Raw genomic sequence first — 283,025 nt, 5'->3', positions numbered from 1 at the left:
AATGAGGTGAATTCAAATGACTTTGACATAGTCCCTTTATTTATTTTTTCCCATATTAAATGCCTATTGGCCTTCTGTGCACAGTTAAACTGATGCCACCGGGGTGGCGGTGCCCCCGGCTTGGGCCCGCCATCGCTGCTCGCAGCTTTAATTATTATATATTATTATTTTTTTTACCGACTATTTGGGCATTTTTGGGGCCTTTCCCATGCTCAAAAACTCTTGAAACTTTGCACACGCATCAGAATGCGCGGCCATCAGGGCCGGGCTGAGGCTGGGACCCGGGCGTGGCAGGGGGGCTCGACAGCGCCCCCTAAAGTGGGCTCTGAAAACGTGGTCTATAAATCAAACACACTTGCACGTACATATATGAAACTCGGTACACATATAGAGCTCATCGGGCCGAACAACTTTCGTGCTCTAAGTTATGCGTCAGCCCAACAGGAAGTGAGCTATTAGGGGTTGTTGAACGCATGCTGTGGAACGCATGCTGTGGAATTTGCGATACTCCTCCTAGACGATTCACCCGATCAGCACCAAACTCGGTCAGCGTGAAGTCAACACACTGAGGATGCCAAATTGCGAGCAACTTTTTGATATCTCAAACGGTTTGGCCGTGGCGAAGAGACGAATTTATGGCGAGAAAAGGGAAACAGGAAGTGTGTTATAACTTCTGCATACATTAATTCATTTTGATGAAACTTCAGCTGTGTGTTCGTTGTAGGAGGCCGATCACATGGATATGACTTTTGTGAGTCAAAGTTATAGCGCCACCAACTGGCAGCAGGAAGTGTGTCACTTTCAAAATTGCTTTAAATCCCCATCTTATTTTCACCCGATTCACTTCAAACTTCATCAGTATAATGTCAAAACATGGCAGATATAGACATATGAATGGATTCCTGATTCTTGAAATACTGTTGTCATGGCAACGTGTCAAAGTCTAATAATCTTTTTATGTGTTTTTGAGACTCTTAGCATGCTTGAAATTGCATGAAACTCAACACACACATCAGACATGCTGTCCAGAAGATGCAAGCAAAGATTCAGAAACGGGCGTGGTAGAGGGGCTCAATAGCGCCATCTTTTGTCCAAAGTGGGGGGTTAGTTTTATCTACAGTCACCAAACTCGGTATATATATTGTACTTTTCGAGCCGGACAACTTTCTAATTTACTGTCATTAGCTCTGACCAACAGGAAGTTAGATAATCTGGTTTGAAAATGAGAAAAAGTGAAAAGCGAGCTCTGAGTTTTTACCTTCTCATCAAAAGCGATTCATTCAATCTCCTCCAAACTCGGACAACATGAAGTAAATATACAGAAGATGCTAAAATGCGAACGGTTATTGGATATCTCAAACGGTGTTCCCTTAGCAAAAGCCTAAAAAACACAAAATAAGCACACCAGTGCCTGGTTCATAAATAAGGCTATACTCCCACCTGCTGGTTATTCTATATAATCACAGTTTTTTTTTTCTTTTTTTTTCTCAACACTTATGCTCTCATTTAAATGACCAGTAGAGGGCGATATTGTATAAGTTTTCAAGCAAAAAACCTTGCCTCTGTGTGTGTGTGTGTGTGTGTGTGTGTGTGTGTGTGTGTGTGTGTGTGTGTGTGTGTGTGTGTGTGTGAATAGTTTTTTAGCCTGGTGGGGACTTAAACCTGAATGCACAAAGACTCATGGGGACTTCCCAATGGGTACAAAAGCTTATAAATCATACAGAATGAGTTATTTTGAAAATGTGAAAATGCAGAAAGTTTTGTGTGATGGGTAGGTTTAGGGTAGAGCAGTGTAGGAGGACAGAATATATGGTTTGTACAGTATAAAAACCATTAAGTCTATGGTGAGTCCCCAGAAAGATAGCACACCAGAGACCAGACATGTGACTCTGACTGTGTGTGTGTGTGTGTGTGTGTGTGTGTGTGTGTGTGTGTGTGTGTGTGTGTGTGTGTGTGTGTGTGTGTGTGTGTGTGTGTGTGTGTGTGTGTGTGTGTGTCTGATGGGGGATGGGTGCCAGTTGCATTTTGATGAGGAAAAGATTAGCTCTTTTATTGCTGTGTGCTTTGGCCAGCATTAAAGGATAAATATATATATATATATATATATATATATATATATATATATATATATATATATATATATATATATATATATATATATATATATATATATATATATATATATATATATATATATTTCTGGGTTTGAATAAAAAAATGGAAAAAGTATGGAACCAGTTAATTTGTAGAGCATTGACAATATCGTTTTATATAATTAGTTTCGTAATTGTGAAAATACAAATATAAAAAGACCTTTAGATAAATACTAAAGTCAACTCGGTCAACATGAAACAAAGGACACTGAAGATTTGACAGGCATTGACAATATTTTTTATATAATTAGTTTAATAATTGTGTTAATACAAAGAAGGTGGGAGTATAGCCTTATTTATGAACACGGCTGGATAAGTCTTTGAGAAAAATGTAAAAAAATAAAACACTTGGCTAGTTTTTTCTATAGTCACCAAACTCAGAAAGAATAAAAATGTAAAATGAATGTACTTTTTGTATTTTTTTTTTATCAATATATTGGTTTTCTTTAACATTTTGTATTTGAAGATTAATTCTTAAAACTAAAATACTAACATAAAAAAAACACATTTGAGTTTCTTTTTCAAATAATTTTCTCTGACCATTTAGATTTTATTATTATTTTTTGTTTAAAATCTTGTTCAATGTTCATGTTTTTCTAGCCTGGTGGGGACTTCAACCTGAATGCACACAGACTCATGGGGACTCGTGTCACTGTAGGGACCTAAATTGAGGTCCCAATGGGTACAAAAGCTTATAAATCACACAGAATGAGTTCTTTTGAGAATGTAAATTTAATTTTTTGTTTCAAATCTTGTTCAATCGGAATCAGACTATGCCTCTCTCTTTCTGTCTGTCCTTACCCCCCCCCCCACTCTCTCAGGCTCACTCTGTGTGTGTGTGTGTGCGTGTGTGTGTGCGTGAGTGTGTGTGGTGGGAGGGGGGTCTCTCTCACTCTGTGTGTGTGTGTGTGTGTGTGTGTGTGTGTGTGTGTGTGTGTGTGTCACCTTGTCTCTTGATTGTCATGATTTAACGCTTTTATATCATAGGCTATCACAAATAGCTATCACTTTGATGTGAAAAATAAGTTAAAAAAACCACACAAAATATAACATATCTTTAAAAAATATACAGGCCTTCTGGACTTACAAAATTGTGCATGTATATTACTCTTACCTGACACTGATATTAAAATCATTTTTGTGGTTTCTGCGATTTAGATTTATTTATTTATTTATTTATTTATTTATTTATTTATTTATTTATTTATTTATTTATATTTTTAAAAATATTGAATGCCACACATATTAAAATAAAAACATGCATGCTTTTTACTGCATAAGACTGGTGAACAAACAGAAGCTACGGTAGGTCAAAAACACAAAGAGAAGTGTAAGGATAATACAACTTCAGCATTTGGACAGTGTTCTGCACTCATTTTGAAATTGACATTTGACATCATCTGACATAAAATTAGTGAATAAAATGTAATTGATCTCATAGATGTGAGTGTTGTGGTTCCTGGTCATAGCAGCACCAGTTTCTGCAGTTAATGAGGTGAATTCAAATGACTTTGACATAGAGCTTTTATTTTTTCCCATATTAAATGCCTATTGGCCTTCTGCGCACAGTTAAGCTGATGCCACCGGGGTGGCGGTGCCCCCGGCTTGGGCCCGTCATCGCTGCTCGCAGCTTTAATTATTATTATTATTATTATCTTTTCGCCTTTTGGGCATTTTTGGGGCCTTTCCCATGCTCGAAAACTCTTGAAACTTTGCACACGCATCGGAATGCGCGGCCAACAGGGTCGGGCAGAGGCCTTTGCCCCGGGCGTGGCAGGGGGGCTCAACAGCGCCCCCTTGAAAAACTGGGTCTATATATTAAACACACTTGCACGTACATGTATGAAACTCGGTACACTTATAGATCTCATCGGGCCAAACAACTTCCGCACTCATAGTCATAAGCTTCGCCCAACAGGAAGTGAGCTATTATGGGTTGTTCGGAAAACGCATGCTCTGGAATTTGCGATACTCCTCCTAGACGATTCACCCGATCAGCACCAAACTCGGTCAGCATGAAGTCAAGACACTGAGGATGCCAAATTGCGAGCAACTTTTTGATACCTCGAACGGTTTGGCCGTGGCGAAGAGACAAATTTATGGCGAGAAAAGGGAAACAGGAAGTGTGTTATAACTTTTGCATACATTAATTCATTTTGATGAAACTTCAGCTGTGTGTTCGTTGTAAGAGGCCGATCACATGGATATGACTTTTGTGAGTCAAAGTTATAGCGCCACCAACTGGCAGCAGGAAGTGTGTCACTTTTGTCCAAAGTGGGGGGGTTAGTTTGATCTACATTCACCAAACTCGGTATATATATTGTACATTTTGAGCCGGACAACTTTCTAATTTACTGTCATTAGCTCTGACCAACAGGAAGTCAGATAATTTGGTTGGAAGATAACAAGAAGTGGCAAAGCGAGCTCTGAGTTTTTACCTTCTCCTCAAAAGCGATTCATTCAATCTCCTCCAAACTCGGACAACATGAAGTAAATATACAGAAGATGCTAAAATGCGAACGGTTATTGGATATCTCAAACGGTGTTCCCGTAGCAAAAGCCTAAAAAACACAAAATAAGAACACAAGTGCCTGGTTCATAAATAAGGCTATACTCCCACCTGCTGGTTATTCTATATAGCACACTGTTTTTTTTTTTTTTTTTTTCAACACTTATGCTCTCCCTTAAATGTCCAATAGAGGGCAATATTGTATAAGTTTTCAAGCAAAAAAACCTTACCTCTGTGTGTGTGTGTGAATGGTTTTCTAGCCTGGTGGGGACTTAAACCTGAATGCACACAGACTCATTGGGACTTCCCAATGGGTACAAAAGCTTATAAATCAAACAGAATGAGTTACTTTGAAAAGGTGAAAATGCAGAAAGTTGTGTGATGGGTAGGTGTAGGGGTAGGAGCAGTGTATGAGGACAGAATATATGGTTTGTACAGCATAAAAACCATTACATCTATGGTGAGTCCCCAGAAAAAGATAGTGAACCAGACATGAGTGTGTGTGTGTGTGTGTGTGTGTGTGTGTGTGTGTGTGTGTGTGTGTGTGTGTGTGTGTGTGTGTGTGTGTGTGTGTGTGTGTGTGTGTGAGGGGCAGGGGCGGGGGGGTGAAGGGGGGTGTTGTGGATGGGGGGATGGGCTGAGCTGATTTGAGTTGCCTGCAGCATACTTCAGCATTACTACTGTGTGTGTGTGTGTGTGTGTGTGTGTGTGTGTGTGTGTGTGTGTGTGTGTGTGTGTGTGTGTGTGTGTGTGTGTGTGTGTGTGTGTGTGTGTTGTTCTAGCCTGGTGGGGACTTCAACCTGAATGCACACAGACTCATGGGGACACATGTCACTGTAGGGGCCTAAATTGAGGTCCCAATGGGTACAAAAGCTTATAAATCATACAGAATGAGTTATTTTGAAAATGTAAAAATGCAGAAAGTTTTGTGAAATTGGTAGGTTTAGGGGTAGGGGCAGGAGGACAGAATATATGGTTTGTAAAGCATAAAAACCATTACGTCTATGAGTCCCCAGAAAGATAGTGAACCAGACATGAGTGTGTGTGTGTGTGTGTGTGTGTGTGTGTGTGTGTGTGTGTGTGTGTGTGTGTGTGTGTGCGTGTGCGCTAAAAAGATTACCTCTCAATGCTGTGCTTTGGCCTGCATTAAAGGATTAAACATATTATTCTGGGTTTGAATAAATAAATTAATGTATAAAACCAGTTTATTTGTAGGGCATTGACAATATTGTTTTATATAATTAGTTAAATAATTGTGTTAATACAAATAATTATTAATAAAACATATAAATATTTAAAAAAAATTACTAACAAAGGAAAAAACACATTTAATTGTCTTTTTCAACAAAAAGTAATTGGTGTGTGTAACTTAAAAATGAGAAGATTAATGTTTAAGGACAAAAATGATAACCAATGAGCTACCGGTATATAGAATAACCAGAAGTTGGAAGTGTAGCCTTATTTAGTAACCAGGTTGGATATGTCCTAGGGAACACTGTTTTGAAGATAAAACTATTGTTGTTATTGCAAAACAGTGTTTTCAGACAGTGAAATAAAAACAATGTTCTCTCACTGTTTAGATTTTGTGTCTGTCATTCCCCTCCCCCCTCACTCTCAGGATCACTCTATGTGTGTGTGTGTGTGTGTGTGTGTGTGTGTGTGTGTGTGTGTGTGTGTGGAGGGGGTCTCTCTCACTCTGTGTGTGTGTCACCTTTTCTCTTGTGTTTTCATAATTTAACCCTTTCATATCATAGGCTATCACAAATATCTATCACTTTATTGTGAAAAATAAGTAAAAAACTAAAACATATATTATATCTTTAATTAAATACTGGTCTTCTGAACTTACAAAATTTTGAGCTGCAAAAAATATATTTGCACATAATTGAAAGTGATGTCCCAATACTTTTAATTGTTTTCTATAACATGGGCTTTAAAGAAGGTCATGTGCTGTGTTTGCAAAGATCACGTATGACACCTCTTTAAACTAATTATTTATTGATAGAATTCAAATGGATAAAAAAAGTTAATTTCACATGATCTTATTAAAGTGGCTGTTTATAATAAACTTCCATAAATTATATGCACGCATATTACTCTTCCCTGACACTGATATTAAAATCATTGTTGCGGTCTCTGTGATTTGGCTTAATTTATTTTTAAGAGAAGTGTAAGGATAATACAACTTCAGCATTTGGACAGTATTCTGCACTCATTTGAAATTGACATTTGACATCATCTGACATAAAATTAAAGAATAAAATGTAATTGATCTCAGAGATGTGAGTGTTGTGGTTCCTGGTCCTAGCAGCACCAGTTGCTGCAGTTAATGAGGTGAATTCAATTGACTTTGACATAGCCCCTTTATTTATTTTTTCCCATATTAAATGCCTATTGGCCTGCTGTGCACAGTTAAGCTGATGCCACCGGGGTGGCGGTGCCCCCGGCTTGGGCCCGTCATCGCTGCTCGCAGCTTTAATTATTATTATTATTTTAACCCGACTATATGGGCATTTTCGAGGCGCTTCCCATGCTCGAAAACTCTTGAAACTTTGCACACGCATCAGAATGCGCGGCCATCAGGGCCGGGCTGAGGCTGGGACCCGGGCGTGGCAGTGGGGCTCGACAGCGCCCCCTAAAGTGGGGTCTGAAAACGTGGTCTATAAATCAAACACACTTTCACGTACATATATGAAACTCGGTACACATATAGAGCTCATCGGGCCAAACAACTTTCGTGCTCTAAGTTATGCGTCAGCCCAACAGGAAGTGAGCTATTATGGGTTGTTCGGAAAACGCACGCTCTGGAATTTGCGATACTCCTCCTAGACGATTCACCCGATCAGCACCAAACTCGGTCAGCATGAAGTCAAGACACTGAGGATGCTAAATTGCGAGCAACTTTTTGATATCTCAAACGGTTTGGCCGTGGCGAAGAGACGAATTTATGGCGAGAAAAGGGAAACAGGAAGTGTGTTATAACTTTTGCATACATTAATTCATTTTGATGAAACTTCAGCTGTGTGTTCGTTATAAGAGGCCGATCACATGGATATGACTTTTGTGAGACAAAGTTATAGCGCCACCAACTGGCAGTGGGAAGTGTCACTTTTGTCCAAAGCGGGGGGTTAGTTTTATCTACATTCACCAAACTCGGTATATATATTGTACTTTTCGAGCCGGACAACTTTCTAATTTACAGTCATTAGCTCTGACCAACAGGAAGTCAGATAATTTGGTTGGAAGATAACACAAAGTGGAAAGCGAGCTCTGAGTTTTTACCCTCTCCTCAAAAGCGATTCATTCAATCTCCTCCAAACTCGGACAACATGAAGTAAATATACAGAAGATGCGAAAATGCGAACGGTTATTGGATATCTCAAACGGTCTTCCCGTAGCAAAAGCCTAAAAAACACAAAATAAGCACACAAGTGCCTGGTTCATAAATAAGGCTATACTCCCACCTGCTGGTTATTCTACATATCACACTGTTTTTTTTGTTTTTTGTTTTTTCAACACTTATGCTCTCCCTTAAATGACCAGTAGAGGGCAATATTGTATAAGTTTTCAAGCAAAAAACCTTGCCTCTGTGTGTGTGTGTGTGAATGGTTTTCTAGCCTGGTGGGGACTAAAACCTGAATGCACACAGACTCATGGGGACGTCCCAGTGGGTACAAAAGCTTATAAATCAGACAGAATGAGTTACTTTGAAAAGGTGAAAATGCAGAAAGTTTCCTGTGATGGGCAGAGGCAGTGTAGGAGGACAGAATATATGGTTTGTACAGCATAAAAACCATTACGTCTATGCTTGAGTCCCCAAAAAGAGTGAACCAGACATGAGTCTGTGTGTGTGTGTGTGTGTGTGTTGGGAGGAGGGGGGGGGGATCGGGGGGATGGGCTGAGCTTATAAGGGTTGCTTGCAGCATACTTCAGCATTACTACTGTGTGTGTGTGTGTGCGTGTGTGTGCGTGTGTGTGCGTGTGTGTGTGTGTGTGTGTGTGTGTGTGTGTATGTGTGTGTGTTATTTTTTCTAGCCTGGTGGGGACTTCAACCTGAATGCACACAGACTCATGGGGACATGTGTCACTGATTTCTACAGTGTGTGTGTGTGTGTGTGTCTGTGTGTGTGTGCCACTCTTCTGTCTAAAAAGATTACCTCTCAATGCTGTGCTTTGGCCTGCATTAAAGGATAAAACATATTATTCTGGGTTTGAATAAAAAAATAAATGTATAAAACCAGTTTATTTGTAGGGCATTGACAATATTGTTTTATATAATTAGCTAAATATTTGTGTAAATACAAATAATTATTAATAAAAAATATATAAATATAAAAAAACATTACTAACAAAGGAAAAAACACATTTGAGTGTCTTTAAAAAAAAAAAAAAGTAGTGTAACTTAAAAATTAGAAGATTAATGCCTTTTGTTTAAGGACAAAAATGAGAACCAATAAGCTATTGGTTTGATTTTGTGTCTCTGTCACCCCCCCCCCCCCCCCCCCCTCTCAGGATCACTCTATGTGTGTGTGTGTGGAGGGGATCTCTCTCACTCTGTGTGTGTGTCACCTTGTCTCTTGTTTTTTCATAATTTAACCCTTTCATATCATAGGCTATCACAAATATCTATCACTTTATTGTGAAAAATAAGTAAAACAAAAACATATTATTATATCTTTAATTAAATACTGGTCTTGTGAACTTACAAAATTTTGAGCTGCAAAAAATACATTTGCACATAATTGAAAGTGATATCCTAAATACTTTTCTATAACATGGGCTTTAAAGAAGGTCATGCGCTGTGTTTGCAAAGATCACGTATGACACCTCTTTAAACTAATTATTTATTGATAGAATTCAAAGGGATAAAAAAATTTTTTTCACATGATCTTATAAAAGTGGATGTTTATAATAAACTTCCATAAATTTTATGCACGCATATTACTCTTCCCTGACACTGATATTAAAATCATTGTTGCGGTCTCTGTGATTTGGCTTTATTTATTTTTAAGAGAAGTGTAAGGATAATACAACTTCAGCATTTGGACAGTATTCTGCACTCATTTTGAAATTGACATTTGACGTCATCTGACATAAAATTAATGAATAAAATGTAATTTTATCTCATAGATGTGAGTGTTGTGGTTCCTGGTCATAGCGGCACCAGTTGCTGCAGTTAATGAGGTGAATTCAAATTACTTTGACATAGTCCCTTTATTTATTTTTTCCCATATTAAATGCCTATTGGCCTGCTGTGCACAGTTAAACTGATGCCACCAGGGTGGCGGTGCCCCCGGCTTGGGCCCGTCATCGCTGCTCGCAGCTTTAATTTTTTTTTGTTATTATTTATTATTTTTTTACGCGACTATTTGGGCATTTTTGAGGCCCTTCCCATGCTCGAAAACTCTTGAAACTTTGCACGCGCATCAGAATGTGCGGCCATCAGGGCCGGGCTGAGGCTGGGACCCGGGCGTGGCAGGGGGGCTCGACAGCGCCCCCTAAAGTGGGGTCTGAAAACGTGGTCTATAAATCAAACACACTTGCATGTACATATATGAAACTCGGTACACATATAGAGCTCATCGTGCCAAACAACTTTCGTGCTCTAAGTTATGTGTCAGCCCAACAGGAAGTGAGCTATTATGGGTTGTTCGGAAAACGCATGCTGTGGAATTTGCGATACTCCTCCTAGACGATTCACCCGATCAGCACCAAACTCGGTCAGCCTGAAGTCAAGACACTGAGGATGCTAAATTGCGAGCAACTTTTTGATATCTCAAACGGTTTGGCCGTGGCGAAGAGACGAATTTATGGCGAGAAAAAGGAAACAGGAAGTGTGTTATAACTTTTGCATACATTAATTCATTTTGATGAAACTTCAGCTGTGTGTTCGTTGTAAGAGGCCGATCACATGGATAGGACTTTTGTGAGTCAAAGTTATAGCGCCACCAACTGGCAGCAGGAAGTGTCACTTTTGTCCAAAGTGGGGGTTAGTTTTATCTACATTCACCAAACTCGGTATATATATTGTACTTTTCGAGCCGGACAACTTTCTAATTTACAGTCATTAGCTCTGACCAACAGGAAGTCAGATAATTTGATTGGAAGATAACACAAAGTGGAAAGCGAGCTCTGAGTTTTTACCATCTCCTCAAAAGCGATTCATTCAATCTCCTCCAAACTCGGACAACATGAAGTAAATATACAGAAGATGCTAAAATGCGAACGGTTATTGGATATCTCAAACGGTGGTCCCGTAGCAAAAGCCTAAAAAACACAAAATAAGAACACAAGTGCCTGGTTCATAAATAAGTCTATACTCCCACCTGCTGGTTATTCTCTATATCACACTGTTTTTTTTTTTTTTTTTTTTTTCAACACTTATGCTCTCACTTAAATGACCAGTAGAGGGCAATATTGTATAAGTTTTCAAGCAAAAAAACCTTACCTCTGTGTGTGTGTGTGTGAATGGTTTTCTAGCCTGGTGGGGACTTAAACCTGAATGTACACAGACTCATGGGGACTTCCCAATGGGTACAAAAGCTTATAAATCAGACAGAATGAGTTCTTTTGAAAAGGTGAAAACGCAGAAAGTTGTGTGATGGGTAGGTTTAGGGGCAGGAGCAGTGTATGAGGACAGAATATATGGTTTGTACAGCATAAAAACCATTACACCTATGGTGAGTCCCCAGAAAAAGATAGTGAACCAGACATGAGTGTGTGTGTGTGAGGGGCAGGGGTGGGGGGGTGAAGGGGGGTGTTGTGGATGGGGGATGGGCTGAGCTGATTTGAGTTGCCTGCAGCATACTTCAGCATTACTACTGTGTGTGTGTGTGTGTGTGTGTGTGTGTGTGTGTGTGTGTGTGTGTGTGTGTGTGTGTGCGTGTGTGCGTGTGTGCGTGTTCTTTTTTCTAGCCTGGTGGGGACTTCAACCTGAATGCACACAAACTCATAGGGACACGTGTCACTGATTTCTACAGTGTGTGTGTGTGTGTGTGTGTGTGTGTGTGTGTGTGTGTGTGTGTGTGTGTGTGTGCGTGTGTTCTTTTTTCTAGCCTGGTGGGGACTTCAACCTGAATGCACACAGACTCATGGGGACACGTGTCACTGATTTCTACAGTGTGTGTGTGTGTGTGTGTGTGTGTGTGTGTGTGTGTGTGTGTGTGTGTGTGTGTGTGTGTGTGTGTGTGTGCGTGTGTTCTTTTTTCTAGCCTGGTGGGGACTTCAACCTGAATGCACACAGACTTATGGGGACACGTGTCACTGATTTCTACAGTGTGTGTGTGTGTGAGCCACTCTTCTGTCTAAAAAGATTACCTCTCAATGCTGTGCTTTGGCCTGCATTAAAGGATAAAACATTTTATTCTGGGTTTGAATAAAAAAATTCATGTATAAAACCAGTTTATTTGTAGGGCATTGACAATATTGTTTTATATAATTAGTTAAATAATTGTGTTAATACAAATAATTATTAATAAAAAATATAAATATAAAAAAAATTACTAACAAAAGAAAAAAACACATTTAATTGTCTTTTAAAAAAAAAGTAGTGTGTGTAACTTAAAAAATGAGAAGATTAATGCCTTATGTTTAAATATAAATATAGAATAACCAGAAGGTGGAAGTGTAGCCTTATTTAGTAACCAGGTTGGATATGTCCTAGGGAACACTGTTTTGAAGATAAAACTATTGTTGTCATTGCAAAACAGTGTTTTCAGACAGTGAAATAAAAACAATGATCTCTCACTCTTTAGATTTTGTGTCTGTCATTCCCCTCCCCCCTCACTCTCCCTCTCTCAGGATCACTCTGTGTGTGTGTGTGTGTGTGTGCGTGTGCGTGTGTGTGTGTGTGTGTGTGTGTGTGTGTGTGTGTGTGTGTGTGTGTGTGTGTGTGTGGAGGGGGTCTCTCTCACTCTGTGTATGTCGCCTTGTTTCTTGTTTTTCATAATTTAACCATTTCATATCATAGGCTATCAGCAATATCTATCACTTTATTGTGAAAAATAAGTTAAAAAAAATGTATTATATATATATATATATATATATATATATATATATATATATATATATATATATATATATATATATATAACACTGGTCTTCTGAACTTACAATATTTTGAGCTGCAAAAAATACATTTGCACATAATTAAAAGTGATATCCTAATACTTTTAATTGTTTTCTATAACATGGGCTTTAAAGAAGGTCATGTGCTGTGTTTGCAAAGATCACGTATAACACCTCTTTAAACTAATTATTTATTGATAAAATTCAAATGGATAAAAAAAAAAAAATTCACATGATCTTATAAAAGTGGCTGTTTATAATAAACTTCTATAAATTTTATGCACGCATATTACTCTTACCTGACACTGATATTAAAATCATTGTTGCGGTCTCTGTGATTTGGCTTAATTTATTTTTAAGAGAAGTGTAAGGATAATACAACTTCAGCATTTGGACAGTATTCTGCACTCATTTGAAATTGACATTTGACATCATCTGACATAAAATTAATGAATAAAATGTAATTGATCTCAGAGATGTGAGTGTTGTGGTTCCTGGTCATAGCAGCACCAGTTGCTGCAGTTAATGAGGTGAATTCAAATGACTTTGACATAGTCCTTTTATTTTTTCCCATATTAAATGCCTATTGGCCTGCTGCGCACAGTTAAGCTGATGCCACCGGGGTGGCGGTGCCACCGGCTTGGGCCCGTCATCGCTGCTCGCAGCTTTAATTATTTATTATTTTTTTACGCGACTATTTGGGCATTTTTGGGGCCCTTCCCATGCTCGAAAACTCTTGAAACTTTGCACACGCATCAGAATGCGCGGCCATCAGGGCCGGGCTAAGGCTGGGACCCGGGCGTGGCAGGGGGGCTCGACAGCGCCCCCTAAAGTGGGGTCTGAAAACGTGGTCTATAAATCAAACACACTTTCACGTACATATATGAAACTCGGTACACATATAGAGCTCATCGGGCCAAACAACTTTCGTGCTCTAAGTTATGTGTCAGCCCAACAGGAAGTGAGCTATTATGGGTTGTTCGGAAAACGCATGCTCTGGAATTTGCGATACTCCTCCTAGACGATTCACCCGATCAGCACCAAACTCGGTCAGCATGAAGTCAAGACACTGAGGATGCTAAATTGCGAGCAACTTTTTGATATCTCAAACGGTTTGGCCGTGGCGAAGAGACGAATTTATGGCGAGAAAAGGGAAACAGGAAGTGTGTTATAACTTTTGCATACATTAATTCCTTTTGATGAAACTTCAGCTGTGTGTTCGTTGTAAGTGGCCGATCACATGGATATGACTTTTGTGAGTCAAAGTTATAGCGCCACCAACTGGCAGCAGGAAGTGTCACTTTTGTCCAAAGTGGGGGGTTAGTTTTATCTGCAGTCACCAAACTCGGTATATATATTGTACTTTTCGAGCCGGACAACTTTCTCATTTACAGTCATTAGCTCTGACCAACAGGAAGTCAGATAATTTGGTTGGAAGATAACAAGAAGTTGAAAACGAGCTCTGAGTTTTTACCCTCTCCTCAAAAGCGATTCATTCAATCTCCTCCAAACTCGGACAACATGAAGTAAATATACAGAAGATGCTAAAATGCGAACGGTTATTGGATATCTCAAACGGTGGTCCCGTAGCAAAAGCCTAAAAAACACAAAATAAGAACACAAGTGCCTGGTTCATAAATAAGGCTATACTCCCACCTGCTGGTTATTCTATATATCACACTGTTTTTTTTTTTTTCAAAACATGCTCTCCTTTAAATGTCCAGTAGAGGGCAATATTGTATAAGTTTTCAAGCAAAAAAACTTGCCTCTGTGTGTGTGTGTGAATGGTTTTCTAGCCTGGTGGGGACTTAAACCTGAATGCACACAGACTCATGGGGACCTCCCAATGGGTTTAAAAACGTATAAATCAGACAGAATGAGTTACTTTGAAAATGTGAAAATGCAGAAAGTTGTGTGATGGGTAGGTTTAGGGGCAGGGGCAGTGTAGGGGGACAGAATTAATGTTTTGTACAGCATAAAAACCACTACGTCTATGGTGAGTCCCCAGAAAGATAGTGAACCAGATATGAGTGTGTGTGTGTGTGTGTGTGTGTGTGTGTGTGTGTGTGTGTGTGTGTGTGTGTGTGTGTGTGTGTGTGTGTGTGTGTGTGTGTGTGTGTGTGTGGCTGTGTGTATGTGTTGTGGATGGGGGAATGGGGGATGGGCTGCTGATTTGAGTTGCCTGCAGCATACTTCAGCATTACTACTGTGTGCGTGTGTGTGTGTGTGTGCGTGTGTGTGTGTGTGTTGTTCTAGCCTGGTGGGGACTTAAACTTGAATGCACACAGACTCATGGGGACTTCTTAATGGGTACAAAAGCTCATAAATCAGACAGAATGAGTTCTTTTGAAAAGGTGAAAATGCAGAAAGTTGTGTGATGGGTAGGAGCAGTGTAGGAGGACAGAATATATGGTTTGTACAGTATAAAAACCATTACGTCTATGAGTCCCCAAAAAGATAGCGAACCAGACATGTGTGTGTGTGTGTGTGTGTGTGTGTGTGTGTGTGTGTGTGTGTGTGTGTGTGTGTGTGTGTGTGTGTGTGTGTGTGAGAGAGAGAGAGAGAGAGAGAGAGAGAGAGAGAGAGAGAGAGAGAGAGAGAGAGAGAGAGAGAGAGAGAGAGAGAGAGAGAGAGAGAGAGAGAGAGAGAGAGAGAGAGAGAGAGAGAGAGAGAGAGAGAGAGAGACTTTTCTGTCTAAAAAGATTACCTCTCAATGCTGTGCTTTGGCCTGCATTAAAGGATTAAACATATTATTCTGGGTTTGAATTGGTTTATTTGTAGGGCATTGACAATATTGTTTTATATAATTAGTTAAATAATTGTGTTAATACAAATAATTATAATTAAAAAAATATAAATATAAAAAAAATTACCCCCCCTCTACCTCTCTCAGGATCACTCTGTGTGTGTGTGTGTGTGTGTGTGTGTGTGTGTGTGTGTGTGTGTGTGTGTGTGTGTGTGTGTGTGTGTCACCTTGTCTCTTGTTTTTTCATAATTTAACCCTTTCATTTCATAGGCTATCACAAATATCTATCACTTTATTGTGAAAAATAAGTAAAACAAAAACATATATTATATCTTTAATTAAATACTGGTCTTCTGAACTTACAAAATTTTGAGCTGCAAAAAATACATTTGCTTATAATTGAAAGTGATATCCTAATACTTTTAACTGTTTTCTATAACATGGGCTTTAAAGAAGATCATGTGCTGTGTTTGCAAAGATCATGTATGACACCTCTTTAAACTAATTATTTATTGATAGAATTCAAATGAATAAAAAAAATTAAATTTCACATGAATTTATAAAAGTGGCTGTTTATAATAAACTTCCATAAATTTTATGCACGCATATTACTCTTACCTGACACTGATATTAAAATCATTGTTGCGGTCTCTGTGATTTGGCTAAATTTATTTTTAAGAGAAGTGTAAGGATAATACAACTTCAGCATTTGGACAGTATTCTGCACTCATTTTGAAATTGACATTTGACATCATCTGACATAAAATTAATGAATAAAATGTAATTGATCTCAGAGATATGACTGTTGTGGTTCCTGGTCATAGCAGCACCAGTTGCTGCAGTTAATGAGGTGAATTCAAATGACTTTGACATAGTCCCTTTATTTATTTTTTCCCATATTAAATGCCTATTGGCCTGCTGTGCACAGTTAAGCTGATGCCACCGGTGTGGCGGTGCCACCGGCTTGGGCCCGCCATCGCTGCTCGCAGCTTTAATTTTTTTTCTTTTTCTTTTTTTTACGACTATACAGGCATTTTTGGGGCCCTTCCCATGCTCGAAAACTCTTGAAACTTTGCACACGCATCAGAATGCGCGGCCATCAGGGCCGGGCTGAGGCTGGTACCCGGGCGTGGCAGGGGAGCTCGACAGCGCCCCCTTGAATGCGATATTTGACTTGGTCCATAAATCAAAAACGTTTGAACATATATATATGAAACTCGGTACACATATAGAGCTCATCGGGCCGAACAACTTTCGTGCTCTAAGTTATGTGTCAGCCTAACAGGAAGTGAGCTATTATGGGTTGTTCGGAAAACGCATGCTCTGGAATTTGCGATACTCCTCCTAGACGATTCACCCGATCAGCACCAAACTCGGTCAGCCTGAAGTCAAGACACTGAGGATGCTAAATTGCGAGCGACTTTTTGATATCTCAAACGGTTTGGCCGTGGCGAAGAGATGAATTTATGGCGAGAAAAGGGATACAGGAAGTGTGTTATAACTTTTGCATACATTAATTCATTTTGATGAAACTTCAGCTGTGTGTTCGTTGTAAGAGGCCGATCACATGGATATGACTTTTGTGAGTCAAAGTTATAGCGCCACCAACTGGCAGCAGGAAGTGTCACTTTTGTCCAAAGCGGGGGGTTAGTTTTATCTGCAGTCACCAAACTCGGTATATATATTGTACTTTTCGAGCCGGACAACTTTCTAATTTACAGTCATTAGCTCTGACCAACAGGAAGTCAGATAATTTGGTTGGAAGATAACAAGAAGTCGAAAGCGAGCTCTGAGTTTTTACCTTCTCCTCAAAAGCGATTCATTCAATCTTCTCCAAACTCGGAAAACATGAAGTAAATATACAGAAGATGCTAAAATGCGAACGGTTATTGGATATCTCAAACGGTCTTCCCGTAGCAAAAGCCTAAAAAAGACAAAATAAGCACACAAGTGCCTGGTTCATAAATAAGGCTATACTCCCACCTGCTGGTTATTCTATATAATCACACTTTTTTTTCTGTTTTTTTTCTTTCTGTTTTTTCAGCACTTATGCTCTCCCTTAAATGACCAGTAGAGGGCAATATTGTATAAGTTTTCAAGCAAAAAACCTTGCCTCTGTGTGTGTGTGTGTGAATGGTTTTCTAGCCTGGTGGGGACTTAAACCTGAATGCACACAGACTCATGGGGACTTCCCAATGGGTACAAAAGCTTATAAATCAAACAGAATGAGTTCTTTTAAAAATGTGAAAATGCAGAAAGTTGTGTGATGGGTAGGTTTAGGGGTAGGAGCAGTGTAGGAGGACAGAATATATGGAGTGTACAGCATAAAAACCATTACGTCTATGCTGAGTCCCCAAAAAGATAGTGAACCAGACGTGTGTGTGTGTGTGTGTGTGTGTGTGTGGAGAGAGAGGGAGGGGTGCTGATTTCTACCTTCAGCTTACTACAGTGTGTGTGTGTGTGTGTGTGTGTGTGTGTGTGTGTGTGTGTGTGTGGAGAGAGAGGGAGGGGGGCTGATTTCTACCTGCAGCTTACTACTGTATGTTTGTGTGTGTGTGGAGAGGTGGGGGGGCTGATTTCTACCTTCAGCTTACTACAGTGTGTGTGTGTGTGTGTGTGGAGAGAGAGGGAGGGGGGCTGATTTCTACCTGCAGCTTACTACTGTATGTTTGTGTGTGTGTGGAGAGGTGGGGGGGCTGATTTCTACCTTCAGCTTACTACAGTGTGTGTGTGTGTGTGTGTGTGTGTGTGTGTGTGTGTGTGTGTGTGTGTGTGTGTGTGTGTCAGTCACTTTCTCTCGATGGTAATAATTGAACAGTTACATAACATAGGCTAATACAAATGTAAAAAATAAGTTAAAAAAATAAAACAATACTTTTGAATTAAATACAGGTTTCCTGGACTTACAAAATATTGCGCTGCAAAAGATAACTTTGCACATATTTGAAAATGACCTATTATATACTATTACATTAGAATTAATCTATAATTAAATTACATCATAGGTGTGGCTTGAAACTTTTCCCCACCGTTTAGACTTTACTATGATTGTTTTGCTGAAAAATATGTTTAATCTAAATCTCACTTTGCCTCTCTCTCTCTCTCTCTCTCTCTCTCTCTCTCTCTCTCTCTCTCTCTCTCTCTCTCTCTCTCTCAGTATGTGTGTGTGTGTGTGTGTGTGTGTGTTTGGAGGGGGATGGTGCCAGCTTCATTTTGATTGTGAAAAGATTAGCTCATTGCTGTGTGCTTTGGCAAGCATTAAAGGATAAAAAAATATATTATTCTGGGTTACAATAAAATTATAGAACCAGTTAATTTGTAACAATAGAAAAAACACATTTGAGTTTCCTTTTCAAACAATGAAGTTTGTGTAACCTAAAAATAAGCAGATTAATGCCTTTTATTTGTGGACGAAAATGAGAGCAAATGATAGAGAATAACAAGAAGGTGGGAGTATAGCCTTAGTTATGAACCAGGTTGGATATGTCCTTGAGAACACCGTTTTGAAGATAAAACTATTGTTATTGCAAAACAGTGTTTCCAGCCAGTGAAGAAAAAAAAAAAAACTTTCTCCCACTGTTTAGATTACTATTTTTTTGTTTGTTTCAAATCTTGTTTCTTTCGGAATTAGACTCTGCCTCTCTGTCTGTCGTCCCCCTCCCCCCTCACTCTCCCTCTCTGAGTTTCACTCTGTTTGGGTTGTTTGTGTGTGTGTGTGTGTGTGTGTGTGTGTGTGTGTGTGTGTGTGTGTGTGTGTGTGTGTGTGTGTGTGTGTGTGTGTGTGTGTGTGTGTGTGTGTGTGTGGAGGGGGTCTCACTCTTTGTGTGTATCACCTTGTCTCTTGATTGTCATAATTTAAACCTTCATATCACAAATAACTATCACTTTAGTGTGAAAAATAAGTTTAAAAAAAACAAAAAATATACTATATCTTTAATTAAATACTGGCCTTCTGAACTTACAACATTTTGAGCTGCAAAATATACATTTGCACATAATTGAAAGTGACCCATTATATCCTAATACATAAAAAAAAAATCTATATTTAAATTTCATAATAGGTGTGGCTTGTGGTCATAGGGGTACCAGCTGCTGTGATACATGTGGCATATTAGAGCAATTTTCAAATATTCTCCTGTTTAAATGCATATTGCCTGTCGTGCACATTCTCAGCGGTATAAAAACATGCTGCATGTTTTAGAGAGGTCGACTTTGACCAGTAAATATGGCATATTCAGATGACTGTGATATCGTTATTTTAAATTTAATTACATTTAAACATTTAAAAGTGGCTGTTTATAATACACTTCCATAAAATGTATGCAGGCATATTCCTCTTACCTGACACTGATATTAAAATAATTTTTGCGGTTTCTGTGATTTGGCTTTATTTTTTATTATTTTTTATTTAAAAAAATATTGAATGCCACACATATTGAAATAAAAACAAGCATGCTTTTTGCTGCATAAAATTGGTGAACAATCACAAGCTACGGTAGGTCAAAAACACATAAAGAGAAGTGTAAGGATAATACAACATCAGCATTTGGAAAGTATTCTGCACTCATTTTGAAATTGACATTTGACATCATCTGACATAAAATTAATGAATAAAATGTAATTGATCTCATAGATGTGAGTGTTGTGGTTCCTGATCATAGCAGCACCAGTTGCTGCAGTTAATGAGGTGAATTAAAATGACTTTGACATAGTCCCTTTATTTATTTTTTCCCATATTAAATGCCTATTGGCATGCTGTGCACAGTTAAGCTGATGCCACCGGGGTGGCGGTGCCCCCGGCTTGGGCCCGTCATCGCTGCTCGCAGCTTTAATTATTATTATTATTATTATTATTATTATTATTATTATTATTAAAATGCCCATAATGAATATAATAATGTTAGCACAATGTTATCACCACAAATTCAATATTAATTATTATTTTAATACATAAAATGTACAATAAAATATTGACTGCAATGCTTTGCATTTTCCCTTAATAATAAATGGTTATTATTTAAAAATGTATTTATCTAAAAAAGGAATTAAATCATTTATTGAAATAAATATGTACAAAATATTGCAAACCAATTATCTCTATGGAAAGCAAATAAATTCTGAAGCTGTTTTTAATTATATATACACACAAGTCTTGACATGCCAAAAATGGCCACATTGGAATTCTTCCCTTATCTTTAAAGGGGGGGTGAAACACTCAGTTTCAGTCAATCTCATGTCAATCTTGAGTACCTATAGAGTAGTATTGCATCCTTCATATCTCCGAAAAGTCTTTAGTTTTATCATATTTATAAAAGAAATATGGGCTGTACCGAGTCTTTCCGGAAAAAACAGAGCGCCTGGAGGCGTATCGTGTGGGCGGAGCTAAAGAATCACAAGCGCGCAAAGCGGTGACGTCCTCAAGCGTGGAGAAACCCATCTATCTCAGCTAATACAGATAATGATCCACAATCAAATCTGAGGCTGAAATAAACTGAACAGGAGAAACAGCAACATCAGGACGTCCGTCTCTGTGGTATGTAAGTTACTGTATTTAATGGCCTCTCCACATTTCTGTGTCTTTACTCGCAGTGTATGAGGACATGATTCGGTTTATGGACTATTGTATGCGACTAGACCTTAGAAGTAGCAAGCAGAACGGTTTTGCACGTCAGACTAGTGTAACGTTATACAGAACAACAATGGAGTAACCGTTAGCGCATTTGAATGACGAAGCACGCGATCGTGTCGTTTACTGATGTTTACTCATGCGACGGTAGCCAATAGCAGAGACATTTGAAGTTGATTTACTCACCGGCATCTTCCAAAGCAGGACCGCTCTGTCAAAAACACACTACTTTGGTATGATTTGGTGAAGTCCTGTGACAGCAGTGACCGTGGAAATCCACTTTGCGACGCAACTGAAGCGATGCCTTGAAGCTTCCCGTCATTTCTGCGTTCAAATCGGTTCAAATGCAGCGCTGCCTTCCCGGGGCGCGACATAAGTGTTCACGGAGGACTGGATCTGCACCTGAGAGACTGTTTACAGCGTGCATTTCCTCTCTCTCCCTCTAGTTACGCGCGCGCGCACCCTTCCGGGAGAAGAGCCCGTACAGCCCATACAAGGACCTTCCGCTCTATTTAACGTCAATTAGACCCATACTCGAAAAAAACTCGCCGAAACTCGTGAGAAACCGGAAGGAGTATTTTTAACACAGAAATACTCCATCAAACGTCCAACATTAGTTTTTGAAACTTTGTCTATGTTTAGGATGGGAATCCAAGTCTTTAAAGGTGTAAAAAGCTCAGTATGCATGAAACAGCATTTCACCCCCCTTTAAGCATAAATATCTCCTTGCCATACCCTCCATTACATGGTCTGATAACTTGCTCAAAGTAGCCACATAACCCGAGGGTGGTGACCAGGCCTGTATGAACCTGTAGAGTGAATATTTCATTCCAAGCCCTTAACAAAACTCTGTTCTACACTTTGGCTGGGATGCCTTTGACTACAACAGGCATGCATCCAAATCCTAAATGTCCGGAAGCTATATGTAATCCTGTGGAATTCCTTTAGCAAAAGCGTTGTGATTATTAGTACTGGCTAAAGGCATCTGCAAAGCCTTTCTCGTCTTGGAATAAATTCCACCAAAGAAGGATTTGGGTGGGCCGATCCTTTCAAACACTGTCGATACTGACATGGACCTAAACAAAGCCTTAATCATGGCGTCTCACAGGCATTCTTAAATTAATCATGTGAACCTCTTGTCTCCCTCCTTGGGTGATGTTCCAGCCCAATCTGAGATTATTAAACATTAATCGAGTCATGGCAAGCAACATAATAAGACGTTCCCTAAGGCTGGCCCTTCTGATGCATGGAAACTGTTCTGAACTGGGTGGTGGGGTTGACGTCTAGTATAACACTGCTATGAGTCAGTGATCAAGAACATAGGCTTGGATCCTCTGTCCAAAACAATCCCAATGCTGCCGGCAGAGCGGAGACCATTCGTAGGATTTATCATCAAATATTTACACATATCGACGTATTGACCCTGTGGGTCCCTGCGCCTCTATTGAACATTACAACAGACCGCAATGCGTATGATGATGGAGGGGTTTGACAGCTTGTGCAATACTGGATAAGACTGGAAACATATGTGCTGATCACACAGTATGTGATGTAAAGCGCTGTGTGGACTCTACTGGGAGAACAGCAGAAAAAAACATCAATATATGGTATAACAAACCAACCACTGGGAAAAGAAACAAGACGGACCAAGATAGAAAGACAGAGAGTTACGCCGCATTCACACTGGGCTTTGGCGTTAACGCTTGAAAGAGGGCGTGGCTGAAGCTTCGTGTTGATGCGACCATCACCGTGACAACAGACAATCACACGTCTGCTCTAGGGTTGCAAGAACACAATTGGCTAGCATCTGCTCTAAAGTATTTGCATAGGGCGATCTGATTGGATGATGCCTGTGTTAGCACTTGAAAAGCTGAGAAATCGTCAACTTCTGCCGCTTGTAGCGCGAGTGACGCGACAGAATCCACAATTCAGTTCGGCAACGCATGAAGTCACCCATTCAAAATGAGAAACGTTAACGTCGGTGCCCCATGTGACTGCAGCGTTAGAGGCAAACGGGGAAAAAAGCAGGAAAATAGATATGAAACTGCCTCTTTTCTAAAAGCGTTAGCATTTTTAATGGCCCGAGAAACCATGTGATCAAGTATCAGCTATCAAACGGAATTATAATAACAGCGATGGGATTATAATGAAAATATACAGATTGAAAATTACTAATTAAAATATATCTGAATATACCGATAAAATATTGTTATCCGTATATATTTTTTCATTCATTAATATCAGATGATAGAATATTTAATTGTGCATGTTAATTTCTCTTATTTTAAAAAAAACTGCAGTCACCTCACTTTAATAACATTAATAAATGTAATAAAAAACATATTTAGCAAATTCCAAAAATAAGATTCCTTTTCTCACTGTACATTATTGTGATGCCTAAAATCATCTTGTAATTTTTTTTAATTTAATTTTAGGCATTTTTAGCATTTTCAATTAATAATAGGGATAATATTGTCGTTATTTTTGAAAATTACATTTCATTTAACTTTAATTAACAAAAACAGTAGAGAAATATTCATTGAGCAGACAAAATCAAACTAAACAAAATTATTTGACTTGATTCCAATGTATTTTAACGAGAACAATGAGACGAAGGGAAAAATGGTGAAGATTATTTTTTGTACTCTTCAACCTTGAGGAAAGAGTATTTTGTCATGGAAAACATGTCTGACAGATTTCTTATCTGTAATAAACATCTAGAGCACTTACCTGCAGCGTTGTGTCAAAGACCACTAGCTTGGAGCTGGTTGGGACGATGTCATAGCACTTATGTAGCTTCATAAAACGCATGTAAATGTCACTCTCGGATTGTTCAACAGCTGTAAAGACACCAATAAACGAAAACACGGTCAATCTGAGAGCAAAGTGAGATGTAAGTACATGTCAAAAAGTTGTTGTTAAGTGTTTCACGCGGAGCGCTCAGCGATATTTATCAGTCGCAGAGAACTGAAGAACGTTCAACATTGTGTATAACGCAGCACTCATTACTGTCACTTTTTAGCCATCTGTCCAATCACAGCGGAAGGGCGGGACAAATAGGGGAATATCCTATCTGTCCGCTTAAGTGGCAGACGCAACATATGCACATATCCGATTCATATCCGATTTATTGATTTATATATATAGGCCGTAAACCACTCTGAGAATATTAGAATCTATGTGTTTTTTCCTGCTTACACGTCCATTGGTCATCCGATCTGTGCCACATGGGAGGAAAAAAATTGGTTCGTAATTGGGTCACTTGAACCATGTAATGTAAATGCGCCATTAGAACAGTTGTTTTTAAACTTTGTGATGTCAAGGGCCCAATAGGATCCAACTTATGAGGGGACACCTTTCCTAAAATATAACTAATGGCAACTATATAATTCAATGCAAGACTCACAGTGTGAAGAAAATATCAAGCCACATTATAAAGATAAAGTACATTAAACATTACATTTGTAATGTAATTTGTTTTGTAATGTAATTTGACATATTTATTATGTGTTTTTATATTAAATGTAGCTTTATCAAATCGTTATAATATATTTATAACATTTATACAGTGTAAAGAAAATATTAAACTGTCATTGCTGTTGCTTTTATATTGTAATTGTACTAAAGCCAAAGTAAATTATTCTAATACTATCAGGAGAATACCTAACAAACACCACCCACACACACACACACACACACACACACACAAAAGACTAATAGATCTGGCGGGCATGACACAAATGGGTGACATGAACCCACTGAACTGTGGACTCTGATGTCTCTCTCTTGTTGTTCCTTTTCAGCAGCATCCGGCCTAATGTCTCCAGTTGCCATGGTAATTCTTACAGTAGTATTCTTAGACACTGAACTGTTTCTTCAGCAGCTGTCTAGACTAAAAACAACACTGAAGTGAAAGCAGTCTAGGAGAGCTGGGGCATTTCAACAAACATTGACAAAAAGCCCCAGCTCTCATTGACGTCGGCCGACGGCCGTACAACGCTTGATTGACAGTTTCCAGTCTGTTATGAGAAAGCTTTCTCTGAAGCACTGCTTTAAGAAAGTTAACATCTGATCCACAACCCTGTCCGGCTACGGTGTATTTTCAGTAAGTAATCGACCTCAACAGTTCTTTCACTATGTTGGGCCACAAAAAGCTGACAGTACAATGCGTGTTGACTCATTCAGTGGTGTTCAAAGTATTTCTCACCACCGCTTCAGCTCTGTGCAGTTTAACACTACTGGCTATTGTCAAAGAAGCTGTTAGCTCATGGAAACAATTAAAATAGAACAGCCCGGCTGCTGCTGCTGCTCTGGAGGAAACTTTACTGAGTGGATTTGAAAAATAAAAGCAGAACATAGAGAGAATGTGTACTTTCTGATACTTTTAATATGCCAAGACAACATAAGTGTACATAAAAAGTAAACCCTGCAAAGAGTGGGTTAATTTTAAAATGGACGTAATTTAAAATCTTACATACCAATAGTAAAGCACAAATATTATCGCGATTTATTGGATGGGAGGCACGCTACAATGTTGCATTCATTTATCAACTGAAATCAGGATGACTAATCGATTCTTGGGATTTAAGTTAAAATGAGAATTGATTAACATTTACATTTTATGTTTATTTATTTGGCAGGCGCTTTTATCCCACATCGATTAACTTGTAACTCACAGTAGGTCTGTTTATTAAGTTTTATAATATGGACAAAATTAATGAGATTTTAAAATAAATGGAAACTTCCGGAACCCAACTTAAAACGTGCAAATAAGGGGTTTTGCTTTTGAAAATGTCAGTATTTGCTTCATATTTCATTATGAGAACAACAACAACACACCCATTTTAGAGCGGGATTTGTCATTATCATATTTTATACAAAACAAATGATTATCCACAAATAAGCCCAAACAAATGACAAAAGAAAAGCTACTCAGAAAGTCTGAGTGTTTGGATCTACCACAACCAGAGGCATGACACTTTGGCCGATGTCCACCGGGGCTATTCAAAGAACTGAATCACTGCAGAATGAATCTTTTGTTTGTTGAAAACATTCTAGCTTTCACATGCTATCAGAGCAACACGCCAGACCACGCCGGAACGCACTATAACCATACTCAAACTATAAGCATAAATATAAGCATACTCCAAACCAATGACTTCAGACATCTTTTAATGAAGGTCTTTTGACATTATTCATTATTACAATAACCTGCAAAGCAGAGTTTTAAAACATGATTTTAAAGGATTGGGTCACTCAGAAATCACACATTTTTGTGCACTTTTTCCGGAAAAAAGTATTTTTTTCCATTAATTTCTCCCATAAAGATATTGGGGGGGGGGAGTATTTTATCAAGTATTTGATAAAATAAGCCATAAACCAAGCCAACCAGCTATGAGGTGAATCAGAAGATTACAAACTTTGATTTGAAGCTAAAACATATTTGAAAATTGGACGAAATACAAGGTACAAAACTGCACTGCACTGTAAAAAATATTGTTGGTTTAACTTAAAAAGGTAAGTAACCTGGTTGCCTTAAAATTTTGATTTTATTGAAATTTAAAAATTTGAATTGATACACTGAACGAAATTGGTTTAATAAATAGAAAATCTAAATATTATTATATCTGAACCACATAAAACATTTGATAAATCATGAAAATAGCACAATTTCACTGCATCATCACAAATAAAACACACACAATTACCCAATATGCTTACAAAATCTTTGAATAATATTTGAATAAATTTTGTCAATTCTTAAAAATGTTCATTATATTAACAAATTATTATAATTATTATTTTATTTCAATGAACTCAAAATTAAGGGCAACCAGGTAACTTCTTTTTGAAATAAGTGTGTCTTTTACAGTGTGGGTACTTTTTCTGTATTTTAAATAAATCTAAAATAAAATATAATATAAATATTAAATGAAAAAACAAAAAATTAAAAGGCAAACTTACAAAACAATCAAAATGCTTACGTACTAAAATGAATAAAAATAAAACTGAAATAAAAATAAATCACAGCTGAAAAGAAATATTAAAAAAATTATAAAAAAAACAACACAACCACATTAAAATGACTAAATCTAAGACTAAAATTAAGATGGAAAATAAAAGCTAATTCAAAATATAAATAAATACCATAATAATATATAAACAATACTAAAGTAATGCTGGCTTGTGTGAAAAATAGTTTATGATTAAGTTGAACTGGAGAACTCATTTTATCTCAATCACTTTCAGAACTGGAACAACCAATTGAAAAAGATTATACTCAAAAGAAAGATTAATTTAAACATATTTTCCATGTTAATTGGAGTTTTTTGTACCAACCAGCCGGAACGGCGATTCACAACGATTCTATTTTACTAATGGTTTTTATTTCTGCTGTGTTGTGGCTGGAACAACATACAAAGTATGACAAGTGCAGAGTATGTGGTTTATTTCATGTAAAAACTATTTGAAGTGAATTTAAATATCGTGACCTTTATGTACAAGTCTGACTGAAAGCAACAGATCTTGAAAATAAATTAAAGGAAACAACAAAAGTTCAGACTATTAAAGGGATAGTTCACCCCCAAAATGAAAATTTGATGTTTATCTGCTTACCCTCAGGGCATTCAAGAAGTAGGTGTGTTTGGGGCACTTAAAGCGCTTTACATATTGAAGGGGGGAATCTCCTCAACCACCACCAATGTGCAGCATCCACCTGAAAGATGCGACGGCAGCCATATTGCGCCAGAACGCTCACCACACACCAGCTGATTGGTGGAGAGGAGACAGACTGATGAAGTCAGTGGACAGCGACCAGTGGGCAAATTTGGCCAGGATACCAGGGATACACACCTACTCTTTATCGAAGGACATCTTGGGATTTTTAATGACCATAGAGTCAGGACCTCGGTTTAGCTTCTCATCCGAAGGACGGGTAGTTTAACTCCAAACATTGCTCGTTTAATGCATGTCCATGGGGTGTTTTCTATGTGAGCCACTATGAGAGTAAAAAACACACAGACATACAAATCCATATTAAACCCTGTGGCTCGTGGTGACACATTGATGTCATAAGACACGAAACGATCGGTTTCTGTGAGAAACCCAACAGTATTTATGGTATTTGTTTTACCTCATATCAGACGTATCTCATACACTATTCCCAATGTCATTACTTCCGTCGAAGAAGGTCAAAAACCCGGCGTGATCATAGATATGTATACATAGATTCATCATTCGACTAAGCCGCGCAAGCATTAATGGGGGGAATCTATGTACATATATCTGTGATCACGTCACATGAGATTCTGACCTTCTTCAATGGAAGTAATGACGTTGGGAATATTAGAGGAGATTTGTCTGCTATGAGGTGAAAAAATAACATAAATACTGTTGGGTTTCTCGCAGAAACCGATCGTTTTGTGTCTTAAGACATCAATGTGTCGCTACAAGCCACAGGGTTTTTAATATGGATTCGTATGTATGTGTTTTTTACTGACTCTCATAGAAAACACCCCATTGACATGCATTATACGAGCAACCGTTGGATTTAAACATCTTCTTTTGTGTTCTACTGAAGAAACAAACACACTTAAATATTGGATGCCCTGGGGGTAAGCAGATAAACATAAAATTTTCATTTTTGGGTGAACTATCCCTTTAACTCAAGGTGAACAAAAAGGTGAAGTATGATAAAATAGTTTCAGGCATTTTAATCATGCTAAAATAAAATGGTGTAAGATTTAGGAATTCGATATTGTCGTTGCGAATGTAGAGAGAGCCCACCCACACGCTCTTTTGACAGGCTGTGATTTTTGAATGATCGATCTCAAGTCGAGTCTGGTTTGCTGCTGAAAATCATGTCGCATCGGGTCTGGTTAGGACACGGCGTTAGGCTGTTAATTTTTTTTTTCAAAGCTGCAACAGAACTAAAAAGCACAGCATCAACTGCCGTACTCTGCCATATGTAAACGCCGCCCCTGAGTGCACACCAACACAAACTCATCTAAAAACTAATCTAAAAACACCAGCCTGAGGTTTTACACTACAGAGATGGATATCTGTTTGCGCATTGATGTTAAGTGTGGGAGAAGGTTTAGAGGACCGGCGGTGCCTCGAGGAAAAACCTCGACCTCAGCATGAGAGTGCAGATCTGCAGCCTGCACGACCTGCTCTTCTGGAAGGCGTCTGCTCTGTTTGCCCTAAAAGGTACAACAGTTGAAAAAACAGCAGCAAAAGTCTTTATAAATAAAGGCAAGACTTGCACTGCAAATGCCAGATCAGTGTGGTATGCTCGCATCATATTGTTGGGAATACCTTGCCGGAGGCGAAAGCACTTCAGAGGAAAACAGGGCTGGTTCAGGAGAGGTTCATAGCCTTCGCACAGCATTCCTTGTTAAGTCTAGTTATGATTATGGGGACTGATTCTTTATCAAAACTACTTTTAAAAAATCCATTCAGGTGAAAGAATTTAAAATAATCAAAGATATTTGATATTTGAAATTGAACAAAGACATTTGTTTTACTGTTTCCAAACCCCCCTTCATATTATCAGTGGGGCCATTTAGAATTCCTAAAGACAAAGAGCCAAATGAGAGGCTAAAGGCCAAATGGGTGCCACACCTGTAGTACAGTGGGGGAAGTTTGGTCTGATTGGTCAGTTTGAATGTCTCAGGGTTTCAGTCCATTATTTCCGTCGTTAGTATAAGTTGCAGTGAGTGGTTATAGAAAAGAAATGTACAGTTTTCTACCATCTTGCTGATAACGTTTCTTTAGTCGTTCGGCAACCCTGCAGTCAGAACCAGTGCAGGCGATCCACCCTTACACAGGTACACATTATTAAAATGCATTTATTAATTTAATAAAAATGTATTAATCACATTAATAAAAAATGCTTTAAATGACTAAGCAGCACCGAAAAGAACATACACCGTCAGCCATAACATTATGAGCTTCCTGATATTTGTGTTGGTCCCCCATTTTGCTGCCAAAACAGCCCTGACCCATTGAGGCATGGACTCTTCTAAATCCCTAAAGGTGTGCTGTGGGATCTGGCAACAATATGTTAGCAGCAGATCCTTTAAGTCCTTTAAGTTTTGAGGTGGTTTGGACTTGTTTGTTCAGCACATCCCACAGATGTTCGATTGAGATCTGGGGAATTTGGCGGCCGAGTCAACACCTCAAACTCGTTGTTGTGCTCCCCAAACCATTTTTGCTTTGTGGTAGGGTGTATTATCCTCCTGAAAGAGGCCACAGCCACCAGGGAATACCGTTTCCATGAAAAGCTTTACATGGTCTGCAGAAATGCTTAGGTAGGTGGTATGTGTCAAAGTAACCTCCACATAGATGGCAGGACCCAAGGTTTCCCAGCAGAACATTGCCCAAAGCCAGCTTGCCTTCCCAAAGTCATCATGGTGCCATGTGTTCCCGAGGTAAGCCACACACCCGGCCATCCATGTGATGTAAAAGAAAACATGAATTATCAGACCAGGCCACCTTCTTTCATTACTCTCTCTGTGGTTCAGTTTTGATGCTCACGTCACGTTGTCGCTTTTGGCAGTGGACAGGGGTCAGCATGAACATTCTGACTAGTCTGCGGCTATGCAGCCCCATATGCAACAAACTGTGATGCACTGATTCTGACACCATTCTATCAAACCAGCATTAACTTCTTCAGCAATTAGAGCTACAGTAGCTCTTGTTTGATCGGACCACACGGGCCAGCCATGTGCATCAAAAAGCCTTGGCCACCCATGACCTTGTCGCTCTTCATCACTGTTCCTTCCTTGGACCATGGCCAATTTTGATAGATACTAACCACTGCAGACCAGGAACACCCCACAAGAGCAGCAGTTTTGGAGATGCTCTGGCCAAGTCGTCTAGCTAACACAATTTAGCCCTTGTCAAACTTGTTAAAATCCTTACACTTGCCCATTTGAGGACAAAATGTTCACTTGCTGCCAAATATATCCCAACCAATAACACGTGTCGTAATGATGTTTACGTTGACTAAATTGTTACAAAAGATTTCAAATAAATGTTTTTCTTTTGAACTTTCAATTCACAATCCTTTTCCACACAAAAAATTAAGCAGCACAATTGTTTTCAACATTGATGATAATAATAATAATAATAATAATAAAAATTCTTGAGCACCAAATCTGCATGTTAGAATTATTTCTGAAGGATCATGTGACACTGAAGCCTGCAGTAATGATCACATGAATAAATTATATTTTAAAATATATTCAAATAGATGTGTGTGTGTGTGTGTGTGTGTGTGTGTGTGTGTGTGTGTGTGTGTGTGTGTCTGTGTGTGTGTGTGTGTGTGTGTGTGTGTGTGTGTGTGTGTGTGTGTGTGTGTGTGTGTGTGTGTGTGTGTGTGTGTCAACAACAACAAAAGTGGTAAAATTGACCAGTGGCAGGTTATTTTTACATCCTACATCAGATTAAAAGTTTGTGCATATTAAAGCCTGACTGGGTTTCCTTACTTCAATCATTAGCATTGTTTAAGTGATAATAATCTGTCTGCAAATGGAATAAATATATTTTGGGCATTACCCTCACCCCTGAGGGACTCCTTGACGTGGGTGAGGCGTCACCAGCCAATAGCATCACCCGACGCATCTACACCCAACAGGTTAGAATGACGAATGGGGATCCCGATACATTAGGCTACTGGGATCTCCAGTGATTCCTACCAAGCTGTTGGATCTGAAACCTTGACACCTTGTATAAAAACGCCATGCCATTAATGCGCCAAAAATGGCCAGGTGACGAGACGAAAATCGGCATCGCGTGATTATACGCGGGTTAGATTATGAATGAGATTAAAATAGACTATCCCTCTAAGTGCGAGGAATAAATTATGTCAGCAAAGAACATCACAATGTCAAGAACATCGAAGCTGCTGAGCCAACCGGTTCAGAAAACGAACAATCACGACGCGAGAGACATTTATTTTCCAAAGAGGCTTACCTTCATCCTCGAGATCGAGTTTCTCCAGCATGTCTTCAGATAAACCGTGGACCTGAAGACAGAGTGACAAGAGTCAAGCACAGAGGAGGAGATCACAGGCTGCCCTCCCGTCGCGCCGTCCACACACACACACACACACACACACACGCTGGCAGACGGTGAGGAGACCGGTGAGATCGGAAGTTGGCTGTCAGAGTTTAATAAAGATACAGTAGACGATAAACGGCAGTATTGCAGACCGAACGGGGGCTCGGGGGAGAAATATACTAAGAGCTCATGTTTTCGGGTCCATTGGTCATTGTGGGGACAGTCGGTGTGTTTGCAGGCGTGCTCCGTTTGTGTACCCGTACATCCAATCTAAAGTCAGTGATGAGAGACCCTCCCCCTCCGGCTTTTTGCAAATGGACTGCTCCAGTTTGCTGCAGTCGCGAGGAGACAACGGTCTGACAGGGAGTGTTTTAAATCAACTATGTCGCTACTCATTTCTTGTTATGAGCAGTAGTGCGAACTGCGAATATAAAAGCGAGTGGAGCCAGGCTGTCAAAACTGGCTGTTGGGTGGGGACTTTGATTCATCCTAGTGAATTGAATCTTTCGAATCTGTTCACCAAAAAGATTCATTCACTGATGACTGAATCATACAGTGACTCTTTCTGCAGGTTAATTATTTACGCCAAATGTCTCTCTCAAAACACTTATTTGTTCAGTAAAGGAGGTGTATTCATTCAGTATGTCCAACCAATAAAATGCTATACAACAACCCGCTCTAAAAAGCTATTTGTTCGTGATATAAGCGCAGATGAGAATGAATCACTGAACTAAAAGATTCGTTCAAAAACACTGATTTGTTCATATTAAAAAAGGTGCTCTATTTTAATGATCTGAGCACATGGTCTAAAGTGGCACAGTGCTCTCGTGTCCGAATCCACTTTTGCTAGTTTAACAATGGGAAAAACGATCGTGGTCCAAGGCTAGTCACATATAGCCTAGCCTATACGTGCAAACCAAGTCCCATTTCCTTTAAAAGCCAGCTGTGCTTTCACCATGCCGGATTTGCTATACATGGTGCAATTTGCAAGCGGAAAGACTGAAAGCTCGAGGAATCTTATTTCTTCCTTGAAGCTTTGTGCACCTGCCTAAAGGCGCATAACGTGCCCTTTTAATAACACAAAAATAGGCTACTGCATTCATATTTTAGTTCACAAAAATAATATCAATGACAGTCGATTTCAGTTGTCTCAAAATAGCAATGCGCCAACAATGCTCATGGACACTCCTTGTTTTCAGACCAGAACACATGGGTTAATTTCTATTTAAACAACGGGGATGCTGGATGTGAAAATGATAACTGCGTCGGGCTGAAACCAGCAAAATAAGACTTAAACCTGCAGGGAATTTACAAGTAGACTACTTCACATAATAAACAAAAAAAAAGATTTAATGATCTGGCACAGAATGAGGAGGGGAAATAAATAATTGATAGAAGAAACATTTAAACACTGCTAACTTCCACTACTTGGACATTTTTAATCATATTAGGAAATTCCCCTTCTAATAGGCATGAAAAGTTTATTTAAATTACTTATTTACATTAAATGTGTGATGTGTAATGGAGTGAAAATTTTAGTGGCATTAGAATAAATTTATGGTATTTTTGAATGATTTTTCTTATGTCTAAACTGTATTTGTACGTCTGTGTCCAAATTTAAATTACCACTATACACTTTGACATTCCGTGACACTCTTTCTTGACCTTTTGAGTATTTTTTCCATCTTTCTTTCCCTGTAATGGCCCTCCTTGGACTTATAGAATGGAACCAATTTAACATACATGCTATAAACCTATAGAAATGGTCCAGCTCTATTGCCATATTTTTTCACACAACTGGATGTGGCCTTTCCCAGAGTCACATCTGGCATGGAGGGTAATTAAATGAACTGTGCCCAAATTCCTGCCTGATCGGTGGGTGTGGCTGTCTGAAAAAAAAAAAAAAACTTGAGCCCTTGTGAGAAAAACAATCTCCCAATGAATACAACAGAAGTAAACAAACGCATAACAGCCGTGAGAAAATGTTAGTTTGCAAATCTGAGGAATAAAAAAAAGTAGTAACTCAATGTTAGACTGAGAGTGAGCAACATTTATTTATCAGACAGCAGAGAACATTGAAGGTGTCTGACTGTATATTAATCCATATGAGACCCACACTCATCAAATGGTACACAAGGAGAATTGCTGAAAATGCTTTTTCATGGGTTCTTAAAGATAAACAGACATTATTGCACTGCAATGAGTAGAAGATGTTTAAGTGCTAATTAACAATACTGTGATTATATTAATAATACTTATTATATTATATATTAATTATTATTATTTACTGCTGTATATAGGCAACGGTAAGCGAATGAGGTGAGAGAAGGAGTAAAGATACAGTTGATTACACATCTGCCGAGTGCAGCCTTGGACCTCAGCTTAGATTAGCGGGCAGGAGGCAAGGACAACAGCATTGCAGATGGTGACTGCTGTATTGATTTTGGCTTGTGAACGTGATAAACGGTCAGTGGGTTGAGTCGTAAAAATCAGATTAGATCCATCGACAGGAACTTGCAAGTTGTGAAAGTATTGTGCAACTGCTGTAAGGAAAGTGTTGGTTTTTGTTGGTTTAAAGGTCCCGTTCTTCGCGATTCCATATTTCAAACTTTAGTTAGTGTGTAATGTTGCTGTTAGAGCATAAATAATACCTGTAAAATTATAAAGCTCAAAGTTCAATGCCAAGCGAGATAACAGAAGTTCCCTTTCAAAGCCTACAGCGAACGGCCGGTTTGGACTACACTCCTGCACTTCTTTCAGGAATGACGTCACTAGAACCGTTTGTTGACTAACCCTCCTCCCCACAAGAACGCGCAAAATAGGGGGCGTGGTCTCGTTGCTTTCCCACGTGGAGAAGAGCGCGCATTCAGCGCTTGCATCTCCCCGTTATGATAAGAGGCGGGACCTTTCCGGGCAAAGTGTGCTAAGCTGCTGTCCAATCACAACACGGGAAGCGCTGGCCCAATCAGAACTCGTTACGTGTTTCTGAAGGAGGGACTTCATAGAACAAGGAAATCATCAGGCCGTTTTTAGGACAGAGGAAACAGCGCTGTACAGATAAGTAAATTGTGTGAAAGATACTGTATTTTTTTTACACGTGAAACATGAACTCATGTTATATTGCACACTGTAAACATAATCAAAGCTTCGAAAACACGCGAAGAATGGGACCTTTAACTTAAAAAAGTACGTAGCACAGTGAGTTGTGTCCTGAGTTGATACAATGAAGGAAATTTGTTTAATAAATAGAAACTCAGAATATTATTATATATGAACCACATAAAAAAAATTATCAATCATGAAAATAGCACTATTTGGCATGTTTCACTGCATCATTAGAAATAAAACACACAATTACCCAATATGCTTACAAAAGCTTTTAATAATATTTTAATAAAGGTTGTCAAAATCTCTTGAAAAAATGTTCATTGTATTAACTTAAAAATTTTAATTTCAATGAACTCAAAATTTTAAGGCAACCAGGTAACATTTTTTCTTAATAATTTTTTACAGTGTAGTAGTACGTGAAAAACAGTACGCCAACAGAGTAGTGTGTCTGAATTCATAGTATTCGAAAAACATATACTGCTGTCGGAAGTGTCTGTGCACAATTCGAATGGACACTTTAGTATCCCATGAGGCCACGGGAGACGATTTATATATGGAGGTGATTCATAAATCGACGCTGTTAGGTCACATGTGGTATGTCCAGATTACATTCATACTACACTCATTCATATTATATAGAACATACTTTTTAACAGTCGCAATGTTCATTCAAATTCAAATGTAAAACCTACTTACATAGTATGCGATTTCGGACGCACCCAAATACTTTATATACGCTGCACTTTCAAATTTAAAACCTGCAGGATGTTTTCATTCCCTTAGAACTACATGAAAGATAATTTTCACAAATTTATAATAGGGGAACTTCAAATGCCAAAAAACAATCATGTATTAACATCGTATTATGATACAATCAGTTGTAATAATTTCTGCCGGGCTGTCAGTGTTAGTCTTTGTCTTTAATGTTATCTGTGCTTGTATTTGGTAATTAAATTATCTATATATGATCATTTAAAGCGAATCACTCAACAGTCATAAAATAAATGATGCAGAAGATTACTCAGCATCCATGTCAGATCACTCACCGCACGTGAGGTAGATATATATGCTGAGCGTGGACTGGCCGGTGGTTTTGCAGGGGGCGGGCTGTGGTGCTGTCCAGTGTCGAGGGGGGAGGAGGAGGAGCGATGCACGGTGTCATTCCGACTGACTTCCAAAAGAAACGCAGAACTCTGTTTGGTCAGTTGTGTTGGGGTGGTGGGCGATGAGGAGATCCCAGAGGCTGTGCAAGCAGAAAGAAGAAAATACATTAGAAATCTATCCGTTCAGGAATTCAATTTGATGTTGCTAAAATATCACATAAGTTACACACTGCACCTTTAAGCTATTATGGCCGATACTCTGTACTGTCTCACTGTACCCAGTTCCTGCCTGTAAAGGATGATTTAGAAGATCCACCTGTCACTTAAAGGTTAGGCTCTACCTGTCGTAAATTCTGATCCGTGCCTGCAGAATAGAAGGCTACGACCGCAGGCAGCGCGGAGAGCAGTTTTATCACCTCATTTTACACTTCACCTGCTGTTGCAGGCAGCAGATTTCATGCTGTGATTCCTCCAGGCTCTGTCCTCCACACTGCAGTCAGATCACAGAAAATGCTTCTCAGAGAAATGACCGATATAAACAACACCACTGTAGTGAGCCTGGATGTGTTTATTCGGTTACTGAGGCTACTCGATTAATCCCCATACATGGCAAAATCCCAAACATGACACATTTGTCAAATTTCCCTCAAGTGTTTGTCACGCCAATCGCCAGAGTAATTGGCTTGGCCGTTTTTGTATACATGCGGGACATTCGTTGTCAGTTGAATTATAAAATCAGTCTCATTGTGGGCCGTCTAATTGCTTTTTTGTGATTACTTCAGCTCCTGCTGTTTGACCCGGTTCTGCATGCCATCCTCTCCCATGGCTGGATTCGGTTGCAGGGCCTTAGAAAAAGAAGCTTGTTCTCACAGGGTGGTGTGTGGAGGAAACTTATTGAGTTTCTGCTTTGATGAGCTGATAAGAGGAGAGTGAAATGTAGCACTGCCTGCAGAGTCCAGGATACCATCAGCAAGCCAATGAGGTAAGAATATATTCCCCACCAGAGAACAGCCAACATTACATCCAACTATCTATCTATCTGTCTATCTGTCTGTCTGTCTGTCTATCTATCTATCTATCTATCTATCTATCTATCTATCTATCTATCTATCTATCTATCTATCTATCTATCTATCTATCTATCTATCTATCTATCTATCTATCTATCTATCTATCTATCTATCTATCTATCTATCTATCTATCTATCTATCTTTGTCGGTACAAACAAAATGCCGACAATGAAAGTGAAGTTGATTGATGAGCATATTTGGAAAAAAGGTAAGCATTTATCAAGCGTGAAAGAACGATCAAGGAATCCATTATAGATTGAGATGAGAAACGATTAACTAGACATCCTGACTGCCTCAAGTCACTGCACCAAGCCATTATCTTCCCCCAGTCGAGGCCACATGGCCATGGCTGTTGAATGAGTAAAGAGCTTATTTTATAGCAGTCAGGCATCAGCCCAGTAAACACAGCACATAATAGGAAATAGAGAAGGGGTGGGGAAACGTATGGAAGCTGAAAAAGAAGGGCTCCGTGATGATGTCATCAGGATAGCAATCGCCCCTCACCCCAGCCAAATGCATCCACAGGGATTTTATATTCCCATTTTCTGCACAAATTCACAGAGATCATTTACCATCAGGACTACAGGGTCACATGATCACTGCAGCAGAAAGTGTGCTGGATGTGAATGATGGGTGTTGCACGGCCAACGTAGTTCAATACGATTCCCATCTGAACAGAACACACCCAAAGGCTATACTTACAGGACTAATCAAATTAAACTGTCCACATGAGCAAGACAGGTGGCATATTTATGAAGCCATGTTGCTATCAAATAATTTGAATGTAATTATGGACAATAATCAAATCAAAATAAGGCCAAAGGCTACGTGTACCCCTTATATTTGGTTATGTAAGATATCCAAAACCTTGTTATGTTTAATTCAAACACATCTTAAGAAGATAAATTCCAAGTTGATTCACCTCAAACGTAATTGCTTATTCTAGAAGTGTTGTCTCCATTGCATCATTAAGCTGAGGTGCGCTTTTCATAAATAACCACGACTGTATAAATCACATTTAAAGCCTCTGAGGATGATCTAATGGCTGAACTGAGGAAGAAATACATTTTGAGAAATGTGTCTTTTAGCTTATTTAGCGAAATCTCAACCATTTATCGTCCTATAAAACATATTTATGTTTCATCTTATCACATATGACATTATGCAATGAGGCCATGGATAAAAGTATGAAGAAAAATGTAATTACATGTAGATGTTAGAAGAAACTTAGTTACAGAGACACCAAAGGTCTTTTTTTTAATAATGTGCATTGATGTGAGATTAGACTAAGAACGTAAACACTGTCCATTTTGATTCTGTTTTGACTGTAGGATGTGAACTTCACTCTGTAAAGATAGCACAATCCTGCACACACACTGCTGTCTACCCATCCTTTGCTGTCATTATGACCTCCTTTGATGTTTACCCTGCAGACTTAGGTTAACAACATTCATCCTCAGTGACCAATGACCCTTGACCCAGTGTCAGATATGTTAACCCAGCACTGCATACTTATATCCCTGCTCATGGGCAGAGCACTTACTCAGTGAGGCATGACACGAAAATCAATATTTCAAACACAAATCTTAAACTGCACTTGATATTATTTTAAAGGTGCAGTATGTAATATTGCAACCTAGTGATTAAATGTGTACTGCAGTCCAATTTAAAATACTGGAGAGGGACATAAGGACATACCTCTGGACATAGAGCTTTTTAGATTGATGTCCTTTTTATGTCCGGTAGAATCTGGAGTTTCGGACCCCGTTTGCTTGCTGGCTTCTGCCGCTACAAGGTTTTTCCTACATTGAAAATGTTTTGGCGGCCGCCAAAACAAATTTTTGTCCCGCCAAAGCCTTATTAGATGAGTTATTGTAAACTGATGTAGATTACTAATGCACGTGACAGGTCGCACGTTAACTGAGTGACAGAGAACGAGCAGAGAGCCCAAACAAATCGTTTGCGTTGTTTTAACAGTCTGGATTTACATATAATGCATCCGCTTTTGTCCGATTCGCAAACTAATGACTCATTTGAACCGAGTCATTTTGATGAACTCGTGAATCGGTGTGTAATCATTTACTCACAACACCTCTTAAATGAGAATGCAAGTGTGTTTACCCAATTAAACAGGAGTGGTTAGTAAGAATTAGTCTTAATAATCAACAGTATTTTCATGTATTTATTTTGAGTATTTATATTGATGTGTCGTAAATTACGACAAAAAAAAAGAGTTTAGACTGTAATAAGGTAAAACCAGAACAAACCAAGTTGTTGATAGCCAATCATTTTATTAAATTGTATATGGTGGATAGTTAGACTATTTGTTATTACATTTTTAATGCTGCTTTTTAATGATTGTTGCCAAAATAATAAATCAGTATACCATGCAAACTGTGTAAAAACGAGGAACTAAAGAAACAAACATCAAGACATCATACATAATGAGATATCAAAATTAGATTAGCAAAAAAAAAAAAAAAATATATATATATATATATATATATATATATATATATATATATATATATATATATATATATATATATTTATTGTCAGTATTGGGCTCACAGATCATGCGGGTAGGTCCTTTTACTGTTGGTGTGTGCGCATATGTGTGCGTGCATGCGTGTATGTGGATGACCATGTCTGGTCAGCCACCACCGAAGACCATTTCTGACCCAGGAAAAGCCCTGAATATGCTGTGTATTCTGTCAAATGGCAACCCAGGGTGTTGAAATACTATTGGGTAAATTGGCAGTGGGAGGGATCACACAGACCAAAACAGACATTCCAACACGGAATGCACATTTCAAAGTAGAATAACTGGCAGTAGCATTGTTTTTCAGATAAACAAGTAGGGTGAATTCAGGGTGAATTCACTTTTTGCCATTGAGATGACTTGGTAAATGTATCCCACTGAACCTGAATTCACCCTATGTGAATTAGCATGTTTCCTAAATATCTGCACGCCTATTAGAGTGTCTATTTACACTAAGTGGAAATAGCCCACTTGTTAGCAAATGCTACATTAACAACGCCTGAAGTCTGGTTGGGCCAGACAAAATTACAGAAGACACAGGATTGTTTACAGTATGGTTTGGTTTACTCTCTTATCCCATGTCATAGCAGATCAGAAAGGCATTTATTTTCAATATGTGGATTTTAAGTGCCTAACGTGTTTAAAGGAACTGTATGTAAGAAAAGTATTTAAATTAATCATGAAATGGCCCTGATATGTCACTAGACATTAAGAAATCATGTTCATTTCAAATACTTATATCACTGACAACAGTAGTCCGGCCAGGATATTGTCATATAAAAATTATTGTTGCAGCCCTCAACTGATGTTGATGTTGACATGTTATGTTTTGGCCTGAAGCTCCGCCCTCCACCTATCGACCAATCACGAAGTCAGTAGTGTTTTGGCATCCGGATTGTCAGATCTGCTCTAGTTACCATAGCTGCTGGCAACCTCGAGTCAGGGGTGAGGGGGAGAGGGGATACACCGCTCTACAGTCATTTAAAAGTGATTGCAGTACCAGTTTTAGTCACAATCTTACATACACTTCCTTTAACAATAAAGTGTTTATCCGTTAGGGGGTAGGTTTAGGGGATGCTTCATTGTCCCAATAAGACAGCATCCATTTAATAATTTTAATAAATATAATAATTTACATTGTTATTACTTTTTAATGTAAAACAACAACACTGAGGTGCAAATAGTATCTATCACTATTTATAAGTATAAGAGCCAGATTTACTAAGCGTGAGAGCGCAAAAAAACGCAGATGGGAGTGGAAAGTTCTGTGCGTGATCTACTGACGACGTACAAATTAAAGCGCACAGACGCCGGCAATCATTTCCATAATAACCAGCACAATCTACCAGTTAGCATGCTTACATTTAATATAAGTTTGATTATTCACAAAGCATTAGTTTTTAAACGGTGGCAAGCAGTACATCAAGTAATACAACACCAACTACACACTTCACAGCAGCCTGAGCACAGTCAAATCAATCAGCACTGACCTCTTCATTTGCCTTTTTCCCCCTGTCTGTCTTTCTTCACTTTGCATAAACAGGAGACAAAGTCTTTTACGTATGTTAGCTGAGTAAACACGTGCATTATGTGCTTTTTGGTACTGACTGATGTACTTCTAATGTCATGTTTCATAGCTATGTCATGGTTAAAGGGTTAGTTCACCCAAAAATGAAATTGATGTCATTAATGACTCACCCTAATGTCATTCCACAGCCGTAAGACCTCCATTCATCTTCAGAACACAGTTCAAGATATTTTATATTTAGTCCGAGAGCTTTTCTGTTCTTTCAATGAAAGTTTGTGCACACTATACTGTCCATGTCCAGAAAGGGAATAAAAACATCATCAAAGTAGTCCATATGTGACATCAGTTAGTTAATTAGAATCTCTTGAAGCATCGAAATTACATTTTATTCCCTTTCTGGACATGGACAGTATAGTGTGCATACACTTGCATACACTCTCTGACTAAATATAAAATATCTTAAAATGTGTTCCGAAGATGAACGGAGGTCTTACGGGTGTGGAACGACATTAGGGTGAGTCACTGATGACATCAATTTCATTTTTGGGTGAACTATCCCTTTAAGTTCACATGTGGGTAAAGACTGTATTGTTAAATATATCATGAGACATGCAAACATGAGAACAAGCACATTCTCTAAAGGTATAAGAGCTGCGAAGAAAGGATAGCAAAGTTGTGTTAAAAACATAATACAGACAGAGAATGGATCTTATTAAATTTCCAAGGGCGGTTCTTGATCAACGAGGCCAGAGCAAGCTGAGCAGCGCCCCCTAAAGCTATTTATGCAGAACTGGGACAGCTGAATGGCTAGATGTGAATATAACAGCAGGCTATTTTCTAACCATTTTAGCAAGCTGCCAAGCGATTTTTTTTCTTTTAGTGCTGTGTTATTTATTTATTTATTTTTCTAGACACCTTGCCACTTCTCACAATATTGCAAGGAAAATTATACCTCATAATTCAACACATATTTTTATTTTCTTTCATTTTTACCAGAATTAATATATCATCTGTAATTATTTGATTAAAATGCATTTTACACACAAAAAATGTAAAAGGTAATTTATTTATTTTTTTATTTATACATTTGTATTTATCTAAAAGCATTTTTTTTTAATGTTACTTAATTTATTGATTAACTAATTATTAATGAAATAAATAAGAATTATTGCACATAATGATATGTTATAAAACTGGATTAAAACTGGATTAAAAACCTTTTATCAAAAATGATTAATTACATTGTATACTGCAGTATACAGTATGCAGTACCCTAGTATTTCCTCCGAATATAGCCAGTGTGTCCTGTGAAATAAAGTGCGTATGAAAATATGCTGATGAAGCTGCTATAACTGTTGCTTTGGATGTCTCTCTGCATGGTGACCTTCACCCATGTGTCACAAAGTCCAGGCTGTTCTCCCAGCAGGCACCATCTTCATGTCATAGTGACGCCTGTCAAACCCCATTAAACTGACCAATAGGATTGCATTTTCTCCTGCGGTGTGTATGACATTCACAACACGTGAGAGTTAGTGCTTGCTGCTCTCATTTTCAGCACATGGCCGCTTTTAAAGAAGCCAAACTCAGATCTGATCCGAGCGTTATTTTTAGAGCCTAGTCTTTTATATTTGGATTTCAGAAGCTGTCATTTAAAGGGTGCAGAGGCGATTCACAGTTCCTTTATCACACTCGCTAGGATGCAGAGGGACAGTTTTTTGGCAAAGAAAAATAATAAAAGAAAGACATTTTCTAAATAAAATGTGGTTGCCAGGTTGTTCTGATTGTATGTATTACTGTGAGGTTGCTATGTCATGACTATAGGGGTTGCTGTGCTGCTTAAAGGGTCATGTCACTCAAAAATGAAAATTCTGTCATTAATTACTCACCCTCATGCCTTTCGACACTCGTAAGACCTTTGTTCATCTTCGGAACACAAATTAAGATATATTTGTTGAAATCCGATGGCTCAGAAAGGCCTTCATTGACACCAATGTCATTTCCTCTCTCAAGACCCATAAAGGCACTAAAGACGTCGTTACAAAGCCCATCTCACTACAGTGGCTCTACAATCATTTTATGAAGCGACGAGAATAGTTTTTGTGCGCAAAAAAAACCTAAATAGCGACTTGTATAGTGATGGGCCGATTTCAAAACAAAGCTGCGAACCATTATGAATCTGCGACAGCGAATCCGAATCCGATTCATGATTCGGATCGCCACAGTCACGTGATTGCAGCAGTTTGGCACAAGATCCATAACATTAATCGATACACTGATTCGATAAGTTCCGATTCTACAGGAAGTTTTGTTTTGAAATCGGATTTCAACAAAAATATCTTCACTTGTGTTCTGAAGATGAACGGAGGTCTTACGGGTGTCGAACGACATGAGGGTGAGTATTTAATGACAGAGGTTTCATTTTTGGGTCAACTAACCCTTTAGCCCAAACAAATGGAATGATGATGTAATGGCATTATTCCTGTAAATGGAAAGCTAAATTTTCAGCATCATTACTCCATTACTAGAGTTACACCCCTACTCTTTATCGAAGGACATCCTGGGATTTTTAATGGCCACAGAGAGTCAGGACCTCAGTTTAACATCTCATCTGAAGGACGGGGCTTGTTACAGTATAGTGTCCCCATCACTATACTGGGGTGTTATGACCCACACAGACCACAGGGTGAGCGCCCCCTGCTGGCCTCACTAACACCTCTACCAGCAGCAACCTGGTTTTCCCAGTTGGGTCTCCCATCTAGGTACTGACTCAGCCCTGATTAGCTTGAGTAGGGAACCAGTCTTGGGCTACAGTGTGATATCTGCTGGTTATTGCAGTAAAATGTCTTTACTGTCACTTTTGATTATTGATTTGATTCATTCTGGCTGAACAAGTGTTTATTTTCAAATATTTTCAAAAAATGTATTAATCTTAAAGGGTTTGTTGAAAATTCTGTTTAGTCTCATGTCGTTCCAAACCAGAATGACTTTCGTTCATCTTCAGAACACAAATGACATGTTTTAAATTCAATCTGTTCATCATATAAAGTGATTTAGACTAAACCGCTAAATTCATAAAGATTAGTTTTACTATTTTTGAATTGTTTTGCTTCAAAGTGGTAGTTGCTTAATTTGTGATTTGAAGATCAACGAAATCTTACGGGTTTGGGATGACATGAGTGAGTCATGACTCATGAGTGACATGAGGGTGAGTAATGAAATGGTTACTTCAGCGATTAGCATATGGCTTTGTATCAGTAGAAACATTCAAATGATTGTGCTCCCCCCACACCACCCCCCAATCCCCAATCCCCAATCCTCAATCCTCAATCCCCAAGACACACACACACACACACACACACACACACACACACGCACCAGACTAATCATGCGCTGTGAATCTATGCCGCGAGTGCCGTCGCGTTTACCTCAGCTCTCATCACGAGCTCATCCATGACTGTCAATGTGACTCCTGCAGCGTTTTGGGCTGTGAGACTCCCTTTAGCGGCTAAATCCCATTTGAACACACACGTTAAGTTTTTAATTGTAGTGTAATTGTACTGATTTTATGAAGATGAACGCGGTCTCGGTGGGAAAGTGATCAATGATTCAGTAATCTAGTAGTGGTGGCTTTGGGAATGGCCTTATAGGGCAGCGAAGCATTCTGGGAATTGTTGTCTTTCATCCCCATGAGACAAAAATACATGTTCTGTCTTTTCTCAGTCTAGAAAGCACCAAATTAAAAAATAATTTCACATTTCTACTACATTAATGACCCAGTTTAAATTCATCTTCCCAGCGCTGGGAAGCTTTTTAACACGTTGCTTTTTTATGGACTTCGAGTGGCTGTAACAGGTCTCAGATCAGTGAGGGGCATCTTCCTACTGTCATTTGCACTATGTCCTGACATTTTCAGCCGCTAACTGCTTATCTGTGTCTCTCTATCATCCATCAGTCTGTCAGCTTCTCAATATCACTCCAACATCCAGCCCTGTTCACAGAGGGCAAGTATGATCCACTCTATTCCTCCTTCTCTTGCTCTCTCCCTTTCCTTTCTGTCAATCGTCTTCCCAGCCACTGACTGTTAGATACAGAGTGAAATGTGATCTGTTGGTTAATATAGATAAGTGGCTGGTTAAAGTGGATACACTCAGATACAGCAGCTGCCTAAGAAGTATAAAAACAGCATTTTTATGGAATACACTGCCAGTCAAAAGTTTTCATTCAATATTAGATATATTTGTATAAAACATACATGTATGTGGTCATACCACCCACCAATACCAGCCTTCCTCACTAACAAGTAACAACACGATTTCATTAAGTCTCTAATTAGATGTAATTAAATGTGGGTGGCCAAAGATTTTATCCTTTTGACATCCCTTAATTATTTCCTCTAAGCAGAGATGGTTTAAAAGATAATGCCATGCTCACAAAATATACACATTTACAATTACCTTTGTTTTTCCCCCCAGAGGATGAAATAGGCTTCCATAGAACTGGTCTGTGACACACTGCTGTGACATCACTGACATTCCCAAACACTGTATATGAACAAAACACGACATCACACAGCAGATGTTCATTCCAACAAACACCGTTTAGACAGGCTGTTTGAAGTTAACACAAAAATAGAGAATAAAATGTCATTTAATGTGTATGTTTTGTGCTTGAGACCCAATTTGCAGCGGCAAACCTCTGTTTGCCCTTGTTATTTCCTCCCAGCACCATGTCATTTTTATATTTTAATGAGTCCCACTGAAACTCACTGTCAGCAGACTATAAATAACAACGCCCATTATTAATATCACAGCACTAGCCCTTCACAATCATTAAACCCAAAGAAGACAGAACATCCGATTAAGAAAAGTCACACAAATCTTAGCAGCTTTAATGGTTTTGTTGATCCACATTGCAGACGTGCTTAATTGTTCGAAGTTGGCACATTCCGAGCAAAATCCCCTATTTGGAAGTATTACATAATATATATCTTAAAGGGGTGATGAATTGAGAAATCAACTTTCCCTTGAGCTTTTGATATATAAAAGGTCACGGTAATATAAGAATATCCCATACGTTTCAGAGCTGAAAACTTTCTTTTTAGTCAAAGAAAAGCTTTTATATAGACACCAGGCCCAGAAAACTGTCGTGTGCTTCATCCTTATGTCATCACGCTACGAAACACACCTCTACAGCACGTCTAATTCAGTAGTCTCGCCCACCGGCTCATGGAGCTGATCGGTTGATCACAAGCCAGCAGCAATAAACATGTGGAAGAAGATAGCAAGATATTGTGAACACAGTCGCTGCATAAGCTTTCCGTCGGATCCTAATATTAGGAATGTGTGATACTACATTTGATTTTAATGAAGTTCCAGCTCACGTGGGGAAGAACGTTTGTGTGTTCGCTTCATTTCACCGCGGAACCGTTTGTTAACAAGTTTCAAGTGCTGGATTTGCAGACAATGTTGTGCCTTCTATATTGGATCCGACAGGAATGGTGTAACAAACGTATGTGAGTAAAACGTCTTTTTTATATGTAGGCCTAATAGTAGTCACGGGGCTGTGTGTTTTCTAGATGGGCTACCAAAACGTACGCCCATCAGCAGAAATTCTTTCTTATTCTGGGCGCGCACGTGTGTGTGTGTGTGTGTGTGTGTGCGTGTGTGTGTGTGTGTGTGTGTGTGTGTGTGTGTGTGTGTGTGTGTGTGTGTGTGTGTGTGTGTGTTCGCGCTTATATCGACCGATCGTACGGGCCATGTAATATAGAACTAATATTCCAATCAATCGAGGGTGGATGAGAAATAAATCATTGTGTCTGTTTGATAAAGACATTTATGAGCCCTGTGGTCGAGAGAATCATTGCAGTTGCCGCTTTAATAATCTCTCCCTCATATGAACTTACAGGGGCATAGATATGACAGCGAAGCTGAAGCTCTATAAATATGCAAATCGTCTTCAATCCTAGCCGTGGGCGTTTACTTCCAAGTCTCCAGTGTGGCACGCCCACCAAAACCCAGCGTTCAGAAGACAGTCTCAAAACCAGTGTAGAAAATAGCCTATTACTTATTAGTTAAGAAGTTTTTGAATGTAAAAATCACACGAATGTCATTAGTTAAACCTCATTATTTTAAAAAAGCCAGTTCATGACACCTGTAACCTGAGATTGTTTAACGGATCTGGTAATCATATTGCAAGAAGTTTCATTGACAGATTGCGCTGAAAAATGAGTTCTAGGGGCTCTAGGGAAAATTCACAGGTAAAATGTTCTGCTCGCTCTTATTGTGCAAATCCATCATCACACTGAAGAAATGAGACTCTTCCAGGTCTGAGATCTGAATGCATTGCCCTACTTATGTTTACTTATGACTGAAAGTTCAAGAAATGGACAAGATTTTTCAGAAGAATATCTATACAGACTTTTCTCTGGTCATTTGCTTCTCATAAATTAAGAAGATTTGAAAGACAGTGCCCTTAGACACCAGAATGTCATTGCATTAGACATAAAATATAAAACTATACGCCAGATTTATGAAACTAGCGTGAGAGGGAAATTCCAAATTAGCTGAAGATGCACAAATTAAAGAACACAGATGCAGCCGGATCATTTCCATAATGACCAACGCAATCTATCAAGAGCCGCGCAAATTAGCATCTGATTTATAAAGATAAATCGACACATCCGTCTGGCCATCCACGTAATGTAAAAGAAAATCAGGCCACCTTCTTCCATCAGCTTTGTTGGTGGTGGACAGGGGTCAGCATGGACACCCTGACTGGTCTGCGGCTATGCAGCCCCATATGGCAACAACCTGCGATGCACTGTGTATTCTGATACATTTCTATCAGAACCAACATTAACTTCTTGAGCTATTTGAGCTACAGTAGCTCGTCTGTTTAATCGGACCAGCCTTCGCTCTCCACGTGCATCAGTGAGCCTTGGCCGCCCATGATCCTGTCACCGGATCATCCCAGTTCCTTTCTTGGACCACTTTCGATACATTCTGACCACCGCAGACCGGAAACACCCCACAAGAGCTGCAGTTTTGGAGATGCTCTGACCCAGTCATCTAGCCATCACAATTTGGCCCTTGTCAAACTTGTTCAAATCCTTACGCTTGCCCATTTTTCCTGCTTCTGACACATCAACTTTGAATACAAACTGTTCACTTGCTGCTTATCCCAACCGCTAACAGGTTGGGATATATGTAGAGGTAATCAGTGTTATTTATATAGTGAGTGTTTCTTGTCTACAGTGCACTAGTCCTGTTACTGATGCATTAAACTCGCATAAAATACAAAAAGCTCCAAAAAAGTCAATGGAAGCCAATTTCCACTTATATAAAAAGGTAACTGCAACCTTGTATTTCATATATAAAATATGAAAATGTAACTTATTTTGTGTCTTGTATATATTACTTTGTATATTTTTCTTTACAAAAATAGCTAGTAACATTAATAAAATATGTGCAAACAAATTACATGTTGCCATATTAAAAAAATCAAAACTGCCATCTTACTGGTTCCCAAGAGGCTGTGGGGCTCTGACTGTCGTCTCCCAGTCCGCCCCTCTTGGTCCTTGCGCTTTTTGATCCCTCTCAGGCTGCTAAATCGTTTCATGGATGTGAGGGAGTGTGGAGAGACTGTGGACAGTGCAAAAGGTCATGCTGTACCCACAAACAGTGAGGATCACTTCAGTTACCCAATCTATCTGCCAGTGACAAGTGCACTTCAAGGATTATTCCATGCTCTTCAACCAAAGTCTTTCTTTCAGAGTTCTTCAACTTTTTTTTCCAGCTCTTTTCTCGCCAACAGACTCCAATTCTAAATCAGTGGTCAGCCGGCTACAGATTGTCAAGTGCAGCTGTGTGTATGCCAGCATGTGTGTGTGATGCCTTCAAAACAGCATGCGTAACAGAGAGACACTGAAACCTACCCATGCCTGGTTAGGAGTTGCTAGTGATTGGCCAAACAGCAGTAAACCACACCCACTCATGAATATTCAATGTACTTTCATTTATATTTAGTCTTCTTCTGCATGTTTTGTGTTTAATGGATTTTTATTATAAGACAAAGTATAGATAGAAATACCTTTCACCATCCAGTAAGGCAACTAAGTCTCAGACTTACTTTGATTTAGAGTCAGTTGATTTGAATAAACTCACATTAAGGCGAAAAAAACAAAAGTCAGGGAACCATAAAATAGGATTTAACCTTTCCGAATACTTTGCCAAACTGAAATTAATTCAGCACCATGGGAGAACATTCCTGTCTAATGCAAGGTGAAGTCTTATTTCTATTTGCTCATTAGTGGTGCAACCAATGGTTTAAAGTAGTACAGAGTAATACATAGATTTGGGTCATTTTTATATTTACACAAATCTTTTTAATCATCAATGTCACATTGCTACTGCACGGCGCTTACATTTGTAAGTAATGAAACCTTATTAAGCTTTGAAGGTGTTCCTGCATTATTTATTGGTAGCGTACATTTGTCTGCTACTCTTTTTATAATGAAAACTGACCTTTAATAGATGCAGAAAATAACAGCAAATCTGTATCTTGCCCTGTAACAGAGCACATCTGGAACTCTCTACCCTAGTGAAATCCAATATCTGGGTCATGAAGGGTGTACCATTCAAGGAGGAAAAAGAGACAATCACTTTAGCTAATGAATTCATGTCCCAGGTGATAATTGCCATCAACATCTGATCACCCCCTTCTTCCTGTACCATCATAAACAAATCATTCTCTGTCAGTGCACTCAGGCACCAAATTAATCACTTAATAGTGGGTAAAGTCACACTGCCAGGCTTGATGCCAAGAGATACTTGCATAAGCAGAATTAGATGGGCTTTGAGTAATCACCTCTCATTTTTCAAACTGTCCACTGTCGTTCCTTGTCAGGGGCACTTAGGGACCTGCTATAAGCACTTCTAAAGAAGCTCATTTTGGGCCCAAAAAGAGCCTTTGGTGAGAGGTGAGTAGCTAATTCCTTCAAAACCCACTGTGCTTTGACGTCTTCAAAGTCTCAGGGTCAACAGGACACTGGAAAGAATGTGGTGTTGGTTTTTAGGACAAAAATGCAGTTAGTATTTGTGCACTCTCGACCCACTACAGACAGCAGATCTGTTCTTAAGTGAGCTGCCTATGTGACTGGTCCTACTTGCACCACTCCAAGCGGGATTCGAACCTGCGTCACTGGCATGGGCTAATGTGGCTAATTCTATTTCACACTCAGGAACTGAAAGGGAGCCATTTCTTCCTTTCGGAGCTCTGCCCAACCCAAGTAGCTTGGCAACACGCTAACAGCAAACTCTTCAATGCATTTTGAGTTGCATCTCTCAAGTGGTGTGAAATGTTGCCCAGTATGTAGAGCGTTCCAAATCAGTCACTTATGAGGTTCTGTTTCAGTTGGCACAGGCTTCTTGTGTAGGCAGCAAACAGGAAGACAGTTCACAAGAGCGATTGTGTCCACAACCAAGTGCTGACCTGCTCTTATATGGTGTCAGTGCTGGAAAAGCCTTCCTATTCCATTTGCCTGATTTAATAAGCTTTCAGATGAGAGTGGATGACGCCAAGTGGCTGGAAATCTCTGTTTTCTGCCGTAGGTCACCTTGTACTTCTGGAGTCGAGCCAGATTAACTTTTCCAGTCAGTCAGCCAACATAAAAGAACCAGCTGTGTCTTGGCCAAAAAAGCTGCGCTTGAACACACCAACAGGACTAAAGGTGACTGTCAGCTAGCATGTGTGTTCTGTATAGAGCCCTGTACGGGCCTCAAATTTAGGCCCTAGCCTGGCTTTTGCCCAAGACGCTGAGGCCCTAGCCCGACCTGTGTCCGACAGCTTATCAAAAATCTCGGCCAGAGTCCGACTGGCCTGAGTCCGACTGGAGCCCGTGTTTTTATTTATTTATTTATTTTATACATTGCTGCAGCCATTAAATGTGCACTATGTTGTATTTTTGCAGTAAAATATCCAAAAGACACCAGGCCAATGTTAAATATTTTTTTCAGTTGAGTACTTACAATATCCCAAATGTTTCCAACTATTTGTAAATTGTGAGAAAATTGCTTTTTTAACCAATGACCTGGGACGTTTCAGCAAAGCGTTTGAGGGAGTCGCCTGTCAATTGCATCATATCTGCGTTACCCTCGGTTTCCGGTTTTATTTGGCAGAAGCGCTTTACTCTTAGCAGCGTAAACAAGTGTCACAGCAGACGCTGAGCGAATGCACAGAGTAATGTCATAACATCATTTTAAACACACTTAAATGTATCTAATATAATAAAAAGATATTAGATAAAAAAAGAGCTGCATCACCTCATACCAATGACCGGAAAGCGGAAGATGCGGGCGCCCGGAGACTGTGTTCCATCCCGTCATAATAAAAGTCCCATTTCTCGCAAGGCGGGTGTTTGTGTAACAATCACTCCAGCGGCCTTGCTCAGCTCCTCAACACTTGGTCCTGCTCTGCTTCATACTACAGTAACGGTAATAACCGCATTCCTGAACGTGATTTCTGCCCGAGTCCTATTTTCCACCGGCTGTGAGGTGAAGACCACATGTCCCAAGATGCTGCGCTCAAACTTTGCGTCATCACACTACCCCTTTGTTTAGAATAGGCGACCCCTAGTGGACGGAAAGTTGCATAGTGCACCTTTAAAATAGTTCAGTTTTGTTTTTAATGTCAAAGATTTGTATTTCGTTTTGTTTCTTTATTAAGTTAATTTAGAAAAATGTTTAGAGCATTTTTTGTTTGTTAAAGTAAAGTTTTAACTTTTTTAATTGACGACCAAGCGACTGCCAGTGATTAACCACATTAAATCAATTTAGACTCTCAAATCAACTCTTGACTTGTCTTGCCTATAATAAAATCCATAGATAAAACATTTTAAGCATGTTAGTTAATTTAGCCTACTATTACCACCACAGTAAAAGGCATTTTTGACGAGCTGAAGCAGGCTGATACGGCTCGTGGCGCTCGCAAAGGAATCTTCTATTCCCGCGGTATATGCTCATTTAACGGAGTTCACAGCAAAAAAGGCAAAAGATTCAAGATGCATTTAATTACGCAGCTCATTTCAAATTCAAAGACCGCAATATGAGAAAAAGCGACTTATGCACTGGTGAGATCATTTAGTTTCATTCATTTTTATTGAAGATGATTGTGTTTTTGAGCATCTAAGACTTTAATTTAAGTTTCAAATGAGCGAAGCCCGTCCCGCGTTTTAGGTATGACGTTAAAATTAGCCCGAAGCCCGGCCCTATAGGGGCATAAAAAAGTCGGGGCCTGTCGGGCTCGGGCATAAATGCAGGGCTTTAGTTCTGTGTCTGCATGTAAAGAAATAACTGTCTATATTAGCAGGTAGCAAGTCTATATTTGTCATTCAAAAAGGGGAAACCAAAAGCACTGTAGATATACAAACATAAACAAAGCAGAGCTTCCTCACCATTTTGAATATCAATCATGCTGATCTCTTTCTTTATTCGGGGTGGCTCACGTTCTGAAATATATTTGTGCATTGGGATGCTTAGGTAAGATGACGTCTGACTGTGCCATCTTCTTTCATTCCTTTCATTTCTCATTTGCACTTTCATCGCTTTCATTTTAATTATCTTGCACTGACTGGTTCGCTAAACTGGTACCGTACTGGTACCGCACTAGCAAGCAGTAAAATACTAGTAGGCTAAATCGTGCGCAAGTTTTCCAAATTCGTTCCCTCGATTTATAAATAGTGCGCATGTTTTATAAATTCATTCCCTCGATTTGCTAAATCGTGCACACGATTTATAAATCGAAGGAACGAATTAGTAAATCTTGCGCATGATTTATAAATCGAGGGAACGAAGTAGTAAATCATGCGCACTATTTACCTTTTTTTTCTTGCTTGTCATGTGCGGAGCTCTGTACTAAACTGAACAGCCAATCAGAGTAATCTTTAAAAAAACATTAGGGTCCAACTAGTGTCAATGGTGCGAAAACACACTGCCAATGCTGGGCCGGCCATGTTAGGGACTTTAGAGAGCCTAATGCAATGGCATAGAAAATCAGTACAACAAATTAAATGTCATATAGACCACTTTAAGGGTCCTGTTTAAAGGTCATACAAGTTTGGAATAACATCTGAGTTAGGTACTGATGATAGAATGAACAGATTTTTTTTACTGAACTGTTCCTTTAAGTTCTCAGAGGTCAGAGATGCATGTTTCTGTCGGTGAGAAATGTTCTAGCAATATCGCCACAACAGAAAAGACACGTGAACAGACAGTCTGTACACTCTTTCCAAATAAGGATATGCCCATGCTATATCTTTTGACAGGAAATGATGTGCAAACATGGCCGTTTTCTGTAAATACACTGGGGCTCTTTGCATCCTCTGATCCAGGGATGAACAGTATTCCCAGATAAGGCCTGAATGAGGGTGAGGAATTCACTGGCACAATGACAGCACTGAGACATTCCTCAAACATTATCTAAATGCTATCCACATGCTTTGTTTCATGCTAGAAGCGGAAAATGGCACAATAATTAAAACATTGTATATATATATATATATATATATATATATATATATATATATATATATATATATATATATATATATATATATATATATATATATATATATATATACACACACACACAATGTACATTGATAATAAAAGAAGACCTAGATGGCAAATGAATGAAATAAAACCAGACTATATTCATTTTTTAACTTTAGTTAGTGTGTAATGTTGCTGCTTGAGCATAAACAGTATCTGCAAAGTTACAGCGCTGAAAGTTCAATGCAAACAGAGATATTGTCTTTTAAAATAATGGCAGTTTATTGCCTACAAAAACAGCCGGCTGTGACTACAACGAGCTTCTTCCTGGGTTGGTGACATCATAAACCCTTGCTAGTCACCGCAGATGTGACTTCTGACCATAATGGTAAGGGGCGTGGCATTTCCAGCAACCTGTGCTTGGCACTTCAGCCCAAAAAAATACATGAAACTACATTTGGCCATCTAACCAATCTAAGACCATTGCGTTTTTCAGAGTAATGGGCTTCATAGCAGGAAGCAAACAAGCCGTTCAAAGGACAGTGGAGACAGCGTTGTGGAATAAAGGTGAAATATAAGAAAAATATGGCGTTTAAAAAAAAAGAAGCATTACAACATGTTATACTGTGCCCCATAAACACAACCAAGCCTATAAAAAAACACGAGACCACCCCTTTAATTATTTCAAAATTAATTTGTTTAGTGAGAAATACATATACTAATATTATATATATTCAGTACATACATGACCTATATGACAATTGGCAGGTCAAGCTCTCACTAATAGGGGAGAACCGGGGCGAAAGTAACGCGGGATGAAAGTAACAAAGCGATTTTCTCAGAGCCCTGACTACATTTGCATTCCAAGCTATGACAGCACATTCAGCACGCAACCCTTGATGGATCTGCCAAAAAAATATGTGATTTCGTCATCGTTTACCGCAGTTGGGTCCGAAATATAGTTTTCGAGTAAGGAAAGTAAATTACTGAAGCTGTACTTTTTTTTCTAATTACAAGTTGTGTTTCTCGTTTCATGTGTCACAGTATTGCTCACTCTACAGATTATTTATTGCTGTTACACATCCTGGAGGTTTGTCTTTTCACAGTTTTGTTCAGAGTTCGTGCTTAAATGTCAAGACTTCCTGTCAGGACGAGAGTAACACTTGTTACTTTTGTCCCACTTTTATATATATAATGCATATTATGCTTATGATTTAATTTTATATTGTTCATATTGTTGAAGAAAAAAATTATCAAATAGATTGACATTGCACAAAAAATATTCTAAACCTACAAGTTTGTATTGTCAGGTTATATTTGAAACATTTGATTAAACTTAAAATTTTAAATGAAAATGTAATTTAAGAATTTTTCTTGCAAAGATAAAGTAGCTACAAAATGTGTTTGCAGTTACATATTAACAAGGTCATAGTCAGGTATATTTAATAAAAACAAGAGTAACACAAAACAATCTAGCTTATATTGTTGTGTTACTTTTGACCCACCTGTGTGTTACTTTCATCCCAACGGATGGGGTCAAAAGTAACAATCTGCAACTTACGTTCAAAGTGAAATTATACATTTCTGTTCTGCATTTGTACAAAATACCACCTGCTATTGATAGACCACACTTGTGAGTTACTGACCAGAGCAAATATATATCTCTGTCTAAAACATTTTCTTTTAAAATTACGTTTTTCTGAAAAATGGTACCACCCTGACCTCTGAAAAACAAGCATGCATTTTCCCAGGGAAATTGTCTCTGTGAGTGTGAATGGAAAAAAAAGACGCAAAGGCAGGAGCCTGAATATTTCAGCAGGGTCAGATGATTCCTAATGGGTTCTTGTCACTCTCTCTGTGCTGACAGGAACAAACCCTGAACTCCACGCATCTCGACCTAAAATTAACTCTTGTCTGTCACAGACATTACATAACTGCAGTGCAGCTCACTCTTATTATCATAGAACTGGTGCTGCTAAAATATTTGGATTATTACCCCGGGTATTATTCACACCAGAACTGGCCTTTAGGGGTAATATAACTATATATAAATATATAGTTCTAAAACTTTTCTAAATATAAAAGAATAGCAGAGTCCACACCACAAAAATAGTGCCGAGAAAGAAATGATATGGTTGGAATCAATGATGAAGAATAAATACATTGAGAGCCAATCAGAATTCATCCTGATTTTAAAGGTGCTATGCACTATGTAGTATTTTTAATAATAAAAAATAATAATAATAAATTTTATTTATAATGCACTTTTCATTCCGAAGAATCTCAAAGTGCAACAAAGGGAAATTTTTTTTTTTAATGAATAACAGGTCAAAATATAGATAAAATACAAAACAATCAACCAACACATAACAGTAAGATGCTTTTCTGAACAGAAAACAGAGCTGATGGTGGAAGTCTCTGTAAGCTCCGCAGTACACTGTGGTCCACTCCATGTTTTACATTTCTCCCAGCGCTAGAGGCTCTATTGCCACATATTCCCAATTCGGCAGTGTCCTGATGACGTCGAGGCATGACAGCTGAAGACCAGATGATGGGGATCACTGCAGCCCCATGCAGGAGGCAAAGAGTTTTCCGGGCACTTCTGTGGACACACCGGGGTCGGTGCAAGATGGAACAGTGACGCAGCCGAGACTCAGCAGCCGAGAACCGGAACATCCCAACATCACGCCGGACACTGATGACACTAGCCCGGTGCAAACTTCAGCCACCATGCAGTTCAAGCTCAAGGGAGACCACCAGTTTTATGGAGTTTACCACTCCATATTTTTAGAGTAAGATATCCAGAAACCACCAGGCCAGTGTTATATATTTTGTTCAGTTGAGTTCTTACAATATCCTAAATGTTTCCAATTATTTGTAAATTGTGAGAAAAATACTATTTTAACCAAGGAACCGGGACGTCTGAGGGAGTCGCCTGTCTATTGCGTCATATCTGCGTTACCTTCGGTTTATGGTTTTATTCTGCAGAAGCGCTTTACTCTTGGCAGTGGGAACAAGTGTCACAGCAGCTGCTGAGCGAACGCACAGAATAACGTCATAACATCATTTTAAAAACACTTAAATATATCTAATATGATAAACAGAGCTGCGTTACCTCATAATCATGACAGGAAAAGCGGAAATGGCGCCGGGAACTGTGTCCCGTCATAATAAAAGTCCTGTTGCTCGCGAGCCGTGTGTTTATGTAACAATCACTCCAGCGGCCTTGCTCAGCTCCTCAACACTCGGTCCTGCTCTGCTTCATACTACAGTAACGTTAATAATCACATCCATGAGCATGATTTCTGCCCGAGGCCTATCCCAATTCTTTTCCACCGGCTGTGAGGTGAAGACCACATGTCCCAAGATTCCGCACTCAAACCTGGAGTAATCGAACTACGCCTTTATTTTGAATAGACGCCCTCTAGCGGAAAAAAAGTTACGTAGTGTAGCTTGAAGCTAGCCTAAAAATCTAGACACACCCTAGCGGCAGTAAATCTAATCTGCCGCGAGTGTCGTCTAGCAACTCTGAATACACTTCTGAGCTGTAAAAACCAAACTCTGGTCAGGCCAATCACATTGTATATAGAGTCGGTGGGCGGGGATTAACATAATGACGGCCGAGTTGCGCTTGGGTGCTACTAGTAAATGCAGAAGCTGGCGAACGGCGGTCTTTCGAATCAGCTTTGACTGCGACTCTGGAAGACTTGGAGTTGGGCTTTTCTCTGAGAAAAGAACAAAGAACGGCACTGAAGTCATTCTTAAAAAGGAAAGATGTGTTTGGAATTTTGCCGACCGGATACGGTGAAAGTTTAATCTGTCAACTAGCTATCCAGTCGCGTGCAGAGGGAGTTTGAAAGACAACCGTTTATCCCGCCCCTCACATTGAGCCCTGTCAATGGTGAGTTTCCAGACCAAACATCTTGATGTGGATCTGGCTTGTCAGGGTAGCTTTAAGCAACAGATGTCAAAATTGCAACAGTGTGGATGCTAAATAGTTATTGTTATAGCTATCTTTATTGTTATCATTCTTGATGTCAATGGGCCTTAAATAATCCTAAATATTCTAAGAGCACATTCAAAACTACAAAAGTGACCAGCCATTTACAATAGGAGAATGTTATGAATCCAAACCAACTGATATTTTTCCTAAGCTAGGCTATATGTGCAATGATAGCGCGATAATTCGATTATACCTTGATATTTTGATATATACCATGGTATGATTACCATATTAATATACCATTGTTAAATATATACATAAATAGCACATAAAATAGGTTAATTCGTAAAATTAAAACTGAAAATATAAAAATTAAATAATTTAAAATATTAATAAATGCAATAATAGTATATAAATAAAAGCTTAATAAAATAACAGCACGTAATACCATGGTACATTTTTGCTATTAAGAGACCATGGTGGAATAATTGACTATTTTGCATTAGTATAGCTTATAATTGAAACCAAGTATAACTGATTGAAACCAATTATAATTATAACATGTAGGCCTACTTCATTTTTCACCCATAGAAGGTGGTAAAAGTGCCTTATTAATACACCTTATTTTTGGTCAGTATAGAGGGCATCGTGTCACACAGATGAATTCGGACAAGTGTGTGACAGTCCACTGCTGAGATAAGGCTGCTGCGACTCGGTTCATCGCAGGCATCTGTCAGCTGAACGCTGTTTATTTAACTGTTGCCTGGCGACAAGTGCTGTGAGTCATTGTGAATAAGCGCTCTAGGGTCAGAGCTCCTGTGGTGAAGTGAGTGAGAATGTGTGGCAGGTAGAAAAAAGCCTTTCACTTTAGCGCTTCTCTCGTGTGCTTGGATGCTGCATATCATTCTCTCGCTCTCGGTCATTGTCTTTTTCCTTTTATCACTCTCACGTGAACACATGGCCGTTATGCTGGGCTATTGCAAGTTACACACACACACACCTGAAACCGATTCAGAGGTTGATTTTAATATTTCTTTTGTTTACTTTTGTTTATGAAACATTTCTAAAACTTTCCTGGGTTCCATCTGCTGCAAACCCATTGGAGAAAGACTTTGTCTTCAAACAATCTTGCAATAATTGTGTTTACTTTGTCTCTATCTAGTGGTCGCACGGGAACATTGAAAATACTGGGGGACGGTAAGCATTTTTATTTAAGAAAATAAAGACTATTATTCAGAAAGGATGTGTTAAATTGACCAAAAGCGACAGAAGCGACATTTATCATGTTACCGAAGATTTCTAATTTAAATAAATGCTGTTCCTTTGAACTTTCTATTCATCAAAAAAAAATCCTGAAAACAATATGTCACAGTTTCTACAAAAAAATAATAATAAGCAGCAACAATGATAAAAAAACTGATATTGATATTTTTTGATATTGAAAAAATGATATTTCACAATGTTACTGTATCTACTGTATTTTTAAACAACTAAAGGCAGACTTGGTGAGATTAAGAGACTTTTGTTCAAAACATTTTTTAAATTTTACTGAACCAAACTTTTGAACAATTAATATAATATAATATAATATAATATAATATATATAATATAATATAATATATATAATATAATATAATAATATATATATATATATTACATACATACATACATACATACATACATACATACATACATACATACATACATGTGTGTATTTACATTTACATTTAATCATTTAGCAGACGCTTTTATCCAAAGCGACTTACAAAAAAGGGGAGAGTAATAGAAGCAACGAAACAGACAAGGCCATACAAGGTGTGTATGTATATACACAAATATTATAACACAAGCTTAATTAATTGCGATTAATCGTTTGACAGCAGTGAATATAATATAATATAATATAATATAATATAATATAATATAATATAATATAATATAATATAATATAATATAATATAATAATGTGATCTTGACTATATATATATACTGGACAAAATTTAAATGTTGCATTCTTGACATATATATATATATATATATATATATATATATATATATATATATATATATATATATATATATATATATATATATATATATATATATATATATATATATATATGTCAAGAATGCAACATTTAAATTTTGTCCAGTAGGTGGCAATACACCCCAAACAATCAGATTGTGGCACACAAGGTTTAGTGTTTCGAAGATGACACAGCATCACTCCTTCCTAATCACTGTCTTCTTATGGAAAACTGAACTGTTATCATAGAGACATATGGGCGTCCTCATCTCCAGCTGCCAGTGCTAAGGAGCTCTGAGGACGTCTTAGGCGTCGAGGATTAATTTCAGTTAATATAATGAAAGCAGCCATGATTGAATTATGTGCTTTCTGCATTCTGATGTCACCGTCTGGGCGCAGCCCAATTCCCGGATATAACAGGATTTGAATTTCTCCGGCAAGAGTGTCATTTCCTGAATGACAAACACTGCTTGATCAGAAGCTGCTGTCCATCAGTGTTCATCAAGCTCAGAGTCACTGGCACAAACACATACATCTCAGCTAAACACACACATGTCCAGAAAGACAAACTAGCTCCCGGATTTTATCAATGCTCAAATGGATCCATATCCCATATCTGGAGGCCCTTCTAGAGAAATGTGTGTGTGTGTAAATGAACCAGATGCACTCAGCAGATAAAAACCTCATTATACAGATCAATATAATCCAGTAATAAAAACATAGCCCAGAAACACATCTTCCTTTTCTCTCGAGTGCCTCTAATGTTTTAATACTCTCTCTTGTTGTGTTTTAATCTGGCCAGCTCTGCTGTACAATCAGACAGAGGCATTCAGCTTTGCTCCAACTCAGTATTGAATAATAAATCAATAGGCTACTGTTGTTTTCGGCTGATAGGAAAGTCTGCCAGCCAGAGCAACTAATGGCCCGTCGGAGAAGCATAGTAGTGCTGTTATATAAGTGTGTATGTGTATGGAGAAAAATATTCCTAACTGTATGTATTGACCTGTGTGTGGTACACCTACACACACACTCACCCACACACTGCAAAATACACATTTACACTGCATTTTGTAAACTACACAAAAGCACCCTGTCCACCGCCAAAAGCGCCAACAATGAGCATCAGAACTGGACTAAGGAGCAATGGAAAAAGGTGGCTTGGTCTGATGAATCACGTGAATCACTGGATGGCCAGATGCGTGTGTCACTTATCTGGGGAACATATGGCACATGGATGCACTATGGGAAAAAGTCAAGCCAGCAGAGGCAGTGTGATGCTTTGGGCAACTTTTTGCTTGGAAACCTTGGGTTCTGCCATCCATGTGGATGTTTTTTAACACATACCACCTACCTAGGCATTGTTGCAGACCATGTACTCCCTTTCATGAAAACGGTATTCCCTGATGGCTGTGGCCTCTTTCAACAGGATAATACACCCTACCAATAAGCAAAAGTGCTTCAGGAATGGTTTGAGGAGCACGAGTTTGAGGTCTTGACTTGCCCATCAAATTCCCCAGATCTCAATCCAGTTGAGCACCTGTGGGATGTGTTGAACAAACAAGTTCAATCCTTAGAGGCCCCATCTCGCAACTTACAGGACTTAAAGGATCTATTGCTAACATCTTGGTATTAGATACCACAGCACACCTTCAGGGGTCTAGTGGAGTTCATGCCTCGATGGGGCAGGGCTCAAAATTCTACAAACAATACCCCTATAATGACAAAGTGAAAGAAGTTTGTTTGAAATCTTTGCAAATGTATTAAAAACAAACAAAAAAACACTGTGTTCACAGCCTTTGCCATGCCACTCAAAATTTAGCTCAGGTGCATCCTGTTCCCGCTGGTCATCCTTGAGATGTATCTACAACTTGATTGGAGTCCACCTGTGGTAAATTCAGTTTATTGGACATGATTTTGAAAGGCACACACCTGTCTATATAAGGTCCCACAGTTAACATTGTATGCCAGAGCAAAATCCCAGTCATGAAGTCCAAGGAATTGTCTGTAGACCTCAGGATTGTATAGTGGCACAGATCTAAGGAAGGGTACAGAATTTCTTACTTGAACATTTCTGCAGCATTGCTCAAGGTCCCAATGAGCACAGTGGCCTCCATCATCCGTAAATGGAAGACGTTTGGAACCACCAGGACTCTTCCTAGCTTCCTAGAGCTGTCCGCTTGGTCAGGCCTTAGTCAGGGAGGTGACCAAGAACTTGATGTTCACTCTGACAGAGCTCCAGCGTTTCTCTGTGGAAAGAAGAGAACTGCCCAGAAGAACAACCATCTCTGCAGCACTCCACCAATCAGGCCTGTATGGTAGAGTGGCCAAATGGAACCCACTCCTCAGTAAAAGCCACATGACAGCTTGTCTGGAGTTTGCCAAAAGGCACCTGAAGGACTCTCAGACCATGAGAAACAAAATTATCTAGTCTGATGAAACAAAGATTGAACTCTTTGGGCTGAATGGCAAGTGTCATGTCTGGAGGAAACCAGGCACCACTCATCACCAGGCCAATACCATACCTACAGTGAATCATGGTGGTGGCAGCATCATGCTGTGGGGATGTTTTTCAGTGGCAGGAACTGGGAGACTAGTCAGGATCGAGGGGAAAATGAATGCAGCAATGGACAGAGACATCCTTGATGAAAACCTGCTGCAGAGTGCTCTAGACCTCAGACTGGGGCAAAGGTTAATCTTCCAACAGGACGACGACCCTAAGCACACAGCCAAAGATAACAAAGTTGTGTGAATGTCCTTGAGTGGGCTAGCCATAGCCCAGACTTGAACACGATTGAACATCTCTGGAGAGATCTGAAAATGACTGTGCACCGACGCTCCCCTTCCAACCTGATGGAACTTTAGAGGTCCTGCAAAGAAACTGGCCAAAAAAAAGTTGTGCCAAGCTTGTAGCATCATACACAAAAAGACTTGTAATTGATGCCAAAGGTGCTTCAACAAAGCATTGAGCAAAGGCTGTGAATACTTATGTGAATTTTTTTTTATACATTTGCAAAGATTTCAAACAAACTTCTTTCACATTGTCATTATGGGGTTTTGTTTGTAGAATTTTGAGGAAAATAAGGAATGTAATCCATTTTTGGAATAAGGCTGAAAAAATTGTAAAAGTGAAGCACCGCGAATACTTTCCATATGCACTGTATAACAAAAATGTATAAATTAAATAATTATTTTAAAATTATTTATACATTTATGTTATTTAAGTTTAAATAGGTATGTTTATATATTTATACATTCAAATTATTTTAAAATATATATATAGGCATATATATATATATATATATTTTGAACTTTTGCAGTACAATCGACTTGGATGTTTAAGTTATTTCAACTTAAATTATGTTAAACTGACTTAATAAAAAAAAAAATCTTGTATAACAAATAAAAAACAAGTTTAACATTTCTTAACTTATTTTGATGAGTTAAAACAGTGTAAAAACATATGTTGTAAATGGAAATGGACTGCATTTATATAGCGCTTTTATCCAAAGCGCTTTACATTTTTGCCTCACATTCACCCATTCATACACCGACGGCGATGTCAGCCATGTAAGGTGCCATCCAGCTCGTCGGGAGCAGCTGGGGTTGGGTGTCTTGCTCATGGACACTTCGACACTTGGTCAGGTGGAACCGGTGATCGAACCACCAACCTTCCGGTTTGTAGACAATCTACATGAACCACTGAGCCACTGCCGCCCCATGTTGTCATAACTTATTGGACATATAATTTTTTACAGTATATATATATATATATATATATATATATATATATATATATATATATATATATATATATATATATATATAACAAATATAAATGTATATATTTATAAATTCAATAATTATTTTAAAATTATTTATATGTTATTTGAATTATAATTTGTTTATTGTTTATTAATTTGTTATTTTTTTATGTTATAAAATGTCTTTATTTTTTGTAAATATAAAATCCATGCCCTAACCTACTTTCACAACTTTACTGCGGTACTACAGAGCAGTTATACCCACACATTCAAACTCAGGCATACACGTAATCACTCTTAATCATCTAATTATAGGTCACTTCATACTTCTTCCAAGACAAGCTTTAATTTTATAATTATTGATTACACTGTCAGTGTGTGGGAACGAAGTAAATTTCGGCTGATTAATCTTTTCCTTGTTGAACAGACTACCCAAAGACAACACCAAAATACTATGTGTCAACAATGTTTTGTGTGCGTTTAAATAACAGTCATTTGAAATGCTAAGTCACATGGATAGTTTAAAGCAAAGTTGCAGTAAAATAACTGCATGCTTTCTAAATGATCTTCACTTCAACATCTTCATCTCTTTAAACGCAACCAACAAAGACACCACGGATAACACATTTGAGTAACACATAATTTAATAGAGTTTTGGCAAACCTGCAGTATACCACGAACAGTAACTTTATATCATAACAGTATACAGTATATCACAATACAATACCCCAAATGAACAAAATACTAAACTACTAAAAAATATTAAGATAGAATACTTGGGAAACTTTAAATAGTTTATATGTTTTACATGTAACTTAAAAGCAGCTATTATATATCACTCTCTTTCCTCTTGGTTCTGGTTATTAAATCAGACTCACGTGGGTAACATATGTGATAGCTGAATTCATTATCAGGGTCTTATGCATTAAGAAACACCCACGCCTCCATTAAATCAGCACACAGCACGATTATCAGAATCATTACACACCCCGGGCTGAGCCAGACCCAGACAACCTGTGAAAGGTTTCACTAAATGCTGACTCACACCACACACTGATGTGATAATGGCATTCATAGCCAGGGGTGGTAAGTAATCAAGTAAAAATACTTTGATACTTTACTTAAGTATTTTTTTCGGGGATCTGTACTTTACTTGAGTATATTTTATTTGTATCTACTTTTACTCTTACTCCACTACAATATTAAAGGCAAAGTTTACTTTTTACTCCAATACATTTCCCCATGCCCGCTCCAAGTATTAAGTATTTATTACACTTGATTTCCAAACCGGTCTGGTCGGTCATGGATGATCCAGTCGGGTATAGACTTGGAAAATGATTACTGCATCAGCAACTAATGAACATTCTCTATGATTAATAGATTAAGTAATATATGAATTGCTATTGACATCATTAATTCCCTATAACATATTACATAAACTAATAATGTAAATTCATGTATTCAAAGCATGCATTCCGACCCTCAGTTGTCTGTTTAATTAATCATTAATCATAGCAATTGGCAAAATTATAGTATGACTACTTGTTGAGGCACATGACTATTAACTAATTGTTACGTAATATGTCATTGTGGTTATGGCTTTTGAATTAATTTTGAATTAGTTAATACTATCTTGCTCCTTATCTGTTTTATGGAGCTAATGTTATGGAACATGTCTATTTTAAGTTTAACCCCTATACTGCGTTAAGGTGCTTCATTGTCTCCTATTAATTGCAAATCTAACAAATTCTTAATTGCAGTATCTAATCTTATCATTTGTTCAATTAAAGCATTGCATATCAGTCCCAAAAGATTTTATCTGCTTAATTATTGATATTTACAGGTAATTTGAATATTTACTTTTTACTTTCGGTACTTGAGTACATTTTAAATCTGATACTTTTGTACTTTTACTCAAGTGATGTTTGAATGGAGGACTTTCTACTTTTACTGGAGTATTTTTTTATTTAGGTATATATACTTTCACTCGAGTAAAACTTTTGAGTACTTTTACCACCTCTGTTCATAGCATCTCATCTCACCAATGGCAACAAATATTTTGATCTTTTATTGCAGATTTTAGTGGATATGGATGCTGGTATCTGGATGCTGGTACAATGATTCACATTAAACATTCTTTGGATGAATGTTACATTCATAATCAAATTAGTTAAGAGTGAGTCAGCTCATCAACAAATCTCTCACTGACTACATTTATGGATGACCGCCATAATTTCTTGTGGGCCTCTTGAATTAATGAATTTTCAGCATCATTAATCCATTCACATGATCCTTTAGAAATCCTTCTAATATGCTGCTTTGGTGCTCAAGAAACATTTATGATTATCTTTTTGAAACACAATGTTTGTGGAAAAGAGCAATATGGTATGAAATAGTTTCTATAGTGTATACTGGACTTGGACTAGGGATTTTAAGGTACAAATGTCAGACTGTTTACATGATGTTACAACAAAAATATATTTTTGTATATACTTGATTTGTGATGTGATTTGTCATCATATGACCGATTTAAATGTTGCGTTTTTCTGCTTTTTCAGCATTTTGGCAGCTGTTTAAGAGATGGACGATACATGTGTCTTACCTTTCCTGGCCCGGGAGAAGAGTTTGATGCTGACAGGAGACGTAGAGGGATTTGTGGACTCTCTGGAGGACGAACGGAAGATTCCGGTGAAGCTGCGGCGACGTGAACACTTGGGCGAGGACTCGTTGTTGGAGGAGTAGGGGAAGATGGATTTGGGAGATCCAGGGCTGTTTCTGGACCGGGGTGGAGCAGACATGGGGCTAGAGGGCCGACTAAAAGGACCCCGACTGAAAAAGGCTTTGGTCGGGCTGGCTGAACGGCAGCTAGGCTCCCCCTGGAGAAATAAATAAATGAAAGTACAATATTATGACAGCATTATCCAGTCAACGTAGTTTCCAACAAAAATATGTTCTAAAATATTTACGCTTTACTAACCCAGCAGGCACACAATATCATTGACATTGACATTTTGGTTGCGACGTAAGGTGACCAAAATTGAACGATATCTCAATGGCTAATTCCAGCGTTAATTTGACGTCCAATAGCAACGTCAGCTTTATTTGTTTTCCAAAATCCGACGTCGAGCCAACATCCCAAGCCAACATCATATTGACGTCATATACTGACATTTAGTCATGAGGTATGACAACTGTGGAGAATGAAGAGCGACCTGCGAGGAACACCGGTCTCGAGTCCTCTCATGAGTCCTCTCACGCTCATTCTCAATCACGTACCGGTCTCGCTCGCTCCTCCCATGTCTCTCGATCATCAACCTCGCCACAACAACCAAAGCACAATGTCTCCATGACCAGAGGCGGACAGAGTATATACAGCTTCATTACTTGAGTAAAAGTACAGATACCCCTTGCTAAATTTTACTCAAGTACAAGTAAAAGTACTACAGTCAGATGTCTACTTAAAGGGTTAGATCACCCACAAATGAAATTGATGTCATGAATGACTCCCCCTAATGTCGCTCCACACCCGTAAGACCTCCGTTCATCTTCAGAACACAGTTTAAGATATTTTATATTTAGTCTGAGACTGTTTCGGTTGCTTCAATGAAAGTGTATGCACACTATACTGTCCATGTCCAGAAAGGGAATAAAAACATCATCAAAGTAGTCCATATGTGACATCAGTTAGTTAATTAGAATCTCTTGAAGCATCGGAAATACATTTTGGTCCAAAAAAAACAAAAACTACGACTTTATTCAGCATTGTCTTCTCTTCCTTGTTTGTTTTCAATCCTCAAATAAAGATTTGAACGGTCATGAATCAGCATCTTCATTAATGATTCGGATCGCGTGTAAAACTGCCAAACTGCCAAACTGCTGAAATCACGTGACATTGGCGATCCGAATCATAAATCAATACGCTGATTCGAATCTTTATTTAAGGTTTTTAACAAGTCATATGCACCATTTTATGAATGAAACAATACACTTTTGAGCCATGAGAGATATATCGACCTGTGAGATTTTACATCACAGAACAATGACATGAACCTAGGGCTGGGCGATATGACGAAATATATCGTCTGGACGATAGAAAATGTCTATCGTTTTATATAAGGCTCTATCGCTTACGCCACGATAAGGCGTTTATGGCAGAATTTTACGTCAAGATGCACCTCACGCCACGGCATGCCCATGCAATACATAAACGCGCTCCCTCTGTCTCTCTCTCGCTCTCTCACTCACACACACACACGCGCGCTGCAGCCTCCCTTCCACTCACGTCACTTTTTTAAAATCCCCCACAAAGCGAAACACGAGTCCCGCAAACGCGCCGCAGAGGAGCTTGTTTGTAATCAGAGGACAGATGGCTCCTTAGTTTCGAAATGGTTTGGGTACAAGGTGATCGCGTTGAAAATAAAGGCGTTTGTCCAGCCTTAGAAGCTCATTTGAATCATTGCCGCGGCTCATTTAAGAAAATGACAGCTCCGAAGAGACGCCGCTTTAGTTTGAGGTAACGTTACTGCTAACAATAATAAAGAAAGACGATCAACACCTTATGTGTTACCACTGAAATGAAGATGTAATATATTTCCAAATGTAAGCCCATCTTAAGCGAAATGCACGCTTCATACTGTCGTCTGCCCTGGCTCTAACCTCGAGTGTTTACTTTTTGCAAACCTTGTGAGCGCGCAAACCCAAACGCTGTGACCTCGCGCCAAATGTTTTTATTGGTTTATTAAGTACAAACAGGCGAGTTATGAAAAATTGAGTGCGAGGAATATGTTCAATCACACAAAAAGATTTTGGAATGAGACGGCCAACTGTAGTAGCGTTTAGTCCACTGTCTATAATAGCCTAATTTAGAGATCACTTTTTTATTTATTTTAACCGACAACTTTGATCGGTTAGCGTGGATACGGTCAGCCATCGGTCAAACGGTCATCGGTTAACATCCCTAGGCAGGTGTTAACTTTACTAACAGTCTTGCTTTAAAAAAAGGTTCTAAATAAAATAAAAATGTAGTCCATACTACCTTTATTTGTTTTGTATATCATTTCAAACTGCATTTCCACATTGCAATTTTGTATAGACTATTCATAAACTGAATTAATAGAAAGGTTGCTATATCGTTATGTATATCGTTATCGGGATATCAAATGAGCTATATCGGGATATGAAATTTTGGCCATATCGCCCAGCCCTACATGAACCTTTGATTAATCTTTTTATACATTCAAGAATAGTCACAAAATTGTCAACTAACGGACAAAGCATTTTTAAAGTCATCACTGTGTACTGTTTTATGCTTGCTGTCCATTGAAGATATGTTTCAAGGTCAGACAAACATTGAGATATTGAATGAAGAGACGTCATAACATACATTGTGAGTCCTTGATGTTTTTCAGTTCATTCACATGGGAATTTCACACAGCAAAAACAGCCAGACAAAGCCACTGAGAACTGTTTAGACAGCCAAAAGAACAGATGGCCTTGTTTTGTCAAGAGGCTTTTGTTAAATCAGAGAAGCTCACACAGTGGCATAAATACCTCACAATACTGTATACCTAAACACACTACATAACTAGACACCCCCCCCCCCCCCCACACACACACACACACACACACACACACATGCTCACTCTCAGAATACAACAAAGTGGGATTTGTAGTTGACGTCTGCAAAGTTAAAGGGACAGTTCACTCAAAAGGAACATTCTGTCACCATTTACTCACGCTCATGCAGTGTTGTTACCTAAAACTATTAAATAAAGCTGAAATAAAATAAAACATAAATAGATTTAAATAAATGCACACACACATACACACACACACACACACAAGAAGGTCTTTGCCAGTTTGGAATGACATGAAGGTGAGTAAATGATGAAAGAATTTTCATCTTTATTTGAACTTTAAAAGTCTGTTACTGAAGACCATGCAAGACTAAGATGAAAGAAAAACTTTGCTTTGTACATTTAACAAAAGGAATAACTTTTTTATTCGGAGACACTCGTTGTCATGGAAACATTTGACTTGTTTCTGTGTTGAAGAGCCAATGGAAAAACGTCTTCACTGACGTTGAGTTTTCATGGTCCTGTTTGATCATGAGATAAGTGAAACATACTGACGCAGCAATTTTCTACCTTTCAATTCCCACTTCCCGTATTTGGCTCTGATCCAGAAAGGCATTCTTGTGGCAAACATTTGAACAACACTTTGCATTTCATTTGCACACAAATGTTCGCCCACACACCAGTGATTCTGCATTGACCTTGTCGAGGGTTAATGAAACATCTGTTGAACAAGGAGAAATATTAGCTAATATCCTGAGTGCTCACAAATAAAAACATAAAATTTGTATTCCAGACCCTCCAAAGCTTCAAAAGGGCCCTTCAGATTCAGAGAAACTCACTTTCAACAACAGATAGGAGGGACTGAATGAAAAACACCACTCTGAGACCTGTCAGGAGATTTATCTCCTTCTATAGCCTTGCCTCGCAGGCCTCTATGTGTGATTGATTGCCAGATGATTTCCCAGAATTTCTTGGGAATGTTTACAAAGGTAACGACTGAAGAGCAGATCCTGAGTTACTCACCAATATGAGTTAAGCTTAATGACTACAATTACAGAGGCACAGAGAAGCATTCGGATTAAAAGCTTCACTCATAAGCTATACAGAAAGCTGGTCTTAAAGGGATAGTTCACCCAAAAATGAAGATTACCCCATGATTTATTCACCCTCAAGCCATCCTAGGTATATATGACTTTCTTCTTTCAGAAAAATACAATGGGAGTTATATTAAAAAATGTTCTGGCTAATCCAAGCTTTATAATGGCAGCCCGAAATTTGAAACCCCAAAAAAGTGCATTCCTCCATTGTAAAAGTAATCCATATGGCTCCGGATGGTTAATAAAGGCCTTCTGCGATGGGTTTTTGTAAGAAAAATATCCATATTTAAAACTTTATGAAGTAAAATATCTAGCTTCCAACAGACCGCATTTTGTATTCAACTTACAGAGAAAGTGTAACACCTCTCACAGTTAAAAAATACTTACGCTACATCGATTTGAATATTGATATTTGGATATAATTGGATATTTTTCTTACACTAATCCATGGCTTTGCTTCAGAAGGCCTTTATTAACCCCCTGTTTGGAATGTGGATTACTTTTATAAATTATGGATTTTTTGGGGGCTTCGAATTTCGGGCTGCAATTCACTGCAATTACAATGCTTGGATTAGCCAGAACATTTTTTAATATAACTCAGATTGTATTTGTCTGAAAGAAGAATATCTATTACACATAGGATGACTTGAGGGTGAGAAAATCATGGGATAATAATTTTTGGGTGAACTATCCCTTTAACAAAAACACTTCTTGAAAATGATGCTTGGGCTGTCTTTAAAATAAATGTCACTTGGTTTGATATTGAGTAGTCCAAATACTTTCTGCGACCTGGAAACATATATTGTGGTTGCTTATTATGTACACAATTAAATCCATAGCAAGCATTCAGTAAATGCATGCACATTGCTGGACTGTAAATCCAATGAGAGGTCAGTACAGACAAAAAGTACCATGGTAGACATTATTACAAATCAGGTTACTAGAGCAGACTCATATCCCATCGGAGTGACTGCAGAGATTGAGGACATTGAGGGTTCAGCAGCTTTCAGACAGCCAACAACAAATGGAATGAATCTGCATTGTTAATCTCATCGCATTTCAACAGCCTTTTCACTTTCTTTTACCCATCACAGCTCACTATAATACTGAATCTAAAAAGGCAAAACATGCACTCTTTAATTTGATATCATTTTTCACACTACACTTTCTCTGAATTTGAAGCAGTTGAGCCAAACTTCCCAGTTATATATGGAATATACAGTATATATGGCTGCATCTGTGTTCATTCAATTGCACGTCGCCAGTACATCACGTGCATAACCCCATGGAGTTTTGGTTCCTTGCCACTGTCGCCTTTGGCTTGGCTTGCTCAGTTGGGGACACTAAAATTATGATTTAAGTTATTAAACTAAATACAAATAAAATTAATTAATTAGGTCTAATTAAATTCTATAAACTATAATACTGATCTGCCAACATTGTCGCTATATGATAAATTAAAATAAGCTGATAACATCAGATTTCTCCAGAACGACTTTACAGCCAAAATCAAATTTTGTTGCAATATTGTCCTGTTTGGCACTGTGAAGCTGCTTTGAAACAATCGTCATTGTAAAAGTGCTATATAAATAAAGTTGATTGATTGATTGATAACAGTCCACTTTCATTTATGGAATTGTAGCCTAGAAATCTAGACGCACCCTAGCAGCAGCAAATCTAATCTGCCGCGAGTGTCGTCTAGCAACTCTCAATACAGTTCTGAGCTGTAAAAACCAAACTCTGGTCAGGCCAATCACATCGTGTATAGAGTCGGTGGGCGGAGGCTTAACATAATGAAGGCCAAGTTGCGTTTGCGTGCTACTAGTAAACACAGAAGCTGGCGAACAGCGGTCTTTCGAAATCAGCCTTTGACTGCGACTCTGGAAGACTTGGAGTTAAGCTTTTCTCTGAGAAAAGAACAAAGAACGGCACTGAAGTCATTCTTAAAAAGGTAAGATGTGTTCGGAGTTTTGCCGACCGGATACAGCGAATGTTTAATCTTTTAACGAGCTCTGCTTTACCTTCGTTGAAGCGCTATCAAATTGCGTGCAGAAGGAGTTTGAAAGACAACCGTTTATCCCACCTCTCGAATTGAGCCCTGTCAATGGTGAGTTTTCAGACCAAACATATTGATGTGGGTCTGGCTTGTCATGCTAATGGAATTGCGCTCTCAAGCTAATTTGCCCTGTTTAGTAAATCTGGCCACCAGGCCTGCAAAAGAGTGAGCCTTATCCAAGTAAGAAAAAGTAATGTAACGTCACATTACTTTTCATACGAATTAACAAAGTATTGTAATTAGTTACTTTTTAGGATAGTAACTCAATATTGTAACGCATTACTTTTAAAAGAACATTTTCCCCAAACAGTAATATCTTTTTCACTACAGTGATATATTTCAAAACTGTTTACTGTTAGCTCAGCCTTGTGCGTGTTGTGGTTGTGTTACCTTGTGCACGCCGTCCTTGTTCACATGTTCCGCATCTCCTTCCAGGAACGGCATGGCGAAGGAGCTCAAGTCCTGCGGAGCACAAACAAACAAAATGATTGAGCTCTTTGAAAAAACGCTTTCATGACTGTGGCTCCTATCATTCACTCCATAAAAATAGACATAATGAACAATTCACTGATTTACTGTTGCTTTTTAATAAATAGATTAAAGGTTAAGCTCCGCAGTACCCAAAAATCATGAGGAATTAAATAACAGGAAGAGAGGAAAGAGAATAAACGGTTTAGACAGTTTAACAGAAGCACATCACATATGACAGATGGACACTCAGTGGGTGATCCGTCTAACCTGTACAAAACCCAACATGCCCACCCAGAAATGCAAGAACAATTTGGAAGAAGAACTCACAGCTGATCCAAAATGTCGCCACTGTCCTCCTTCTCAAAAACCCACCGACTTTTATAACCAACATCAATCACCGTAGCATTGTGCGTGCTTTCGGGCATCATCACCGTCATGTAACAGTGGTGGAAAACATCTAGACAGCCTCTGTCATTTAAACCGGTTTTTAAAGTAACATGATCTCATGTGACCGCCCTGCAATTTTTTCCCGGTCTGTGTGAATATACAGTATGTGTAACCTGTAATGCACAGATTATATCAGGTATCACTTAACCCTAAATCAGACAGTGTTTTCCAAGAAACTCCAATGGGATCAACAAGCGTTTTTTTCTATAAAACAAGTAATTTTACCAGGCCAGCTAAAAGAACGAGTATTAAAACTGACTGCATGAAGGTTAAAATAATAAATGTGTTCAGTTTATTAAAGTTCTACAACCAGAATAATTCTAAAACAACATTTGAAGAGCTAAACGAAGAAATTGAGCAAAGCAGCGTGCAAACTTACACAGAGGTTCTTCAGTTCTTCGTCCATTTCTCTGCTGTTTGCTATTGTAGAATCTTGCACCTAGTACCTAAACTCACTTTGGCAGTAACCTAAAGCTTATTAAACTCTCAGAATTCTCTGTAAATGCAACGCATTGACATTTTAAACAACAGCAGAGGCTTTGCACAATTCACTGAAGTCACTGAAGTGTATTACCTTCATCCTCATTACACTAGGCGCTATTGTACTGTAGCCACACAGAAGACGCAATTGTTTAGCAGTCCCTCCATATATTTGAGATGTATTAGTGAGATTTGTACCAGTTTAAAATCCCTTTGCTAGCCTGACTTTTTACCCACTACACAATAACTGTAACTGATCACATTAAAAGTGAAAGTTTCATTTCACTTTTCTTACAGTACATCCGTTTAGTGAAATCAATACTGATAGAAAGCATTAGTGGTTGACTGATATAGTGTTTTCTGTGGTTAATTACCTAAAAAGGTTAAGTGAAAATGACAAAAAAGGACAATTGTTGGCCTTTAGATTACCTTTTTGTCATCATCTTTACTAATAATTAAATAACACTGTTAAATATAATCTAAATTGTAACGGTATTATTGACATGTACTATATCAAGTTTTTAGTGTTTTTTTTTTGTGTTTCGTTCATTGTAATTAATAAAAGGTATAGAAAAGTATAGAACCATGCAACAGCATATTATTGGCCATATCATGAAAATAATTATCAGCTTATCAGAATATTAATATGAGTGTAATATCAAATATACCTGCTCAAGCAAAACACATTGAATATATGAACAAAGCTGAATAAAATATAACTATATTTTCTATAGAAAATAATTGTCTGTAACATGGCTATAACATTAAAATAATTATCAACTACTAGAATATTAATTTTAGTGAATACACTAACAAATATGGTATATATATATATATATATATATAATAATGTCAATTCAGTTTCAAGGTTCATACATTGAATATAGGAACAAAGCTTAAAAAAATGATAAAAATGAAGCATTACGTTTTTTAATGAATAAGTAAGTCTTACAGTTTAGGTCAACCTCGGCGAATGACACCTGAAATTGTTCATGTTTCTCAGTATAACTGCCACTTTTAACCCCATTTTTACGTATTATTATATATATATAAAAAAAAATTCTCAGAATGTTAAAATGTCAAAACTGGCTAATCACTTTGAAAATCCTTCCCCATTCTCCCTCATTAAAACCGTATATTATGATTTGACTCAACATTCTCCTCAACATGCAAATCTTCTCTTGTCTGACATACAAGAGAATGTGGTCAGTCATATCCATGGTAACAGGATTGACTTTCAAAGCCTGAGACAGCAGTTCCACTCCCAGCTGATAGAAATGTGAGTGAAAGCCAAGAAAAATCAAACACAGTTAGTTAGAATTCAAATTAACGTTCTTGAAAATGTTTCACAAGACTCTTGCTGATTAAAAGCAACATTAGACAATCAACAGTTACTAAAATGGTTTGATTTCAACAGTATGTTCTGATGAAGTTGGCGGGATGTCATGTTTTGTTTATTGCCACATGCCATTAACCTTATCTCCCAATGTACAAACCAATCAACAATACAAGCAAACACATCATCCTTTTTACAGATGGATCCGAATCAGGTTCTTTTTAGGAAACAAGGACCACAGCCAAAGTAGAAAAGCCATCTGTCCTGTAGACGGGGAGCTCAAGGTACCCCGCCTCCATATCCTTGCAGCCCAAGACCTGATTACAAGCCCATATTTGCAGGCTAGAGATCAGGACGAACTATTACCTCTGCACTGGAGAGTGATCAAATAAATAGCACCCCCTCAGATTCACAGCAGTCTTGTATCTCGGAAATCCCATTAGACGAATCCAGGGTTACTCCATGGAGCAAGGACAGTCATAACTCACTGATATGATAGAGCACCTCCCCTCAGTAACATGGAGGTCAGTGGGGCAGATCTGGGGATGTGTGTTTATACCTAAATATACTTAAATACAGGAAGGTAACAAGGCTGGCTTGCGAATCAGTCTGTTTGTGTATGGATAAACAGAGAAAAATACAGACTAAGCTAGAGCTTCAGCCTGACGAGGCCTGCCAACCATTTTAAAACATGACAAATCATACAAAAATATTGCATCAGGCAATTATATAGCATCTCTGTTACCATGAGTCACAAATGACAAGCTTTAACAGCATTTGTGAATCTAGAAACACAAAATACATTTTGTGTACAATGTACAATTTGTGTGCAGATTGTGTACAGCAGATTAAATTAAGTCCAATATTGGAGACTTGGCTTTTCAGAGAAACAAGTTCAGAAGAGAGAGGTTAGGGGCCTTGCAAAGGTCAAAGAGCAAAAAAAAATCATAACTCAACCACATGACATGGTCTCAAAAGACATGGGAACCCTTGTGAAAAAGAAAAATACTTTAGCAAACCTTTAAAAAGAGCACTTGAATAATATACTTTATAATATATTTATTTTATATATTTTCAGACACTTGATGCATGTTATTTATGTTTACGTCATGTTTATGAGTCTATGAGGTCTTAATATAAATAGAACGAGTGTGCAATGTCGTGGAATGTATACGCCAAAACTCATTCTGGCGTGTCTATGCCACGCTGTTTTTCACATGCATATGATACGCATTTTATGGCGTATTATACATACGAACTCCCCACCCTACTACCCTAAACCTACCCAAGAGCGTGTCATATATACGCCATAAAGTGAATATCATATGCACGCGAAAAACAGCGTATCATATGCACGTCAAAATGAGTTTTGGCGTATACATTCGACGTCATTGCACACTCGTACTATTTATACGCATTTACATGTGATCGGGTTGCCTTTTCTGACCCACTTAAAGGGACACTTTGCCCAAATATTTAAATTACCCTATTTACTCACCCTCAAGCCATCCTAGGTGTGTATGACTTTCTTCTTTCAGACAAACATACAATCGGATTTATATAAAAAAAATATCCTGGCTCTTCCAAGCTTTTTAATGGTAGAGAACAGCAGACATGATTTTGAAGCCCCAAAAAAGTGAATCCATCCATCATAAAAGTAATCCATATGGCTCTAGAGTGTTTATAAAGGCGTTCTGAAGCAAAGCAATTCGTTTAGCAAAAATATCTATATTTAAAACTTTATAAACTAAAATAACTAGCTTACGACAGATGCCGTACACATAGATTTCTGGCAAAAGAGAAACCCTTAACCTGACGTACGTCAAATTGATGAACAAAGAAACAAGAATTTTTAAAGAGAAATGTTCATAGTTCAGTCATGAAACTCTAATGGGCTCTGGCTGATCGGGTATTTTACAAAATAGAAGTTATTTTGCAATCTGCAAGCAAACATGTCATTACCACATGGCATACGCTGATTGGCCTCTGCTAATCTACAAACAGTAATACTGCTTGCTTAACATTTATATAGTCTGGTTCATTGTTTGCTGTAAGCTAGTCCTGCAACATACTAGTTCCTCTGAAACCCTCCACCTCCCCAGCTCCACCTGCTTAGATCTGCTACGGGATTTATGCATGTCTATTTATGCAGCAGCACCAGCATGTCTTACATGCTCACAGCAGTGTGACTATTAGCAGTGGCAGGTCTAAACTTGAAGCAATAACCGACAGCAGCAGATCAGAAGATCTAGTCCACCAAGACCAAATACATTGTTATATTAAACAACATGCTAAAACTAGCCTGACAAGCCAGACCCACATGAAGATGTTTGGTCTGGAAACTCACCATTGACAGGGCTCAATCTGAGGGGCGGGTTAAACGGTTGTCTTTCAAACTCCCTCTGCACATGATTGGATAGCACTTCAACAAACCAGAGCAACGAAGGTGAAGTGGAGTTAGTTGACAGGTTAAACTTTCGCCGTATCCGGTCTGCAAAACTCCGAACACATCTTCCCTTTTTAAGAATGACTTCAGTGCCGTTCTTTGTTCTTTTCTCAGAGAAAAGCTTAACTCCAAGTCTTCCAGAGTCACGGTCAAAGCTGATTCGAAAGACCGCCGTTTGCCAGCTTATGTGTTAAGCCCCGCCCACCGACTCTATACACGATGTGATTGGCCCGACCAGAGTTTGGTCTTTACAGCTCAGAAGGTATTGAGAGGTGCTAGACGACACTCGCGGCAGATTAGATTTGCTGCCGCTAGTGTGAGTCTAAATTTCTAGGCTATGCTAAAACAGTTGTCATGATTTAAATAATTTTAAGATTTGATTGAGGTATACTACAAGTGCACATTCAAAACAATAAGCGCACTTATTTTTCATTATACAGCACTGAAAGAATCTCAGTTTATTGCTTTGACACCTGCCACTGAAAAAGCAAACATTAACCGCAATCAAAAAGATATATGTGTCTGTTTTTTGTGTTAATTCAAAATGTAGGAAAATCACTGAACCTATTTCTTATGTACACAAAAGTGCATGTGGGTTCATCGGGGTTGACGACGTCCAAAAGTATGTGTTTATGTAGTAACAATTCTGGCTTTGTGACCTTTAGCTCAGTTATTTATTTACTAACATTTATTAAGAGGAGTAAATGTGGTTAAATATACCCTACTAGTTCACCAATTCAAACTTGAATGGCCATAAATGTCATATATGTCAATATTGCAAAGTTGATATTAGACATTTTATGAGTAATAAGAACAGTCTCAGCCCTGATTTTCATATTAATCCTCAATAAAAGATTCATAAAACTTTAAAATATGCACTCAATTCATCTCTTCAAAAAATTCACTATATAAAAAGGTTTATCAGCATATTCAGGAAACGTTTTCAAAGTGTTTGTCTAAAGATATTTTACAGTATGGCTGCAGAGGAAACCATGGCACATATTTCACATATACATGTTACAATGTCAGGAAACTGCCAAAATTCCACGATGCAACAAATTATTCAGCGATGACAGGCCCTGTGTTCTGTACTGATAAATATTGTTTATATATTCATAGGATTACTCCGTACTGACACTGATCTGATAATGACACTAAACAGCTAATTAGCAGGTGATTACTGAGTGGCTCCAGCACAGAAAGAAACAGACTTACACTTGAGCTGACGGAACTAAAACACTGATTATCGTGCAGGGATGTCTCTTTAATCTAATAATTACACTTATTATGCTATGCTATTATTTAATTAGCAAAATAATAAGCAGGAACTCTGACTGTGCAAAATTTCACATCTGTCATCTGTTTCTATACAGGATCAGCACTGATCAGTATAAGTTCATAAAAAGTGTATTTCCAATAGCATTTATTCAGGAACACCACACATGCTGATGGTCATCTGTGGTTCTTTAAGCCATTAGAGATGATGGTTGCATGTTTAACTAGAGTCAGGAGTGGCCAATAGAAATATGGTCAACCTGGTCAAAACATATGCATTGCTATTTAAGTAGGTGGTTGATTTAATTTTATTCTCAAGGTTAAGTGGTCTCTTTTTTTCATATATATATATATATATATATATATATATATATATATATATATATATATATATATATATATATATATATATATATATATATATATATAGATATATATAGATAGACAGATATATAGATATATATTGCTATTTATGTGAAGGTGTTAAGTTTGTGAAGTAATTTGAATATAATGAGTTTGTTGTTTGGGATAGAGCCTGACATATACACACACACACATACAGTATTTTATTTGTTTGTTTTCATATTATTAATATTATTAAATATATATATATATATATATATATATATATATATATATATATATATATATATATATATATATATATATATGTGTGTGTGTGTGTGTGTGTGTGTGTGTGTGTGTGTGTGTGTGTGTGTGTGTGTGTGTGTGTGTGTGTGTGTGTGTGTGTGTGTTATATGTGATTGATTTGAATATAATGAGTATGTTATTTAGAAAAGATAGCCTGACATTAATCCTTAGAACCAGGAATTTGTATGTTTATTTGTATATGTCTTATTAATAATAATAATAATAATAATAAATAATCATATGAAAACAAACTAATTTAATTATAAGATTTCCTACACACCAAAAATTAATTTTACTGTTATATTAATATGACACTTTGAACACTCTAAACATTATTTACTTAAATATGCACATATTCAGTACATATATAAAATACTTAAAGTATAAAGCACATATGCCAATAAAAACACACTAATCATAAAACTATTGAGGAAGACATCACTTTTCTCTAAAAAGTAAATATTTGGGACTGTAGCTATACTAATAAGATAATAAAATAATAATAATAATAATAATAATTATTATTATTATTATTATTATTATTATTATTATTATTATTATTATTATTAAATACTAAATATTTGCAATTTATAAGACATTATTTAACAAATATAAATAAAATCGAAACACTTTTTTGCCAGATCTCACAATATAGCATATTAACATATATGACCAACAGCCTGTTTAAATATGAATATATTAAGTAAACACAAGACAAAAACAATCTTGACTTTTGAAATAACCTGAAAAGTTAAACCAAATCTGCAGCTCATTTCACAATGTCAGCGCGAAACCACTGCGAGCTGAGAGAATTACATGTGTGTGTTTGTATCATGTTCCAGTCCATGTCCACAACTTTTGGCTTTGAATTTGTGGAAGAACAACATTTGTACAATCAGATATGAACTTACTGGCATGTGTATCCGAAGCGATCTTCTTTTTCTAGAATTTTTCTTCTCATCTTTCTTGGAATCCATTGCGTTGCTTCCCATTTCCCCAAAATAATGTTTTTGTTCTTTGGCAAAGGCTTATTTAACTCTGACGATGAGAATAAAATCCATCGCTCCTTCATATGAGAGCAACAGAAAAATAATTGTCAGTAGGCTAGGTAATATTACAATTTTAGATTTTATAAGCCTCTTGCACGAAATGACACTGGCCTCATTTCTTTCGGTTTCTATAAACGAACACTTGCAACCTCGTTGAAGGAAAAAGAATCAGAAAAGGTGACGAGGATAAGATGCTCTCCGGTTCTCCGTGTGGAAGAATCAGTGCGCGTGTGTATCAAGCATGATGAAAACCGCGCCGCATCTACCTGTCAGTCAAATGACGTAACGCACAGGGGGCGTGGCTCCAAATGCATATTTAGTTACCACGGTTACAAGCGTGGATGCTGCAGTGAGAAGGGAGTGTGTTTATCTCGAAGATGGGGAGAAACAGGACAGGTCTATTTTTGAAATTCTTGGCTATAAAAAAAAAAAAAAAAAAAAAAGAGAGAGAAAAGAATAGAATAGGCTACAGGAAACCAAATGAACAGCGAGGCATCTGTCACACTATAGGGAATATCTAGGAGAATCAGCAATTAAAGTTGTGCAGAATGTAGTGTATAAAAAATAAAATAATTGTTTTGAAGAACTATTGCATTCATTTTTTTTTTGTATTGTTATAATTCATAAATTGTAACTTGACAACTTGCCTGACCTGAATTTTATGAAACATGCCCTTGTCCTGAAAACAAACCCCTTCAGTTACTATTTAATTTAATGTGTTAAAACTAGTTCCAGTCACATACAAATATATCTATATTTAGCCTATCAAATATAGATATAGGCTAATAAAAGTTCTAAAACACCCATTTAAACAACACATTTTGGATTGAATATTAACATCAATAAATACATGTAAAATTTATTATGACATGATTTATTTTATTTGAATTATGTCAAAAGTCAAACCCCTCCTTGGTCTATCCATTTCCCCTCAGCTATTAAAGTCTTATCTGAATAACAGACAGATGAGCAGAACACATTCTAGAATAATACTACTGATGTTATATGCTGCCATCTAGTGATTATAACTAGTTATGCAATAAAACAACCACAAAGAAAAATTTGGTAAAACTAAAAACTAATTTAAAGGCCACCCATAGCCTTTAAGTTTTCACTATTTACACAGACAGGCAGGCAGGCAGGCAGGCAGGCAGGCAGGCAGGCAGGCAGACAGACAGACAGACAGATAAAGATAGATAGATAGATAGATAGATAGATAGATAGATAGATAGATAGATAGATAGATAGATAGATAGATAGATAGATAGATAGATAGATAGATAGATAGATAGATAGATAGATAGATAGATAGATAGATAGATAGATAGATAGATACATGCAGTAAATCAAGAAAACAAGATTTAAACAATAAAACTGGGCTGAGCTATAGCAATGATTTTTCTGTCGATGAATGTATCCAAACAGTTGCTCACCTGTCTAAAAAAACACATATTAAAGCGTTGTTGGTGTTTTTTCATGGTTTCTACAAAATAAAACAGAAATCGAGTATGATGTGATTGATGTCATCACTCCTGGTTAAAATTGCTTGTTTCTCTGGATTTAAACATTCTTGGAAACATGTGGGATAATCTTCAACAGAATATATAACATTGTTATAGTGGTTTTTGGATATTTTAATCCAAAAGTCTTACATATTGTGTCTTTAATTGAGCATTTCAAACAGTTTCAATAATCTCACACAATACAACTCATATTCAATGTTTTTGTTCCCGTAGAGGGCGCTCTAAACACATAAATACATAATTACACACACATCCTGATTAAAGTTTAACTAACTACAAAAGTAAAGAGCAAGCTATGACATCTTCATTTCTTACATAACAGTCACGATCCAAAACCTGAAGCAAGACGGCAGACTGGGCCTTAAAAGAAAATATAACGATCCCTGACCAACTCGACAGAATATTTTGCTGAAAAATTGCTACCGTTAAAAGTCCCCAAAGTTTTTAGAGTGTATAATGACGGTGATGCACACAATTGGACCCAAAAACGGTTATTCCGGACACTTCTCGAGGTCCCGGTCCGATTCTGTTCTCGCAGTAATCAGATCCGTGGGTGGTTCTTCCTCTTCTCCGGCTGTTGCTTCTGTCACACTTTCACAAAAATATCCGGCCGGTGTAATAAAGGCTAACATTGATGCCAACACGTTTATTTACACCATCACGACGTGCGCTGTCTCTTTTAAAAATATAATTATATTAAAAAGTTCGATATGGATTTTAACGTGAAAAGACTGGCAGCGGACGCTGGAACTTTGTTCAGTCGGGCGGTACAAGTAAGTGAAGATTCAGTGTAAAGATGCTTAAAGTATTTAATTTAGGTTTTATTTCAATACTTTGGTCCCAAACATTTACATTTTGGACATTAAGACGCACCGCGAGATTTCTAGTGTTTATCACGCTGTATTATTTATCATTCTCGTATTCAGGGCCTATTCGGTTTTGTTAGTCGACTTAAATTTCTTATTTCTTGATTTTACTGCAAAAGCAAACATTAAAGACTCTGTTATGTCGATTAGAAATGCATACTTTTTACATGGCCAAAATACACACTGACATTTTTACATGGTGTCCAGATTCAGTTTGTGAGGCTAACGCTAACAGGCTAAAAGTAGAGTTTAATCCGGCAGAGCTCAGCAGAAACACACAAAGGCTGTGTCTTAAAACCGGCTGAGCTGTCTACCCAGATAGTATTTTTATCCATCATCACTGAGATGGTCATATGCTGATGATGCGAAAAAATACGCGTCAATGATGCAGCTAAACGCTGCCTTTGTCGATTTAACGTTACCAGGACTAGGAAAAGTGAACTGTGGTTAAGTTTGTTTTGAAAATTGTTTGAGCACTGTCTTTTTTGTTTTTGGGAAATACATCTTCAGCATTTATACCTGTTTAATTTAATAATAAATATATTTTTGTACCATTTAATGTGTCACATGTTACATTTACTATTGTACAAAAAACCGTAACAAAACCCTAAACTAAACCTACAAACCGCTTAAGTACACGTACTTAATTAATATTACTTCTTAAATGTATAATAATACTGTAACAGGGACACATTCAAATACAGTGTAACCTTACCGGTATTAAATTAATGTAAGTGATCGAAACAGAGAATAATGAGCATTTTTGCAAATGTCAAACGAATCTCAAATATAAAACATATTTAACCACTGAGATGGACCCTCTCTGCATAAACACCCAAGTCTTTTTATCAAGGGAAATGACAAATACTTGATCTATGTGCCTGTTTTTGAGAGTATAATTCTTAGATTAGATAGGTCCTAAACGTTTGAACATTTCCATCTGTAATGAACACTTTGATGTATTTCTAGATACTTTTATTTTATATGCACCTTTATTCTTTCTAATAAACAATATACAATTGCATAAATTATTCTTGAACTGACGTGAAGAAAACTTAAGTGTGTAAAAGGAGAAGGTTACAGTGGCTTGTATGTTTGATCGGGCCTTGGCCGCCCATGATCCTGTCGCCAGTTCACCAATGTTCCTTTCTTGGACCACTTTTGATACTGACCACTGCAGACCGGGAACACCCCACTGACCCAGTCGTCTAACCATCGCAGTTTGGCCCCTTGTCAAACTTGATCAAATCCTTACGTTTGCTTGCTCAGTTTTCCTGCTTATAACACATCAACGTTGATGACAAAATGTTTGCTTGCTGCATAATATAGCCCATCCACTAACAGGCGCTATGATGAAGAGACAGTCAGTGTTACTTCAACTGTCATCTGTTATATATATAACATATATTTTTGGTGTGTGTGTAACTTCAAAATGTTGAACATTAGTGATACGTGATAACATTTTTTTTCTCTTTTCTTTTCTTGTTTTAGATATTTGTGACAGTAAAATTTACCCTCTTCTCTCTTTTTTTGTCTTCACATACAGTTCACAGAAGAAAAATTTGGCCAGGCTGAGAAGACAGAGTTGGATGCACATTTGGAGAATCTCCTCACCAGAGCTGAATGCAGTAAACACTGGACAGAGAAGATTTTAAAGCAGACAGAAGTGCTACTGCAACCAAACCCAAGTAAGATCCCGTCTGTGATTAGAGGATTCATTAGCTTTGACATCTGCATCTAATCAGCTGTTAATTATTTTACCCAGCTGAAACTCCCATTTGTTATATAGCTCTGGAAGAAATTAAGAGACCACTTAACATTGAGAAATCCATGTTTAGTGGTCTCTTAATTTTTTTCAGAGCTGTATGTGTTTTTACCTTTACATTCTCTTGTACAAATGAATTTGTATAATTTTCTTAGAAGATTCCTCTTTTCTGAAAACCATATATATTTATTCTTTCCTCATACTGTTCAAATCTCACATAAATGCCAGAAAGTCAATGCAACTATAACTACAGCTGTTTAGAGCCTCACTATAGCCCCTTTCACACTGCGATTCCGGCAAATACACGGATAATGCGACCCGGCATTTGTTCCCGGGATGCTAGATTTGGTCCGTTCACACTGCCAGCGAAATACCGTAATATGTGCGCTTTCACACACAACGCTTAACGGTCCCGGGTCGAGTTGACACGTGACATCCTGATGTGACGTATAACGGCGAGCGATCTCAGCTTCAGCGCGGATAGTAAGGAGCTCCGTGGTCTCGACTTGTGTCCAGTTTGCACACATTTCTGCTTGTTTAATTTTAGTTTCTTTTGTATATGAACACTCTCTGCGTTTAAAACACCGACTAGCTCTTCTAGCACTGCAGGGTTGTATTATTTAAAAAACAAGCTCTAGGAGTCGCACGATAACTACGTACACGTTGCGGCAATAGTTTCGGCTTCTGTTCACACAGCGCTCGTCCCGGGTCGAATACCGCAATATTACTAGGTCCCCGACCCGGGTCGAATTCGGTAATCAATGCCGGGATGTGGTTGCTTTCACACAGAAGGCGACCCGGTAATGTTCCGGGAATATTGCGGGTCCGACGTGCAGTGTGAAAGGGGCTTATGGTGCCACACCACTTTCAAAAATCAGCATGACAGAAAAACACTCAAACAACAGGAGGGAACAAACAGCTGATCAAAACACAGATCTAGCACGCACACCTGTCTACTCAATCACATCTAGAAAATCACATTCCTTTACTCTTCTTTTTTGTATTTAGAGAATACTTTGCAAGGATGCAACTATGATGCTGTAGTATTTATTATTTTAATTTTTACTTTTTAAATGTAATAATTAGTGTTATTAATAATTAATACACTGGAAAAAAGAGAAAAACTGGTAATATTACAATAAGATTTTATTACAAATAACAAACATTAGTTAAAAGGACAGTTCATTCATAAATGAAAATTCTATCATTATTTACTCACCCACAAAATAAGCTATTTTGAAGAATGTGGGTAAACAAATAGTTGATGGACCCCATTGGCTTCCATAGTATGGAAAAATACTATGGAAGCCAATGCAGACCAATAAAACTGATTATCTCTTCATCACGGCACTTGTTAGTGGGTGGGATATATTAGGCAGCAATGAAAATGTTCCTCAAAGTTGATGTGTTAGAAGCAGGAAAAATGGGCAAGCGTAAGGATTTGAACGAGTTTGACAAGGGCCAAATTGTGATGGCTAGATGACTGGGTCAGAGAACCTCCAAAACTGCAGCTCTTGTGGGGTGTTCCCGGTCTGCGGTGGTCAGTATCTATCAAAAGTGGTCCAAGAAAGGAACAGTGGTGAACCGGTGACAGGATAATGGCGGCCAAGGCTCATTGATGCACATGCGGAGTGAAGGCTGGCCCGTGTGGTCAGATCAAACAGAAGAGCTACTGTAGCTCAAATTGCTCAAGAAGTTAATGCTTGTTCTGATGAAAACGTGTCAGAATACACAGTGATTTGCAGTTTGCTGGGTATTGGGCTGCATAGCCACACACCAGTCAGGGTGTCCATGCTGACCCCATGTCCATGGCCAAAAGCGTCAACAGTGAGTACATGAGCAGCATAACTGGACTAACAGAGCAATGGAAGAAGGTGACCTGGTCTGATGTATCACGTTTTCTTTTATATCACATGGATGGCTGGGTGAGTTTGTGTCACTTACCTGGGGAACACATGGCACCGGGATTTACTAAGCCGGTGGAGGCAGTGTGATGCTTTGGACAATGTTCTGCTGTAAAACATTGAATGGTGCACGTACCACCTACCTAAGCATAGTTGCAGACAATGTACACCCGTTCATGGAAACAGTATTTCCTGGTGGCTGTGGCCTCTTTCAGCAGGATAATGCGTCCTGCCACAAAGCAAAAATGGTTCAGGATTGGTTTGAGGATCCATGCCTCGACGGATCAGGGCTGTTTTGGCAGCCAACAAAAGGAAGACCAACAAAATATTAGGTCATAATGTTATGCCTGTATAATCATAAATTTTTTTGTGGCATTGATCAATAGTATAGAGCTAATATGTAAAAGGTTTTTGTATTGTAATCTTGTAATGTTATTGATACTATCTGCATTTTCAGATGTCAGAATAGAAGAATTCTTGTATGAAAAACTAGACAAGAAGGCCCCAACACGGATGAACAACCATGAGCTTCTGGGTGAATCCATGATTGACTCTGGTAATGAATTCGGGCCTGGAACAGCCTACGGTAATCACCAAACACAAAGACAACATAGTGCCCTAATTACCCATAGTACCTCATTCAATAATACCAGTCCATTGACAGTAACCCCATTTTCCCATGCTTGAATGTAAACGCCTATTAAAATATTAGTAACCTGTCAGCTAGTTGAGAATGACCTCAAGACATCTCACAATTTTGATCAAATATTTCCTATTTTGATTTATTGATCTCGATGATATTGAATTAGAATAATGTACAGTTGATTTGGTCCGTCTCTGTCCACAGGAAACGCTCTGATAAAATGCGGCGAGACGGAGAAGCAGATCGGAGGAGCAGAGCGAGAGTTCATTCAGAGCTCTGCCATCAATTTCCTCACGCCTTTCCGCAACTTTCTAGAAGGAGACTTCAAGACTATTTTGGTGAGATCAGGCAACCCTAACAACCGAAACACTGATTTCTGAAACGTATCCACCGTATTTTTCTACGTAAGATTGGCCACGGCCATTTTCGAAATGAATGTGTCTGGCTTCCGCTCTAATCAGTTATTTTTAGATGTACACAACAGCTTGTTATGCTGCATGATATTGCAAACTAATATTTCTTAGCATGTTATTTTCACGTATTCTCATAATTATAAACACACTGGTCTGTAGCACATTTTTTGCCATTTACTGCACTTTGTTATTCTTCTTGTTTCCCTTTAGTCTTGCACATTCTGAGAAAATAGCTTATGTCTGCATTGAAAAAAGTTGGATTTTATTTAGAAACATTGCTATGTACACCTCCGTTCAAAAGTTTGAAAATCCTGAATTTTTGTTATGTTTCCTTCTAAATATTAAGCAGCACAACTGTTTTTTTTAACATTTATAATAATAAGAAACCTTTGTTAAGCAGCAAATCAGCATATTAAAATGATTTCTAAAGGAAACTTTCATGTGACACTGATGCTTTGCCATAGAAAATAATAATAATATATGACAGTAGAAAAGCTATTTTAAAAGGTAAAAATAATTGTCAATTAGATTTAATGTGAAAAAAAAAAAAAAAAAAATGGAATATTCCATTAATTTTTTTATATATGGAAGCCCACTACTAAATAAAAAAAAGAGTAATTGCGACTTTTTATCTCAGAATTCTGACTTTTTTTCTCACAATTGCGATTTATAAAGTCAGAATTCTGACTGGTTTTCTCACAATTCTGGGCTATAAATTCAATTCTGAAATATAAACTCGCAATTGCGTGGTATAAAGTCACAATTCTGACTGAGAAATAGTCCCAGAATTGTGACGTCATATCACGCAATTGCGAGTTTTTTTTTAATTTATTTTCCCATCGCAATCTTTAAATAAAATAACTTCTGTTACTGTTTACTGGTATGAGGGTGGGACAACCTGTATCACATGAGATCACAGCTCTAGTAAATCACAATGATTCAATCTTTTCCCGATAGACAAAATCTAGTCCCGCCCTACTTTTTTTCCTGTTGGAGATATGGTTTCACTCATATAAACTAGTGAAAAAAAATGTCATGGCGGCTTTAACAAAACAATCTCTTTTGCTTCTTTTACAGAAAGAGCGCAAACTGCTTCAGAACAAAAGACTGGACCTTGATGCCGCAAAGACCAAGCTAAAGAAAGCCAAAATGGCTGATGCCAGAGCTCTGGTGAGTTATTATTGCTTCTACATGGGTTCAGATGGAATTTCCACCTTAAATATGATGTAATCTCACTGAATCTCCTACTGGAAATTACAAATATAAGCTACAGCCTAGAAACTAGTAATCAGAGACGGCACTTGCCATCTTTCCTAAAGGCTGCTCTTTAATGTCTCTTGTTTTTGTGTTGGCACATGGAAGCCTCTCCGATCTACCCCTCCACCAGGGGACGCTGGCTATGTTGCCAATTTCTCCTTCATGGTGAATTTTCTCCATGTGAAGTGTCTGAAGGTTGGTCTGCGTGTGTTTTACTCCAGGGCCAAGTTCCACTCCTTTACAAGAGCCACCGTTAAGACATGCTAGTTCCTCTTTAAGCTGTTGATTAAGCTCTTTTGTCCCGGATATTAGCAGCGTGTGTGTTTCCAGGTTCCTTTTTTGTTGTGCATATAGAGTTTGGAAAGAGGATATCCAAGTTTGCTCAACATTGTGATGACATTTCAAAACTCCTCTTCGCCCTTGGCCCCAGTTTCACAAGAGAAGTAAAGAAGTGCTTCAAGATTGTCTCCTCATGACCAGCACTCAACCTACACACATATATATACACCCACATACACACATCAGTACTCAAACAAACAGCTGCCCTCTTCCAAAATGGGAAGTGTTGAGTGTGCGCCGATACAGTGAAGTGAGCAAATAATTCTTAGTCAATTGCTACAAATAGTTGCAGGGAATTGTTCATGTTCCCTGCAACAGCAGTGATTTGTGTTGCATCCTTAATCATGCTAACCATAGTTTTTGACAAAATACCATATTATGAATCTTGTTACTACAATAAACACGGTGTTAATTTGGTATTTGCATCACTGTAATCAAAAATAAAAAGACTCTGAAATTTGAACGTTTTAGTCACAATAACTGTAGTAACTGGTATTTTGGTGGAAACTTGGGTTACAATGCTAAACTTTCCTCAGTGATGCTAGCTGCTACTGTTGTGGCTAGTCTTTGTAGATATTTAAATGTTAATGCTCATTTTTATCTCTAAATATATTATCGCTGTTTTCAAATGCTGTGCAGATGTGGACAGAGGAAGTGACTAAGGTAAGGAGAATGTCCTGACATTTTGGATCATCTGTGAATCTTGGCTGAAAACTGTAGTCTGCAGTCAAGATGATTTTCTCTCTTCATTGAAAAACTGGAAATTGTGAATCAGTTAGACAGCATTGCCTTTGTTCACAATGCCCTTTCTCTTCCTGTAATTTCCGAGATAATTTTATGTTTCTGGTGTCATGCAAGATTCCTCTATGCCTAATTTAAAAACATATCAAAATATCCTGTTCTGGCTAATCAAAATACCTTTTCTTAAAAGTTAGCAATGTGCTAAGCTAGCAGGCTAAACTTTTAGCTTGCAAACTGAAAACACAAGGGATATTAAAGGTCCACATAAAGGATCTTGCATTAAAGGAAGTGTATGTAAGATTGTGGCCAAAACTGGTACTGCAATCACTTTCAAATGACTGTAGAGCGGTGTATCCCCGTCCCCCTCATCCCTGACTCGGGGTTGCCAGATTGGCTGCAGGATCCAGCAGGAATGTTTGCAGCTGCAGCTGTGCTAACTAGAGCAGATCTGACATGATGCGAAAACACTACTGCCTTTGTGATTGGTAGATAGGTGGAGGCTGGAGCTTCAGGCCAAAACACAAATTTTAAATGACAATATCCTGGCCGGACTACTGTGGTCAGTGATATAAGTATCTGAAATTAAAATGATTTCTTAATGTCTAGTGACATATCAGGGCCATTTTATGATTAATTGAAATACATTTCTTACATTCTTAAATTGACCGGCACTTGGGCAATCTACAAGTATCTCATTGCCGGGCCGAGTGTCCAGGTTTTCGGTAATCAAAATAGGGTCACCCTACATATTTGTATCCATCTATCTATATATATATATATATATATATATATATATATATATATATATATATATATATATATATACAGTGAGGAAAATTTGTATTTTAACACTCTGCTATTTTGCAAGTTCTCCCACTTAGAAATCATGGAGGGGTCTGAAATTGTCATCGTAGGTGCATGTCCACTGTGAGAGACATAATCTTTATTTTAAAATCCAGAAATCACAATGTATGATTTTTTTAAACTATGTATTTATATGATACAGCTGCAGATAAGTATTTGAACACCTGAGAAAATAAATGTTAATATTTAGTACAGTAGCCTATGTTTGCAATTACAGAGGTCAAATGTTTCCTGTAGTTTTTCACCAGGTTTGCACACATTGCACGAGGGATTTTGGCCCACTCCTCCACACAGATCTTCTCTAAGATCAGCCAGGTTTCTGGCCTGTCGCTGAGAAACACAGAGTTTGAGCTCCCTCCAAAGATTCTCTATTGGGTTTAGGTCTGGAGACTGGCTAGGCCATGCCAGAACCTTGATATGCTTCTTACAGAGCCACTCCTTGGTTATCCTGGCTGTGTGCTTCGGGTCATTGTCATGTTGGAAGACCCATCCTTGACTCGTTTTCAATGCTCTAACTGAGGGAAGGAGGTTGTTCCCCAAAATCTCACAATACATGGCCCGTTCATCCTCTCCTTAATACAGTGCAATCGCCCTGTCCTATGTGAAGAAAAACACCCCCAAAGCATGATGCTACCACCCCCATGCTTCAGAGTAGGGATGGTACACATCCTTCATCTTCCTCCAAACACGTTTAGTGGAGTTCTTTTTTAGTCTCATCTGACCACATGACTTTCTCCCACGACTCCTCCCATCCAAATGGTCATTGGCAAACTTAAGATGGGCCTGGACATGTGCTGGCTTAAGCAGGGGAATCTTCCGTGCCATGCATGATTTCAAACCATGACGTCTTAGTGTATTACCAACAGTAACCTTGGAAACGGTGGTCCCAGCTCTTTTCTGGTCATTGACCAGCTCCTCCCATGTAGTTTTGGGCTGATTTCTTACCTTTCTTTTGATCACTGAGACCCCACGAGGTGAGATCTTGCATGGAGCCCCAGCCCGAGGGAGATTGACGGTCTGTAATACAGTTCGTAGAGGGAAGGAAGGAGGCGGGAACCGGCGAACGTTCAACAAACATTTATTTAAAGTAAAGAAACAAAATGAAAGTAAAACCGCGGACAGCCCCTCACGGACGACTGCCCGCAAACACACACAAAATAAAACGTGTGCAGCCCCTAACGGACGACTGCCCACAAACACATTTAACAAAACTAAACATAAAATCCAGGCCTGGTCCTCTCCTCTTCCGCTGTCCTTGCTCCTCCTTATATGCTCCCGTCACATGGCCGCGAGACGAGACCGGTGTGCCACGCAGCTGGCACTCGTGAACGTTAATCACCGGCCCGCTCTCGCGGTCCCTCGCCCCGCTGCCTGCCACACCACATACCCCCATCGCCCCTCGCAGGCCGGGGGGCACTCCCGAGACGGCGCTCTACTCCCCCCCCCCCCCCCCTCTCCCGGGGGGGGGGCGATCACGGCGGCCGCGGCACCTGGGGGTAAGGACAGAGAGGCGAGAGAAATGTAGACGGGAGCACGAGGAGCCCACGGAGCCCGCGGACGAGAGAGGGGAGAGAGGGAAAAAAGAAAGAAGGGGGAAAAAAATATCTGGTCCGGTTCCCAGACACACTGCCATTCGGCCCTCCGCCCGCCGAGAGGCTCTTCCTCGCGGTGCTGTGCGATGGCACTGGACGCCTGGTGGGCCGCTCGATCCTCCTCCACCCCCTGGCGGCCGGCGGTGACTCCTCCTTTCGAGGGACCCGGCGAACGTTCAACAAACATTTATTTAAAGTAAAGAAACAAAATGAAAGTAAAACCGCGGACAGCCCCTCACGGACGACTGCCCGCAAACACACACAAAATAAAACGTGGGCAGCCCCTCACGGACGACTGCCCACAAACACATAAACAAAACTAAACATAAAATCCAGGCCTGGTCCTCTCTCCTCTTCCGCTGTCCTTGCTCCTCCTTATATGCTCCCGTCACATGGCCGCGAGACGAGACCGGTGTGCCACGCAGCTGGCACTCGTGAACGTTAATCACCGGCCCGCTCTCGCGGTCCCTCGCCCCGCTGCCTGCCACACCACACGGTCATGTTTAGCTTCTTCCATTTTCTAATGATTGCTCCAACACTGGACATTTTTTCACCAAGTTGCTTGTCAATTTCCCCGTAGCCCGTTCCAGCCTTTTGGAGGTGTACAATTTTGACTGTAGTGTCTTTTGACAGCTCTTTGGTCTTGGCCATGTTAGTAGTTGGATTCTTACTGATTGTATGGGGTGGACCGGTGTCTTTATGCAGCTAACAACCTCAAACCGGTGCATCTAATTTAGGGTAATAAATGGACATTTTAAAGGCAGACTTAACAGGTCTTTGTGGGTCATAATTCTACCTGATAGACAGGTGTTCAAATTTGTTATATTTGCATGCAGACAGCCTATCCTGTTGAAACCTATGAAACTGTCCTTTTTATATACATGTACAGTTTTCAAAAAGCTGTATCATTCCGATATACATCACAATAGGGAAGAAAAGATTTTCAAAACTTCCGTTACATGCTGACTACAAGCTGTATAAGTGAAGCATTCCTTGACACTCTCTCTCTCTCTCTCTCTCTCTCTCTCTCTCTCTCTCTCTCTCTCTCTCTCTCTCTCTCTCTCTCTCTCTCTCTCTCTCTCTCTCTCTCTCTCTCTCTCTCTCTCTCTCTCTCTCTCTCTCTCTCACTCACTCACTCACTCACTCACTCACTCACTCACTCACTCACTCACAGGCCGAGCAAGATCTAAAGATGACGCAGAGTGAGTTTGACAGGCAGGCAGAGATCACCAGGCTTCTTCTGGAGGGAATCAGCAGTACACATGTGAGCTCTCATTTGAAAACCTGCCGCCCACTGGGTTGCCTGCCATTTCACGTCTCACTACCCCTCAGTTTTACCCTAAAAACCAAATGTCTGACCTATAACAAACCATATCATCTCCTAGGCCCATCATCTCCGCTGTCTAAATGACTTTGTGGAGGCTCAGATGACGTATTACGCCCAGTGTTACCAATACATGGTCGACCTCCAAAAGCAGTTGGGAAAGTATGGCATATTCAGTACTTTTCCTGTTTTAAAAATCATTTAAATAATTATTTAAAGGGATAGTTCACCCAAAAATGAAAATAAACACATGGTTTACTCTCAAGTCATCCTAGGTGTACCTTCCTTCTCAAAAAAATTGCATATTGTGATAAAGTTCATTATTTTCCATAATGTAATGATAAAAATTAAACTTTCATATATTTTAGATTCATTGCACTCCAACTGAAATATTTCAGGTCTTTTATTGTTTTAAATCTGACGATTCGTCATCGGACTTCATAAATGAGGCAACAATTCACTGCCATTATAAAGCTGTGAAGAGCCAGGACATTTTTTTATATAACTCCAATTGTATTCGTCTGAAATAAGAAAGTCATATACATTTAGGATGACTTTAGGGTGAATAAATCATGGGCTAATTTTCATTTTTGGGATAGTTGGTCACACACGCAGACCAACTATCCCTTTTAACTAGTTATCCCCCCCACTCCAGCTTCCCTTCGGCTTTCTCTTCCAACAACAACCAGTCGACGGCCAGCGGCGGAGCCAGTGTCTCCGTACCCATCCTGCCACTATCAGCCCCTCTTCCTTCCACCACAGGCAATACGTCTTCCGGTTTCACAGAGCTGCAGAACTTCAGCGGGAGCCGTAAAGCACGAGTGCTGTACGATTACGATGCCGCGGGCAGCAACGAGCTCTCCTTATTGGCCGATGAGGTAGGCGCGGCCCATTTGTGTGTAGCTGATTTTGAATAATGCTTTCTTGGTTTGAATTCCTAAAAGCATAGCATGACTCTTTTCTTTCAGGTGATCATGGTGAGCAGCATTCCAGGCATGGACTCTGATTGGCTGATGGGGGAACGTGGGACTCAGAAGGGAAAAGTGCCCATTACCTACTTGGAGCTGCTAAATTAAAAGAAAACGAGTGTTGTTGGAACCAAAACAGATCGGTATAGTGTTATCCAGCTGCGCTGTATACAGTATATGCAAACTCGACATCCTGTGCTGTTGACATGCAGCAGTATTTCGTTGGATGTTACGTCTTGCACCCCAAGTATGGGAAGAGGTTCTAACCGGAAGACTGTTTACAAAGGAATTAATGCAGTTTTTTTTTTTTATGCTTTTGATATGATGTTTACTGCCAACATGCCTTGTTATTATACAAAATCGGCAAGAGTGACTTATTTGAGTATTTACATGTGTTTACAACAAGAAAGTATTAAGTCTTTTTTATTAATTTTAAAGTGGCTTCCATTATGTACATGAACTTCTATAAGGTTCTAGAACATTTCAGTGGAAATCCTGTAGAGTTGGAGATGTGAATATGCCATAATTTATTTTGGGGTTATACAGCCGCATCTTATCTGACATGTGCCTCAACTATTATCTCCTGCAGGTTACATTTCTCTGTGTTGCGTTAAAAGTGTGAGCACACAAAGAAAATGCTTTATTTGCACGTAGACAGCCTTTCCTGTTATGCATTATGAAACTGTCCTTTTTATATACATGCAGTGCAAAGTGCATATTAAGGATACATCCAGTTATTCATTGATAAAAACTAAATCTCTTTACTGATAACTGTACTTTTTTATACCCATGTGCCTTACAATCATTTTGAGGTTGTTTTTAAGTAGTTTCAAGCAACAACAAAAAAAGAAATTGTGTACACATTTATGCCACCATCTAGGTAATAAAAGCATTTTTTGTTTACTCTTAATATTTACAACTACAGAAGCACAGGTTATCTAACTGCTTAAATGCTGTTATTAATACCATAAGTTTATAAACAATGTTTTCATTACATAATAAACAGCATGTGTAGACTTTTTACCCTTCTGTGTTTTGATTCTGAATTATTGTCTTGTTTGTCTAATTTCATGCACACTATTTCATGTTTGGTATTGATTTGCATGTTTGGAATGGCACACTATTTCTGCAGTATAATGTAATAATATTAATATAATAGATGAAAAGCTAATTTTCTGCGTGCATGGAAGATACAATATTTTACCAGTAGGCATATGGATGATACATAAAACAGAAGAAGTGTTTTTTTTTTTTTTTTTTTTTTTTTACATTGTTACTTCCCCAGTGACTAATTTGATGAGGTGCTAAGACAATCAATTAAAAAGGGAACAATAAAACTGGATTTATTGCATAAAATAGCCGTTTTTATTTCAACGATGACATCTGGACGCCACTTGCTGACTGAGATATGAAGATAACAATTAACAATGTAACATTTTATGGTAACATAATACTGTTTCACACACTATTTTCAAGAAAAAATTACAAAAAGTATGCTAATTCGCACACAATATGACTACTGTATGTTTATAATTTGACTCTTCTGTCAAATGTCAGTCAGTAGGGGTCAGGCTTTTCACTCGGTAATCGTTTTTGGTGTCTAAATTAACTTTTTGCCAACCTTTCCGAATTGGTAAGTACCTTAAAACTACACGTAGCCTAAAGGCATCATGTGCATTAATTTATAAATTCGTATTTTTAAGTGTCACTTTTTTTGTTTTGTTTTTTACATTATAAAAAAAATCTGAGTCACTAGGCTCCTCGCTATTCAATAAAACCATGCGTCATTATAAAAACATGCTGTTGTTTATGACTTGCTGTATGGAGAAGATGACAAAACAGCTCGTGTTGGGGTTGCTCTTTTTTTTTTTTACAGTCTGTGTGTAAACAGTGTGAGGATGGTCAGCGAGGGGAGGGTTAAGAGGAAGTTGTGCTCAACATGCTGTTGACTTCCTGTGCTGTTGTGGCTCAGCAGGCGTTTATTCTTGCTGTCCGTTACTCAGCCTCACATGCCGAGAGGGCATGCTCAGTTCCTTCCCGAAAACAGCAATGTGAGGTGAAGTGTTCCTTTCTGCTTCTGCATTAAACTCAAAACCAAAATAATGTCTATGACTTAATTTTATTTATTTATTTGAATATTGCAGTATTTATCATTATTTATCCGTGCACATCATTTTAAATTCATGTGCTGTCAAATAAATTCAAATAACTTAAAAAATTAAATAAATTAATATAAATTAAATTCAAATAACTTGCAGCTACATCTCTTCTTTGATGACGTGTTTGGTGGCGTGAGGGCGGGACAACCTGTCTCTCAAATGAGATAGACCAGTCGAGTGTGCAGGAATGATATCACATTATAGGCCGCCAGTTAGCATTTTAGCACTTCCGGTTCCCCCAGTGGATATGAGTGGGGTTTTGGTTAAATGGCTAAGGGGTTAGTTTACCCAAAAATGAAATTTATGTCATGAATGACTCACCCTAATGTCGTTCCACAGCCGTAAGACCTCCGTTCATCTTCGGAACACAGCTTAAGATATTTTAAATTTAGTCTGAGAGCGTATCCAAGTGTAGCACACTATACTGTCCATGTCCAGAAAGGGAATAAAAACATAATCAAAGTAGTCCATATGTGACATCAGTTAGTTAATTAGAATCTCTTGAAGCATCGAAAATACATTTTGGTCCAAAAATAACAAAAACTATGACTCTTAGCATTGTCTTCTCTTCCGGGTTGGTTTTTAATCCTCAAATAAAGATTTGAACGGTTATGAATCAGTGTATTGATTCATGATTCAGATCGCCAATGTCACGTGATTTCAGCAGTTTGACATGCGATCTGAATAAAGTCGTATTTTTTTTTGTAATTTTTGGACCAACATGTATTTTCTATGCTTACGGTTGTGGAACGACATTAGGGTGAGTCTATAATGGCATACATTTTATTTTTGGGTGAACTAATCCATAAATAAGATATGTGGTGATGAACACAAGCTCAAGAAACGTTCACATTTTATTCTACGACTTAATACATCAGTATTACTCCACTTGTGATTTATTTTTATTTTTTTAAGCTTTTACATGTCTTGAAAAAGGCGGTTGTTAACAAGTGGTTAACTCTGAATACATATCATAAAAAAATCAGCATTTTGCTACCCTACAAAATGATATCATACCTGCACCACTCAATAGCAAACCACAATAACCCAATCCGCAATGAGGACGTAATTTTTTAGGCTAATAGAAGTTAGCATCACACTGGTTCCCGACAAAGACCCATTAGTAGTAGTCTATTTTTCCCTATCCTTTTTAATTATCTAAAAAAAACAGTGATCAATAAAAGTTTATAATGATAACAGTTTATGAATTTTGAATACTAAATACTTGGACGCTGTGCATGCTAATTGGTTGAGTTCACTCCGCATTTTGATAGGTTGATTTTATTTCAACCACCGTTTTTAAAAGTCTGTTGTGGTGCTTGCAGTAAGATTTGTTTGCCATTCGAATCAACAATGGAATTTAAAAAATACGACCAATGGCCCGACGACGAGAGGACCGTTGTTTATTAAGCTTACATGCGGAGGACGAAATCCAGTGGGAACTGGAAGTTTGCGCGCAGTCCTACGTCACCAGACTAAGCTTCTACCGCGATGGAATCTTTTACCGCGATGGAAGGCAGACTGCAACAGGTCTGGGGGAAAAGTTTGTTTGGGGTAATTTCTGTGGAAACAGGGCTTTAGCAGATCACCGGATCGAAAGTGATAAAATGCCTACTCGTTTCCCTGCATCACCCTATTCTTGACGGACGAAATTAAAGGTGGGGTAAGTGGTATCTCTGGTAACATGCCCCTACCCCAAAAGGGTCTCGCCCCTATTTTGATAGCTCCGCCCCACACATATGTATGTTACCCAGGCAACTCTGCACAGTATCTGCACAGACAGATAGATAAATCCAAATATATTTATCTGTCTGTGCAGATTCTGTATAAAATAATACATTTATAATAATAATAAAATTAATTTTATATATATATATATATATATATATATATATATATATATATATATATATATATAAATTATACATATATATATATATATATATAAATTATATATATATATATATATAACATTTATTTGATTATTATTATTAATGTATCATTTTATTGCTCACTATGGTGCAAAAACCACTGGTATGAATCCGAAAGTGTGTGTTTTTAAATTTTGTATATTTTAGTCTGTCTAGTTCCTCATTCAAATATCAAATCACTCTAGGTTTTTTTAAATGTTGGTTTTAATGGACACATCACCATGCCACATTCAACCACATCACGAGATATACCTCTGGTACGAATAAAACGATTCAAAATGAAAATGAAAAGCATTGTCGTATATGCTGACACAATGTAATGAAGCAGTTACATCCTTTTACACATCACCGCTAGCTTTCTCACACCAAACTTCAATCAGTCTCAGATTCTCTTAGATACAGGAAAACTGCACATTGGTTAACTTTTTATTTCCTGTCAAAATAAGATTTTGACTAAACATAATCCTGTTTTAAGGTTTTTTTTTTATTTATGTGAAATTACTCTTTAGAGACAACAATTCAACTTTTATTCTTACTTTAAAATAATGATGGCATATGGCCATAACACTCCTTCTTCCCCCAACCAATTTTAAATGCTGACTTTGATCCAAACTATGGCAGATGTGCCTTTGAGCACATGCCTGCGACTATGCTCCCGTTTCTCTTTTTCTTGCTCATTCTCTGTTCAAACCACCATGACCCAGAGAAACACCACAGCGGTATTCTGGTTACACTCTGGTTTAACATGCACACACGGTTCTCTGCATATACAACACACACACACGCACTCTTGCCAGGTTCCCATGCTCGATGCCTCACTGACATTTAGCTTTCCTTTTGTCTTCTTGTCACACTGTTTGTGCCACAGAATCACGAGAAATCCCACGTAGGCTGATGTGCTTGTCAGCGTGGTTAAGGTTTAGTGGTCTAACCCTGATGATCCTTGCAATGAGAAGTCTGACAATAAAATCTTGCATTGGTCAATGTGGATACTCACTGTGGCCACACGATCACCTTTTATTTGTACTTTAGTATATCACATGTTTCAGTTATACAATATACAGCAGCCTATATAAATATAAAACTTATATTTGTATATTTTTTCATATTATACTATACGCGTTATAAGGAATCTAATCACATGAATGACTGAACTGGTGGGGTAATATTTCAGATGAAAGATTATCATGATAGTGTTCCTTTACGTCCTGCTGAAACTACCTCTGAGAACTCAGCATGGAGCAAAACCACACCACCGCCACCCCCCTCTATGATACCGAGAGCTGGGCAGTTGCTACAGGTCTTAGCAAAACAGGAAATTTCATGTTTCCTTTGCTACTTTTAGCAACTGTTCTTAACGCGCAACTTCTGCGTACATGCATGCACTCGCGCAAATCTAACTTGGATTGTCACAAATCACTCTTGTAGTTGGTGATCGCCGAAACAAATCCAAATCAATCAAACATTACAAGTGCCAAATTGCAAGTAACTTTCAAGCAGGTCGTTAGGTATATGCTGTAAGCATGCTGTAAGAAAGTGAAAATTGTTACAATAGCTAACTTCATGTACATAATGTTGATATAATGAAAAGTTATTTCAAAAGAACTACTAATATAGTGCACACAATCAGAATTATGGGAACAAAACTTTGTGATGTAGTATCAGTAGTCGTGTATGGTCCTTTAAGAGGCATGATTTGTGAAAGGTTTATGTATTTAAAACACAATAACAAAAATGCTAACATAAAACATTAAGACTGAAAGTTTAATTGTAAATAACACACCTTCACATTTACAAACTATACAGCAGCCAGACAGTTTCATACATTTTAAAGGGTTAGTTCACCCAAAAATGAAATTGATGTCATTAATGACTCACCCTAATGTCGTTCCACACCCGTAAGACCTCCATTCATCTTCAGAACACAGTTTAAGATATTTTATATTTAGTCCAACAGCGTATCGTAACAGCGTAAGTGTATGCACACTATACTGTCCATGTCCAGAAAGGGAATACAAACATCATCAAAGTAGTCCATATGTGACATCTCTTAAAGCATCGAAAATACATTTTGGTCCAAAAATAACAAAAACTACGACTTTATTCAGCATTGTCTTCTCTTCCTTGTTTGTGTTCAATCCTCAAATAAAGATTCAAACGGTTGTGAATTTGTGATTCGGATCGCCAGTGTCACGTGATTTTTTTAGCATGCGATCCGAATCATTGATCGATTCACTGATTCACAACCGTTTGAATCTTTATTTGAGGATTCAATAATATCTTATTATATATAACGAATATAAAATATCTTAAACTGTGTTCCGAAGATGAACGGAGGTCTTACGGGTGTGGAACGACATTAGGGTGAGTCATTAATGACATCAATTTCATTTTTGGGGTGAACTAACCCTTTAATGACAAAATTAAATACATTCACGTTTACAGACCAATATGGCCCAAATCTTTCACATTAATTTCACATTTCTGTTCTGTTATGTCCAGTTGTATGAGAGTGACAACAGGATATTTGCCTGTTATTTCGTTATTTTGACAATTGCATGTTTCTCAATAGGGATCCGGCCTCCAGCATCTCTTTTTAATAGCGCGAGGCAACATTCTTGGCTTAAAGGTGAGCATGTAAATGACAGAAATACCCATGATGGAAACACTGACTGTTACAAAGAGAAGGATGTACCACACAACAGACTCCTCATTACTGGTACCACTACAGTGGATGGCGTCCAAAAGGACGATATTGTGACGCCTTTTGTTTAAGTCCAAACAAGTAATCTCGGAGAGATCTACAACATTGATGTCTTTATTCTCCCCGAAGGTCCTGTACCAGTCTAAATGGCAACAGTTGAATGCATTTCCATTCATATAAACAGTCTGCAGTCTTTTTGCTAACATACTGGCGTGTTGGGACTGGATGGTTGTCAACATGTTATCCCTCAAGTCCAGAAGTTTCAGGTTTAATGCCATTAGAGATTCAGGAAGTTCTAGTAGTGAGTTTCTACAGATGTTTAAAGACTTCAAATGGCCGTACGGAGAAAAGTCAAAGTCTCGAAGACCGGTATTACCAAGTCCCAAGTACTGTAAAGTGTCTGTGAGACCTTCCAGAGATTCCTGTTTGAGGTGTAGGTCTGGATTGTTGGAAAGTTCAAGATGGGTTAGTGGTGTCCCCCTGAACGCTGAAGACGGTATGTTTTGAATGCTACATCCGGCAAGATAAAGCTGTTTTAGGGAAACCATGTTGGACCACACAACACAGCCTGAGGAACTTGTGTACTTTGGCAAGTAACACACATCCACATTGTGACTGAGATCTAGTGTGCTAAGTTTCGGTAGACTAGCAAATATCCTAGATGGAAGGTTCTGAAGGTCATTTGTACTCAGATTCAGATGTGTGAGATTATTAAGCTCACTGACGGAGCGTTGGCTTGTTCTTAGCTCAGTTAACCTGTTTCGACTCACGTCCAGTTCGTAAAGGGTGACTGGCAGATCTTCAGGTGTCAAACTAAAGGACTGTAAACAGTTACTTCTCAGTCTCAGCCAATAAAGATGCGGCATCTGCTGAATGAATCCTTGGGGGAAGTAGTTCACCTGGTTTTCACTCAGGTCCAGGAGCTCCACCGAAGAAAGATCACCGTGAAGGTTCTCATTCCAGATCTCCATTGTGATGTTGCTCACATTTTGCCCCAAGTTGTAGTACTCAACCTTAGTGGTCCAGTTTGAAGAGGTGTTATTTGCAAAGTGTTGGTAAAAACCAACTTGATTATTGGACAGCAACAAAGTTCTTATTCGGTTGTGTGTTGGAAGGAATGGAAAGAACAGCAAATGGTTGTCAGAGAGATCCAACGTGTCCAGCTGAAAGGTCTCATTCAGATCCTGATTGGTTATGAACCATTCAATTGAATTGTGGCTGGCGTTTAGGACCTGTAGTTGGGTCATCTCAAAGTTTACCAAACATGGCAAGCAGTTAAAGGCCAGGTTCAACCTCTGGAGTTTTTTCATGTGATCAAAAGCTCCGCTGATCTCAAACAACAAATTTCTCTCGACATTAAGCTCCTTAAGCTGATGAAGGCTTCTGAATGTTGACTCATCCAACCTCTGCATGGCATTCCGGGACAAGTATAGAGACTCAAGAGAGGACAGATTCTGTAGCAGAACAGACACCATGTCCTCCGAGAGACCATTACCCGAAAGATCAAGGGTCTTTAGTTTGGATAGAGATCTCAAGGACTTGGCCACCTGCTTGTGTCCATAATGAAGCTCATTGTTGGCTAAATTGATGTTTTCTAATAAAGGCGATTCAGAGAACACACTCTCTTCCACCGTCATTAGCCGATTGTTGGCACAGCTCAACATCCGTAGAAAAGGATACCTAGAGAGACATCCATCTTCAAGATTTGACATGAGGTTCTTGTCTAAGAAGATCTCCTCGATTTGATGTGGTAAATGATCCGGTATGGTGGAGAGCTGACAGCTGTTGCACAGAGCCGAGTTTTGGATCTGGAGACGAGGACAGAAAAGAGAAGGAAAGACTGATTTAGATTCTTTTTAAACAATGGAAAAAATGTAAATAGTAGCATGATGATGTGACTCGATATTTCCTCTACTTTTCACTTGCTAATGTAGAGAACATCAAAAATAGATGAACAAGAAAATGTAGCCCACTTGTGGTTTGCTGATTAGACTTCATAATAGCCTATACATGGTAATAAATGTTTAGTCAAGAAACCTAAAAATGTCATTAATGTGATAACATCTAAATTCAAGTCAAAAAATATATTTAAAATGTCAAAATCAACCTGAATTCATCCGGTCACATGTCATTTAAGTTTAAAAATAGCTTGTTAAGGTAACAACTTTAACATCATACTTTAAGATCAAGCATTTTAATACATTTTCCATTTTGAAACTACTAATATGTTTAAGGAATATGGCCATTTCCTTTACAATAAATGATCATGTGTATCTAGGTGTATTTGTACAGTCTCCCTTCTCACATACCAGTCTGCAGGGGAAGGTCTGCGGATGTCCTGAGGCTGAAAGTAGGACCAGAAGCAGTGGCACCACGGCGTGACAGACCACGATGGACAAGCAATCGAACACCGGCATCTTAACATGATCACTGGGATGAAGGAGGAATAGAGTATTAAAGCATCATCACTTCAAGAGTAAATATTTATTTATTTTAAACACACAACGTATAGCTTTTTGCTTTTCTATGCTTTTTTCATAATCAAATAAAACCTGAAGCAAATTGTTTTTGCCAAATAGTGTTTAGTGTTATGTTCTCATATTTAAAAATAATATTTAAAATATTTCCATTTTTTGATGGTTTAGTCAAATGTAGGGTCATTAAAAACAAATATCCTGTCTGGACATCACTTTTTGCCCACTTATCTGTGTGTGTGTGTGTGTGTGTGTGGGGGGGGGGGGGGGGGACACAAATGTGTATAATGACATGGGTATGAAATAGGTATTATAAGGAGAGGGTGAAATATGAGGACATTGGCCATTTCCCCACTTTACAAGATGCTTATAAATCATACAGGATGAGCTTTTTTTAGAAAGTAAAAATGCAGAATGTTTCCTGTGATGGGCAGGTTTAGGGGAAGGGGCAGTGTAAGGGGATAGAAAACGTGTGTGTGTGTGTGTGTGTGTGTGTGTGTGTGTGTGCGTGTGTGTGCGTGTGTGTGTGTGTGTGTGTGTGTGTGTGTGTGTGTGTGTGTGTGTGTGTGTGAGAGAGAGAGATGAAAAGTCATAGTACATTTTTTATATTATTTGAAAAGATTTATTTTTCGAACAAATGCTGTTTTTTTTAAACTTTTTATTCAATGAACCCTGAAAAAAGCTAACATGGACAATAAATCTGGATTAGAATAATTTCTGAAGGACCATTTGACACTGAAGACTGGAGTAATGATGCTGAAAATTCAGCTTTGCGTCACATAAATTAATTTCTAATTTAACACTAGAAGTCCCAGAGATTTGTAGCCCTCCTTTAGCCAAGTGGATGCTAACTGGCTAGTCTTTTGGCTATCATTAGCATCAATTCATGTGTAAATATGGTCATTACCTGAGCAATCTGCAGGGGGGTTGGGGGTGTGTGTGTGAATGGTTGCTAGTGGCTTGTTTGTATGTGTGGGGGAGGGAGGGCTGCTAAAAGCAGAGAACTTGATTGACCATGTCTCACATGGACATGGGTAGAAATGTTACCACGGGCAATTTCTTCACATCGCTGTCACTTGCGCATAAACGTATTAGCCGGAAAACCACCATCCTCGGCACAGTCAACAAGATTTCCCGGGAAACCCCTCTATCCGCTAGACATACAGATCGCAATGAATTCACCACTCAGGTATGTTGCAGGTCTTTTGTGGTTCTATGTTTGTGTTTCTAAATTTTAGAATCAACACCGCCAAGTGTTTCATTGTGTGTAAAAGTGCTATGAAAATAACAATATCTTATTTATTAGGTGTTCCCTATATCGAGGGAACTTCGCACTGCGTCGAAACGAAGAAATTGGGGATACTCCCTAAGCATGAACGCGTCTGAAGTATGAATGAAACTAGTCCAATCTTTATTGGTCCTACGTCATGACGTAGATGTGACGGCATACCCGGAAGCTATAAAGGGGAGCCCGGCGCATTGTAGCGTCAGTTATCGCTCTACAGCAATAACGCTCTGTGTGTGTGTTTAAAGCACTGTCTGTCTATTTATTGTTGTCTGTCCCATATATCAAAAAGAAAAGAAAAGAGACCTAGAAACATATATATAAAATAAATATGTCGAACACTGAGTTTAAGAGTTGCGTGCATCCGTGTCCCCGCTACATCTCAGGAGCGGACACGCACTCTATGTGTTCAGTGCCTGGGCATTCAGCATGCTCAGGTGGCTCTCGAGGGAGCCGCCTGCAGTCATTGTGAGCTGCTGACGCTCAGGGTACTAAGGTCTCGGTTGGCGGTCTTTGACGAGGCCGGCCAACCACGCGAGCCCCGCCCCTCTCGCAAGCTATCTGTCACCCGAATCGGCATCGTCCCTAAAAGCCCCGGTACTGCCCACCAAGCCATGCAGGGACACATCGGCGTTGGTGGGCAGGGCATATATGGCGGCGGGTCGGGCTGGTAGCTCTCTGCACACGTTGTCTATCTTGCAGGCGTACCAGGCCGACCTTCTCAAAGAGCTAGACGAGGGAGAAGGTCCCTCTCCTGAGGACATTTTAGAACTTAGGAAGGCTGCTGATCTGTCTCTCCGCGTCACCAAGGAGACGGCCCGTACCATCGGCTTCAAGGCTTCTGGTGGGTGTGTAGACTCGTAGGAGTGAGTAAAAGTATACGGGTGCTGAGCTTGTGGAAGATCCAGCAAAAATCAGGGCTTTGAATTGGATCCAGACAGCGAGTGGTAGAAAATGCAGAGAGATGAAGAGAGGTGTGACATGAGCCATTTTGGGCTCATTGAATACAAGGCGTGCCGCAGCATTCTGGATCATTTGCAGCGGTTTGATTGCACAAGATGGAAGTCCAGCCAGAAGCGCATTGCAATAGTCAAGTCTAGAAATGACCAGGGCTTGGACAAGAAGCTGTGTTGCATGCTCCGTAAGGAACGGTCTGATTTTCCTGATGTTGTGCAATGCAAACCTGCATGACTGGGCTGAGATGTGGTCTTTGAAGGACAGCTGGTCATCAAAGATTACTCCAAGATTTCTGACCGACTTTGAAGGGGTAATCAATAATGAACCTAGCTGGATAGTAAAATTATGTTGTATGAAATGGTTGGTTTCTTTATTGGTTTCTCTGGTTGGTTTCTTTATTTTATTTTGTACTATTTTTATCAATAAATCTCAGCAACAAAGGAAAAAAAAACATGTGTGTTGATTTCTCCCTAAGATGGCTCCCTAAGATTCAAGTTTCCTTGAAGTGGCTCAGCATGGCCCCACATTGTTTACATAACAAAAGCAACTGTTCACAGGTGATTAAGGATATTAGTCTAAAGCCTTACAGCCCATCGGCTGTCCTGCGGGTTTTATAGGTAGAAAAGCCAAATGGCTGCTCTCTGGGACTTCTAGTGTTAAAGTATATTCAAATAGAAAACCATAATTTTATAATACAGCAAAATATACAGAAATACAGTAAAACTGAAATATTGTAATTTCAAGAATATACAAAAAAACTATTAATATACTATAATAATTATATATTATATTCTTGTCATGGCAAAACCGAATTTTCCGAATTTTTACTTCAGGGTCTTCAGTCTTCTAATCATTCTAATATGCTGTTTTGCTGCTCAAGAAACATTATTATTAATGGAAAACAGTAATGCTACTTAATATTTTGTGGAAACTGAAACTTTGTTTTTCAGGATTCCTTGAGCAAAAAGTAAAAAATACAACAAAAAAAAAACAGCATTTATTTAAAAATAAAAACCTTTTGCAATATAAATTTCTTTAATGTCACTATTGATCACACACACACACACACACACACACACACACACACACACACACACACACACACACACACACACACACACACACACACACACACACACACATATAAAATATAGGTAAAATATATTATTATACAAATTACGATATGAAACACTAGTCAAAAGCATAAGCTTTCACTATCTTTGTCCAACATGAAATTGTATCCTTGGGTCCTTTATGAAATGGTATTTATTTTAACTTTATGGTCACACTTTAAAGTATCCATATAACAGCTAATTTACATAAATAAGTTCTTATTTCTAATGAACGTTCACAAAACATTTTTTGCGTTGATCTGCTCGAAATAACACATGTCCAACCCTATTAGGGGCAGTTGTGGCCTGATGGTTATAAAGTTGAACTTGTAACCAGAAAATCACTGGTTGAATATTTAATACCAGGCAATAGCAGGAAATAAAAATATCCCTCGAGCAAAGTCACCAAACCTAAAATCAATCCCCATGCACCCACTGCTCCGTGTGTGTGTCCACAGTTTACAGTGTGTGTTCACTACTCACTACTACTGTGTGCACTAATTATGGGTTAAATGCAGAGGACAAATTCTGAGTGTGGGTAACCATACTTGGCCTTCTTCACCTCACTTTACCTTCACATATTGAATTTTAAAGTAGCATAAATGAACAAAGATACTATAATATAATGTTTGTCTCAAATATTTTAAAAACGAAAAAAGTTTCTTTCAGACACTTCTCTGCTTTAACATCTTAGTGGTCTACATGTGGCACGCACAGCGGAAATTTGTGGCTAGAGTTGACAATCTAATGGCAAATTTGATTTAATTTTATATAATTTATTTATTTTTACTTAAAACGTAAGTTACGTTTTAAATAATATAAAAACAATATTGTCCTAAATTAAGATACAATTATATTTTGACATTTTCTGGATGCCAAACCTTACTGGAACATGACCGCAGTAGTTAATGTTATTATAAACTGTCCTTAATTTGTAGGACACCTGTGTGAAAGTGACTATCGACTTCATACATCCACTAAAATGACCTTGAAATCATTTGGTTAAAAGTCATTGCAAAAATAGCACAGAAGTTCCCTCTGAGAAGTCTGAAAACTTCATGATTTGAGATATCTAAATGCCAGTTGGTTTGATGTATTATCATCCAATTGCTTGACCTTTTACGTTTGATCTATGAGCCCAAATACTTTTGAGGCCACTGTATGCAAATAAGACACAATATTATTCTGGAAACAGTTCGACTAGTTTCGATCGCCACAAAAAAAAGTATGCGCTCGAGTAAGATACGACAGCTACTTCAGGTGACTATCCGTGCATTGAGTGTACCGAAAGTCATACTGAAAAAAATCGTTATTGCTATAATTAAACATTTAGCCTGTCTGTTTTATATGTAAGCACACTCTCAGGTGGGTACCATATGTGCACACTTACCCCAGCGGCCAGGATCGCGCCCTCCGCTCTTCTGTGAAGTTCACAGAAGACCATTACATCGGTTTGCGGGGAGGTTCTTTTGGCTTGGTCCCTTCGGAGATGCAAAGTGCTTGACATCTGCATCTCTGCAGTGTCTTTAGTAATTGCGGAAGCAAGCAAACAACGGAAACGCAGTCACATGAAGCCAGCCAAGATCATATTTTCACACAGACACACACACACACACACACACACACGCGCGCGCACAGCAGGGTCAGAAATATGCACGTTATGTATTAAAAAACCGACCACATCCCACAACAGTAAAAGTATTTCAGTTTCAGTAGACTAATGGAGCAGAAGGTGGAGCATGAAATATTTTTAACTGTGCTCACATAAAAAAAAGACACAAGGAAAAATTATTGTAGTGATAACCATGGCGAATGAGGTGCACATGTACTATAAGATGCAAAAACATTTCACCTTATTTCAGTATAGACCACAAAACCTACCAAGTGAACACACCCAAAGCACCCACTACTGGTTTCACTCATCAGATACTACTCAAGAGGAAACCACCAAGAGCTCACACCCTTCCTGCTAGAAAGATGCAGGGCAGGCCCATCACTTCGGTGCATTGAAACCGTCGCAGGCTTGCTGTTTCTCACTAGTTGTGCTATTGTGAAAACGTGTGAAAACGTTGACGCGTGCCACATTGCTTCATTTCCAAATACATCTGCTGATAGCAATCTACCAACAAGCGAATCGTTTTTTGCACCTAACCTTACACACAATGATTTTCATTAGAGTATGCCATTCCATCTAAACGCCTTACTAGCCTAGATTGCATAGCAAAAAAGGAAGATGTACGGATCATCTCACTGCACATTAACTGAACAGACTGTGAAACAAGGTGGCTCAGGCTTCTAAGTGCAGACAGTTACTAAAATCTAAATGTAAAAAAAAATCACAGTGGAATGATCTAACTATAGCTTGAATCGAATGCAGTTTTGTACAAGTGGTGATGCCTGGGGATTTAAAATGCATACATGTATGAACATAGTTTCATATCAGCTATAAGAAATCTCAAGTGCTCAAAAATAGCGAGATGTTTTCAATATTCTGTGGAGAAATTAGTGAGTAGCTTGCTAAGTAGCAAAACTAAACTGCCCTCTACGAGGCTAGCATGGTGTGGTTCCCAGACCCGCACACCACACTAGAGGTTGCTAAACGTTTTTTAGAACATTGCAGTTGCTATGGTGTTTAACCTTTTTTAAGTGCAGCACATCTGCTAACCCATATACGAATACATCTATGTGCTAACCGCTCCAGTCCAGGCAAGGTAAACTTGTCCGACATTTTGTAATCACTCGCATGCAACCTTGCACAACTTCTGGTTGTGAAACCCGCAGAGATTAAAATTCCTGAAAAAAAGGATAACTTTTCACAGATGGGAGTGTCAATATTAGGCCTACAGATTTTTACTATGCTACATAATGTTTTTATGTTTTCTATGATAACTTTTAATGCTGTGTTAGCTTGTGGTAGTTTAAAGGCCCACTGAAGTGCCTTGACTCCAGCGGTTAGCAGCTCTTTTTGAAACAGACAATAGCGTTTCGTTAATATTTATAATTAATATAATTTATAATCTGTAATAACAGTTTGACTAGAGCCTTTCTGTTTGGTAAATCATTTTCCTCTTACTATTTATCCTCATCATCATCATAATAGCCTCCATAACACTTTGAAATGTAGCATTCTGTGCATCGCTGAAGTCTTGCAGAGAAATTCATAGTGCTTGGCAGCTAATATGTAATCTGGATTACGTTACCAGATTTCAAAATGTAAGCAAATCGATTGTTACATTTTAAAATAATCGTAATACGATTGACGTTTTAATTGATTACATGTTGGCATAAAATTATTAGGTAGCCTACTATCGGTAAAAATTGGCAGTGGGCGGGATCACGCAGACCAAGGTTTGTAAAGTGAAATCTGAGAGCTCCCTGACCCCTCTATAGACAGCAATTTAACCACATTCAAGGCCCAGAAAGGTAGGAAAGACATTGTTAAAATAGTCCATGCAACTCCAGTGGTTCAACCTTAATGTTATGAAGTGACAAGAATACTTTTTGTGCGCAAAAAAAAACAATCAAAAATAACGACTTTATTCAACAGTTTCTTCTTGGGGGTATTCCAGAAAGTAAGGTTAATTTACCATCACATACTGTATAGCCTTAGCCTGACAAGCCAGACCCACATCAAGATGTTTGGTCTGGAAACTCACCATTGACGGCACAATCCGAGGGGCGGGATAAACTGTTGTCTTTCAAACTCCCTCTGCACGCGAAAGGATAGCGCTACACCAACCAGAGCAACGAAGGTGAAGCAGAGCTCGTTGATAGATTAAACATTCGCCGTATCTGGTCGGCAAAACTCCGAACACATCTTCCCTTTTTAAGAATGACTTCAGTGCCTTTCTTTGTTCTTTTCTCAGAGAAAAGCTTAACTCCAAGTCTTCCAGAGTCGCGGTCAAAGCTGATTCGAAAGACCGCCGTTCGCCAGCTTCTGTGTTTACTAGAAGCACGCAAATGCAACTCGGCCATCGTCATTATGGCCCCGCCCGCCGACTCTATACACGATGTGATTGGCCCGGCAAGAGTTAGAGGAATACAGCTCAGAAGGGTATTGAGAGTTGCTAGACGACACTTGCGGGCAGATTAAATTTGCTGCCACTAGGGTGCGTCTAGATTTCTAGGCTAGTATAGCCTATCTTGAACCTTGCTTATTGAAGGATGCTAGATCCAACAAAAAAAAACCAGGGGGGTATTCCAGAAAGCAGGTTATTGTGACATACCCGGGTATGTTAAAGAGTAAGCAAGTGGATAACCTCAACTTTCGGTTCCAAAAACAGAGGTAACTTTCAGGGTAAGTAAGTAACCATGGCAACTCACTCTCTGGACATAGGTTATGTTCCAGGGTCAGTTTGCTTAAGAGGTATTACTATACATGTTATATAATTAATATAGTTAAATTATAACTAAACGCTTTACATAGTTAGTTATAAAATTCAAAATTATATATTAATTCTAAAGCACTATTTTAACAAAGTACTGTTTAAAGGTCCCATGGCATGACATTTTTATTTTATGAGGTTTTTCAACATTAATATGAGTTCCCCTAGCCTGAATTTTGTCCCGAAGTGTCTAGAAATTTTGATCGGTTTAAAACGAGTACGGGCTGTCTTTCTCTGCCTTTGAGAAAATGAGATCTCAGACGAGCTGATCTTGAATTGTCCTGTTATGACGTCATTCCAGGAAAGGTTTCTGCCCCTTCCTCTGCTTTGGGTTCAGTTTATCAGTCGCGATGTCAGCACAGGCTTTATCAAATGGATTCGACAGCACCGCCACAAACAGTGAGTAACAGTGTTCATTAATGCCTGATCTGGGATCAGTGAGTTCTGATGTGTAGCTAATCATTCAAGTTCACACAGACTTTCTTTCTAAATCATTTAAAACTGTCAGTCCTGCAGCTGGCCGTCTTGATGCATCAGTGAATCAAGCCAGTGACTAAAACCATCAACTTCACGTCATTTCTGTTAGCATGAAACAAATCTGTTATTTAAATGATTAAACTACAGAGAGCAATCAAAGAACACTTAATAATGCTCGGATCGGTCAATCACCCGTTTATCTGCACAATTGCCCAGACTGCTGTTTGAATGACACTGCTCATTATGCTGAACAGAAGCTCTTACTGTATTTATGTCGTGTTTTTTTGCTGTTAGCTGTGGTGAAAGCATTTTGTGAGAGAAATAATGTTGCTAAGTTCACTGTTTATTCAGAGCTCTCAGATACAATCAAAATAAACTCGCGCTCTCAAAAACTCGGTACAATAACACTTCCTCAGCAATCTTTCCCCAGCTCCGTCTCTCACTAGCTGCGTTTCCATTACAGATTTGCAAAAAAAATTTGTGATATTTCTTAAATGCAGACAAAAAATTATTGCGAAACGACAGCGTTTCCAGGTTCAGGTCAGGAGAGTTGGCAGGCCAATTGATCACAGTAATACCATGGTCAGTAAACCATTTACCAGTGGTTTTGGCACTGTGAGCAGGTGCCAGGTCGTGCTGTAAAATGAAATCTTCATCTCCATAAAGCTTTTCAGCAGATAGAAGCATGAAGTGCTCCAGTAGCTGCATTGACCCTGGCCTTGATAAAACACAGTGGACCAACACCAGCAGCTGACATGGCACCCCAGACCATCACTGACTGTGGGTACTTGACACTGGACTTCAGGCATTTTGGCATTTCCTTCTCCCCAGTCTTCCTCCAGACTCTAGCACCTTGATTTCCGAATGACATGCAAAATTTGCTTTCATCCGAAAAAAGTACTTTGGACCACTGAGCAACAGTCCAGTGCTGCTTCTCTGTAGCCCAAAAGTGGCTTGTCCTGGGGAATGCGGCACGTAGCCCATTTCCTGCACACGCCTGTGCACGGTGGCTCTGGATGTTTCTACTCCAGACTCAGTCCACTGCTTCCGCAGGTCCCAAGGTCTGGAATCGTTCCTTCTCCACAATCTTCTTTATATATATATATATATATATATATATATATATATATATATATATATATATATATATATATATATATATATATATATATATATATATCACTGGCTAAAATCATTTATATGACTATAACACTGAAGGGAGATGACTGCCTGAAGGGTTAGTTCACCCAACAACAACAAAATTAACCCATTATTTACTAACCCTCAAGTCCTGTATATGACACTCTTCTTTCAGACAAATAAAATCTGAGTTATATTTAAAAAGTCATGGCTAATCCAAGCATTATAATGGCAGTGAATTGTTGCCTCATTTATGAATTCCATAAAAGTGCATATCCATCATATTAACTGCTACACGCGGCTCCTGGGGGGTTAGTAAAGCTTCTGAAGTGAAGTGTGTAAGAAAAATATCCCTATTTAAAACTTTATAAACTAAAATATCTAACTTCCGGCGGAAAGCTGTACACATTCGACTTACGGCAAAAGAGTAACCCCTGTCCCTGATGTGATGTATAAAGTAGGCTATCGCAAGCTTTGACGCCTCTCGCAGATAGTGCTGGGCAACAAACTTCTTTTATATCGAAATCCTGTGCCATATCTCTTAAAAAAATTCAAATTTTAGACTCTAATTCATGACCGGTGTTTTGTTTTGCTCTATCCTCTGTGATTCTGCTTTTGTCAATACGCATACATCAAGGTTTTAAGGGTCTTTCGCCGCAAATCTATATGCGTGGCAATCGGCCGGAAGTTAGTTATTTTAGTCTATTAAGTTTTAAATATGGCTATTTTTCTTAAACAAACGTGCCACTTCGCTTCAGAAGGCCTTTATTAACCCCCAAGAGCCGTGTAGACTTTTATGGACATCATAACAAGGCAACAAATGCTATTATAAAGCTTGGATAACCAGGACAGTTTTTAATATAACTCCCAATTTTTTTATTCGTCTAAAAGAAGAATGTCATATACACCTAGGATGCCTTGAGGGTGAGTAAATACTGGGCTAATTTTTATTTTTGGGTAGACTAACCCTTAAAGAAAAGCTATGGCATTTTCTTTCCATCTTCGTCCCTCCATGTAACCAGATCCATATAGAGATATCTGGCTCTGCATGTAACTAGCTGGTTTGTTTACTGACGTTACATGGGAAATAGCTTTTTTTTTCTGCTGTTCCATAAGTGCCACCTACTGTCAGAGAATGGATTTACATTTTCATTCCGCTTGACTAAGGTTTTTGTGAAACTCAGACCACATTTCAAAGCGCTGTTGGCCATTTAAAAAAGTTAATTGGACATTTAATGTGCTTTCTAAAAATCTAAATAATTTGGACAATAATCCTGTTTCTTAAAAATGGAATATTAGGTTTATCTTTTTATGAAACATTTTGGTCAATATTTTACACAATTTCTCACACAATATGTTTGTAGATAACATTACGTTGTCATTAAGTCAAATCCGACCGTAGTTGTGGTCATAAACTATTTTAAATACTTCTGCATTTTAACAGATTTTTATTTTTATTTGGGCTGTTAGCTGAGGCCACCTTGTGGTTGAGATCCACTGTTCTATGATATTTTTGGTCCCATGATATGGCTTGCGATTTTGTTTTATTGTCCACAGGCTATAATCACAGTTATGATAGCTTATAAAATTATTAGCACATCTTTGATGTATTATTCATGTTCATAGTGCAAACAATGCATGGTGTGTAACAAACTTAAGTTTAAGACTGCACATGATCCTAACCTTATTTCTGAGCAATAATTTTAGTTGCCTTAGCAAAAACTTATAAACCATTGATACGATTAAACAAAGGATGAAATTGTCTTTTCTAGCCATTAATAGACCAAATGAACATTGTTGTAAAAAAACCCCAAAGAGATGTGAGTGTCAACTGACGGATGCCACCTTGTGGTGAAAAGCGAGCAACTTATGGGCTCTATTCCTAGATATGAACATTAATATACCACCAGATCAATCCTATAACAACAAAACTGTATGAGATACATTCACAGTCTGGCACAATTTAGAGTTTATTTGCAGTCTGCATAACCTTGGTTATAGCAAAGATAGACCTCAATAAATAAATACTATACACTTATACATCACAGTTAAGATGTACAGTAACAAACGGAATAACGATATACTACCTTTGCCTGTCTTTAAAAATAATAATAAAAAAACTTAGGAAGAGACTGGTATACTGCATGCAGATAACTGCTCTGGGAAAAAAACAGTACGGTAAGATATTGGTACATCGTTTTGGCATGTTTACTTCATGTCAATTACCTACACGTAAATATGCTTTTTTGTGTTAAAACTCGAGCCGTCCGCGTACAGTAGCTTCTCATTCCATGCGTGTGAAAAATGCTTGCAATGAATTATAAAACTTTGTCACTAGACTTGTCTCTTCTAGTTTGGCGACATTTTTGTAACCTATTTCATAAAATAGAACAGCTGCTCCCTGTGCAATTTCATAAATTAGATTAAAACCAGGTTTAAAAAAATGTCCCGGGTCTTAAAAAGGATTAAAAGCATATAGATGTTCAACTGAAATCCGTAGATGTGTGTTGGACATCCTCATCATCAACAAGCCCTGCCACCAACCACCAATTTCCCTATTTTTTATTTTTAGTCCATGTGTGAGAAGCCGAGTCTTATCTATGACAAGCAGCAGTTCCTGTGGTGCTCTCCGGTTGTAATAGTGCCGCTGAAGTCCTACTTATCCATCCAGGGGTCTTCCCAGATACACCATAGTCACTTCAGTGTTCCCATAGACGGCCGAAACAGCTGGAAAGAGGCATGTTTTGGGCAGCCCTCGGAAAGCCACTCCAAGGAACTCAAACCCTCGCTCAAAGGCTAGTGTCTTATCATCCATGTCTAGGATTACACGTATTCTCTCCCCTATCTGGAAAACAAAAACAAACATATTATAGAACATGGACCATTCTTATTTTTAGGAATATTGCAGTATTAATTATTAATAATTGATTAGTGCATAGCATTACATTAATGTGCCATCATAACCTTTAGTCAATATAACCCCCCTCCCTCTTGCAGCGACATCTCTTCTCTTCTATGATGATGCCTTTACTGGCATGAGGGCAGGAGAACCAGTCCCTGACATAAGATCGACCAATAGCAAACCACAATGATCCAGCAACCCAATCAACTCCCCATGGACAAAATCAAGTCCCGCCCTTCATGTTCAGAAGCCATTTCACTATAGTATGTTTACACAACATGTTTTGGTGCCTGAAAAATGCAAGGTTTTAAAAAACGGGTCTCAAAGTTCAAGGTTTTGAAAATGACGTCTTTACCGTCTCCATGTAAACAAGAAAAACCTGAATTTGTGAAAATGCATACGCATTAAATTCACGCATGTGTATTACACGCCTGCGTGGTGTTTCTTAACAGTGACATCGCCAACTACTGACCTGGCACAGCATAATGCAGCCTTTTTAGTCATTTTCGCAGATCAGTGTGAAAGGGGACAATTTTGACAACATTGTAATGTTTTTAGTACATTGTTGTCGTATAAAAATACCCTCAGCTATACGTAATAATTGGGAAGAAAAGACTATTGCAACTTCTGTTTCATGCTGACTTTAAAGGGTTGGTTCACCCAAAAATTTAAATTCTGTCATTAATTACTCACCCTCATGCCGTTCGACACCCGTAAGACCTATCTTTGGAACACAAATGAAGATATGTTTGTTGAAATCCGATGGCTCAGAAAGGCCTCCGATGGCAACAATGTCATTTCCTCTCTCAAGACCCATAAAAGGTACTGAAGACATCGTTACAAAGCCCATCTTACTACAGTGGTTCACAATCATTTTATGAAGCGAAAGAGTAGATTTTGTGTGCAAAAAAAAAACTAAAAAACGAATTCTATAGTGATGGCTGATTTCAAAACAAAGCTTTCAAAAGCATCGGAGCTTAATGAATCACATATCGATTAATGATTCGGAATCATGAATCGATACGCTGATTCATAATGGTTCGAAGTGGTGTTTTGAAATCGGTCCATCACTATACAAATCGTTATTTAGTTTGTTTGTTTTTCCCCACAAAAACTATTCTCATCGCTTCATAAAATGGTTGTAGAGCCACTGTAGTGAGATGGGCTTTGTAACGACGTCTTTAGTGCCTTTATGGGTCTTGAGAGAGGAAATGACATTGGTGTCAATGAAGGCCTTTCTGAGCCATCAAATTTCAACAAAAATATCTTCATTTGTGTTCTGAAGATAAACGGCGGTCTTATAGGTGTTGAACGACATGAGGGTGAGTAATTAATGACAATTCTCATTTTTGGATGAACTAACCCTTTAAGGAAAAGTTCTAGCTAAAATTACAAACTGACATGATTTACGCTCCCTCCTGTAGTTCAAAACCTGCATGCAGTTATGTTTTCCATCAAAAAGATACTATGAAGAATCTTTACATAGTTTTTTCCCTAAACAAGACTGATGTCTGTATGACTTACGTACTGTAAATGTAGTCTTTTGCAACAATACAATAGCTTTGTACAAGCAACATTTAATATTTTAGAACGTTGGCAGAGATTTTCACTGAATAATGACTTAAGTTACAACGCACTCCTCACATAAAGTTAAAAAGCAACTCCGGAAGACTTAGTGCAAAAATATTCTTTGTTGTCATTTTTTGGAGCTTGAAACTGACAGCTGTGGTCACTATAAATATTGTATGGACTGGACAAGAAGAAGCACAAAGATTCTTTGTGAGAAATTTCAGTAAAGATAACAGCAAAAATAACAGGTTTAGAATACGAGACTGAGAAAACAATGACAAAATACTAATTTTTTTTAAACATTATTTCTTTAAATAAACAGTTCCCTTCTCAAATGAAAATTCTCTCATCATTTATTCAACTTCATGTCATTCCACTAATATAGCTTGCTTTCTTTGGTTAAACACAAAAGATATATGGAGCTATTGCCCATATTGTGAAAGCAAATGACCTTTAAAAATCCTAAAACGACATAAAGGTACTAACTCATTCGCATAACTACTATGAAACCAAAAATTATTCAGACACCAGCTATAAATGTTTTACTAGTGTGTGCTGGACGCTATAGTTAATTTATGTGAGGATAGCAAAATAAAGTATTATACCCAGACACTTTGACCTGACCATGTTTTGCTTTTGAAATTTCATGAAATTTTCAGAGTGTACACACTACTCATTATTTATACTATGCATGTAAATTGGGATGCACCTACATCAATAATGGCAACACAAATCTAAAACATCCTTCTACTGCGATGTATATTGCATTTTTAGGTGAACTATCCTTTTAAGTTTGGAATAGCAGGATTCCTATATACAGTACATTCATAAGCTTCGCTACCTGGTATTTTGGTGCATTGTTGCACTGTGGGAAGTTGCCGTTGACCTCTCCATTGTGAAGCAGGTTATTGTCTACTAGATTCCAACCCCAGCTCTGGTCATCGCTGCCTAGAAGTGCCACGTAGCCCTGGCACTGCATGGGAGCCCTCTTGGTCGCGATGCCGATCACCGCCACCGTGCCAAGAGGACCCTCCCACCAGATCTCCCAGGCATGCCGGCCCTCCGAGAAGCCGATCTTCCCACGGGCACCGTCAGTGCTTTGGGCGATGGGGTTACGGTGCAGAGTAAACCCGTTTTTCTTTATATATACATTCCTGGAGCAGTCATGGGAACTCAGTGCGTGCTGGAAGGACTTCAGCTGAGGATAAAAAAAAGAAAGTCACTCCAAACTGTTGTCCAATAAAATTATCTCTAGAATGAAATAGTAATATAAATGGTAATTAATTATCTCTCTCTCTCTCTCTCTCTCTCTCTCTCTCTCTCTCTCTCTCTCTCTCTATATATATATATATATATATATATATATATATGTGTGTGTGTGTGTGTGTGTGTGTATCTATCATATCTATTGATAAGAAAGCATGATATTTTTTTAAAAAAAGAAGCATGGTATGGTTTATTGGGTTGTTTTATGCCATATCAGTATCTATTCTCATTGCAAGAAAAATAGGTAAATTAATAAATAAACATATTTGGCACAAATTGGCAGTACCAAACTAAAACACCATGCTTGTGCCATGCTTTTTGTAAGCTTGATGAGAAGTTTTCAGCTTTGATAAGACCAGTCAATACAGGATTTTAGTAATTTATATGTAAATTGCCATTTTTTGCCCATTAATTGAAGGCAACCTATTTATGTGACTGTATTTGGGTCCAATATTTACAAATGACGTCATGAAATAGCACCGCTCTGACGGTCACCTACTAATAACTATTCCAAAAATACGATATAAATACTTTTTTTTAATGTTCATTATTTAAAACATAAAAGTTATTCAAAAATCTTGCACTAAACAAAATCTAGGCTAGTCTATTTAATAAATAATAAAACATTTAAAAATGCATGGCACATACGATGCATGATCATCATACGTATTACGGTGTCGATTATATTAAAGAATAAAATAAATAAACTGCAATAAATTAATAAATAATTTGAATAATCTTACTTTTCCTTTATATGAAACCAGGTTGCAGAGGACATCCGAGCGCAGGGCTTCTTCACTGATCAAGCGGGCGCACAGACTCCGCCACACCTCGCTGTTTTCATCCGCCAGGCAGTTGTTCCAGTGCCAGCAAACGAGCGAGCAGTTCATGAGATCCGGCAGCTCTAGATAGGAGAATATATGCTCGAGAACTCGGCTGGGTAACCGGCCCGCGATGCTCGATCCTCCGCTTAATAATGCGGCAGAACCGGCGCCCGACGAGGAGGAGCAGCAGCCCGCGGCGGCAGCGCCCAGCCCCGCAGACTGCGCCCCTCCACCGGCCCCTGTGCCAGACATGTCAAACTCCTCCGCTGAAACAAATGTTACTATAACCGAACCACCGGATTCAACCGCGGGTCAGAACCCCACCGCGGTTCCGTGAAGCACGTTTGCCTGACACATCTCCCGGTGTTATTGCAGTTGCGGCCAAATGGATAAAAATCTAAGCTATGTGACTATTGTAAAGGTCCTGGACGGTGTGCGGTCAACAAATTCCAGCTCAATAATCAGGATGGATTGTACGAAAGTATATCGTTTGATCAAGTTACATTATATATTAACAATATTTATCCACGTATCGTACATAACACGTTGTAATGCTACGCTTTCTGTTTCTGTTTCACATTAGAAATGTTTGATTCATAAATGAATCATTTTTTGCGAGTGGAATCTTTTCATTGAATTGATTGAACTAGATGAGCCGAGAACAGTGGTAACCATTTGGAGTGAACCGAGGCTTTGGCTGATGGTGTGAAAGGTAAGTTAGCAGAAATGCTTCATTTAAAATGTTCTAGGATTAATGTTTATGACGTCAAGGCGTTTGTTTGACTATGACATTATATTAAACTTCTATGTAGGTCCTTAATAATAGTTGAATTGTGCTTGCCTTTTGTCTGTTTAAGGAATTGTATGTTTTGTACCATGCCATTTATGGTTGTTGGTTCTTGGAAAAAAAGAAGAAAAAAAAAAGTTGAATTGTTTTAAACGGTTCTTTGAAACGAACTGTTCGAAAGAACCGATTTGCGGAAATGAATCTACCTTCCTTGTTTTAAATTATATACTTCTTTAAGGACCTTGCAGTTGACTAGATTACGTATAGAGGGGAGGGGGAAATGAATGTTACGGGAGAGACAACTAGAGGGCGCCGTTTAGTTTACAATTCTTATATGCTAAATACCAAATACTCACGATTATTAATTATAACACTTGTAACCTAAAATGTACAATTTTGACACATTCAAATAAATGGCTCGCTATTGAAGAATATTTAAAATCATAATAAAAGAGAGTTTAACTCGCATCAACCTAAAATGCAGGTTTGTGGACACTCCAAAGAGAAAAAGATCCCATCACATAGCTCACATTCATGGTTTACGAAAAAAAGAACAGAAAAAAAAACATTCATGGTTTACGTAATAGCCTACATGCCTTCAGTCTGTTTAAAGAAGAAGAAGAAGAAGAAGAAAAAAAAAACAGCAGCAACTGGAATTTGCAATTATTTTACTTCCTAAATGGCTTGTTATTAATTATTAACTATTATTAAACCTCCGGGGTTATTTAGTACCTTGAGCTGGCGAGGTATAATGATGTCATTTATTTTCAACAATCGAAGAGAGGTTAGATTTCCTCAAATGCTCTGATGCTTTATAGGAATATGCTGTTTTGTCCACCTTGGTTATGCAACTGTGAGTCTGTTTTCTGCATGATTCATTGCTTTTTGCTTGAATGCTGTCAGGTCTGATGGATCATTGGCTCTAAGTTGAGGGCAGGTAGTGAATGCTTATATTTCCCCCCAAGGAAGCCATTATGTCAGTTAGTATAGCTCTGCACTGCCACATACTCTTATTAGCTGACTTCGGGTCTAATGGGTTTATCTCTGCATGAAAGTTTATATATGGTAAAGTCCATGTTTCCATGTCCTGTGAAACTGGCTGTCAGACCGGATTGACTGGTAATGACGTATGCTGCAGTGCTTTCTGTAAACCACTGCCACTATATGCAGGGGGGAATGAGTGTATTAGTGTTATTATATAGACAATAAATAAGGGAGTACATATGTACATACGTGGCTGATTATGCAATTTTGTGATGTTTTGTCATTTTATGTTATTTACTTGTCCTCGGTTGGGGCTGCGAAGCACTTTAAGTGAAAATACCCAATATGTATGCACAAAGATGCATGAATGATTTGTACTAAGGGGGATATGCACCATGGGTTATTTTCATGAACTAAAACCATAAAATGCATTACTTGAAATAAAATAAGCATTAGCTGAAAGAAATGACACTAAAATAACACTGATTAGTACGGCCCCCAATATTTAAATGAGTGGTTAATCAATGTATTTGCAATGCTAACTGTCCTCATGTGGAAATTATATTTGAGGCTTTTCAGAGAAACCAATTGTTTTGTGACTCAAATGTACCACTCTTATGTAAATATTTTATAATATTTTGTAATTATCATTTCAATCTCATTTTCAAATGGTTTGTTATGAATCAACATATCAGGAAAATGTGGTGGGGTTTCTGAACAAAATATGACTTTCTATTACAAAACAGGGCATTTGTTTCATACATGTCCTCAATAGACGACACCGGGACTTAAAGCATGTTTAACAGGCATTTTAGGAGACAGTTTGCAATATTTTCATAATAATATCTAATATTTTATAGGAACACTGATGTGCAATCTATTTCCCTATTCACCTCTATTATATGTTAAAAACACAAATTAGATACAGTGTATAAATACATTGCATTAAATGGGAAAGCCCATGTTTTTATCCATATTTACCCACATATTGCACAAAGTAAAATGGTATATCAATTAATTCCATTATATTTTTAATTAACATAGTTGAGAATCATCTTTAAATAAAGTGTGGTTATAAAAAAAGAAAAAAAAGAAATCTAATGTTTTTTTTGCCTGCTCCCAGTGTCCACGTACAAGATAACATATGAATAAAATATAATTGTTAAACAAATGTAATGACATGAAAAAAATACTAAATTCAAAAGAAATTGTTTTCTTGGGTCTAAGGATGTTTTAAGCGTTGCTCTGTTGCCCCTGTATTCTACTATTTCTCTACTTAAAAACAGCCACTAGATGGATCAAATCCCTTTACAAATCCTTCCCTTCTGCACACTGTCAATTTCTATTCTTGAGCAAAGATTTTAAGTTCCCTAGTTATTTGTGATTGGCAATAAATTCAGAAAAATTGCCAATATTTGATATACGTCCTATTCCGAATCTAAATAAACCGTATGTCAGTACCATCCAGAGTGCAAGTACACCTGTTGTTAGTGGGTGGAGACGGAGGCCCCGCCTCTCTATCCACTAGGGCCAATCATGAGTTAGACGGTCGCTAGAGGGCGGGGCGAAGTCAAGCAGAATGTGATGCGCGTATAGACCGCATTATATCGGTTTACGGGACTGATGTTGTAGAGCAGACCGGGGATTTAACGACATTTCGGATATATTTTGGCTTCCAGTATACATGCATTCTGTGCAATGACCGAGATAGCCTCCTTCAGTAAGTGCATTTTCTTATCTCATTTTTGATAACGGAATTAGTTATTTGACCGGTGGGATTTTGATTTTAGGCTACGTGAATAAAATGACTGAAGAACAACCGCTATAGGTAAAATCTGTTTTTAAATAGTATTTGAGGTGTGCAATAACGCATTAACAGCAACACAGAAAAGTTCCAAAACTTCACGAGCTCGGATTTAGTTTTGTAAACGTTTCGCCCTAACATGAATCACCTTTTTTGAGGAATGTTGTCTTTAGTTGTTTGGGAATGGATCTCACGTGCATGTCCTTTGACATTGCACGTAGTCTTTGTTGGAATTTACGTGTATAATGAAATTTGTGCTTTCAGCGATTCATTTTATCAGTGTATTCTAGTGAAGAGACGCTATTTTAATTCGTCAATTATGGGCACTTAATGGATTTTGTGTAATCTTGTCATACTGTATAATGGTAATGCCATGTTTTAGTTTTTGGAGAAAATGAATCCCAAGTGAATTGGACTTGGTAAAACAACAAGGTTTGTAGTAACGTTACTCATATTTCTTTCAAAATAAATGACTTGTTTCTGAATTAAAACTCTTAAATACTAGCATGTTTGGTAATGAATTCAAGCAACTTTCAACTGTCTGTAAGCTGCAAGTCTGCTGTCTTGTCACTTCTCATTTCCGTCATGAATAGCTTTTTTTGTGGGGGTAAATTCAGTTGTTCACTAAAACAATTGTTGTGGCTGTGGGACAGTGATTCTTTGTTAAGACAATTACAAACTATTGACATAAAGACAAAAATAAGTATGCTCCTAGGAAAAACTGCAAAGTAGAATTTCCATGTTTTTGTCATCTTTTAAGTTCATCAAGTCAAAAAGGTAAATGATAAAGTAACTTCATGTGAAGTTCTAATATTGGAATGTCTTTCGAATTGGATTCTAACTTACTTGTACACCTTGTTTAATCTTTTTTGTCTTGAATAACAACAAGGGACGGTTTTATTTACAATCCACAGTGAGATTTTTTTTCTTCAAAAATGAGAAAATCCTACACAAAGATAAAATGAGATGTTACTTCATCTTTAGTCTGTGAGGTTAGTGGTTTGGCTTTCCTCAAACTCAAAACATTTTATCTTGAGAAAAGAAAAGGAATTGGGATTGTTTTTACTGTACCTGTATTTTTAAATGACAAAATTCTCTTAAGAGCACTTGATATAAAAATGCAAGAACTGATGGAGTTAGACTCCAACTTTTCCCAAGCTTTTCTTAAGCCTCAGGTAACAGTCAAAATATGCCTTTGAAATTTCTGGTTTGCTTGTAACTAATATCCCCATCTCAAAGTATATTATCCAACCATATCACCTTTAGTCAGTTTGAAGGTTTCTTTTTTTGAGATGTAAATCACTTTTCAGATTCAGTGAAGGCTAAACCAATTTGGCGTGTAAGACATCCCTATTAGAGCACAGCTTAGATTTCTCCCCTGTGTATGTGCAGTAAAGTCCTGCAAATAGAAGTGTTCTTGTCTTTAAACATTAGCGGTTAACCATACGTTGACTTTATTGTGCACACAGGACCAACTGTCAGTGGGGAAACTCTTGGAATCTGAGAGTCTCCAGGGAACGTTGCACTGGGATCCTTTCAAACTGGCTGCAGCTGGGATGTTTGCTGCTGGGATGCTGCAGCAAAGCAGCGGAGGACTGAACAAGCGATCGCTGGGAATGGCACGGCTCCCCAACTCCCACTTTTTCCCCCTCTCCTCGGGTTCAGGGTCGTGGGGTTTGGGCCGATCGGCGAAAAGCGGCTCTCTGAGCTCCATCAGCTCTGGATCGGACAGCACGGACATGGCGGGCGCCGATCCCGACTACATCATGCAGCTGGTCAACGAGGTGCGGAGGTTTGCAGATGTGCTGCTCCACCTCAAGGAAGCTTTTAACACCAAAGGTAAGCATGAGATCGCGGAGCGTTGATGAAAAGAGCTTGTTGCTGCTGTCTGGGTCAACTTCGGCCTTGGTTTCACGGCCACTAACCTCTCTTTATCTTTTTTGGATGGCGGCAAGAGAAAGTTTATTTGCCATCAACAATGTGAGTTCATTCAACAATGCCAGCAATCTGAGCAAACAAAGATAGTCGGAAAGGATTTTGTCTTTATTTAGAAAGGTCAGTAGTTTGTTTGCATTTTGTTTGAAGAAAAAAGAAAAGACATTTGAGCCATTTTTAAAATTGTAAAAATGTCAAGAACTATTATAATTAATTATATATAATTATATAATTAATTTGATTTATATATATATATATATATATATATATATATATATATATATATATATATATATATATATATATATATATATATATATAGTGTGTGCGTGTGTATATGCATGTGTGTATTTATATATGCATAATAATTATACACAGTATACATATATTATTCAAACAAAACATTTTATTTTTGATGTGATTAATCGTTTCACAGCCCCCAAACTAATGCAACTGGCTGAGGCAATATATATATATATATATATATATATATATATATATATATATATATATATATATATATATATATATATATATATGTATATGTATATGTTATGAGATATATATATAACACACACATGCACGCACACACACACACACACACACACACACACACACACATATATATATATATATATATATATATATATATATATATATATATATATATATATATATATATATATATATATATATATATATATATATATATATATATATATATATACTCTCATAACATTCTTGATTGTGGGCATATTTAATCAAATAGCACTGTCTATTGTAATAAATAGTCTGTACTATACTCTGTAATCTTAAGTGAAGCTTTTTAAAACAGTAAGAAATGTTTTTATAATAGAGGAGTGAATGAAGATTAACGGGATGATTGCTCTTGCATTTGCGATTACTGCATTCCCAAGGCAGTGCTGTTTGGGTCTGTTTGGATCAGATCCAGTGCACTAATCCTTGCCTTTCCTTGAGAGTTCCTTAATAAGGAGGGGTTGGAGGGTGGTTGTGTGTGTATGTGGTGGGGGTGTTACCAGCCTCCCATTGTGTCTGTGCCATGTTGTCCAGGGACTGTAGGAATCTCTCCTTTTGTTCGGCGGGGTGATGGAGGGTCCTTGACCCCAGCTGGGTAGGAGAGTAACTCTGAGAGCTGCCAGTGTGTGACCAGTGCTTTTGGCCTCCAGGTCTCCCCTACTTCCCGCAGCTTTGGACCTTGAACAGTAGGAACACCAGATCTGAGCGGGGGTGTTACTCTCCCAATCATTGAAGACTTACAAACTATGTGTCAGTCTTACATTGTTGTCATAGTTCTGAAAGTGTGGCGCTTTACAAATCCCTTTCGGGCATGGAATCTTTCCGTAGAGCGACCTTATTAAAGATCTGAAAAAGACCACTGCACTTCTACGGAGAAAAAGTGAACCTTTGGATGCGTATGTAGCATTTTTTTGAAAACACCCCTTTGTGTCTTAGTCTCGGTGATGCATATCGGCAGATATTATGTAAATAAGCTTAGTAACTCACTAACATGTGAGTCATAGTGCAACGCCTTTGCCGTAATCACTTGAAATTCAGCTAAATGCAGGAAAGGAGGCTAATTAGACAGGAAGCTGAATATAAGAGCGTGCCGAGAACTCAATGGCTCCTTTCCATGAAAAAGCAAACAAACAGTCATTTTTTCCCCTACTTTGTAGCAAATATGTCGTCACTGAAATACTTTGTTGTCAGTATAAATATATAAAAATATTTTTGGTGTGTAAAATGTACAATGAAAAATGTAAATTTGTAAAATGATGCGCAATGCAAGCGAACAGAGCGAAAGAGACGAGTGAGTGAGCGAAGGCGGGTGTGTGTCACTTCGCCATCAAAGAGAAGAGAGAGCAAGAACGCGCAGCTGGTATCGGTGTATCGATACTGCAGAAAAGGTGTATTGGAACTGTTAAAGATATTTCATTACCAATATGTATTGGATTTTTTTTCTTCATAACAATAATACAGTGCATTACAGAAAGTAGTGCATGATCTTAATAATTAGCCTAACAATACACAGAAAAAAGTAATACCTCATCAGAGTACATACCATATTTTGATCTGTCTGTCTGTCTGTCTGTCTGCCTGCCTGCCTGCCTGCCTGCCTGCCTATCTATCTATCTATCTATCTATCTATCTATCTATCTATCTATCTATCTATCTATCTATCTATCTATCTATCTATCTATCTATCTATCTATCTATCTATCTGTCTATCTGTCTATCTGTCTGTCTGTCTGTCTGTCTGTCTGTCTGTCTGTCTGTCTGTCTGTCTGTCTGTCTGTCTCTATCTCTAGACACCTTCAACATTCTCACATTATTACATTATCACATTGTATTCACTATAGTTTAAAAATGGTAAAAAAATATGACAAGTCAGATAACTTTGATAGAAAGATGTGTAAGGGGTTACAATCAACCAATCAGCTGTGAGCTGTTAAAGTTAAGTACACTATTAGATAATAGCAGTTTAGGTCAACCAATGAGCAAAGAATGCTTCATTTGGTTTAGTCTGTGGTGTTAAAGGTCACATTAACAATAAAAAACACTTAGGCAAAACATCAGATCAAAGTTTCTGAATAATTTTGGTGCCAGATTTTATTAAATTTACTGGAAGTCCACTGTATGAAGAATTTTTGGGTATAATATGTCACAGTTTACTTTATTTTGCTATCCTCACTTACATAAATGAACTATAGTGTCCTGCACCCTCTAGTAAAAAATATATATCTGGTGTCTGAATAATTTTTGGTTTGACTGTACATTGATATGTACATAGCATTTGACAAATTAATGAATTCATATTTAAATGTATTTATTTATTTATATAAATATTAAAGCAATATTTCAATACTTTTCAAGGTCACATAGGTGGATAGTTCACCCCAAAATTCTGTCATCCTTTACTCACCCTCAAGGTGACTCACCTCCAACCAACCCCATTTGCTTCCATTATATATATATATATATATATATATTTATATATATATATATATATATATATATATATATATATAAACGTCTTGTACTTTGGAAGACAATATTTTTTACATATTTGTTAAACATGTCATTCATTATGTCCTGACAGTAGAATATGAGACAGATAAACTGTGAAAAAAATCAAGCTCCTCTGGCTCCTCCCATTGGTCCTATTGCCATTTGCAGAAATACACCGCTCCCGGTAAGAAGCAAACAATCAGAGCCAGGAGGAGTGTCTTAGCAGTGTCAATCAAGCTTGTGTGCGCGCTGATCACAACCCCCTCTCATGCACAGCGCAAACGCATACAGGCGTTCAAATTCAAGATTACCGGTGTGCTGCAGCTTTGCTTATGTCAGACAAACAATCAAAACTGCCAATTCCTCGAATGGCACCTGCTCATAAAATAAAGACAGGTAAACGGAAAAAGACAGATGACGATGATAAAAAAGACAAAAAGAAAGAATTAGATAAAACGAACGGAAAATATCGGAATGGCTTTTCCGAGGGAAGGAGCTAACGTGTCCTGAAAGGATTAAAAACCGATGCGGAGTTAGCCACATTTCTGCTTGACAAGTTAGTATCCCTAGCCTAGAAATCTGGACACACCCTAGCGGCAGCAAATCTAATCTGCCCGCGAGTGTCGTCTAGCAACTCTCAATACCCTTCTGAGCTGTATTCCCCTAACTCTTGCCGGAACAATCACATCGCTTATAGAGTCGGCGGGCGGGGCCATAATGACGACGGCCGAGTTGCGTTTGCGTGCTTCTAGTAAACACAGAAACTGGCGAACGGCGGTCTTTCGAATCAGCTTTGACCGCGACTCTGGAAGACTTGGAGTTAAGCTTTTCTCTGAGAAAAGAACAAAGAACGGCACTGAAGTCATTCTTAAAAAGGGGAGATGTGTTCGGAGTTTTGCCGACCAGATACGGCGAATGTTTAATCTATCAACAAGCTCTGCTTCACCTTCGTTGCTCTGGTTGGCTGTGTACCGTATCCTATCGCGTGCAGAGGGAGTTTGAAAGACAACCGTTTATCCCGCCCCTCGGATTGAGCCCTGTCAATGGTGAGTTTCCAGACCAAACATCTTGATGTGGGTCTGGCTTGTCAGGCTAAAGTATCCCTGCTTGATTTGTTTCATTCCTCGAAGTCCTCGTCGGAGCCCATTGACTCAGTGTCAAAACTCTAGCCGCATAACATACAGATAAAATGTCATGCACTGTGCAAAGCAACTATTGAAACCTACTAATTCACTGGCTTGTCATGTTGCTGAAATAATGTACTACAAACCTTATTTAGCATTACATGTCGATAGAATAATTACTTTCATACTGTAACATTAGTTACCATTATATTGTCTTACTAGCTATTTATTACTTATAGAAATAGTGCAACATCATAGTTACGTTACATGTATTGCAAAATACGTAATGTTTTGAGGACCAAGTTTGTATTCAAAGTATGGGCAGGCCATAGTCAATGTAAATCAAATTGTTGATGTTTCGTCCGTACCAGTGAATATGTCATAACTGTTTGCTTACTAGCCTGCGTGTTAGCTTTAAAGAGGGATGGTGCCATAATCACTGAAATAATTGTGTCTTTTTAGGTGTCTTGTATACATTTAAAGGAACTGTATGCAAGAAATGTATTTCAATCAATCATAAAATGGCCCTGATATGTCACTAGACATTAAGAAATCATGTTCATTTCAAATACTTATATCACTGACAACAGTAGTCCGGCCAGGATATTGTCATTTAAAAGTTATTGTTGCAGCCCTCAACTGATGTTGATGTTGACATGTTGTGTTTTGGCCTGAAGCTCTGCCCTCCACCTATCGACCAATCACAAAGTCAGTAATGTTTCGGCATCCGGGTTGCCAGATCTGCTCTAGTTACCACAGCTGCAGCTGCAAACATTCCTGCTGGATCCTGCAGCCAATCTGGCAACCTCGAGTCAGGGGTGAGGGGGAGAGGGGATACACCGCTCTACAGTCATTTGAAAGTGATTGCAGTACTAGTTTTGGCCACAATCTTACATACACTTCCTTTAAGTACTGAGTAATACAAATTAACTAGATGTAGTTACTAGGGTTTGGTTTAGGGTTAGTACCATGTAATTATGCATAATTTATGGTTATTATTGTAAATGCATCTAACATATGTAACAATGACACTGTAAAATAAAGTGATGCCTAAAACTGAATACATTATAAATATTCAATATATTGCCCAGCCTTAGTTATATGTACATTAAATCAACATTTATCTTCACAAATCATCAAATTTCTTCCACAGCCACTGATTAATTCCTAAAGCCTACATGAGGCACTTCAGATGTTCATTTAAATTCACAAATACTCAGTTTCCATTCACAAGTGACTCTTGAGCCTTGTTTACCCTGGTGTGCGTAGGAAATGAACATTCTGGGTATCTGAGTGATTAGTGTTTTGCTTCAGCGCACATCTTCAAAGTGGTAATTGTTGGTAGTGAACTGGGTGGGGCTGAAGCAGAGCATAAAAGAGCTGGTTGGGAATCAGTTGCTCTGGTGTGATTGAAAGTGATTTAGGTCCTTTCAGTTTATGGCCGTATTGTCTCTGCAGTACGTGGCTGCAGAAAGACACCCCTCGTTTCTCAAAGCTTTCAGGAAGGGTCAGGAAACCATGGAGCCTTTATCGCGGTGCAATATTTCGGCTCGTTACAAAACATCTGCTTTATTCACATGCGCTGATGTGAGGGTGACTTCCTTTGTCACTCGTTCTTAGATTTGTTCTTCGAGCAAACTGGCAGCTTCTGGCAATGAGTCGACTTTCCCATGCAAGAATAGAAAGAACCTTGAGATCCCTCCTTTGGGAGTAGTGGTCTGCTATAGTAGGAATTCATTTTTTCTTTTCTTTTTTCTATCTGAAGTCAAGCACGTCACCTTAAATGGCAATTACTAAACTGCAGCTCTCATAGATGGCGCAGTTAAGAGGCTGACCTCTATATTTCATTCTACTTGAGTTTTTATGGATTTAAATCGAGAAAAAAAAACCATTGTGACGGCTGGTTTTCACATCGTTCCCAGTTATGAGGCCTTGACAGCTTCAATAAAGATGTCTTCACAATGTGAGGGATTTTTGAATATATTGAAAGGGTCATGACCTTGCCCGGGGCTGCACATGATGGACATGTTGGTAATTGGATTGGATTATTTTGGGGTCTGCGCTGCCTTGAGACATAACTGGCAGTTTGGGCTCTGAACTTGGAGGTCAGTACTGAAGTATTTAGTTTAAGGTGCGGTTAGTTTTCTTTAGTCATATTTTGAAGACAATTAAACTGGTTACAAATTATGTATATATCTGTGTACTGTTGGTATTGTGGATACTGATTTGATGTGTTGATTTATGTCGTGTGAAGATGACATTGTAAGTAAGGATGCACAGTAGCTAATATTTTTCCATGACATTTTTTGTCATGCTCTTTTCCCCTATTTTTACATTCAGATTACCTCTGCCGTCATCTAATGTTCACTCAAAGTAAGCTTTAAAAACACTTCAAAAATCTTTTAAAAGACTTATAATTAACACTATTAAATCTTTAGCAAATATCAAAATTAATATCCATTTGCCAAACTGTCATGCTTCACTTGATTTTCTTTAATGTATTTTCTTTAAGAAATTAATGTTATATATTTAATATATATTTATTTTGGACAAAATAGTACAGTATTTTATTTTTAACAAGTGCAATTGACAACAGAAGACACACTGTAAGTTGATTTATCCAAGTTTTAATTTGCTTTCGTTCATGGAGATGTTTAGATGGATGAAGAGGCTAGAGTAGAATCTGCCATCTCTGACCCAGTTTGTTTGCTGGCTTCCATGGCAGAAATGCGCTGTGTTTTCTGCCCACTGGCAACCTGTGGGGTTGAAATCCTATTGGGTAAATTGGCAACGTGCGTTATCGCACAAACCAAAACAAAGACAGATATTCTGACACCGAACGCACGTTTTAAAGTAGAATAACTGGCACTTGTTGCAATTGTTTTTAAGGAGAAATGAGTATGTGAACTCAGTGTGATTCCTAAATATCTGCAGATTTATATTGTATATTGTACAGATCTATATGTGAGGGATAATGTACACCCAGCCGGTTGTTATCACAGAATAAACCCAGACAGAGTGATCAGTACCCCGACGTGAAGCGGTGCGGATTATCCCGTTTATTACAGGGCTAACAGTTACAAATTAGACACAAAAATTGTCTTGAGTTGAAATATTGTATTAGCTCTTACGGAAAGCTTCCGTGAGATGGTTCCAAACTGCTTAAAGCCTTTATCTATTGCTGAAAATATATATATATATATATTTTTAAATGAATGCTGAAAGGCATAGTTCACCCATAAATTAAATTTAGCCCATGATTCACTCACCCTCACGTCATCCTAGGTGTATGTATTCTTCTTTCAGATGAATAAAATCGGAATCATATATAAAAAGTCCTGGCTAATCTAAGCTTTGGCAGTAGTTGTAGCTCTGTTTTTTAAGTCCATAAAAAAATGCATCTGTCCATCAAATAACGTGCTCCACACGGCTCTGGGTGCTTCTGAAGCAAATCCCTGCATTTATGTTAGACAAATTTCCATATTTAAAACTTAAAGCTCTGCCGATCACCGATCAAAAGAGTTGAAAGTGCTTTCTCGCAATTCAATATATATACGGCCTTTTGAACTGCAGAGGCACTTTCAACACTTTTCCCATAAGTTGAATACAGAATGTGATCGGACAAAATGCCTTTATTAAATCCCAGGAGCCGTGTGGAGCACTTTATTTGACAGACAGATGCAGTTTTTAAGGACTTCAAAAACAGAGCTTCATCTACCGTCATAAAAATCTTGGACTAGCCAGAACCTTTTAAATATAACTCTGATTTTATTCGTCTGAAAGAAGAATGTCATACACATAGGATGACTTGAGGGTGAGTAAATTATTAGTAAAACACCTTGAAGTCTTCTTCCATTGTAACCCGTGGTGGTTAAGTGTTTCAGTCACACGACGGTCGGCGACAGTGCCGGCGGAAAGACACGTTAAGCATATAAGTAGTACCGGGCAAGATAACTCATAGTCCTCGGATGAGCGGTGTGTTATTCAACTTTAGCGGTTGTTATCTGGGAATAACATACCACTGGATTGCGCGATTGACCAATCAGAATAAAGTATTTTTATGCTTTAGTACAGTCAAAAACCTACAGCACCTTTTGATCAACATTTCAATGTGGCTAGGTTTCATTTTTAAAAAAGCTAAATATTGTGCGAAAAGCTGAGAAAATCGCATCATTGTCAAAGATAATCTGGATTGGATTTAGGATGATGATCAAAACTAGATTGAGTCCATCAACACCCCCAAAGCTTGCACAGTCCTGTAGCTCGTCCTTGGTCGCCATTTCATTCAGTAACATTAGGAAGTTTTGATTTGTATGCTGTTTAATGTTGAAAAAAATGCATATACTTGTTTATGCTTCTTTTTCGCATGTCTGGAGAATCAGTACTCTTTCAGAAGATGTGTAATAACGCCCCTTACAGCGTAACAGTGAAAACACGGAAAGCCAGAAATTTTTGTTGATGGCAAGGAAAGAGTTCGTGGTCGGCATTATTTGACAGCTTTTGCCTCAAAAATAGTCAGTATAATGCATTAAAGCACGGCAGGTGGCATTTACAGAGCATCCATTGTTGGGCTGACCTCTTGTTTTACATTTTGAGACTGTGTCTTTGATTTCCAGAGCTGGTCAGGTGTTGCGTTTGTCCCATGGGCGACTCATTCAAGCAGCAGGATGGTTGGCATGTGTCAGCTATTTTGGAAATGAAAAACAAGATGGCCTGTAATGAATACTGGCCCTGTTCACTGAGGGAAATAAAGTGTGTAAGGTTCACTGCTCTCTTTATGATGTTTTGGAGACCCTCCATTCGCGCTTGCTCGTTTCTGATGGGAACCACGGTGAGCTTTTTGCCTTTTGGATAATAATTTGAAAAGCGCTGAGCGAATGCACAATTTCAAGTGTCATTTCGCTGAAATGCTTTGTTTGTCGCTTTTATTGAAATTATACACAACTTTCTGGCATGCTGAAAAATTGACACAACCGCCCTCACATTACCAGAATTAGCTGGCTGATTAGTGAAACCTGTTATTCCAAACTGGAAGTAGAGTATGTTTATCAGTCCACTCACAGCTTCGGTCGCCCTTAAGTCTATGTGAACTCAAGGTTTCTCAGAGATGAGATTTGTTTATTACCAGCTCCTAAGGGACTGTAAACTGTTTCTGTTCTCCCAGGATGGGTCAATAATAATCAAACTTTCATATAAATTCCCTCATATTTCAAATTATTTGGGTTGCTTTATAGCTCTCAGATGTTTTGGAGTCTTAAAATGCTTCTGTTTTTGTTCCCAAACATAAACACTGATTCAGTTATCTTAACTTTTAAGAGAATCAAATGATTCACAGCTCACATACTTTGTTATCTCTGTACAGTTTGGTTCTTCTTACAGGTTTCTGTTTGATAGTGCTAATGTAACCTTGAGAGGATAGTCCTGGTGTATTTTTAACTGTTAAATCAATATTGACCCTCTCCTGGTCGGCCATTACCGCGGTCTCGGCTCATCATTTTGATGGGGTGGGAAACACAGTCCTCTCCTCTCCCATCCCCCCCACATACTCTGCATTCCTCCAGAACAAATGCTCACTTGTTGCTTTAGTGTCTTAGATCAACAGTTGCTGGATGTTGGACACTTTGGACAAAAAGAACCGGCATAAAACATTGACAGTGCTGGTGTCCTGTCATAGTACAGTGACTTTACAGTCCATTATGATGATTGGAAATGTTTGGAGTCAAAGGGGAAAAAATGGTTTGTCTTCGTAATCCTTAATCAAAATGTACTGCTGTTGTCACTTACTCCATATAGGCTACTGGATAACCAACAGGAAAATACAATTTAGACAGTTATTTAGAATTTTAGAATGGGTTTCAAGTGTTTCTGTGGTTCAAACAGTAGCACATGACTTTGCAAAACCAACCTCTCCCTAGAATGCAAGCCTTGATAAAAGAAATGCAAGAGCTGATCATATTTACCTCATATACCGGCTTAAAGGGTTAGTTCACCCAAAAATGAAATTTATATCATTAATGACTCACCCTAATGTCGTTCCACACCCGTAAGACATCCGTTCATCTTCGGAACACAGTTTAAGATATTTTATATTCAGTCAAAGAGCTTTTCTGTTCCTTCAATGAAACTTTATGCACACTGTACTGTCCATGTCCAGAAAGGTAATAAAAACATCATCAAAGTAGTCCATATGTGACATCAGATACATCAAATATACAAATAAATTAATTAATTAGGTCTTATTAAAACTAAAACTATCTGCCAATATTGTCACTTTATCATATATCATAATTGATCATATAGCGACAATGTTGGCCGTTCAGTATTATATAGTTTATAGAATTAAATAAGACTTAATTCATTAATTTATTTGTATATTTGATGTAACTGATGTCACATATAGACTACTTTGATTATGTTTTTATTACCTTTCTGGACATGGACAGTAAAGTGTGCATAAAGTTTCATTGAAGGAACAGAAAAGCTCTCTGACTGAATATAAAATATCTTAAACTGTGTTCCGAAGATGAATGGAGGTTTTACGGGTGTGGAACGACATTAGGGTGAGTCATTAATGATATAAATGATTATACATAAACGATATAATGATCATTTTTTGGTGAACTAACCCTTTAAATGCAACGTAAGTCACTTTGGATAATAGTGTCTGTCAAATGCATTAATCTAAAAATAAATATGTTCATGAATTGTAAATTGAATGCAATATTATTTATGAATATTTATTAAGGATGACTTTATATTTTGAATGAGCATTTATTGTTATGTTTTATATTTGTTATTTTTTGTTAGTCATTTTGTTGTGTACCTTTTTAGTATTTTTTTAATTACGTTTTAGTAATTTTAGTTCTTCAATGTATTTTATTTATTTGATCTAATATTTAAATTTTAATTAACAGAAACTATTTTAGTTAGTTTTATTTAATTTATACCATGAATAAAAACCATATCACATTATACATTATGTACAGTACAATAATATACAAACTGGCCATCATCATGCAGTCAGTGCCAGAATACTAAGATCAAAGTCCCCTTATTTTTTTTAATACTTTTATTTAGACCTGAAAAGGTCTCAAATTGTGGCTTTGGAGTTTGTGGAGGGTCCAAACTGCCCTCGCAGAGGGGTGCAGCCCGAGTCTATGAGTGGGATTAGACCCCTCTTCATCCCCAGTGGCACCACATTGTGCTCCAGCCTGCCGTGCATGGGGGGGCTTCCTCTGATCGGCTAAAAGTGATTTTCTGGCCCCCATTGTGAGGTGATTTGGGGGCTGGTGACCCACACCACTTGCCCTGTGAACGACAACCTTCAAACACAAACACATGAGGGACCACATGAACCATACATATGGGCTGCTTTGATCCCGAACAGATTTCAGATGTGTTTAGGGTTTCTACTCTAGCGTACTCTAGCTCATCTGTTTTAGAGAATTTGTTTATTTGTGCAAAGTCAGTGCTGATTAATTATAGCACAGCTGATTTTATATCATAAGTCATGAGTGCTTTACATTTAAAGTCAGTCACATCTGCATTTTAAGTGTTCTGTTACATAAATCTTTCAGTATTTTCAATGAGTCATTGGTATCAGGTGACTTCATTGCTTGGCTGAACAGTAAAAGGTGATGGTCATTTTCACAGTATTCCTGCACTTTGGTAATAAGTAACTTGTTAGGAGCTGAGAACTTCTCACCAGGTGTTTCACAGCACACTCATTTGTCAGACGTCACTGTGAGTAATTCCTGGTGTTGAGCCAGGAATGTTTTTTAGGATTACAGTTTCTTTCCCATGTGATACTACAGCCTGTCTCTCAACTGGCACACATATGTTGCGTTGATTTCAGTCATGGTATGCAGATAACAATGAGAAATGTTACTTCTCTTTGTCCCACTCCAAGTTTTTATGGGAAAATGGTTGTGCGCTAGCCCCTCTGAGAAAACCAATATGCGCCATTGTAAAATTCCAGCCTAAATTTAGCTGTCCTGTGTCATTGCAGTGGCTTGTTCTGGCATTTTAATGCAGCTGAGATCCAGCTGTACTCCTGGTACATGGCAGATCTCCTCTAATATGGGATGCTTGTGCAGCCACCAGTCAGTTCTCTAATAAAGAGTTCCTTTAATGGCCACTTTGAAGATATTCTTGTTCAAAGGCAAAGTAAATTAGCTCATAAATGAGTCCAGATCATCTTTGAAGATCACATTACACTTTCTTGTTTAATCAGAGGAGTTAGAGTTTGGTATCTTACTTAGAACAACTTAGAACTGGTACCATAAAAAAAAGAAAAGACCTGATTCATGATGTTCATTTCCATTATGAAATGTCTGCATTCAGTCAATATTTATTTATTTCAGTGTATGTTGACACTGTACTTAAAAGAGGACATAACGCCCATTTACAAAGTCTTGATTTTGTTTTTGGGCTCTTAGAATACGTTTTTCATGCTTGAATGTTCAAAAAACATTATTTTTCACATATTTTACATTGTTGCGGCATGTCTCTTCCCATCAGTAACACTAGTTTCTGTCTCTATGAAGCTCCTTCTTTCTGAAAAGCACAATGTGCTCTGATTGGTCGGCTGGATCAGTGTGTTGTGACTGTTGGGCAACTGCTTTTAAACATGTTTCGGATATTTCACATCCTTTACCATTAGGTCTGGGGTGGAAAAAAACAGCATCTCTTGGACATGGTGACAGTATACTATTAGCGCAATCTAACCAGTCCTCGCACGCACCCTTTTATTTGCTTATTATGGGAATTTTTGAAATGAGGAATATTCCTCATTTAAACAATTCCCAGTCAGAAGAAAACTCAAGAATACAATCGAGGCTTTTGAGGGAGTTCAGAAACGGTGCGTGCTGATATTGAGAATAACTCCCTCTGTGCTTTGTAATTTTGCAAACCTTTCTCATGCTTAAACAGCAACATTGCATTAATGCAAATAGAACTTAAAATATGAATCCAGCTAGTTTCTTTTCTCCTTGATTTCATTGCTTATCTATAGCGGAGCCCATTCAAGAGGTGAGCGTGCTTACTGTCTTTAGGGAGAGCTGAATGTAGGGCAAGGTGACATTCATTCCTACCCTGAGCAAAACACAGAATAATAGATAAGGCACAACTGTGAGATTTCAGGGCTGGCTGTACCATTGTACATGTGTGGGCTGCGGATAGCTGTTTACCGCCTGATCTGTGCTGATTTGTGGAGTTTTAACAGTAAACCACACACTTCATTTTATTTTTTTATTTTTTATTGAATTTTGTAGCCCACTTGTTACACTCTTTCTTTTTCAAGGTGCAGATTTACGGTGCCGTTTTATTCTCAGGCTGGATTTTTTTATAGGACAAAAAATATTGTACTAATGGGCCCTCATGATGTAAAACGTTCATCTAAATATCATTAAATCTCCATAATTGCATTTGTTGAATTATGGAATGACATCTGCTCCGACCTGTGTGTTTAACTTTTTTTTTTTTTTACTTTTTTTTATAGCACTATATTAAAGCAAAGTCTTTTTAAAAGCATTCTTTTCATTTTTACCAATATGTCTGCCTCTATTGTTGATTTTTCTCATCTCAACTATTTAACTTTTTCTTCAACTATTCATCTCAGAAATGAATAATTACTTATCCAAAACACAACTTAAGGAATACAAATATCAGTTAAACTCCCAATTCCAATTCATTTAGGTATCAAAAAATTATAATGTACCTTATGGAATCTTAAGAAAATCAGCAGTGCATCCTGTAAATGTCAAACTGAAGCATTTTTGTAGTTAATGTGTTTGTACACTTGTACTTCCTAAAGCAGAAGTCCCAGAGAGAAGGAACCACTGATCATTTGAGGCATTTAGATTAATACACGTTACATAAGGAGCTCTGGAATGAAGAACATTTACAGCAGGAAGTGAAGTTTGGAGAGGAGAGGACTGTAACCTAGTCAAACATAGGACACAAATGAATGTTTAACAGTTGTCAGGAAACTGAACTGATAATGTTGGTCAATGGTAACAAGATACCATACCTGAGGGTCCCAGGAGCATTGTCTTTTATCTCCAAACCAACCTAGCAAATATGGTCTACAGATTAACCTTAATACTACACAACCCCCAATCAAGTCCACTGCTTTGGATTAGCAACTTGAATCCAATAAAAAAATCATCCTATAGATTAGATTAAGTTGGCCCTCTGATTGCTACTGGATTAAAATAGTCTGGAAAGCAGGAGATTTTATGTGTCCCTCCAGTCTCCTTACCCTCAGTAAAGTCAGGAATGGATTAATCTCCTCAGCTCCCACACAAACACAAGGGGTTCTATAGCGTTGCCCTACAAGACCAAATAGGCCAGTCAACTTGATCTGACTCAAATCCTGTTTTCGAGCAGTAGGTTCCTGGTACAAGATGAGTGGTTGAAGATTAATTGGCCCCTGTTTTGCATCTGAGGCCTGAGCCCTGGAAAGCCCATCAAAGAGACACAGCTTCATGTTGAGAGGGGAAACCCTGTCCGTGGCTTATCCTTGGCCGAGCAACAGCTGTCTGGTTTTTCTCATGGACTTTATGGACAATTTGCACAACTGGTGTTAAGACAGAAATATGCATTTATGTTTGTGCTGAAATGTAAGGGGAAGGTACTAGACACGTGAAAACCAATGGCTTTCCATTTACATATTTTAATGGCAATTTTTCATATTGGCATATTTGGCAAAATCCTGGATGAACAGCATACAAATAAAATTTCCAAAATGTGCATAAAAATCTTGAGGTGGAGCCTCAACCTGTAAGATGTGCATAAACTATATTGTAAACACATTTACTGAATAGATTTCTAAATGAACATCAAAATGTGTCATGTGACTATTGCCAGATTATGACTAATATGACCTTCCAGAGTCACAGATGCTGTCATTGAGACTTAAGGCATCTACCGATGATTGCTAGCAAATACAAGGTTCGTAAAAGTGATTTTATATATTATATATATATATATATATATATATATATATATATATATATATATATATATATATATATATATATATATATATATATATATATATATATAAAATCACTTTTACGAACCTAATATTTGCTAGCAATCATCGGTGTATATATCTTAAGACCAGGGGATTCATTGCAAGTTTTACACATTTCGCACTAGTGGATCATAACCGAGAGTTAATGGACAAAAAAGTCAAATGGTAGACCCAAAAAGATTTCACCTGCACTGAGCCGCAGGATCCGACGGGTTGTCCGTGAAGACACAGGTCTATCCACAACCCAAATTAAGGCCCTTACTGATGCTGACTGCAGCCCAATAACCATAAGACGTCATTTGCTAGAGAAGGGCTTCAAGAACAAAAAAGGTCTTCAAAGGCCACGTATCCTCCCACGACACAAACTTGCCCGTTTAGAATTTGCAAGGGAGCACCAAACATGGGACATTGAAAAGTGGAAGAAAGTTTTATTCTCTGACGACAAAATTTTTTTCCTGGACGGTCCTGATGGCTTCCAACGTTACTGGCATGACAAGGAGATCCCACCTGAGATGTTTTCTACGCGGCACAGTGGAGGAGGCTCCATCATGATCTGGGATGCGTTTTCCTTCAATGGGAAAATGGAGCTTCAGGTTGTGCAGGGGCGTCAAACAGCGACTGGCTATGTGGATCTGTTGCAGCGGGCATCCCTCTTGACCGAGGGCCCCCGTCTGTGCGGTAATGACTGGGTCTTTCAACAGGACAACCCTGCAATTCACAAAGCCCACCTGACGAAGGACTTCTTCCAGGAGAATAGCGTTGCTCTTTTGGACCATCCTGCGTGTTCCCCTGATCTAAATCCCATTGAGAACATTTGGGGATGGATGGCAATGGAAGTTTACAATAATGAACGTCAGTTCCAGACCGTGGATGCCCTCCGTGAAGAAATCTTCACCACATGGAGCAACGTTCTCACCAGCCTCCTGGAAACAGTCACATCAAGCATGCCGAAACGAGTTTTTGAAGTGATCAACAAGAACGGTGGGGCTACTCACTACTGAGTCCTTTTTTTGACACTTTTAGTACTGTTGTGCGTTTATTTTTGGGCTATGGTCTTAAACTTTTGATCAGCTGATGAATGGCCTGTTTGAGTTTAAATGCAGTTTTCAATAAATTGCCTACACTCTATTTTTTGTCTCTTGCTCCTGTTTCTTCTTTTGGCATTTTGAAGCAGCACTTAAAACCAGGTTATGATCCACAAGTGCGAAATGTGTAAAACTTGCAATGAATCCCCTTTTCTTAAGATTTTGTTCAGGAGTGTGTATATATATATATATATACGCTTTACTTTTTTGACAGTCAAAAGTCTGTTTTCTTCTGTATGTCATGTCTGTCAGGCCCGAGATGAGCCATTCGCAGTAATCCGTGCGGAGAGAGCCGAGCTCACTCTGTGTTCTGGTCAGTGCTGCCCTGTGGGAGATTTTCAGTGGTGTTGAATGCAGCATAGCTGGAATGCTGGAGCTCAATTCTCCTCATAAACGTGGGGAACAGGAGGGAGTGGTGACTGTCTTTTTTCCCGCTCTCTGAGTGATCGACAGCTCTGCGGTCGAATGAAAGAAACAAGCGCATTCCTGTCTCCATGCAAGCCGTCTGATTTATGCAGAAGTAAATTTGGGAGTATCAGTACTTGGAATATTTAATGGAAGTGAAGAGATTGTGGTTTGCCAAAATAGATCTATTTTGCAAATAACGTTCGGTTTCACAATCAGCTGCCCTTCAATCCCTCAATAAGTGATTCAAAGTCAATTTGAGGAAGATCTCAAAATGGAGCTTTTAAGGCTTTTCAACAATCAGGGCATTCTTATATCCTGATTACTAATGGCACTTGATGAATAATGCGACCTTATCGTGTCATTCAAGACACTGTTCATTTTTACACAGCTTTTTTTAGTTATAGCATTAGTTTTTTTGACTAAAATATAATTAAAATTTACTTCATGCCCAATACATGTATTTTGTATATTAACATTTTATATATTTATTTTATATGTGTGTGTGTGTGTGTGTATATATATATATATATATATATATATATATATATATATATATATATATATATATATATATATATATATATATATATATATATATATATATATATATATATATATATATATATATATATATATATACACACACACACACACGACGATCAGGCATAACATTGACATACTATTGTGTTGGTCCCTCTTTTGCTACCAAAACAGCCCTGACCCATCGAGGCATGGACTCCACTAGACCCCTGAAGGTGTGCTGTGGTATCTGGCACGAGCCAGCCTTCGCTCTCCACGTGCATCACTGAGCCTTGGCCACCCCAAACCCTGTTGCCGGTTCATCACTGTTCCTTCCTTGGACCACTTTCGATACATACTGACCACTGCAGACCGGGAACACCCCACAAGAGCTGCAGTTTTGGAGATGTTCTGACCCAGTCGTCTAGCATCACAATTTGGCCCTTGTCATTCTCGCTCAAATCCTTACACTTGCCCATCTTTCCTGCTTCTAACACATCAACTTTGATCACGAAATATTCACTTGCTGCCTAATATATCCCACCCACTAATAGGTGCCGTGATTAAGAGATAATCAGTGTTATTCACTTTACCTGTCATAAAATTATGCCTGATCGGTGCATAAATACACTATAATTATGTATTTAACAAAAAAACTCTCACATAATTTTGGGCACATTGTAATTTCACGTTTATATTTGTGTATAATCTCTTGTAGGATGCATCTGTATGAATTAATTTACCTGCTAGTAAAAGTAGTTACCAGTGTTCAGTATTTATTTTTCATAAACATGCAACACTTTCAAAGTATACTTTGTATACTAAGTATGCGTGTAAAGAAGGAATTTGCATATGCACACTATATAGTGGACTTTGTTTTCAAGCACTCAAGTCACTTGCACATGCGCTTTTGGACATCGGTCCTCTTGATGATGAAAATGATGCTAATGCAGACAGTATGATGAAACGAGGATGCCCCAAGTACACTTGCATTGTTAACATTTTGGGTATCGGGTTTTTTTTTTAGCTTTTCGTCGTATTTTTGTTAACAGCATTTTATTTCAAATCTGATCATGATCATGATTCAGTTTGTATCTGTTATCCTCAAAGAAATAAGAACAAAAAAAATTCTGTAATGCCATTGATGAGACTAAAGCCACAACATGTATTTTTACTTTTCAAAGGCGTAGCTTGATGATGCCTTGACTTGAAGCTTTTATGCCACAGGCGACCGCTTACGCTTTTTATGGTCATTCATATGTGGAGTAACGAAGCACTGTTTTATCATATTAGATACATTTGAATATATTGACATTTGTTATAATGCTACTCTGTGTTCGCTCGGAAGCTACTATGAGACACTTGTTGCACACTGCAGTAAGCTAGATCGATATTAGGCATGGTAAAAACCATGGTATTTGCGGTAAATCTTGATAACGAAATGTAAACAGTAAGACTAACTTTGAGCTATATTACAATGATTGGTTTTCTGTTGATGAATGCATCCAAACACTTGAACCCCTGCCTAATAAAACATAATATATTAAAGCATCTTTGGTGTTTCCATGGTTTTCGGAAATCAAGTCACGTGGATATGGTCATTGATAGGCGCCGCACAGACACGGTCCATGTCCTGTTTGAAATTGCTTATTTCTCTGCATTAAAACATTCTTGGAAACGTTTAGGATGGCGTAAGTACCCAAGTCAACATAATATATAACATTGTTCTAGTGTTTTTTTTGGGATATTTTAATCCACAAATCATACATATTTTGCATTTAAGACTTGATTAATTTTACGTTTGCAAGATATTTAATTTACGTTGGTGAATGTTCTACCTGCAGAGTACGAGGCATGTCTATGCGTGTATGTGTGTGTGCAAGAGGCTCTTTTAAACGTTGGCCCTTTGTGTGAAGTCATGGGAAAGAGTGGATGAAAGGTGGATCAGCAGGATGCTTTGGAGCAGGGGGAGATGTTAAACGCAAAAGGCCCCTTTACCGTGGAGCATGTAATATCCTGATCCTGGGAGCTTCCCTGTCACAGGGGAGGACCTGGCCCACCTACCTCAACAGAAAGTGCCCCAGGGTGGGCCGTAAGCGCTGAGGAACGCATTAGACCGTCCACCCTGGCAGCTCTGGTCAAAAGGGCATGTTAAAGGCTAAGTAGTCCGATTTTTACCAAGGCTTTTGACTTTAAGACATAAAGGAGAAGATGTTGATCACCAAATGACTGACTCCTACACTCAGGGTTGATTGTAATGCTGTTGACCCCTAATCAGATGATGCAGACTATTATCATAATGAGTGTTCTTGCTGGTCTTTGTGCTGACTTTTCAAGCAGGTGGTTGTTGTGGGACTCAAATTAAAATGAATTTTCAATGGTATAATAGCATGTTTTTTTAGTCCTTTGTGGAGTGAGGTTCACATTAAATACTATAAGCTCTTTATAATTTGATTGGGCCTCAGCGGGCTCAATTGTGACATGTTTAGTGATTTCACACTGGCTGTAGACCAAGAGGCCCTGCCATCCATCTCTCATATTCTGAAGCTTTATTATTACATTGTTCTCATGATTAGCTATGCATGATTGAGTAAGCTTGGGGTCGCAGGAAGAGGAATTTTGCAAAGGTTTAGAGATGTATTTTTTTATTTATCTGTATTTGTTGATACTGTATTTTTTTTAATGGATTTATAATTAGATTTTTTATATTAAAATTGTTCATGCTCATTTAAATTTAGATTTTTTTTATATTATTTATCAGTTACAAACTGTTTTATTGGATTTTAATTTAATTTATTTTAAAACAAATAATTTAAACCGATTTTTAAATGTAATTTTTATTTATCTTTTTTATACTGTATATTATAATGTATCTAACACAACATTTTAATATACAGTATAAAAAGTCAATATTGTTATGTAATATATAATGCCTATATTAATCTTGTAGCTTTAAAAGTACTTGATTTGACTTAACATTGATTTATTTTTTGTATTTTAGATTTCTTTTTCCAACCATTCATCACTATGACATGAAAGTCATTATCAGTAACAGTTAAAATTTTTACATTGTACTCATCCTTATTACATTTATTTATCATGGTTTTATTTATGTGCTTTGGTTGAGCTGGTTTTGAGGAGCATATGCTTCCAAGAAAGGAGCCTTGGCTGTTGTACTTATTTGGAAGACTTCATATGTGTTCGTGTGTTTACATGTGTGGCCCCTCTTTTCCCACTCCTACACTTGATGAAGCGTCCCCAGGAATGCTGTGTTTCCATGACGCTAACTGGGTAAAAATGAGTCTAGAGTGTTTTTCCCCCCTAGAAACACACTTCCCCAGGTCTTAACCCAGGTGCACATATCTGGACCCAGGAAGAAGCTCCCAACATCCCCCTTCCTTCACTCTTCTGTTCCCTGTAGAGTCCCACAATCCCATCTCTCGTTTCTGAAAGCCTCCCTGATTTATTGTTCCATAAATGCCTCATGCTGCAGGCCCCAAAGAAGACATTCCTACTGTTTGCAAATGGCCCCTGGAGACAAAAGAAAGGTTCCCCCAATCAGAAAGGCTTTTCTTGTCCCGCTGAAAGCTCGCTCTTGGTTAAACAAGGTTCCCCGTCATCACCGGTGAGGGGTCTCTTCCCTGCTATATCAATCTGTTGGTGAGTGATCATGGTTGGCCCCGGTGAGAACAAACTCTGTGCTATTGTAACCATCCCAAACAGGCAAACGCAGAGTTAAAATCATCAACTTCCCATCCTTCCCGCTGTTCCAAGGCTCAGTTGTGCTAATTGGTTGTTTTTTAGGATCGGCCCAAACGAGCAGGGAGCCGTTTAAAGTGTTTGATGGCCCTGGGTCTTGTGGCCTCTATTCTCTCTGTTCAGCCATAGCAAGAAGAACTGAACCCCCCCGTCCTTTTCGGGATGCGTGACCGTGTGTGCATGTGAATGGGAACGCTTGTGTGGGGATGGGGCCTTGCTTTGTGTTTGTGTTATTGTCATTCAAAATGTAATGTCTTTTAAAAGAGGGTTTTTAATTTGACCCCCACCAATTAAGAGATTTAGGTTCGGGATGGTTGGCAGTCACCTTTGACCCACCTGCTTATTATACTCAACATCTCCACATCATGGTGTGAAATCCTCTTGTGCTCTTTCTGTTTCTTTGTATATCTCCCTGCCTGCTATAATTCTCTCTCTTTACGAGATTTTTTCTCTTGATAGTAATGTAGATCATTGTTGCCAAACTGATTGAGAATTTCTCTTAGTAATTGTCCTTGTTCTCATGTTTCCCAAGTAAAACGCAAACTTAATATAGCAGAGAATTTTAAGAATAGTATGGTAGTTGCAACATTGCAGTTATTAAGATTTTAGTAAATCAGCTAGTTAGTCCTATACTTAACTCTGAGGTCTTGAGTTTGTGCCATGCGCTGAGAAAAACAGGGTTGTTTTTACAGTGTTCATGTAGACTATAAAAGCAAACTTTGAATGTTGACTTGATAATCTAAATACAATTTTTTTTTTAAAGTTTCTTTTAGGTTAGGTAAGGTTTTTAGGTTCAGACTTGCAATGGAACTTGCAACATTGCAGGGATTTTGATTAAAGCCTAGTTCACACTGCCCAATTTTTGCCCCGATTTTGAGTCGCCGACAGGTTTTGCGAAATCGCCGACAAATGCCCGAGATTACAGGCAAATCGGTGCTCGTGCACGCGAGTGACAATCACACAGTGTGAATGATCAAAGACGCGATCAGAGAGAATCACCGACGAGTCGCCGACGCCTGTGAGATATTTGACATGCTAAATATCTGGACCTGTCGGCGATTGAAACTCCTGCTGTGTGAACTGCGTTCTGACTGAAAATGACATCGGCAATGACCGACAGCCAATGAAAGAGTGACATACAGTTTAAAGCAAACTTTGTGCAGTTTATCATTTTAATAACAATTCAAAGTCTCGCGCGAGAACTCCGGTCTGCCGCACGTGTGATCTCGCGTTGTTTACTTGTCACATCGCACGTGTGTTTGGGAAACATAGTTTGCGCAACGGAGAGAGAAAGTTGTCGGCGATTCTTCCTCTTGTTCAGTCATGCAGTGTGAACTCCTCTGTTGTCAAACCATTGTGCAGTGTGAACACAGCAGTGACTGAATGATACCCCAGATAGTCATGCAGTGTGAAAAGAGCAGTGACCCGACGAGTTTGAAAATCGTGCAGTCTGAACTAGGTTTAAGATTATAGTTAGTCAGTGTGACAAGCAGGGCTAGGCCGAAAGCCACGGGAACGGAACGATTGCTGATGCACACCACACCGGGCCTGGACTATTTGTGCTGTGTTTTATGTTTTATAAAATATGTGTGTGTTTGTGTGTGTGTGTGTGTGTGTGTGTGTGTGTGTGTGTGTGTGTGTGTGTGTGTGTGTGTGTGTGTGTGTGTGTGTGTGTGTGTGTGTGTGTGTGTGTGTGTGCGCGTGTGTGTGTAATCCTGAGATTACCTACATTGTGGGAACCAGCCAGCGGTCCCCACTTTTCAAAAGGCTTAAAAATCACACAGAAGGAGTTTTTTTGAGAAAGTAAAAATGCAGAATGTTTCCTGTGATGGGTAGGTTTAGGGGCAGGGGCAGTGTAGGGGGATAGAAAATACGGTTTGTACGGTATAAAAACCATTACGTCTACGGAGAGTCCCTACAAAGATAGTGAACCAGATGTGTGTGTGTGTGTGTGTGTGCATGCCAATTGTCCATGAGGGGCTGTTGCTTTACTTTCATGTTGTTTTTTTTGTTTTTCAATATTAAGGTTTCGTTAAATGTTCGCCAGTTTCCGGCTCTTTCTTCCTTGAGCTTTAACTTTACTACAGTTGACTAGTTAGGCTGTACATGTTTCAGAATTTAATTGATAGTGTCTTTTACATTTTAAATAGAGCTAACAAATAGAATGGAGAGTTGCAGTTCAAATCTGAATGTTACAGTCAAACTCTAATTCAAATAAATTCATATACCTGTAATTTTTCACTGTAAAAGTAAACATTTGTTGAGGAAAACTTGGATGGATGGATGGATGGGTTTGTATTTAGTTAATAGATTTTATTGTATGTATTGATTTAACTTTTGTGCACCAGGGATGATGAAGACTTTATTTTGCAGAATGCATTGGTGTTTTGAATTTCCTTGAATTTGCATTCCAGTAAATTTATCTTCCTGCCATTCCAATTCAGCTTCCCGAGGGGTATGGCTAATTCATTTCAAAATGATCAAAACTCTTTATATTCCAAAAATATCTTCAGATACTAGATACTTTAACTCATCGGATACAAATGTAAAACACTCTTTAGGAGGAGATGTTCCTCTTGAGTCTTTCAAGGCCTCATTGGCTCTGCAGATGATTTCACTTGGAAAGCATGATGACTTCGCAATCGCCTAGAGTAACCCCTCTCCGACAGCTCTGAGTAAGTCATTCAGTTGTAGAGGCTTACAGGAACACATCCTGCACACTCCCACATGCAATAACCTCATCTGATGTGTAATAGCGCTCATGAGGAGGGGTCTCAGGGTCAGAAGTGCAGGTTGGCCTCTTTCGAACAGGAGGGGAGCTGATGAAGACTGGCTGCAGAAGATTGAAACAAAAGCTTACTTCAGTTCTCATAAGAGAGCAATGGGTTATCTCATCAGGAAGTGCTTATACATGACACTTGATGAAGATAAATGAGGGCTAAAGCAACAGGACAGTGGCAGACCTGCTGTTCACACTGGTAAGGGCAGCAGGGGTGAACATCAATGTAGATATGTTATTCTATAAGCTTGGCATATTGATTCATGTGGTGGATAGTCATTGAGCACAGGGGTTTTATAACTTCTTGATGCCAAAGACCCCAAAATTGATGATCCCCTAGCAAAGGAACTATATTATGAATGTTATCTTTATTTTTATTTATTTTTTAAACCCATGGACAATCCTAATTACTGCTCAAGGGCACAGTGGTGGTATTTATGGATCACTATAGTCCTTGTGTAATTATAACTTACGACCTTCCGGTTATCATTACCCATATCAGGTTATGTGGCTACACCTGCATAAGGAGCCTACTGTGATTTGCACATTAACCAAATTCTAGACAGTACTTCTTTTAACACTACTTAGTTTATCACCTTCAAGGTTCATATTCATGAGGAACTGAGGAACACACTGATTTCTATAATTGCACACGATTTAGTAAGCTACAGTGAGCAGACTCTTAAATTATAAGATTTCATGATATATCAGTACCATATCAGTTGGTCTTTTTCGTCTTTATTTATTTAGATTGATTGATTTATTTTTATTTTATTTATTTTTTATTTATCAGTCTGCTTTTTACATTTAAAAAAAAATATTTTGAAATGTATTTCATTAATGTTATGAAAAGCACCGTCAACACTGTTTCATTAGGAATTATTCACATTTTTATTTTATATTGTTTAATCTTTCATACTTTATATTATCATGTTGATAAACTGACTTGTAGCATACAAACAATTATATTACTTTAATTTTTATCAACCATTTATCAGTTATTGTCCTCATCATGAAAATAAAGGCCAGTATCATAATATTGTTGCACTGCTAATATATAATGATCTTATTGTTTTCCTATAACTTCCCTTGTAAATGCTTTGTGGTCAGACTGCATTGGCCCTCTGAGGCCAGAGAGCAGTAGTCATTTCCATGGTAGTCACCATCCACGGCAGCATTAGTTCCACCGCAGGCTCTTTTTGTTGCTTTTCGGAAAAGAGATGGAGTGAAAAAAGAGGGTAGAGGGGGTAAAGTCTCCCTGATCCCCTTTTCCATATGCCGGGTAATCCAGAGGCCACCGTCAGCACAAATGTGGCTTTGATAGCTGGGAGAGGGTGCGACTGAACATGGTGCCCCTGAATGTGTTTATGGGTAAGCGAGTGTGTGGATATGTGTTTGTGTGCTATTGCGAATCTAGGGGGAAACGGGTCAAAATAAGCTGTATAGAAAGAAGGCCCCATGTGGGAAGTTCAGTTTCAATGCGTCTGTAAAGTTGGCACTCTTGTTGGGTTGTGCAGTGTGCTTGGTCTGACTAGGCAGCAAGCCGAAATTACATAATGAAAAAGCAAATGTGTTCAAGAAATGGTTATCTCAGGCACAGAATCTGTCGAGGAAATTAGATGCGATAATGTAGATGTAGTGATCAGACAGGTTCATGCCATTGTGTGAGTGCTCAGGTTTATAATCATAACAAAAGATTCATTCAGAATAAGTGTAAGCTCCTCCTCTGTCAGGTGGGTTAAGTGTTTGATGACGTATTAGATGGAATCAGGTGTCAAAATAACACATGAATACGGTTGTTGTATTACTACCAGTGGTGGAAAGAGTACTGAAAAAGCATACTCAAGTAGAAGTACGGTTACTTGTCAAAATATTTAGTAAAAGTACCTGTCCTAAATACTACTCAAAGTAGGAGTTAAAAGTAGCCGTTTTAAAAGTACTCATGAGTAGTGAGTATTATGCTATGATTGTTAGTCCACCTTTTACCCTGCTAATTAAAAATGTAGCTACTCTTTTATGGATGATTCTCAGTAAGAACAAAAAACATATCACCTAAAAATATTTCAATATTTCTTTAAATATTTATTTTTATTTTTGACTGTTAGCACAAAAAATACAGCCATGTAATATTTGAGAAATCAACCAATAATATGGTAACATTTATGACAACCGTTCTGTAGAGGTTTTCACCACTGATTATTTTTGCTTGGAATTAAAAAATAAACCTGATTTAAATATAAATCTGATGTTTTATAAAAGTTTTTCGAGATATACATAGCATACAATTTTAAATCGCCATGTGAGAACACATTACATTAAAATATGCACTTCAATATGCTGGCAGAAAGCAAGTTTAATGCATTTATATGTTAAACAAAATCGACGTAAGGGACAAAAATCTAGCAGTGACGATCGGTTACTGCCTAATGCACTTTGAAGCCTGGCAAATAATTGAGCTAAATGAAGAGTTTCCAGCAGATGGCACCGCGAGCTTGTGCAGCGCTAACAGAATCTGTGGTCCATTTGTAGTAATTGTTTAAGGCGATTTGAAGATTGCAGTCATCATACAGTAGCCAGCACTTACCCCCTTTCATAAAGCGCGCGTGCCTCTCGTTCTAGGCTGGTTGCTTTAGTTGATTTGACGGGAGTCACGCGCGTGACGCATGGACACACAGGACTGATCATTCGCCTTAGCCAATCACGTTGACAGGAAAAATAAATAAACATAATGTAGCGACAGCAGGTTTAGGGAAAATAGCGCAGTAAAAGTACCGATACATCACTTAAAATGTACTCAAGTAAAAGTACACTGTTTTTAAACTACTTAAAAAAGTACAATTCCTGAGAAAAACTACTCAATTACAGTAATGAGAGTATTTGTAATTCGTTACTTTACACCACTGATTACTACCCAAGTTGAACTTAGATTTCTGATATTTTCACTTGTATTTATTTGTCTTGTGTGTCCTTTCAGAACAGTTTATTTTGCTAGTATTAGTGGTGTTTGCTAAAACAAGTATCACTATTATTATTTCTGTCTTGAAAGTGTTTGGCATGGTAATGGATATGACAATGTCGATATGTTTGGTATTGGCAGAATAGATCTGCTACGCTGCTGCAGAGCAAGTGTAACCCCTCCTGTTCGAACCACCCGCTCCAAGTGGGATTCGAACCCGGGTCTGCCGGCATGAGAGTCGAACGCTCTAATAAGGAGGCTAAAGGCTGCAACCACTAGTGTTAGTCGCTAGAGTGTCTCTTGAGATCAGAGGAGTGGTTTACTCGCACAACAACTACTAGCTGGCCTCCGTTACACTCACCCCCCTAAACCTCGATCCCATCCGGCTCACGGCACCAATGTAACCTCTCCTGTTCGAACCACCTGCTCTAAGCGGGACTCGAACATCGGGTCTGCCGGCATGAGAATCGGACGTTCTAACAAGGAGGCTAAAGGCTGCAACCGCTAGCGTCAGTTGCTAGAGCGTCTCTTGAGATCAGAGGAGTGAGTTGACTTGCACAGCAAAGTAGCATACATGAATTACCCATAGCATATCTATAAAGGTGGAGCTAGAGAAGGTGGAGGTTTTTTTTAAGCACGCTGCAACTGCTACAGCAAATGCTAAGTATTTGAAAGCTGAGCAGCTAGCTCATTGGCTACCAATACAGCAGGAGCCAATCAGCTGTGCCCTACAAAGAATTATGTGATTGCAAGCAGATTGAGTCAAGGAACTATCAGCCTGTGCCATCTAGAATTTCACACAAACCATGTTCTTAACAACTTTGAGAACGTCAGCAGAGAAAGGCATGTGGTTCATCATAAGATCATAATATACATCATATGCCCGCTATATTGCTAAATCTACTCACATTTTGATATCAACAGAAAAATATATCAGGATAACCTGGATTCTTTTAAGGCTCCCCTGCTTCAGAGCGCTCATAGTTTGCGTAGACAATAGTAGTGTTGTGTATGTTTATATCTCTATTATACGTTTCCTAATATATAGAATTTCTGCTCATTATATATGCAATATATTTAGTAATAATAATGATCAGAGATGTAATAGAAGAAAGAAAGAAAGAAAGAAAGAAAGAAAGAAAGAAAGAAAGAAAGAAAGAAAGAAAGAAAGAAAGAAAGAAAGAAAGAAAGAAAATTATGTGAAGTCAGTAAAATTATGAGGTTATTTATGTGAAAAGATGAAGGGGGGGGGGAATAAAAGAACAAAAATATTATATTAAAAAAAGAAGAGAAAATAAAATAAAAAAGGGGGTTATGTTTCTAATTAATAAAACTAGCTTTTGCCCTGTGAATTATAACATGGATGGGATGATAATTTTGACTTGGGCCAGTAAGCAACCACTTAGCAACCCTCTAGCAACTACCCAGAACAGCCTAGAGCACCAATCATGTTTTTACAAAAAATGGAAAAAAGTTTGTGTGTCTTTTCTTCATGACTGTAATGCTTCCTTTTATGTGTTTCAGATCACCAGGACTGTCTACACCAGGTGGTTCACGAGCGTTTGGGAGAGCTGCTGCGTGTGTTGAAAGCTGTGATTTCCAAACACCACTCCTTGAATTCAGTGGAAATCCTCAGCGCGGCAGGGACCCTAATCGCAAAGGTCAAAGGTAAAGAGTTGTCTCACTCGCCTCCTTCGACTTTTAATAATTACACAGTGTAGAAGAATGAGGGAGAGACACTCATCCACTTGATATCTTGTTCCTAAAACTGTCTCTCATGGGCCTCCCACTCGGTTTGCTCTCTGGATCACTCTAAATTGTCTCATGTCGCTAGTAACGATAAACCCGAAATTGCCAGAGATGATTTTCCAGCAGGATTACCAGTCTATACAAAGCTCTGTGAGATGCATGTGGAAATCAAATACCTCAAAAAGAGACATCTTTGTTCCTCAAGCTTCTCACAGGGCTGACATTGGAAAAGCAGAACAATGCATGTCTGCAAGTGTGTTTGTGTGAGTGCACGTATGTGTGGGGGCAAACGCTTGCTTGGAGTACAATGTCCTTGTCAGAGTAGAGGAATCCCGTTTCACTCGGTTCCACAGTGAGAGAATAGCATCTCCATGCATGGCGGCGCTTCACTTGGCTCGTGGACAAGAATCTCTGGATATGCATAGCATCCAACAAACTTCTTTTTGTGAGTGTTTTGCTTGTGCCGTCTTAGAAATAGAGCTGGGACAGGATGGATTTTTTTCTTACCGGGGTTTAAAAGCAAGAAACTCCCCTGGTTCAGCGGTAAACCGCTTTTAAACCTGCGATATTTAAAGGGGGGGTGAAATGCTGTTTCATGCATACTGAGCTTTTTAGACTGTTAAAGACTTGGATTCCCATCCTAAACATAGACAAAGTTTCAAAAACTAATGTTGAACGTTTGATGGAGTATTTCTGTATCAAAAATACTCCTTCCGGTTTCTCACAAGTTTCGGAGAGTTCCGAAACTCTCCGAAGTTTCTCTCTTCTCCTGGTAGGGTGACTAGAGCGAGAGAGGAAATGCACGCCCATAAACACTCGCTCAGGTGCAGATCCAGTCGTCCGTGAACACTTCTGTCGCGCTGCACTCCACTTTATTCCTATGAGTGACATCAAGCGACTTCAACGCTTCAGCACAGCATTCAGGGAAGGCAGCGCTGCATTTGAACCGATTTGAACGCAGAAATGACGGGAAGCTTCACAACATCGCTTCAGTCGCGTCGCAAAGTGAATTTCTATGGTCACTGCTGTCACAGGACTTTACCAAATCATACCAAAGAAGTGTGTTTTTGACGGAGCGGTCCCAGCGATAAAGGTTCGGTCCTGCTTTGGAAGCAGCCGGTGAGTAAAACTGCTTCAAATGTCTCTGCTGTTGGCTATCGTCGCGTGAGTAAACATCAGTAAACGACACGATTGCGTGCTTCGTCATTCAAACGGTTACTCCATTGTTGTTCTATGTATAACGTTACACTAGTCTGACGTGCAAAACCGTTTTGCTTGCTACTGCTAAGGGTTAGTCGCATACAATAGTCCATAACCCGAATCATGTCCTCATAAACTGCGAGTAAACACACACAAATGTTGACAGGCCAATAAATGCAGTACAGTTTAGTGGCAGTGAAACAGTGCTGTTGCTGTTTCTCCTGTTCAATTTATTTCAGCCTCCGAATTTGATTCTGGATCATATCTATTAGCTGAGATCGATAGCCATGGGCTTCTCCACGCTTGAGGACGTCACCGCTTTGTGCGCATTCGTCATTCTTTAGCTCCGCCCACACGATACGCCTCCAGGCGCTCGTTTTTTCCCGGAAAGACTCAGTACAGCCTATATTTCTTTTATAAATATAATAAAACTAAAGACTTTTCGGAGATATGAAGGATGCAATATTACTCTATAGGTACTCAAGATTGACATGAGATTGACTGAAACTGAGTTTTCAACCCCCCCCTTTAAAAAATTTTTTGTGTGTGGCACTCACAACAAGATGTGCAGCAGGCGTGTTGCGCGTCTTGTTGTGAGTGCGACACAATAATCTTTTTCAATAGTTTGCTGTGTAAATTAAATTGAGAGTATAACTAATGCATATATGCTATTTTAAATTCTGTAGCCTACATTTTTATATATATAGCCTACTTTTTAAATAAACGCTCAAACATCCATTTCATACGCATGCGTGGGTATTTTCCATCAGTGAAAAAACACATACAGCCTGTAAAACATTTAAATGATTATAAGTAAATAATGATAATCTTAAGAATATAAAACAAATTCATATTTGTTTAAAAAATATTAGTTTTATATAGCCTATTTCCCTGCAAAGATTTGCCATGCCGGTCTGCGCTTTGAGATGAATGTGGGACATGATCTGGATAGACACCGCCTCGAATATCTTTGTCTTCACGTTTTCTCCTGATGTTGCAAAGCAACACTTGTTGCAAACGTCTGAAGAGCGAGTTTTATCTTCCACAGGGTCAAGATGTTTAGGCTATGTTTGATTATGCACTGCTAGAGAAAAGGAAAGTTAAACCGCTGCGTGTGAACTGCACTATTCAAATAAACTTGACGCGCCTCAACTCTAATAACAAGCACAAACTTTGTTAAATAACATGTAGTCCTACAGTGTTTTTCTACTTTACTACAGTAAAAGATGTGAACGGGTGTAATAGACTTAAGCAAGCGAAAGGAAGAAACGCTTATAATTCCTTGCGAAAATGAGTGCGATGCGAGTAAAGATTTGGGAAAAGAAACCAGAGGTCCCCATGGATAAAATGGACAAACGTTAGGCCTATTGTTAAAGTTCACGGAAATCTGAATTTTGGATGACCAGATCGCAAGCCTCCCTCTCTTATTTGGGATGAATCCATAGCTTGTTTTCATAGCTGCGATGTAACGTCTGCCAATTTCTTTCTCTTGTAAAAAAAGTTTTGTGCTTTACCCCTGTGGTAAAAATCACGTAAAGCAGCGTTCACATACAAAAGACTGGGTCAATATTATAGTTCGAAATTATAGTTTTAAATAGAAAATCGTATGAAAGGAGATATTAAAATAAATTCCTCCTAAGTGGAAGCAAGCTACTTTTTTCCCCTCGCGTGCAACATAGCACGGATGAGTCCTTATTCAGGTTAGTAAAATAGTGTGTATATAAAAGTTTTTAAGTAGAAAATTGTATTTATGTAAAGAGATAAAATACAGAGTAGCTTATAATACATTATATATTTTTATACAAATAAAACAAATTACGATAAAGTGGTTTTCACGCTAGGTTTTCTAGCAAAAAATATAAAGGCTGGAATGTACTGGGTTTTTTATTTGCGGTGACGGCGGTGAAGATCTCAGACCCGCGGTAGGCATCACGTGACCACGGTATTGCGGTAAAACGGTAACTGTCCCAGTCCTATTTAGAAACCACTTAGTTTGATATTTTATCTAAATCAATGACGTTTTTAGTGCTGCCTAAATGTGCGTATAGATTTTAGGACCACTGCTTGCACATGCGGTCAGTGACAGCAACACTTTCAGTGCTGAAATGCCTGCTGGTTAACACAAACAGAAGCAGGGCTAAATGGCGGGTCTTGGTTTGCTATGTGGTCTCTTTACGTACTTGCGTTCTGCACTGTTATTGGGAACTGAAGCTAAATGCCTAGCTTTGTTTTGACAGTTGATCTCATAGCGGGTCATGTGATGTTTTTGTATAAACACATCCCCAAACCTTTTAGTTTCCTCTTTCTAAACAGTTATGTTGCTATGCATACGTTTCAGTTTCCTCTTTCTGTGCAGCTGTTCAGTTTTCTCTGTGCAATCAAATTTATTTAACATAAATCTGTTTTTTAGTCTTTAGTTTGCGTAAAATGTGGTTCTAACACATGCATTTTTGTACACGTGCAAAAATGTTAAATGTATTAACAGCATCTTAAAATCATAAAGATTAAACACTTAAAATTGGGGTATCCTTTGAGGTAATATCATATCAGAACATAAAATTATAATTTAAGACTTAAATTTAGATTTATTGTAATTGTAATAAATAGGTAAATTAATATAAAATTATTAAACTTCTATTAAATATTATAAATGAAATGATATATTCTGCTGCTAACATATTCTGCACTTTTAAAGTCTTTTTCTGATTAAGTTTCTCCATAATTCACTGATAAATTTGTGAAAATGCTCTGGAAATGTCTCTGTTGTACATGCATAAAACATAAATCTGTTTTATGTCAAATCTGTAAAAATGTAAAGCAATTCAATTTTAGATGCTGGGAATGTTGCATTTTGATATTGCATGTTTCAGTGTTTATCCTACAAAATGTATGTTTAAGCATTATTGTGAAAACCTTTGAATACTAATGATTTCACCCTTACATTTTCTAGCATTTGTTAATAATACGTTTCTGAAGTTAAATCGGTGTAATTCCATCTGCCACCACTAGAGGGACAAAATGCTTCTTATTGTGCCACCTCTCCCTCTCTCTCTCTCTCTCTCTCTCTCTCTCTCTCTCTCTCTCTCTCTCTCTCTCTCTCTCTCTCTCTCTCTCTCTCTCAGATACACACACACACACACACACACACACACACACACACACACACACTGAAGCCTTTGTAATGTGACACTTGAATAATCAGTGTTCTAGCTCTGTGGCTCGGAGATTAGAATAAGAGAAAGTTGAATATCCGGATCGGGGAGCTCCAAGCATGATAAGAACTCCGCTGTGGAGTTTGAACAGGGCTGAATCTCTCATGTTCAGCTCGGCACATGCGTCCGCTGCAGAAACGTGACACTGACCCTCCTGGCTGGGCCTCAGGATAAGATAGGGACCAGCAGGAGTTTAGGCAAACCTTCACGGAGGCTCTAGGGAGGACTGCGGTCCAGAATGTTATGTGAACATCGCAATATAAACTCCCCAAAAGCCGAATGTCCTGAGGGGAAGATATGCGCTGATGTTGACGAACCTCGCGCGACGTGTCCTTGATGATTTTAGCGCTCAGCGCGCCGTCCTGTTCCGAGGAAATAAAAATAAGACTTGTTTTCTTGAACGAGAGCCACAAGGAGGTTTTTTACCTTCCTTTTTTAATCCTGCATTGCAGTTATGCAAGAACTTTGAGGCTTTCTCAAGCAATGCTCTTGCACGTATTGGGTTTCAAAAGTAATTGAAGTTTCTCTGTGGTACAGCGTCTCTCATGGGCTGCCAACAAAAAGGGGGTGTGTTTGTTCCCATCATCCCTGAGCCTCTTTACCTCTCATCACCTACATCCCTCAGGGACGCTCCAAACCCCCTTCATCTGATGGACTTGAGACCTTTTGACTAAATGGTGCTCTCCGAATTCCCTGAGCTTACAGAGACGAATCCATCAAATTCTTCTTTACACCCAGTTAGGGCTGCATTTTAACCACCTCTAATGTGAGGACGTGTCAGTGTCATCCTTATCTGAATAGATAAGTCTGGTATCTTCTGTGGGAATAGTCCAAACTGGGTTGCTGTTTGGTCTCATCCATGTTTTATCAGTTCCTCCCTCTAGATTTAGAGGTGAAATTGATTAGCAAGCCTCACTGGTGCCTGATTTCCCAGAGAGAAGGGGGAAAAACGCGAAAAAACAATGCCATTTTTGCTTAATGATGTAACTTCCACATTTGGATTGTGTGTGGACGGTGAGGGCTGCCATTGTGTTCTTGCGAGCTTCAGGATGTCCTGTTGGGGAGGGGTATGTGGAGGGACGAGGGGACGTGAGGACCAGACAGAACTTCGTAAACGGCGGTAGAAGGAGCTTCTGATCCACATCACGTTCACTTCAGAATCTAAAAACTTTGGGAAGATCTCAAAAGGTCAAGAAGAGCAGCCTAACGGCTTTGTCCTTTCAGACAAGGAGTGTCTTCAGACGAAGTTTATTGGTGAATTTTGGCAAAAGACTCTTGAAAAGTATGCTGGAAACGATTCGATCTTGACTTTTCATCTGTCTTTTCCTGGTGGTTTGGTGTGTGCTAACTGGATGGGAAGTGTTGTGGTCGGTAAGTGTTTGCTTTGAGGAACTGAATGTTTTGAGTCTTTCTTCAAGACGGTTTCTACATGCTTGTTAGCCACACTATAATTTTTGAGGGCTTCCAAAAGTTCGTAAAGCTTCTTGTTCTCAGTTGAGTGTCGCTGGAAAGCTAAACTGAGACTGTAATGCTTTACTGGTTGGTTAGTTAGTAGCGTTTAAACCAGTTGTGGCCAGATAGAAAGGGAAACTAGGTGTATAACAGATGAAATCTGTTGGAATGGAGTACCTGGACAGCCACTGGCCTTCTTTTTCTTCACAAATCTCCTTTTGGAGGGTGTGTTGGGGTGGATTTGGAATCGTGGGTGGAGGGTGTTGAAATAGGAATGGCGTCAGTGGTTTTGGCAAGGTCTGCCACTTGTTTATTTTCACAGTGTTTATTATTGGAGCTGATTGTAACTTATTTACACTGCTGTTTAGTTCCTCCCCGTCTTTAGCCATCCAGTGTTTAGACTCAGGAAGCAAGTTTTCTCTAGATTACAGACTGAGCCATAATGCTACTACCAATCTTAGAGTAGAATTTGACTTTAGCATCATATATTTTTATGTAAGAACTTAAGCGACTGGAAACGTTGGACTCTAAATCTGTTTAGCTAGTAATTTATAATTGTTTATGTGTTAATACATTTTATATTATATTTTATATTATATATGAATTAATGTATTATATTTATTTATTAATGTATTAATTTGTTTTAGTATCCATGTATTAAGCAAGATCAAGTATTTTTATATTTTTATATAAACCCTTTTTTTCCCTTCATCTTTTGTCATCAAACAGGTGTGAACTTCAAGGAAGTGAATGAAGACAATAAGCAGAAGCTCTTTTCCGAGATCTACACTTCCATAGATACATTGGCCTTCACGTTTGGCAATGTGTAAGTACATCACAGCTGCTTCATCATATGTTACTGTAAATTCATTGCTTTGTCATGAAACATTATCCGATTAGTCATTTAAAAAACATCTGCACTGAGGATAGTCGCCTCCCTGAGTCAGCAAGCTAAATGTGTGTTCAGCTCTTGTCTGTTTTATAAGATAACACAGACTCTATGTGGTTTAGGTGTTGCTTGTTATTTTTACGTCAGGAGTGTGCATGATTGTGTGTGTGAATCATTAGCTTTGTTCCTAAATCTAGCGAACTTCAGCATTTTAAGGCATCATAGACGCTTTTCAAAAGACAACTTAATCATACTACCTCCTAAGATATCTTGTTTAATAAAGATTCCAAGAAAGTATTGCATCGTTTAAATAGAAGGCAATGACTGCATCCAAAGATGTGTACTTCCTTACTATATAGTAGGTGAAAAACAGTATGCGAAAAGAGCAGTATTCATAAAACAGTAGGCGAAAAGTACATGGTTGACTGCTTCCGGACAGATTCTGAAGTGTTCATCCAATGGACCCTTTACTATCCCATAAGGCCACTGGAGATTAATTGTGAATGGCTGTGAAGAGACGCAACTGACATTGAAAGTCACATGATAACGACACAATGTAGGTGAATGTAGATACTACATTCTGTAGATTACATTCGTACTACACATATTCATGGTATATAGAATGGTTGTGAAGTAATTATTCCCAGCAGCCATATCACCCTGTAGCCCAAGACTGGTTTCCCAATGAAGCTAAGCAGGGCTGAGCCTGGTCAGTACCTGGATGGGAGACCAACTGGAAAAAAAAAGGTAGCTGTTGGTAGAGGTGTTAGTGAGGCCAGCAGGGGGCGCTCACCCTGTGGTCTGTGTGGGTCCTAACACCCCAGTATAGTGATGGGGACACCATACTGTCAAAGAGCACCGTCTTTTGGATGAGACGTTAAACCGAGGTCCCGACTCGCTGTGGTCGTTCAAAATTTAGGATGTCCTTCGATAAAGAGTAGGGGTATAACCCCGGCATCCTGGCCAAATTTGCCCATTGGCCTCTGTCCATCATGGCCTCCTAATAATCCCCATATAATGATTGTCTTCATCACTCTGTCATCTCTCCACCAATCAGCTGGTGTGTGTTGAGCGTTCTGGCACAATATGGCTGCCGTCGCATCATCCCCCTTCTATGTAAAGCGCTTTGAGTGCCTAGAAAAGCGCTATATAAATGTAATGAATTATAATTATTATTATTCAAAAGAAGTACAAACTCTTGAGAGTATATGCGATTTCGGACACAGCCTAAAAATAGTTTGAGGTCATATACAGTCGATTATTGTACAGAATGTTTGTGTGTGGTATGTATATTATGCTTATAAGTGCACTGTAGTGTTAGCTTAGCAACATGCTAACGCCAAACTCTATTGGAATTAAAGGTGCAGTGTGTAGTATTTATGAGGATCTACAGAAATGCAATATAATATACATAACTATTTTAAGTGGTGTATACAGACTGTACATAATTAACCTATATGCTTTAATTTCCATAGAACGAGCCATTTCTATTCACATACAGTGAAATCTGCATTTTGTGCCGCCATGTTTCTACATTAGGCCTAAACGGACAAAAAAACTGCTCTACTCTATGCTGTCTCAGACGACGGCATCTTTGTCCTATGTCAGCCACCGTAGCTTCTCTATGTGCTTTGTAAGGGAGGGATGAGCAGTGGATGGTTGCAGTTTGCAAGCTCACCGCTAAATGCTGCTAAAATTGACAAAACTGCACCTTTAAGTCGCTTGTGCTAAATGTATGTACGGGATATATGTTTTTTGAGTTGCTGCCTATGTAGACAACACACAATTTGGTTTTACACAGAACAATGTTTTTCCATTGTTCCACTGTAAACATGCATTAGAAGAATGTGTTTCACCGTCACACTAGGGTTTTGCATCTTTTGCAGTGTCTTGAGCAAATCCCGCAAATTAAAAGTAGCCCAACATTCCAAATCACTTACGAGGTTCCATGACTGCTAGGATGCCTTCTTGGGATGCAGCTACCTAAGTAGGTAGTAGGTAGCAAGCTGTCTCACTAGATTTTTGAAACAAAGCTATGGTCCTCCTGCTGTGCATGTGTGTGTTGTTTTAATGCTGAGTTTGTTTTTATCTTGTCTTCCTCAGAGTGTCTGACTTCCTTATGGGAGATGTAGAGAATGGCTCAGCCTCGGGGCTTCCTCAGGCCCGCAGGAGCAGGGTGAGATTTCCCGCTTTCCACTCCTCCTTTTACACTTAAAAGCAGTCCGATTAACAGGTGGCTGTATATCACGTCAAAGGCTGAATGATCTGGACGCTTTCTGTGCTTTAGAAGTGGGGTCAGAGAGTGCAAAGCTCATTTAAGAAAAATAGAAACAAGGTCTGTTTTGGAGAAGAGGGCTCATCCTGTTTGGACTGCCCCAGTGATATATCTCATGGAAAAAGCCAGTGACACTTTGGCATTGTGATTTGACTGAGTACTCTCAGATAAAGCAGATATGGAAGATAAAATGTGTTTCCTTTTCAGTATTGGATTGTTTGTTCATACTGCCGTCTTTTTTTATTGTCGCTGGTCTTTTATTTCAGTCTTCTGAAAACCTGACGGTGGAGTCCGGAGAATGTGGACCAGAAAAAGATGACCCTCCAGGTGAGTCAATCCATTCCAAAAATCTATACATATAAGTTACTTATAAATATGTCTGTCCTTTAAAATTAACATGAAATACAAATGGATAATTTTTACTTCCTCTTCATTCCAAATACATTCCTTCATTCATTCATCTTCTCCTCTCCAACCACATGTCATAAAGATCACTTTTTATGATATAATTGATTTCTGATGGATAAAATGTGTCTGTTTTTTTTTTTCTTAATTAATATCGTTCGGTTTCATTTGGAAATGTCACATTACAGAAACAAATAAAACAATTGCAAAGGTATGAATTTAGCAGCACACCCACACAGACACATATATCGCACAGCTCGCTGTTCTCAAATCAGATTTCACTGATCAATCTCAGCATGTGGGAATAAACTGTCGGCTCACACATTCGCTATCACTTTAAATCTTGGCCGGTCTGCTTAGTGCCAATCCACTCTAATACAGCTCCAAGGTCAGTAAACACTTTCCATCTGTCGGTCACTCCTACACACACATACGCAAACACCCTGCCCCTGGTGCAAAAACACCTATGTCTGGGGTGGGCTTGCTGGGATCCATGCGCCAGCCCCTGCTGCTCACCCTCACCGATGTGTTTGGCTGTGCGTCTGTCCTTTTCATAGGTCCCTCTCCGCCCGCGAGGGTGGAGGAGATGGATGGAGCTTTGCTCCGGAGTGACAGCGGGGTGGAGTCGGCCCTGCTCTATGCCAAAGCCTGGTCGAAATACACCAAGGAACTCCTGGCCTGGGTGGACAAACGTCTTAATATGGGTAAGTAGAGCATCTAGATATCTGGACAAGCATGTTTAACTATCATTAGTAGATAAGGGGTTTGCGATTAATTGTCAATCAAGTTACAGTCATGTTTTGTCTTCATCTTTAGTGGTCAATTGATGTGTGTTTATATAGCTGAATATTTGAGAAGGGTATAAGCTAAGCAAACATGCTATGCAATTAGCTATGCAAACAGTATGCTTAGTTAATAATCAGGGCTTGCAAAACAAGCATGAGAAATGTTAAATTTCATGATTTGTAGCTTTTCTTATATACCATTATATGTAACAATGGTTATCATTATATGAAATGGTCATGAAAATACAATTGAAAAGTTTGTGAAAGAAGTATCTTATGCTCATCAAGGCTGCATTGTTTTTTTAAAGAAAAAAAAACAGTAATCTTGTGAAATATTATTACCATTTAAAATGACAATTTTTTAGCACACACATGCATGTATATATTTAAGAAAAATAGGTTATATTTATATATAATTTAAATTATATAAATATATATACAATATATACATGCAAATATTTTGTTAAATATATACATGGAATGTGCATTTTTATATACATACTATTTTTACACAGTACACACACATAAATTGTGTAAACACAAACTTATATTTTGGATGCGATTAATCAATTGTCCAGCACAAAAAAAAATAAAAAAATAAAAAAAAAATAATAATAATAATATATATATATATATATATATATATATATATATATATATATATATATATATATATATATACATATATATATATATATATATATATATATATATATATATATATATATATATATATATATACATATATATATATATATATATATATATATATATATATATATATATATATATATATATATATATATATATATATATATTATTATTATTATATATTTATTATTATAATATTTATATTTGTGCTGGGCAATCGATTAATCGCATCCAAAATAAAAGTTTGTGTTTACTTAATTTACTCTGCAAGCTCGAAAAATGAGCTCGATAAGTTGATAAGTTATATATATATATATATATATATATATATATATATATATATATATATATATATATATATATATATATATATATATATATATACACAAACCATGATTCCATATTAATCATATCCTTCACTTCACCAGACATTGAATGTGCAAAAAGCTACGCCAAGATGGCTGAATCTGCAAAGGCGCTGGCGTCTCAACAGGTCAATATTTCTATGATATGCACTTCATAAAAGTACAATACAAGCACTTTTCCGTTCTGAGACTATAAAAAAATCTTTGCTATATAAACAGTGGTGCTATTAAAGCTTTTTATCTGTTTGTTCAATCCTTTGTGGTTTATTCCAGGAGCACATGCCATTCCGAGACATTTATATCTCTGCCTTCAAGAACGATATTGAATACAGCCATTTGATCATGCAAACCACAGCTGCTCTACAGTCTAACAAATTCATGCAGGTACAACTAATATTCCCTTTCTGATAATGATCTTATACTCTCATTGTGTAACTGAATCATTGGAAATGTACAACTTTTAAAAAAAGTGTATGTCCTTTTTTAGCCTCTGCAAGCTCGAAAAAATGAGCTCGATAAATTGAGAAAGGAGGTGAAGGAACAATGGCAGAGAGAGCAGAAGAAAATGGTGGGTAGATTTGTATGCAAATCAATCAAAAGCAGTATTTGCGAAGTAGTTGCTCACTATGAGGTCCCTTCTGAAAACAGAGTTGGCTCAGCTGTCAGCCTGTTTGTTGTTCAAATTCCTCTGCTGATCTAATAGAGGCTCTGCGTTAACACTAATTACATCAGATTCAATTGCAGCGACTTCATTCTGTTGGTGCACAGACGTGTCTTTGTGTGAGGTATTTTTGTAAGCGGTTGTTTAGCACCTAAGCATGACTTATTACTGCCCGAAAAGAGAACAAAGAAATTGTAAGGTAGTTACGCTCTGAAGTGTGATTGTTCTAGTGCCTCAGAATGGGCATCAAGTATGTACTTCCTTTAGAGCGCATTTGTGTGATTTGATCATTATATAAATGAGTGTTGTGGATGTGCATGTGCTGAAATGTGTTGAGTTTGACTTTATGAAAAAGGACTGTGTTTGGTATTTTTCCTAATGATTGTTAAAGGGATAGTTCACCCAAAAATGAAAATAAGCCCATGATTTACTCACCCTCAAATCACCCTAGGTGTAAATGACATTCTTCTTTTAGACAAATAAAATTGGAGTTGTATTAAAAATACAGGTCCTTGGTCATGGCTAATCCAAGCTGTATAATAGCAGTGACTGTTGCTCTGTTTTTGAAGTCCCTAAATGCATCTTGGGGGTTAAAAAACGCCTTCTGAAGGGAATCAGAAGGCGTTTTTGTCCACATTTAAAACTTTATAAAGTAAAGTTCCAGCCGATTGCCTTCCATGGAAAAGTGTTGAAAGTGCCTTCTCGCAGTTCAAGATTCTTCAAGATGTCTGACGAGCGTAAGCCTTTTGAAAAGCAGAGGCACTTTCAACACTTTTTCCATAAACTGAATACGGAAGGCGATCGGCCGAAACGTTACTTTAAAATTATACTTTTTTTTTTCTTTTTTTTTTACACAAATGCATCAATTCACTTCAGAAGGCCTTTATTAACCCCCAAAGGCCTTTAACTAACCCTTTAAAGGGCCAGTATTTATTTATTTTTTGCAACTTTTTATTCTTATTATTAGTCCACTTGTATTATTTGTCAGAGTTTTCACTTGATAAAGTTTTTGCAAAATATTAAAGATGAAATATATAAAATTGCTGTTGGTCAGAAACCAAATATCCAAAACCGCTACTTTTCAGGAAATGGACAAAACAGTATTTTGTTTTATAATTAAACACTATTTTGTCAAAGTTGATATTGTGGTTTTATATTTGATCAGCTGCTTGTAAGTGATATTATATTATTAACATTTTACCAAATCACATTTTTTGATTTGTGTATTTCTGAGAATTTCATATATATGTTTTGGCCGTCATTAGATCGGCCACATCTGAAGCAGTAAGTGTATTGCATTACGTTTTGATCAACTTAGCGTTTATGAAAACTTCAACTTAAAAGTTAATTGAATCAATGTGGGTGCTCAGTTATTTTTGTCATTCGGCCAAATCTTATGTTATAAAAGATGAAGTGCTTTTAAGACAGTATTGGCTAACACAACTCAATGACAAATGCTCGACTAAGACACTTAGCCTTTATATATTGTTTCTTGAGTAAAGAAATTGCTGTATTTATTCAAAGAACCAGTTCTTTATTTACCCTTGAAATGCTAACAAGTGGAGACGATTCCAAAATGCATGCAGCACTTTGTTTAAGAAGGCGTTATGAGTGTGAAGTTATGAGATTTATCGACAGTTTGAGGATCCAATGGAGTTACGAGGTTTAGTCACATCTTTTTCTTTAATTCTTTTCACTGGTTAAATGTTTGCAAAACCCACAGACAGATGTAAAGGGATGAAATACAGAAATAAGAGGTTTCCGCCAGACAGCGATGATTTATTTTCATGTCACTCTGGAGTATGTCGTGTTATGGATAATGACTTAAACATTAAAAATCATATAAATGTGTTTACATTGTGTATTTATAGAATGAAGCAGACAGTGCGCTGAAGAAGGCCCGCCTCCTGCAGGCTCAGAGGCAGGAAGAATATGAAAAAGCCCGCTGCTCAACCAGTCGGGTGGAGGAGGAACAGATCGGAGCGGCAGGAGCAAAACAGCTGGAGAAGAGACGCAAACTGGAGGAGGAGGCTCTGCAGAAGGTCTGACTCAGAGGCAACACACAACATGTTCCTTATCACAGCCCTTGCTTTATCCATCCATTTTGCAATAATTAAGTCTTGACAAATATATTGCACACTTTATTCCCATGTATATGTAAATCTTCATTATTGAAATGAACCGCTTAAAAAATGATTCACTGATTTATTTAAATTAGCACTCCTAAGACTTTTATTTTGTAGCCGTTCTTTACCTATACTTTTGATTTGCTTATTTAATTAGGGAGTTTTGTTTTATTTATTTATTTTGCTTTATTAGTTGTATTTGTATATTTTCAACTTAAAGGGATAGTTCACCCAAAAATTCTGTCATTATTCACTTTCATGTTGTTCCAAAATTGTATGAGTTTGTTTCTTCTGTTGAACACAAAAGAAGATATTTTGAAGAATGTTGGTAACCAGACAGTTAAGGGGGTGAGTAAATGATGACAACATTTTCATTTTTGTGTGAACTATCCCTTTAATTGAGATCCTTGACAACAAAAAAATGGTCTACCATATAAGATGAACTATATTATAAATATTAGATATAGCATAATAAAATAACTATTATAGCTAAATGCTAAGGAGTCACATCTATAGTTTCCTTCTATACTATACTATTGTATACTATAATATACTATACTATACTATACTATACTATACTATACTATACTATACTATACTATACTATACTATACTATACTATACTATACTACTTTACAATTATAATAAAGAGTCTCTTGTGGCTTAGCAAACTAGTTTCAAAAGTAGTTTCCTCAAGTCTGCTGTGATTAAGCTGTTGTTTTAGACAACAAGATGATTTAGGCCAGAAATTTGAGAAACAGGAAATATCTTTGTCTAAATATAATTGTGTTTGTACTGTATGTGTCTGTTTCTAGGCAGAGGAAGCCCAAGAACATTACAAGAATTGCATCACCGATGTCGGGGTGAAGAGAGTGGACCTGGCCAACACCAAGAGCGAGATTCTGACTCAGATACGAGAGCTTGTGTTTCAGTGCGACCTGACCCTGAAAGCAGTGAGTAATAATGTACACACACAATTAGATAAAATCTAACTTATTGCTTGTCATTCAGAAAAAACAGGCACACCTGGGCTCATTGAGGCGGAGTGTAATTTGGTTGACTTCACTCTAACAAAGTGACCTCAGGCTACAGATTGAATTTCACAAATCCCTAACCAGGAATGACTCAATGGTCAAGCAATAAATCTTTTTAAAACTGTTAATTAGGAGGGGTTTTTTGACAATTGTTTTTTTCATGTTACCTGTGTAGCCAGTGTATTATTTCAGTTTCAACTTTTCATTTAATAATTATATTTTATTCGTTGCTTTATATTGTGTACTTTCAGCAAGGGATGATTCCATGTGGTCGGATCAAACTCTCTTTTAATTTATTTTTAGTTAAATAATTTTTTTAAATTAATAGGTTTTGTAATAAAGTATTTCACCATTTATACTTCACATTTTTCTCTTTTCATCTAATAGTTATACTTTATTTCAGCATTATTTTAGTTTTAGTATAACAACACTGAATCTCATTGATCCGAAATTCTTTTCCACTTAACTGCATTTAAAAAAATCAAAACGGTAAACATTTTAAAACGGATTTACATTGAAGTTTTTGAACACGAACATTACTAATCTAACATCCTTACTATTGTTCTAACATCTGACCAGTAACTTTACATATTGCAGTTGTTGTGATGTTGTGGTTTCTGCTGCAGTTAGGACAATTTAATTGTGTCAATGGCCTCAATTTGATGATAATATTTATTTTCTCATTTTGCAGGTGACCGTGAACTGGTTTCAGATGCAGCAGGCCCAAGTGGTGTCCCTGCCTGTGAACTTCCAGTCACTATGCGAGAACGCCAAACTGTATGAGCCGGGTCTGTGTTACACTGAATTTGTGAAGAGTCTGCCTTCAGACAGGACCAGAGTGGAATCATTCTCTTTTGACCTCTCTGGGACACAGAACACAGGGTAGGTCTATATCCTTCTTTGTAACTTTTTCCCATCTCAGAACATTCCCACTAAGATGAGTATCTAGGATAATCTGTGTTTTGGAATCCATATGCTTTTCAAAACTGGCAATGGCCTGCTTGTATTTTTCCAGATCTTTGACTTTTAAGTCACTGAGTGATGGAGAAAGAGAGAGAAAAATGAATTGTGTTGGTGAGAATGTCACACAATTGTGTGGTTGCCCTCAGGTCTTCCTGAGGAAATGGCTGTGGTCAGGGCATAGAGGGATACAGGGAACGGGACAGGAGTAAAGGGAGGAATGTTTCTAGTTGTTCCTATTTAGCCGATCTCACGTCTCCTTGCGCTCTTTCTGGCCAATTAATCTGGGTTTTTAATATCCTGTGTTGTGTTGGGGACAGTATTTCACCTTAACCTCTTTTAAAAAACACATCTCTCACTCCTGAAACAAAACTCAAAAAGAGTCTTGTCAAAACACCCATGTTCTAACACAAGGTCCATTTTTATTCGTGGTTTGGTGAGTGATTTAGCTGAAGGCCTTTTGTTTCGAACTGTTAAGGTTTTACTGAAAATGCCTGGAAGGTGGTGAAAACTGAATTGATCAGTTCATCTTAAACACACACACACACACACACACTACTGTTAAATGTCTATAAAGAGCAACCTAGTAAGTACACATACATCAAGTTGCATGTGGACAAGCATAATTTGTGTACAAACCATCATCATATATGCATCTTGCAAAAAAATCCTGAATGTTATTCTAACATTTGAATGGTAATTTGCAATATTAAAAATGAACAAACACTGTGAAAAAGTGTTTACACTTTATAAGTATCTTTATATATTATATTGTACATGCATATAATATATATATTTTTGTTAATTGAGATAATCTAAATAAGTTAAAAAAGATAGAAAATGTAATATAAATGTTGCAAAAAGATTTATATTAAATAAAACCAAAAGAATAAATTAAAACTCAATATAACTTAAAAAAAAATAATAATAAATTTACTAAAGCACATACAGTTGCTAAAACTTAAACTTAATAAAACTAATATTAATAAATATACAGTATGTATAATATAAGTATATAACAGTATGTTGATGATATCATAACACAGAAAACACAGATTTATAAAGATGCATACATGCGTTAACATTAAAAAGCTTGGTGTTTAAATAGTCGCATTCAGTATGGCCAACTATGTTCTTTCTTATTTCAGGTTTGTGGTATAAAAGCTGACTAAACTAGTCCAAAAACTACTTTTGACTGGTTTTCTAAAATGCGTTTTCATGCAGGTTGCCCCTCTCAAAAAGAGTGATGAATAGCGGTCATTCATCCCAAGTTCACTTGTCCCAGGTGTCTCTCACACCTGGAGACTTTCTGAGTGCCGACGAGGTGGAGAGTCACGTCCAAGCACGCACTGGAAAGATGACGGATGGACGCTCTAACAGCAGTACAGATATTCAAGGTAGCACATCGAACGCCTCTTCGCTTTTGAATAAGTTTTCCTGCACGTTTCAGTGAGGTCCAGTGAGGCTGCATCACTGCGGGGTTTGGCTGACTTCCCTGGAATGCTCAAAGTGAATCGCTCCCTCAGGATGCGCCCTCGTTTATCTCTTTCATGAAAAAGTTTGTTCTTTTCACTAATGACAGATCAAACCTGCGCTCTGAGATACGCCTGTCAGACCTGCTTTTAGCAGAGATCAATTGGACACATTAGTGTTTTAAGACATCTCATTAAGGTTTACGATAGTGTGGACTAGCATCAGCTGAAGGCAGGGCAGAGGAAGTGGGCGGCAGATACACACACAGCACTGAACTGATCATCTGTGGTGTTCTTGACTCTCTTGAATCAACTTTTCAATTATTTTTATTATTATGATCATTACTGATTCAATAATAATTCTGATTTATAAGCTCTCGATTCAATTGAATTCTGCTTCAAATTAGATTTGATTCAATTAATTTGTGAATATTTCATAAAGTACATTGCATAAAGTACATGTGATGGCAATTCAGTCGGATTCAAACCTGGTAACTTTAATTAAAACTATTAATTAAAAGAATCAACTCATAAGAGTCATGCTCATATCTATACATTAAATGGTTACTATTCACTAAAAAGATGTGGTTCACAGGAATCAGGCTACACTGGTTGACTAAAGGTGTGTTCACACTAACAGAGCAGTCGCACCAGGGTCCGTTTTAATCAAACCAAACATGCCATGTATGACCACACCATATATGGTTATGATTCACTAAAAAGAACAGGTTCATAAGAATAATTTTTTAGAGGATTTGGGCTATACTGGTACACTCTATGGTTATGATTCACTCAAATGAACCGGTTCATAAGAATCATTTGTTTTCACAATCAGGCTACTACTTTTAAGCTGCTTTTAAGCAATCTGTATTTTATAAAGCACCATATAAATAAACCTGATTTGGCTTTGTAGAGTGTATGGTTTTGATTCACTAAAAATAACTGATTCATAAGAGTCATTTGTTCATGAATCATTCACTTATGTGCTGTTATATTGTAAAACACAAGAATGGATAATTTACAATAAAATAGTATTCAGATATAAGTTTCTGAATGGTATGTCATGTCTGATAGCTCTGAGGATCCAGGGTCCGTTCCGGGTCTGGAGGACCAGCAGTCAGGGTGGAGGCATGTGCAGTGACTCTGAGAGCGCTGGAGGAAGCAGTGAATCTCGCTCTATGGACTCACCTACAGCAAGCCCAGGTACAGCAACGGTCACTCTTATAAATCTCTCTTTGCTTGAGGCAAATAAACACACTTGATTGACAGGTCTTTTGTTTTGAGTGTGTGTACTATGTAGCATATAATGGTAAACAAACCAGTCACGCTCTCTGATGCAAAGTTACCCAGAATGTCATGTTGTGCTTACAGTACATACACTAATATTCAAAAGTTTGAGGTCAGTATGATTTTGTTTTAAAGAAATTAATATTTTTATTCAGCAAGGATGCATTAAATAGATAACAAGTGACAGTAAAGACATTTATTGTTAATTTCTTTCTATTCATCAAAGAATCCTGAAAAAGTAGCACAGCAGCACAACATTTTTCAACATTGAAAATAATAAATGTTTCTAAAGTACCAAATCAGCATATTAGAATGATTTCTGACAGATCATGTGATGCTGAAAATTCCGCTTTTATCACAGGAATAAATTACACTTAAACATATATTGCAATAGAAAATATGTATTTTAAATTGTTATAATATTTTAGAATGTTGCTATTTTTACTGTATTTTAAAATAAATATGCACCCTTGGTGAGCATAAGTAATTTCTTTCAAAAATATTTAAGAATATTACCGTCCCCAAACTTTCATCATCATCATCTTTATTTATTTGAGCATCTTAGATCCACAAAATTCAACATAGTAACAAGTTTCAGTCCAATAGGCGAAACTAAAGAAGGATACATAAGCTATGCAAAATGATTAAGTAAATAAAAACAAACAATACACACACACACACACATATACATACATATATATATACATTTACATACATACACACTTATACACACATACATATATAATATACTTTTGAACAGTAGTTTATCATCTATATATGACTTTGTTGTGTTTAAACTAATCATCCTTTTTTTGCCATTTTCCAGGTGATTTTAAGAGACGGCTTCCCAGAACCCCATCCACCGGCACCATGTCTTCAGCAGATGATCTGGATGAGAGAGAACCGCCATCTCCTTCAGATAATGGTGAGCTCTTATACATCGAATAACACATCCAAACACACTCTTTGGCTGTTTGAAATTGCACACATTTTTTTTCCCCCTGTATCTCACAGGCAATGCACAGAATGTAGTCCAATCATGTTAACAGCGTGCTATAATTGTAGCTTGAAACATATTTTGAAATCTTTTGAAAAGGTCTGAAAGAACAGGGCAAACATAAAGACTGTAAACATTGTATTTTAGGTTTGAGTGAAATGGTTACGGAGGCGGCCAGCTCTCCTGGACCTTTTCGCAACACGCAGATGTCTAAAGCCGCACAGACGCACAAGCTGAGGAAGCTCCGGGCTCCATCGAAGTGCCGGGAGTGTGATAGTCTCGTGGTATTTCACGGTGCTGAATGTGAGGAGGTGAGTTTTTACATGCACACACACACAGCTCATTGGACTCAAGTCACTGATAATTCATGAGCTAAAATACATTTTTGTAAGATAATGCTGTTTATTGTCATTGTCATTTTCATGCCTCAAAGGGATAGTTCACCCAAAAATGAAGATTTGATGTTTATCTTGCTTACCCCCAGGGCATCCAAGATGTAGGTTTGTTTTTCTTCAGTAGAACACAAGTAACGATTTTTGACTCCAAATGTTGATCGTATAATGCATGTCAATGGGGTGTTTTCTATGAGAGCCTCTATGAGAGTAAAAAACACATAGACTAATTCGACCGATAGCACAGGCACTAATGCAGAAACTATATATATATATACCTACAATCGTGCCAGGTTTTGACCGTCTTTGGCAGAAGTAATGGCTTTGGGAATATTAGATGAGATTCATCTGCGATGAGGTAAAAAAATACCATAAATACTGTTGGGTTTCTTGCAGAAACCGATCGTTTTGTGTCTTAAGACATCAATGTGTCGCCACAAGCCACAGGGTTTAATATGGATTTGTATGTCTATGTGTTTTTTACTCTCATAGTAACTCTCATAGAAACTCCCCCATTGACATGCATTATACATGTATACGTTAGAAATCTTCATTTGTGTTCTACTGAAGAAACAAACACACACCTACATCTTGGATGCCCTGGGGGTAAGCAGATAAACATCACATTTTCATTTGTGGGTGAACTATCCCTTTAATAATTTTAGTATTTGCACCGTGGGAATTTCATTCTGTTATCTATTCTTCATTCTTGTTATTTTCAGTGTTCGCTCGCTTGTCATAAGAAGTGTTTGGAGACTCTAGCCATCCAGTGTGGGCATAAGAAACTACAGGGAAAACTTCATCTCTTTGCTATCGACTTTGCTCAGGCAGCCAAGAACAGTCCTGATGGAATCCCCTTCATCATCAAAAAATGCACCTCAGAGATCGAAAACAGGGCTCTGAATATCAAGGTGTGTACTTCCTCTCTATGTCTTGCCAGGAAGATATGAAATGTAAATGCTGAGCGAGACTCAAAGGGGATTTTTGGTGTTTTTTTAAGGGAATTTATCGTGTTAACGGTGCCAAATCACGGGTGGAGAAGCTTTGTCAGGCCTTTGAGAATGGCAAAGACCTGGTTGAGCTTTCAGAACTCTACCCTCACGATATCAGCAACGTCCTCAAACTCTACCTACGCCAGGTATTTTTTTACCCATTTATAAAATAAAAATAGATGTTTTTTGTGTAATTTAAAAATATATAATTGTATACCTTTCAGCTCCCAGAGCCCCTTATTCTTTTCCGATACTATAACGACTTTATCGGATTGGCCAAAGAGAGTCAGAGTATCATTGTTGATGAAGTTGAGGCATCAAGAGGAAGTCCCACCACCGACAGCCTGCCGCAGATCAGCGTAGAGCTCAACCGGGTCCTCTTCAAGATTAAAGACCTGCTGCGTCAGCTTCCTCCAGCCCACTACAAAACCCTGCAGTTCCTTATTCAGCACTTGCACAGGTGCTTTAAAAAATGTTTTCATTAGAATATAGATAATAACAACATCGTTTGTAATCACATTTTTCTTTCAATAGGGTGTCAGAAAGGGCAGATGAGAACAAGATGACTGCCAGTAATCTGGGCATCATTTTTGGGCCCACACTGATCAAGCCCCGACAGGCCGATGCGGAGGTCTCTCTATCCTCTCTAGTAGATTACCCTTACCAAGCCCTGATCGTGGAGCTTTTGATCCGCCATTACGAGATGATCTTTGACACTCCGCTGAGTCCTCTTCCGCCTTCATCCCCCGTAGCAGAGAGCTCTCCACTCCCCGTCAAATCACGTTTCACCGCACAGGAGAAGCAACAACAGCTTAGCCGACATTCAAAGTCCCTTGTGGACATTAAGGAGGTGAGGATGATATTTATGATGTTTAAATATAATCATGGGTAAACATATTGTGCATTTAAAATATTTAAATTGGCTACCCTAACTAACTTCTGATAGTTTGAAAGGTTTCAGACTTTCCCAAACTAGTCATTACCTGGTCAAGATGGTAGTTTAGCTGGTTTCAACCACCTAGATTAAAGGGTTAGTTCACCCAAAAATGAAAATGCTGTCATTAATTACTTACCCTCATGTCGTTCGACACCTGTAAGACCTCCGTTCATCTTCGGAACATAAATGAAGACATTTTTGTTGAAATCCAATGGCTCAGAAAGGCCTTCATTGACACCAATGTCATTTCCTCTCTCAAGACCCATAAAGGCACTAAAGACGTCGTTACAAAGCCCATCTCACTACAGTAGCTCTACAATCATTTTATAAGAAGCGATGAGAATTATTTTTTGCGTGCAAAAAAACAAAATAACATATAGTGATGGGCTGATTTCAAAACAAAGCTTCGAACCCTTATGAATCAGTGTATTGATTCATGATTCGGATCACTAAAGTCATGTGATTTCAGCATTTCGGCAGTTTGACACGCGATCCGAATCATGAATCGATAGACCGATTCATAACGGTTCACACTTTGTTTTAAAATCGGCCCATCACTATATAAGTCGTTATTTGGGGGGTTTTTTGCGCACAAAAACTATTCTCGCCGCTTCATAAAATTATTGTAGAGCCACTGTAGTGAGATGGGCTTTGTAACAACGTCTTTAGTGACTTTTATGGGTCTTGAGAGAGGAAATGACATTGGTGTCAATGAAGGCCTTTCTGAGCCATCGGATTTCAACAAAAATATCGTCATTTGTTTTACGAAGTCTTACGGGTGTCGAACGAAAGGAGGGTATGTAATTAATGACAATTTTAATTGTGGGGTGAACTAACCCTTTAAGCTAATGTGGGTTGGTAGACCACCTTTGACCAGTAATAGTTGTTTTTTTGTGGTCCAAGTAAGTCTTTTCCAGCAGAGAAAAGATCAAACCAAACCTTAGAAGTCTTTTAAAACAGAATCTGCTTCATATTTCCATATTTGTTTCATTTGTCAACGCAGCAACAGCCAAAGGCTAAGACTTATAAAAGACATTCCTCTGTAATACCGTCTACTCACTTGATGGATGAGGTGAAGATAAGGTCTGACAAAGACTTTACTTCAGGTCAGTATTTTACTTGACTTTGTTAAAAAACAAAACATAAAGTGACATATTGTCATGCAACGCAAACTTCTACTTCCCTCACTCTTGGCCTTTACATTCAGTTGGCGATACAGTGGACATCAACAGGCTCCTCTCATCAAGCGTTCCTGAAATGCGGAACTCGCCCGGCCTCAGCCGCCGCAACCACGTCTCCAGAGTTCAGCTTCGGCCTCCAAGACCCAAACTGACCTCTCGACCGATCAGCATGCCAGCCGAGCGGCTCCTCAACCTCTCCAAGGTGGACGAATGCAACGTGAAGAACTCCGTAGAGCAGGGTGATGACCACAGTCGTGATCCCGTCATTGAGGAGGTGTCCGAAGAGACACCGGAGAAGCCCAAGTCCAGAGCGGGAAACCATTACAGGAAGTCTTACATTGATACGCAGACCCTACGGCGAACATGGGACAAACAGTATAAGCATCACGACATCACTCCAAAGACCTTTGTGATTACAAACACCTGTCCTGCTGATTCCGGGACCAATGATGCCAACATTCATACTTCTTCTCTCACGTCATCGTCTTTCTCAGAACCCACCAAATCTGTCAGCACAGCTCTTGCTAACAGACCCTACACCATTGCTGTGAGGCCTGGACGGACTTTACGTAGGGAAGGAAACGTTAGCGAGTACTGCCCCGTTCCCACAGCCTTCAGGCCTCCTAGAACTCTGCAACCTCCCCCTGGAACGTTCTACAAACCTCCAGGTAGCAAAACCAAAACATTAACAAAGGTCGAGCTTAAGTCTAGTAGAGCAACTGCAAACAGCACTGAGGAAGAGGAAGAGGAGGATGAGGAGGATGACGATGAGGAGGAGGAAGGGTTTGGGGTGGAAGTCTCGGTTGATGAGCCCGAACCAGATCTGGACCCAGAACCATCACCAGAACTGGATGGCCATAATACAAGCCCACTTCTGCTCCCCCAGTCCCCCAGCTCCGGCCCGGAGGAACTCGGACAAAACGAGACCAAACCCGTGTACCAGAGACTCAGATCACACCGCATGCAGGATCTCGAACACAGGGAGGCACATTTTGTTTGAGATCTGGACACGTATTATTCCGGAAGGGGGGAAACCGGGAATGTCATCCTAGGACCTATGAATTTTAGCAACGGCCCCTTTTTGTATATGTGGAAATATTTTTCATAACTGTGAAGAGATGCAAGGACATGGTATATATCTATATATTAATATATTGCGCATCTGCTGTTTGTAATAATCAAACAAACCCCTTGGACAAGAATCTACACAGTATGCACTTAATGTTTTTTACTTCATCGCATCACTTATGCACAAAGACAAAACAACCCGTTTTTTTGCATTATAACACCAGAACGTCACTGTGCAATTTCATTTACACTGTTTATGGATTTTTTTGTTTAAAAAAATATAAATATATATATATATTCTGTATATTTCTGTATTTTTATGTTTTACACCAAAACCAAAATGACCAAGCTGTTACAGTTGAGTGTCGTCCCTTTATTATAATCATAAAATGCACTTATTAGACTTTGGAACCACACATTTCTTGCTACTGAATTGTTGAACTACATGCAGTGTTAATTTTGTTTTTCAAGAACAACAGACAGATGTACTCAGACCTGTCTGAGAGATGTACACTTGTTTTTTGTTAGTGTGCAAAGGTATTTTCTTATTTGTCTCATTTCTTTTTTTAATACAAAAAATGTTGATAATATTTTTTGTTTATAAGTCTATTAATATAGAGCTTTCAGAAATGCAGTTTGGCCCACATTTATTAAGTGTTCATATAATATTGTAACAGTTTGCCCAAAGTTTTTCTTTTCTTTTGTTCTTATTATTTTAATGGTTCATATCAACAACAACGGAAATGTCAGTATACCCAAAACAAGCAAGTCAAGCCAAAGCAAGTGCCTTCATTTATAAGAGTCCACTGATTGGTTGTCCAACACAAATGATCTGGTCTAAACCACATTTACCAGTTTAACACTCAATCAGTGTCTTTTGTAAATGGCACCCATGTATCTGATGTGATGATACTGTATAAACTTTATTCCTTTAACAGCATTTTCATGGTGTCTTACATTCCCTCAAGTGTAAAAACAGGTACATGTGAGAATACACACTTGTAACTTATTAAAACCACAGCTGATGTCATATGAGTTCATGTTTTTAATTGAAAGTGTTCTGATGTCCCTCTCAGAATGTGTTCCCTTCATTATGTGTGCATAGAAATGTGTTTTTGAAGCCCCAGCCATAAATTTAACCAAAAGTAAATATGATAATTGGCAGGAAAGATTATGGTAAATGACAATGATTATTGTAACCTCTTTTAATATGATGGTGATCCATCTTGATGGAATTCTCACTATTAACTATGACTTTTGCATCAATAAACTCCTAATTACTGCTTATCAATTGTTGGTAAAGTAGTTGTTAAATTTAGGTATCGGGTAGGATTAAAGGAAGTAGAATATGGTCATGCAGATTAAGGCATCAATATGTGCTTTATAAATACAAATTATATGCATTCTAATAAGCAGATAGTTAATAGTGAGAATTGAATCCTAAACTGAGGCAACATTTAGAAGTTTTGAGAATGGTAACTGTATTTATTTACAGGAGGGAAGTTTCTGCCAATGTGTGCACCACTGGGGGACGTTATCACAAAACTTTCAATGCTCCCTTCTAACAATACACAATTTCACAGTTTGAGCCTAATATGGCCATGTGTCTTCCTGCATGGTAAAGAAATGAAACGCTAAACACTCCAACAATTAGGGTTAGAAGAACATAACATAATCACTGCAATAATGATCCAATCATATACTCAGTCATTTAAAGGGATGCCTCAGCCAAAAAGGAAAATTACCCCATGGTTTACTCACCCTAAATACATCCTAGTGTGAGTAAACCATGGGGTAATTTTCATTTTTCAGAGAAGTGTTAAATAAAGTCCTGGCTCTTCCAATCTTTATAATGGCAGTGAATAGAGGATAGATTTGAAGGCCAAAAAAGTGCATCTATCCATACATCTATCTATCTATCCATCCATCATAAAAGATATCCACATCCGGGGAGGTTAATAAAGGCCTTCTGAAGTGAAACGATTTCTTTAAGAAAAAATATCCGTAATTTTCCAACAGTGAAAAAGTTTTTTTGCTTTTTTTGCACTTTGTTGGGCTTTAAAATCTAATCCATTCACTGTCATTATAAAGCTTGGAAGGGCAGGACTTAATATATTATTTAATATATCTCCGATTGAATTCGCCTGAAAGAAAAAAGTCATACGTTACAGGCTTAGGGTTGAGTTTTTGGTTGAACTATCCCTTTAAATCCAAACAACGACTCTTTTTTTGGGGGTGGGTGGGGGCAGTGTTTATTTACCATTTTTTTAAATGAAAATTAATTTATAAGAAATATTCATCACCAGTTAGTTGTTAGTTAGGTCACAGGTCCAATGCAGCATAGATTGGGCTCAGAGCACAGGCTCTCACAACGATGAAAGGAGCTTAAATCAATCAGATTACAAACCTGCTTAACGTTTGCAGCAAACCTACAGAGTCAGTCGAGTAAGGACGGCCATGAGCTTCAGCAGAAGTAAGCGTAAAAAAGCGTTCTTCTCCTGAGGTGAGTTCTTTCTGTTTAATTGTGTTTTACGTGTCCTTTTGCCTTTCCGAGTGAATGGTTTCGTTACATAAAGGCGCGTATGCAGGCCTGTTACGTAACAGCGGTGTGTTTGTCTCTAATATGCTGAGCTGTATTGACAGCCCACACAATTCATAGTTTGTCTCTTTATGTTTCACGATTGGTCTATATACAGAGTATTTATATACTTTTCTGAGGGGTCGAAGACAGAAACTGTTCGGTTGCTTCCCTGCTACCTTTGGGTTTCTCACTGGTGGTTTGTAAGCCACTATTTTGTAATTCCTTTGGAACTAAATGCATTAAGGTCATATGGATTCTTAGGATGGAATTAGACCACTGGAGCTTTTAACCCATATATTTGGTTGCATTTATTTGACTTGTAACCATCTTGACGTGTCTGATGGAGATAAATTGTGCATGAGTGTCTTGTTGTTTTGTCCAGGTAGGTCACCTACACGTGACCCCTAGTTGGGGTGAAGAGCAGCGGTCATGGGAACCAACAGCCAGGTGCGGCTGCTCCTCTGGAAAAACTGGACTATCCGCAAGAGGCAGAAGGTGGAAAAGATCAGCTTGTTCCTTAACTATACGTGTATGAAAGTTGGAAATTATTGCATTTTACTCACCAAAAGACAATTACAGTCATATTATGCAATGAATATTAGGATTTTGAACTAGGATTAAAATACTGGATATATTTAAACATATACCGGTATATAATATATTTACAAAGAAAGGATGTGTTCACTGGAGATGTTAGATGTTCTTTGTCTGCATTTCTTCTAATACATTTTCATGCATTTTAACCCCAGACCCGGCTCTTTATGGAGATTATGTGGCCTGTGGTGCTATTCATTGGACTGGTTTGGCTGAGAAGAGCGAACCCCCTTTACCGTCAACATGAATGTATGGATGGTTGATTTTATAGTGCTCCCATATGCTATTTTAAAGACTCCTAATGTTGTTATCAGGTTTACATGCAACAAAGGTCAAAAAACAGTTACATTTTCTCACAGAATACATGGCACATCAATGATTCTCAGACTACTCGAAGGATGAATCGGTCTCGCTAAATCCTTACTTTCCGTGAGCTACTCTGCTCTGATTGGCCAGACGGCCCAGTCTGTTGTGATTGGTCTACCGCTTACAGCGCATGTTGGAAACAAACGTCCATTACAATAACTGAACTTCGGCTCTGTGCAGAGACTTCCTAAAGCTCATTAATTGTACACACTGTAAAGACAGTAACGATGACATTGATTTTACGATATCAATCAGACCGCGAGATCTAGATATTCAACCTGAACCTCCATCGCAAGGATGACTTGAGCAGGATGCTTCTCAGTGATACACTATTCATTTTGAGGTACGAGATGTTGCAACTGTAATTCCTCTCCATCGGCATTAACAAGTGTATTTCCATCAATAATGTGTACATTTCTAATTTATTGCTGTGCACATGTGGAAACTGTATCAATAACAGCACATAAATATCCAAGCACTAATGTGAATATCTGATTTAACATAAATGTTTGTAAAACAAATCTTTCTCCATCCTTTATCTTCACTCAAATTAGTAAGAACAACAGACAATCTCCATTAATGGAAAAAGTTTTAGATAATAGTGGCCCACAGCTGAATTACAGTAGAATTTCAGTAAGACGTGAGTTAGCTGGTTAGCCAGAAACAAGCATATATTTTGAACACCCAGTAGAAATAATATAGGGCTGTCAGTCGATTAAAATATTTAATCGTGATTAATCACATTGTCATGAGTTAACTCACAATTAATCGCAATTTAATCACATTTTTATTGCACATTTGATCAGTTTTTATTATTCAGAATGAGCAGTGATATCTCATTTTAAAAATATAAAGGGAGTTTTTCAATGGCAGTTTAATTCAGAACAAGGCAGAGTTCGTATGAAAAATTGGTAATGTGAAAGTTGCGGACCTGGGAGTGCACCAGAACCACACCATACCTGGAGGAGGTCCTTATTCCACGAGTAGGAATATAGTGTGGCCCCTTTAAGAGCTGCACGCTATCTATTGAACTGCCAGTATTTTGCGTGTGTGCGCATGTCAACAGTGTGAGAAACACGGACTTGGGACACTTAAAGACTTGGATTCCCATCCTAAACATAGACAAAGTTTCAAAAACTAAGTTGGACGTTTGATGGAGTATTTCTGTGTCAAAAATACTCCTTCTGGTCTCTCACAAGTTTCGGAGAGTTTTTTTCGAGTATGGGTCGGCTTGGCGTCGACAGAGCGGAAGGTCCTTGTATGGGCCGTACGGGCTCTTTTCCCGGTAGGGTGCGCACACGTGTGACTAGAGCGAGAGAGGAAATGCACGCCCATAAACACTACTCTTAGGTGCAAATCCAGTCGTCCGTGCAACACTTCTGTCGCACCGCGCTCCAATTTATTCCTATGGGTGACATCAAGTGACTTCAACGCTTCAGCACAGCATTCCGAGACGGCAGCGCTGCATTTGAACCGATTTGAACGCAGATATGACGGGAAGCGTCACAACATCGCGCTTCAGTCGCGACGCAAAAGTGAATCTCCATGGTCACTGCTGTCACAGGACTTCACGAAATCAACAGTTACCAAAGAAGTGTGTTTTTAATAGAGCGGTGACGATAAAGGTTCGCGGTCGTGCTTTAGAAGCAGGCGGTGAGTAAAACTGCTTCAAATGTCTATGCTGTTGGCTATTGTCGCGTGAGTAAACATCAGTAAACGACACGATCGTGTATAACGTTAGTTAATTTATCAATGGAGCATGCGATCTATGGCGTGTGTTTAAATACATTTGTTTAGCTGACCACTATAGGTGTCAGTTTGTTTATTGTAAAAGCACCCAAACATAAACCTAGCGTTCTCACAAAGCGTGCTTCGTCATTCAAATGCACTAACGGTTACTCCATCGTTGTTCTATGTATAACGTTACACTAGTCTGACGTGCTAAACCGTTTTGGTTGCTACTGCTAAGGTTTAGTCGCATACAATAGTCCATAAACCGAATCATGTCCTCATAAACTGCGAGTAAAGACAAACAAATGCTGACAGGCCACTAAATACAGTACATACCACAGAGACAGACGTCCTGCTCTTATTGCGTCTTCTGTTCAATTTATTTCAGCCTCCGGATCTGATTCTGGATCATATCTGTATTAGTTGAATCTGATTGATAGCTATGGTTTATTTAGGGTAGCGTTTTCTTCTCCACGTCACCGCTTTGTGTGCGCTCGTCATTCTTTAGCTCCACCCACACGATACGCCTCCAGCCGCTCGGTTTTTTTCGGAAAGACTCGGTACAGCCCATATTTCTTTTATAAATATAATACAACTAAAGACTTTTCGGAGATATGAAGGATGCAATACTACTCTATAGGTACTCAAGATTGACATGAGATTGATTAAACAAAAAGTTTGGGGGTTTAAGTTTGCCCCTTTAAGCAAAAAGTATGGCAGCTTATGTAGGCTATAACTGCACTTGTTTCAGAGAAATGTTATTGTTAATCCTTTTCTTTACCTATTAATGTTTGCTGCTACATCTGCCTTTACGTCTACGGCTGATCTCAATTTCGCCATCTACGGGCCACAGATCAAACAGAAAATGTGCACTGCATTAATCGCGTGTTAATAAAATTAGTGCCGTTTAAAATCATTTGCGTTAACGTGTTATTTACATGTTAATTTTGACAGCCTTAAATTATATACATAAATAATTATTCATGCTTACAGCTTGTGATTCTGAAGAGCAAGCTCGTCCAAATAAACTGGGTACTCATCCATCTTTCAAGAGCAAACGTTTTACGAATCCTGTTTTGAACTCAGAGATTTGAAAAGCAGTCGTCAGTAAAATTACGTGTTTGAGGGCGTCAAGATGTTCGCGGGCGACGTACAATGAGCATTATGCAAATGTATTTTCTAGTGACGTAGAACCATCTCGCAGTGGGATTCAAATTACAGACGACTCATTTAGGTGGTTTGGAGTCGATTTTCTTTGTTTGGGAGTCAACTTTATTTATCATGCTTATATATATATACCTATACACACACACACACACACACACAGTGGGTACGGAAAGTATTCAGACCCACTTAAATGTTTTACTCTTTGTTATATTGCAGCCATTTGTTTAAATATTTTAAGTTAATTTTTTTCTCATTAATGTACACACAGCACCCCATAATGACAGAAAAACACAGAATTTTGGCCAATTTATTAAAAAGGACAAACTGAAATATCACATGGTCCTAAGTATTCAGACCCTTTGCTCAGTATTTAGTAGAAGCACCTTTTGATCTAATACAGACATGAGTCTTTTTGGGAAAGATGCAACAAGTTTTTCACATCTGGATTTGGGGATCCTCTGCTATTCCTCCATGCAGCTCCACTCCAGTTCTGTCAGGTTGGATGGTAAACGTTGGTGGACAGCCATTTTCAGGTCTCTCTACAGATGCTCAATTGGGTTTAAGGCAGGGCTCTGGCTGGGTCATTCAAGAACAATCACTGAGTTGTTGTGAAGCCACTCCTTTGTTATTTTTGTTGTGTGCTTAGGGTCATTGTCTTGATGGATGGTGAACCTTTGGCCCAGGCTGAGGTCTTGAGCACTCTGGAGAAGGTTTTCGTCCAGCATATCCCTGTACTTGGCCACATTCATCTTTCCCTCGATTCCAACCAGTCGACCTGTCCCTGCATCTGAAACACACCCCCACAGCATGATGCTGCCACCATCATGCTTCACTGTTGGGACTGTATTGGACAGGTGATGAGCAGTGCCTGGTTTTCTCCATACATACTGCTTAAAATTAAGGCCAAAAAGTTATATCTTGTTTCATCAGACCAGAGAATCTTATTTCTCACCATCTAGGAGTCCTTCCGTGTTTTATATCAAACTTTCATGTGTCTTGCACTGAGGAGAGGCTTCCGTCAAGCAACTTTGCCATAAAGCATAAACTGGTGGAGGGCTGCAGTGATGGTTGACTTTCTACAACTTTCTCCCATCTCCTGACTGCATCTCTGGAGCTCATCCACAGTGATCTTTGGGTTCTTCTTTACCTTTCTCACCAAGGCTCTTCTACCCCAATATCTCAGTTTGCCCGGATGGCCAGTTCTAGGAAGAACCTTAATTGCAGCAGAATTGTTTTTGTAACCTTGGCCAGATCTGTGGCTTGCCACAATTCTGTCTTTGATTTAAGCAAATGGCTGCAATATAACAAAGAGTGAAACATTTAAGGGGGTCTGAATGCTTTCTGTACCCTCTGTGTGTGTGTGTGTGTGTGTGTGTGTGTATATATATATATATATATATATATATATATATATATATATATATATATATATATATATATATATATATATATATATATATATATATATATATATATATATATATATATATATATGTATATGTATATATGTGTATGTATGTATGTATGTATGTATGTATGTATATACCATTCTGTTGGTTAATGTTTGTGATGCATATGTTCCTTTTTTGACAATAATGACCACTTTTTTCACTTCAGGCCATTTTCCAAACAAAGCAATGCCCTCCACTGGCATCCTTCCATGGATCCAAGGGATCTTCTGCAACGCCAACAACCCCTGTTTCCAGCACTCAACCCGTGGAGAGGCTCCAGGCCTGGTGTCCAACTACAACAATTCAATGTGAGTTGATTTGTTTCATGTGCAAATGATGCAGATGAACAAGTCCTCCATTGCTCTAATACGCATGCTCCCCTCTCTGTTCAGACTGGCTCGATTTTGGACGGACGCACAGGAGCTGCTGTTTGATGATCCAGAGTTCTTGCAGTTGGGACGGCTATGGCGAGAACTCATGGCCATGAGCAACTTCATGGACACTCTTCGAACCAATCCCGAACTGATCGCTGGTCAGCAGCTCCACTGTTTACACCACTCTCTCAGATTACATCACATGCTCAGTCTGCCTTGAAGAGGTCTTTTCATGGGGAATGCTAAGAAGCTTATGCTCCTTCCATACTATTATTTTTAGAGAAAGCACTTCCATTTGTTTACCTCATGATGAGACACACAAATAGAAGTTGTCTGGGATTTAATCTGGCATTCCTTTGCTGAAAGCTCTAATTGGCTTGTCCTCGCTAGAAAAACAAATATCGAAGAGGCCATCAATGGAATGTGATTGATTGTTCTCTGGTGACTGACTGCATAATTGTCTAGTGCCTTATGGTGAGGGCAGGAAGGAACAAACTTTTGGTTTCTGGCAAAGGAACCTGTCTTTAGCTTAGTCCTACGTGCAGCAGCTTGCGTTCCAAGTGCTAATGGATCCGTGACCCTTGAGAAATTAGGCCCATGACTTGTTTTTTGTGTCGTTTGAAATGGTCTCTGGCTCCTCTTGGTTCCTGGCACTGATTCACACTGGAATCACTCTCCTCTATCACCTCCTCTTTACACTTTCTATCAAAAATAAGCGCAAACAGAGTGATATCTTGGCCATATGTCAGCAGGCCATGGATGCCTGGCATACCAGAACTTTTGTCTATCTGTTCATCTCATCAGAATGATAGTCATACTGCTGAAATCCTTCCAGCTGAGCATCTCTTAAGCGTTGAAGTGTCACATTCTTTCATCCCATTGAAATTCTTTACTCTGGAATCCCGTTCTCACACATTTTGTTCACTTCATGTGCAGGTCGAGGCGTTAAAGTGGAGGACATTTTGAAGGATGATGAAACCCTCACTTCATACCTGCTCAGAGATGTTCCTCTCTCAGAATCTGTGGTGCATCAGCTGGTTCATTCACAGATCCGACCTGAACAGGTAAACTGCGTCGGACTGCTTAAATTATATGATCCAGAAATATACAATACAAATATTGGAATAATTTGAATCACTTGTCATTTCTTTTTTTCTTTTTTTATTCAACTTTATTCGATTTTTCACCACAGCATGCGTTTTAATGGGTTTTTAATTAATACTTTTTTTAGGTTGTTTTCCAGGTAAAATTTCTAAAAATCTTTAAAACAAGAAATTTACTTGAGGAGAAAAAATAAAATATTAATATAGCTTTTTACTTGTTTACACTTATATTAAAGACACATCCTTAAAAAACTGAACTTTTAATATTTTCGAATAATTAAATATTTTGTCTGGAAAGTAAGACAATAAAAAGCTCATTTTTAAAATTGATTTCTTTGTATTGCACTCATTCGCTGACCCTTAAAATGCTTTTTTTGCTACTGTACCTTTAAGACTTATATGCGAAATGTACTTTCAAGACTTCTATATGTGAATGCAAAAACACATTAGGAAAATACAATTAGAAATAAATATCATGTAAATAATATTTATGTAAATACTATATAATATGGTTTCTAAAAAAGTAACAAAGTTAAGGTTATAACACTGATCTATATAATGTTCTCTATAAAGATCAGTGGGTTAAACTCACATTTAGGCCATTATAATTGAAATTGTGTCTAGAAATGGACAATATATTGGTACAAAAATAGTTATGGGTGATATTAGAGATTTTTACAATTTATTTATAAGTGCAAGGTGATATTCTGGTCATTTCATAATTTTTGATTACATTTTGGTAACCTTTGCCATTATCTAATGCTTACTTAAAGTTAATCTTAAAAACACTTATATAATTTAATAACAATGTTAAATGTAATCTTTTAGCAAATCTAAAAATTAATATACATTTTCATGCTTTACATTATTTGATTTACTTGAAGCATTTAAAACAGTTCATTTGTGTTTTTAGTGTGTTCTTTATTTGTATTTTAGACAAAACAACAGTAATCATTTATTATGATGATGTAAATCATCCATTTATTGGCTACAATATGAAATTGGTCATTTTAATCTGTACCTGCCAGAATATCTTTGAATCTATTTACATTACAGCTACGGCTCAGCTTGAAGTCTCCAAAACTCAGAGAGGTCACTAACCCGAAGCGTTCTGGTTTTGTTATCATCTAATTTAATTGTGAATGATACGCAGATTGATTTCGCCGCAGAGACAAAAATGAATCTGCTTTCTCTGCATCTAAATAGACTTTGTTGGTGGACTTGAATGTCTCAGTTTGAGACTGAGAGAATCTTGGCCGGTTCTCAAGTGGCCGTTTGTTCAGCATCAGACTGCATGTTTGGGTTTCTCAGCTCTCTGTACAGACCCTTTGTGATGTATATATTTGTCATCCCAGGGTCCTGTGAGTAATCAGACCCCCAACCTAAGGCAGAACCTCGCTGCATGTTACTCTGGCCCGAGATTCTTTGTGGGTTTATATTTCAGTGAGAACAAAGAACGTATGATGATTTGCACGAGACTGCGTCTCCTTTGATCTTAAGGGCAGCGCTGTGGACAAAGAGAAGAGCAGGTCTGGAGGAAGTGATAGCATGAACAGAAGAACATCAGGGTCCAAGTCACTTTCATATGGTAATGTAAGGGAGAGGAATGCAAGGCATTTTGAAGGCTTTCTCAGAGGTGCTGCCAGTCAGCCAGCAGGGGCGTACAGAAGAAGATGGAATGTCCTGGTTGGATAAGTCCTTAGCGACCAATGAAATGGAGGAATAGAGAGGAAGGCAGGGAAAGAAAACTGGTTAGAGAGGATGCGGGAAGCTGGAGGTTTTCCAGTTTGGTTTTCAGCATGCTGGTTTTGAGCTATAGCTTGCATCTATACCAGTAGTGGCAAACTCTGGACCTGTAGAGCCATAGTCCTGCAGAGTTTTGCTTCAACTCTAATTAAACACACCTGAACAAGTTAATCAAGGTTTGAAGAGTTAATAGGAAGCTACAGGCAGGTGAGTTTGATCAAGGTTGGAGCTTAACTTTGCTGGACTGAGGCTCTCCAGGACCGGGGTTCGCCACCCCGATGTATACCTTATGTTTCATTCACGTGTGTAGCCCATTGTAGAGGCAAAGAGACACAAGCACTGCGCCCAAAATTAAATACTGTCTGAGTAGGTACTACATTTGAATTTACTTCGCAACCGTTAAAAAGTACTTTCTATATAGTTTGAATATGAAATGCAGACGTACTACATCCCTCATGTTGTTACTGTCATGTGACCTACCAGTGTCAGTTGCATCACTTCACTGCCTTTAATAAATCCTTTTCCGTGGCCTCATGGGATAGCAAAGTGACCATTGAATGCGCACTTCCGCATTTTGCGGAAGTAGTAGATCATCCGGGTACTTTTGGCCTACTGTTTTTAAAAAAGTATGTTTGGACTCTGTTGGTGTACGGTTTTTCGCATGACGCAGTGAAGTATATTGTCTGCTTTTACATACTGTGGTTTCTGTACAAATACCATTGTAGTTTGCCTGTTTCATGATAAAAGTTATATATATATAAAACATAAATTTACGTTTAGAAGGGACACTTGTGCAGGAGATTCTATGCTCTCATGCATTTATTTGATCACAAATACAGTAAAAGCTGTAACATGAAACATTATTACAATTTAAATTAACTGTTTTCTATTTCAAAATGTCATTTATTCTTGTGATGGCAAATCATTACACCAGTCTTCAGTCACATGATCCTTCATAAATCATTCTAATATGATGATTTGATGCCCAAGAAACACTTCCTATTTTTATAAATTTTGAAAATGCTTGCACTGCTTTATTTTGTGGAAGCTGAGATATTTTTTTTAGTTAGTAAGAATACAGTATATGCTGTATATTTATATATTTTTGTAATATAAGCAGCAGAAGTTGTCTAATGGCAGCTGGCAGCAACACCTTAGAAGTGTTTTTTTCTGATTTAAGTTAATGGCTTAAGGTGCTCTAGGATGTCTTAAATGCTCTTGGATGTTAATGATTTCCTCCAATTTTGTTGCCATCCTCTTTTGTGCCCCTTCCTTCAACTCAAATACTATTCCATGGGGAATCTGGTGGTGTTTCTTTATAGATGTTTGATGAACGTTGAGTACAGATTGAGTCTGGCTGACTAACCACATATGTGTATGTTATTTTGACTTTTAACCTGTGTATGTTTTTACACTATGAGTGGAAAATTAGCACATTTTAACAAACTTACTGGTAAAACCCTTTGGGTCTTTTGTTGCTCATTCATTTTTATGTCTTTTAAATGTATACCAATTTGTTTTCTGTCATACATTGATCAATACTGTGAATTTTGCTAATTTAAATAGCAATAGACAGATAACATAACGTAGGCCTATGAGGTTTTGCTAAAATTGCAAGAGTTACTATTGTGTACTCAAAGCTTTTGTTAAAAATGTATAAAAATTATGAATAAACCAGTAATTTTTCATATAAACAGTATGTATTCGTCACAGGCACAGAAGTTGCCAAACAGAAGTTGCACAGAAGTTGCCAAACTTTCTGCAATCAATAGCTACAGACCTCCAAACTTCATGTGGCCTTCAGATTAGCTCAAGAACAGTGTGTAGAGAGCTTAAAGGGTCATGAAACCCCAAAACACTTTTTTTGAGATGTAAACAGATATGTATAGGCTGCACATCATTGAAAACACTAAGGGTACTCATTAATGGTATTCATATGTGAAAATAGTTATTTTTGCATTTTTCAGAGCGATTTCTGTCTTCCGGTTTGAAAAGCTTAGTCGGAGCAACGTCACAAATGCTGACGTCGGCACGGCCTTTTCGGCCCAAGTATGGGCTGCTGGGCACATGCTGACGTCGACCGCTCCGAGCGATTCTCGATATATATTCATGACATAAAGCTCATTCAGTCCAATCCCTGCGCTGTAGTATGCATACAAGATAATTTAGTTAATATGCATGAGACAGTCACTTCTGTCAGGCTCGTCTTACATCATTATTGTAGAGATATGGTGGGGAAGTTTTGGAAGCAGCGTGCGGAAAAGTCACGGAGGAAAGCTAGGCGTTGTGCTGATACAAAGTAACGTAAAGGGCGCCGAGCGAGCTGTAACCGGCGCCGTCTGTGGAAGCCTTTGCTACAAAGGCTCGGTAAAGTAAAATTAACTGAATTAGCAATCGCACGCCGAACCTGCAAGCATTGCCTAATTTTTGTCAGGAGTGCAAAATAACCAATCTGTAATCTGTAGGATAATGAACAAAAGCCACGTCCTCTCCGTTTTATTTGTCGTCACAGCCATGCACTAAACCGCATGTGTTCGGGCTCTTAGTGAAACAGTGTGCATATTTGGACAAATATAGATTTAGCTGCCGAGTGACCGCGCGGATCGTCACGGCAACCCAGCGCGCGTCGCTCTGCTTCAGATGCGCGGTCAAGACTAGCCTCAAACCCCTTCGCTTTTACCCCGATCTAGAATTACACATCTCTATCACATCGCATGTTGGGTGGTTCACGTTCTCTTATCACGTCGGCGCGTTGTTCATCTTGCCAAACAGCGTGCATATTTGGACAAATATAGTTTTATCACGTTTGCAAAATATTTCGTCATGCAGAATAACATTTATTTTCATTTCTCACTGAATTATGCTGGTTTGAAGAGCTGAATGATTTGCGATCTCTGCTGCACGCCACTCATAGCTCTCTCATTCGCTGTACTCATCCCTCATTTAATCTCACTGTGGTAAACAATGCCAACGTGAACCAAGAACATGTCCCAGAACCGCTGTAACTGCTGCTGTTGGTATCGCTAATCTTAATGCACCTACTGACACTCCCCTATTTATGCAAACATTCCCTCTTTCCACACAATACCATCCCACCTTTTCACAGTCGACCACTCCCCTTTTAACAAGCTTTTTCAAATCGAAGGTGTGAAAAAACACCGCTGCAGCAGGGGGGTTTCATGACCCTTTAATGGAATGGGTTTCCATGGCCGAACAGCTGCATCCAAGCTTTGCATCACCAAGCGCAATGCAAAGCGTCGGGTGCATGCTGCCACTAGACTCTAGAGCAATAGAGATCTGGAGTAATGAATCACACTTCTCTGTCTGGCAATCTGATGGAAAAGTTTGGGTTTGGCAGTTGCCAGGAGAACAGTACATTCCTGACTGCATTGTGCCAAGTGTAAAGTTTGATGGAGGGACAATTATGGTGTGGGGTTGTTTTTCAGGGATTAGGCTTGGACCTTTAGTTCCGAGGATAAGGACTCTTAATGCTTCGGCATAACAAGAAATTTTGGACAATTTCATGCTCCCAACTTTGTGGGAACAGATTGGGAATGGCCCTTCTTGTTCCAACATTACTGCACACCAGTGTACAAAGCAAGGTCCACAAGACGTGGATGAGCGAGTTTAGTGGGAGAAACTTGACTGGCTTGCACCAGAGTCCTGACCTCAACCCAATCGAACACCTTTGGGATTAATTCGAGTGGAGACTGTGAGCCAGGCCTTCTCGTCCAACATCAGTGTGTGCCTGACTTGACAAATGCGCTTCTAGAAGAATGGTCAAAAATGTACATAAACACACTCCGAAACATTGTGGAAAGAATTCCCAGAAGAGTTGAAGCTGTTATAGCTGCAAAGGGTGAGCCAACTCCATACAGATTAAGAATGGGATGCCATTAAAGTTCATGTGCATGTTAAGGCAGGGGTCACAAAAAATGGCAATATATTATATGTCTTTATAGTTGGGCCAGAGAATTTTAGCAAAGCAACTTAGTAAAAATCTGCCTCAGACTAACACAGCATCAAATCCCCTCTACTTATAATCTTTTATTTCTGTTTTTCTCTCTCTCTCACTCTCTCTCTCTCAGTTTGCATATGGAGTTCCTGATCTCCATCTGAAGGACATCGCCTGCAGTCAATCTTTACTTGAGCGTTTCCTTATTTTCCCGAGCCGTTGGGGCCTGTATACTGTGCGCAATGCCATGTGCGTTCTCACGCCGCAGCGCCTTCAGACCATTGAGGACAAATTCTATGCTAACCTCGACTTCTTCAAACTTTTCCGCTTGGTTAGTCATACACTCAATAAAATCACTAATATCATCTGTAATTGTTGGAAATGGGCTGGGTGAAGAGGATGTTCTGACACAGATAGCTATGCCAACTATGAGGGAAGTCATATCAGCGACAGTGCACATCAAAATTTAAATCACATTCTGCCACAAACCTTTTTAACTTTTTCTTCTGTGGAACACAAAAGAAAATTACTGTTGTTAACTAAACATGCCATTAACTTTCATTAAATGGACAAATATTATAATCAAAGTCAATGTGAACCCAAGCTGTTTGGTTATCAGTGTTCTTCAAAATATCATCTTTTGTGTTCAGCAGAAGAGGTGCTAATGATGCTGCTAATGATGCAAGCACAATGCATAAATATGTTTGTCTAGGTATAGAAAAATAATGAAAAAGTAGCTTGGTGAAATGCAAAAACATGTTCTCTGTGAAAATCCCCTAAGCCTGCATAAATTTCCATGCAGTTCTTGGCTTGTTTATTATGGTCTAGAATGATGATTAGCAGAAAATTGCTGATTACCATTTTGGCATAGTTAAAATAAATAAATAGCCTGCTGGGGATCATTTAGGGCTACATTTATAAGAAGAATAAAATGTTTAATTTAAACTTATCTGGGTTTACGGATTATAAAAGTTATAAAATATTTTAAACCAAATTGTTTTATTTATTATAAAAAAATTGTTTAAATAATTTTGGTAGCACTTCATTTTACAGCCATGTTCCACATGTACATATATTATAGTAATTGCAATAGCTGGGTAATAACTAGAACCCTGAACCTAAACCTTACCTGAACCCATGTAGTTTCCTTATATCATCCAGTATTTTCTTAAGTGGGTACACTGTAAGTGCAAATACTGTAAAATAAAGTGCAACCATAATTGTATTATTCCAAATTCCAGGTATTTCTTAGTAAAATTAAACAAAGGAAGTTTGATGATTGTCTCTAGCATCAGCAAGTGCATGTTTTCGTACTTCCTGTTTGATGATAGCTCTTGAATTTTTGTAGAGTTAGTAACAAAATCCCACACTCCCTTCCTGGTCGTTCTTGATAGTTTATGGTTCTAAATGAGCTTGGGGAGAGGACAGAGGGGCGGTAGCCTGAGTCACCCCGATCAGTGTTAGTGGAGGGAACCGACTTGGCCTATTTCAGTAATTAGATTAGTCAACACACCTCTGCTGGACTAAACCCTATGAGAGCTTTAAATAATATGGCTGGATCCATATAAACATGTTAGCTTCTTAAGTCACTTTTAGCATTAGAGATGGATAGAAAGGCTGATAGGAAGGATGTTCATATTTGAGGTTGGTCCTGTGACACATACACAGCATTTCCTGGACTTGGTCCCTCCTTGACCATTGTAAAGTAGCTTGGAAATTGTTCCTAGGGCAGCCCCTGGAAGAAAGATTGTTTCTGGAAATGTTACATTTCAGAAGACAGGATGTGAGCTACACGCATTTCCTAAACCCTGCTTTGCAACTTCAGCTAAAATTATTTGGGCACTGTTTAAATGTTACACTATTTTATATGTGCCATTTAATTTTATACATATAATTTAAACCATGGTTATTATTTTTAACTAATATGAAAACTGAAACCATTAAAAACATTTTTATTTCTTAAAGTAATGATATTTTTCTATGTATGTATGTATGTGTGTGTGTGTGTGTGTGTGTGTGTGTGTGTGTGTGTGTGTGTGTGTGTATATATATATATATGTATATGTATGTGTGTGTGTGTGTGTGTGTATATATATATATATATATATATATATATATATATATATATATATATATATATATATATATATATATATATATTATACTAATTTTTAATTAATTATATCACTAAAATTAAATAAATAAAACGTAAAATTTAAAATAATTAACAAATTGCTTTTCAAATGAAAAATATAAAGAAATTAATTTAAAATATTAACAAAAACAATTATATATATGATTCTAAAATAACACTGACTAATATGTATTGTTGCTTGTATTCACTTACTTGAATAGTAAAAATCAAGTATTTTTTACATTTTGTGACTTTACTTTTGCGACGAGTTTGTCGATTGATAAAACAATAAAAATAGCTCCTCCCAAAAAATGTCCAATGGACAAAAACTTGCTTGCAATGACATTAGAGCTGTGAATGTATGTATTTGTCTATGCCATATACCTTAATGGTCTCATTTCCTTCTCTTCTCTCATTCCCAGCTTCCTCTAGTTCTTGATAACTACTCCAATGGACTCGACCTGCACTTCTGGGCCCGACTTCTGCCTGCCGTGTCTGAGAAGCTGAGAGCGGTGCGTATGGGCCTCAGAGCCCTTCAAAAGTTCAACTGTATTTTTAGCGCTCAGGAAATCACGATTTCCTCCGCCCGGCTTTTTACGCAAGCATACGGATATGGAGATATCATTGGTGTGTTTGCGAAAAGCTAATTTCAGCCACTGCTCGGTCAGATTCTTACTGTAAATAAGGTTAAGGTTCACATGTGGTTAGTTTACAGCTGAGGGCATTTTATACCCCACTGAAACGGTGGGGGGGATGTTATACGTTAGTGTCTGGTGTAAAAAGTGTGTCAATGTGCCTGCAGCTCAAAGTCACGGACTTCCTGTCGGTGGGGCTGGTCTTTTGTCTGTCGCCTGACTAAGGGGGACCCTGACGCCAATTACTAATTTTCCGAATTCCTTTTTCATCAGGAGACCAACGCCAACAATCCAGGAATTTACTGTCTCCTGTTTCCAAATATATTCCTTTTTTATGAACTTGTAAGGAAACAAACGTGTTTTACAGAACTCACTGGCTTTAGTTTAAAGGAGTGGACTGCATGAATCAGTGGACTGCTGTTATCTGACATTCCCTAGGTGCTGTTTTCTCTCTCTCTTCACCTGCCGTACTGTGGACCCCAGAGACCCCAGAGATTATCTGTCCTGTGTCTGTAGGCTTTGATGTGTTTGAGTTTAGAGGATAATGGACTTTCCCTCCCAGAGGGATTTAAGTTTGGTGCCAAAAGGTTTAGTTTGCCTTTTGAATCCATACTCCTTAATTTGTTGAAAGATGTGAAGATTACAGTAATTTCTCCATACATGAATGACATCAGAACAGCTACAGCTACAATGAATTATTTATTACTGTTCTGTATATTGGAAGTAATTTAATCCACAGAGGGTTTTTTTTTTGGGGGGGGGGGGATTTTTTGATGTATTTTAATGATGACCACACCGAAAAGTTTTAGCATGTTATTGAATCTATATTTAGTTTTTTGGCGAACTACATCTACTATTCTGCAAATTAATTTTGGACTTGCTACTGCTAATATACACAGACATGCTGCTGTGAGCATGTAAGATGTGCTGCTGCTGCATAATAGCAGATATAAGCAGGTGGAGCTGGGGGAGGTGTAAGGTTACAGAGGATAGCTCTCTGATAGCATTCTGCAGGACTAGCTTACAGCAAGCAATGAGCCTCACTGTTTAAATGCTGAGCAAGCAATCTTACTGGCAGGGTCAGCTAGTGCCATGTGATTACTTGCAAATTTCTTGTAAAGGGCCTGTCAGCCTGCACCCTCTTGAGTTTCATGACTGAGCTAGATATTCATGGGCGTAGATTACGCGGGGGACGTGTCCCCCTCACTTTTAATAAAATGTATTTTCGTCCCTAGTCGACCCGCTCTGAGCGGGATTCGAACCGGTGTTACCCTGTGCGGGGGCGGACAAGTTAACAGGAACGCTAACGACAGCCTTCTTTAAACTTGGTTGATAGCGCGCTTCTTGAGGTCAGGGGCAAGTGTATTTACATAGAAACCAATGTGAATACATCAAGATTTTCTATGCATGACCTGTAATTTTTTCCGAATCTTAATATGAGGAGGGCGCTCTCACAGAAAGTCCAAAAGTGGATTCGTAATACCCTGTCAAGCTGGAGCTGCAGCTGAAGGAAAACAATCGTTATGAGTGATGAAACGTGACGACGACAATCAGACGAGTGCGACAATATATGCTTTATGTGTGTTTTTTAAGTCATCTCAATGTAGGCTATTTATTGACAATAAAGTATCATATGAATAATGCAGCTTTTTTAATGTTTAGTAGGCCCTATTCTGCTCACCACGGCTGCATTTATGTAATCGAAAATAGTTAAAACAGTAATATTTTGAACATTATTACAAATTAAAACCGCTTTTTTTCCTATGTGAATATATAGTAATTTATTCCTGTGATCAAAGCTGAATTTATCATCATTACTCCAGTCTTCAGTGACACATGATCCTTCACTAATCATTCTCAGATGAGGATTTCATAATCAAGAAACATTTATGATTATTATCTGTGTTGAAAACAGTTCCCAAAATGTTGAGGAAACCATGATAGCCTACATGTTATTTTTCAGGATTCTTTAATGAATAGAAAGTTCAATGGACAGCATTTATTTGCATTTATTAAATAAATTATCTAATTTGTAATATTAAAAATATCACTTGTGATCAATTTAATGCATGTCTGATCAATAAAAGTATTAATTTCTCTTTTTTAATTTTACCACAAATGTTTAGAAAATTAAGCATCACCATGAGCAGCACAACTGATAATAATCCTAAATGTGTGTTGATCATCAGATCCTCATATGGGAATGATTAGTGAAGGATCACTGAAGACTGGAGTAATGATGATAAATTCAGCTTTGATCACAGGAATAAATTACATTTTACTATATATTCACATAGAGAACAGATGAGTTACATCAGAATATATATATATTTTTTTACATTGCATAAAATCTATGGAGTCTTAATGCACAAGTGTTTGTAGTATATAAACCAATCATAAAATTGGCAAAAAAAAAAAAGGAGAATAGGAGAATAATATTATAGATATTAATTATTGGTTATTGTTCAGCAGTGTATTTGATATCTTGCCCAATTAAAAGCAAGAGATGCGATAAATTATATTGGTCCAAAAAAAAAAAAAAAAAAAAATGGTATTACGACATTTCTGTCCCCCTCACTTCTGAAAAGATGGCTACGCCCCTGAGTATATAAACCTATCATAAAATTGGCACAAAAAAAAAATAGGAGAATAGGAGAATAATATTATAGATATTAATTATTGGTTATTGTTCACCATTGTATTTGATATCTTGCCCAATTAAAAGCAAGAGATGCGATAAATTATATTGGTCCAAAAAAAAAAAAAAATGGTATTACGACATTTCTGTCCCCCTCACTTCTGAAAAGATAGCTACGCCCCTGTAGATATTTGTGCATTTACGTGTATTAAAGGGTTAGATCACCCAAAAATTGATATTATGTCATTAATTGCTCGTCCTTATGTTATTACAAACAAACCTGTAAGACTTTCGTTCAACTTTGGAACACAAGTAAAGATCTATTTGATGAAAGCATTTAGTCCAGATTTTCTGAAGAGACACGTTCTCTTTATATGATGAACGGATTTAATTTAGGCTTTTATTCACATATAATCACATATAAACATTCTTTTCATTCTTGTGTTACGCAGCACATTTGAGCTTCTTCAAGAACCAATGAGAATCATTCTCATGTTATGCAGCACGTTTGGGCTTCAGCAAGAACCAATGAAGTTCATTCTCGTGTGTTGCTCAGCATGTTGAATCGTAAGAACCAATGAGGTTTGTTTTCACACATCAAGCTGGTTCGGCTGAGCTTCTGTTTATGTTTACTAATGTTATGTGAATAAAAGCCTAAATTACATCTGTTTATCATATAAATTGATCGTGTCTCTTCAGAAAATTTGGACTAAACCTCTAAATTCATATGGATTCATTTTACGATCTCTTTCAGAACTTGCTGAACCATTAGAGTAGTTGTTGCTTCGCTGTCAAACGAGGGACAAAAAGCTCTCTGAATTAATCAAAAAAATGATTTGTGTTCCAAGATGAACAAAAGTCTTACGGGTTTGGAACAACATGAGGGTAATGGCAGTATTTTCATTATTGAATAACCCTTTTAACCATAGGAATGTTCTCCATGTTCTAAGTAGGACAACCAGAAAATATATCTAAATACATTTTAGGATAATTTGTAACAGTGTTTAATTGTGTGCCAAATGTTTTTTTGTGAAATGTTTCACTTGAAAAGTGAGCTTGTGCTTTAAAGCAGAAATAATAAAGTATAAAACATTTTTGGTTTGAAGTAATGCAATGACATCCATGCATTACATGTGCTTTACATGTCTGATTACTTTTTCAACAGCTGTTTGACCGAACCAGCTCTAAAGACCTGCTGCACGTGGTCTCTCTGCTGCTCCAGTCCCATGAGACCCCATCTTTCAGCCAACTCATGGCCGCCACCTCCAGCTTGTTCTGTGGCTACACTGAAGGGGCCTTCTCCAGGGTCACCTCCTTCAACTGGTATGAGGATAACAACTACAAAGCCTTTTTGGGCATCAACAGCACAAGAGGAGAGGGAAAATACAACTACGATCACACGGCCAGTGAGTACTGTACTTTACATAGACTGATGAAGAGGAAAAGAGGAGAAGGGAATGTTCTCGTGTTTCTCATAACTCCATATCTGTTTCAGCTCCGTTCTGTAATGACCTCATGAAGGATTTGGAGTCCAATCCGGTCACAAGGATTGTGTGGAGTTCAGTCAAGCCTTTCCTGATGGGCAAAATTCTGTTTGCTCCTGATTCCCCTGCTGTCAGACAGATCATTAAAAATGTAAGAGAATGAGCTCTTCTTTGACTGCACACACCTGGAACAACAGTAGATGACTGTATTAATGCAACAGCTAATCTTGCTCCGGGCCTGTCAGATAAATCACCACATTGCTACAGACATGTCAGCAGGTTAGCCAGAGGGGAAATGACGCAGGACGGACGGCTTCCCAAAGAGGCTACGTGTGTTTTAGGAACCCTTCAGAACATATGGTCAGCTGGCTGGCTTTTGCTTCCTCAGATTCTTATGTAAGCAGGACTGTAGGTTTTTCGGCTGGGCGCTTGGTAAATGAGTTTCCTCTCTTTTCTACTCTTAGCATTCCTGTACCTCAAAAATTAGACAATGGCATTAGCAAATTATAAAATGACGTAAATCGCAACATGTGAACGTTTAATAGACTATGTTAGATTTTCAGATGGAGGGTTTTAGATTTTTCTGAAGTACAGTGGGCAGTTTAACTGCTCAGGACAAAGAAGGGGTTTGAACCTAAAACTTTTTTCAAGCCATAGTGTTTTCTCTGTATAACATCCAGCTCTTTGTGAATCTTTCCTTGGTCCCCCACACAATTGGAAAAGTAGAAGCAAAAACCAAAGAATTTAAGTGAAAGAACGAAAAAGATAGGGCTGGAGGAAGGTAAGGCTTTTGCCCCTGGAGAGAGCTCCGGTGCTGGGCAGGCTTAGGTGTGGACGTGCTTGCCCTGGGCAATGGGCCATGGCTTTGGTCCCATCAGATCAGCTTTAGAAAGCTTCAGTTTCTCTGTTTATGCAGTGGGGCTTTCAGTGAGACTGTGTAAACCGCTCCTGGTGGGAATTCAGCCATTCTGTGGTCAAACTCGAAGTGGGCGACCAGTTGCCACCACCTGAGTATTGTTCTGTCTTTGTGACTGTGCCATTGAATGCTAAACGAACTGATTATTTATTTGTTCTAACTTTTACTTGAATGCATCTAACCTTTGTTTGTGTATGTTTGTCCAGGCAAACACTACCTTTGAGGAGTTAGAAAGACTTAAGAACATGGGTCAGGCCTGGGAGGAGGTGGGCCCACAGGTGTGGAGCTTTTTTCAGGATGGTGTACAGATGAACATGCTTCGGGTAAATGTGTCTCTTAAATATTCTTTAAAACATGACACCAATACGAGATGCTTTCATTTTTAACACAGTATTTTAAGGGTAAACATGATTTCATCAATTAGAACATTCAGTTCCTGGATTATCATCCTTGTTACATTCCAATAAACCAATCAGATTTAAAGGGATAGCTCACCCAAAAATGAGACTGTGATGTTTATCTGCTTACCCCCAGGACATCCAATATGTAGGTGTCTTTTTTCTTCAGTAGAACACATATGAAGATTTGTAACTTGAACCCTTGCAGTCTACCAGTCATAATGCATGTGAATGGGTAACAACTCAATGAGAGTAAAAAAAAAACATGCTTAGACAACATGCACAAAAACCCTGCTGCTTGTCTAAGAAACCGAACAGTATTTATGTTTTTTTTTTTTTTAGCTCATATCCCAACGAATCTAATCTAGTGTTCCTATCCGCTATTACTTCCGTCTGGTAAGGTCAAACTGGCGCGATCATATATATGGCGCGATCATATCATATATATATATATATATATATATATATATATATAATGAGGTGTATATATCACAAATGAGGTGTGTGTATATATATATATATATATATATATATATATATATATATATATATATATATATATATATATATATATATATAATATATATATATATATATATATATATATATATAATATAATATCTCATTAGTGCCTGCGTGGATCGGCCGGAATGAGGCATCTATATAATATATATCTAGGATCTAAATAGGTTTAGAGTTAAGGTTAATTAGGCTTGAAACAACTGGGTTAGGGGCTTCTACACCAATCTTGTTCACCCATCACCTAGGAATATTGTATTACTTGCAAAATCACGGCAACCATATTTCATGCAAGTTTTCAGTTCCATAATATTGTGCCTTATATCTCAGGACTCCATTCGAAACCCCACGGTGATGGATTATATCAACAAAGGCCTCCAGGATACTTCATTTTCTGGCCAACACATCCTAAACTTCCTGTACAACGGCCCTGAGGAGGATCGAGCCCAGGACATGCCTAACTTTGACTGGCGGAACATCTTTAACCTGACTGACCAAGTTATTCGCCTCATAAACCGATATGGAGAGGTATCAAATACAACAAGAATACTACTCATACTAATCATACTACTCGTATGGTGAACAATTATATGTAAAATGTGCTGTACTGCATACAGTTAGGAGTTCTGTGTCCCACAATGCACTGACCTTCCATTTTCAGTATGATTAACATTTTTTTTTTTTTTTTTTAAATATAAAATAATTATTTCAGAAATTATACCAAGAGCGACATTAATTTGAACAAAAGTAATGTTAAAAAAGCAGTGTAGATAAAGAGACCATGATCTGCTCAGAAGCAGGAGGGTGAAAACCAAGTGGTCACTCTCAGCCAGCTCTGTCTCTCTGATGTCAAGCAGGACAAAGAAAAGCGTTTGATTTCTCACTGAGAGTTTGCCAGTGTGGAAGAGCTCTTTAATGGAGTTCAATGGTGAATGCCTTTAATACAAATCAGGGTGAGTTTAAGGCAGCCAGTGCCAGCAAGAGCAAGACCTCTGCTATCTAACCATGTGTCTTTTTAGTTTTTGTGTCCGTCTCAGCTAGCAACACTTGAGGAGTGACAGACAAACCCAACGAATGAGTCCAATTCGATACAGCTGTCAGTCTATTCGCCCTACACAAAGAGAAAGCACAGGCCGGTTTACTGCAGTGCATACCGGCCTCATGGAGAACAACGTCTCCAAGATCTCAAATAGACTCCCACCATCTTATGCCGAGCTGAAAACAAATTTAAACAATTCAATTAAACCGAAGACTCACTGAATGAGTCTTTTTGGATACTAATATTGTGCAGGCTGGAGAGTTGTGATACAGATCTAATACAGTAGAACGACTTGATCTGATTCAGTTTGACAGTCCGGCATTGAACTGTCAAGTAAATGTTGAATATTTTACATTAGATACATCCATGAATATAGAAGTAATATAATGAATAGGTCTGTTTTGTTTTTGACCAGTGATATTATATGTAAAATTTCTCATTTTCTAATTAATGTGATGCCATTGAACATATTCCATCCATCCATCCATCCATCCATCCAAATATAATGTATATGTGTGTGTATGTGTTTCTAACTGATTAATTACATCCAAAATAAAATTGTGTTTACATATGGAATTATTATGTATATTTGAATACACACATATATATATATATATATATATATATATATATATATATATATATATATATATATATATATATATATATATATATATATATATATATATATATATATATATATATATATATATATATATATATATATATTAAGAAATGTTTGCATGTATAAACTGTGTATAAATATTTATATAATTTATATTATATATAAATATAACACACCTTTCTTAATATAAACATGTGTCTGTGTGTAACATAATAATTATACTCAGTAGTAGACACATATTATGTTAACAAAAACATTTATTTTGGATGTGATTAATCGTGATTAATCGATTTGACAGCACTAATATATATTTATTTTGAAAATATTGAATTCATATATCCTATTACTGCACCTAAAATACCATTTACTATTTTATATACTTTAGATATAATAGATATATAACACACACACAATACTTTTCCTTCTTAGATGCTGCCAATACTATTATATTAAATTTCCGCCAAATGTACAAAAACATGCATATAAACATTATGTACAAATACCTGTATATACAAATGATATGATGAAGTACAAATAAGTTGAAATTGTGCACTCTGACAATCACTTATATGCCCCCTCTATTTAAAGTGTCTAGTTCTGGACAAGTTCTCCGGCATTTCTGATGAGGACCAGCTGACCTATCGAGCGCTCGACCTTCTAGGGGAGAGCAAGTTCTGGGCAGGGCTGGTATTCGTTGACATGCACACCTGGACTACCAAGGTACCCCCTCATGTCAAATTCAAAATCCGCATGGACATTGATGTCGTGGAGCGCACCAACAAGATCAAGGACAGGTCCGTCAGTACACTCTTACAAATGTATCATGCCAACTTTGTACTTTATATTTAGGGATAGATAAGGCACAACGTTGTACTGTCCCAGTCATTTATTCCAATGTATATCCTCAGATACTGGGATCCAGGGCCAAGGGCTGATCCAATGGATGATCTGCGTTATATATGGGGAGGATTTGCTTACTTGCAGGACATGATAGAACATGGAATAATAAAGAGCCACACAGGGAAGGAATGGCCGTTAGGAGTCTACCTGCAGCAGATGCCCTATCCCTGCTATGTGGATGACCTGTGAGTATCACACAACATTTATACATGATCTTTCAAGACCATATCAGTTATCTGCCAATATTATAGATTTATTTGATCATATTTTATTCTGTTTATTGGGTATTTATTTAATTTTGCATGCTCATTTTCACCTTTGAAAAACACAAAAAGCCTATTGTATCATAAAAAAATATTCTCCTTGAGTCATGGTATATGGATCAAATATAGAGACTAAAGGTTTTCGAGGAAGGTTTATCAGCCATATCTCTCAATCACTGTGGTATTGCATTGCATTATATGTTTGTCCCCCAAAATAAAAAAAGATACAGAGCTTTGATCATAAAACTAACCATTTAATTAGTCTTACTAAGACATAATGTTGAAATATATAGAGTGACACCTGATATTCATATCCTTTTTATATAAGTTGTCTGCAATACTGTTATAAAAATCTTATTGATTTACATTACAACAAGAATTGAAATTTCATCTTTCCTTTTGGTCATATAAATATCAATATTTTTGCTCACACTGGGTTTCTGAATAAAAATGTTCCTGCTAGAGCTCCATAATCTCCTATATTATACTAAATGAGCCATTAATGCCTGGTGTATCAAATATGAGCTATGCACACGTTTTTTAATATTTTGTCTAAAGATTAAATAAAGCATTCCATAAAAATAAAAAATAAAAATAATAATTGGACTATTATTTTATATGTCACACTTCACAGTGTTCATTCTGTTTAGTTTTTTTTATTTTGAACTTTAGACAAAGTTGTTATTTTAGATTTTTAAGTAGCCAATTTATTGATTATTATCCATAACATGAAAATGCTTTACGGCTTAGTGGTATCTGACATAATTTTATTGTTATGTCGTTTTATTGTTATGTTAATATTGTTGTAAAATATTGTTGCATATCTTCATTATTCTCCTCCAATCAATAATCTATCTTCTCCTCATTGACGACACACAGCTTCATGCTGACTCTGAACCGCTGCTTTCCGATCTTCATGGTATTGGCCTGGGTCTACTCTGTGTCTATGACGGTGAAGAGCATCGTGCTGGAGAAGGAGATGAGGTTGAAAGAAACGCTGAAGGCCATGGGCGTCACTAACCGTGTGCTCTGGTGCACGTGGTTCATCGACACATTCTTCATCATGGGCTCAAGCACAGCCCTGCTTACTCTTATTATCATGGTAAGAGATGGTGTCCAAAACACCCCTAATATAGCAAGCAAAACCAGCTAAGGCCAGTAAATCAGTGTTTTTTTTCTTCAGTCGAATAGTGGTTAAAGATCTGGTCAGAAAAAATGTTGGTTCCAGTTCCCAAAGGGGATCCATGGCTTAAAAAAAATGGGTGCTGACCCTGTGAAATATTATTTTAGGTTGCTTTCAACTGAAGTGTCTGCAAAATTCACAAGGTTTTCTGTTTTCCGATTTTTTTGCTATACTGACATCTTGTGGCGACCATTATAAGTGATATTTGAAGATGTACTATTTAGACTAGTTAATATAAAGTATATATACTAATAGCTTGTCATGTGTATATATAATACATACATAACTAGTCTAAATAGTACATCTTTAAATCTACATTTAAATGTATTATTTATATTAACAGTTCCAGTCAAAAATGTGAAAACATGACTTTATGTTTTTGAAAGAAGACTCTTATGTTCATCAAGCCTAATGATCAAAAATACAGAGAAAAAAAAACTGAAATATTTTAAAATATTTTTACCATTTAAAATTATGTATTTCTATTTTAACATTCTTTAAAATGGTATTGATTTCTGTGATGAAAAGGTGAATTTCAGCATCTTCAGTGTCACATGATCCTTCAGAAACCATTCTAACATGCAGAGTTGTTTTCAGTGTTGGAAACAGTTGTGCTGTTAAATATTTTATTTATAACCTGTGATACTTGTTCAGGATTATGTGATGAATAAGCAATATTTTAAAATTGAAATCTTTTATAACATTATACACTACCGTTCGAATTTTGGGGTCAGTATTTTTTTTTTAATCTGTTAAATTGATTAAAAAAGTGATAATAAAGATTTATATTGTTAGAAAAGATTTCTATTTTGAATAAATGCTGTTCTTTTGAATGTTCTATTCATCAAATAATCCTGAAAAAGTATCACAGGTTCCAAAAAAATATTAAGCAGCACAACTGTGTCCAACATTGATAATAACTGACTATCATATCAGTATATTAGAATGATTTCTGAAGGATCACTTGAACACTTAAGACTGGAGTAATAATGCTGAAAAATTTAGCTTTGCCATCATAGGAATAAATTACACTTTAAAATATATGAAAACCCTTATTTTAAATTGTAATAACGTTTCACAATATTACTGTATACTACTGTATAATATTAATATTACTGTATTACTATATTGTTGGTCAAAAAAGCAGCCTTGGTTAGTGTTCCGAAAGCTTTCAAAAAGCGGTAGTATACAGTCAAATGCATGTTGTAAGTAATATAAAAGATCACCTTTGTTTTCTCACAGGGAGGAAAAGTGCTGAACTACAGCAACCCCATTATTCTCTTTCTATTCCTGCTCACTTTCACCACGGCAACCATCATGCAGTGCTTCCTCATGAGTGTGTTTTTCAACAAGGCTAACTTGGCGGCAGCCTGCAGTGGGATCATTTACTTCACTATGTACCTGCCGCATATAGTTTGCTTCGCATGGCAGGACCGGATAACCAAGGATATGAAAATCATGGCGGTATGTTGCATGATTATACTCACTAATGAATTAAACTAATTATATGGCAACACTTTTCAATAAGGTCCCATTAGTTAAAGGGATAGTTCACCTGGAAAAAAATATCCCTTGATTTACTCACCCTTAAGCCATCCTAGTCAAGCCTATATGACATTCTTCTTTCCGACGAATACAGTCAGAGTTATATTAAAAAAATGTCCTGGCTGATCCAAGCATTATAATGGAAGTGAATGGCAGCCCAAAATTTGAAGCCCACAAAAGTGCATCCATCCATTATTCACCCAAAAATGTTCAAGAAATGTGTACAGAATTTCTAATAAAGGTTATAAATGTGATCATATAATACGCTTTCATGGAGAAAACAGCAACTTAAAAAGTGATCTCGTGAATCTAAGATTGTTATATTGTGTGTCAGAGTCTGTTGTCCCAGGTGGCGTTTGGCTTTGGGACGGAGTACCTGTCCCGTTACGAGGAGCAGGGTCTCGGCCTGCAGTGGGATAACATTCAGACCAGTCTTCTGGAGGGGGACGAGTTCTCTTTTCTCATCTCGATTATCATGATGGCGGTGGATACGGTCCTTTATGCCATTCTCGCGTGGTACCTCGATAATGTCTTCCCAGGTAAACTATATTCAGGTTTATTTGATAATAAAAAGCCTATAAGAGGAATCATAAGTGACTTTTATTGTGTTGATCATCAGGGCAGTATGGTATTGGTCGGCCTTGTTATTTTCCAATCCAGCCTTCTTATTGGTTTAATCGACCTGAGCCTCTAAAACAAGGTGAGTGGCTTTTTTGTTTATTATAAGTGGCTCCCTCAACTTTTTATGAACATGTAATCTTTTATTACACAGTTCCTGAAAAGTCAGCAGTTGAGAAACCTGCTTTTGATAATCCGGTGAACAACACTGATGGCCAGGCCAAGAACCACACAGAACCAGAAAAACAGCCATGGTCCTGCAAACATGGAGACATACGGGACAAAATAGAGAAAGAACAAATGAGGCTTGATGAAGAGGAGACAACCAATAAGAGCATGAGCACAGATTCATCAGGTGTGGGAGAAAAAAACAGCTTAAAGCATAAGGTGGTTTGTTGGTCTTATTTGGTCCCCCCGACCTAGTTTACCAGATTTGGAGATGTTTTACTCAGCTAATTCATATAAACTGACCAGGTAAACTAGCTGAAAATCAGTGGCCGGTTGCAGACTAAGCATACCATTTAGTCATCTAATTTTGTCTCTAGGACTGCTCATAACGTAATGTAATTTGCAGAAAAAAAGTAGATTGGTGTGAATGTGAATCTGAAAAGTAGGATTACACCTTGAATAACTTTGTCAGAAATGGAATACTTCCCTTCTATATAGTATGCAAAAAAACTCTACTATAACAGAGTAGTATGTTCAAATACATAGTATTTAAAAAAAAAATGGGTGAAAAGTGCCCGGATGACCTACTATTTCCGTTGAGATTCTGAAGTGCGTATTCGTTGGACACTTTACTATCCCATGAGGTGCATGTAGTACCTACTCAGACAGTAAGCGATTTCTGACACATTGGCAGTCTTAATTTTACTGTTTATGCCACTGGCTCCATTTTAGTCAGACTAGTTTGGTTTATGCAGTTTGTATCAGCCTAGCACTGCTGAATTACTAATTATTTTACCTGTAAATTCTAACAGATATATTGTGGATCCAGTGGGCTTAATTATCTATCAGGGGAAACATTTAATTCTACAGTATTTTGTGAAGGAACCTATTACAACAAACAGGAAGGTGGTGTTTCTCTCCTTACTCCTGGAAAAGATCCCATCAGATGTATTCAAAGACCTAACCAGGCTTATCTGCTTGACTAGAGCGCAGGCATCCAGCAGGTTTCTTGGCTTTGAACTGATGGAGCCCCATGGGAGTAATTACTGCAGTCTTAGCTTCGCTGGCCTTATCCATCAGCACTTGCCAGCGCTCTGTCTTAAGTTCAAGCGCACTGTATAAGGTGGCGCTAGGCATGTGTGCACAAGCACACATGGACACTAGTGTAATTGCACACGATGCACAAACACGCCTCTGTCCGTTCCTTTTGTGGGAACCCTGTGGCCTTGTGTCTGTTTGCTTGGCTGGCAGGTTGGAATGCTGGTTTCTGTGTTTCTTATTGCCGGTTTAATGTGTATTAGAGTCATTAGAGGTGTTTATCCCATCATTGTGACAATGACATTCCTTTTGTCCCACGAATCAAGGTGTATATATGGCAGCCATGGTTTCAAACTAAATAAGATATATACTTATATACTGTATGTTTGTGTGTGTGTGTGTGTGTGTGTGTGTGTGTGTGTGTGTGTGTATATATATATATATATATATATATATATATATATATATATATATATATATATATATATATATATATATAATATATAATATGCATACAGACACACACACACACACACACACACACACCGATCAGGCATAACATTATGAAGGTGAAGTGGCATTGATTATCTCTTCATCACGCCACCTGTTAGTGGGTGGGATATATTTGACAGCAAGTGAACATTTTGTGTTTAAAGTTGATAAAGTGTTAGAATCAGGAAATATGCGCAAGCTAAAAGATTTTGGCAAGTTTGACAAGGGCCAAATTGTGATGGCTAGACGACTGGGTCAAAACATCTCCCAAACTGCAACACTTGTGGAGTGTTCCTGGTCTGCACTGGTCAGTATCTTTCAAAAGTGGTCCAAGGAAGGAACATTGGAGCACTGGCGACAGGGTCATTGGCGGCCAAGGCTCATTTATGCACATGGGAAGCAAAGGCTGGCCCGTGTGGTTTTATCAAACAGACAAGCTACTGTAGCTGTACTGATTTCTTTTAAATCCCCCTCGGTAGAGATTGCGTTCGGGACGAGGTCCCCTTCGGTAGAGATTGCGTTCATCTGCACGCCACTGTTACTCACCACATAGTTGAATTTCATAAGGATTAGAAATGTTACTGTATAACATCTAATATATCTTGATAACCTTCCAATCTTCCATTTCTAGGGAGGCACTTTTTTGAGCCTGAACCATCTGGTTTGGTGGTTGGCGTGTGTGTGGAAAACCTGTATAAGGTGTTCAGCGGTGGCTCTAGACCTGCTGTGGATGGTCTGAGTATCACCTTCTACGAGAGTCAGATCACTGCTTTCCTCGGCCACAACGGTGCAGGAAAAACCACAACCATGTGCGTATCCGAAACCAGTGAAATGGATCTTTGTTTATCAATGGGAATATCATACATAGAAGTTTTCTCCTCTCTCCCACAGGTCTATTCTCACCGGCATGTTCCCTCCCACATCTGGCACGGCATATATTTATGGGAAAGATATCCGAACCGACATGGATGCCATTCGTAAATCCCTGGGAATGTGCCCCCAACATAACATCATCTTTCACCAGTTCGTAAACCCCTCATGCGGTTTCCCTTGGAAGGATGTTGATACACCCGCTAATATAAAATCTGTCAGAATGCTGATTTGTTTCGATCTCTCTCTTTCCTACAGTATGACGGTAGCAGAGCACATCTTGTTTTACTCTCTACTGAAGGGTAGGCCGTTGCCCGAAGCCCAGCTAGAGGTGGAAAACATGCTGGAAGATCTCGGCCTCCCTCACAAGAGGAACGAGGAGGCACAAAACCTGTCAGGTTAGATCATAAATACATTTTTAACAATCCCTTCCTGTACAGACCAAACTCAATTCTGTTCTGTAACCCTATACGACTGAATTGATTTTTGATGAATAAAATGAGGGTATTGTCTTCCTATGTAGGTGGAATGCAGAGGAAGCTTTCCGTTGCAATGGCTTTTGTCGGTGGTGCTAAAGTGGTGTTTCTGGATGAACCTACATCAGGAGTGGATCCCTATTCCAGGCGCTCCATCTGGGACCTGCTGCTTAAATACCGTGCTGGTACATGAGCCAAACTAAAAAATAAATTTACACTTCAAATATTTTTTTTCCAATGATGGTTTGTGTCATTTTAGGCAGGTCTTATCATGCAGACTTAAGGTTGTTTTTTTCCAATAGGTTGGTTTATGATATTGGTCTATTATATTCGATCATAAATGTTCTTATCCGTAATATTGTTATTATTTTATATATAATTATATATTATATACATTTTATTTAATTTATATCCATTCATACATCCATACAGCGTAAATACAGGAAGCTGCATGTTGCATAATGATGCACTTTGCATTCTATTGAAGGTCCCTCGATGGACAAGTGCCAGTTTGCTATTTGTTCAAAATAATGTTCCCACACTAAATGCTGTGATTAGAAATTTTGTGTATACATTTATGAAGCGTCTTGAGGTCTCACAAAACGATATTATAAATGTTTTAATGATGCCTGAACAGAGCACTGTCATATTTAGCTCTGAGCTCTGGAGACACTGGAGGAAAAGCTTATATGGATTTTAATTTATTGTATTGTTTTATTTTGATTTTTTTAATCTCTTTTGTTTTTGTGTAATTTTTTATATGGACCTTTTATGAGTCTGAAATAAAGCTTGACATTGACATTCATCCATCCAAAAGAATATATGTTGTATTGTATCTATTGTATTATACACTTCTACATAGAGGTGTAAAAGTGTGTATCTGTGTGTTATTCAGGTCGTACAGTGATCTTGTCCACACACCACATGGATGAAGCTGACCTGCTGAGTGACCGTGTGGCCATCATCTCTCAGGGTCGTCTATACTGCTGCGGTTCTCCTCTCTTCCTGAAGAACTGTCTGGGTGCTGGTTTTTACCTCACACTGGTGCGCCGCATTAAAGAGCAGCCGTCCCATGTCACAAAGGAGGTGAGACTTTTACCATCTATTACAGAGAGTGTATAAAGCAGCTGGACTCACATGGTTGTTCTGGTTCTCGCAGGGTCAGTGTGACTGTACTGAGGACTGTTCCTGTAAGTGCTCACTCTGTACCAAATTTAAAGAGAGCACCGTAGAGCAGCCCAGAGTGTCAGAAAGACAGATGGAAGGTAAAGAGTTCATATGCTTGTTTCAGATCAATGAACTCAAACTGCAATGATTATAATTTAAGATGTATCGTCTCTCTCAGGGGATATAGAGAGGATAACAGCCCTCATCCAACATCACGTCCCAGAGGCCAAATTGATAGAGGTCATAGGGCAGGAGCTGACCTTTCTGCTGCCCAGCCGGGGCTTCAAACATCGTTCTTACGCCAGCCTATTCAGAGAGCTGGAGGAGACGCTGGCAGACATGGGGCTAAGCAGCTTTGGAGTGTCAGACACTTCATTGGAGGAGGTATGACGTGCACACACAGGTTCATTTACTATCATTTGTATTCGAGAACGAGAACATCAACAATAACAGCAAAAATTGTATAATTAAAAACAATTTGCCATTGGGAATTGTATTTGAATAATTATGTGTTGTTCATTTGTTCAATAATAAAGTTAATTTTATATATATATATGTTTTATATATAACATATATATAATATATATATACATATATCCTTCTCAAAAAATTTGCATATTGTGATTAAGTTCATTATTTTCCATAATGTAATGATAAAAATTTAACTTTCATATGTTTTAGATTCATTGCACACCAACTGAAATATTTCAGGTCTTTTAATTGTTTTAATACTGATGATTTTGGCATACAGCTCATGAAAACCTCAACAAATTTGCATATCATGAAAAGGTTCTCTAAACAAGCTATTAACCTAATCATCTGAATCAACTAATTAACTCTAAACACCTGCAAAAGATTCCTGAGGCTTTTAAAAACTCCCAGCCTGGTTCATTACTCAAAACCGCAATCATGGGTAAGACTGCCGACCTGACTGCTGTCCAGAAGGCCATCATTGACAGCCTCAAGCGAGAGGGTAAGACACAGAAAGAAATTTCTGAACAAATAGGCTGTTCCTAGAGTGCTGTATCAAGGCACCTCAGTGGGAAGGAAAAAGTGTGGCAAAAAACGCTGCACAACGAGAAGAGGTGACCGGACCCTGAGGAAGATTGTGGAGAAGGACCGATTCCAGACCTTAGGGGACCTGCGGAAGCAGTGGACTGAGTCTGGAGTAGAAACATCCAGAGCCACCGTGCACAGGCGTGTGCAGGAAATGGGCTACAGGTGAGGCATTCCCCAGGTCAAGCCACTTTTGGACTACAGAGAAACAGCACTGGATTGTTGCTCAGTGGTCCAAAGTACTTTTTTCGGATGAAAGCAAATTTTGCATGTCATTCGGAAATCAAGGTGCCAGAGTCTGGAGGAAGACTGGGGAGAAGGAAATGCCAAAATGCCTGAAGTCCAGTGTCAAGTACCCACAGTCAGTGATGGTCTGGGGTGCCATGTCAGCTGCTGGTGTCGGTCCACTTTTATCAAGGGCAGGGTCAATGCAGCTAGCTATCAGGAGGTTTTGGAGCACTTCATGCTTCCATCTGCTGAAAAGCTTTATGGAGATGAAGATTTCGTTTTTCAGCACAACCTGGCACCTGCTCACAGTGCCAAAACCACTGGTAAATGGTTTACTGACCATGGTATTACTGTGCTCAGTTGGCCTGCCAACTCTCCTGACCTGAACCCCATAGAGAATCTGTGGGATATTGTGAAGAGAAAGTTGAGAGACGCAAGACCCAACACTCTGGATGAGCTTAAGGCCGCTATCGAAGCATCCTGGGCCTCCATAACACCTCAGCAGTGCCACAGGCTGACCGCCTCCATGCCACGCCACATTGAAGCAGTCATTTCTCCAAAAGGATTCCCGACCAAGTATTGAGTGCATAACTGAACATAATTATTTGAAGGTTGACTTTTTTGTATTAAAAACACTTTTCTTTTATTGGTCGGATGAAATATGCTATTTTTTTTGAGGTTTTCATGAGCTGTATGCCAAAATCATCAGTATTAAAACAATAAAAGACCTGAAATATTTTAGTTGGTGTGCAATGAATCTAAAATATATGAAAGTTTAATTTTTATCATTACATTATGGAAAATAATGAACTTTATCACAATATGCACATTTTTTGAGAAGGAACTGAAATCTTCTTTTGTGTCTTGCAGATATTTTTAAAAGTCACAACTGATGGAGAGGCTGCTCACAACAACAGTGCATCTGGTAAGATTCCAGTGTACTATCTGCCATTTAATCTCAGCTGTACAGATACTGTCTATATGTTTCAATGTATGGTGCGGTTGTGAGTCTTGTATATTGTGATTGTGATGTCTATTTTTGTGGTTGAACCCCTTAGACATCAGAGTTCTGCAACAGAAATCTCTTGCGAGTCTTTATAGAGACACCGCAGTCAAAGTGAATATAGAAGAAGGTGACGACCAGAGTCTCTCAGGCTTACTGTATAATGCTTCATCCTTACTTTAACTAAAGCTGCCTGCTAACACACAGAGTTAAATGGACACAACAAAGATATGCTGCTAGGCATTATGCTAAATAGTGCATGTGGTGATGGTTAACCCTTTGACGCATGGAGTGATTCTTTTGCCCCTTACTCATAATTTCTAATGACTTATTATTTCTTATATATTATTTTTTTGACAAAGTGATATATAATGAAATCGTGTATTGGACAGATGTATAACTCTCAAATATTAATATAAAATATTATATATATTTTTAAAGGATATTTTTTGTTACTTAAAAATTAATAAATCAAAGGGTTGATCTGGCTTTTTATTGTTGTAGCTATAGTTATTTTTAATAGTCACAAATAGTTATAGAGCACTATATCAGGCCTATTATGATAATCAACAGAGAATAGTTGAGCTTTTTGAGATTCTGTATAAGCCTATTTTATTTTATTAATTTGATTTAGAATTAATTTGATTTATTTTAGTTTATTTTATACCATTATCTTCTTTTGTACAACCTGTAATAATAATGTGTTCAATAAAAGTAGTAAAAAAAATTTAAATTGCATTTTGTCGTTAAACTACACCAGAATTAAATCAGCCTTTCAACCACCCCTGTTATCCAGATATCTGCATCAGCCTTTGGAAAATCCGTATTAGTTGACCAAAACTATGTGAATAATTTGGTTCGAGATTTCCTCTTGACTGCTTTTGGTCTTTTGTGCAGATACAGACAGGTCGGCATATGCTAATGGTCAATCAAACTCTGGAAGTTCGACCAGCAAAGAGGGCAGAGGATCCCCACAGGTGAAGGGAATCTGTCTGGTCCTAAAACAGTTTTTCGCTCTTCTCATCAAGAGGTTCCATCACACCACACGCTCTGGAAAAGACTTCCTTGCCCAGGTCAGAATAGCATGCTTTGTAAACTTTTAGCATTGTAACCACAATAATGAAGTCCATAGGCTTATTTTCAAGGTTGTTCATTCATTGATATTCTCGTCCTCAGATTGTGTTGCCTGCCAGTTTTGTCCTCGTTTCTCTGATGTTCACTCTGATTGTTCCTCCATTCGGCGAATATCCCAGTCTTACTCTAAGCCCATGGATGTACGGCCGACAGTTCACCTTCTTCAGGTACGTTTACAACAGAACAGGATCAGTTAATTTATTCAATGTATCTGAGAAGTTAAAAACACCACTTTATGTCTGTTTGCAGTAATGAACAGATGCAAAGCCCAGATATGAGGTATTTTGGCGAGGTTCTTCTAAACAGACCTGGATTTGGGACTCGCTGTATGGTGGATGAACCTCTACAGTAAGTGCACATGCATGCTAATGATATAAATAAATATCCAGAGGTTTTGCCCTATTTACTGTGACCATTTTTTCCCCACAGAGACTATCCATGTAATAACATAACCACAGAGTGGGAAATGCCCCTGGTGAACCCAGCACTCATTGAGATGCTGGGTAACCCGGAGTGGACATACATCAGTCCGTCTCCAAGCTGTCAGTGCAGCACGCCCAAAATACTCACCATGTTACCCGTGTGTCCAGAAGGTGCTGGCGGTCTTCCTCCTCCCCAGGTCTGTCTCTCAACTATATTTATGACACTACAAATTCCTTAAAATGGTGTATAATGATGTAGTTTCTGCATTTTAGAGGATTCAATCAACTGGTGACATGTTGATGGATCTGACCGGCAGGAACATCTCTGATTATTTGGTGAAGACTTATCCAAATTTAATACGGACAAGGTATGGTGGCCCATTTACAACCAATCGTTCATTAACTAGCTCTTATGTTTCCAAGAATAAATGTTATTTGTGTTTTTTGTTTTCAGCTTAAAGAGCAAGTACTGGGTGAATGAACAAAGGTATTTGTGTCTCAAACATGGAGTAGAAAATACAACGACTCCCTCGTGTGGACACTTAGAGAACACATACACATTCAATGATCTAAGTGTGTGGAAGAATGATGGCATGCGGTCTCTTTCTTTCAGGTATGGTGGCATTTCTGTCGGAGGGCGACTTCCTGTTCTCGATGTGGATCCTAAAACCATCCAGAATGCAGCTGCTCAGATTGGACGTCTGCTTAATGTCACAGGGGTAAATGTTTCATATCGTTTTCATTGGGAAATCATATTTTTCATATTATTAAAGAAAAAACACACACAAAAATAAAGCTCCTCAAAACCTTTAAAAAAATTATTTTAACTATATATCATATATTTTTATAAATATTGATATAATTACATATCATTTCTTAACTCCAAAATGTAAGGGTACACTTATATGGTGGCGTTTTTTATGAATACAGTCAGTAAAATAATATTTTAATTTGAAGTTTTAAATGGTAAAACAGCAGATATATTGACAAAAAATATTTAGAGACTTCCTGATCAATCATTTTGATTTTTATAAACATTGTTTTTAAAACATTAATATTTTTAAGTTAATGGGCCCTGTCATACACGCAGTGCAATGCGACGGCAGGCGCAACACAAACGTTTTTTATTGGTTTAAGCCTAACACAGATATCATTTTCACGTCCAGCGCCACATTGTTTAAATGGCAAATGCTGATCTGAAAACTAGGTGTGTTTCAGGTGCATTGTTTAGGCAACTGAAATTCGACTTTACCCACAAAAACCTGGTCTAAAGTCAATTGCTCAGTATTTTTTGTGTTCTTTAAACATGCGCCTTGGCAGATTGGGCGTGCAAAATTATTCGGCCCCTTGACTTTTAGTGTAGCAAACTCTCCAGAAGTTCAGTGAGGATCTCTGAATGATCCAATGTTGACCTAAATGACTAATGATGATAAATATAATCCACATGTGTCTAATCGAGTCTGCGTATAACTGCACCTGCACTGTGTTAGTCTCAGAGGTCCGTTTAAAGCGCAGAGAGCCTCATGAAGAACAAGGAACACACCAGGCAGGTCCGAGATACTGTTGTGGCGAAGTTTAAAGCCGGATTTGGATACAAAAAGATTTCCCAAGCTTTAAACATCCCAAGGAGCACTGTGCAAGCGATAATATTGAAATGGAAGGAGATCAAGATCACTGCAAATCTACTGGCCGTCCCTCTAAACTTTCAGCTCATACAAGGAGAAGACAGCTCAGATCTACAGCTGAGGTGGGAGACTCTGTCCATAGGACAACAATCAGTCGTATACTGCATAAATCGGGCCTTTTTGGAAGAGTGGCAAGAAGAAAGCCATTTCTTAAAGTTTGCCACAAGCCACCTGGGAGACACACCAAACATGTGGAAGAAGGTGCTCTGGTCAGATGAAACCAAAATTGAACTTTTTTGGCAACAATGCAAAACGTTATGTTTGGCGTAAAAGCAACACAGCTCATCACCCTGAACACACCATCCCCACTGTCAAACATGGTGGTGGCAGCATCATGGTTTGGGCCTGCTTTTCTTCAGCAGGGACAGGGAAGATGGTTAAAATTGATGGAAAGATGGATGGAGCCAAATACAGGACCATTCTGGAAGAAAACCTGACGGAGACTGCAAAAGACCTGAGACTGGGACGGAGATTTGTCTTCCAACAAGACAATGATCCAAAACATAAAGCAAAATCTACAATGGAATGGTTCAAAAATAAACACATCCAGGTGTTAGAATGGGCAAGTCAAAGTCCAGACCTGAATCCAATCGAGAATCTGTGGAAAGAACTGAAAACTGCTGTTCACAAACGCTCTCCATCTAACCTCACTGAGCTCGAGCTGTTCTGCAAGGAGGAATGGGCAAAAATTTCAGTCCCTCGATGTGCAAAACTGATTCATACCCCAAGCGACTTACAGCTGTAATCACAGCAAAAGGTGGCGCTACAAAGTATTAACTTAAGGGGGCCGAATAATTTTGCACGCCCAATTGTTCAGTTTTTGATTTGTTAAAAAAGTTTGAAATATCCAATACATTTCATTTCACTTGTTGTTGATTCTTCACAAAAAATTACAGTTTCATATCATTATGTTTGAAGCCTGAAATGTGGCAAAAGGTCGCAAAGTTCAAGGGGGCCGGATATTTTCGCAAGGCACTGTATATAGATCAGATCGTTAAAATAGGACCCTTAATGTGGCTCATGTATTGATAATGTTCATTTTGTGATCATTTACAGGGCCGATACTCAAAGCTTGCTCTGCAGGAGTTCGGTACTTTCTTGAGGTATATGGAGACTGAAAACAATGTCAAGGTGAGATTTTCTTTCAGCTTCACTTCCTTTCACAGTTTACTGAGCTTGTCCCATTCAAGATACACAAACCATTTGTCATCTCCTTTAGGTGTGGTTCAATAACAAAGGCTGGCACGCTATGGTGGCCTTCATGAACGTGGCGAATAACGCCATCCTTCGAGCCAACCTGCCTCCTGGTGTCAATTTAAATGAGTACGGCATCACAGCCATCAATCATCCTCTAAACCTGACCAAGGAACAGCTGTCGGAGGTCACAGTGTGAGTGTAACGCTGAGAGAACTTCACACAGCTGTTTTACTTGCAGATCAGTCTTAGTAGAGCATATCTTTTGTGTAAATGTTGTTGACACGTTTATTCTCTCAGACTGACTACCTCAGTGGATGCAGTGGTGGCCATATGCGTGATCTTCGCCATGTCCTTCGTACCGGCCAGTTTTGTGCTGTATCTGATCCAGGAGAGAGTGACGCAGGCCAAACACCTGCAGTTTGTGAGTGGGGTCAGTCCTATTGTGTACTGGACTGCTAACTTCTTCTGGGACATGGTTAGTATGAAGACTATACATCTTACCATAACTTTCCAACATGTTCACTGGACAAAAAACAAACAAAAAAAGTTTTCAGCGTATTTTAATATTTACTTGAAATATTTAAATTTTTATCACATAAAAATGATGTCGTTAAATTCAAGTATATTAATATACTAACTTTTACAAATATTAGCATTTCTCATTCAATTTATATATTTTTTACAATTTATTTTGTTCATTGAATTAAATTAAATTATTTTATTTATATTATATTTTATTTTTTTACAAAAAGATCAACAGGAAATTATACTGCTATACAAGGAGTGCCATACATTTATAAATAGACATTTGCTAAAAATAAAAATAAAAATGTCATATGATGCAAAACATTATTTATTGGTTTGGTATACTTGCTTATGCTTTCGGACTATCACTAATCACTTTTGCAATTTGCAACTACATCCTTATTGCTGAGCCCTGTGTAAATAATCAAAATCATAAATTAAATACCATTGACCATTAAGTGCCTTTATAGTGTATAATGAATATAGAATAAATATAGAAGTGTATTCATTCTATAGCATGGCTTATATTCTCTAAAATGGTCTTAAATTTCAAGTTTTGCTGTTGACATGTCATTTCAGATAAACTACGCTGTCAGCGCGGCGATGGTTGTGGGGATATTTATTGCATTTGATAAAAAATGCTATACCTCCCCAGGCAACTTACAAGCCCTGATAGCTCTGCTGATGCTTTATGGGTAATGTCGTCTTTCATTGATCATTTAACTTTTCTTTTAGCAGGACAGCCTTTCTATGTATATTGAGATATGTGGATTGAAAAAGTACTCTGTGTAAAAAGGTCACGCTCAGTAGTTTTAACAGTACGGTCTGAGAGATGAAAGGACTCGAGTAGACCCAACTGAAATGTTTGAAGGGTGATTTGTCAGTGTCTTATTCATGTTGCCATTTCCCAGTGTGGTTATTTGACCCTTGATCACATCAACACAGGCAGTGCAATAGAAAGCCAAATCATCATCTCAGCTCAATGAGTCTTCCAATGTAAATCCAATCCAGACATCACAGCTCAAACCCCTTATTCTGAAGACAAAAGCCTTGTTGCTTCTGACAAATGAAGCATATCTTTACAGAATTAGAATCATTCATGCATTCAAACTAAGGAAGAAGTGCAAATTGTATCTGATGATTAACATTTTTGTATTATGGTAAATTTTATTTCTCTGGTCTCTATAAATCTGACCTGTATGAATAATTTAAAATATCTTAATCTGTCTTTTTTCATCTCTGAAATAGTTGGTCAGTGACTCCCATGATGTATCCAATGTCATATGTGTTTAACGTGCCCAGCACAGCGTACGTCTCTCTGTCCTGCATCAACCTCTTCATTGGCATCAACAGCAGTGCCATCACATTTATCTTAGACCTGTTTGACAGTACAGAGGTGAAACATTCCAGCCTTCAAATTACTGTAGTCTAAAATAATGCAATTTATTAGCCTTTAAATGGCAGTGCATTTTGAACAACCCTCCAATTTACTCTAATATTATCATTACTATTTTAATCAGATTAAATGCATTAGTCTTTTAGGCCAAAAGTTCAAGTGTAAAGTTAAAGATCATTTCACCCTCCATTTGTCTCTACTTTCATAGGCTCTGTATAAGTGCAACCAGGTGCTGAAGAAAGCTCTTCTTGTCTTTCCTCACTTCTGTCTGGGCCGTGGGCTCATTGACATGGCGATGAACCAAGCCGTGATGGACGTGTATGCACGCTTTGGTGAGTCCTGCTCCTTTCCCCACCTTGCATTTCAATCAGTCGTATTGAGGCTGCCGCAAGCAACCCTAGCCAGGCCCCTGGCAAGGTTTGGATTCTGTGATCTAGCCTCCATAAAAGTCACTGAGCTTCAATCTATATGTCAACATGATGGAAATACAACACCTTTCCATTTGTCAACCGTGTCTTCATAGTGCCTTCAACCGTGTCTTTTCATTGCATCTGATGGTTATTCAAAGCTACAATTGTTTTAGATAGCCAAATGGGCCTGACTAGACTCAAACTGATCTCCAAGACTGCTCAGAATCTACAAGGACTAACTAAAGAGACATGGAGATGTCTCTCTAACTAACTAGAGACTTCTGTAAGAGATGTGGATGATGAAATAGATGTGCAGTGGCCAAGACTTCCATGTCGTATATTGACCAGACAAGCAGAGACTTGGAGACTAACTCCCTAGAAGCAACTCAGAACACCATTGAAGCTGCTTGGCAAGCTGCTTACCACTCAGCATAGGAAAACACTAGGAACCACCCAGAACACCCTGGAGACATCTCATCAACCACCCACAATACAACACAAGCCACTTTGCAACACCCTAACTAACAACCAAAATATCCTAGGGAACCACCAAGAACTCTCTAGGATCCGCTTCGCCGCATACTTGCAAACAACCAAACTAGCAACTGCATGGCAATGCCTTAGCAACCAGCCATAACACCATAAAAACTGCTTGGCAATACACTAACAACATCCAAGAATATCCTAGCAACACCCTGGCGACCACCAAGAACACTTTAGCAACCACATAGCAATGCCCTAGAAACCAGCCTTAACACCCTAAAAAAATGCTTGGCAACAACCCAGAACACCCTTGCAACCACCCACAACACTCTAGCAACCACATAACAATGCACTAGCAACCCAGAACACCCCAACAACCACATACCAACACTTAACTTAATTTACAGAGTTTATATAATTTATAACTGAATGTTGGTGACACTTGTGAGGTTCATGTACATATTGTGCTCATGTTCGCCTCAGGTGAGGACTTCAGTCTGGATCCTTTCAGCTGGGACTTTGTGGGAAAAAATGTGACGTTCATGGCAATAGAGGGGTTCGTCTATTTCATCCTGAATGTTCTGATACAGTACCGATTCTTCCTGGATCACTGGTGAGAAGAAATACATTTCAAAAGATGTTACATTTCCTTCATCCTAGATCTAATGGCTTCCATATATAGATATGCTGTCTCTTTCAACAGGATGTCAGATTTTAAGAAGCTGCCAGTAACTGATGAAGATGTGGATGTGGCCAAGGAGAGAGAGAGGATTTACAAAGGAGGAAGCCCTAGTGACATCCTCCAGATAAAAGACCTTTCAAAGGCAAGTCTGTCCACCTTTTAGTGGTGCATGATGGGTAATGCTTCACACACCCGAGATCATGAGTGCATTTTCTCTCTACAGACGTATGTCGGAACGATCAGGCCAGCAGTGGACAGGATATGTGTAGGAGTGTCACCAGGAGAGGTGATCAATAGAGGCATTTGATTTTTGTTGTAATCACGATGAGCTTTGCATGAACGTTTATTTTTCCCCCACAGTGCTTTGGACTTCTGGGTGTGAATGGTGCTGGGAAAACTACCACATTCAAAATGCTGACAGGAGACATAGATGTCACTTCAGGGGAAGCTGCTGTGACTGGTTACAGGTTTGTTTAACTAGCTAATTGTTTAATAACTTTGTTGATCCTGGAACATTTCAATCAACCAGTCAGGTTTGAGTTTACAGTTTATGTCAAGTTTAGGCTTAAAAACGGGGTTAGGTGCTTCTACATCAGTGTTATTCACCTATTATTTCCCTTTGATTTTAGTGATAAGTTATTGGTAGGGTTAGGTTTAGGGGTGGGGACATGTCCATGAATGTTGTTCCAGGATCAATAAAATGTGTTGACTGCTTCTTAGTTTGCTATCTGCCCTGTTGAAAAGAAGCATATATTATTTTGAAGCAAGGGAGGTAGTTTGAGCTGGTTCAGGCTGGTCATGAGCTGGTCCTAAGAAAACTAGCTCCAACTCGGGACCAATATATAATCAGCTCAGCAGTCAGGACCAGCTTAAACGAGCTCATGACCAAGTAAGGACCAGCATAAACCTACCATTGCTTCAAAACATGCCTAACCAGCATATTCACAGGATAGCTAGCAAACATTTAAGCTAATTAGATTCTAGAAGTAGAACTTCTGGTTTAAAAGATTAGTTCACTTTAAAATGAAAATGTCCTGATATTTTACTCACACCAATCTCTTTAGGAAAGCAGTTTGGAAACAAATATCAAATATTATTTTTACTATCATGTTGGGTAACACTAGTGAAGTGGAACATTTTATTCAACCAATTAATTTAGATTTTGTTCATCAATTTGATTTCTTATGATACTGTAGCATTCTGACCAACATCCTGGATGTGCACCAGAACATGGGCTACTGCCCTCAGTTTGATGCCATAGATGATCTTCTAACAGGAAGAGAACACCTGCACCTATACGCTCGCCTCAGAGGAGTCCCGGAATCTGAGATCAGCAGAGTGAGACGATATTCCACTTTCTTATCTCCTCTTATATATTTCTCTCAGAGGATTTTTGACAGAGAACTCTATCTCCCTTTGATGCAGGTGGCTGAATGGGGCATTCAGAAATTGGGTTTATTTGAGTATGCTGGCTGCAGTGCTGGCACATACAGTGGTGGAAACAAACGTAAACTCTCAACAGCTATCGCAATGATTGGCTGTCCAGCTCTTCTTCTCCTGGTAAGAGCCTTTCTGTGTGAATTATCTCAGAATATGATAAGCATAGCTACTAGCATGTTATTTTTTCCTTTTACAGGATGAGCCAACAACAGGGATGGATCCTCACTCTCGCAGGTTCCTCTGGAACTCTATCATGAGCGTGATTCAGGGCGGCAGGGCGGTAGTCCTTACCTCACACAGGCAAGAACACGATAAAGCACATGCACTATATAACGTAATTATAATACTATAGGCAGTAATATCAGAGCCTACATTTTACAATCCTATCAATTCCAGGTAGTTTCATTTAAAAATATTACACAATACAAAAGTATTTATGATAGGTCTTTCATGCTATTTTTTACATTAAAGGATTAGTTCACTTCGAAATGAAAATGTCCTGATAATTTACTCCCCCCCAATCCTGTCCAAGGTGTTCATGTCTTTCTTCAGTCGAAAATAAATTACGTTTTTTGAGGAAAACACATTTCTCCACATAATGGACTTTAATTGTAACCAATGGGCTGAAGGTCCAAGTCAGTGCAGTTTCAAAGGGCTTCAGAGGCTCCGCACGATCCCAGACACGGAATAGGGTCATTGATTTGGACCTTCAACCTATTGGCTGCCATAGAAGTCCATCATATGAAGAAAAATCTGGGAAGGTTTTCCTCATAAAACTTGATTTATTTTCGACTGAAGAAGGAAAAACATCTTGGATGAGATGGGGGTGAGTAAAATGATCAGGAAATGTTCACTTTGAAGTGGACTAATCCTTTAACTAAAAGAAAATGTAAAAAAGTACAGTAAATGTTTTTTTGTTTTTATTTTATCCACAGCATGGAGGAATGTGAAGCGCTCTGCACACGGCTGGCCATCATGGTGAACGGGACATTCAAGTGTCTTGGCACAATCCAACACCTCAAATACAAGTAAGATCACACACTTTATTCACATGAAAACACTTTCTGCAGTCTCATCATTTTGTGTTTTCATTGTTATTCTGTGAACATCTCTTATAATCATGCAGATTTGGTGATGGATACGTGGTCACGATGAAAATCAGGCCGGCCAAAGCAGGCACAGTCCCAGATCTGAACCCGGCTGAAGCATTCATGGAGAGCACATTTCCCGGCTGCATTCAGAGGGAGAAACACTATAATACTCTACAGTACGAGATTGCGTCTTCCTCTCTGGCCAAAATCTTCCAGCTCGTCTTAGCCAACAAGGAAATGCTGAATATCGAAGATTACTCGGTTTCCCAGACAACACTGGACCAGGTAATTCATATGATCCTGTTGGCCTTGATAAACCATTTACATTTTTAATGCCACATGGCTCATGGGGGTTAATAAAGGCCTTCTGAAGCAAATTGATGGGTTTGTGAAAGAAAAAGGACCATATTTAAACGTAAAATATCTAGCATCCGGCAGACCTTCTATATTTAACTTACAAAAAAAACGTAACTGGCAGATGTAGCGTAAGCATTTTGAACTGCGAGAGGCGTTACACTTTGAAGTTGAAGTTGAATATGGAAGGCTGTCTGGAGGAAGCTAGATATTTTACTTTATAAAGTTTTGAATATGCATATTTTTCTTACACAAACCCATCGTTTCATTTCAGAAGGGCCATGTGGATTACTTTTATGATGGATGGATGCAAATTTTGTGCTGTCGTTCACTGCCATTATAAAGCTTGGATTAGCCAGCACATTTTTAATATAACTTAGATTGTATTTGTCTAAAAGAAGAATGTCATATACACCTAGCATGGCTTGAGGGTGAATAAATCATGGAGTAATTTTATTTTTGGGTGAACTATCCCTATAATGTCGCTCTCCAACTTCCGAGACCCGATGTTCCAAACTAGAAAAGTGCAGAATAGAACAGTCCAGTTCAGGGTCAGCAGATTGCATCAAGGTCCATCTATCTTGTGCCCACCACCATTTGTTTCCATACCTGCATGTGACAAATACACTGGAACAAGGCCATTTTGTCTCGTTATGTAGTCTCGCTCTCTTTGTTTCACTCCCTGTAGGTGTTTGTGAATTTCGCCAAGCACCAATCCGGAGAAGATGATGCCATTGTGTTGCACCCGAGGGCAGCCGGTGCCCGACGGGACATGAGAGTCTTTCCAGTGAAAACGAAAGCCTGAAAGCTTGAAAAGGGTCGTCCGAGCAGGTCAACTGGAGTGATCTTGCAGGGGCGCACAAAAAAAGTCATTAAAGAAAAGATGATTCGGTTTGAGACTTTTGATCGTTTACGCCATAACAGTTTTGCGCATATTCTTTGATTGGCCTTTTTATATAGAAATGCAACAAAATACAGACAGAACTGGACTGAGATAGTTTTATAAATACTGTAGCACTTTATTATTAAAAGTGATATTAATTATTAATATCATTCTTCTTTTTTTGTTTACAAAAAATTTTGTTTTAAAAATAAATCAATTAATGCAATAGATTTTATTGCAAAGGCTATTGTTATAAATGCATATTGCATTGTGACACATTGCAAGTCACAACTTTAAAGGGATAGTTCACTCAAAAAATGAAAATTCTGTCACTAATTCCTCACCTTCATGTCGTTCCAACCCCGTAAGACCTTCGGAACACAAATTAAGATATTTTTGATGAGATCCGAGAGGTTTCTCAACCATCCAGAGGCAGCAACGTCATTGCAAATTTCAAGGCCCAGAAAGGTCGTGAAGACATTGTTAAAATAGTCCATGTGACTCCAAGGGTTCAACCTTAATGTTATGAAGCAATGAGAATACTTTTTGTGCAAAAAATAACAATTTTATTCAACAATCTCTTCTCTTCAATGTCAGAACGCCAGCTCATTATTGACAAGCTCCTGCGTCAGCAACACACACATGGGTCGTGGTGCTCACGTGAACAGCGTCGGCCAATACAGAGCCAGCTTTCTGACGCTGAAGCAAAGAGATTGTTGAATAAAGTTTTTTTGTTGTTGTTGTTTTTGTTTTTTCCCCCATAAAATTAAGATTGAACCACTGAAGTCTTATGGGCTATTTTAACAATGTCTTTACTACCTTTCTGGGCCTTGAAAGTGTTAATTAAATTGCTGACTATAGATGGTCCAGAAACCTCTTGAATTTCATCAAAAATATATTCATTTGTGATGTGCAGATGAATGAAGGTCTTATGGGTTTGGAAAACCATGATGGTGAGTAATTAATGACAGAATTTTCATTTTTGGGTGAACTAACCCTTTAAGAATTCTTGCCAAGTTAGAAAAGAGTAGCATACAAATAATTAAAAAAGAAAAGTAAATGAACTCAGTGCTAAATGTTTTGGTTTGTAATTTATTGCTAGAAATGGCTTATAAGGCAAGGAACTGTAGAAATGTGATTTTTTTTGTTGTTGTAAAAAGTCACCAAAATAATACTATTAAAACGGTACAATTTAGTCGCTCACTGTGAACCTTGTCAAGAAAAATTACATAACATTACCATTTTCAATACAATCCAGACATATGTGTTTAAAGGTATCACTCCTTATTTATATAACCAGTTAAATGAGATTTCAGGTAAGGTCATTTTTTATATTTGACCCAAAATGCTCAAAACATTTCATAAAAATATAGTTTTGAATTCCCTGATGTTGCTCACTGTCTCACTGTGTTTAAGAAAAACGGACCCACTTTATATTAGGTGGCCTTAACTACTATGTACTAACATATAAATTAATAATTTGGTACAATGCACTTATTGTGTACATACATCTTTTTACGTTGTACTTTCATTTTAGAAAATGACCTGCAAGTAATTAAATCTGTAATTAATTTCCGTAGTTACATTTATAATTACACTGTTGAACCTTACACCTAAAACTTACCCACACCACCTGTCCCTATCATTACCCGTATCCCACCTCAATATCAGCAAAAGCGTTTTGCAATACAACATGAACACAATAAGTACATTGTACTTTTTTATGTAAGGGGACCAGAAAAAACATTTCCTTTCATTATGAAGTAGTTTGTTTAAAGAGGTAGTGTTCTGTATATTGCACATGGATGGTTGGTATAATGCTTTAACCAACTCAAATATATTGTCAACACAAATTCCCACAAATCAAATCCCAAGTGGCGTACCATTGTAAGTGCAACAATGTGTAGCATAATCTTACATGATATCCATGAGATATTTTTGAAAAGAGGATTTAACTTTCATAATCCTGCCTAGGTGTCATAAATCAGCTTCATTTACATGCATCTGTTCAGATGTCATAGTTCTCTCTGCCAACATCATAATGTCTCTGGATTTTGACCTGAAGTTGATGTGAATGTCAGAGAATGAAGGGGATGATTGACATGCGGAGGTTTGGGTAGTCTTTAAACTCTCGGGTGTATATTTTGTGTTTTCCTTTGGCCCAGATGGTCATTTGAATGAAACCTACAAGTGTGAAGAGAGCCACTGCAAAAAACAAACAAACAAAAAAACTAAATAGATAGATCAGTGTATATGTATCATTATATATATATATATATATATATATATATATATATATATATATATATATATATATATATATATATATCTCAAAATCACAAATCTGACAGCTGTTTGATGGCAGTTACTCACCTGGAACGCACTGGGTCATGATGGACAGACCCACCCAAGCACCCACCTGACAGAACATTTAACCAATGAGGTAAAGGGTCAGCCCGTGGTAGTAGAAATTTGATTAGATTTTATTAATACAATGTTGCTATTACCTCATATGTGTAGTTGGGACATGATACAAAGAAAAAGAGCCATGTAAAAGGGTTTTTGGATGGATGTGGGAACCTCCGACATTTTGTACCTTTTAAACAAAAAACTAGGGTCATACATCAGGGCTCGACATTAAGCCTTTATGTGCTTGTCGTTGAAACAAGTAAATCGGTCATTTACTTGTCCAGATTTATTTTTATTATATTTATTCTGAAGAAATACAGTTTCTCAGAAATAAATGTTCTTCTCATTATTCAGTCAGCTTTGACATATTTAAATCTGTCTATTTGTTTTTTTTTCCGTAATTGTTTTAAATATACGCTTCATCTTTTATTTAAAATTCTTAAATGTGATCAATATATTAAGACACTATAGAGCTGTTTGCAATCAAATGAAATCATTTACACAAAAGAAAAATTACAAGGGTTTATGGTGCCATTTGGGACAGTTGTTTGTGAAGGAGTCATTGAATCATTGACTCAACAGAGTCGTTCTATACGCTAAATCATTCAGTAATGAAAATACTTAGATGGGTTATGGTTCTGGTGTGATCTTTGTTTGGAACTATTTTCACTGCTGAAATAGAACAAAAACAGTCAATATTACATCTAAAATGTAAGTGATAATATCAATTACTTGTTTATTGAACTGTCATGGAATCAGTGTCACATTTTCATGATGGTATTCAATCACTTGTGCTGGTTGTGCAATGTTGCTTAACTGTATCATATGTTATAAATATAAAAACTACATTTTGAATTTTAGCACTGCATTTGTTTCCATTTCTCATTAGGCTGCGCAAGCCTCAACAGCACAACCTTCTTACATTATATATACTTCTGTACATTATATATTATGAAATTAATTCAGAATCAGTCTCGTGGTTTGGTGACTCCCTAGTTATTTTTGTTGTCATTGATGGTTTAATCAGGATACTTGTCCAGTTGGACAAGTAAAATTCTTTAATTTAATTGCCACTTCAAAAAAATCCACTTGTCCCCGACAAGCGGACAGGCGTTAATGTTGAGCCCTGTAGGCTAACATTACATAAGTATCCTAAGCTTTAAAGTAATTGAAATTTGACAAATGCACTCACCTTCACATTTTAAACTGTTCAATGACCAGTTGATGGAGAAATTGCCTGCCTCGCATAACTGAAACACAAACAATATACATCATGTTTGTTAATTTATCTTTGTGGTGTGGCAAGCAGCGGGGCGAGGGACTGCGAGAGCGGGCCGGAAACGAGTGGTAATGAGTACCAGCTGCGTGGCACACCGGTCTCGTCTCCCGCTGCCTTGGCTCCTGCTTTTATGCTCCCGTCACTTGGTCGCTAGACGAGACCGGTGTGTCACGCAGCTGGTACTCATTACCACTCGTCACCGGCCCGCTTTCGCGGTCCCTTGCCCCGCTGCTTGCCACACCACAATCTTTAAATGGCATAGTCCCCCCCCCCCCCCCCCCCCCAAAAAAAAAACAAAAATTCTGTGATCATTTACTCAACCTTATGTTGTTCCAAACCTGTATGAGTTTATTTCTTCTGTTGAACTAACAAGAATTTCGAAGAACGAGTTTTGAAGAACGAGTGTTTACGATAGCCATTGACTTTCAAAATATTATGAAAGTCAATGGGGCCCTGGTTACCAATATTCTTCAAAATATCTTCTTTTTTGTGGAACAGAAGAAGAAAAAAACTAATACATAGTAACATAAGGGTAAGTAAAGGATGACAGATTATCTTTTTATATTAGATTTTCAAAGTGGTACCAGATTTTTATTAAACAGAAACATTACGTACCACAAATATAATTAGTGCATAGTTGACCTGTGTCTCTCCATATGCTGTAAAACATAAAAGTATGTTAAAAGTACTTAATATATCAAACTGAAGTGACTATTAAAGGGTTACTTCAGCGATTAGCATATGGCTTTGTATCAGTAGAAACCCTGGAGAATATTCAAATTATTGTGCTTTCCCCCCTCATATCCCCCTGAGACAAGAGATTTATGCATTTTATTTCTGGAAAAATTCCTCCTATGATGCAAAATGACGATTTTTGCATCATAGGAGGAATGTTTGCCCAGAGGCTAAAGACTACAGCCAGCAGAGGGAGCTATTTCCGCATGCTTTGAATCTGCGCATGGGGGATGGAGATCACACTCAGCTGGCAGGGAGAGCTCAGCTTGCAGACAGGATAATTTAAACGGAGCTATGGTGAGCAATGTAAGTCTTTTAACTTCTCAAATTCATTTCTATGAAAGTTAAGCTTGCAAAGGCATTAACTGAAACGCGTGCCAGACTGAACTCCTGTGTGAATGTATGCTGCGAATGTAGTCGCGATTACCTCAGCTCTCATCACTCCTGCAGTTAGTGCTCAGTGCTGTGACACTCGCGCGGTGACTCACTCATTATATTGAACAGAAACGTTCAGTTTTTAATTGTAGTGTCTTCTCTAACTCAGTCACAGTAATGACGGTGGCGTTGGGAATGGCCTCACAGGGCAGCGAAGCATTCTGGGAATTGTAGTCTTTCATCCCCATGGGACAAAAATACATTTTCTGTCTTTTCTCAGTCTAGAAGACACCAAATTCAAAAATAATTTCACATTTCTACTGCATTGATGACCCAGTTTAAATACAGATTCATCTTCCCAGCGCTGAAGTACCCCTTTAAATAGGTTTATCTCTTCTGGTACTCACATGGTGGTGTGTAGAGAGGATGATTGATGTAATATGCTATCCATGCTGAAAACCCCCAGTAATATGCACAATTCTGTGAATTCAGAGAATCACCAATTAACAGGCTCAACATAATCATAACTGTATTGTTTCATTTGTAAAATTGCTCAGAACTGTACTCAATGATCCAATACTCAATGACTCAATATTGTCTTTTTTAAGTAAACAATGGCGACAAATGACTTCTCAGGCCAATTTTAATTTTGCACTGTAGCAAATCACACCAGTGTGACTCAACACTCACCCTCACAATGGCTCTGAGAGGCATCGTGCCTTGAGAAAACCGATGCACAAATATTATTTCGAATAGCCTCTTGATATAGTGAAAGGAGTGACAAGCACAAGCCAAACTAAAGAGAAACTGAATTGTGTTATTTACTCATGGCTTTCAAAATCCAAATGAAGTTCTCTTTTTTCAAGAATGTACCTGACCACAGTATGAGAGCTGGAGGTGAAGGTGTATTTTTGGCTAAAGATGTACGGGACACGGACGTAGAAGAGGAGATATATCAGGAGGGGTCCAATGTACTCCGCCAGAAAAACCTGCAGAGCATTTATGCACTTAAATCGGTATGTTTGATATTGACATAATTACATTTTGCAAATCTACTGCACTCCTACCATCGTCCATCCCAATTGTGGGCCACGGTCTCTAAAATACATGGTCGGTGAGGTCCCAACAGGCAGATTCTGTAGTACATCATCATCTTTCAGTGCTTTTCCTTCTAAAAAAAACACAAACGCAGAACTAGATTTCTTACAGCTAGTGTTAAAGTTTTAGGTTTAGGTCTTGCTGCATCAAAAGCAGCTCTCAACAGATAGCACTCATCTAGCTTTCTGAAACGTGAAATATGCAGAACTTAAAAAGCACGACAGAGGTATCAAGAGATCAAGGCATGTGTGGTTGAAATTGGTGGAAATGGAGCAGATGAAAGAATTGTGATCTTGTTTCTACCAAAGGAATATGCCTGTCCTGAAGTATTTTCTTGGTTATCTTTAAAGAAACAGAGCTGGGAAAAGCAGCAGGACTGGATAAGTATGCAGTTTTAATTACGGATGAAATACAGAATTCCATAGCCATACTATAGTAAACTTTTGTGTGTGTGCGTAAAAAAATGATCTATCATATCCTCATACTCACTGGGGTCCAGCCTGAGGGCTTGTCTAGCTGGATACCATTTGGGATCTGGCAGTAAGACAGAAAAATCATGCAATAATTTACATAGCCTACTTATCATATATAATAAAAATCTATAGCACAATGCTATCATAAAAAGAGGATAATTTATTGAATAATAAACTATATAGACAAATAGGCATATTATGCATAGCAAATCATGTCTCTGTTAAAGATATTAAACATTATTAATACATGTAATATAATTTTAAAAGAAGTACATATTGTTCATCACACACTCTGGAATACTTGATTTCTGATTGATCAGTTGATGCATTTAGCGGTTATAGCTATATTGGCAAAAGTATTAGGACACCCCTCCAAATGATTGAATTCAGGTGTTCCAATCACTTCCATGGCCACCACAGGTGTATAAAATCTAGCACCTAGGTATGCAGACGCTTCTACAAACATTTGTGAAAGAATGGGTCGCTGTCAGGAGCTCAGTGAATTCAAGTGTGGGCCCATGATAGGTTGCCACCTGTGCAATAAGTCCATTCATGAAATTTCCGCACTAAATATTTCACACACATAGTGGTGTAAAGCACGCCGCTACTGGACTCGAGAACAGTGGAGAGGTGTTCTCTGGAGTGACAAATCACGCTTCTCTGTCGGGCAATCTGACGAGTCTGGGTTTGGCAGTTGCCAGAAGAACGGTACTTGCCTGACTGCATTGTGCCAAGTGTAAAGTTTGGTGGAGAGGAGATTATGTTGTGGGGTTGTTTTTCAGGTTGTTTGGCCCCTTAGTTCCAGTGAAAGGAACTCTTAATGCTGCAGTATATCGAGACATTTTGGAAAATGTCATGCTCCCAACTTTGTGGGAACAGTTTGGGGATGGCACCTTCTTGTTCCGACATGACTACGCACCAGTGCTCAAAGAAAGGTCCAGAAAGACATGAGCGAGTTTGGTGTAGAGGAACTTGACTGGTCTGCAATTCCTCACCTCAACCTGATAGAACACCTTTGGGAAGAATTAGAGTGGAGACTGTGAGCCAGGCCTTCTCATCCAACATCAGTATCTAATATCACAAATGTGCTTCTAGAAGAATGATAAAAAAATTCCTATAAACACACTCCTAAACTTTGTAAAAAGCCTTCCCAGAAGAGTAGAAGCTGTTATAGCTGCAAAGGGCGGGCCAACTCCATATTAAACCCCACGGATTAAGAATGGGATGTCATTAAAGTTCATGTGCATGTAACGGCAGGCGTCACAAAACTTTTGGCAATATAGTGTATTTCTGTTATATATATTTCTGTATCGATTTATTATATATAAGCTCTGAATATTTCCGGAGCCTTTGCTCTACTTATTTCCTTTACATTAAAGGGATAGTTCCCCCTAAAATGAAACTTAAATGAAAGTCATAAATTACTTACCCTGGTTTTGCCATATACCCTTCTTTCTTTTATGGACCACAAAAAGTGGTTCATAAAAGAAACGCGCTCGTCCGGCAGTGAATAGCAACCAGCATCAAGCTATTTTTTAAGATGCAAAATAATTTTACAAAATGATCCCATGTGAAACGTGTTGTATATTCCAAGAATAAGATAGGTGATGATACATGAGGCAACTTTTTGAGCAATGTTGCTGTCAACAGGAAACCAGATGAGACACAGGGCCCACGACCGATCTAAAGTATCCAGACAGAAATTTGTTGCCCATTCTCAATTGGAAAGTGTCCGAGCAACATCACTTGGCAACATGATACGTTTTCCATGTATCATCACCTTTTGATACAGCATTAGAACAAGTCCAGGGTGAGTAGGTTAACCAACTGAACCTCACCACCTCGGTTGTACATTATTTGTCTAATAATTAAAAGGATTCAATTTTTTTTTTAAATCAATAAATTAAATAACAGTTGATGAGAGCATCAAAGCGGAGCAGGTAAAATGTAACTTAGGTATCACAATTGACCAGGTAAAATTACAATAATACAATGCCACCGTGGGGTAAAACTTACATGACTTGTGAAACAAACTCTTAATGTCACCTATGCTTGAATGGGGTTCAACCTGCATTAAAAACAGAATAAAATTATTTACCTTTAAGTTTTGCAGCAAACATCGATTGTTAGTAGTAAAATCTGCTTACCTTGTCAAGAAAACAGAGCTGTTCTTTGGTTTTTGAATCTAGAATTTCGACCTGGAAGATTAGATATCAGCTGAGTTAACAGATTTATTTACAGCGGCACCATCTTTTATTTTCAATTGGAACGAAAGTGAGGCTTTGAGGGATAGACTTACATCTTAAAATTAAGTGTTTTGTACTGGTGTACTAAAGTGTTTTGTCGACAAAACACTGCAAAAATATCTTCCAAAAGCCTTATTCTATTGTATATCTATTGAAAACATGGCACGTCTATTCCTTACGGCCTCGCTTTCAGTTAAAGCACATGGCACAGATATTAAGCATTTATATTTCATTCAATCAACATAAATCAAGTTAATTCTGTGAAGGTCTGGCCTCAGGGTGAACTGCCCATCAATTCTCCCAAAATGTAAAAAAGAAAAAAAATGAAGATGCATAACATAACTGAAAACGGAGAAAAGCAATCAAGCTGTTTACATAGTTTCATATAGAAAATGAGGAGAGTTTAAGGAATAATTTGCAACACGTCTCCCCCTGAACGATTGCAAAAGATGTGAATATCCAAATTCATTCTGACACAGCTTTGGTGCAGGCTATCGCAGAAGCCGATGAGCACCTAATGAGGGCGGCACAGTCCAGACGCTGTTTATTGATCAGAGCTTCTGACCGTTTTAGCTCATTGCATTCACTTCATCAATCATCCCAAAACAACAATCTCTGCCGTTGTCTGTTTCCAGCCAGTCTGAGCTCCGAATTCAGTGGAAGCATCTTTTTGCAGCGCAGAGATCTTTTAATCTTAATTAAAAGGTGTCAGCGTTGATCTACAGAGTACTGTGAGTTGAGTCTGCTGCAAATTGCCTTGAAAGCACTACATATTGTGGAGCTCAGCAGAGCTGTCACCCTGAAACTGCTCTTATACTGGCTATAGTGTAATAATCTTCTAATGGACATATAGGATTAGCCTAATGCTCAACGTAAAGAAAGAATCCCAGTGGAGTTGAAGTTATTCTTCAGAACTGATGTTGATCTGCTTTGTGTCTAAATTTAACATATTTTTCTAAACTCTTACACTTTCTATGGCAGGTGTTTGATGAAAATGAAGCTTGAGTATCGAATAATAATACAAATATGTTAGATTTATATGGCCTTTTCTGTGTACTCAAAGCACTTTACATATAGAAGTGGGGAATCTCCTCAACCACCACCAATGTGCAGCATCCACCTGGATGATGTGAGGGCAGCCATATTGCACTAGACGCCCACCTCACACCAGCTGATCGGTGGAGAGTGAGGAAGCCGATCAGCATGGGGATAGGAAGCCATGATGGACAGAGGCCAATTGGCAAATTTGGTACCGCTACACTCTCAGAAAAAAAGGTACAGTGCTGTCACTGGGGCGGTACCCTAAGGAACAAAAGTGAAAAGGTATATCTTTTGTACCTTACTCACTCCTAAATGGTACATATTAGTACATTAAAAGGTACATATAAGTACTTCAAGAGTGCAAATTAGTACCTTAAAGGTACATAGTACCTTTTCAGTTTTGTACCTTAGGGTACCGCCCTAGTGATAGCAATGTACCTTTTTTTGACAGTGACATCCCTTTCCGAAGGACATCCTGGGAATTTTATTGACCATAAAGAGCCAGGGCCTCGTTTAACGTCTCATCCGAAGGACATATCCAATGAAAACTTTTGAGCAGGGTGTTCTTGTAAGTAAAATAAAAGATACAAATATTCAATAAAACAAACACTCGATAACTATAGATTCATAGCACACCCTAATGTGGTTTGAAATCTGATTAAATTTGGTTATCTCATTCTGAAACGGTTTTATTTGGGACGTGATGTATAACTCAATAGTGTCCGGACTCTTGATATTTCTGCATACACTTATTTTCGCTCTGCCTTTCCTTATCATGAATTATATGAGTCACTCCCCTTCATACTCGTGTACAAAGACTAAGCAGTAAAATTGTCCTGTTTTCAATCAGGCAGAGTAATCAATAAAAGCACTCTGTGCATTTCTGAGTGCTATTGACAGGACGTTCTGCTTGTGTTATACCCAAACCCATCCCCCGAGTACTGTAAATACAGCAGTAATGATGAGGAATGTACCAGGCTCAAACATGACATAATTCTGTATCCACGCTGTAAGCTCGATTTTGTCCGTTCTCTCTCTTTGCTTACTTATCTTGCTGACAGATAGTTCAATTACATTTACATGTTTGATTTCTGTACGTTTAATTTGAAAGTTGTTTAATGATAGTTTATATAGTGTGTGTTAATCAATAGCACAGCAGCCTCTGGCGGTGTTTACAGTAGGCAGTGGAAATGCATGAGTGGGCCATTAATCCTCCTCAGATGACAGGCCGCTCGTTTATGTGCTGAATTATATTAACTTGTTTATGTTCAGCAAGTGTAAAATGAAAGCAAACCAGCATGCAGCAAATTTGCTCTTACAGTACGACACCCAATTGGATGAACCGAGGACTGACGTAAGACACATTTTTAGCTAAAAAAGGCTTTGATTGTTTTTAATTAGTCTAAAATGTAACATATTTAATCACTTTTACTGTCACACATTTATGATTTTGTTCAAATTCATGTGTTGAATAAACACAAGCATTAATATATAATAGGCCTATAAAAGGTTGTCAGTTTTAGTCATGTTCTGGTGAAGGATCTCCATCTTTTTGTATTGTTTCTGTTGGAATTATGCTATTTACTCTTTAGAAACAGAAATGAATGGCCCTCGACACCCATAGCTTAAAGTTGTACAAAAAGCATGTCATCTTGTAAATTAGCTTGATGCCTTACCTCAAAAAATATTGTTCTGCTCATTCCAGGGCCCTTGTCTGATGTAATGTTAAGTCCCCCAGATTTGGACAGGCAGCTCCGTCCTTTCCTGTGGTAATGCCAATGTTAATTCTCCATTCTAACCCTCGTCCCTCACTCTCTCCATCTCCCCTCCCACACTCACCCCCGCCTCTGCTTTTTTCTCTCTCCCGTCTTTAATCTCTTTCTATTTGAATAGATCATACGTTCTTGAAACCTGTCTTGGTCTGTAATCTTGTCCTTGATCTGTCTGCAGGCCCTCAAATTTAAGATCGATCGATAGATAGATAGATAGATAGATAGATAGATAGATAGATAGATAGATAGATAGATAGATAGATAGATAGATAGATAGATAGATAGATAGATAGATAGATAGATAGATAGATAGATAGATAGATAATACCATGGGTATTATGCAACGTTCAGTTCAGTGTGTGCATTCGAGCCACTAAATGTTTATGTTCAGGGTTTCTTCAGGGACATTTGAAAAGCAGACAGATGCTCCATGTTTCACATACACAGTGAACTGCTCTGTTACAGCTCATCTGATTTTCAAAATCCATCCAGCCATTCTCCAAACCACTTCATCCTCTGCAGGGTCGTGAGGATGCTGGAGCCCGGCCGCTCAGGCCATTGCAGGGGAAACCCTGGACAAGGAAGATCATGTAAGATTTATGATCTACAAAAAATGCTAACACTTTAGAATACTGTTCCTAATGAATAACTACACAGCAAATAAGTAAGACATGAGTAATACAATATTAACATTCCTGTAACTATTAAAGGGTTAGTTAGTTGTTGAGGAATGTGGAGGAGCTGAGCAAGGCTGCTGGAGGGATTGTTACACAACACACGGCTCGCGAGCAGCGGGACTTTTATTATGACAAGACACAGTCGCCGGCGCAATTTCCGCTTTTCCGGTCATGAGTATGAGGTAATGCAGCTCTGTTTATCAAATTATACATTTAAGTGTGTTTAAAATGATGTTATGACGTTACTCTGTGCGTTCGCTCAGCGGCTGCTGTGACACTTGTTCACACTGCTAAGAGTAAAGCGCTTCTGCAGAATAAAACCGGAAACCGAGGGTAACGCAGATATGACGCAATTGACAGGTGACTCTCTCAGACGTCCCGGCTCCTTGGTTACATTTTTTTAAATTTTCTCACAACTTACAAATAATTGGAAACATTTGGGATATTGTAAGAACTCAAATGAACAAAATATATAACAATGGCCTAGTGGTTTTTGGATATTTTACTGCAAAAATACTACATAGTGCACCTTTAAAGGCCCCATGAAATCAAAATTTAAGTTTTTTAGTATGACTATGTTAGCCTTAAGGTTAGAAATAAGCTGGTGTGTTCCAAAACAATGACAAAATTCGCATTTAGGAGATATAAGCATTCAAAACGTACAGTCTCTCGCTTACGTTAAAATAAATCACAGATTTAGATGACATCATTGCAGATTCACATCTTCTGTCCAATCAAATACGCTCTAGGATCTGAAGCCCCGCCCCCTACACTATAAATAACGCACAGAGCGGATCATATGCACAAGTGTGTGCAGACAACAAAACATATCGGATGCATTTTGAATTCTGCACAGAATGCTGTATTTCAAAGCGATATGAAGGAGATTATGATGGTAAACGTTTAGAGATTCGGAGGGAACTGTGGCTTTATTGTGTATTGGAATTGTGTATTAACAAAACGCTATTGGCTGTTTCAATAAAGGGGAGGAGCTGCTAACCGCTGGAACCATTTCAGGGCAAATTATGTAAACAAAATGATGAAAAATAGTAGTTACTGATTAGCTACAGTGATCTAATGCATTTAAATCTGACAATGTCTGACAATAAAGTATAATATCATATATCACATCATATCATATCAAATGAGTTCTATTACTTGCTAATTATATTAACATATTTACAGCAGGGGGAATATAGTAAAGAAATCAAGAGATAAGAGTATGTTGTGTAGCCTGACAGTGGCTACTTTGGCAGTATTTTCTCTGCTGCGCACTTCAAATCTGCCTCCACTCCAATACAACTGCCTGCAATATACTTTAGAGCCATCTAATTTGTGCAGACGAAAGCATTGTTAAATCAAAATGTTTTATAAGTGCCCTTTTCTCTCTGCATTGCTTAATCGATGTGAATCCGGACATATAAATAAAAAAATGTATATGAACAAAGAGAGAAATTCAAGATGTTCCATGTTTTATTATACAGAGCTTAAAATAATATATTTAAAAAATATAAATATATAATGTGCATAATATAATTTAGGTATATGCCATCACATTCAAATTTAGTGAGAACATTAAAAGGCATGATTTTTTTTTTTTTTTTTTTTTTTTTTTTAAAGAGCATTAAAACAGACAAAGTTTGTTGCATTTATTCTCAATTATTTTCATGCTCATCATGTGTTGCATTTCAACAGGTGTTCATCATTAAAGCCTCTGTCTTTGTTGTCAATTCTGGTCACATCAAGTGGCTTAGACATGGTGATTGAAGCTTGACTCTTTGTTCAAGTGTAGTGCAGTGCAGAGGCAAAGGGCCCTTGGTCTCAGCCCATGCAGCAAACTCTGAGTGCAAAGCATGTATTCAGAAAGCTGCCGGCACTTCAGAGAGTTTGCATATTTCTGCTGTGCTGACCACGTTCAGTGTCCATGACAGCATCTGCTGCCATTCTGAACCAACCTCTGTAACCACCACAGATAGATGATAGATGGATAGAATCATTTTTATTCTTCAGAAGTCGTGGTGACATCTCTCAAGGTCAGACTGGCTCCTCTATCATGATGGGAATCCTCTATTTCTCATCTTTTCCCACATCAGTGCTGGCTCAGCCTCTCAGGCATCCCCCCTCACAGAATCTCTGACCCAGCTGCCATTGAGATGTGAAATTCAAAAGAGACACTCTGAATTGCTTAAGGCACTCAGGCCACTTCAGGAAAAGTGGACAGGAAGTCGGCTTACAGAAAGAGTTCCTCTTCAGTGTTTAAGAGCAAAATGAGCACACAAGTACAACCCACACTAAAAACTATTGGGTTATTTTTTCTACCCAAATCCTGAGCTTTTGGGGTCATTTTTTAAGTATTTGGGTAGTTTTATGTTACCCAGCTTCTGGGTCAGACGTAACAACCCAGTGTTTAGGTATTTTTCATGTTACCCAGATCCTGGGTCATAACAACCCAGGCGTTGAATGACGCTGCCTTCAATTGCTGTCAGACATTTCACACTTCAGAAGTCGTGATTATGAGCTTGTTGCATTCAAGTGCTTTGTTGTCGGAATGAACAGGAATCATAGAAGACAACAGGTTTATTCTTGCCTATTTATTTGAAAAAACCTTATTAAAACTAACATTATACAGTGTCACATGCACTGACAACCATATTTACGATGCTATCCAGATTCTGTATTTTCCAATTGCCAATTCTGTAATTTCTGTCAAATGAAGTCGATTTTCGATGTGTAAAATATAGGCTATGCTTTAAATTATGATTACTCGTAGGCCTATGTGAATGCACTAGCTACGTTAATGGCAAGACAAGACGATCTAGCTGTCTTTTTGGTGGGAAAAAATAATAAATCATAGCTGTCACAGCAGTTCTCCCTCCCACGTTTTAAGTTTATGGCACGCCCATGTCTCTAGAATTTGGATATCAAAATTATGCTGCCTTCGGAATTATTGTAAATACGTAATTCTGTAATGTAAAAAAAAAAAAAAAAAAAATTCACAGCCTAAACATGTCAAAAATTTGACGTGATGAGCTCGTGCTTTTTTTTTATTTATTTGTAACTTTTTTTTATTTATTTAATTAATTCCTTTCTTTCTTTCTTTTCTTTTTTTTTTTTTTTTTTTAACCTAAATACTAAAACTCGTGTTTATGATAATTCCGATTGCACTCGAAGGCAAGGCAGGCAGCATTATTTATCACGGCCTTTTTGCGGCCTATTCAGGTCAGGAGAAAGCAGCAGTTCCATCAAATTGGTTCATGTCCAGTAAAATACAGGTTTGTGTACATTTTATTTTTTATAAGTTCGTTATTGTGCTGTATCGTTTAATTTTGTGCAAAGCAACATATAGGGGCGTGATGTAGCCGAACTGTTAACTCACCTAGTGATGGGCAGACCGAGGCTTCGTGAAGCACTGAAACAGTTGAAGCAAATGTGCCGAAGCTTCGAAACAACACCCGACACCCGTCTCCATGACGCCATCTAGTGGACACTGGCGTGTATTGATCTGAAATAACCTTGACTGTGATCTACTATGTAAAAAAACAAAAAAACAAAAACGTTTTTAACATCTGGCTCACAACTACTTGGTTTTGTAACCTGCAGCCTCCTCATTGTAAATAACTTTAGTTTTGTTTTTGAAAAATTAAGATTATTAAAAGAAATAAAGCCACAATGTGTCATTTGTTCCATAACATTTTTATTAAAAAATATGAATTATGACATACAAATGAGTGAAAATTACTGAAAATTAGGTTAATGGATCCTGCATTCTGGGTCAATACAATACACAAATCTCACTTTATGTGGTGTTTCCAAATGGAAATGCTCCCACACCAGATGTAGTACGAGATTTCGTTTTTGATTAAAAAAAGCATTGTCATTTTATCATTGTGATATTTTAGAGAAGCATACATTTTTAAGCTTTGATAATTTTACGCATTTAAGTACACTTGTTTAGTATACAAAATGTGACAATCTTGCTCCCACTCCACTGCATGGCTTTTTTCAAAGACTTGACAGTGAAGGTGGTACACGGGCCTATGTCAAAGGAGACTGCGTGATACCATTTAGGCTCACCACTTTTGGGCAAAATGTTTTGTTAGTAATAGGTGGTAAACTCTGGAATAGCTTGCCCCTTTCAATAAGAGAATGTCCTACATTCAACACCTTTAAAACTCACTTAAAACAGTGGCTTCTTGAAAACCAGAGGTGTACTCATATTTAACTGTCATACATTTATCAATAGCACATGTACACTTACACCGTAAATCTGAATGTAGTATAGAGGTGAATGAACAATGTCTTGCCATTTGTGTAATTTTTTGTTTAGTTTTTTGGTGAATGATGTTGTATGATTGTTGGCTGTCTTTGTTATTTTTGTTATCTGCCTATAGGGACTGCAGATGAAAAGTAGTTATTTTTACTAATTCTGGCATATTTACATGGTGTATTTTTATACAACAATGTTCATGAATATGCTTGGTCCCTATTAAATAAACGAATAAAATAAAACAAAAATATATATCACCTATGAATATCTTATATATATTTAATTCTATATATTCTATATCTATAATTCTAACTTAGCCTATATGAATGTGTTACTAGCCTATATCTATCCTATCGGTCACTTATCAGTCAATATAGCCTATCTCATTTAAATCTAGCCTAAATATAACTAACCATAGCGCACAATAAATCTCACTTATCTCACAAAATCTCTCTCCTCTCACAAAAACCCACGAGGTGAAGATGGATTAACTGTGGGGAATGAGGTTCACTCAGATGTGTGACTGTGTGGTTTGTCCCCGCCCCTTTTAATCAAAGCAGTCTCGACAGGCGCACCTGATGAAACACTTCGGTGCTTCGTTTAGCGGTAGTCACGTGACATGGGTGTGTCGAATCACAGTTCGGAGCAGTGTTTCGAAGCATCCGGGCTTCGGGATCTCGACACAGCGTCGAAACGTCAGGTTCGCGTCAGCCATCCCTAAACTCACCTAAACAAGTGTGGCAAGCAGTCTTTTCGCGTGATGGAAACGCGATGCCTTATGTTTTTTTATTTTTATATAAAAAATATAAACACTTATAATGTAGCCTATATGTTCTCAGAACTGTATACTGATACAGTTAGGCTACTGGGGTTATGAAGCCAGTCACCGCATATTTCGTCTACAAGTGAAACAAAGGGCGGCGGTCTAAATTTAAAATTTCCCCCGCTGAAGGTGATACAAGCTCCGACAGGAGATCCAGCGCCGTTCCGGTGGAAACGGAACAGAGACAGGTCGATTGCACTTGAATTACTTCTAAATGTTTAATTTACTTTTTAATTTAATTACATTTTTACTTTACTTTTATTTTTACTGATATTTGTTAAACGAGCTTAAATATTGGCAGTATTAAAACTATATAAAATATGATATAGCCTGTAAAATATGATCAAGAAGGAATGTCGAGCATTAAATTTTTTTAGTGGATTTATGTTTATCCGTAGACATTAGTTAATGTATTAAGTAAAAATAAACTGGGTTAAATAAAGAACCGGTTCTGACATATATTTACCCAGCTCTTCTTTTGTTTTTAACCCAGTGTACATGATAAAGAGCTGCCTGAATAAAATTGCGTGAAATATAAGGTATGATTGTCTGAATTCATTCAAAGCAAAGCAAGGAAGGCGAGCAGGAAAAGATCTTGTTTGACAATAAAAGTGCTTATTCAATTTGCCGCTAGAGGGTGCTGTAATCTTGTTAAAACATCTGTGATTTCTGTAATCCTTCAAATGTGGAGGAACTTAGAAAGTGGCCTTGGAGCTATCAGTGAACATTTCTGTTTATCTCAGTGGCAGTTTATGCGGCTGATGCAGGACTAATTGTGAATGCATACTAGATGGTGTAATTATGGCATCTACCAACAGGGTCATGCTAATCAGCCAAACCCTCAACCCATGGGTGCTTCACCTTTGAAAGGAAAGAACTCTAAAGATGTCCTTCTTCTGAAAGTGTTTTTAACTGTTATGTAACTTGAGAACATTTAGGTCTTTAGTTGAAGGCTTAATTAATTATTATTTTTAAATTATTATTTTAGTCCACAGCAGTCAACAGTTTTTTCAGTCATTGACCCTGCAAGTGTGCCTGTCTGCATCTTAAATATGTTTCTTTTCTATCCTCAGTTTTTGCTGATTATTATCTGCTTAGCATCCCAAAGCACTGCCAATTTCAGTTGCCCAGGTAAGGAATTGATTTTGATTTCAAGTCTGCCCTGATTATCTTAAATAATAGAACACGTAATAATCCTGCAATATAATAAAAAATGAACTCCATGTAACTTCAACGCCTGCAATAATGAAGCTTTTGTGAAGCTGACATTTTAATTTGAGCGTTTTCGGTAATTCATTTTATCATTCTGAATAATATCTGGCTGTGTTTGACACATGGTAAGACCATTTCTCTGAAAGTTCAAGAAAAAAAATGAAAAGATAAGGCTGTCATCTGTTTGTTTTCAAGACTTGCTATATATTTTAACTATTGTGCTGTTGCTGCCTTTGCGTAATTTATTATATTTATGATGTATGATGGTGTTTGTTTTACCCCATTGCTTTGTTGCACGTCCATGAACCATGTTCTTTGAGATTCCCTTTGATTTTAGTTAGATGTCTGCCGTCTTTCACTCCGTTTGGATATCTGTGATAGGATTTCAATTCCTGTGAAGTGTCAGAGTTTTGTTTCACGTCTCTCTAGTAATTTTGCCTGAACTCATACAGGCTTTATCCAAAATAACCAACACCTGTTCATTTGCTTCCCTCACCATCTGTCTGCTTTCCATTGTGCCGTTTAAGATGGCTCATTAGAGAAAATCCATATAGATCTGAGGTGCTGAGTGTTTCCTGGTAGGTGCGTTTTGGCCGCAGTGGATGGAGCGCTAAATTAAATTTTCATGGAGGGCCCGAGGAAGGCTAATTGCTGCCTCATCCTAATGTCACCGAGACCAACGTGAATAAAAAGAGCTGAAATGGCACTAAAAGCAACCGCTGTGCTTCAGTTCACGCCAGTTTCCCTTCGACAGTACAAGGGATTTAAGTTAATTTGTAAATTAATGTTAGTGAGCTGGCACAGCAGGGAAATCCCTCTAGTGTTCCTTGTTTTAGGGAGCTATTTATTAGACTCATTTTATGTTCACCTCAGCTAGGAAATAACATATTTTTTTGTTTATTCAAGTGATTTATGTTCTTTTGTGCTAGAAAAGAGCACTGTTGGTAAAGCATTGAATTTCCCATAGTTTTTTTTTGGGGGGGGGGGGGGGGGGGGGGGGGGTTAGAGAGGAGGTAAACAAATGTATTCAGTCATTTAACAAAACCATGTTGACGTCTCCATCTTTAAAAGCCCAGCTAACAGAAATATATTCTTCCCTAATGTTCCCGTTAAGTTCCAAAAAAGTTAATATATTAAACGTTACTGAATGTTCTCTGAATGCTCAAAACATCCAGGTTTTGTAATGTTTTAAAAGGTTGTAAGGTTAATGTGTTTTTACATTTTTATTTTTATGCCAATGTTATGGGAACATTCCATTTGATTATGGGAATGCTATTTTTAAATGTTCTCTGAACATTCCAAAACTAGTAGTGACATTTATAAAATGAAAAAACAAAACTAAAACCTAAAACATTTCAGAAAAAATGTTGCATGAACAATGTATAAATAATGTTTTTGTGCTAACATTTTCAGAACATCATTAAGCCTCATCCCTTCCTCGCACTTATTTTTTTATATCTTTTTATTTTGATAATGTTTTATATTTTTGGCATTTTTTTTGTTCAAGAAAAAATAATTTAAGCACATTCTTTCATTTTTTTCAACTTCAAATAACATATTTCATGACTCTTACCTCTAAATGGCCTTATAAAGCTCTATATAGAGAAACTGAGCACTGGGTCCTAAAGTCAGTCCTTGCGTTTATCTCTTCATGATGCATTCAGATGTAGACAATATAAATATTTTTTGGGGTAATTTAAATATTTTTTTATTTTCTATATGTACGGAAGCATTCCTCACATTACAATCATTCCTATGCAGTGATGCCAATAACGTGTTACTTAGTAACGCGTTACTCTAATCTGACTTTTTTCCAGTAATGAGTAATCTAATACGTTACTATTTCCAAACCAGAAAAATCAGACAAAAATAATTTATCCAAGTCACGGTGAGTTACTATTTTAGTCACTTTCCTAAGTAAAAAATAAAGGAATATATTTTTGCTTTCTTCTTGCGTCCCGGAGGGAATATTTTTTCATGAAATATTATGTAATTTCAATTTAAAATGCCAGGAGATGCATTGTTGACGTTACTGTTAAAAATGCACTTCCAATAAAGTGAGTGTTGTCATTTTTATGTTGAGGCGGCAGGGGTGTTGTCGGTAACTGCTGAATGTAACTAATAAAGTAACTTGTAATCTTACTTAGTTACTTTTAAAAGTAATGTGTAAAGTAACTGTTACTTTTAAAAGGAGGAATCAGATTACTTTCTCAAAGTAACTGTGGCAACACTGTTCCTACACTGTAAAAAATGATATGTTCAAAAAGTTATGACAACATATGTTTTAACATTGTTTTAACTCATCAAAATAAGTTAAGAAATTTTAAACCTTTTTTTGTAACTCAAAGATGTAACTCATTTTTTAAAGTCAGTTTAACATAATTTAAGTTGAAATAACTTAAAAATCCAAGTCGAATGTTCTGCAAAAGTTCAAAATTTGACTTTTTTTAACAGTGTATGCGGGTCAAATTGACTTGTGAGGGAAGGATTTGTTACTTTTTTCAAAATTAAATTTAATTCACATAACTCCATAAATCCAGTCAATTTTTTGGTGTGTATTCATGGTTCAATTACAACAAAAGTCCTAGGATCTTGAACCATTCCAATGAACACTACTTTTTTTTTAAATTAAAAAAAGAAAGAAAACGTTTTGGGCCAATATGACCAAGGGAAGGATGAGGGAAGACCAGATCATTGTATAAATGTTACTGAACTTGTCTTCATAACTTAGAGAGAACCTTGCCAGAATGTTCTGAGAAAATTCCTTGTTAGCTAGATGGCCACAGGCTCTAAACCAGGGGTGTCCAACTTTGTCCTGGAGGGCCAATGTCCTGCTGAATTCAGCTCCAACTTGCCTCAGCACTCCTACCTGGATGTTTATAGTATGCCTAGTAAGACTAAAGAAAACTAGTGGAAACTTCAACCAATTTTAGGGATGCCAGTTGGAAACAAGTTCGCCACAGATATCCGGTAAGAGACATAGAGAAGCAGCTTTGATGGTTTGTTGCTTTTTTCAAAACCTTAATTACATAGTTTCAATACATTTTGAGCACATCAGTGCAAGTAAGTACATTAGTATTTAAGTGTGTTTTGGTTCATGCTATATACTCAAACATGAAGGAAGTGCATTGTCAGTTTGGGTTTTAACTCGCTCCATGAGGAGCTATATTCTACAAACCAAACAACGACTGCTGAAAATAGGTGGACTGTAGCGTCTTCACAGCATGTTCTAACATTGGCTGATCGCCAGATTTTGTCTCAAGAAGACAGGTCAAAATCCATTCATGATAGTAGGACTTTATAACAAAGACCTTGATTATATGTGTCAGGTGTGTTTAATTAGGGTTGCTGCTGAGCACTTCACGACAGTGATGCCCCAGAAGCAGGATTGGACACCCCTACACTAAGCTACATCTAACAACCCAGACAGCAACATAGTGTTGGCCCAGATCCGGCCCACATCTGGTATGCCGTGGAATCCACATGTACCATATGTGGCCCGGATCTGGGCCGACACTATGTTGCTGTCAGGGAACAGTATATGCTTCCTAAACCATAAGGATTTGCATCACAGACCGACCTCTTTTCTTTTATCTGACGATGCCTGACAGAAATTCCAAATTCTGGCAAGTTAAAAAGTCTTCTGCAACTTTATAAATCATTTGCCTCTAAAGCGACGTTTCAGTAACTTGCATCAGCCAGACAGACTTCCGGTGATTTATTACCCAATTACTCTGCTCGCACACCTTGTGTTTAAACTCCTGAATCTTTCCCAATCATTTGCGTCTGTCTTTGCCGTTTCACATATGAGTGCTCGCAGGCATTTGGTCTTTTGGTGAGCATGCTGAGCAATGAAAAAACCTGCGGTCCTCTCCGGACGCCCCGCCTCATTCTTTTCACCTGCATTTGCATGCAAAGCGAGCAGTCGTGCACTGCACCGAGGCATCCAGCGCTGGGAAATCTGTAGAGCGCTGTTGGTGTTTTGGTGGTGATCAGATTTATTGCCAGAGGCATCTGAGTCACAATACGATAAAACAGGGGTGGGTGACAGTTGGGGGCACTGTGTGGCCATTAGCGTTTACATGCAGGCATATACTCCACACGATGAGGATGAAAAAAAGGCTAAGCTAGACAGTAATACTCCTGTGTTGCAGCAAAAGCAAAGCCAGAATGGCTCTAAAAGAGCTGCTGTTATGTGCATCTGCAGTTAAGTGAGCCATCATATCTTTTTGGACCCAATGGGTAATAAAAGTAAACTCTCTCAGTAAGCCTCTAGCAATTTAGAATTAAAAACAAAACATTTAAGCAAACTTTAGATTGTGTACCTAAAATGATCCAGGCTGAAAACACGCTCAGTTGAGACTGTATAAAATAAAAGGTTTTTTTTTTTGATAATGGACAATTATTTCATGATCGTAATTATGATGAACCTATGCTGATCATTGCAGAAATGATTGATCTGTTTGGAAAATATGCATGGTTTCTAACACGTTTAATCTAGCCTCCATGTTCAGACTGGTTTGTCTAGCTTTGGTTTGACTTTTTTCACTGATTCACAAGCTATGTTACAAAACGGTGTTAAGTAATTAATTTGATTAATTTTCAGTTGCTCTGATTGATGAAATTGATAATAATGTGAGTATTTTAATCTCTTCCCAAAGACTGCAGTAATCTACAGTCAAGATCTTTTGAGAAAGTAGTTGTCTACAATACAAGAAACAACAGCAACAAGAAAGCAGAAAAAAGCTTATTTAAAATGTTTACATATTTAAATATAGTAGTGACAAATGTTTTGGGACATCATACACATGAACTTTAATGACATCCCATTCTTATTCTGTAGTGTTTAACATGGAGTTGACCCACCCTTTGCAGCTATAACAGTTTCAACTCTTCTGGGAAGGCTTTCCATAAAGCTTAGGAGTGTATTTATGGGAATTTTTGATCACATTTAGAAGCGCATTTGTGAGGTCAGGCACTGATGTTGGACGAGAAGGCCTGGCTCGCAGTCTCCGCTCTAATTCATCTCAAAGGTGTTCTATTGGGTTGAGGTCAGGACTCTGTGCAGGCAAGTCCAGTTCCTCCACACCAAACTCACTCATCCATGTCTTTATGGACCTTGATTTGTGCACTGGTGCGCAGTTATGTTGGAACAGGAAGGGGGCCATCCTCAAACTGTTTCCATAAATATTGGAGCATGAAATTGTACAAAATGTCTTGGTATGCTACAGCAATAAGAGTTCCTTTCACTGGAACTAAGGGGCCAAGCCCACCCCCTGAAAAATAACCCCACACCATAATTGCTCCTCTACCAAACTATACACTTGCTTGATGCTTTGCATTGCACTTGGTGATGTAAGGCTTGGATACAGCTGCTTGGCCATGGAAACCAATTCCATGAAGCTCTCTACACTAAGTTTGGAGGTGTGAAGCTATTGACTCTGCAGAAAGTTGGAGACCCTGCTCTGAAATTTTATTTCACGAATGGACTTATTGCACGGATGGCAACCTATCACGGTACCAAGCTCCTGACAGTGACCCATTCTTTCACAAATGTTTGTAGAAATATCTGCATGCCCAGGCCCTTGATTTTATACACCTGTGGCTATGGAAGTGATTGGAAAACCTGAATTCAATCATTCCGATGGGTGTCACAGTTCTTTTGGCAATATAGCGTATCAGATTATGTAATTTATTTTTACAGTGAGAGCGGTATTTATTGGGCACAACCTATAAGTATATCAAATAGAGTGCCACCATTAAATGTACATATTTTTCACTAAGCTAATTAAACATTAAATATTTAAAACAATTAAAAACAGCATTTAAACAGACAAATACATTTTCACTTAACAGTTTGCAAAACCTATAGTGCTATAAACCTATTCAAGCTATTGAGAAGCCAGTGATATGAGCACAAATGAGTGCATGCTTGATATTCTGCCTGATGTTTACAAGCCCAGTTTCATTCATTCATTCATGTATTCATTCATTCATGTATTTGAATAGCGAGGGCTGAATGCATCATGTTCTATTTTTCTTTGTGGCCTATTTCTCGGTCAGTCCCCACTCTGTTTTATGATGAAGTCATTGCTTGTTCCAGCCTGGTCAACCATGATCGCCAAGCTCGTATTAACAGCGTGGCAGGATACCTAACTCAAAGCAAGAGAGACCTAGAGCTCTTCCACACCTGCTATGTCAGAGTACATCATTGCTCCTGGCATATTGAATGTCTGGATAGGCTCCAGACTCTCAGCTCAGTTGAGGTGGGGAACAGCCAGAGCTGTGTGCTGAATGAGAGAGATATAAACAAATAACCTCAGCTGAACTTACCTCTGCTAATCATGGCAAGAGAAAAGCCAAGGCTGAATAAAATACAATAGCAGACCAATCTGCTTACTGGGTGGTTGTTTACTGGCCCAAGTTACAGATAAAACACCCTTCACACCTGTGTGTTCGTGGGAAGGTGTACAGGATTCATTCTGCACAGTGGGAAATATATAAAGCAATGCACAACGTCAAAGCGTGCAAACTTTAGGCTGGCCCACACTAAAAGATTTTTAAAAATGAGAGGGACCACAAACATGACGATGATACAAAAAATCATAGTTTTAATAGCTTTGTTCATATAATAGTGTGTGATCCATTCACAAACAACCAGAATCTCAACTGTGAACACGAGAAATCGTGCAATATCTCTCGTGGTCAAACGTGACTTTCCTAGAAGAAAAGGTTCTATATAGAACCTTAAAAGGTTCTATCGGCACTACGTATTTGGAACCCCTAAAAGGTTCACAGCAAAAAAATGTTTTTCTTACTTAGTATTTTTTGTCTTGTTTCTAGTCAAAACATCTAAAAATTCTTAAAACAAGAAGTATTTACTAGAGCAAAAGTAATTGTCTTGTTTTGGGAAGTAATAACAAAGAGTTTTTGATTAAAATGACCAAAATAATCTGCCAGTGGGGTAAGAAAAATAATCTTAAAACAACATTCTTTTACTTACCCCATTGGCAGATTGTTTTGCTTATTTTAAGCAAAAACCCTCTTAATTTTGAGTTATTTTTCCCAAAACAAGACAATAATTTTCACTTGTCTATAGTAATTGTTTCTCAATGTTATTTTTTTTTTTTTTTTTTAGATATTTAGACTAGAAACAAGACATTTCTTGCAGTGTTCTATATAGAAACCTTTTTAAGTGCCAAAAGGGTTCTCTCTTGTCATTATAGAACCTTTTTAGCATAAAAGGTTCTTTGGAGTATAATCAACTATACTTCTATATCGAAACTTTTAGGGATTACAAATATGTAGCGCCGATAGAACCTTTTCTTCTAAGAGTGTAAACAAGCATGGAAAAAGAAAAAGGTTTGGATGAATTTGTGTCTTGAATTGGGTCTTCCGTCGGCTTGCTTTCTGATTTGGTATTGCTTCATTCCATGTGGCAATTTACAATGCGTGAGCATTAATCCTTGGGGTTCCCCCCACACAACAGGATTTAAGATTGTACAGATACATATTGGACATCAAATTTGAGATCAAATTTGGCCCTGATGTTGAGCAGATTGAACCAGTCTTAACACACATCGCACCACAGGATAATTTGATCAAATAATCTGTAGAACCATCAAGATAATCTGACTTTACCTAAGGTTGTCAGAAGGAGAGGTTTATGCCCAAAATCATCTTGATTGTTTACTTGTCTATTTGTTGTTGTTTGTATCCCGATCATCTTTATCTTCATTGGCCTTTAATATAGCATTACAGTAGTGTGTGGGTGCCTTTAATTAAGTTACAATGTGCTTTGAAGGTGACCAAACATGTAGTTTTGAGATAAAGGCCAAAAACTGATAAATGCTGCCTTCGGAGGACACATTCCAAGGTAGGAAGGCATCAAGGCCATTCCAATCCAATGTTATCTTCACGTCCTGTCTCCTGAGATACCTTTATCTGAACAACTTTTGAAGGCAGCAAGATGTATCCTTCACTGCCTTTGATATCACAACCCCATACTTGCTATTCTGTCACAGTTAAGCTAGAAAAATTAAGATGGCGGCTGAAAGTTGTGTGGGTGGTCAGTTTGTGGTTTTGGCCAATATTTTCCAGTTTTGATGTAATTTCTTCTTGCAAGTATAATGCTTTTACTATTGTAATTCAATATTCACTTGGTTTTCTCCAAAGCTCTCTCTATTTTGCTGTAGATCATTAAACTGTTTCGTGGGGTGCCTTCATGTGCAAATACTGCCTGCAAAGTCATTGCCTGATAGGGCCATGAGGGATCAAGTCAACTGCGTATTAAGTTTTTTATGATGTACTCTGTCACAATGTAATGGAAGTAGCAGCCCAAACAGCAAATAGTATGGCCCAGATCTGGCCCACATTTTGACAGGCGTTGAATCCATGTGTTATAGATGTGGCCTGGATCTGGGCCGACACTGTTACTGTCTGGGAGGAGATATTTTCTTCCATATTGTAACGTACATCTGAGTGAAATGGATTATCAAAAAAAGAAAGTAAAAATTAAGTCTTGGTTCTGTCCAATGGTTGTTGATTAGATGGAGGGAGGCGGATCTGATTGTGAGGTTGAGGGGCAGGCCAGGGTTTAAATGTACTAAATGATTGGAGAATCAGTACACATTACTAGAGAGACGTCTGTCGTTTCACTGGAAGATTGAGCCAACATTTTGATTAAAAATGACACGCTCAAACAAGCTTGTACATTTTATGTATGCATGGATAATTTCTTCACAAAGAGAAAAGATGCATATACTGCATTATATATTACTATTTGCATTTTATTCTGATTTAAAGTTTTGTTTAAAAACTATGAGCAATAATACTAGCAGCACGAATAAGCTCAAATGAAACAAATGCATGAAAAGGATAATATATGGGCACAATATGACCCAACACACACTTTGAGGCAAAGACAGGGCACCACACAAGGGTGATGGAGGACAGCCTGTGTCACATTGATGTTTTTTATGTTTGTGTTTCTAGAAAGTCTTGCCTATAGCTTTCGGTAAGCCCTTCATCACCCTCTAGCTGGCGGTTACCATGGCACTAGCGAGTCAGGTCAAGCCGGACCCACAGACCTTTCCTCTGAACACAGCAATCCCAGAGGACCGTCTGATGAGAACTCAAATGATGAAAACAAAGCAGATGAACAGCCAGCCCCTGCTACTGCATTCCTTTTCACACCGCTTCTCGTTCGCTTCAGCAAAATAGACTTCAGAATTTGGTTTATTTATCGCAGCAGAGAATGAACATCTAGCCCTTGAAATGCAGCATTTACGTGATTAAGCATCTTTCATCTCTGCGGCTCATCTATCATGTCACAGGCTGTTTCTCTCGGTCGAGAAGCAAGATTACATGATGTTATTTACAAAGAAAGGGACTCGCTGAACCATGCGTTCGGTGACACATTCGCATGTTCTTTTTCGTCGTGGAACAAAAAGTTAATTCGTTTAAAGTCTGTGTGAGAGGGGAAAGTAATTACAGAGCTGAAGAACATTTTCCATGCCATACAGACTGTTCACTAATGAAAAAACAGGTGAGTGACTCCGGTAATTAATTTCCAAGGAGACTGAATCAACATGTTGAAATTATTGATGTTTATTTAAAGTCCCCCCATTTTTCTGGCACATCCATGTATTATATACGAACATTTTATTGTCCTACGCCTTCCACAGACGATAATATACTGTACACTGATCAAGCATAACATTATGACCACCTTCCTAATATTGTGTTGGTCCCCCTTTTGCCGGCAAAACCATTATATATATATATATATATATATATATATATATATATATATATATATATATATAATATATATATAATTTTTTTTTTTTTTTTTTTTTTTTTATAAAAAATACATGGATGTGCATACATTGATTAATTAGTTATAGCGCCATCAACTGACAGCAATTAGTGTCACTTTCAAAATGGAAATTTGGAATCACCCTTATTTTTACCCTTTTATACAGAATGCATGTTTTTTTTTTGTGTGTGTGTAATATCCTGAATACAATATTTGACATAAAATATATAGTTTACAGAGACAAAAAAAAGCTGAATTTATAAAAAATACCCAGTTCAAAAGTGTATGAACCCAAGATTCTTAATACTGTGTGTCGTTACCTGAATGATCCATGGCTGTTTGTTTGTTTTGTTTTGTGATGGTTGTTCTAAAGTGTCTTGTTTGTCCTGAACAGTTAAACTGCCCAGTGTTCTTCATAAAAATCCTCCAGGTCCTGCATACTCTTCAGTTTTCCAGCATCTTTTGCATATCTGAACCCTCTCCAGCAGTGACTGTATGATTTTGAGATCCATCCACACTGAGGACAATTTAGGGACACAATTTTATGCTCCAGAAGGAAAACTAAAACAATGCTCCTAAGCTTTGTTGCTGATGATATACACCCTTTCATGGTAAGGGAGGTGTCCTGCCACAAAGCAAAAATGGTTCAGGAATAGTTTGAGGAGCACAACAACGAGTTTGAGGTGTTGACTTGGCCTCCAAATTCCCCAGATCTTAATCCAATCGAGCATCTGTGGGATGTGCTGAACAAACAAGTCCGATCCATGGAGGCCCCACCTCGCAACTTACAGGACTTAAAGGATCTGCTGCATCTTGGTGCCAGATACCACAGCACACCTTCAGGTGGATTCCATGCCTCTCCGTGTCAGGGCTGTTTTGGCAGCAAAAGGGGGACCAACACAATATTAGGAAGGTGGTCATTATGTTATGCTTGATCTGTGTACAGTAGGTGTGTGGAAGGTGTAGGACCATAAAATGTTTGTCCAATTTCTGCATTCGGTCCAAATGCAGTGAGACACTCAGACACACTGCAGGTACTTTGGAGACACTCAGAAAGGAGGGTGGGATCTTATTGCTAGCCTCCCTACCTTCAATGAAAAAGAGACTAAGATCCATGATCAGACATACAGGCCAGACTTGAACCTACATCTCCTGCATTTGCACCAATGTGTCTAGAGAATGTGCAAGTGGCATTATCTTGTTGATAATGTTGCCAACCTTCATTTTTTGAGATGGGAACTGACCAACATACTGCCTGCAAATGTGACCTTGGCAACCACAAGTATGTTAACACAATATAATGCAAACGCAGTCAGTCAACAAACAACACAGTCCTTGCACAAACATGCATGTTCATCTCCCTCTGTTGGAACAAGATAAGGGGCAAACAGTGATGGTCTTTTTGGAGCAGAGCTTTTGTGAATTCATTTGACCTTACATGCCAAGCAAATAAAACCTTCCATTTCCTATTGCCTTGGACTTTCCTCCATCTATTTGGTATCAACCAATTCCAATGTGATGTCATATTTTCTTGTCACTGAGAATAATTATAGAGGCAGAAGAACATATCAACTGAAACTAAGCGAGGAAACAAATATCTTAACATGCATATTCAGATTAAGTGGCTTAAGTGCAGCTGCAACAATTAGTCACTGTTACTTTGCAACATTTCCTTCGCCTTCTCTTAGCAATCAGTTTTTTTGGGGGGTGGGGGGGGTGGAGAGCTTGTTGAGGTCTCAAATGGTGCTGGGGTTCAAGTCGAGATAGTCGCTTATGGATCTCATCCAGGAGGGTGATCAACATGGGAATGATGAGTTTAGAGTAGCTGGAAGAGACAGGCACTGGACTCATTATTCTCAATGACATTTTAAGCGTCCCTTTATAGCAAACTGCCATTGTAAGTCAATGCCAAAGGGATGATAATGGGATCGTGTGCACTACAGCCAGCCAACTAGGTTCAATAGCTGTTCAACTATTTTACATTTTGGCAAAATGGTGGCTAACTCCTTATGAATTTGTACAAGCGCATTCATACATTTTTGTATGATTTGCTTACACCCCAGGGTTTGGGTTGGGGTGTACCTTCATGCTTCTTCTTTTTTCTTCTAATAAACGGATGTTTTTGTACAGTTCACATTCACAATTCTTAGAAAATCGCAGCCTCTCATTTTCCAGAGAGATTTTCAGGTTGCTCAGAACACATGACCACTCCCAACAACCACCACAAATGCCTCCCAAACGCCTGCCAAAATAAAAGTTTGGTTTAACTTGAAGATATTTTGACAGAAACATCTTACTGTTTTACAGTAGAATTGAGCTATGTCTCAATGTAATAATAATACTAACACTAATATATATATATATTTAATTTATTAATAAAAATGTAATATTAGAACTTAATTTTTTTAAGGAATAAACAAAAATTGTCCATGTTTTAATTTTAACAGTAAAACTCTGTCATGGAGCACTTTGTTTGACAAAGTTTATTTCATATGATTATAATATCATTTAAATTAATGTTGTATACCTTCATTTTATTGCCAGAAATCATGGAAAAGGGGAAAATCATTTCATAGATTTTTATTTATTTTTATAAATGTAATTAATTGGATGTTTTTTCCTTATTAAAATTCAATTAATAAATTTAAATGGAATCCAGAACAATTAAAACAGAATTTGGTAAGAAAAAAAAATGTAATTTGAAAAAAATAAGCATTTCATCAAAGTATTGCCCTACACAACACAGTAACAACGGCCTATAGCAACTGTAAAACCACCGAGAACACATAGCACCTAAACAACATACAGTGTTAGCAACGGCCTAGTAACATAACAAAAAAAAAAAAAAAATAGAACACCTTTTTTTAAAAAAAGTTGTAACCTGTACAAAGCAATTCTTTCAGACAACACATGATCAAACTGTGTCACTTTGATTGGAACTGATCATGTGGAATCTATTATTTTTCCAATTAAGTGCTGCACTCAGTCTGCCTTTTGATGCAAATGTGATGGTATTTACATTGTTCCCTCAATTTGCATTTATAGTGCTTCTGAGCCTGGATATACAGATATGTTTAGCACTTATTTTTACTATTAGCTGACCAGCCATTCAAGCAGATTAAACTAAAATATTTCCAGAACCCCCCCACAAACATTTTCCAATGCTCCTGCCTTAACAAAAATAGAAACTAAGCCCTCCAACAACTTTATGAAGCTTCAAAAGGGAAGGACTCATTCACCCAGAACAGAAGGAAATATAGTGGCGAAACTAAGATTTATGAGGCCCATATAACAGCCGAATGATTAATTATTTCCAGTTTGCGTTGCATTCTCTATGAAAGCTGCAAATAATATCTAATCAGTTTTCATTTATAGTGGCACAGCTTTCCTCCTTTTTTCCTGGTGAATTCCAACATTGCCACACCACACCACACCACACAAGGGCAATACATTCTAAAGAGGTACATTTAATGGGACCTACATTTAAAACTTAACTGTTAAATAAATAAAATAAAAAACTAAATATAGGATGACTTTAAGAAATCCATTGCCTGCTCATTCATTGGCTGAGCATTGCTATGCCAGATAATGCATCCTGTGATTTAAAGCTGCAGTCTATAACTTTTTGGGGGTAAAAACATCCAAAATAATTTTGAGAGCAAGTACATAATCAGCCAGTGTTCAGAACTATCTGCTTACCTCAGCTCAATTTACAAGTTGTAAGCTTGTAATAATGTTTTTAATTCCAGTGGTACTAGTGGATTTCCATGGGAAATTCAAGCATATATTTGCATCATTACGTTACATCTGTTCACATAAATAAGGTGTCCCGGCTAGACGTGGAGATTTATAGCCTTTTCTCACAGCACTTGATATAATTAAACTAATCAATTTGATGGTGGATCCAAAAAGTGACAACTGGAGATTCACCCATTGTAAAATGCAAAAGACTTCGGACTTTCGGAGTGGCAAAAGAGACTTCAAACAGGCCCATGCAAAAACAATGATAAAAAGGGCTTTTGAAAGGTGGCGTGAACTTCGTGTTTTGAAGAGGTTCAAAACGGACGCAGAGACAGCATTTTTTCTGATGGAAAGATAAGACATTTCCATGGTCAAATTAACAGTAGCACACTTGCTCGCTTGATTCATTGAGTTGTGCAGTTTTCAAATCCAAAATCACTAGTCCACTAATACAGTTCACTGGAAGGAGTCAAAGAAAATAAGTGTGTGAAGTCAGACAGATGCTGTGTGTACATATAGGCTGTACACTTATTGCAGTGCATTGTGGGATTGAATGAGGTCACTCAATAACGTCCACTTTGGTTTCAGACACCTCTACAATGGGTGTGACCTCAAATAATGCCCTATTTGAGGGTATGGGGGGGGGGGGGATTCAGCCAAAGTATAACTTGCATGGTTTGACGTGATATGATGAAGCGATCTTTAGATTTTAATCGTCGCGATCATAGACCGTAAAAAAATATGGACGACTCGACATCATCCGTTTCCGCTTTGCCATATTTGAAGCTTTCAGGCAGCCTTGCACGGCGCGGACATCTTGGGACCGAGTCTGCGCAGTAGCGATTTCGGGACCGGAGTTGCGCAGTAGAGCGCAGGAAGTAGAGCAGGAAGTACAGTCGCGATATCAAAAGCCCGCCCACACTCTCGCAGATGCAGAACAATTAATTATGTTGGTGTGAAATAAACAGTTATGGAAATGTAGAAATTAAAGCTAAAGCTCTAATCTGCTCCCAAAAATTTCGAAAAAAGTCCGTTAGCGCCTCAGTGACAACTTCACTCAGAGAAGCCGTCAGTCTCAGCTGTCAATCATGACGTCACACCCCCCGTTTTTATAGCATCAAATAAATAACTCAAACTAAACTTATTTTTAAAACGAACACCTGAAATGAAATCATCGTGATGATAACTGCCTTCAGTGACATAAACTAACTTTGGGGAAAACATTTTTGAAGTGTAATTTTATTATTTAGATTGCCTCGCGTCCATTAGAAATCACAGAGGGGCGGCTATACTGGGACCGGTCACCGGGGGGCCATCGAGGCGCGAAAGCTTCAGTAAATGAGAGGGAGACTGCAGGCTTGGTCGCGATTAATTGCAATGCTTTTTTTCCCCTTAGTTGGTCAGAAAAAAGTGGATGTTAGCTACTTGTTCAGATTACATTTTCTGGTAAAATTCTTATGTTTACACTTTCAAAAAGTAGAATCTGCGACTCCGAATGACAGTAGGGCTGTCACTTTTTCTTCGATATTCGAATATGCATTCGAACATGACGTGAAATATCCGTAATCGAAATATAAATAAACTATCCGGTTTTTAAAGTGCCATGCAGCACAATTTTTTTACAGTCGGGTGCTTTTACATGGAGCACTGTAATCGGTTAAAAAGTCCAATCTGAATGAAAATGCTCCAAACACCTCGATCGGAAATGCCCAAACTGAATAAAACTGTAATCGTTTTGAGATGGGTGGGATAAACCTTTTCATGAATCGATCAAACGAAACATTTCACCATGTAAACGACTTGACCGGATTACTGAGTGTGCGTCCTTATATGACGTAGCCTACACAGCACGCTTTCACCACTGAAGAGCACGCGCTGCGCTCACATGCACCAAGCATGTTGACAAGAGAGGAAAGTAAGTTACATTTTTCTGAGGGATAAACTTTTTATTTCGTTAGAATTTATGAAGATAATTTTGGCATAATGACACTGTCCCTAAACCTAGCAAACAATCAACTACTTAAACTGCGCCTGACATTAGAATTATTTTTTTTCTGAGATGATTAATACAGTTTACAACAAATAAATAGCTTTTATAAAACCGTGTAAGTCCTGGTGGCCGTTGAGAGTTGCTATGGCATCCGTAAACAAATTCCAGCTGCTGGAGAGGACGGCGTCGACATCTGATGCGGTACTGAAAGCTGTGATGATTGCATATAGTGGCACTTCATATCTTAATTTACACTTAAGTTGATAACCTGCTGTTTCAAACATTAAGTTAACAATTTATTTTTCCATACAGGCTGTGGCCTGAGTCCTGTTTATGACTGTCAGACTGTTAATGCGATTGAATCTCCGTTACGGCGGTGTCCGTTTAAAAAAAAAAAATGTATGGGGTCGTAGATATTCGAATATATTCGAATACATTGGTTGATATTTGATAACCATTTAAAATGACAGTCCTAAATGACAGCATCCACATTGGTGCACATTCTGCTCAAAACATTGGATTCATCTGCGCTAACGTTAGCTGTGCCATGCCTAAGCACAATTCATGTGAAGTTTATAATTCTTTGAATAACTGCTATTGCAGATTTCGAAAAGAGTTGGCGACTCTTTTCGAAGGAAAAAAGAGGAAAAACGTTGGACTGCGGCTTTAATATTCTCGCTATTTCAAATATGATTTTCTCCCTTCTAAAAGTGTAAACCCAAACAACTGTAGTTATACTCAAACAGAACCATTTTTTTCCCCAGGAATTAAAATAACTGAACACATTTGTAACAATTTAGAAGAGTTATAAAGACTGTTTCTATTAACTTTTCAAACATAAAATATACCAGAGAAAGGCTTGATTTCCATATTTCGCCTCCCTCAGAAACAAGTTCATTGAGTTATACTACATTTGACTTTAAATCGAGAGATTGATTTGTTTACCTTCGTTTCATTTCAGTTATGAAACTACTTTGTATGTGCACACAGCACAGCAAATTGATTTTATACTTGCATTTTCAGCAAAGGATGTCTGTCGAATGTCACAAATTATCTGTCTAGTGTCACCCGCCAACTTGATTTGTGTCCATTTTATGGCTCTTGAGGATGTCTCACCAGTGAGTCTGTGTGGTATTTTCACTACAGTAATCTCACATTCGAATCAGTGGCGAAAACCTCAAGAGTAAGGAACGTGGCCTGCTGGCACATAAAGACAGATAAGAAACTGCAATGATAGGGATAATAATTAGATTTTTTTTGAATATTCAGTAATTGGACATTGAGGGAGAGAATATTAATCTGACACTGTTAGTCTCGATGTGACCTGATTAGGCAGAAATGGACTGTCGAGTTGTGGTGATTGTACCGTGTCTTTCCCTTGTGTCTGTATTGAAATTCATGGCAGTGGAAAACCTTTTCCTCAGGCGCTTACCTCTCTCCATTTCAAAGATCCTTCACAAAGATTTGATGTGCCTTTGTCGGGGGGTGGGGGGGGGGCATAACACTTTACATTTCCTAACATAACACTGGGCGACACCAGCAGTGGAGGAATCATAAAGAATACCAATAATACAACACTGGCGAGCTGTGTGAAACGAATCACACATACACGCACACACAGGTACAGAATAACAGGTTGCCGTGATTGATATGGAAATCAGTGGTTTTATTTTAAACTCTTTTCAATGTAAAATGAAATGCAGACTACTGTTGATCTGCCAGTGAATTACTCTCGGCTTTAGTTGGGGCTGGTGACAAGATGGCAAAAGGCAATGTTGGTATTCTAGGCTTGTGTGGGGAAATAATCAAAGGTTGTTCAGTAAATACTGCTCTATATTCATAATGTGGTGAGATATTGAGTTTCAACATGTTTGATGAGGCTTGGCTTTCATCTTTTTTCATTAAATTGTGTTTAATTCTATGTAGAGCTGTTGGGATTTTTAGATGAAAGCAAATTATGAGTGTCATAAATGTTAATAATGCAATTTATTATGCAAAAAAAATAGTGATCAAACATTACTGCAATTATTTATATCCCTTAACCCATACAAATATAGTCTACCTCGAACAAACTAACAAACTTGAAAAGTTAATGTTCAGTCATATATCATTTTTTTTAATGACGTTAATTTAGATGTAAATTTGTTCATTAAATATGATTTCTTTGTGAAAATTTTAAACCTAGATTTCTCATAGGTTACATGTTTTATTATTCACATTTAGCTTTTATGGTTAGTGAATGATACCAATGTTTTTTTAATGGTATACCCTATGCTACTTTTGTCCCTCTAGCAGTTCAAAACAAAACTGCATGTATTTTGCGGAAGAACATTGTTTTGGTTGTGCTTCGGCTCTCTGTGACTGTGCGGATGAATATGGTTATACTACTGCTCATAAAACATTCCCTATAGGCTTAAAAAATATAACCAGTTTAGATGGAAATTATCTCAAGCTGAGTAGCTGAAGTTGTTACTGTAGCTATATACACAATACGTCCTTGAAACTAAATTAGCACAGCACTACAACAACCATAATGAAATGACTCTTCACAATAGTTAATGCTTTACAATTAACTCTGTTAGAGAGCTATACATATGGCAATTTATCTGTTCAGTAAAATACCTTACTCACCTGCTGAGTAATAAAAACACCATCTCCGCATCATCTCTCGCCATCTCTGAAAAGCCAAGCCAATGCTGATTCCTGTTTTATTACGAGCTCTGTCGCGTTCTCTTTTTGCCAAAAGACTCTTATCTGTTTCTGAGGTGATACCAGGAGGATGGAAATTTGACATGCTCCATGTCAACCTTTCTCTTTCTTCTTTTTAAACTCTTCTCTATTAACCTATATTACGAGATGCGCATGGGCGAGTGACTTATATGCAATATAATAAGCTTACCATAGTGAATCGGTGTCAGACAATAACACGTTTTGTAAGAATGATTGACATATTGACTCGTAATTTACATTTTGCTAATTTTGAACAAAAAAAGTTACCTTTTAATTATTTAATCGATGAATCTGCCTATTGACAGTCCTAATATGTAAAACCATAAATTAACCTGCAATAAAGTCTATGACAATATTGTATATGTATACGTCATTTGCCGATAATCTTTTGGAACTATAAAAGTGATCAATCTAGTAAGGCCCTGTGTCCACCAAAGCATTTTTTCCTGCGGCTAGTATATTTTTCCAATTTTTTTCAATGGGAGCACCAGGAGTGTAACGAGGCATTGAGTGTCTATTTCACCGGTCGCAGAGAGTTGAAGAATGTTCAACTTTGGTTAAAACGCAGTACTCATCACTCCAATTAAAGTGGAGGGGCGGGACAAATGCAAAACTGACCAACCGCCACATTCTGCTTGTAAAACGTCTACAGACAAAAACAACAAACATAATAACGAAATAATTTAAAATTAGACAAAATTTACTTTGTGTCAACGTTTTATATGTAATTATAAAACACATTAGAAATGTGACCCTAGTAACACTTTTGTGGATATTCCGTATCATATGAAAAAAACGCTCTGCTGCCAAAATGCTCTCAAGTACAGGCTAAAAAGCTTTGGTGGACGCAGCTTAATTGTTTAATTTCATGAGAAAAGGGAATTCCTTTAATCAAGAATTAAGTTAACCACCAGATGTATTGTGTGATACAAAACTCCTGCTGGGAGATAAGTCTGCTGTTAAAGGAAAAAAACATTTGAGACATAAAACGCCCAGCTGAACACTATATGCCTTTTAATTGGTGGTTCAGAGGGCCGGGGAACAAACTCCCCAGGGAAACCGCAACACTTCAAGAAGTTTGTCTTTCTAGTAAAGATCTGAGTGTAAGGCTCGAAAAATACAACAGCCATGCCATATTCAGATTCATTTGCATAATCAGATAAGTAATGATCTTTAAAAATAAGACGAAAGCCAGTTCAGCATTAAGGACTGATGCTATCAGTTCAAGCTACAGACAGATGTTTTAGATCAGAGTTTTTAATCCTAGTCAATTATATTATATTATTTTTCTTTTTAAACTTAGCCTTTATTTCTCGACTACACTGATGAGAGAGCGCAAACAAATAAATGCAGAATAGACGTAAAGTATGATTGCATTTCATCAAATTATCTTGGGGCTTTTATTCAAACTCGGTTTAATTTTGTGATGTTACTTTTTCAGATCACAATATTTTTTTTGTAGAAATTCTTTGAATACACTTGCAGAACAAGTCTCATGAAGGGATAGAACCAAATGCCTGAATATGAATATTGAGAACAGATGTTAAATGTATTATATTGCTGTCATCATTAAGCAAGTGCTATGCTTATGCAATCAAAGCATCGTGTAACCAATTAGCAAGGTGGCATTCATTGAATTAGCTAGTTGAAGCTAGTCAAGATACCATTGCTAAAAATGTGAGATTCTATGATATTTTTAATCATGCTTGCCTCAATTTTTTTGTGTTTTGCCAACTTATTCGGGTTTACAGCATTAATGTTTGATCTTAAGTGAATGCTGAGATTAACATTAACTAAAATTAAAATATATTGTAGAAAGTAGTGTTCATTCATTGTTATAGTCTATAGTAACTAATGTAGTTAGTTAGCAAATGAAACCTTATTTTATTTTAAAGTGTTATAACTATCATAAAGTGAATTTAACATCTCATTGTGAATATACTGTAAGTCACATAGGATTTACAGTATATATAAAATGATTTGTGTTTCTTCCAGTTCAGACTACAGAAGGTAACAATGGGCCTAAAAATTCAGTGCGATGCCAGAAAATAGAAATAGTATGAAATCCCACTGGGTTTCTCATTTTTCGCACATTATCTGGAATTTAAAATGAGTTGTAGGGTGGAGTACAAAGCACTCCTTAGCCTTATCTGAAACTGTCAGGTGACTGCTGAAGAGATAATGTGAATATCAGTCTGTCTGTATTGGATTTATCATCTGATGAAACTGAATGAAAAAAATCTATTCATATAGGTATTACTCCACTGCTGATCCTTTAGTTTTAGACCTGCAGGACATTTTGGAATCCTAATGGAGGGATAAAAATATAAGTTTTTGAATAAATGTAGGAAAAACAATAAAAACAAACTATTGTATAGCTCCAAAAACTTAACAAAAATACAATATAAATATAGAGCACAAGTCATATGGACCACTTTTATGAAGTTTGTTCCTTTTGTTCCACATGGGTCTAAAAGACATTAGGGTGTGTAAAAAGATTTTCTGGGCCGAACTATTTGTTTCAAGTGGTTAAATAATTGGTTGTATTATAACTAATACATGTAGATAACGTGTGGAGAAAATACAACTTAAATGATCTAATTAGGTTTGTAATTGAAAAAACATCAAAACTAAAAAGCACTTTCTGATAGCAGATCTGTTGCAAGACTATATTGCAGGCAAATATTCAAACGATATGCACCGGGTGTGATAGGAGGAAACATCAGCAGTAAATCCTAGTGATACATTCCCTGCGTTGAATTGATGATGGTAAAAGTGCATTTTAAATTTCCAGTGCCCTAGCAGACAGGGATTCTTGAAACAGACATGAAGGGAGAGGAAATTGCTGAGAGGAGTTGGAATCATCCCCTCCCAGCTCCTCTGCCCTTGATCTTGATTGAAAATGCCAAAGGACAGCATTCAAAGTCATCAAGTGAGAAGGGCTGCCCGTAAATGAATGTGAACGCAACCGCAGTCGAGCTTGTCACAATCATCAGCAAATGACCTCATTATAACCCCCGTGAATTCGGGCTGAATTCCGACAAAATTGCTCTGCGTCGCACATGGCTCCTTTCTGTTCTGTTGTTTACATTTATGGATGTAGATTTGTGGCTTCATTCGAGTTGATTTATTGTTTTGTTCTAGATTTAATATAAAATATTTCCTCTCACAGTGACAGTAAATGTTACAATCGTTTACATAGGTTCATATTCAGAGCTCTACAGTTTGTACAACTAAACTTGACACAACAAGAGATTACCAGGAGAGTCTGGAGAAATTAAAGTTGCAAGAAGTACATCACTATATAAGAAAATGGGGTTTCTGATATACAAAGACCACATAACGGATGGCGTAAGAATCAGACATTCATGCAGTTGAGCAATCTGTGGCTCACGTTGTGAAATACTGCAAATAAGGCCTAACGTTCAGAGCAGCCATGAGAAGAGGAATAAAATAACTGTAAAATTGTTTTATTTGGAATGGCGTTGCATCATCAAGTCTTCGTGTGTCATCAGTTCCACGGCGAAACAATGCTCAATTCAAACCGCAGTCTGTGGTGAAGGCAACATGTCTTATTAACATTGGGAAAAGAACCATGAACAAGTAGAAAATAACAATTCAAACTGGCTTGTCCTTTCGTTGTTTATCCATATGTCCATTAGGAATCATCTTCGGTTTTGATGACGTGGAAAAGCGTGACGTTGAAAATGACCTGATGTCCATTGTTCCAGGCGTAAAGCGCCCGTTCTCGAGCGTTGTAGTCAAGCATGGAAATGTGAAAGTACTGGTTGTGGAATGGGATGTCCATGTACTCATACATCGAGGTCTTTGTGTTGTAGGAATAATACACCTTGGCTCCGGTCAGATGGGAATTGGTGATGTACAGCGTGCCGCAGATCATGAAAGACTCTCCTGCGTTCCTCTTGGAGTATTCCGTGTTCCACGTCTGGAGAACCTCCAGCGTCTGCGGTTCTAACTGAGAAATCACAATGTTTCCTGCATTCTGATTGGTGGCGTATACAGCCCACAAACCCAGCTCGTCCGCCATCAGGTCGATGTCCGAGAAGCCTCCCCAAGTGTAGGGGTAGACGTTATGGAAGCCGGCGTACTCCAATGCACGTTGGGCGAGAACCCGTCCGGTCTCGAAGCTGTATTTGACAATGATGTTGCTCTGCTCCTTGTTGTAGTACAGAGAGCCGTTATAGACCACATGGTTGGTTCCAGCCCATTTAAAGGGAAGGTAATATGTTCGCGATTCCAGGCCGGAGATGAAGTCTTCAATGCTTTTATACTCTCGAACCACCTTGCTGTTGGTGTAAGTGTCCATATACCAAACCTGTGGGAAAACGACAGAGCGAGATTGAAGTATGTAGATGAGCGGCTTACTAAATAATTTTACACCTGGTGGAAACCGGTTGTTAGCAATCCTGGGAAGGAAGAAGATTAATCATGTATATGTCAGAACATTAATCAGACTGAAGAACATAGCGCCGCCTCCTGCAGAACTCACCCGGTTATTTCTTTGAGATGCTAGAGGGTCGGTCATCCATGCACCAAAACGCGTCCCAGAAGTCTTTATAGTCACAGGGCCGGTGATTTTCATTAATTTTCCACATGCTGAAAAAAAACACAAATTCATATTCTTTATTTTTAACATCATCATCTTTTTCAAGTGGCTGATTTCCTAGAAGCAATTTCATGCCTCCTAAAGACTTGCTTTCAGTGCATGTGAAAAACAACAGCAACTCTTAATGATGTACTAGCTTAGTGCATCCAACCCCCAATGCTAGGATGTAATTATCAGAGATATTAATAACATATTGGAACATCTGTTGAATTTGCCTAACCAACTTATCAAAGTTGTAAGTAGGGGTGTAACGGTACACAAAACTGACGGTTTGGTTTTAAAGTCATGGTTTGGTACAGCAGTTTTACAAAATTGCTTTTTATTTATTTTTATTAAAGGGGTGATGAATTGGTAACCTTTCCTTTGATCCGTTGATATATAAAAGGTCATGGTTATATAAGAAAATCCTGTTAGTTTCAGAGCTGAAAACTTCCTTGTTAGTAAATGAAAAGCTTTTATAGACACCAGGCCCAGAAAACGAGGCTCTCAAATCAATGACGTATTATGAAACGCTGCCTCTATACATCGGCAGGCTGGTGAATCTTAAATAGTGAAAAAAACATTGATTTCTTAATATGTTATGTTTGAAAGGCGTGTGTGTGTGTGTGTGTGTGTGTGTGTGTGTGTGTGTGTATACAGTATAATTTTTTTTAAAGCCTGTTCATAACACCCTTTAAACAGTGGTTTACTGAAAAAATTGTGTCTGTCCTCAAACTAATTCAATTATAACTAAAAGTTTCTTAAAGCTAATGCTGTAAACTATATAGGGAGCCCTACTTGCACATAATATTAAAGGTTAACAACAGCGCCCAAACTATTAGCTCAAATGCAGTTTCTATTTATTGATAGATATAATAATCACCACTCAAATAACACATTGTATGCAAATATGCAAACTTCACATATGGCAGTTTTGCATTAACTGCTAAATCTACTTTTTTCTTCAATTCGTTGTTGCAAAATAATAATTTATACACAGTGGCTGTCATTCACAGGCAGTTTTATTATCTTTCCCCCATTGAAACACTGATTGTCACAATCAATTGACAACAATTCCCAGAATGCTTTGCTGCAAGGCCACTCCCAAAGCCACCTACTAGATTACTGAATCACTTTCCCACCGCGATCGCATTCATTTTCATAAAATCAGTTCAGTTAGAGAACAGACACTACAATTAAAAACTGACCGTGTCTGTTCAATATGTGATTTAGCCGCTGAGGGAGTGTCAGCACAAACGCTGTAGGAGTCCGATTTCACCGTCATGAATGAGCTGAATAAGCTGAAAGAGCTCGTGATGAGAGCTGAGGTAAATGTGACCGCACTTGTGGCATAGATTCACAGCGCGTTTAGTCTGGCGCATTTTCAGTTCATGCCTTTGGAAGCTTAACTTTCACAGGAATTAATGTGAAACACTCACTTTGCTCCGCACCCAATCGATTCAAATGGTTTCGATTCAAATTTCAAGAATCGATTCGATTCCGATTCTCAAGATCTTGAATCGATTATCATTATTCTATCCGATCCGATCTTTGAGATTTAGATAAGTGTTTTTAAAGAAAGCATTTTTTCCAGCTGTTACCTGAATATTACAGGACTGTAGTTATGCAACATATTGATACTATTATTATAGACATTCAACTGCAAATTAATGGAGTATTGATGGTTGTAAAGAAAAACTGTGCGCTGTGGAGAGGGCGCGTGCTATCATGACAAGCTAGCCATTACAACTTCCTTGGCAGTAAGCGCGCGCTGCGGTGAGAACGGCTGTGACGTAAGCCGCGTTCTCGACATATCCAGCAGCCCGAGTTTACTCATCTACCTTACTGTAGTATTCTCTGTCTGCCGCTGTAACGAGAGAAGAGGAAGAGTGAGGGAAAACTCGGTCTGTCCGCGGCGCTTCTTCAGCACGGCGGTGGCGGTATAGTGATGAGAGCTTCGGCTTGAGTTTGTTTACCTACTCTAGTATTCTCTGTCCGCGGCGGTTCTGGAGTTTTCAAAGCTGCCACGTTCATTGTTTTTAATGTCCTTCCACCTCGCGCACATGCGTGAATTCAATGACGCGGCAAATTAAAATTCACGGGGAAAATGTAGGCCTATTATTAAATCGATCCTCTGAGTTACGGATCGATCTTTAGAAATTAATATGAAAATCGATTCAGAATTGGTGAATCGATTTTTTTCAACAAAGCCCTATTTACATGAATGCATGAGGCTGCGAGCTGAGTGACGTCAGTGAGATCCCATCCCCCATGTGCTGGTTGAAAACACGTGGAAATAGCTCACTCTGCTGGCTGTAGTCTTTAGCCTCTGGCCAAAAAATCCTCAAATGACGCAAATATCGTCATTTTGCGTCATTGGAGGATTTTTTCCAGAAATAATGCATACATCTCTTGTCTCAGGTGGATAGGGGGGAAGCACAATCATTGGAATATACTCCAGGATTTCTACTGATACAAAGCCATATGCTCATCTCTGAAGTAACCCTTTAAAGATACCAATTTAATTCTAATGTAATGTAAAATTATATGAAACTGGAATATGGCCCCTTTAAATTGTTTTCTTAAACTGTGAATGAAAAAGCTGAGTAAATTCCATCAGTACTTACGATAGCTGTGGATTGTACTTACTGAGTTTGCTCATGCAGTTTCGTAGACGGCTATCCAGGCTGAGGACTCTCTGATAGAGCTGCTCGTAGTCATAAGCTCCCAGCTCCTCCTGGATGCCCGTCAGCACAGCAGACAGATTCCTGATTTCCTCTTTGAACTGAGAGATCAGCTTAGCATCTGTTTTGTACTGCTCCAGCACGGGAATCAATGGCTGGAGTTCATCCATGCGATCTTTCAGCTCCTGTAGACACACACAGATGCCGTTATGCTATGCGTTGGTCCCAATACACAATGTTTAGCAGTGAAACATATTCCATTATGTAGTTATTGTGAAATTGATTACATATTTGTAGCGTTTTGACATAACATACAATATTCATACCTAATGCTGATGTTTGCATTTCCAGAAGCAGGTCTATTGTAACCTAATAAAAAAAACATACCTTGAAGTTTCTAGCCATTATAGTTTTCCTGTCTTCTTCTATTTGCCGGAACTTGGTTCGTAACCCTTTCATTTGATTTTCCATTTTCATGACATACTGGAAATCGCGCTGCGTGCGCAGATTCAGGACTTCAATGGACTGAGACATGTTCTGCACCTGCGTCACAAAACCATAAGTCAAGAAGTAGGAAATATTTGATACATTGATTTGATAATACAAAAAAATGTTTCTTGAGCACCAAATTAGCATTTTAGAATGATTAGAATGAAGGATCATGTGACAGAGAATACTGGAGTAATGATGCTGAAAATTCAGCATAGCATCACATTAAAGGTGCACTATGTAACTTTTCCGGGACACAGTCGCCAGCGCCATTTCTGCTTTTCCTGTCATGAGTATGAGGCAGCTCTGTATATCATATAAGATACATTTAAGTCTGTTTAAAATGATGTTATGACGTTACTCTGTGCGTTCGCTCAGCGGCTGCTGTGACACTTGTTCACACTGCTAAGAGTAAAGCGCTTCTGCAGAATTAAACCGGAAACCCGAGGGTAACGCAGATATGACGCAACTGACAGGCGACTCCCTCAGACGTCCCGGCTCCTTGGTTAAAATAGCAATTTTCTCACAACTTACAAATAGTTGGAAACATTTGGGATATTCTAAGAACTCAACTGAACAAAATATATAACACTCAAACACTGGCCTGGTGGTTTTTGAATATTTTACTGCAAAAATACTGCATAGTGGCCCTTTAAATAAAAAAATAAATGCAGCTTTGGTGGGCTTAAAAGACTTATTAAAAAAAAAAAAAAACTGTTGAATAATGTTGTAGATGTAAAATAAACCATGAGAAATTTGACCTTTTGTACTATGCGGTATACAAAAATCTATAAACAATTTTAATGTATGGTACTTTGTTTGTTCTGTTCCTTGACAGCCACTGGTCACCATGGACAAAACAGTACATTGCTTGAGGGACATGAGGGTGAGTAGATTAATTTATTATTGTGTGAACTATCCCTTCAAACTCAGCGAGTCTGGATAAGATAAGTAATGAGAAGCACTTTCCAAAGACACATTTCTTTGCATTAATTATTAAGGATAAACTGACTACAATTAATGAATCTTTAAAAAGGGGCTGATCCAAAAAAACAAACAAACGTCACTTCAATCTCATAATGTTTGTCCCCGTCAAACGGTCTGATTAGCTACCTTGACTGGGGCCAGAGAAAAGCGGAAATCCATGAATCATGAATGAGATGTAGACCCGTACTTTCTTTTCAGGCTATAGGGAAAACGGAGGCGTTAATAAATGTACATATCAATATTAACGGCAGTCAGGCTCCCGCTGAATTGAGGCATGTATCATTTATCATAAAATCAGGTATTAATGACCTGCATAGAATCAGCCTCTTGGAATGCAATGGAAGCAGTGCCATCAGTGTTTTTTCTTTTCCTTGTGTGTGTGCGTGTGTGTCTGTCTGTCTGTGTGTCTGCCTGTGTGTCTGTGTGTGTGTGTGTGTGTGTGTGTGTGTGTGTGTGTGTGTGTGTGTGTGTGTGTGTGTGTGTGTGTGTGTGTTTAAAGGTCCTAAGTAGGAATGAGAGTGATAAAAGAGGTTTAAAAAAATGATGGGGGAGGGGAATATGTAATGTGTGATTGAGAGGCCGAGAGAAATAAAGAGCAAGAGGACGTGTGTGTGTGTGTGTGTGTGTGTGTGTGTGTGTGTGTGTGTGTGTGTGTGTCAGTATTAGTGGTGGTGGGCTATACAGTAGCTCCTGAAATCTGAGTCCCTGAGGCAAAACAGTACATTAGTTGTCCACACAATATTATACTAGGCATGTGTGTGTTGAGAGAAAGAACATAAAGCAGGAAAAAAAACACTTGCGCTATTCTGGGCTTTGCAATATTTTGAATATTCAATTTATATTCGCAAAGCATGTGTTGGCAATAGAAAAATAAGAAACATTGTGAATATCATGATTTTAATGCACTTTTTTATTAGTCCATTCAATTTCCGACAGACCGTCCCAGAAGGCTAGTTTTGCACCCTTTCATGAGTATGTTTTTAAATGCTATGCTAGTTTTACAACAGATATTTAATAGTTGTGTGCTTTTGAAAGAAGTCTCTTATGCCCACCAAGACTGCATTTATTTAAAACGGCAATATTGTGAAATATTATTACAATTTAAAATAGCTCTGTATTTTTATAGATTTAAAAAATGTAATTTATTCCTGTGAAGGCACAGCTGAATTTTCAGCATCATTACTCCAGTCTTCAGTGTCTTAAGAAATCATTCTAATATGATGAATATATATATATATATATATATATATATATATATATATATATATATATATATATATATATATATATATATGTATATATGTATGTGTGTGTGTGTGTGTCAGAAAAAGAAAGTAGAAGAGATATAAAATGTGTGTGTTTATACGCGAGACCTTCTCCAGCAGCTGTCGGAGCTGTCTGCTCTTGGCATCCCTGGAGCAGAGGTTTTGTTCCGGTGCGACCACCGTGCAGATACAGCGCCCGTCTGCATCCTGTGCCGAACTATACACCTGCCATCCTTCCTTGGGACCAATCGTCTGTGAAAACACACATGCACACTCAGACTTTAAAAGAAAATTTCAACTAGAAATTACAATTTTATCCTTATTCTATCATGGTCTCTTCTATGTAATTCCAAAAAAACCTGGATATTAATGCCATAAAGGATACAAGTTATAATCATATTATTATTATTATCAACTACTTCTACTACTACTAATAAGGGTCAAACTTTAGTTTGGGGCACAATTCTCACTAACTCACTCGTAACTAAAACTTTTGCCTCAATAAACTCCAGGTAGTTGTTAAATTTAGGTATTGGGTAGGATTAAGAGATATTGAATATAATCAAACAAAATAAGGCATTAGTATGTGTTTTATAAGTACCAATAAACAGCCAATATCCCTGTGCATGGTAATAAGCAACTAGTTAATTGTAAGAATTGGACCCTAAACTAAAGTGTACCATAATAATAATTATTGTTATGCCAGGTAACCTCAGCTCGCCAAATCCATTCGATTCCTATAAATCATTATGTGAAATGATCGGCTGTTTCATTGAAAAGATCTAATGGTTATGCTTTATTTGAGGGTGTCTACACTATAATTATACATTTAGGTACTGAGTAATATTAAGTAACCCCCTCGGTTTCACAGACAAGGCTTTTAAGTCTAGTCCCAGACTAAATGTTTGAGCTGTTTTAAAAAACTGAAAGCAACTTGCACCAACATATCTCAAAAAGTCAGTGCCATTACTTTTTCTCGAGACAAATGTTTTTTTTCTATGGCAAGTTTATAAAAGCTACTTAAATGACCTCAAACAAAACCCTAATCCTGGCTTAATCTAAGATCTCTGGGTTTACATGTACTTGCTATACGGTTAGGATTAGGGTTCAGACAGTTGCATGTAATTATGCATCATTTATTGACTATAGTAAATACATGTAACATGGATAAGAATGACACTGTAAAAAAGTTGTTTTTATGGATTTGTCATTGTTGCTTCGCATGAAAATCCCAAGGAAAACTAGGGCAGATGTCAGTGAATCTATTTGTCACACAAATCTATCATACAGTATGACTTCAAAAGATATATTTTACTCGAGTCAAATTGCCTGTTTTTATGGTGCTTTTGCATCATTTTTGAAGTTTGAAAGCTTTTAATCCACAGAAGAAAAAAGCCATTCAGGTTTGGACTGACATGAGGGTGAGTAAATGACTGACGTTCTATTTTGGGCTGAACTCTCCCTTTACTTGTCATTGAACTCATTAAGTTAAATGTGCTGTAGGTAAAATATGACTTGCATTTTATCCACAGAGGAAATTCAAAGGGACGTTGTTTTAAGTTATTTCTCTTGTGCAGCCATGAGATGCCCATTAACAACAAAGCTACAGCAAGATGCTAAACAACACTCTTATCTTTAATAAGAAAGACATTCTTGTCTGGTGAAGATTATAACAGTCAAGGAGGCATGCCATTGCCAGTTTCTCAGATGATGAATACAAAATAAATATCTTACGCGTACTCAAAAGCCCACACGATAAAGCCACTTTTATCTATTGGAAATCTGTCTCTTACTAGACCTGAGAGCCTGTGACTTCATAAAGTGGGTGTGTCCCTGTCAGTCACAATAATGCCAGTGTTCTCTTGCTTTAATCCACTTCAGCTGTAACTGATCCAATTCCTCAGCTTTGATGTATAATTTGTACATTCGAGTCTGAGAGTTGATATGCGAGACGTGTAACTGTGCACTCAGCGGATCCACAAATACAAGCAGGGCTTAAAAAAACAAACAAAAACAATACAGGGAGAAAAAATTGGGAAAGAGAAAAAAAAAGGATGGAGAAACTAAAGGGAGGTTTCAAGGATTCACCTGAGAGGACAAACTGATAAGCTTTCCCGTTGAGGACAGAGGCATCCCATGTCTTACATGCACGCACACACTGAATTTACTGCCGCCCTCCTTGACTGCCTCTGCCTCTTATTTTTTTCTTCCTCTGTCACACATTCTTAGTTTCCCCCCCACTTTTCTCCACCATGAATACACTATATTGCCAAAAGTATTGGGACACCCCTCCTAATCATTGAATTCAGCTGTTCCAATCACTTCCATGTGTATAAAATCAAGCACCTAGGCATGCAGACGCTTCTACAAACATGGTACCATCCATTCGTGAAATGTCCTCACTACTAAATATTCCACGGTCAACTGTTAGTGGTATTACAACAAAGTAGAAACAATTGGGAACAACACTAACTTGGCCACAAAGTTAGCCTGACAAGCCAGACCCACATCAAGATGTTTGGTCTGGAAACTCACCATAGACAGGGCTCAATCCGAGGGGCGGGATAAACGGTTGTCTTTCAAACTCCCTCTGCACGCGATAGGATAGCACTACACCAACCGGAGCAACGACGGTGAAGGGGAGCTCGCTGACTGATTAAACATTCACCGTATCCGGTCGGCTAAACTCCGAACACATCTTTCCTTTTTAAGAATGACTTCAGTGCCGCTCTTTGTTCTTTTCTCAGAGGAAAGCTTAACTCCAAGTCTTCCGGAGGCAGAGCTGATTCGAAAGACTGCCGCCGTTCGCCAGTTTCTGTGTTACTAGAAGCACGCAAACGCAACTCGGCCGTCGTCATTATGGCCCCGCCCGCCGACTCTATACACGATGTGATTGGGCCGTCCAGATTCTGAGGAATACAGCTCAGATAGGAATTGAGAGTTGCTAGACCACACTTGCGGGCAAATTAAATTTGCTGCCGCTAGGGTGCGTCTAGATTTCTAGGCTACCACAAAGTGGTAGGCCACGTAAAATCACACAGTGGGGTCAGCGCATGCTGAGGTGCACAGTGCGCAGAACCAACTATACCAACTTTCTGCAGAGTCAATAGCTATAGACCTTCAAACTTCATGTGGCCTTCAGATTAGTTCAATAACAGTGCGTAGAGAACTTTATGGAATGGGTTTCCATTGCCGAACAGCTGCGTCCAAGCCTTACTTCACCAATTGAAATGCAAATGGAGCAGTGGTGTAAAGCCCGCCGCCACTGGACTTGGGGTTGTTTTTAGAGGTTGGGCTTGGCCCCTTAGTTCCAGTGAAAATAACTCTTTATTTAAAAAAATCCATAAACACACTCATAAACCTTGTGGAAATGCCTTCCCAGAATAGTTGAAGCTGTTAAAGTTATACGGAGGGCCATTTAAAAATAGGATGACATTAAGGTTCATGTGCATGTAAAGACAGGTATCCCAAAACTTTTGGCAACGTAGTGTATTTTGTATTGGGAGTATGACATTTTATACAGCTGTTCAATATACAAAATATGTCTTACACAATATGGCCAGACATTTAGGTTTTTTAGTGGGTTGGTGTTTTTTGAATGAGTCAGTTAGGTGTATAACGTATTTCCTCAAATAAAAGCCTGTAGTCAATTAAACGCCGGGCCTCTGATAGTGGCCGGGGGCGTGGTCAGCACGAACAAAAAAAGGCCGGGGGAAAATGAGTGGATAATCTCCTAAATGCTGTTAATTTAATGCAAAACCATCCTGATGCCACGCGCCCCGATGCGAGTCATGCCAGTGCAACACACTAATCCTGGTCTCTTCTATAGTTAACCTAAAAACTTTACAGGATTGCTTTGTAAATTAAATTGAGAATATAACTCTGCATGTGCCATTTTAAATAGGCTACTATAGTCTATGAGAGATGCAACGTCTGTGAAAATGAAGTGTCAGGCAGGCTACAAATATCGATCTTCACAATGCGTGCGCCTCAATCTGTTCCGTCAGTAGTCAGAGCACTGATCAGGGACTCAGCCCATTGACTTATCGGTATGTCCTGATTAGTGCCCTGACTACTGAACTAGGGAGCTGATTAAGACGCACCTAATATTAGCCTCTCGTCTCTTTTATGTCTTAAGGGTGTCGCACCCAAGCCTCGAATCTCAGCTCAGCGCAGCGCCGTGTCTCACGCCCTTGTTTATACTTTCGCCTGTCTCCGCTCCGCTGACTGCGTGCCGCGCACTCCTCCCCAAACGGACGAGGCGTTTATACTTGACGTGCTCGCCGTTGTGCTATTCTTTGAAACGACAGAGGGCGATTCGGAGTAATTGTTCTATAAACCAACGCGTCGAGAAGAAGTGGGCTAACGTGCACGGGTGACGATATTTATTTTAGTACATTTCACCAAAAACCACACTACAAAAGAATCGTGTAAAACTCAGTAAACCTTGGCTTGATATTATTACTTGTGACATGAGAACAAAATATGCACTAATTGAACGATCTCTTAAATATTTCCTAATTTCACTAAACTTTAATGTCGTGATTCATTTATTTGCTTAAATCAGGATCTTTATTTAAAATGGCTTATTTCATTCAGTAAATATAAGCACCTAATGTGCAAACTGGGGGCCGGTGTGATGAGAAGTCATGCTCGGATAGATTCGCTGAGAACTCGTTCAGCTTCGGATGCGGAGCTGCACGCGGAATTACAAAAAATGCGTATTATTTTGTTGTATGGTGATATTTTTGCAAATGTTTCTTAAAAAAATCAATGATATTTGTCCACTGGAACGGTCATTTTTTGAAAACGGTTTACATAAAGCAATTATATTTCAAACAGATGGAATTAGAAATACAGGCCTGCCCCTAATAAAAGCCTGCTTCAAATAAAAGCCGGTTCCCATCGGCAGTTCCGGTAAATAAAGGCCCCGGTCTTTATTTGAGGAAATTCGGTAATTAAATGACTCAATCACAAAGGCAGTCCTGTTTAGTTAAATACATTTTTTTATGAATCAGTTAGGTGTATAATTCAATGACTTCAAGTCTTGTTTAGTTCCAGAATGAATCCTGTTTTTGATCATCTCAGTTGAGTGAATGATTACTCGCTCATAAAGATGGCCATTAGTTTCTTTCCTGAATTAATTGGTGTTTTTGAACAAATCAGTTACGTGTATGATTACGTGTATGATGAATCTGTTATGAACGAATTGGTTGGTTTAATGAGTCGACTCACTAAAAAAGATGGGCACTAGTTTTGTTTTTTAAATGATTTGGTGTTGCATGGGTCAAGTAGGTTTATAATTCAATAGGTTTTACTTAAATCAGCACTGCGTGGACCAGTCGACTGTGTATGACGATTAGAGCACAAATATGATTAAATCGCTTTTGTTGTAATTTGATGCAGTCACGTCACTACCTACTGAAGAAACTGTGTGACTGAAAATCCCCACACCAGTGCAAAGACGGACAACCTGTCTAGACCAATAGTGAAATTGCTATTTTCCATTGCAATATTCTCTGTAATAGGGTAATTTATGATAAATGCAGTGTAAGGCAGTTATGCACGGCCTTACATTACAACATCAGCAGTATCTCAACAAAGCACAAAATGATGGATTCTTTTACAATCACACAGAGTATAACATTCAAGTCCACTTCCATTTATATTTATTGATGAAAACAAATCACACACACCATCGATCCAGACAAACAGAGAGAGAGAGAGGTTTGAAAATATGAAATATAACACTATAACAAGACAGAGAGTGGAGGAACATACATTGACCATACAGGTACTGATGATCATGTCTTTTAAATGGACTCACATTTCTGTCCTGATAGTGGAAATCATATTCATACTGTGTCTGACATTCAAATAGTTCATTTAAAAAGGTTTGCCTGGAAAAAAAAAAGTGTAACGTTGTGTGGGTTACCAGTAAATGCAGCGATCTATGGCCATGATAATTAAGTACACAGCAGAGGAAGTCCTCTAATCTTTTGTCCTAACTATATTTGGTGCTGGCGTGCTTTGCATCATTCTTTCTCTCTTTCACTTGCTTTCTTGTGCTCTGACCTCTAGACTATATCTCAACATCTGAGTACACTTCTGAAAGAGAACAAGGCATAGACAGATAAAAGGAATGCTTTCATTCATTATCAGTCATCATCTCGGAGATAAATCTGTAGAGTAACAAGTGAGGGTGTGGCAGTGTTCGTGCACAGCAGATTTATTATTTATATTGTGCAAGTATGATGGCTTGTTTCGTTTATGAATGCATACTGTGGTTATCAGTACAGCAAAGGTAAAGGTAAATTGTAATGTTAGAAAATTAGATGTATCAATCTAAGGGTGTTTTTGCAAAGATGCCATAGAACCAATTCTAAGAATTTGTCACTGAACAATTTTCACATAGTGTAAAAACATTTTAATACTCTTAAGACGCTTTTTCTACTAGAATGAAAAACCTTTTGTTTACCCGAAAGGTTCCGTGGATGTTAAAGGTTCTTCATGGAACCATCTATACCGATAAAGAACATCTCTAACTGTCTAGATAGTAGAAAACCAATAATAAGAACCAATGTGAATAGATCGATACATAACTGAATTGGCTTTTCTATTCAAAGCCATTCAAAAACTTGCTTAAAACTGAACGCTAAATGAGGTGAAGGTCTGTATTATTATGGATCCCTCCAATGGCATTAGAAAGCGGTATCCCATAGGTATGTAATGTAATTTGTCACCATAAAAAGCACATTTCAGCACGTCAAATTAATCATCATGAATCACTCATCCCACAAGCAACAACAATGTAATTAGAAGCCCATTACACTTACGTCCATTCATTTTCATAGACAAACAACTCAAGCACCCCTCTTTCTTAGAGTCTGTGAGGGGGTTGGAATGTGTTTGTGAGCGTATATTTACTTATGGATCTTTGACATTTTGTAGACTTCATATTGGGAGGGCAAAATGCCGGCATCGAAGTAATAGCTACGATATACAATGGTTAAACAAATTGTTCAAAGAAAAGCAATTGTCTGTCTGGTTCATGCAGACATATGTCTGTATGTGATGATTTCACTTCAGCACCACGGCGGTGTGGACATGACTAAACCCCTGAAGCACCTCACCACGCTCATTTTAGCACTTGTTATATCTCGTCATGATGATTTTTTTTTTGTCAGTAGTATCTTTTATGAAAATGTCCTGCAATTTTCTTTGATAGCATTGCATTATAGAAATCACAGCTTGATTAAATAAAAAATTGCTATATACAGACTATGTTTATTTGTTTTGTTAATACCAAAATTCAAAATAAGAGACTGAGTAAATACAACATAATGCAAAAAGCAGTTTAGATTTACAAACATTTCCTTGTGGTTCATTCCCACTTGTCCCCCTTCCCAGTATGCACTGGGGCGTAAAGAATTATGGTTGCATTGTCTGAGCATTTGCCAGTTATATTTACGCGGTAGTTTTGTTGTAGGTATTCCATGCATGCTTTTTTTTCATTTGATTTGTTGTCAGTAGACAAGCACTTTGCTTTCCAACAAAGGGAACAATTTGCTTATACAATACATCATGTTCAGAAATATTCTTAGTTCATTAATCTAATTACATATTATTCAATACTATACATTTACATTAATGTTCTGTTCTTGCAACAAGCAAAACCTATTTCATTTGTTTTTAATTTTATGTTGTAATTTTCAATGATTCACCTTTAATTAAACATTTTAAACATTGCATTTAATTAATACTATTGTTTGTAATCTGCTGTCAAAATTGTATATTTTGCTTACTTGGGTGGGCAGTGGACCAGAGTTTAGCAATACACCATTATATTCACTGGCTGCTAAAATCATATCATAAGCATATGCGCCTTATGAATCCACACTGACAATGTTAAAAAATCTACAAGCATATGCGCCTTATGAATCCACACTGACAATGTTTAAAATACACACAAAATGAATATTTCCAGTGCTTATAAATATTTGTTGCATGTCACTTTATCCGTTTGTAGCTCACTAATGCATTCCTGGAAAACATCTGGAAAGACAAATGGTTCTCCATGCTTAAATCAACCAAAGTTTATTATCTGTGGACTCGATAGTTTTATTTTTCTCTAACCCTTAATATTTTATGATGCATAATAATGAGAACTCCAGCGTTAGAGGACCCTATGATATATATATATATATATATATATATATATATATATATATATATATATATATATATATATATATATATATATTGATATAACATAACAACTTATTTTAAAACATCATGTATCTATGTTTCAAATAGATCCACATAGAGAGAAAACAATCAAATGCATTGCATTATCTTGAAATCTTTTAGCTGGCAACTCATCACATCAACTTACCATGGATGGATACAGTCCGAAGACAATGAGGAAAAGCAGGGGATTTAATACACCCAACAGAAGGTTCATGCTGTCACGGCTCTATCGCACTTTTCTGCCGTTGATATAGCGTCCTCAATGTGGCAGATGATGCCCGAGCAGAACAGGGCGGATTGATCCACATTCATTACCGTGCTGCTCCGCCGCGCGAGCTCCCGCGTGCAGCCAATACTGAGCGCGCGCTGTCCAAAGTTACGACCGCACGCGCATGAGGATTCAGCAGACAGCGCGTGAGAGAATCTAACACTATCAACAAAGGCGACCTTCACAGCGGATGTGACATCATTTGATTATTCCAAACGTTAACTTGTTGATCAGCGTTGGCGAGTGAATGCAGCCACTGCAGCGTCAACACACCCTATAGTTTCAAATGCGCGCAACACTTGTGAGCTGAAATGGTCATGCTGTCTGTCAGTGGTCGCATGTGGTGCTCAGAGCAAATGTACACGGCAAAAGTTCCACCTACAAATGCATATAGACAAGGCTACAGTGGGGTCTAAATATCTGAGGAATATAAATCAGGGAAAATAAAAAATATGTAAGCATCATTACATTTTAGAGAGGAAATGTTAAGTGTATTATTATTACATTTGTAATTAAAACGCAAAAAAACTACTTGTTACTTACCTAATATACAGTAAAAAAAAAAAAAATCTATTTGATGGGATAAATGTACTGTAAAGTGCAAAAAAAATGTAAGTAAAGGAATGAAATAAAAACAAATACATGTACTTTTAGTGTAAAATAGTGTTAAAGTTGCGCACAAAAACTATTCTCATCGCTTCATAAAATGATTGTAGAGCCACTGTAGTGAGATGGGCTTTGTAACGACGTCTTTAGTGACTTTTCTCTTCACATGTTTATTAGTCTTGTCCTTTGAAAAGGGACTTTAATTCATCCTGTGGCCTTACATTCTACCACCTGCATTATTTTATTGTTATATTTTAAGGTGAAATGCAGATTTTAGTAGTACAAGTATTGGTAACGTAATATGGTAATGAAATAGATCCTGTAAAATATTGAATTACTAGATATACAGACAAATAGTATATGGTACAGACATTCCATAAGCATAATCATTTGCATACTGTACAAACTACATTATATTCCGCTTCACTAAACCTACCCTACACTAAAAACGTTCTGCATTTTTAGATTTTCAAAAAACATTACTCCGATTTATAAGCTGTTTTCCTCATGGGGACCAAAAATATCCCCACAAGGATTTTGGATACTGCCGTCCTTGATATATAACATAGGGTTTACCAGGACCACACACACAGTTTTTATATATTTATGTAGACACATTACATTTTCAAAAAACATCCCTTAGTATGATGTATAAGCTGTTT

General features: G+C 38.1%; 8 protein-coding genes across 15 annotated transcripts in view; 3 read left to right on the top strand and 5 right to left on the bottom strand.

Moving 5' to 3' along the window:
* The window catches only part of prkag2a (protein kinase, AMP-activated, gamma 2 non-catalytic subunit a), a 126,550-nt gene extending 45,641 nt beyond the window's left edge, over positions 1-80,909 (bottom strand). Inside the window, exons 1-6 of one of the 2 annotated variants that reach the window (XM_067435661.1) lie at positions 80,539-80,909; positions 72,912-72,983; positions 66,395-66,668; positions 36,320-36,516; positions 32,079-32,130; positions 23,832-23,941 (exon numbers count right to left, since the gene is read on the bottom strand). In XM_067435661.1, coding sequence (XP_067291762.1) covers positions 23,832-23,941; positions 32,079-32,130; positions 36,320-36,516; positions 66,395-66,668; positions 72,912-72,983; positions 80,539-80,619 — 786 coding nt within the window. In that variant the 5' untranslated portion in view covers positions 80,620-80,909. Of the gene's footprint in view, positions 1-23,831; positions 23,942-32,078; positions 32,131-36,319; positions 36,517-49,034; positions 49,212-66,394; positions 66,669-72,911; positions 72,984-80,538 lie in introns of those variants that run through there. The other variant, XM_067435662.1, reaches the window with a different exon arrangement.
* A 1,598-nt stretch (positions 80,910-82,507) lies between these two features.
* On the top strand, positions 82,508-95,899 carry sh3glb1a (SH3-domain GRB2-like endophilin B1a). Of its 2 annotated transcripts, XM_067434970.1 has the most exons (11): positions 82,508-82,972; positions 84,612-84,753; positions 87,192-87,320; positions 87,582-87,715; positions 88,868-88,960; positions 89,153-89,242; positions 90,026-90,049; positions 93,758-93,847; positions 93,969-94,069; positions 94,563-94,785; positions 94,876-95,899. In XM_067434970.1, the coding sequence occupies exons 1-11, from the start codon at positions 82,910-82,912 to the stop codon at positions 94,981-94,983; spliced, it is 1,197 nt and encodes a 398-aa protein (XP_067291071.1). In that variant the 5' UTR covers positions 82,508-82,909; the 3' UTR covers positions 94,984-95,899. The 2 variants fall into 2 exon arrangements, with proteins under 2 accessions (XP_067291071.1, XP_067291070.1); XM_067434969.1 differs by lacking the exons at positions 89,153-89,242; positions 90,026-90,049 and having other exon boundaries at positions 82,510-82,972.
* Positions 95,900-101,016: 5,117 nt separating this feature from the next.
* nrros (negative regulator of reactive oxygen species) lies at positions 101,017-109,078 on the bottom strand. Its single transcript, XM_067435378.1, has 3 exons — positions 108,888-109,078; positions 103,979-104,099; positions 101,017-103,477 (listed from the first exon to the last, which is right to left on the bottom strand). The coding sequence occupies exons 2-3, from the start codon at positions 104,084-104,086 to the stop codon at positions 101,531-101,533; spliced, it is 2,055 nt and encodes a 684-aa protein (XP_067291479.1). The 5' UTR covers positions 104,087-104,099; positions 108,888-109,078; the 3' UTR covers positions 101,017-101,530.
* Positions 109,079-115,444: 6,366 nt separating this feature from the next.
* On the bottom strand, positions 115,445-120,620 carry fbxo45 (F-box protein 45). The gene is made up of 3 exons (XM_067435569.1): positions 119,980-120,620; positions 118,812-119,168; positions 115,445-116,344 (listed from the first exon to the last, which is right to left on the bottom strand). Exons 1-3 carry the CDS (start codon positions 120,310-120,312, stop codon positions 116,159-116,161), a joined length of 876 nt encoding a protein of 291 aa, XP_067291670.1. The 5' UTR covers positions 120,313-120,620; the 3' UTR covers positions 115,445-116,158.
* A 23-nt stretch (positions 120,621-120,643) lies between these two features.
* Positions 120,644-179,385, top strand: arhgap29a (Rho GTPase activating protein 29a). 5 transcript variants are annotated; one of them, XM_067435565.1, is made up of 23 exons: positions 120,644-120,772; positions 125,105-125,474; positions 153,790-153,933; positions 160,608-160,704; positions 162,871-162,943; positions 163,309-163,369; positions 164,005-164,151; positions 165,312-165,376; positions 165,522-165,632; positions 165,736-165,816; positions 167,781-167,951; positions 168,851-168,988; positions 169,761-169,951; positions 171,254-171,426; positions 172,576-172,704; positions 173,615-173,713; positions 173,933-174,096; positions 174,900-175,088; positions 175,178-175,315; positions 175,394-175,629; positions 175,704-176,019; positions 177,110-177,212; positions 177,314-179,385. In XM_067435565.1, the coding sequence occupies exons 2-23, from the start codon at positions 125,192-125,194 to the stop codon at positions 178,285-178,287; spliced, it is 4,083 nt and encodes a 1,360-aa protein (XP_067291666.1). In that variant the 5' UTR covers positions 120,644-120,772; positions 125,105-125,191; the 3' UTR covers positions 178,288-179,385. The 5 variants fall into 5 exon arrangements, with proteins under 5 accessions (XP_067291666.1, XP_067291665.1, XP_067291668.1 ...); XM_067435564.1 differs by lacking the exon at positions 120,644-120,772 and adding an exon at positions 123,442-123,551; XM_067435567.1 differs by lacking the exons at positions 120,644-120,772; positions 125,105-125,474 and adding an exon at positions 131,590-131,826.
* A 1,257-nt stretch (positions 179,386-180,642) lies between these two features.
* On the top strand, positions 180,643-226,894 carry abca4a (ATP-binding cassette, sub-family A (ABC1), member 4a). 2 transcript variants are annotated; one of them, XM_067434605.1, is made up of 51 exons: positions 180,643-180,858; positions 181,319-181,431; positions 181,686-181,779; positions 186,412-186,553; positions 186,638-186,777; positions 187,556-187,683; positions 193,557-193,754; positions 195,980-196,069; positions 199,996-200,236; positions 200,326-200,465; positions 201,437-201,553; positions 202,478-202,675; positions 204,400-204,605; positions 204,720-204,896; positions 205,854-206,076; positions 207,400-207,621; positions 208,037-208,241; positions 208,322-208,402; positions 208,475-208,675; positions 210,650-210,827; positions 210,910-211,041; positions 211,147-211,286; positions 211,412-211,549; positions 212,260-212,450; positions 212,524-212,629; positions 212,710-212,915; positions 214,686-214,740; positions 214,874-214,948; positions 215,716-215,891; positions 215,995-216,119; positions 216,202-216,300; positions 216,382-216,571; positions 216,648-216,742; positions 216,829-216,861; positions 216,988-217,093; positions 219,116-219,190; positions 219,279-219,448; positions 219,554-219,731; positions 220,361-220,476; positions 221,030-221,177; positions 221,386-221,509; positions 222,554-222,683; positions 222,774-222,894; positions 222,976-223,038; positions 223,113-223,219; positions 223,949-224,090; positions 224,178-224,312; positions 224,389-224,492; positions 225,128-225,220; positions 225,319-225,568; positions 226,326-226,894. In XM_067434605.1, the coding sequence occupies exons 2-51, from the start codon at positions 181,366-181,368 to the stop codon at positions 226,440-226,442; spliced, it is 6,987 nt and encodes a 2,328-aa protein (XP_067290706.1). In that variant the 5' UTR covers positions 180,643-180,858; positions 181,319-181,365; the 3' UTR covers positions 226,443-226,894. The 2 variants fall into 2 exon arrangements, with proteins under 2 accessions (XP_067290706.1, XP_067290707.1); XM_067434606.1 differs by lacking the exon at positions 214,874-214,948.
* A 504-nt stretch (positions 226,895-227,398) lies between these two features.
* tecrl2a (trans-2,3-enoyl-CoA reductase-like 2a) lies at positions 227,399-237,967 on the bottom strand. The gene is made up of 13 exons (XM_067434847.1): positions 237,853-237,967; positions 235,037-235,087; positions 234,906-234,957; positions 232,906-232,950; positions 232,386-232,489; positions 232,192-232,307; positions 232,009-232,114; positions 231,726-231,798; positions 230,824-230,867; positions 230,122-230,179; positions 229,028-229,116; positions 228,894-228,939; positions 227,399-228,725 (listed from the first exon to the last, which is right to left on the bottom strand). Exons 1-13 carry the CDS (start codon positions 237,874-237,876, stop codon positions 228,598-228,600), a joined length of 936 nt encoding a protein of 311 aa, XP_067290948.1. The 5' UTR covers positions 237,877-237,967; the 3' UTR covers positions 227,399-228,597.
* Positions 237,968-266,320: 28,353 nt separating this feature from the next.
* On the bottom strand, positions 266,321-282,094 carry olfm3a (olfactomedin 3a). The gene is made up of 6 exons (XM_067435389.1): positions 281,635-282,094; positions 273,348-273,491; positions 270,886-271,041; positions 270,464-270,683; positions 267,719-267,825; positions 266,321-267,544 (listed from the first exon to the last, which is right to left on the bottom strand). The coding sequence occupies exons 1-6, from the start codon at positions 281,701-281,703 to the stop codon at positions 266,867-266,869; spliced, it is 1,374 nt and encodes a 457-aa protein (XP_067291490.1). The 5' UTR covers positions 281,704-282,094; the 3' UTR covers positions 266,321-266,866.
* Positions 282,095-283,025: the final 931 nt, after the last annotated feature.

Source organism: Pseudorasbora parva, chromosome 24 (genome assembly GCF_024679245.1).
Source record: "Pseudorasbora parva isolate DD20220531a chromosome 24, ASM2467924v1, whole genome shotgun sequence".
NCBI lineage: Eukaryota > Metazoa > Chordata > Actinopteri > Cypriniformes > Gobionidae > Pseudorasbora > Pseudorasbora parva.
The sequence above is the reverse complement of the archived record's forward strand: the minus strand, read 5'-3'. Positions and strand labels throughout refer to the sequence as shown.

Coding starts and splice junctions, on each gene's coding strand:
- fbxo45 (XM_067435569.1), bottom strand. CDS start 120,312: ATGTCTGGCACAGGGGCCGGTGGAGGGGCGCAGTCTGCGGGGCTGGGC. Junction 119,169..119,979: donor TGGTTTCATATAAAGGAAAA/GTAAGATTATTC, acceptor TTTTATCCTCAG/CTGAAGTCCTTCCAGCACGC. Junction 116,345..118,811: donor ACAATGCACCAAAATACCAG/GTAGCGAAGCTT, acceptor TTTGTTTTCCAG/ATAGGGGAGAGAATACGTGT.
- sh3glb1a (XM_067434970.1), top strand. CDS start 82,910: ATGGATTTTAACGTGAAAAGACTGGCAGCGGACGCTGGAACTTTGTTC. Junction 87,716..88,867: donor GAGACTTCAAGACTATTTTG/GTGAGATCAGGC, acceptor CTTCTTTTACAG/AAAGAGCGCAAACTGCTTCA. Junction 93,848..93,968: donor AGGGAATCAGCAGTACACAT/GTGAGCTCTCAT, acceptor ATCATCTCCTAG/GCCCATCATCTCCGCTGTCT.
- nrros (XM_067435378.1), bottom strand. CDS start 104,086: ATGCCGGTGTTCGATTGCTTGTCCATCGTGGTCTGTCACGCCGTGGTG. Junction 103,478..103,978: donor AGACCTTCCCCTGCAGACTG/GTATGTGAGAAG, acceptor CCTCGTCTCCAG/ATCCAAAACTCGGCTCTGTG.
- tecrl2a (XM_067434847.1), bottom strand. CDS start 237,876: ATGAGCAGAACAATATTTTTTGAG. Junction 234,958..235,036: donor AGCTCTGTTTTCTTGACAAG/GTAAGCAGATTT, acceptor TTTTTAATGCAG/GTTGAACCCCATTCAAGCAT. Junction 230,180..230,823: donor ATGCACTAATTATATTTGTG/GTACGTAATGTT, acceptor TTTGTGTTTCAG/TTATGCGAGGCAGGCAATTT.
- olfm3a (XM_067435389.1), bottom strand. CDS start 281,703: ATGAACCTTCTGTTGGGTGTATTAAATCCCCTGCTTTTCCTCATTGTC. Junction 270,684..270,885: donor TAATGGCTAGAAACTTCAAG/GTATGTTTTTTT, acceptor GTGTGTCTACAG/GAGCTGAAAGATCGCATGGA. Junction 267,826..270,463: donor AAACTGCATGAGCAAACTCA/GTAAGTACAATC, acceptor GTTTTTTTTCAG/CATGTGGAAAATTAATGAAA.
- abca4a (XM_067434605.1), top strand. CDS start 181,366: ATGGGAACCAACAGCCAGGTGCGGCTGCTCCTCTGGAAAAACTGGACT. Junction 196,070..199,995: donor TGTCTGAGAAGCTGAGAGCG/GTGCGTATGGGC, acceptor CTTTTTCAACAG/CTGTTTGACCGAACCAGCTC. Junction 221,178..221,385: donor ACCTGTTTGACAGTACAGAG/GTGAAACATTCC, acceptor CTACTTTCATAG/GCTCTGTATAAGTGCAACCA.
- arhgap29a (XM_067435565.1), top strand. CDS start 125,192: ATGTTTGCTGCTGGGATGCTGCAGCAAAGCAGCGGAGGACTGAACAAG. Junction 162,944..163,308: donor CTCAGGCCCGCAGGAGCAGG/GTGAGATTTCCC, acceptor CTTTTATTTCAG/TCTTCTGAAAACCTGACGGT. Junction 165,633..165,735: donor AGTCTAACAAATTCATGCAG/GTACAACTAATA, acceptor GTCCTTTTTTAG/CCTCTGCAAGCTCGAAAAAA.